The sequence below is a fragment of the Emydura macquarii genome, unplaced genomic scaffold (assembly GCF_026122565.2).
Source record: "Emydura macquarii macquarii isolate MOO-44397 ecotype Brisbane River unplaced genomic scaffold, CSIRO-AGI_Emac_v2 contig_2205, whole genome shotgun sequence".
NCBI lineage: Eukaryota > Metazoa > Chordata > Testudines > Chelidae > Emydura > Emydura macquarii.
Genome location: NW_027132342.1, coordinates 14,781,760 through 15,045,859, shown reverse-complemented (window position 1 = coordinate 15,045,859; position 264,100 = coordinate 14,781,760). Strand labels below are relative to the sequence as shown.

The window sequence follows — 264,100 nt, the reverse complement described above, 5'->3', positions numbered from 1 at the left end:
TGCTGTTAGTAACAAATGTGACTGTAAGCCAGTTTGGGGTCTAGCCATCTTCTCCAGGTGCTTTGGTGTCCCTCAGCATGTTATCTGGATATTGCCATCTAGGTGCTCTCATGTAACGCAGGATGCCTGCCCTACCCCAGCCACACCACTCCCTCCTACACCTTTTCCCCTGTTTGTACACTAGTCCACAAAGGGGTGGGATTTAACACCTAGCTAGCAATTTTCCTCTTGTGTCTATTGAACCTTGGTGAGTCCTTGCTTGATCTACCAAACACCCTCTTTGCTGGTGGTTGGTTACACACCGAAGTTCGCTACCTGCAGATCTCCTGTAACCCTTTAACAGCTCATCAGCCTAGCTTCACCAGGGCTCTGAGTGTTTGAGTTCATTTGAAGGGAGGATCCCTTTGTTTTTCTCATGGAAAATAAATTTAACAGTCGTAAAAGGCCTGATTATTTTACTGCTGACTTAGATATCCTACACGTACAGTGCAGTGGTGGCTTCTTGCTGACTGGGAAACTGTTTCCTGCTAAGCGAAGCTCCAATCTTGTCAAAGTAGAGGGGCTCAGGAGGGATCCTTTTGGGGGTAGAATTCCCCCCCTGGCATCTGGCTGGTGGCGAGGAAGCCAACTGCTGTTCCCAAGCTCCTGAGGGGATGGTCTTTAAATCCTTGTCCTTATTATGATAGCTGGGTCTGTAAGATCAGGACTCCTGAGTAGTGTAGTGTTCATCTTTTCCCTGGACTTTGAGGGAAAGCTGTCACAATAGGTAGCTCCTGGAACCAGACAACTTCAACAAGAGTGTGACACGGGTTCTCTCTGCAGTGCCTGGGTGGAGGGTCTCCCAACAGCAGGGCCAGAGGCAGTACTGCCTGTTGCTATGGGTGATGTTTTCTTTTAAAGGGCTCAGCCTGGGATGGATGCTGGTAGTTATATGGGGAATAATGGTAACTGGTTTACTAAAGCCCAAAAAATACAAACTCCAGGGCCTGTCTCTCCTGCCTCTAATTTGTCGCAATTCACTGAGAATGCAGAATTCACTGAGCACAGACCACACAGGTCTTTAATCAAGTTCCCAGAAATTCCCCAGATCAGTGCGGCTACACAAGGAACAGTGATCTACTCTTCCAAGTACAACGGTGAAATGGCTGATCACATTCCTTTTCAGAGGCACTGTGTAGGCCCCCCCACCCCCGGGACTCAGACCATTTCCTAGTGAATTCTGCATTGGGACTCCATACCAGAATAGAAGGAGAGCTACAGCATGGCTCACTCAACAGCATTAACACATTTATGGCCTGCTGAGCTACATGGCCTCAGGGTTGAATTAGGCCCTGTATGGCTGATGCACAGAGTTAAAGTAGCCATGGCATAGACCCTTCACCAGTGCATTGCCTGACATTGGTTTGGTGACTTGCTCTTGTTGGGCTTAAGGGAATTTTTTGCATTGAATTTCCTGTTCCTTTTGTAGGAGAGAGGTACAGCCTTCTAGAGGGGTGGGTGGTTGTGGTCCCTAAGAAGGGTGGGCAGGGGCGGTGTGAACTTGTGTTTGCTAATGGAGGGGGGTGTATGTGGGGAGAGAGAGGGTAGAGCTGCTGTTTCTGGGGAGGGGGATGGCATATTCACATCACATTTCACCCAACTCTGAGTTCAGTAACACTTTCACAAAACCATTTCCTTGGTGTGGAGATAAGAAAGCTGGGGATGGTCCAATATCAAGGTCACCCCCATGGCTGGAGCCCATTTCAATGCCAGCACAAGAGTCCTAATCTGAGATCATGTATTACAGATCCAGCAAGCCAGGCACATTCGCACTGAGCTCTGGCTGATAAAATCTCCATCAAAAACAGTAGGACACTGAACAACCGTAGCTGCTACATGGGCAAATGGTGCAGCTTCCTGTGGATTACTGTGTGTATGTCCTATCTCTCACACGATTGGGGAGGGGGGGGGTGTTTAAAAATAATCATATGAAGAGAGATTGAAAAAAATTGGGCTTGTTACCTTAGACAGACGTATAAAATGGGGATGTGATAGGAGTATCGCAGGAGCTTCTGTTCTCCCTGCCTCAGAACCCAAGAAAAAGGGGCCATTCAATGAAATTAAAGGGGGGAAATTCAAAATGAATCAAAGGAAATGCATTTTAATACAGCATGTAACTAGACTGTGGAACTCTTTGCCACAGGATGGTGCTAAACCCAAGAATTTAGTGAGAGTCAAAAAGGGATTGCACACTTTTATAGATGGCCGCACTATCCAGAGCTGTTATAATTTGATGATGATAAAGATGTTGGCAGGGATATAAAACCTCCTGTGTCAGGGCTTACACCACTCTCTATTAGAGCTCAGGCCATGACTTAATGTAGATGATAGATTATCCCATATCTGCCTACTAGTGGGGTTCTTACACTTTCCTCCAAAGTATCTGGCGCCAGCCCGTCAGAGACAGGCTGCTGGGCTAGATGGGCCTCAGGTGTGATCCAGTGTGCTAATTCCTGTGATCCTAGCAACATCCCTGACCACGTTTCTGTGGGAAAAACAATCTGTGACTTAGATGAGCACAAAGCAGAAAGAGAGAACACACCTTCCCAGCACTGACCATAAATAAATTGGGGCCAGCAGCACTAGCATGTCCTCAGATTCCGGCAACCACGGAACAGGAAAAACCCCTGGTGGGCAGCCTGACTTTCATGACGATGGGGGTTCCTCATCTGCTTAAATTTTAAGGCCAGAAGAGACAATTCGATCATATAATCTGACCTCCTATGCAATACAGGCCCTAGAATCACAGCCTGTGACTCTTGGCCCTTGCCCAATAGTTTATGAGTGGAACTAGAGTATATCTTTCAGAAAGCTATCTGCTCTTGTTGTAAAGGCTTTAAGTAGAAGCATCCACTGCACATCTAGACAAGCTGCACTAATGACTTTGACAGCTGGGAAAAATGTTGATGAATCATTTTTTCCATCTGAATTTGCCGATTCATCAAAATCAAAACGTACAGTGGAACCAATCAAAAGCAAAATGTTCTGTGGGACCAGATTGGAACAAAACCAAATTTGGCATTTCTATATGCGCCACAAAACAGAATTACTGTTCTCCACCCACTTCTACTAATGACAGATGACTCTGCTTTCCATACAGCTGTCACTTCACAAAGTGAACCCCAGCTAAATCTTAGTGACCCCTCATATTCACCCATCCACCGTGTGGCATGTTCTAAGCGTGTATCTGTGGGTTTAGAACAGCCCATGCTTTTGAAACTGAGAGGGATTCCCTTCAAAAACAAAATCTGCTAGTGAAAGAATAGCAAGAAAACCATCCGTGCTTAGATTGTAATTTTTCTTTGGGACTGTCTTTTTGGTCTGTCTTTGTACAGGGCCTATCACCAGGGAGTCCTGGTCTGGGACTAGGGCTCCTAGTGCTATGGTCATACAAAATAAATAATAATTAATCATATATATATGTATATAGGATCCCTGAGCCTAAACTCTTGCGATGCAAAACTCATGCTAAAACAAACTGGACTTTTTAGTCTCCAGAAAAGCTAATAAAAGATTTATACAAAAGAGAAGTGCTTTGAATCTGGGAACAAATGGAACAATTTTAACAAGCCATTCCCCAAACCATTTCTCTTCTTGTCAGTGGCAAGCTCTGTGTACCAGTGGTATGGCTAATGTTGGGAAGGCCTGAGGCATGGACTCATATTTTCCCCATTTACACAGTGTCCCGTTACCATAGTCAAGGAGGAACAAATAGCCCTTGGCAAACTCATATACATTAAGTACCGTTGCTGGAAATGGTTATGCTTTGTTCCTGAAAAAAAAATGACTCTAGTGATAGAGCAGTGTGCCCTGCTCATGTTATCTGAATGAAGAGAGATGTTTAGAAAATCCCTTCTATTTGGTGCAAGCTAGGCCATTCCAAGGACCAAAAACCACTCTCGTCTTTAGCAATATTTGTTTGTGCTAGAAAGATAAGTCATCCATGGCTGCGTTGCCTTAGCTGTCTCCTGATGGGGTGCATGCACATCAGGGGCACAGTAGTCGTTATAAAACCATTAGAACGGCCATACTGGATCAGACCAATGGTCCTTCTAGCCCAGTATCCTGTCTTCTGACAGTGGCCAATGCCAGGTGCTTCAGAGGGAAGGAACAGAACAGGGCAATCATTGAGTGACCCAGCCCCTGTTGTCCACATGACCACATCTCCGCCCTTCTGTGTGCAGTTTGGTGGTACAACTGGCCTGTGTGTCTGCCATGTGGTGAACTGTCTTTCAGCTCCCAGGAGCCTTTGAGAGCCCTTCCAGCACATCACTGGCTACCTCATCAGTTGCAACTGTTAAAGCACCTGTGGCTTGCAAATGTCCATGTATAAATCATTAAATAATTGTGGTAACCACTGCCATCTTGAGATTTCTTCTTGTAACTGCAAACAAGGGGCTGAGAAATACACAAGTTTTACACTCCCAAACAAAGGCATTTAAGGCCTTGTCTATAGTTGGAGTGAGCCTGGATTTCAGTCATCCGGTTAGTCCACTAGTGCAAATTACTGCTTCCCTTGTTTACGGCTGGGGCTTGCACTGGTGTAGCCGCACCAAAGGCTGAAATTGGGGCTAATTCCAAGTGCAGAGAAGGCCTAACAGCATTTAAAACTCCGATTGTGACTGAAACCGGCAGCAGTGCTGAGCAGTGCCATAAGCAGGGTCAATAAACAAAATCATGCATTAACCCAGGCCTTTCTTTAGCCCTGCCTGGCTATCATTAAAGTGCTCTCTTCTTTTTGCTCTAGTTTTAACAGGTTTAGGCCCTGTCCACACAGATTGTACCAGACTAGGTTGCGATCTAGTTTGGCCACAAGTGAGGTTAACGACCACTGTTTTGACTGAGAGGTGAGTATATAAATGACTAGTCATTTTTAATGTGTCACCAACAGCTAATTATCTCAGGGAGGTACATAAAAACAGTCATCCTGGGTTATATCAATGGTACATCCAGCCCAGTAGTCCAGGGCCATAACCAGGACAGGATGACCAGAGCAGCCACCCAGGGCGCAAAGCCACAGGGATAGAAAAATTGGGGAGGGGAACGTGCGGGACATTGCCCACCCCCGATTCTGCCTTCCATTTAGCATAGAGATTCTCAAACTGTGAACCTCTATGCTACCTGGAAGGCAGCAATCAGGTGGTTGGGAAGAGGCACATGACCCCATGTGTCCCACCCACACATCACCTCTAGGAGGTGCAAATATCCTTGCTTGCCCTGGGTGCTAAAATGCCGACTTAGGGTTCTGCAAGAGCCTGTCTCCCAACTGTTGCCAGTGGCAGATGCTTCAGCGGGAATGAACAGAACAGGGCAATTACTGACTGATTCATCTCTTGTCATTCAGTCCCAGCTTCTGGCAGTCACAGGCTTAGGGAGATCCAGAGAATGAGGTTGCATCCCTGACTATCTTGGCTAACAGCCATTGATGGACCTAACCTCCATGAACTTATCTAATGCTTTTTTGAACCCAGTTATACATTTGGCCTTCATAACATCCCATGCCAGTTCCACAGGTTGACTGTGCTTTGTGTGAAGAAGTACTTCCTTATGTTTGTTTTAAACCTGGTGCCTATTAATTTAATTGGGTGAGCCCCTTGTTCCTGTGTTCTGTGAAGGGGTAAATAGCACTTCCTTATTCTCTTTTTCCACGCTATTCATGATTTTATAGATCCCCCCTTACTTGCCTCTTTTCTAAGATGAAAGTCTCAGTCCTCTTATGTTCTCCTTATATGGAATCAATTCCATATACCCCAATCATTTTTGTTGCCTTTCTCTGTGCTTTTTCCATTTCTAATATATCTTTTATTGAGATGGGAGTGGACCAGAACTATAAATAATCAGTATTCAAGATGTGTGTATACCATGGCTTTATACAGTGGCATTATGATATTTTCTGTCTTATTTTCTATCCCTTTCCTAATGGTTCCTAACATTTGACTATCACTGCATATTGAAAAGATGTTTTCAGAGAACTAGCCACGATGATTTGGCTACAATCTTTGCCACTTCACTGTTTTCCCCTCTTTCCCCAGATCATTTATGAATATGTTGAGCAGCACTGGTCCCGATACAGATCCCAGGGGGACCTCCAACTGTTTACTTCTTTCCACTGTGAAAAATGACCATTTGTTCCTACCCTTTGTTTCCTAACGTTTAACCAGTTACTGATCCATGAGAGGGCCTACCCTCTCATCCCATGACTGCTTACTTTGTGTAAGAACCTTTGGTGAGGGACTTTGTCAAAGGCTTTCTGAAAGTCCAAGTACTTTATCTGAATCCAAGTACTGGATCACCCTTGTTCACATGCTTGTTGACTCCCTCAAAGAATTCCAGTAGATTGGTGAGGCATGATTTCCCATTTCAAAAGCCGTGTGGACTCTTCCCCAACATTGTATTAATTTATGTGTCTGATAATTCTGTTTTTTACTATAGTTTCAGCCAATTGCCTGATACTGAAGCCTGTAATCACTAGAATTGCCTCTGGAGCCTTTTTTTAAAAATTGGCCTTCCATTAGCTGTCCTCCAGTTATCTTGTACAAAGGCTGATTTAAAATCAGACTTTAAAATCAGTTAAATATCAAAGGCAAATATAGTACTGAGTTTCACAAAATGAAAACAGTGATTCTGGAAATTACTGCCTGATAACTTCTATCCCATATAAAATCATGGAATAAATATTGGGAGGAAAAACTATGTTAAACATCTAAGAGGACACTCAAACCATTAGCTCTATCTGGTTTGAGTTTATAAAGACTTGTCACAGGGATGTAGATGACTTTTTTTATTTGGGAAGGCTAGAGTTAAAAATAATACAATAATAGCTGTTGCTACTTCACTGTTTTCCTCTGTTTTCCATATCATTTATGAATATGTTGAACAGCACTTGTCCCAGTACAGCTCCTTGGGGACCCCTGTATAATGATCTTGAGGGTTCATTAAAGACCACACTATTGAATGAATAAGGAATAGAACTTTAATTACACAGACAGGAGTGATGCCCAGGTGTGCAGCTGGGAGCAGCCATGTTAGATCTTATGTAGGGCACATCTCCCAATCCACACAACACTGTCCCATGCTAGAGAGCGTCTCTAAATCACAATCTTCTACAAGCATATCTCTACGTCTTCCCTCCTAAGGAAAACAATTTAATCCATAGATACAAATAAAAAACTATCTAATGACACATGCACTAACATCTAATAACACATAACAGCTATCTAATAACGCATGCATTATACAATTCCATAAACTCAACATGTCAACTACCTAGAGAGGAGAAGTTACTAACACATCACTCCCAAGTGAGTCTTTACCACCCACTTTCCTCACATATCCTAGTAAGTCTCTATGAGTCTTTCCAGATATTTGATCACCCGATTAGATCTTCTCAGTACCAGCTCTTCATTGGAGTCTGAGTTCTCTCATTCCTGATAGTTTCTTCACCATGTGTTGATGATATTGGATCAGTCAGAGGAGATATGCTGGAATCTTTCATGTTGTTGGAACTCTCTGGGATAACTCATAGACCCATTGAAATGTGTCTCCTTGGTCTGTCTGGACCACATAAGATTGTGGATGCAACTGTTCTTTAATGGTACCCTTTTGGTCCCAAGTATTAGAGAGGTGATTTCTCAGACACACTCTATCACCTGGGTTAAAATGGGAGATCACAGGCCCTTCTGTCAAAATAATATTGATGCTTCCACTTCTGATTTTCTTTTGCCTTCCGAACGGTGGCATTGTTCTGAGATTGCAGCAAGTTATCAGTAATAGGTAAATTAAATCTGATCCTCCTTCTCATTAACAGCTGAGCTGGAGAAAAGCCATTCTCCAGGGGTGTACTTCTGTAGACCAGCAATGCTTTATACATATCACCCCCACTGTCGAAAGTCTTTTTCATCAGGTTCTTTACCGTCTGTATAGACCTTTCCATCAGTCCATTTGATTGGGGGTAATTTGGACTGGAGGTTTCATGATGAAAATCCCAATCTGAGGCAAATTGCCTAAACTCTGCTCTGGAAAATTGTGGACCATTATTGCTAAAGACCTCATCTGGAATTCCATGTCTGGAAAAAATTCCTTTCATGCCAATGATTACTGACTTAGTATTATTACCGTGCAGTGTGCAAATTTCTGGATACAGAGATTAATAATCAGTGACTGTTAAGTAATCCTTTGAATGCCAGGTAAATAAATCAGCACCTACCTTCTCATAAGGCCTTTGCGGAACAGGATGGGGCCTCAGTGGCTCTGCCTGTTGGCATGGCTTGTATTTCAAGCATGCAAAGCAGTTTCTTACCACATTAGTGATGTCATGATTGATCCGTGGCAAATATAGCACCTCTCATGCTTATTCTTTGCACTTCTCAATTCTTAAATGACCCTCGTGCATCTTCTGTGGCGTTTCTTTTCAGACGCTCAGTGGAATTACCACCTTACCACCCTAGAAAATCACCCCATCTATCGCAGTCAGTTCATGTCTGCAGTTCCAATAGTCTCTTATACTTAGACACCAACTGCTGATTACTTCACGCCATCCTTAATTATCACTACTTTAAGGATTCCTAATGATTCATCTTTCTCTGTCTCTTCTCTTATTTGTTGCAGTTTCCTGTTAGTGATGGGAATCTATCTCACAATCATATCTACATAGGCTTGCACCTCTGTCTCCAGTGTCTTCTCAGGTGCCATAGGCAGTGGAAAGTGCATCTGCTGTGAACATAAATTTACCAGGTGTGTAGGTCACCAGCAAATTATACTTCTGCAACTTTATCATCATTCTTTGAATCCTAAGGTACAGTCATTTAGCGGTTTGCTAAATAATGCAGTCTGTGGCTTGTGGTCTGTTTCAACTTCCACTGTCTGTCCATAAACATACTGATTGAATCTTTCACAGGCAAACAAGATTCTTAAAAGCTCCTTCTCAATCTGTGCATATCTAGTTTCTGCATCAGCCAGTGATTTGGATGCATATGCCACTGGTTGCCAGCAATCCTCATGCTTCTGTAAAATCACTGCACCCAACCCAGACTGTGATGCATCCACTGAAATCTTAATAGGTCTTTCTGGTGTATAGAATTTCAATACTGGTTTTAGTATCAGGTGTTGTTTTAAACCTTCCCATGATTCCTCCTGTGCAGCACCCCAAAACCATTCATTTCTGTCCTCTAGGAGTTGTCTCAACGCCGCTGCTTTGGCAGAAAGATTGGTTATGAATTTTCCAAGATCATTAACCATGCCCAGGAATGGTTGGACATCTTTCTTTGATTGGGGATGTGGCATCATTTCAATGGCTGAAATCTTCCTCTTATCAGGTATTACACCTTCATGGGAAATAATGTCCCCTACAAAAGTCAGTTCTCTAACTCCTAAGACACATTTGTCCCTATTTAGTTTGAGGTTTACAGCTCTAGTTGCATCCACCACTTGCCGAAGTCAATGATCATGCTCCTCTTTCATTGAGCCCCAGATGATGATGTCATCCATGGAGGTGTCCACACTGCTAATATGTTCATAGATCATGTGTATGGTTTTGTGATATACCTCTGGTGCTGAAGCTATACTGAAGGGTAAGCGTAAAAATCTGTATCTTCCGAATGGAGTGTTAAATGTGCATAATTTTGAGCTTTCCTTTGTTAATTTTAGCTGCCATAACCCTGAGAATGCATCCAATTTACTGAAATATTGAACATTTGCAAACTGAGCCATAATCTCTTCTTTGGTTGGTAGTCTGAAATGTTCTCTTTGTATAGCCTTGCTCAGGTCTCTGGGATCTAAGCATATGCGTAGCTGGCCGGTGCTTTTTTCCACAATGATTAGGGAACTCACCCATTCTGTTGGCTCCTCTACTTTCTATATTACATGCCTTGCTTCCATCCTTGCAAGCTCAGCCTTGAGTTTATCATGGAGTGCAAATGGTACCTTTCTACACGGCTAAATAACAGGGGGGACCTACCTGTTTATCCAGATTGTATGCTCACCCTGCAAGCAACCCAATCCCTGGAACAGGTTCTGATATTTCTGAAAGAGTGCCTCATAGCCAGGTGCAGTTTAATCTTATAGCGAGAGCATCTTTTTACCAGATTGAGTTTCTCACATGCAGCCAGGCCTTAAATTGGTGTCACTTCCTGTGGCACCACAATGAAAGGGAGCCTGTATGTGGTAGTGTTATGGTTAACGCTAGCGAAGTACAGCTGGTATATTTGTTTCAGAATACCCAGTTACTTTTATGTTTGTTGATCCCAGCTTAGTTCTTATTTTCAGTATCTCATAATCTCAAGCAGATAGAATATTAACCTGAGCTCCTGTGTCCAGTTTCAGTGGAATGACTGTTCCATTCACTGTCAGAGGCAGTATCCACTCCCTCTCATTAGGCTTGCTTGATCCCAGTATATCTACAAAACACTCCTCAGTTACATTGTCAGTAACTAAATGCACTTGACTTTTCTGCCTTTGGGATCTGCAGCAGTTTGCAAAATGATTAAGTTTCCTTCCCACAGTTATGACAGTTTCCCATGGCCAAGACACTGTTTGGGGCCATGCCATGATCCACACTTGCCACATGACCATCTAGACTCAGTCTTTCCTTTAACAGTGCTTTCCTCAGTGCATGAATAACCCCTTCTGGTGAAGTCAGCTGTTTTACTTGTGTTTTTATCGTTTTGGGGGCCTTACATATTTGGAGAGCTTCATTCAAAGATAACTCCCCTGCTCTGAGCAGACTCTCTCTTTAAACATTGTCTATAATGCCACAAATGAGTCTGTCTGTGATCACAGACTCTGCCAAGCCACCAAAGTTACAGGTTTTACTGAGTTTCCTTACTTCTGTGACTTATTGCTCTATGGTTTTGGCATGCAATATTCCTCAAATTTAGTCAGTATTAAATTTAAATTCATGCTTTCTCCATTCTGAAACTCAAAGTTATTATAAACATCCAGCGCCTCCTCCCCAGCAACATGTAAAATTATAGATGATTTCAGGTTTTCATCTTTGTTCTGTGCCCCAATGGCAGACAAATACAACAGAAATTGCTGCTTAAACTTTATCCAGTTCTCTGCAACAGTGCCTGACGTTTGCAGAGCGGAAGAAGGTTGTAAAACATCCATTCTTAGAGCTTTCACTTACTTGCTGAAAGCTTCCTTTGTCTTTGTTTTCAGAGATTCCCTGTATTTTCAGTTGCAAACGCAGGAGTTTTCCTCCAAATCCTTGTAGTTTCTGAACTCATTCAGCACTTCTGACATCATGTAACGATCTTGAGGGTTCATTAAAGACCACACTATTGAATGAGTAAGGAGCAGAACTTTAATAACACAGACAGGAGTGAGTCCCAGGTGTGCAGCTGGGAGCAGCCATGTTAGATCTGATGTAGGGCACATCTCCCAATTCACACAACACGTCCCATGCTAGGAAGTATCTCTAAATCACAATCTTCTACAAACGTATCTCTACACCCTGCTATATATCTTTCTCCACTGTGAAAGCTGACAGTATATTCTTACTCTTTGGTTCCTATTTTTTAACCAGTAAGTGATACATGAAAGCACCTTCTGTCTTATCCCATGACTGCTTACTTTACATAAGAGCCTTTGGCTTACTTTGCTTCAGTGTTCTATCAAAAAACAACATGTGACTGGATGACTAGTGAAGTTACCATAGACAATAAAGGGGAAGGGATGCCGATGGGGATTAGTAAAGAACACGTCGGAGATCTTCTGACCACTCTGAATGAATTCAAATCAGTGAGGCCGGATGCTACTCACCTGAGGGTTCTGAAGGAATTAGCTGAAGTAATCTAGGAGCCACTGGCAATAATATTTACAAACTCATGGATGATGGGAGAGGTCCCGGAAGACTGGAGAAGGGGAGGCTATGCCTTTGTGGGACCTTATCATTCAGCACAACTTCTACATCCCACTTGTCTGGGGCCAGGAACTCCATGACGGATTAGCTCAGCAGATCCTTCTGACCTCGCCACAAGTAGTCACTCCATTCTCAGGTGGCCAATATGATTTTCCAGAGGTGGGGAACTCCCCAAGTGAACCTCTTCGCTTCCAGTCTGAACAGGAAGTACCACCTGTTTTGCTTGATCTGCGGGGTCGATGAGGGATCACTGTCCGATGCCTTTCTCCTCTCGTGTAAGGCACTCATGTACGCCTTCCCACCTACACCTCTGACCCACAGAGTTCTGCTGAAGATCAAGAGGGACAAGGCAGATGTGATACTAGTAGCTCCTGCGTCACCAAAACAGCACTGGTTCAGCACATTGTTGGAACTGTCAACTGCCGCCCCACTGGAGCTACTACATTGCCTGGACCTGCTGTTGCAGAACAACAGCCAGCTTCTACACCCGGACTTAGTATCCTTGCACTTGACTGCGTGCAGGCTGAGTGGTTGAATACGGACAAACAGGTGTGTTTATCTCAGGTCCAACAGGTCCTGATGGGCAGGAGAAAACCCACTACCAGAGCATCTTATCTGGTCAAATGGAAAAGAATTTCCTGCTGGGCATCAAGACAGAACATCCAGCCCCTTCAGGCCTCAATACAGTCAAATTTGGACTACTTTTTACATCTTAAACAGCAAGATCTAGCGATTGCATCAATAAAGGTTTACCTGGCAGCCATTTCGGCCTTTCATCCTCCAATCCAAGGAAGGTCGATATTTTCCCATCACATGACAGCTAGATTCCTTAAAGGCTTAGAGAGACTTTACTCCCACATTAAGGACCCGCTACTTCCCTGGAACCTGAACTTGGTTCTGTCAAGGTTTACGGGCCCCCCTTCAAACCTCTGGTGACTTGCCCCTTATTGCTCCTTTCTTGGAATGTGGCCTTCCTGGTAGCAATCACTTGAGCTCGCAGCACCTCTGAGTTAAGAGCGCTCACCTCAGGACTGCCATATGCGGTTTTCTATAAGGATAAGGTCCAGCTGCAGCCGCATCCAGCTTTAGTGCCCAAAATAGAGTCCCAATTTCACAACAACAAAGACATATTCCTGCTACTGTTCTATCCTAAACTGCATAATTCCAGCAAGGAATGTAAAGGGCTTACCCTCAATGTCAGGTGGGCACTGGCCTTCTATATGGAAAGAACAAAACTCTTTCGTAGGACCACACAACTCTTTGTTGCAGTGGCTGAAAGGATGAAGGGATTGCCTGTTTCCTCTCAAAGGATCTCCTCATGAATATCTTCCTGCATTAGGGTCTGCTATGAACAGGCGAACTTCCTTCTGCCACAGATTGTCACACACGGCGCATTTCGCGGGATGACGCCAGCATTGGAAGAGCCGCGCTGCAAACGGCACATCCGTGAACTCTGAGCCCTTCTCCAACGATGCTGCTGGTGAGTCACCTAGAATGGAATGGACATGAGCAAGCATTCGAAGAAGAAAAGACGGCTTCTTACGTTTTGTAACTGTTGTTCTTCAAGGTGTGTTGCTCATGTCCATTCCATGACTGCCCTCGGTCCCTGCCATCAGAGTTGACGGCAAGAAGGAACTGAGGGGGTGCAGGGCTGGTGGAACCTCATATACTGCATCATGAGCATGGGGCTTCAGAGGACACCAGAGCCATCCCTCCGGATACTGCTAAGGGAAAAAAATTCTAGTAACCATGCAACAGGGCGTGCACACACCTAGAATGGAATGAACATGAGCAACACATCTCGAAGAACAACAGTTACGAAAGGTAAGTAACTGTCTTTTCTCTTTTGCCACAGAGGGCAAGACAAGAGGCAATGGGTTCAAACTACAGTATGGCAGATTTAGATGAAATCTCAGGAAAAACTTCCTAACTGTAAGAACTGTAGGATAATGGAACAATGCCTAGGGAGGTCATGGAAGCTCCTTCACTGGAAGTTTCCAAAAGGAGGCTGGATAGCCACCTGTCTTGGATGGTTTAGCAACAACAAATCCTGCATCTTGGCAGTGGGTTAGTCCGGATGACCCTTGCGATCCCATCTAACTCTATGATTCTATGAATATCACTTCAGTGAGTAGTTTTGTACCATTTGTCCACCTTTAATAAAGTGAGATAAATGCACTTCTGTCCCAAACTCAGGGTTTCTATTAGTTATTAAGAAAATTCCTAAATTTTTTTCGGGAACTGTACCGCCTCCCTACCCCAAGCTCCCAGCTGTGTACACCCAGGTATCAGACAATGTTTTTGGTGAGTTTTGTTTGCTAAATTACAATTTTAGAGGACAAAGAGAAAGTTGTAAGATGGAACATTTGGATCTAAGTAAAGAATTTGAGTGTTGATGAATTAATTACTGTTGGTTCTAATTAATGATTGTGGCTCAAGCACCCACCGAAAAAAATAGTGGGCGCTCAGCACCCATGAGCCATAGCATGGGTGGCAGGTTTAAGAGGCTTGGGGAGGCTAAGCCTGTGGGTGCGGCTCACCTCCCTTTGGAGTCCCACCAGCCCGCCGTCTTTGGAACTCTGCCACTGGACGCTCCCAAGAAGGCAGGAGGGGCAGAAAGGAGTGAGTGGTGGGCAGGGGTGCCCCAGGGGAGGAGGCAGAGAGGAGCACCCATAGGCAAAAACAAAAGTCAGCGCATGTGCCTCTGACCCTGGCTAGATTATGATATATTCTCTTTAAACGTCCATTGATAATGTGCATGTGTTCGCTGCATGTGGAAAGCTATGAGGTTGACGTTAAGGCTATGTGATTGCCTCTGATGAATATGATTATGTTGATATGTTGGAAGTCAGTGCTTAATTTGTGCCAGGGCTGAGCCAGAGCACCTCTCGGGTTGGCAGTTCATAGCCTTGGCACCTCTGGGCTGGCCGCATCAGTTATGAAAGTAAATCATTGCTTGAGCCCCGATACCTCTTTCATTACAAATTAAGCACTGTTGGAAGTGCAAGGGAGCTTGCAGTGGATGTGAGAAGCCTGTGAGTGTGTTTGGACAAGGATTATTAAGGTGTGTGAATGAAAAAAGGTTGCCTTAGCTGGTGATTTCTTTGGTTCTCTCTTTGAGTGATTGCTCATATCCATTCCATTATAGGTGTGTGCACGCCCTGTGCACAGATTCCCGGACCTTTTTTCCCCTTAGCGAATCCCGTAGGGTCAGCTCAGGCGTCCCTTGGAGTACTGCGCTCATGCTGTCGTACATAGGGCACCACCGACCCTGCGAGCCCTCAGTTCCTTCTTTCCGCCTGTGACAGTTGCTGGAACGTTTGCCTCTTGCTGTTGCAAGTAGCACCCCTTTAGCATTTAGCAGTTTATTGTTCAAGTTAAGTAGTACATTAGTGATAGTAATTAGATAGTTGCTCTTAGGGGCTTGCGGTTGAGCCATGCCGGGCTCCACCGGCTTCAAAGCCTGCACGTCATGCGCTAAGGTTTTCCCCGTGAGTGACCCTCACGATCGCTGCCTCCGATACCTCGGAGAGCAGCATAGAAAGGACAAATGTAAAATCTGTAGGGCCTTCAAGCCCCGGACCCAGAAAGAACGGGAATCCAGGCTGAAGGCGATACTGATGGAGTCCGCACTCCGCCCAGACTCCGAACCATCCCGATCCCTGGCGGCACCGAGCATCTCCTCGGTGCGGAGCGCTCCGCCGGCACCGGCACCGAAGTCCTCGGTGACGAAGAAGAAGAAGGAGCCTGTGGCTGCCCACGTGAACTCCCCCCTGCGACTGGTACAGCAGGGGGTCACCCGATGCCCCAGCCACGTGCCATGGATAGTACTCTGGCACCGGCATCTCCTCGCAGAGAGCCTCCCCCGACTCCTGGGGGTGGGGGAGCACCTCTGCAAGGGCCGTCGACACCGGAGGCGTTCGCAGTGGCACGCGCCCTCATGGGCATGCCCACGCCTCCGTCCCCCCCTTGGCCGAGGGTGCAAGGGCAGGTGTCTTGGGGTAAACCCGTGCTGGATGCCCCGGTGGGTGGAGGAGACAGGAGTCGAGGTCTCCCCTCAGACGGTCAAGGAGGGTCAAGAGTGCAGGCTCCCCTCCTAGCTACGACTCCCAGTCATCGAGCTCCTCAACACCGCAGCACCGAGGGCGGTCGAGAGGCACAGGTGCGAGGCAACGCCGCCCCAGTTCCGCCTCACGCAGAGGTCGCAGCTCTAGCTCTTGTACCCCAGTACAGAGCCTGACCCGGCACCAATCACAAACCCTGGTGCGCTATCCGACGCGGGGAGGGCACCAGGCGAGGTCCCCTGCAGGCAGTCCATGCTGCCATCAGGTACCGATCGCCTCGGCACCGACAGCTTTATACCCCACAGGCCTCGAGGCGTCAGTCTCGGCCTCAGACCCAGAGGCAACCTCAGCCTCCTCCCAGGTTGCCCCCCAGACCTGCCCAACATAGAAGAGGTCAGGACCGGTACCGGGCACCCTATCGCCACAACTGCCAAGGGTCCTCGGCAGGATCCCAACAAGGCCCAGGCAAGGGCCAGAGTAATAATAAATGTCAGTTTTGACGGGGCGCATGAGGGTGGCTCTCCTCCTTTTCCTCTGGTTCTTCCCCGGACCTTGCCCACAGGCTCCGGCCGCACTACGCCGAGTGGGAAGCTGTCACTACGGACCGCTGGGTCCTTGGGATAGTCCTGTGGGGCTATGCCCTGCAGCTTACAGCCTCCCCCCCAGACTCTCCCCCTTCCCCGTCCCTCTTCAGGGACCCCTCTCACAAGTAACTTCTCACACAGGAGGTCAACTCCCTCCTCCTACTCAGGGCTGTGGAAGAGGTTCCTCCACAGGAAAGGGGAAAGGGTTTTTACTCACGGTACGTCCTAATCCCCAAGGCCAAAGGGGGCCTAAGGCTGATACTAGACCTCAGCCGTCTGAACAAATTTATCAGACGCCCCAGGTTCCGCATGGTTTCCCTAGCCTCCATCATTCCTACCCTAGATCCAGGGGACTGGTATGCTGCCCTCGATTTAAAGGATGCATATTTTCATATTTCGATCCTCCCCGAGCACAGAAGGTTTCTCAGGTTCATGGTAGTTGGCTGCCACTACCAGTTCTCGGCCCTGCCCTTTGGCCTCTCATCAGCCCCCAGGGTCTTTACAAAGTGTATGGCAGTGGTGGCGGCGCACCTGCGCCACAAGGGGGTCCAGATTTTCCCATACCTGGACGACTGGCTGATCCGGGGCAGGTCCAAGGCCCATGTGAGGAACAGCCTGGCACTCACCTGTGCGACATGCACCAGACTGGGGCTGCTCATCAACGACCAGAAGTCCACGCTCACCCCGGTGCAGCGCATAGACTTCATAGGGGTCACCCTGGATGCCACCCAAGCCAGAGCCTTCCTCCCACAGCCTCGATTCGAGACCATGGCCGCCATAATCACCGATCTACACAGGTCCCCCATGACAACAGCCAGGCACTACCTACAGCTGTTGGGACATATGACGTCATGTACGTATGTGGTGAGGCTGGCTCGCCTCAAGCTCAGGCCTCTCCAAGGGTGGTTGGCCTCGGTATATGTACCAGCGAGGCATTTGCTGAACAGGGTGGTCACTGTTCCCACCCAGGTACTGTCCTCCCTAGATTGGTGGAGGGACCCGGGCGAAGTTCTGAGGGGCGTCCCCTTCAAAGACTTAGCCCCATCAGTAACGCTGATTACGGAAGCCTCAGATGTGGGATGGGGGCCCACATCACCAGCGACATGAACACCCAGGGGCTCTGGTCAACAGACGAGAGGTGTCTTCACATCAACGTCAGGGAGCTCAGAGCAGTCCGCTTGGCCTGCAAGGTCTTCCTCAGATTTCTGAGGGGCAGAATGGTTCAGGACAACACAGCAGCCATGTTCTACATGAACAGGCAGCAGGGGGTGCGCTTCTCGGCTTTGTGCCGGGAGGTCATCTGTCTTTGGGACTTTGTAGTGAGGCACGACTTTCATATATCAGCCTCTCACCTCCCGGGGGTCAGGAACGACGAGGCGGATCGCCTCAGCAGGTCGTTCTTACCCCGCCACGACTGGTCACTACACCTGGAGATGGTGACTTCAGTTTTCCAAAAGTGGGGTGGTTCCCCAACTGGACCTGTTCATGTCATCCTGGAACAGGAAGTGCCCAAGGTTCTGCTCGCTGCGGGGTCACGAGCTGGGCTCCCTCTCCGACACGTTCCTTCTAGACTGGATGGGGACCCCCCGGTATGTGTTTCCCCCCATTCCGCTCCTGCCCCAAGTCCTCTTGAAAATCAAGAGGGACAGAGTGGACATCATACTGATTGCACCTGCTTGGCCGAGGCAGCACTGGAACAGCATGCTGCTCGACCTGTCCATTGACACGCCGCTCCCGCTCCCGAGGCGCTACGACCTGCTCTCACAGGACCAGGGTCGCCTGCTGCACCCGAACCTGGACTCCCTCCACCTGACGGCATGGAGATTCTGTGGCTGACGGAGGGAGAGAGATCCTGCTCCGTACAGGTCCAGCAGGTTCTGCTGGGCAGCAGGAAACCTTCCACTCAGGTGGTGTACCGGGCCATGTGGAAACGGTTTACCTGTTGGGTGGAGTCCCAGGGCATCCCATCGAGCGGTTCGCCCATACAGGCGATTTTGGAGTACCTGCTCCATCTAAAGCTCCAGGGTCTAGCACTGGCCTCCCTGAAGGTGCACCTGGCGGCTATTTCCGCCTTCCATCAACAAATGGAAGGATGATCCCTGTTCTCCCATCCCATGTCAGTCAGGTTCCTCAAAGAAGTGGAGAGGCTATACCCACAGGTCCATGACCCGGTGCCTCCCTGGGATTTGAACTTGGTCCTCTCCATGTTGACAGGACCCCCCTTCGAGCCCTTGGCTACATGCCCACTGCTCGTTCTCTTGTGGAAGGTAGCCTTCCTGGTGGCCATTACATCGGCTAGGAGGGTCTCTGAGTTAAAAGCTTTGACCTTGGAGCCCCCCTACACGGTCTTCCACAAAGATAAGGTCCAGCTGAGACCCCCACGCGGCTTTCCTGCCGAAGGTGGTGTCTCAGTTTCATTATAACCAGGATATCTTCCTCCCCGTGTTTTTCCCCAAACCACACGGTTCGGAGGAGAAGCGGAGATGGCACTCCCTGGATGTCAGACGAGCCCTGGCCTTCTACATAGAGCGGACCAAGCCATTCGGGAAGTCAACGCAGCTGTTCGTGGCAGTGGCGGACCGGATGAAAGGCTCACCTGTCTCCACCCAGCGCATCTCCACCTGGATCACCGCCTGTATCAGGACCTGCTACGAGTGAGTGAAGGTGCCGCTTCCAGGAGCTGTGACAGCGCACTCAACCAGAGCCCAGGCCTAATCCGCGGCCTTCCTGGAGAGGGTGCTCCTGCAGGACATCTGCAGAGCAGCGACCTGGTCATCAGTCCACACCTTCACGTCCCACTATGCCATCATACAACAGGCGAGAGAGGACGCGGGCTTCAGCAGAACTGTGCTGTCAAGGGTAGCTCAACGCTGACTCCTACCCACTTCCAAGGTATAGCTATTTAATCACCTATAATGGAATGGATATGAGCAATCACTCGAAGAGAGAAAACAGGGTTACTTACCAGTAACTGTTGTTCTTCGAGATGTGTTGCTCATATCCATTCCAAACCCACTCTCCGTCCCCACTGTCGGAGTCGGCAGAAAGGAGGGACTGAGGGCTCGCAGGGTCGGCGGTGCCCTATGTACCGTGGCATGAGCGCGGTACTCCAGCGGGTGCCTGAGCCAACTCTACGGGGTTCACTAAGGGGAAAAAAGTTCCGGGAATCTATGCACGGGGCGCGCACACACCTATAATGGAATGGATATGAGCAACACATCTTGAAGAACAACAATTACTGGTAAGTAACCCTGTTTTTTTAGTGATTGTTGTGTGGGATTTGCACTTTGCCTACCTGAAGTCCAAGCTAACTAACTTCTTTGTTTTGAGTCTCCATTCGAGCATTTGATCAGAAAAGATGGCACATATGCTCCTCTTCTTCTGGTACGATACTCAACTCTAGGAAGAGTGCCCTGAAATGGATCGCTCTTCCTTACCACATAGGTTGAAAACTCTTTACAGTACAAAACGCTAAGTCAAATGATATTTCAGTAGCCTCACTTCATGGTTCAATGTTTCTAATGTAAGTATTTCAGAGCATTGAAGGAGCCATCCCACAGGATCTGTGTGGGCTGGAGGCAAGCAGGGCTAAAATGAGAAATCTCTCTCCCATTGAGAAAGAAGTAGGGGGGGTAGGGTGTGTATTTATGAACAGCTTGACTTGCTGCCAGAGATCATGAGTAAGTCAGTGGTAGTAGCATGAGCTTGCAGTTGAAGGCGGGAAAGTGTGTGTTTTGTAATTGTTATGTTGAATCCTTTTAATGGCTTGTATTCAGAGAGAGAAACCAGCACAGGATCATAGAGAGATGCAACACAGGGAGAGTCTTTATTGAACTAACACTAAAACTAGCCAGGATTGGCTGAGCTATCCCCTCATAGTCTAACTCTATTGCTATGGCAACAAGCTAAGCTCTGTTGGTATGGCAACCTAGGCAATTAGGTAAGACACAAAATACACAACATATTCCTCCCCCCTTCATGAAAACGCCCATTTAACAGAACAATCACTAAACTAGGGAATGAGGGTAGACTGCCTCATTTCCTGGCTAAACCCTGGGGATTATTCTGCCCCATAACATGGGTTTGCCCTAGTTAAAGATCTTGCCGTTAAGGAGGCCTTCTCTCTCTAGGTGAATTATGATGGACTTCTGGTGTTCTTGCACCGGAAGGTGTTATTGGTGCGGGTCTAACAATGGGCTCAGGACTCGCAGCTTAAACAGGTGAGGATGCTGTATATGCTTGAACAGGGGAGGGGGCTGTATCTGCTGAAGAGATGGATGGAGAAGAGGATTCAGGAATGGGTGACTCTTGACTCGATGATATCTCACCTGCAATGGTGAGTTCATGCAGTTCAACTGGAGATGTATCCTTGGGACATGTATGACCTGGCAACAACTGATCTACATGCCGCCGCCAGGTGAGATCATCTGCAGTCTGGACAGTGTAGGAAACAGGTCCTATTTGGACAATGACTGTAGCAGGGACACATTTAGCTCCAGAAGCATAGTTCCGAGCTAGGACAGGCTGTCCAGGACTAAAGATTTGATCTTTTGCTCTGTGCAAATCTGATGACTTGGTTTTGCTGTTGATGTGGCACAACTTGTCGTGCATTGGCGGGTTTCAGCAGATCAAAGCAAGTGTGCAGCTGTCGTCCCATCATTAGAAAGGTCGGGAATGCTTTGGTTGTAGCATAAGATGTGTTTCTGTAGGATAGTAAGAAGGTGTCCAGACGCTTTTGAATGAATGAATGTCCCCTTGCAGATCTTAAAGCTTGTTTCATGGTCTGCACAAACCTTTCAGCTAATCCATTGGTGGATGGATGATATGGTGCTGAAGTGATGTGATGTATCCCATTTACTTTCATAAAATTTTCAAACTCTTGGGAGAAGACCTGCGGTCCGTTGTCGCTCACAAGTTGTTCTGGCAGACTGAAACAACTAAAGATTTCATGCAGTTTCTGGATAGTACTTTCAGCAGTAGTGGATGACATTACAGAGACTTCTGGCCATTTAGAATGGGGATCTACAACAATCAGGAACATGTTTCCTTCAAATGGGCCAGCAAAATCAACGTGAATACGCTGCCACGGGTTTTCAGACCAGTCCCTTGGGTGTACCAACTGAGGCATGCCAACTGAGGCATGTTCCTCACACTTTGATATGAAATACAAGCTCTTGCCTTCTCTTCAATGGCACTGTCCGGGCCAGGCCACCAAAAGTAGCTTTGTGCAATTTCTTTCATGCACACTATTCCACAGTGACCTGAATGTAGCTGTTTTAACATCTGTGATCTCAGTAGTGGGGAATAATGATGCGCATCCCCCACAACAAGCAACCAGAATGGACTGATAACTCCATCCTCCTGGACATGTAGGGAAGAAGGTCAGGTGAGACCTGAGAGTCCCGTAGAGATGTTCCATGCATCACTAGGTCCATAACTTGGGATAGTACTGGGTCAACGCGAGTTGCCTTCTTTACTTGAGTAGCAGTGATGGGTGTGTTCTCTACCTATTAAAAGTAGAAGATTTCTTTCTGGCCAATATCTTGATGTTTAACTGGTAAAGGCAGCCTTGAGAGACCATCTGCATTGCAGTGCAGGGTGGATTTCCGATATTTGATCTCATATGTGTGTGTGGAAAGCAACAATACCAATCGTTGCATACAACTAGTAGCCAATGGTGGAATGCCTGTGCGTGGTCCAAAAATTCATATTAGAGGTCAATGGTTAGTGAGAAGTGTGAACTTCTGTCCAAACAGGTACTGGTGAAATTTCCAAATTCTGAAAATGATTCCCACTGCTTCACATACGATTTGGGCATAGTTAGTTTCTGCTTTGCTTAAGGTGCGTGAAGCAAAAGCAATGGGTTTCTCCTCTCCCGAAGATATAATGTGTGATATGCAGCTCCCACTTCATAAGGAGAGGCATTGCAGGCCAACTGTAGAGATAAGGATGGATCAAAATGTGTCAGAACCTCTGAATTTAGCAATGCGCATTTAGCCTTGTTAAATGCAACATCACAGGCTTCAGTCCACTTCCAGACCTTGTTCTCGCCAAGGAGTTCATGTAGTGGTTTTAGTAGTGTTGCTAACTGTGGAATAAACTTTCCATAATAGTTCAATAGCCCTAAAAAAGAACGAAGTTGGTTTACGTTTTGAGGAGGTGGAGCTTTCACAATAGCCCTGACTTTTGCAGAAGCCTTACGAAGGCCAGTAGCATCTATGATATGTCCCAAATATTCAACAGAGGGATGTCAGAATTCACATTTGTCTTTGTGGACTCATAGGCCATACTCTTCCAGTCTTTGTAGGGCATCCTCCAAGTTCTTAAAGTGATCCTCCTTATTCTTGCCAGTGATCAAGATGTCGTCAAGATAGCACTGGACTCCTGGCAAGCCACTCAAGATCTGGTCCATAACCCTCTGGAACAAAGCTGTAGCAGATGTTATTCCAAAGGGCAAGCGACAGCATTGGTACAGCCCTTTTGTGTCACAATAGTCAACAGCTCTTGTGACTTCCCATCGACATGCATCTGTAAATATGCCTGACTCAGATCAATCTTGCTGAACTTTTGTCCACCAGCCAAGCCAGCGAAGAGGTCATCAATGTGGGGAAGAGGGTATTGCTCTGCACACAACACCAGATTAACAGTGATCTTAAAATTCCCCAAATCCAAATGGAGCCATCTTTCTTCAATACCAGAACAATTGGGGTTGCCCATTGGCTGTGGGTAACTGGTACTAGGGCTCCATTTTTGACCAGGCGCATCAGGTACCCTTCAACTTTTGGCCTGATGGCATATGGCACAGTTCTGGCTTTCAGACATTTTGGTTGGTTGCCAGGCTTAATATTCAGTTTCACAGTGATTCCCTTCATACTCCCCAGGTCCTCTCCAAAAACAGCAGCATGTTTCTTTAATACAGCTGCCAGACCTGTTTCTTCTTTAGCCATCCTATGCACTTCTGCCCAGTTCAGCTGGATCTTCCTAAGCCATGATCTTCTCATTAAGGTTGGGTAATTGCCTTCCACCATAAACAGAGGCATTTTAGCAGTCTGTCTATTGAGCTCCACCTTAACATCAGTAGAGCCCAACATGGGTACGGCTTCTCCCGTGTACATCCTCAGAACAATTTTTGCTGGCTTTAGCAGGAGATGCTTTTGCTTCTCCTTACACACAGTGTCTGAGACCAGCAAAACTGCTGCGCCAGTATCCAGTTCCATGTATGCAGGTTTACCTTCCAACAGCAAGGTTACCCAGTATTCATGTGAGCCAACTGCCATGGACAAGACATGGAATGGCACTTCTTCTTTTGACTGGGTGTCACTTTGGTCATCCTGAATCTGCTCTACCATGTGCAGAATTTCCATTTTGGTCCACCAGACAGCAGGCTTCTCTGGTTTGCCTGTTCTGTTTGACTCTTCTTTCTTTCGTTTGCAGGCATACTCAATGTGTCCCTTTTTGCCACATTGTCGACACACTAGGTCTTTACACCAGCATTCCAATGCAAGGTGACCTGACTTTCCACAGCGGTAACATTCCCGGCTCTCCACTGTCTTGTGGGTAGGTTCTTGTGACACCTTATGCACTCTGGTTGATGCACTGAGCTGTTGGGCTTCCTTTGCGGACAGCTTCATAGAGACTGCAATTTCATGACCTTCTGCCGGGTGAGCTGGGCCTCTGTCAATAGGCGCTTGCATATTGCTTCATTGTGCAGACCACACACTAACCTATCACGTAGGGTGTCATTTAACACATCATTAAACTCACAGTGTTCAGTAAGCTTATTCAGAGCTGCCACCAATTGCACAATTGTTTCACCTTTTTCTTGATTCTTTCTGTGGAACCTAAATCTCTCTGCAATTACCAGTGGTTTTGGAGAAAAATGTGCCTCCAGGATTTTCACAATGTCACTGTAAGATTTTGTCTCTGGCTTATCAGGGTGCACTAAGCTGCATTATAAAGTATAGGTTTTAGCTCCTACAACACTTATGAAAATGGGCACCTTCTTTGCATCTGTACTTTCATTTGCAATAACAGAAAGCTGAAAAGACTCAGTATATGTATTCCATTCCTCTAGAGTCTCATCAGAAGGGTCCATGGGCCCTGTAAGTGTAGCCATTGCTGCCCCTCTTTCTTTTTTCCCCCTTTCTTTTGTCTTTTACTGTCTTTTATTAATGTATGTTGAGGTTTGCACACAATTGCTGGTGATTTCCATTTACTAGCACTGCTTTTGTTTCTTCCCTGTTCCCAGTCTGTCTGCTTCACTTCGGTCACAACAAAGCAGAGCCTGTTTTAGTTTCACTTTGAGCCATCAGTGTAAACAGCCCAGTTTCCAAAACAGCAAAAAGGTTTTTTTATTACATTGACTTTTACTCTTTTGCCGGTGCAGCACAGGTCGATCCCATCCTCTGTCACCACTTTTGTTATGTTGAATCCTTTTAATGGCTTGTATTCAGAGAAAGAAACCAGCACAGGAGCACAGAGAGATGCAACACAGGGAGCGTCTTTATTGAAATAACTCTAAAACCAGCCAGGACTGGCTGAGCTATCCCCTAATAGTCTAACTCTATTGCTATGGCAACAAGCTAAATTCTGTTGCTACGGCAACCTGGGCATTTAGGCAAGACACAAAACAGTAATAATCCCGTTTGTGGAAAGGTCAATTGTAGATTCTTTAACAGGGCAGAACCTGGGCAGGGAACCCCAGGTGGCTCCTGCTGGTTCAAGGCGGTTCTAGAAGGTATGGGCAGTTGCGGAGTAAATCAGTGCCCTGATGGCTCTTAATGGTGTGAGCTCCTGCGTCTAACCTCTCATTCCTGCCCGTTGCCCCGTCCTTAGGGGCCTTGCAATGGCATCCCAGGAAAAAACTATAGTAATATCAATAGAGGTGGGGAGGAAATAAAGATAAAGCGAGGGTGAGCTCAGTGCTGCAGGAGGAGCTGTGCCTGAGCTGGAGCTGCTGGCGTCCCGCCTAAGCTTCCTGAAGAAGGCTGCCAAGAAGCTTGGGCTGAGGGAGGGGCTCCCTGGGCAGAGGAGACCCACGTGGCAGGTCAGGGAGCCAGAGACGGGTGACAACATGGAGAAGCAGAGGAGGGAGTTTGCCAGTGAAGAGTCTGCCAAGTAACCACAAAACCACAGAGGGACACACAACAACCAGACTCTGACAAGCCCTTTAGGATCAGGGAGAGATCCTGGGTCATGGATGGCTGCTCACGGGGACAGCCAAGGAACCCCTGTCTAGGCAGAGGTGCTTGGAGACTGGGAAGGGGACGCTGCCATTGCTATGGGGATGTGGAACAGGCTCCAAGTGGGTCATAGAAAAAGTTGTCTGCAGCCAGAGAGAAAAATCATTGAGAGAGGGGAGCAGCCAGAAACCACCAGGTGCCAGGAGCTGAGAGGAACCACAGCGAATGAGGCAAGCAGGTCTCCAGGGTTTCTGTGTGTCTCTCTCTTTGTATTTGTATGGGGTTATGTTATACGTGAAACTGACACAATTTAGGGTAAAATACATTGTACAGAGGCTGCAATTATCCCCCAAACCAAGCATTACAAAGCCAAGAAATTCAGTTTTAAGGTTCAACTTAAAAGAAATCTAACCCCATGAAAGTAAGAAACGCATTAGGAAGTGCCCAAGCAACCTTAACTCTGACTTGAAGTGGCAACATGAGGGAGGACATTTGAAAAAAAACCCCAAAAAACTGATCGTGCTTTTAAAAATCAGTTAAATCAAATCTGAGAACACAAACACAAACACTAAAATGCCTCAGTCATAATCACATGGGTATTGCATAGGATCACTCCAGGACAGAGTTATTTTCATCATTTAATCATATGTTTAGATTTCTTTCAAGTTTACCCTTCAGTCTGAATTTCCTGGGTTTATAATGCTTATTTGAGGGATTATTGCAACACCCCTATAACGCATTTTACCCCCAAATTATTGATATGTTGTCTCCACCTTAAATCCATTTTAATGTAGTTTGTGTCTTGGAATAATAGTAATAACAGTGTGTGAGGCAAGTCCCTGGCTGGTCTCGGATAGCAGTGATAATCATGACTCAGAGAAAAGATATGTGGTACACTTGGCCCATAACCTCATAAGCCATGTGTCTCAATTCAGCATCAGTAATAGTGAGTCAAAGATTCCACTACGGTTTTGTCAGCAACTTCATAGGTCTGTGATATCCCCTTCTGATTTCTCTAGGGCTGGTAACATTTTGATTTTGGTTTGGATTCGTAGCCCTGGTCTGCTTCCATATTGCTGTTCTGCATGAAGAAATGAGAGGTGAAGGGGCTGGAAAACATGACTAAATATGACTGGGTTTCCGATTGCTACAGACTGTTAGTTTAGCTGCCCCTCCCAGCCAGCAGCCACAGCTGGAGATCCCAAGGTTTGTGGAGAATTATGAAGAACTGCAGTCCAGTCCCACTCCCCCCTACTGCTTTTTTTTCTGTGGGTAAATCTGCAACCCATTATCAGGGCTAGAAAACCTGGGATGTTTGAACTGTCTATAAAAGTGCATTAGGCTTTTATATTTCCTGTAGGGGATTATGTAGTGTCTGGAGTTTCAATACATTCAGGAAGGGGGGTAGTTATAGACTTGTGTGGTGTGGATTGTAAATTGCATTTGAAATAATCCCATTGTCTTGGTGATAAGAGAGCACTGATGATCAGCAGGGAGGACCACATAGTCCAAGACAGAGGTGTGCAATTTTGCATGATTGCCATCTGTGTACAAACAGCGTGACTGTGCACACAAATCATGATCCTGATTAAGCAAAGTACTTAAGCACACGCCTGACTTTAAGCATGTGAATAATCATATTCACTTCAATTAAACTGTGCATGTGCTTAAAGATATACAAATGCTTAAGTACCTTGCTGAATTGACAGCCAAAGGATTTCTGCATACACTTTGCCAGCTACACCCGTAGCTGACCGTGTGTTCATGCAAACATTCAATTTTCATGTGCATTCATAGTGTTAATGTAAATAAAGTAGGTATGTGCGACTGTGTGCATACAATAGAGCTTTCCCATCTTTGAAAACCTTGCCTAGAATATCTTCGTGACTTGTACATGGATTGTTCCTGGGGTTTAGTTGCAGGGTGGGTGTGACTGTGTACAGAGTGGAGAGAACTTTTTTAAAATGTGTAAAACTTGCAAATAGCTTGAAATACTTTTTGTACACGCGACAAATCAACTTAGTCAAAGGATAAAATCGCACCTCTATTACTTCTTGGTGCCTCCCTTCAGTGTTCTAATATTATTTCTTCTGCAACATTATAAATGCACGTCACTTTCAGTGCAAATGAAGACTGATATCCTGCCACAGAGAGCCTACAGCCTAAAGGCCTGATCTTGCAAACATGTAGACACATGAGTAAAGTTTCTCATATGAGTAGTCACATTGACATGATTGCTGCACTGCTAAATAGCCGACAGGGTGGGATGCAGCATGATCTGGAAAGTTGACCAGGACAACTGAATGCATGGAAATTTCAGATGAAAATTGAGAACAGAGAGCGTGTGCGAAGTAAAAGGAAAAGTGTGAGTGTGTAGAGCAGATTAAGACTTAGAACCTTTGAGGCAGCTGAAGAGTGTTTAGTATAGCTAAGGAGGGGCATGGAAAGTTGGTTTTAAACTGCCTTAAGCTGCCTGATACTGGGGCTACTTCATGCTACTCTGATCCCCAGGCATAAGCTGTATGCCTGTAACCTGTGAGGGGGCTATTATGGCAGCTAGGAATCATCAGACTGCAGGGATGCCCCAGCAGGGCCCTCTCTCGGTCATGTAATGCTCTCTGCACTGGCCACAGAGAGAAGTAACATAGGAACTGCTGAGGACGGGCCTGTCAAGAGAAATTTGGGGACCTGGTACATTATGTTTATTGAGGGCCCCATCCCTTTTCATTTCACTTTATTTACACAAACTTTACAGATTTGCGGGGAGGGGCAGAACAACTGTCCCCTCTTCCCCCCCTTCTTGTCAGCTCTGGCTGTGGCAGCTCTACACCACCCAAGGATCCCCCTATGCTGGAGAAATCCTCCTGTAGCTAGTTCAGTTAGCTTTAGGACAGAGAGAGCTGGACAACATTGTATGTATATTGGTGCACTTTAATACTACGTTCAGTAAACCAGTTGGTAAAAGCATAATGATTCAAGAAATCATCCAATTAATAGATAGAGATGAGGTTGATGTGCCATTAGGGAGTGTGTGTAGATCTTAAACCATACAAAAATTATATGATCAAATACATTCTGTTATAGTAACTTGGCCAGTCATCACTTTAACCATTTTACTAGTATATCATACCCTTCCTTTTGTTTGATTGTTGGATTGAGGAGTGTGAGCTCTCTCGGATGGGGCAGGGCACAAACCTTCCTTTATTTATGCAGTGCCTAGCACATTGGGGGCATTACTGGAAACCAAAAATAACTAATGCTGATCAGTGTTTTGTTTGTGTAGTCCTGTGAGTCCATGTATACCAACGCTCTACACAGTAACAAACCAGCCACTATAAACTTCGGTATGTCAGGCAAAAGGTGTTACAACTTAGAGGTCCTGCAAGGATATAAGAATTGAAACATTATTGGTTTAAATATTTATGCAGAGGAAGTGGGTTAGATTGAACTGCAAAAGTATTGCCCTCAATACTGGTAACTACCAAACCATCAAAACAGACTCAAGACCCCGGAAATTTTTATTACAGGTTTGACAAGCGGTTGCGGGGAAAAATCATCCCCAGTGTGGATGCAGTCAGTATAAAGGTGCCTCACACAGGTATAGCTTAGGCCCAGTCTACACTAGAGAGTTTTGTCAACAAAAGTCAGCTTTTGTCAACAAAACAGTGCTAGAGCACACACTGCAATCACCCATCTGCCGATACAACTGCCCTGTTCTTTCGACAAAATAAAACCATCTGGACGAGAGGTGAAGGGCTTTTGTCAGCAGAGCTAGGGCTGGAGCGGTGAAATTGACAAGAAAGCCAGGAGGCTGGGGCACCTGGAGCCTGGCTCTCCTGGGGACCGGAGGGGACCAGGTGGTGGGCGGCTGCTGCCCGGCTTCCCAGGATGCGGATGGCTGCTGCCCAGCTCCCAGCTGTGCACCAGGACAGGGTGGAATGCTGGCGGCTGCTGCCCAGCTTCCCAGCTGCATGCTGGGACTAGGTGGGAGGCTGCTGCCCACCTCCCAGTTGGGAGCTAGGATTGGCCAGGACGCGGGTGGCTGCACTCCACCTCGTGGCTGCGAGCTGGGACTGGCCAGGACACAGGCAGCTGCAGCCCCGCTCCCGGCTGGCACCCACCTCCCAGCTGCATGCCAGGACCGGGTGGGATGCAGACAGCTCGCCAGCTGATCATGCTCCTGGTTGGGACCGAGGCATATGGGGGGGAGCAGCCCACAGGCTTCCGGCAGGGAGGTGAGAGATGGGTCTCTCAGTTCCCCACACTGCCCCTTAGGTTGGTGGAAGTGCTTCTGGAGAGGACATACTCCATCGATCTAAGAAGAGCAGTGTGTATATCAGCCACCGCTGTAATTATAGCTGTGGCTGAAAGTCGACATATTTTATGTCGACTTATTTTCTAGTGTAGACAAGGTCTTATTCCCCTTCCATTACAGAATAAGCAGTATTGGTGCAAGACACCATTGTATTGATATAACTGCATCTACACAGGGAGGGCGGCGGTGCACTGCTTTCATTCTACCAGTATAGTTGAAGGGGTATAATTTATAATCCTCAAGGATGTTCTAGGCCAATCATCAATCAAGTACAGTGTCATTTAACCAACAGGTAAGAAAGCTGTAAGAATCACTGTTAAAGTAAGAAAGACAAAGCACGTGTTCATATGCTTAGCTATGGGAAGTTGCACAGGCACAGACTGGGGTAGTTCAGTTAGAAAGGTCAAAGCATGGGCATAAACTGCACCTCAGCTGGCACAGCATTACTTGAGAACCCGGTAGTAGTCATTGCTGCCACAGGGAGAGACATCAGGCTCCAAGGCCCAGATCCTCAAAGGTATTTAGACCTCCATTGAAATCAATAGGGGTTAGGTGCCTAAATACCTATGACGATCTGGGCCAAGAGCTGCCCATCCTTCATTTTCTAATTGACCTACAGGGTAGAAACAGCAACAACAAGCAGGGTGGGTCAAGCCATTACTTCCCTACTGGTCTTCTGAGGAGAGGGACAGAACCACTGAGAACCTGGGAATGAAGAGCGAGGCAAAGCCACCAAGGACTGGGATAGGACATTGAGGCGAGGGTGTGTGGAGTTAGGAGACACATCTTGTGCGATGACAAAAGTAGCACAGGAAGAGGGACATCTCAGTGTTGTGGTGGTGGCGGGGGAGGCTCACATAGACCTTTTGCTTGGGTATTGCCTGATTATTGCCATACCTCGGGTCAAAGACTGGTCACTGAATTTGCATTTGATATTAGCAGGGTCTGAGTTCAGGACTCTTTCTTAGCGCTCCCAAAAGTCAGCGTCCCCACACCCATCCTCCAAGCAGTGACTCTTGTGAATGAAAGAGTCCAGCTTTTTGACCTTTACGCTGATCATGCCCCCTCCCCTCTCCCACTCTGCTGGTGTCTTGGTGCTGTTTGATCTCTGATCCAAGTTTGTTAGAACCCCAGAACGTATTCCTTCTAGCCCTTTCTTGGGGAGCCTTCCTGCATAGAAAACCTACATTATAGCAATCATATAAAAGGTAACTGATATGTTCAGGCAGAGGAGTTCTTCACACCAACCTTCCATGTGCCCCTTACAGGTGTAATGATTTATTTACAAGTGCCCTGTTCATTTCTAGAAGGCAAAGTTGTGGTCGTTGTTGAGCATTTTACATGTTGGACAGAGGCATTAGTTTTCTCCAGCACGAGGCAAGGGCAGTAGTGAAGTATTGGTGGAAGAGGAAGTATTGGTATGTCTCAGCTGTTACATACAATAAATAGAAGGAAATTGAATTGTGTGACAGGGATTCAACAGATCTGGGTTATAGTCTTAGCTCTGCCACTGAATTCTTGTGTGACTTTGGGGAATGTCACTAAACTTCCTGATGCTTCAATTTCTCCTTCTGTTAAATCAGTCGTTCTCAAACCTTTTATATTGGTGACCCCTTTCACTCAGCAAGTCTCTGAGTGCGACTCCCTGGCCTCCCTGGGTGCCCCCATTGCCCCTGCATGTTCCCCACTCCCCTTTGCCCCAACCCCCGAACTTTGCACCCTTCATCCCAGCCCCTGCAGCCCCGTTCCTGTGTCCACCTGCAGAAATTGATCTGCATGCAGGCTGGTGTTGCTTGCTGCGCCCTCACAAGTTGCTCCTCCGCGCATCCCTAGAGGGCTATAGGGGAGGGGAAGAAGCAAGGAGCAATATCAGGGGTCCTTGAAGCCAGGTCACTTTCCCCACCTGGGCTACATAAGGGGATGGCAGAAAGCAGCAGCTCCTGATGCTCGCCTCACAGCATAGATGAAGGGAGCCCTGACGTTGCTCCTCGCTCCCCCCCTCACAGATCCCTAGGGGGCACCGAGGAACATTGGGGGAGGGGTTGTGAGTAATATCTGTGTGTCACTGCTTGCCCTCCTACTCCCACTTTCCTCTGCCGGAAGGAATGAGGGAGGCTCACACCCCTGGGCCTGGCTGGGGTCGGGGCCACTCACACCTCACGACCCCCACATAAGCACGTCACCTCAACCCCCAGTTTGAGAACCAATGAGTTAAATGGAGATGATACCTTCCCCACAGGCACGTGGTGAGGGTTAATTCTTTAGCAGTTATAATGTGTTTTGAAATTCTGTGATGGAAAGTGCTATAGAAATATAAAGTGTTACTAACAGCAGAGGGTGTTATAGAACCTACTAGTGGTAGCTCTACGGCAGTTTTTTAGACAGGCCTTAGCTCTGCCTGTGCTCATTAACTCAATGCCATCCAGTGGCTGATAGCTGTTCAATTAAGCCTTGCAGCTGCTGCTGCTTCAGAGCTCCCTGCTGGAAGGGCCTTACATGGATTCTTCATCTGGAAGATCTCTTTACAGTTGGTGGTGAATGGCACATAAAACTAGGATGAAGGTAAATTTTGAGTTTATCCCCAGTGAGCAGAATCTCCATTCCCAGCCTAAATCAGAGGGCTTTTCTGTACACTTTAATTGAATCTTCTTCATCATGCCTTTTCATGTGGAATCTAATTAAAATGACTGGGCCAGCTTGGGCCAAGCAGTTACCCTTGGCATGCTGGCAGACAGAAACTGCATCTAAGCTTCCTCTGGGTATGCGCTAGTCCATGCAGGTTTACAACTATTGACTACAAAGAGACTAGCACCTCACAGCAAAAACATATTTCTTGAAATTATTTTTTAACTTGACCTTGAAAACAATTTCCGGATCAGGACAAGTGTAGCATTTGGTAGGGTTGGAGTCAAGTATTGTCATTGGAATTCAAAAGTCGAAGGCTCGATAATTTCATGAAGATCAATAGTAACAGTGGTAGAGATATGCTGAGATAGGATAATCAGTTCTCAGGCTTCAGGGCGTAAACTGGTAGCTGGGAAGTCAAGAAGAACTTCTCAAACCCATATGCACCCCTGGCTAGGTCCATTATAGGTTTTTTCCCCTTCCACGGACTCATCGGAGAGTGGTCGCTGTCAGAGGTGGGATGCCAGATGGACAATGACCTATTCCCGTACCACCCCGGAACATTCCTATGTAACAACTTCAGATACTAAAACAAAATGAAGGGTAAATAATTCCATGGTATCCACTGTTCTCTATTTGAAAATTTATCAAATAATAGCATATCAAATGGGGGTAAGGAGGGAGCTCTGGCACCACACAGTTTTCAAAAAACCTCTCATGTAGACAAGGTCCAAGGGCTAGTCTACTCTGGAAAATTACACCGCTGCAAACCAAGGTGAGAATTAAAACCAATATAATTCTTCTAGTATAAATCCCTGTATGGACTCTTTTATTCCAGTATAAAGATATGCCTAAACTACAGCACTTACAGCAGCACAGCTATGGTGCTGCTGTAGTGTAGATGTCCTTACACTGACAGAAGGGTGTTTTCAATGTAGTTAATGCACCTCTTTGAGAGGAGGGGGCTATGCTGGTGGAAAAATTCAGGCTGGGTCTACATATGAACATTTGGTTGACCTAACTACATTGCATTAGGCATTACATTTTTCACTACCCTGTGCTATGTAGCTAGATTGATCTAAGTTTTAAGTATAGACCAGGCCTAACAGTGCCTTTTAAAAAAATGTAACTTATGTCACTTTGGAAAGGGTTTAAGATAAACTAGAAAAAGCTGCTCTTAAACTGGAATAAGAGTGTCCACACAGGGAGTTATGCTGGTATAATTATACTGATTTAAGTGTCCTGGTAAAATCATACCAGTATAATTGGTAAAACTTTCCTGTGTCGACAAGCCAGAAGCAATAGTCAACAGAATAGGAACAAATGGTTAAGTTTCAAGATGACAAATGATTATCACTGGGGTGCCTTTAGATTCCCTTCTAGGGCCACTAATATGTTTATTAATTATCTGTAAAAAAGGGATAAATGATGAGGTGGCAACATTTGCAGCTGATATCGAATTGTTTAATCAAGACTATCTAGTCAAATTTTCTAGTCAAGACTAGATTAGAATGACAAAGTCCAGAAGTACCTAACAAAGACAGGTGAATGGAAGCCCATTGGTAAGTGAAATTAAATGATAAAAAATCGTCAGAAGAAGCAAATTAAAAGGAATAATTTGAACTACTCATACACATTGCTGGGTTTTAAGTCAACTGTTAAACCACATGGGAAGATCTGGTCTTTATGAATAGTTAGCCCAAACCTCTTCATGATGTGTTGCAGTGAACAGAAAAACAAGTAAAGTCGAGGCATGTAAAGAACAGGACTAAAACTATTTTAATGCCAGTGTATCAGTTGATCGTTGGCCCTCACCTGGCATCCTGTGTTCACTTTTGGTCACCCTACCTCAAAAAAGAGGTAGCAGAAATTGAGAGATTTCAGAGGCAGGCACTGAAAATGATTATTAGAGAGACAGAAAGATTGTAGGTAGGAAGAGGGGTTGACAAGAGTGGGACTGCCTTAAGTCCGGCCCGGAGCCCAGTGGGGATTGGCCAGACATACCCGTCAATAGCATGGCTAAGGCACATGAGGTGGGTGCTCCTGTTTCTCTTAACCTGAGAACAGGCAGCCCTGCCACGGAGTTAAAAGACAACACGTTTGGGCGGGCAGGGATCTCATCGCCCCAGCGCAGCCTTGGGCTCAAGAGCTCAGTGGGGTTCAGGGGGAGCATTAAACGCAGCAGGGGCAGACGTTGTCCGGGGAGGGCGATGATGAGCCAAGCACAGCCACCCTGATGGGGCAGGGAAGACGCCGCCCTCGTTGCCCTCTGCCGGACTCTCACTGATACTGCGGCCCCCGCACCCCGCCCATCTCTGGGCAGCCGGCCCGAGCTGGAAGGCCCCCTCAACCCCCAGACATGGCCCCGCCCCTGCCCCAGCCGTGGCCCCGCCCCTGCCCGTTCCCGAAGGTTGCCGAGCGGGGGTCGCAGCACCGCCTCGGCGCCCGAGCTGGCGTTTCCGGAGATTGCCGAGAAGCTCCGGCCCCTCCCCCCCGTCCCTGGCCGCCGCCGCCGTCTCCTGCCCCCCGTGGCCGGTCCGAGTCAGTGCCCGGCCCGACTAGCGCGGCGGGGCGGATTCTGCCGCTCCTGAGCCACCGCAGCCCGCTCCCTGTCCCTTCCTCCTTGCCCCGGCTGGGCTGGGCCCGCGGCACCCTCCGGGTTATCGCGACAGGCGGCGGGGCCCCTTATCGCTGCGGCGGCGGCTCCCCCAGGGGACGCGGGGCGGCCGGGGGGTCCGGCTCGGATGGCGGAGGGGACCCAGCAGCAGCAGCAGCAGCAGCAGCTCCAGCTCCTCCCCGCCGGCGGAGGCCCCCGGGGCGTGAAGCGGGAGCCCGAGCTGGAGCAGCCCATGCCCGGCGGGGACGGCGCCGAGACCGGCCACAGCAAGCGGCTGAAGACGGAGCCAGAGGCGGGCGGAGGCGGCGGCATGCAGGTAGCGGGGCCCCGGGCGGGCCGGGAGCGGGAGGCGCGGGGGGTCGGTGCAGGCTCCGGGGGCGCCCGCTCGCTGGGGGTGGGGGGGACACGTAAGAGGGTCGTGTTGGTCAGCCAGACCTGGGCGTTGGAGGAGCGGCGGGATCGTGGACCGGGTCGTCTGCGTGCAGCGAGGGCACCCGGCCGGCCCGGTGAGCGCGGGGATCGGCTCGGGAGAGGGTGAAAGAGCCGGCCAGGTAGGCGAGCCTGCGGGAAGGAGGGGATCGGAGCTGTGCCGGGGCGCTGAGCTGGCAAGGGTGGGGGCACTCACCGTTTCCCCGGGACGGAGCTACGGGGGCATGGGCTGGCCCAGGGCAGGTGGGGAAACGAGGCTGGAGGGGGTGTGTGGAATTGACTTGGGTCGTGGGTTAATCCCTCACCCGCAGCTTCGTGGTCCCTCCCTGCAGCAGAAAGGAAGCTACTAATGTTCCCAGCGGGGTTTTCGCCCGTCCTTGTCCCGGTGCCGAACGGAATCTCAGAAGTTGCTGTTTCTGATGGAGAATGCAGAGCTGAGTCTGGAGAGTGGCCCTAAGGGTTTCAGTGTTTCGATTAAAGGGACACTTTTTTAAAAACTGTGATTTTTGCTAGTCCTCTCTTAAAGAATGTGGCTTGATTTATTTATTTTTTGGGAAATTCCTTTAAAATCAAATTTTACAGGTTTTTGTTTGTTTGGTTTTTTGACTTTTTCCCTTTGTGCTGTTGATGTTTGTAAGGGTCTTCCCAACAATGGAGAAAGTGATGGGACTATACAAAAGAAACTGTGAAACTGACCACATACCAAGTCATTTCAAATGACCCATGTAAACAAACTGGATAAAAATAGATAAATGTGTTTTGCCAATTTATTTGTTAATAGTAATTTTATATTCTTTATAACTAGAGAAGGTATACAGTTTTCAGACAGATGTGATATTTTCAAGTTGATTTAACTGTTCCATGTCAGTTTATTAAAAACAAACAAACAAACGAGCGCAACCTTCAAAATGCATCATTCTGTCCCATATATTTGGTTTTAAGCATTGCTTTTTCCTATGTTAAAGGTGTAGTAATACCTACAAATGCAAAGAATGTTGTAGAACTGTTGGTGTCTGGTGTGAGGGCTGTCCTCCTGTAACATATTTTCTTTTGCCAAATCACTATGTCTGTTGCATTGAGTGACTGGATGCCCATTCCTATCTCAGTGCCCCAGATTGATGACAGCTGCTTATTATGGATTTAATTTGCTACTTTTGTTGTTGTTGCTATTTCTTCTGCTTTTTCCAGTTTTTAATGAATGGGAGAATATGGCAGAAGTCATTCAGTGTTTGTTTACAGGGTGGTAAGTGCTGCGTTAGGGTTGGGGTTGTTCAATGTATGGAGCAGAAGTGTCTTGAAGGAGCAGCATGGGGTACAAGGAGGATCTGGTCTGTAATCTTAGAGCCTGCTCTCCCACAGATATAGATGGACACGAGTTTATGAATTCACATGCCATCACAATGTACTATTTTAATTTATTGAGGATACGTTTCTTCCAGTAACTGTCTTGTTTCTGTTTGTTCTTCACTGGGCCTTTCATTCCCACATGGATGGATATTTCCATTTGATTGTAGCCTCTGTGTAATGTATCACAGTCTATGTAATGGCAGCGCTGCCCTGGGGGATGTTATGGGTGGGAGTGGCAAAGGCAAATGGTTGGGCCATTGTGCGTGGGTGTTTCTAATTATCAATGACACTTAGCCAGATCTGGCTCTTGTGTGTTTGTAAATAATAACTAATTGCAGGTGCAGCTGGTAAACAAAAGAGAGGGTATTTCAGCATCATATGAGGGCTGTTCCTAGGATTGACAAAGACAGCGACTACCTCTTATTATTAGAGTTTGAAGGCAGACATGTCAGCGCATGAAAGATTCTTCCTCTATCTTCTTGCTCCTGTATGTCTTGATTATCATTAATGAAATGCTCTATCCTTTTTCAGATGCATTTGTTTGGAGCGTTTTTATTTTCTCTTTGGATATATTTCACACAGTATTTTTCTGCTCAGACAAGTAAGCGGGTGGTCTCAGTGCTGCTTGCTGCTATTTTTGTGAATGTGTTGGAGCTTTTTGAAAACAATGTGATTTATTCATCATGTTGTTTCTTCTCTCACTCCTGCTTGGGTATGTGGTTCTTGTTAATAGTCTCTGAAGGGAGATTTGTATCCCATTTAACATGTTTCTCTCCTGACCCCTTCCCAAGTGCCAGTACTATTTTTCTTTACTTTTATTTTCTGGGTTGTTTCCAGCTTGAATGTTGGAGGCTTTTTAAAAACAATCTTGCATCAGGAAGGATTTGTTTGGAGCTCTCCTGTGTGTCTGGCCCTTCCTGGTTGTGCGTGTGTGTGTCTCTCTGTCGTCGCTGTTCTCCCCCCTCTTCTCCTCTCCCCTCCCAAATCTTCACTCCTTTCTCACACCATTGTATTGACTGAAGTTGGTTTGGAACATCACACATTCAATTTGCAATGCCCTCTGCTCCTCTAGATGCTGCCAGGAAGTACACTGTTTGTTCCCTCTTCCTCCCTGGTTGCAACAATATTTTCCCTGGTATAGCGGTGTGAGGTGTGAATTAGACTATGCATGACTGTAGTGGAAAAGCTACTCAGAATAGAAGGGAACTTTGTATGTTGTATATAGCTTGAGAATTCTGAATGATGTATGAACAGTCTGATATGAACTTCTTTCAGCTTTTAGGAGTTGAAAGCCAGGACTTAAGTCACTGGCCTTGCGTGTGTACACACACACGTGCTTTCGTTACATAATGGCAGCTAATTTGGTTTACAATAAGTTTACGTTCATGGTATAAGTCATCTGTAAACCAATATGTTTGTGCACACAGGGATTTGCTCTTATTTAACTAAATTAAATAAACTCAGGTTTTAAATTGAACTGGTGCAACTTTTATGTTGTAGAAAAAGGCCCATTTAAATTTGGGAAAGGAATGTCTTTTTGTTATAAGTGTGCACAGAGCCTAGCATACTAGGATCCTATTCCCTGATTGGGGCTTCTAAGTGCTACCACAGCATAAATATTAAATAATGATAGCTATTAATAAAAACTATTAATGCTTTCCATTCAGATAATGTAGGCAGACAGACACACAATTCTAGCAACACTGGAAAACAAAATTACATGGACAAACTCAATTAGAGCTTAATTACTAAAATGTCACTTATTTACTCTCCATATAGCAGTTCCTCAGATTAGGAGCTCTATATTCTGGTTTTGATAGTGATTCTGTAGTGCAGTTGGATATTTTTAATTCTTCTCTAACTTCTGCAGTAAAAGTCCTCTTGGCCTGAAGTTTCACATGATTATTTTTAGGCCAGAGGAAAGTGGTTTGTTTTTTTGGGCGGATTTTTTTATTTTTTTGGTGGGGCAGTGGGAAGTTTGAGGCTAATCAGATAAGTAGTTTTTGAATTATTATTTTTAGAAAAATGATTTGTTTTAATGTTTTGGAAGTTTGTATATCTTTATAACTACAATGCCTTAATGTAAAAACTTAATACTTGATTGTCTTCCCCAGGAAGACGAGTACCCAGACACTTCTATCTTTTGAAGTCACTAATTTTTTAGCAAATCCTTCATGTATAAGTTAGGCATGACGTTTGCAGAAGTTATAAATTGTGAATAGCACACACATGATTTGTAAGTATTGGCAGTTTTATGGAAGCTAGAAATAACATGAAACCAGTGACCATACATTGTGGCTCCTGCAGGTCTTTTACATTCTCTAATTTACTATTCCAGAGAAGAATAAGCTTGGTAGCTGCTGTTTTGAAAACTTTGAGACGCTGTGCCTGTAGACCTTGTAAAGGTTGTGAGTGGGTCCTGAACTGCTATATGTATCACAATTTCCTTTATGCTAAAGTGTTACGTATTAATGTCACCTTGCGGTAGACAGTGGATTGGGATATGGAGGCAGAATGTAATGCTGTAATAAATCAACTCCTAATTACTGAAAATCTTAACTCTACCATAAACCTAATGATGCCTTTTTGTCTGTGAATAAAGCATTTAAAAACTAGGTCACAAAGAGAGACTCAAGATAGTAACTGGATAGTGAAAGTCCATTGCTGGTGACAAAGTGTATGCTGGTGTTAATGTAACCCCTAAGTATATTAGGTTTCTTGTTCTTCACTCTCTCTCAGCCCTGGCACTAGCAGACAGCTTACACGGTTAGGGTTTCATTATCTAATCCATCTCTGATCAGCCTGGATAAGCGCTGTTTGGCCAGTGCTGATCTTGTTAGTAGGGTGGTGCAAAGCTGCTTGAGTTGGGATTGGGACAAATCGGATCATAGCTGATATCTGAAACTGGGACATATTTCTGTTAATCAGTGTGTGGGAGGGGGAAAGAATTAGCCACAGCAGCAGAAGGTCCAACATAAGCTGCTTCTATCAAACTCCCTATGGCCTGTAAGTGGTAAATCTGCTATACTGGACCAGTAAATGTGTTCGGGGAGGGTTTGGATGCGTTTATAAATTTTTAAAACAGAGTCCCAAGTGCATTGTTGCTTCATCTATTACCCATTTAAATACTGTTGTATAAGAATTTAACTTTCTTTTTTGGAGGGTTTGGATGTTCCAAAGAGATGATTCATTGGTTCACTTGAGCACCAGTCCCTCTGAAGTTGCCTTTGAAACAGCTTGATCCACTATCTCTCCAGGAGGTAGAGTACCATTGAGACAAGCACATCTTTTATTTTTGTCCGGGGTGGAGGAGAGACATAGGACATTGAACTGAGAAGTGTTCTTTCTCTTTCTCTAGGAGAAAGTGGGGGGAGAAGAATGGAATTGAAAAAAACATCATGAGCATGGAAAATGTTGAGTTGGAGTGTGTTCTCTTTATTGCAGCATTCAAGCAATGACAGCCAACTGGGATGCACAGGGTCTTGGCCACCACCGGAGAAAATAACCAAGTGCTTCTCTTCTGATTGGCTTGTGTAGGGGCTGAATTACTCAGCCCCACCATCCTTTTGTGCTTTCCACTTAATTTGGGGGTAATTTTCTATCAGAACTTGCCTGGTCTTGTGAATTAAAATATTTTTGCCTCTGTGGGTGAGAAGTCTGGTAGTGGTGGTGGTATGAATCTGCTAGGAAAGTCTGGCTGGATACTTTATTTTACAGCACCCCTTTTGGAAATGACCCCATACGTCATATCCATTCAGTATCTCTTCGAGACACGTGGAGGAAATCACCTCTTGTCAGCCATAAATCGAACTGGGCATTAATGGAACTAAGCAGGCCACTGATGTTTTCCAGGCTAATGATGTTTTTTCTCTTTCTTGTCATTCATGCATCTCTGCTAATTTCCAAAGACTGGGTTGGATTCTGCAAGGAGAAGGGTTGTCTGGGACTGTGATAAGCAGGAAGAGTCTGGTTGATTCACCTTTTATGGTATGGGTACATTCCTAGGAAGCTGACTGGTTACCACATCTTCTAACTCCTACAAAAAGGAGCAGATGGTTTAAACTTTAAGGAAAATGCTGTAGAAGGTGCACGCTGGGCTGGGACTTTCCTCCTTTTTGTCATTTGCTCAGTGGCCATCTCTGTGTGAGGGATACAGGGAACGTAGAAAAAATGAGAGTCCAGTAGCACCTTAAAGACTAACAAATTTCTGCGGGCATAAGCTTTCGTGGGCTGCAACCCACTTCGTCAGATGCAAGTGGGTTGCAGCCCACGAAAGCCTATGCCCGCAGAAATTTGTTAGTCTTTAAGGTGCTACAGGACTCGTTGTTTTTGCTGTATACAGACTAACTCGGCTACCCCCTAGGGAACATAGAATATTCTAAGATAGAACTGAACTTCATTTTCTGTATTAACACCTGACTCCTGTCTCAGATTCAGTGTGGGATGTCAAAGGAGTTTAACTGGGAGGCTGTGGACATAGAGGTTTTTGAATGTGGACAGGCATCTTTATGCTGATGCTGATGTGGATGTGCATAATAAAGCAACTGCTGGTTCATAATTATTTCTCTGTTCACTTTTATTCTATGGGTTTTTTAAGAATCTTTATATGGGTATTAGAGTTGCCTCTTAGGTGAAACCTAGGGAGGTTTATATATTCTTCCCCAAGTTTAAAGGGAACCTTTGGGAACAGACTGAAGTTGGGAGCTCTTTAAAGCCGCCTCTTTCCCTCCTGAAGTCGGGAAGCTAGGAAAGTCCAGGGTAAATCAGTTTGATGCAGTAGAACACTGAGAGAGGCTGTCAGTATTTCTCTGGATTTTAGAGGCATGAGTTTAAAGGTGATAGCCTAAATTGCTATACTTAGATTAGAAGCTAAATCAAGGTCTGGCTCTTCTGGGGACTGTTTCCTTCCCACATAAGGATGGGTGCTGTATGGACAATTATTTTACAATATTCCCAGTTAGAAACAGCTGGATGTTGGCATTTCACAGAGATCCTGGACTCTTCGTGGCCATTTTGAAAACTTCATTGGCCACTTAGCCAATGAGATTCATAACCAGGTTAGCACAATGTGGTGACAGGAAAGCCAGCCCCCCAGGCTTCCCTTATAAGTGGTACTCTACCAGCTGTGTTACTTCCAGTGGTCTCATTTGCAGAGCCTCCATTTCACCATACACTTGAGTTCACACCTCTGTTTTCATAGCTGTTGTTAAGGAGGCCCTAGTCATTTGAGCATTGTAAGCAGCTAAGGTCACATACTGGCTTCCTGCCTTACCCCGGTCTCTATCTGTGGCTGTATTTACACTGAGGATTTTCCCATTGTTGGTCTAGCAATAGTGAAAGCATTAGTGTAGATGGGGAGCAGATGACAGCTGAAAAAATGCCAATGCCTAGTATACACTAGTAATTCCACTGTTGCTAGTACTGCTGGGGTCAAACTGGGCTGGACTAATGGTGGAAGAAGTGCTGAAAATTCTCAGTAAAGGCAAGACTCATTCACTCAACTGGTGAGTCTGATAAAGTTTGAGCTGTCCTGTACAACTGGGTGTAAAGGTAAGAAAGCAAAGTCTCTGGGAGGAGATTAGCTGTTGTTTTGTGTGGTATGGCAACCTGATATTTACTTTCCCCATATGAAATATTAATTGACTGCATCTGTATGTGTGTAAAAGCCTCTTCTGAGATATTACGACTAAAGGATCAGAGGAGCATCCAGAAGTAAAGTGAGAGAGGCAATTAGAGCTAACCAGTTCCAGTTCACTGAAGCATTCTGTTGATCTACATTTTACAGTGGTATTGAGGTGACTCTGGAGTGTAGCTGTCATGAGATAATCCCGCAGTTTAGAGATTAGAGCCACTTGGCTGAGTTTTGGGCCTTAACTCCCTTTGCTCTCCAGTGACTATCATATTGCCAATTTGTCCACAATCACTTCTGAATTCAAGAAAAATGCTCTGAAAGATGTGCATCAGCTGTATGTGTACGTATTTTCTCCAAATGCTGCTTCTCCCCCTCCCCCCCCCCCCCCCCCCCCCCGTTGTATCAGTTTTGCAGATATATACACACATTTCTATACTGAGGGCTAGGTTGAATCTTCCTGTTTGTAAGAGTCAGGCACAACGTGGGTAGGAGTGTACAAACTGTCCTCATGCAGTTCTGCGAGTGTGCTAAATCCCTGACCTGCAGCACTCCTATTAGTCCAGTATGGAGCTCGCTTTCAAAGCTGTGCTTAAGTACCTCTGCATAACCTACAGCAATCCTTGCCGTGCACTGGGCTTTATTTGAAAGTATTCTGTTGTCTGATGGTTTTGAAATGTGGATTTCAACTTGTGGGCTGTCTCCAAATTTTTAGTACTGGCTTGTGAACAATGCCAGTACTGTTCTCATCTGCCTTGTGACACAGCTATATGGTACCAAAGTGGCTGTGGTGTTGGACTGGAATGGGATGGGACAGTAGCTATATGGGAAGGATATGATGCGCTCAAACGGCTTAACACTGTGTTAAAGTGGCAAGGGCTGTGGAAGGCGCTCCTGGTTTAATTTGTGAGGAATTGTATCTAGACTTGAACATGGGCCTCCTTTAGAGGAGTGCAAAGAAAGCTCTTGCAGCTTCTGCTGGCTCAAGCACTGAGAGACTTCGACTCTACCAAGTATACTAGCACCTCTTGGTTATTTGGGGTGTGTAGGCATAGGATATTTGATTGTGTGTCCCTGTTGCCTCTGCCAAGGGAGAATTCTTTGCATAGGATAATTGGATGCTTTCTTCCAGGGTTATGGGTTAGACATGTACTGTTTATTTTCCTTTATGGCTGTACTGGTTTTGCCTGATCATAATTGCGTCCACCATAATAAAATACTATTTAGTGCAAAGATGGGAAGAACCCTGTACTGTTAAAAAGCAGAGGAGGGGGATAGTTTTGGAACCTCTTCCTTCCCTCTTTTTGTGGCTAAAATCCTAACAGAGGAGCTAAAGAAATGATCTTATGTAGCGTTTCAGTGTAGTGAATATCAAATTATCCTCTCTTGAGATCCTGGGATCTGGATCCAGTTCAGGCTCCTCCCAAGGGCCTGGAATGCATTCGGTTAGTTGAGGCTTTCTGCGAGGCTTTTCCTATTCTGTTATTTTAGAAGAATTGTGCAGACATCTGGGGTAATTGCCACCCTCAGTGGTGATGCCCAGGAGTGAAATCCCACCAGGGCCTCACTTAAGACTTGATTTAGTATGTGTGTAATAGCAAGAGGCAGTAAGTGGGATATCAGGCATATAATTTGGTGTCTCTGGTTGCAGTTTCCTCTGGGGGGAGGGGGAAAGTGGGATTGGAGCTTTTTCTAGAATCTGCTCCATCTATCTTAGACTAGTGAGGCTTCAGCACTGCCTCTCTATATCTCTCGTGTGTACCCTCAAAAAAGGTATCTGCTGATGGGGTCTTCTGCTCCCAAGTCAGGTTGGGTATAGATTCTTCCATTTCCTCTCCTGCCTTTTTACTTCTGAATGAAAGCATCATCTTCTTGGTGAACGTTGAGGATGTTCCATAGTCACCTCTCCTTTCTTGTGGGGTTAGGAGGATTTCCTAGGAAACTCATTCTCTTTATGTGACACTCCCACAGGATTCTGGGCTCAGAGTGATGAGGCTTTCTCTACAAGCACTTGCAGCTTCTGCCAATCCAGTCAGTGAGAGACCAGGGCTCTAATGTGAATGCTAATATCCCTGCGTGATCTGGGATGTTTGAGAACAGTCTATTTCCAGTCCACTTAGGTCCAGGAAATGTGGGACTGGAGCTTGAACTTGGGTTCCCTATACAGAATGCCAGAACTCCCACTAGTTCAGACCTGAACACTTGTAGGAACTTGGAGATCTCTATTATCATCATGCACTAGCTCCAGTAGTGAGGGATTGTGTGAAGCAAGTAGCAAGATAATGCATTTGTTTGGAACCTGTTGAAATGGACCACAGATGCATACAAACATGTTTATGGTTTGGCTGCTAACTGAATCCCATGAATGTCTTACTAAAGAAAAGCATGATATGGAAACTGTGCCAGTGTAACGTAGCATTTTTGTATGCAGTATGTTAACAGAAAGTTAAAATTGCAAAGTCAAACACTCAGAAGTTGGGAAATATACAAGAATGAAGGTTGCCTGTGTAATCTTAATTCAGATCTCGATATAGTTTTTAATTACATGATCACATACTATTTGGACAGAGTTCGCTGGGGCCCATATCCTATGCCATTGAATTCAGTGGGAGATTTGACACTGATTAAAATGGGTGTAGAATCAGGTCTTGAATGGGTAGCTATTCAATATTTCTTTATTCTCATCATCCATGGTGTGACCCCATGTGTTGTTTATTGCACACCATCCAAACTTTTCACTGAATACAGAATTAATTTCCTCATGGGCTTTTCCATGGCACTGAATATTCCACAGACATTAATGATTTTATCTTCCCAGCAATCCCTGTGATGTAGGGAGGTATTATTATCCCCACTTTACAGATGGCAAATTGAGGCACGAAGAGATTATTGTCAAAAGTGTCAACTAAGTGGACACTCAAGGCCTGATTTTTCAGAGTACTTAGTATTTTTAAAGCATTTTGTATATTCAATGCACAGCTCTAGTCAACTTCACTTGCAGTTGTGAGTTCTGCGCTTCTGCAAATCAGATCCCCAGTGTCTCAGATTGGGTGCCTAGAAAATGAGGAACACCCAATTAGTGACTGCCTGTGAAAAGTTTGGTTTGAGTGGTTTATCAGATGGCTCTACAAAGAGTAAAACACCTTCTATTTAAGCCTTTGCTGTAGCACCATAAGGGTAATGAGTGGCTCTATTTCCATGCACTGTGCCATTGGCTCCCTGGAAATGTTTTGTTGTTGTTACACCTTCGCATTTATGACCTTGTGATATGAAAAATAAATATTTCACAACCTCACGAAAAAAAAAATCATCACACGGGAACTTTGTGTCAGAGGCAGGGATAGAATCTATTTCTCCAGGGCAGTATTTGCATACTTAAACCACAAAGCCGTCCTTTCTTTTCCTGCAGTCCCCTGCCTCATTCACCACTCACCTTCTGCAACAAACAAGGGTCTTATGGACAGTGGCCTCATTCACATATGCAACCCTGATTCATTGTCAGAGCACCCTCCATCCTGTGCACTGAATGAGGCAGAGATATCCTGCAAAAATAGCATGTGGTCATGTAATTAATGATTTTATTATACATGTGCATAAGGGAGCTGAATTAAGGTTGCCTGGACAACCTTAATTCTGGCATTTTCTTAACTTTTGAATTCTTGATTTTTCAACTTAAAATTTTTCTAATGCAACATTTAAAATGTATTTTCATAGCTTTTTTAAAAAAAAAGAAGACGAAAAAACAGTGTCATGTGGAATCATATTGGACTCCCAATGTTGGGACCTTCAGATCAACAGCACAGATCTCTACCACTTGAGCTAGCAGAGTAACTAACTGATATCCTCTACTATGTGGACCAACCACTAGCATCTGAGGAAGTGAGCTGAAGCTCACGAAAGCTTATGCCTGCTGAAATTAAATTTGTTAGTCTTTAAAGTGCTACAGAACTCTCTCTTTCTCTCTCTCTCTCTCTCTCTTTTATGAGACACACTTTGCCAGTAGGTTTTACAATTATTTGCTGACAGTAGAGAAATGTTGACACTCGGAAATCTTGGATCCTATTTCAGGTTCTGGAGTGAGTGATCTCTACAAACCCTTGTGTTACACTTATAAACGAAATAAACAATAGGATCTTATTCAGGGGGGACAAGGCAATATGCCATGTTTATTGTGAATACAGAGATTCCAAAAATTAATTGCCCACGCACACACGTTCTGTAGAAGGGATATAATTACCAGCCTTAGTGTTGCTCGAGTTGGGCCGCTGGCAAGGTGGATCGGGTACAAGGATGGAGCCGGGGTCTGTTGGTCGCGACACGATGCTCCTTGGAGTTTGCAGCACACACTCAAAGTCCTTGTCTTTTCACCTCATCTTTATAGTAATCCATCCCCATTCGGGTCTATGGATTTCACGATGCCATGTTGTCTCTGCATTTGATGTGATTATCAATTATTCTTGATGCAAACATGACAGCCTTCTGTTATCCTTCCATTCCTGTTTCACACTGTGTCTTGTTCCTGTCCTTGGCTGTTAACTCCTCTGCGTTCCGGGATTATCCTGGTTCGTGTTTTTTCGGCCATCTGGGTTGTAAAAGTTCTTTAAACAAAGCATCTTCCTACTCTCCTGCTGCCATGGAGATTTAGGGTTGCTGCCTCTCCGTGTCTTTATCTTCTACAAATTCAAACTGCATTCACTCCTCAATCAAACAAATTAACTTTTAATTTTTAACAAAACATTCTCAAATTCACTAATTGGGATCACATATCTTCCAAATTACTACATCCACAATCTTAAAAAGAAAACAGATACCAGGGTAGAATTAACCATCAATATGGGTTCCATTGACATTCATGATCAGAGACCTATTTACAACAGCTGTTTCTTGATTTACACAACAAATGCATTCTTGATAGGCATCAGACACTTACATGTTATAGCAAAAGGGCCTCAGGATGTTCCCAAACAAACATACATAAGTTTTGAAGAACAAGGCTCCAAGGTGTTACAGAATGTTAAAGTTAAGATGTTTCCCATGCATATGTAAACACAATTACAGCCCTAGAGAAGCCCAGGACACTAGGATGTCTAAGTGACAACAGAATAAACATCAGGATGTTAAGCTATCACAGTTACACTGAAATCTAACAAGTAAGAGCATTAGGCCATCTCTATAGTGGAGGTCTCAGATAGTGGTTTATATTTTAGTTATCAAACTATGGCTCTCAACCTGGCCTATGGCCTGGCCTACATCTGTTCCTGTCACCTAGCATGTACCCATTATAGCCTGTCACTGCCTCCTTTCTGCTTCTCACCCCCTTGCAATTACAGCCAAGTTGTTTCTTCTTTCTCTTCCTCAGTGCCTGGGCACAACATTGAGAGAACAGGAGAGATTCCTCCTTGATCTGAGTCCCTGGGCCTGGCACCACAGTGATTCCTGATAGCTGGGAGAAGCAATTGCAGGGAGTCTTGCTTAGCCCGTAAGTTTGTGGGCTGGAGCATGCTTAGTGCAGATGGAATCTGTGGCGAATTAGCCAAAAGCTAACAAGCATCTACTGAGCATATGCAAACTCAGATATTCTGGAGGCTTATAACTGAGCCAAATTTAGGTGGATTTTTATGAAATGGCAAAAATACACATTCCTGAAACAAGGGTGAGCCCCTGCCAAATTTCAAAACTTTGCTCCAAAGCATGGAGGCTCTACTGCTTTAAAAAAAAACTCCGAAGAATAGTTTTAACATGGACAAAACAACATATTTTCCCCAAATTTAATCCTAGAAAATGACTGAACCAGTTATGCTGAAACTAAAAATTCTGAAGGAGATATCTAGCATGGAAAACTTCAGCCCAAACAGTTACATTTTGAGAAAGCTATAAGCAACTGAAAATAGCGTTTTATAATTAGGTTTGGCAGAATTTGATTTTTGTTTTTTAATTTTGCTGGATAATATCTATTTTAAACATTTTATTGATTTTTACTGATTTTAAATTTTTACAGTTGCGGGAACTTACGGGGTGGTGTCAAAGGGGTCAGAGAATAATTATTTAATGACAGTAGATGTTGAGATTCAAAATATGAAAGCTGTATAACTGTTAACGCTAATTGTCAGCATATACAAAATATACCAAGTAAATATCCTTAAATCAAACTCTAATAAGTTATCAAGCAACATTTTTCTTATTTTGTCTATCTGTAAATTTCAAGTATTATCAAAGTAAATATTTTCTCGGTGGTGTGTGTGAAACCAGCATTTACTGACACAAATCTGTTCCTTCAAAGTCTATGAATAAAGTGTTAACTATAGGCATTGCTGCCAACTCTGCCTACTATAATAAATACACGAGTGTGTAAACTGAATGTTTTCTTAATGTGAATTCTGCACTCTTCCTTTGCCTTCAGGATTAGTTGAAAATAGTCGTTATCCTACATTGATTCTGTCTTTCCACTTCCTTGTCTTGAGAAACCTATTTCTGGATTCCTGTGCTGCTTGAGTTCCTGAGCAGAGTTCAGAGATTCAGACTGTTAATTGGTTAATTAGAAATTTTTGCTTGCATTTTCAGGGGAGGATTTTAAGGCCCATGCCCATATGCCTGATTTCTTCTTTTGGGCAAGAGTGGCTAAGGGGCATCACTGTTGTTGTGGAGCCGTGTGTGAATTCAGACCTTGGTAAGGTTTTCTGTGTAAGTGGTCATACAGGGTGCAGTTTTGGTGAGCAGTACAGCTGAACTGTAAATTAGTGAACTTGCTGATGGGATGTGTTCTAGATCTATGGAGGATTCTTAGGGCTTGCTCTATATATACGGAGCTGCAGCATGTCTGCTGAAGATGCTCTATGCCAACGGGAGAGAATTCTCCCGTTGGCATAATAAAACCATCTCTACGAGAGGTGGTAGCTATGTTGGTGGGTGAAGCTGTCCCGTCGATATAGTGCTGTCCACACTGGCGCTTATGTCGGTGTAATTTGTTATTTAGGGGGGTGGTTTATTCACACCCCTGAGTAACATAAGTTAGGCCAACATAAACTGTAGTGTAGACAGTCTTCATTAGGAAGCCTTCCCTCTTGCCTGGATTCTCCTCTAATGCAGGGGCTGTTCTTTTTGGGGATAGGGAAATCAGTCTGTGTGCAAGATCTGTTGTGTGCTGCATTACAGCATAGTATTTTATACAGTTTGTCGTTTCATCACAGATCCAACTATCACTGTAAAGATACTGCAAAAGAATACAATTAATTGTGAATAGCCTGAATGAGAACGGCTGGTTTACGGGACTGGAATGCTCAAGGGATTAGGAATAAGATGTGGTACCTTTCATCGCTTGGGTGCTACTTTCCAGTCGAACATCAGGTCAGGTACCGTGGCTTGTTCAGGGATAGAACACAGCCTCCCAAGGCTTTCGTCTCTATGTACCAATTAAAATTAGGCCCAGATCAGCAGTCATTGAGTTGTCATTGTCTGTCTGATGGCAGTTGAGTCTACTCTGTGAAATTACTTGGTAGGGCTTTAAATTCACTTGCCTGGAGAAGCCTAATCCCTCAGAATTTAAACTTGGATTAAAAAGAAAGTCTCTAGCTACTATGGTTGTGAAGATAACCAATCAAATATGAATCCGTGCAGTGTGGTCTTCTTGAGTCTGCTGAGAGATTCCTCCATTGCTTCTGCTCCTGCTTACAGCTTGCCCATGTAGCAGAATTAAATGAACAAGACTTGTCAATTCATTGCTGCAGTTGAGAACCCTCCGGGCAGCAGTGAATCTGCCAAGAATTGCATGACATTCATACTGCTGTTGGAAAAGCAGAGGCCTAGCGGTAAAGGGAGGCCGTGTAAGCGTTCATGAGAGAGGATGATAATCCAAAAATGGATGGGGGAGGAGGGGGTAAAGGTAGAGTAATGGAAGTCCCTGTAATTCCTTTTCCTTTATCAGCTCCTAAAGGAGTTGAGGCTTTGGGATGAGGGAGAGTTCTCGCCTCTGTCAGATACCAAGTAGCCAGAGGCTGAAGGAGCCTCTGAGCATGGTTCAGGGCCAGCAGCACAGCAGGAATCCCAGTCCCCCTCCCTTTTCCTGGCAGGATTCTTTCTTCTTTTTAGTAGGATTAATCCTCTGTTTAGTAAATTTTTCAAACTGTTAGTTGGTTGTTTTGGTCCACTTCTTGTACACATTACAAAAACCTAACACTTTACATCCCTCTGTTCTATGGTAGCTGTCTGGTGCCCATTACCACAGTATCTAGCACCTCACGTTTTTGATGTATGTATCCTCATAATATCCCAGTGAGGTAGGGAGGTACTGTTATCCCTATTTTATAGGTGGGGAAGTGAGGCACAGAGAGACAAAGTGATTTATCTGACTTCCCCCAGGAAGTCTGTGGTGAAGCAGGGAATTGAAGCCAGGTCTCCAGAGTCCCAGGCTGGATCCTAACTACTGGGCATCTTTTCTTCTTAATATGCACTAATTGACTCCTTTGGTTGTCAGCAGAGACCAAGAGCTGAGTAGCCCCTTTCACTCTTAGAGATGATCCTTCAGTAATGGAGGAACACAGGGTGGGAGGATGCACTGTTACTGCCTGAGCTGTACCAGTCCAGGGCATAAATAGAAGACTTCTTTCTCCAGGGGCTGCAAATCCAGCATCTCGGGCCAGCACCAAATTCACTTAAAACTGAAGATATGTAATGGAGCTGCTCCCTATCCTAGAGATTGCTCCTTTTGTCTTTCTAACCCTGTAACTCATTAAAAGAATGCAGAGTGTGTAGACTTTTTCTACATCTCTCTTCCAAGTGCAAGATGGATGCCGAGATGGAGAAGGTGGTACAATCTCCTCCTTGCTCTCTGCCAGAGGATTCTGCATGGGAAAGCTGTGCCGCTTGTGAGAGGTTTGGAGCAGTTGCCCAACCCCCCATGGCTGATTTACAACTCTCTTTTCCCCACTCTGCTTCCTCTGTTCAAGATCCACGTTTACTCCTCTTCCATTTCTAGCACCTAGAGCAGGGGTGTCAAACTCATTTGCTATGGTGGGCCAGATTTGAATTAAATGTACTTCAAGTGGGCCATACATACCATAAATCGAAATACTAGGCACAACCATTTTTATGTAGTAGTATATTTTATTTGCTAGATATCAACGATATAAAAACTGCAGTAAATTCACTTCTACAACTACTACTATTTAACGATTAAAAGAATTGATCAATGATTAAGAATTATAGTACTGTGTGATGCTCCAAGACCACACTGTCCCTCTCCCGCCTTTTGGAGCACTGTATCTTGTGCACACAGCGCTCCACGCGCTGCTGCCAGAGTACACAGATCTCGTGGCAGTGCGTGAGATCTCGTGGCGTCGTGCCCTCTGGCGGCAGCGCGCGATGCCAGGGGCCGGACTAAAAAGGCTGGTGGGCCGTATCCGGCCCATGGGCCGGATGTTTGACACCCCTGCCCTAGAGGTAAGTCTTTCAGACATTAGTACCCACTTGGATAGCAGAAAGTGACCCTCTATACCAGCTGACAGATGGGCTGGCAAGCAGTTTTGTGGACCCAGTGCCTCCAGAAGGTTCTATTTTTTTTCAAAAATTTCTCACTATAGTTAATGTTATAGCAACATACTGGGATTAGCAATATTAGGGTTTCTAGCGTAGGAAGGTCTACTGGTTGTCGACATCATTTTCAGTGCCTTGAAATGGTGGCTAAAATGGTGATGGCAGTCAGCAGGCTGTCTGCACTAGGACTCCTAACATTACTGATGCTATTGATGCTCAACCAGCATTAGCAATGGTGAGAAACATCCCTACTGTAGACAAAGCGTTAATGGAGGCCAATCCTTGAGTGGCTACACACTAGTGCTAGGAACACTGCCCACAGAAGCGGTACTACGTCGCGGAGGTGTCACGCCCTGCTAAGCATGGGACTGAAGCGAGCTGAAAGAATTTAGTTTGGAGTCCCGAGGGTGATGGTCAACAAAGAGGAAATCCCAAGAATACGGTCAGTCACTCCCAGCGCGTTGGCTGTAGCAGAGGATTGGGTGGAAGGAGAGGGTGCAGCATATCTGGATTTATGAAATGCAACGTGAGCCAACAGGAGGTGGAAAGGAGTCAACAATATGTTTCAGGCCTGTGCAGTGACAGTGTTCCCTTGCCTCTGTGATCTTAAGAAAAAGTGCATGTTAGCGTTCAACAAGCCAGTGGTCTTGGGGAGTAAAAGGGGAGAGACTCTTGCAGTAAAGAGAGGCCACTGAAGAATTTGTGTATCTACCGCCCAGGTGGCCACCTCTGTTCGTTATAAAGAGAGGCTGTTCTGCCAAGAGTGCTTAGAGTTCCTGTTTCTCTGTGGGGCTTGGAGAACCAGTATCTATGCTTCCTGCGTGTGCGTGCTCAGCACAGCTGAATACTAGTTCAGAACAGTGCAGAACAATGGAGGGGGAGGGGCAGGGGCCTTAGCTCTTGTAGGCAGAGGCCCCTTGCTCACCCGGCACTGGTATCTTCCTGCCCACGATCTATACAGGTGCTCTTTTAAAAAATGTTATTTGGATTCTTTTCTTCTCTCTGTGGAAAAAGAAGAGAAAATATTTGTTTTGATGACTGCCCTGATTGCCTTTGAGTTTTAAACTCTGACCTTCCAGCTGATGACCGGCTCCCCTCCCCCTCTGCACATGTCTGCAATGCTCTTGTCCGCCGGCACGCGCGTGCTGCCCTTGAAAACAGACTGGATTTATTAAAATCATTGCCAGTTGCCATGGCAGCCGTTGTCGCTGTGGGCTAATAGGAAAGGCAATTACTGCTGCACATCGGAGGAGCATACTGATGGGGGAAGGAGGGAGAGTATCCCATACTGATTAGCTGTGTGACTGATAGAGTGACTGTCATAGAGAGCAAGGCCTGGATGGGAGAGAGGCTGGAGATATCTTCTAATAAGGTTGGCTGAGAGTGTTATATTTTCCACCTCGTGAGCTAATCCAAATTGAAAGAGTCACACCTCTTTCTCTCATTAAAAAGGGACAGCTCTCATTTTAGATTCGGATTTACTTCCATCTAGTGCAGATCTGCTCATTTGACTTTGTTACTAAACTGCCATCAAAAACTGAGTCTTGAAGCTAGAAAACTTTATACATGTTGAAGAAATAAGTCCGGCATTTTTCCAGCCATCTCCTCGTCTCCATAAATATCCCTCTTCTTCTCTTCTTTTGGACTGTGCCCAAAAGGCTGAACATTTTAATGAAAATTCATTCCCATTTTCTTACTGTGGAAAGAATGGCGTGTGAGAATAGAAAAGTGTGTTTCAGGCAGTTCACCATGTCCCGTGTGTGTAAGAGCTGAAACATCTTGACTGGTGACTAGCCCTCTGTCTCTCCACAGATCATAGGTGGTAATAAATTATGCCTATTTTTATGATGCTTTTGATAGTAAACTCCCCTTCTTTCTGACTTCCAGAGAATGCACTGAGGCAGAATTGGTGCCATGTGCTGAACAGCTTTAAACTATATGGAAGCAATAGTTCCCTAAAATGGGGTGGTAGGAAGGCGGGGGAATAACTCTGCTTCCTATCCCAGAATGTGATGTACAGGAAGTAGTTTATTTACATTTGTCAAAGCCCTGCTCCCCCAGGTATCAAAGCACTGACTTTCCCTCACCTCTCTGAAGGCTCTTCCTTTTTTTCTCTACTGGGGAAATGATGCCATCTCATGTCTTGGAAACACGTGGTGGGGGTTCTCTGATCAGCAGAAGGCCCATTTTGTGAGAGTTTCTTTTGGGATGTGGAGTTCATCATGGTGTCAACTGTCATTAAAATGATGGTTTTGTTCCATTTAGATGAGGAAACAATCGTGGGGGTTGGGGAAGGGACATCTTTCCGCCAAAGCAAGAAAATAAAACAGCCCCCTCAGAATGGGCAAAATTGGACCTTAAATTCATGTTTCTGCTTCAGATATCTCCCTCTCTCTTTCCACTTCCCATTTCAGTTGATCTCATAGCAGCTGTTTCCAGCTGCCCTCTGGATCCTGCTCTTCTGGGATGGCTATAATGACTCACTCACTTGGGATAGCTTCCACAGTATGTCTGTTTCTTGCTTCTTAGAGGTGAGTACGGCAGAAAGAGGTGGAAGATTTTGATGTCCTGTTTTAGATCTCTTAGTTAGGATTGCTTTGGTAACTGAAAAAGTACTTCCCTCTGTACAGTTAGGTTTTTATATCCCTGGGTCTGATTTGGTAGATGAGCTTAATGAATAACATTTCAGGCGGCAGTAGTGCAAAGGTCAGGGGTGGGGATAATTCCATATGAGTAAGCTTCCTTGTTTCTCTCACCAAATCTGTCTTCCTTTTTTTTTTAGGAACATCCAGCATGCCATTTGAGAAAGGGGTTGTGTGTGTGATTCAAAGTAGGAGTTAACTTCATGTTCCTCTCCTCTTCCTTTCTCTTTCCATCCTTTACAAATCAAGAGTTAACTGGCCGGCTGCTGCTGTTGCAGTAGAATCTAAATTTTCAAATGGCTTGATCTAAATGTGCAAATTATCAATTTTCTGTTCAGTTTAAAAAAGGTAACTTCAGTGCTTTCTGTCTAAAATTGACTGCTGTTTCCCAAAAATTCTGTGCAGATCTATACAATTCCTCAGGGGCCCTAGCCCTGAAAAACTGGAATAACGATCAACAGAGGAAGATAAAGATAAGGAAACTCCCCCCCCCCCCCCCCCCCCCCCCCCCGAATCCTATTTTATAGAGTTATTGTTGGATTCAAGATCAGGTTGGGATTTTTTTTTGTCCAGTGAATTGCAACCCAATACCTCTCAGGCCCCAGATGAATCTTTGTAATAGGATGGACATCTGTGCTCAACTGCAATGCGTTGTCAGTTGGCTGTTTTGTGGAGAAGGGATGAAGGTGGAGAATGAACTTTTCCCTAGAGTTTCTAGTGTAACCCCCTTCTATTTCTGGGTTACTTGGGAGCCGGCAACACTCACCTGTGTGCAAGGGCGCCTAAGGTTGTTAACAACAAAGGAGATCCTGAGTATCCTAGCGGTGATGTAGAATAGGTAGGAATCCTCTATCCACCCCCCTGCTGCAGTCACTTTACTTTTAAAGGAATTTAAACTTGGCGGTGCCTCCAACTGGCTGGCCCCTGCACACGCTTAATAGCGGGCCTTGGGAGCTTCCAGGACTAAACCTAGTCTGATGATGATAATAATCTGAGACAGATCTAACTTTAGTTTGCATAAGTGCAATTGTTAACTCTAATTTAAGTATATTGGATATTAACACAACTTTACTTAACAAATTAAAGAAATATGGCATAACAGACTGAAATTAAACATCATTATTATGTTAAAGCCACAGGGCAGTTGAATAAATCAATTAATAAAAATAGTATGAAAACAAATGAAACTTGTCTAAACTTGCATTTACACTGCCACTGTTTACCCCACCTGCAGAGTGTACACTCCCCAAGAGTTCAGAGCCCTAACCCCTTGCTTGCGTGGGCGTGCTTGAAGATCTGCAGAAGACAGCACTCTGTGGATTCGGTGTTCCAGTTCAGCCCAGTTGTCACGCTGGAGATTTGGAGCTGGCCCAACCAAATGTCTGCAGTCCTGGCCCTGCTTGAAAGGAGTCTCTCTCTGCCTCTTCTCAGGCCCAGTGAAAGTCTCTCTGCAGTGCCCCTTCCCTTACACGCCATGCCCCAAACAACGGGGGGGGGGGGCACTCACACTACCTTCACTGCAGGCCCACCTCAGGCAGTTCCAGGCTCAGTCCCTGCCCTGGCTTGGGCAATGCCACCAACCTCCAAAGCTCCCTGCTCGATCAGGCTGCAGCAGCTTTGGGACCCCAGCAGCAGCTTTGGGACTTTGGCAGCAGCAGTCAGCTGGCAGCTTTCAGCCTCAGCTGCACTCCACCCTAGCACCAAAATGGAGTCCCCCACATGCTATTCCCTCTGTCTGGAAGGGGAAGAGTCTCTCTCCTTTTCCCCAAGGCATCATGGGAGTTGTAGTCTCCCAGGATCTTCCCAACTGTAAACTCCCAATCAAGTTCCAAGGCCCCTGAAGTACAGGGTGCCTACACTAGTAAGTGCGATGGACCTCATCCACTTCCACCTGTCCATTCAGCAGCACTTCTCTGGTACCATTTCACTTTCCAGACCGATGCTAGAGTAGGATTGTGTGTGTTTGTGTGTGTCCAGAAAAGTGATTACTCCTGTATTTGTCAGGGGTATAAGTGGAGAAGTATGTATATATAGATCACTGTGCCACCGTAGTTTAAAATACTCATGCATGAATAATTTAATAGACGAGCCATTGTGGGTGTAAGTTACGTAAAGAATTACTTCCAGCCAAGACCACTTGATGTTGCTATCAGCTCAGCACATGGTGAGGAGGCGCTGCCTTTTGCCTTCAGCTGGTGTAACTGCTGCTTGTGCACATCATCTCACCAAAGGAGGGTTGCTAGTTCAAGCTGCTTTAGTAACATGTGGAATATGTAAAAGCATGGCAACCAGATTGGGTTAAGAAGGACTTAGCTCATTAAGTCCTTGAGGTACTTTTGTCAAGTAGCAGATGTGGCAGAGTGTGCTGAGCTGAATAGACACTAATAATGGGAGTGCCTGGAAACTTGGAACTGTCTAAACTTTTCTGGGTTTAAGAATCCAGACCTTTGGGAATGTTTCCAGATTTGGATCCATTCCAGCTGGGAGAAGGGAGAGAAGAAGAGAGTTCTAGAGACATCATAACATTTGCTGCCCCCTTCTGAATGTTCTCCCATCCTTACCAGTGAGGCAAAATTAAAACTAGTTCCATTGGTTTAAGATTTCTGGGATGTACTGCAGTCTGGGCAGCCACCCACTTTTAGTCTGACCACTTGAGTGGAGTGGGCAGGGTACCAGGCTGGAGTGTCTCTCAGTGTAGACTTGTATGCAGTCGTGTTCACTTAGATATTATTGATCCTCAACTTGGGGTCATTCTGTATCTTGCCCCCCTGGTGGCACACTGTGGTTCTGCAGGTGTTCTCCTCTTGGCTTCAGGTTCATGTGCCAGAATACTTAAAGTAGGATCCCCCTTGTGGAATCTTATTTATTAAGTCTTATCAGAGTTCAAACTCTTAGACTCCTTAATCCCTAAGCTTTTTCCTTCTAAAGTCAGGAATCCCACAGCCCTCCTTGGGGCCAGTGCTATGATCAAGGCAAAGGTTCTCCTCCTCCTGGGCTTGTGTTGGCAACTCGAGCTGGCTGCAGCCCTGGATCAGCTGCTCTGAGTTGGCCCCGTTGAAATTTGTCCTTTCCTCCTAGGCAGGTAGGCCTCTCTGTCTGTCTGCTCACTCTCTCCTCCTTTGGCTTTCTGGAAGCTTCTCTTTTATCCCCACACCTGGGGCTGATTTAGCCACAGGACTTACTAGTCAAGTGGCTGTGATAACTTTCCCTGCACCCTCTTAAAAGGGTGGTGAATGTGCCTCTTTCCTAGAAACTCAATTCCCTTTGCAGGATATTGCCATATTCAGGCAATAACCATATCTGTTGAGGTTGAAAATTTGGAAACTGTTTTCCCCTTCCTCTGTCCTTTTTACCTTCCTCCCTCCTCACCCCCCTTTTCTTTTCACCTGTGTTTTTCCTGATTTTTTTTTCCATATTTACTGGAGCAGCAGAATAGCTGTGTTTTCCACATGGAAGAGCGGTAGGCTGCAGAGGGAGAATGACTCGGATTAGTTTGTTTTCTTCTGCATAAAGCTCTAGAAACTGGGCTGTACAGGAACACGTGATCCTAGTCATTTTCCCCTTTCAGTAAGCCCCAGGAAGGGAACAACTAGCTGTGTGTAATTAGCAGGAGCTCTGATGCTGCTAGTGGGGTAGGCAGTTGGGGTTGCTGGTTTCTGTAAGTGTGCACTGGTTCAGAACACACTGAGTGGCAGAACTTTTATGCTTTGTTCCTCTCCTGTAAAGCAGAGTGCTTCTTTGGCTTGCTGGGCTCCCTGCAGGGAAATGAAAGAGCACTCCATTTGAAATTTGGGTTTTGACTGTACCTGCAAACTGTTATGGGGTAGCTGAAGTCAGGGCGCGTTGGTTATATCTTGCCATGACAACCTCATGTAAGTGAATCAAGATGTCTGAATTATTCACTCCTCCTTGTCCTGCTGTTCATATTGAATTCCCACTTTGGCTCTGGGACATCTTGCCCAGGCCCTGGGGTGATTGATTCCATTGCTTTGCGTGTTGTATGAGCACCGTGCTCTGCGTACGTGAGCTTTGGGGAGGAGAAGAGAATGACGGTGAGTCACTTGATTGTACATGTGAGGATGCAACTTGAGGTTCAGCTTTTACAGGTCAAAAAAGATCTGATATCCTTGCAGTCTCTTGATCTGTGCAAAGAGGCTGGAGCTAGCCTCTCCTCTGCTGCTCCTCTAGCTTGCTCCTCCTTGAGCAAGGACCAGATGTCTGGTGTTTTGTTCTGAAGGCCGACTGGATTCCTGAAGCATGCTCTTTCTTTCCTACTATATTTCCTCGCTTTATATACTCACATTTGATGCCCTAAGTTGTAGGGATTTTATCCCCATGGCAAAGACTACCCTGTAAAACCTATCCTTATCATTCCTTAATTGCAACTTGCATCTCTTTCCCATGTCCCCTGTTTTCAAGGGCCAGTGTGCTACAAAGCAACCTCAGTCATTAACCATCTTTGATCTGGAGGCAGAGAGTTCCCCTACTGTCAAAATGAAACAGTTTCCCATTAGTTGTCATGCTGGATTTAGCAGTCTGTAAAATTTTACTGTTAATTATTTCCTCCTCAAAGTTCCTAGTCCGTCCATTATTTGTCCATTAATCACAGCCGTCTTTGTTGTTCAGTGGTCCCTTCTTCACTTCGTCTCTCTGACTTTTAAGCAGTAAAGTTCAAATGGATGCAAAATATCCCTGGAGAAGCCATCTGTGACCTGAGTTTATTCTCAGCTGTTGGCTAATTCTAGTGCTGTGTTCAGATGGAACAGTATTTTCTCCTCTAATTGCGTAATGTAGCTCCACCCTTTCCTTTGTCTATTCCTCATCCCCTTTGTACAGAGCCTCCCTTTAGCTGCACTGTTAGAGGGCTCATCCTCTAGAGGCATTAAATCAATATACTATCAGTTAGTCTTGCCAGTGTGGAATTCAGAATCTCCCATATTTCTGACAAGAATAAGCCTAGGATCACAGCCAATATTCCCACTCAGTAAAACAGATTCTAACATTTGAGGTGATGTGTGAACCATCTCTGAGCACAGAATGGTTGATGCATTAGTCTATGCAGTTGCTGCACTGCTGAGATCAGTGGTCTGTAAAGTGCTTTGGGGACCCCAGGGTATGCAAAGTACTACAGAAAATGGAAATCTATCCTATAGAGGAGTCCAAACCATTCACATCAAAGCAAATATAGAATGGAAATTAAACAAACTTTTTGGGAGTAACTTGGCCATACTTGACAAGCATACTCTTCAGCTGGTGGGTGGGAAAGGTTTCCTGGTGAATGGGGCCTCACTGGCAATGGTGACATTTATCAGTATTGCAAGCAGGAGCTACAGAGACAAGATTCAGTCTGCTGCTGCTATTTGGGATCCAAGGGAAGGAAGTATTTCTCCTTTTTCTTCCTACACCACTGGAGGATGATGTTGCTTCTGAAGAAATTGTTAATGTCACTTTGCTATGACTGTCTATAGCAAACAGCAGAGGAGGCTGGATATGATTCTGTGGGGAGGGGAATAAAACTCAAGCCAGAAAAGAGTGGAAGGTCAGATGTATCTACACAGAAGAGACTGCTGAAGAAAGAGCCAGAAAAGCAGGAGTGGTTCTGCCTCTAAGCTTTTTAACAGCATGTAGTTGAGATGGTGGTGGAGAGAAACTCCATTTCTTTTCCACTTGTAAAGAGGGAAGGGAGACCTCCAAATACAGGAAAACTGCTACTTCTGAGACCAGTTAAGCACAACCTTTCCCTCCCACCCAACAGAAAAAAGTTGGCAGAGTGGAAAGGGGCACAGCAGGTTGTAGAGGCAGTATTCTGGGAAATCCACAATGCTGCCATCCTCCCAGCATCCAAGAAAAATGGGTGGTGATCTGGGTTCCTTATTATCTAGCAGGACTTGAAAAACTTATTAGACACTTAACAGGTAAAATAATTGATCCTAGCCAGAAGTAAATACAAAAGATGGTGGGAGAAAAGGACCTAGGTACAATACCCTGGTGAGAAGCTGAGTCTCTTTATCACCCCCAGCTTCTGGGAAGTAGGAGAATATTAGGATGCTGTCCCTGGATGCTGCTTGCTCATCTTTTGTATCTGGTTCTAGCTATGGGTGTCTGATTAAAATTTGCAGCTCCCCTTCTTCCCCGTTCTCCCCCTCCTGTACCCTAACTGGAATAGAGGAGGAACTTGTTCTTCCTCCTTCCCTCCTCTGCCTCCACGAGTTTGCTGGTTGATGCCAGGAAGGAGCAGATCTCCTACTCCCCCATGACCTCTCATTATTCTGGTTACTTCAAGGGCATTCAGAGTGAGTTTACAGTTCTTCCCTCAGTCTTTATTGTGCATGGGTTGAGTGAGTCCCCTTCCCTCCTGAATAATTCCAGACTCTCAGCAGTGGATCACAGCTCTCCCATGCAGTAGCAGCTGTATAAAATTTACTTGATTCATGGCAGTTTTATTGTTACCCATAGAATTCTGAATAGCTGTAATGAAGCTGTCAGCTGACCGGCATCTTTTACATTTCACTCTTTTTTTGCTGCTGTGCAAAGCTGTGACCGTTCTGCCAGGGACCGGAGCTGTCTTTCTGTAGACTCAATGTGATGCAGTGCTGTCTTGCTATTTGGTTGGTGGGGTTGGGAGATTTTTTTTCCCAACCAGGAGGACTAGAATCTTTTTATTCTTTTAATGTGAACTTTTAAATGCTGCTAATGCAGGAGTTGATGGCTTAAGCCCTGACCATTCACCAGAAAAAAAGGTGTCTCTCCGTGAATTAGTGGATTTTCTGAACCCTGCCCGTCAAATCAGTGCTACCTATCCCTACTGGAGCTTGAGGAGCCATCTACGCTATTAGCTGTCAGCTAGAAACTTCAGTGCTTTGGATATACTCTAGGTGCCTGGTAAATGAGCCATAATTGTGAAGAAGCAAAAGGCAGGAAATCGGTGTGTGAGTGAGAAAACCAGTGCAGAACTGGCAGACTCAGTTCCCTCACTGATTAGTGAGCTGGAAACAAACTCCCAAGTGTTGATGGATTTAATTGATAGAAATGCCATATTCCTCCCAGATGCACCAGGCTCTGTCAATTAACTGAGCAAGCACAATAGAACTTGGTTCCTGGTGCCCAGCTGAGGTCAGAGCTACTGCTGATGTTATTGATGAGAATTCATTCAGTTTGACCACCTCCATTCCGTGATAGAGCTGCATTATATTATATCCAGCTTCCCTCTGCTTATGGATGAGGGGTTGGGAGGAACAGTATGAGCAGATATGTAGCTAAGCTAGTACATCTGTACAGTATGGGTTGAATTGGGAGTTTCTTGGCAGAGGGAGAGGGAAGCCAAGAAGTGTCTGGAGAGAAGTAGATTCCCTTTTTTTCTTTTCCTGAGGTGAAAGATGTCACATGGAATGAATGAATTGCAGGAAAGCACAGAGTCCTTGATCTTAATCTGAAGCAGTTTTAAGGGCCTAGGAGAAATTGTTCTGAAATATAGTATGGGTGGATACATTTTTCCAAGAAGGAGGTTTAGTGGTTGGTACTGCACACCACCATGTGGCTAACCCGAGTTTTAGTCCCAGTCTCTTGCTCCATGAGCTGAACATCTTTTTCTTCTGCATGGATGGTAAAGAGTAAGCAAACTGAATTTACAGGATTGCCTCTATCTAGGGCTTGGAATAAAAATCTTGGCTGTTTACAAAGAACTGTTTTTAAAAAAAAAAAAGAGAGAGAGAGAAGGAAAAAGAGCAACGATGTTTTGGTGTGGCCTGACGTTTTGATTGGCTCCGTCAGCTGCTCTTTGCCACGGTGCCAGTTCTGGAGTCTGCTATACTGCCAAATTCTCTGCACCTAATTTGAGATTTGTGTATGTAGCGAGAGGGCCAGCTCTCTTTTCTGTCTCCTTCAGATGAACTTGCCACATTCCAGGTGGAAATCTGATGCTTTAATTTCAGGAGCCAGGTGTATTCAGAACTCTTCTGCATTTTGTCTGCTTGTTCAAGGAGGGGAACTTAACTTCTTGATGTAAATACTGTAAATCTTCAGGGATTTTAGAGGATTTTTTTTTTGCTTTGTCCCACAGGGAGATGGAAAATAATTTTGAAGCTTTTCAGTACTAATTGCAGGAATTTGGAATCTGGGGATTTTAAATCTCTTCTTTCTTTTCTGGTGGGTTTAAAGTCAGGAGGCTGGAACTAGTGCCAAGTTTGGAACATCCGTTTATTATCGAGAAGAAGATTTGACTAATCTTAGGGCCAATAAAAAAGAACGCTTGATAGTACTGACTTGTGATGCAAGCAGGAACTGTACAAAATTTGTCTGCTGACTGCAGCTCAGTCCTGACCTGTGGCGCTCCTTACTACTTCAATTGTGAGCCTTCACACAGTTCTGCCAGTGCACTGCTTGGCATTCCAGTCCTGGGCTAACCACAGAGATCAGTTTAATATACAACTACTAGTCTCTTATCTCCTTCCCCAATCTCATTGTCACTTACGAATCAAACTCTTGGGCTTTCTCCTGGGAATTTCTAGCAACAGCTGTTCTTCCCTTAGAAGCAAGACCAGCATTCCAATCCAGATCAAACATGAGGAAATCCTGCTTTGGGTGGCTGGTGGATACTTTTCTCCACTTGTAACACGGTCTCTCTTAGAGCTTGTCTACACTGCTAAAAAGCGGTGTGTTTTTACCTCGTGGCAATTAATATGCATGAGCTATCCCGATGTGTAAAAACAATAAAAATCAGGCATCCTGAGATAAACTTGCCAATCCTATACCGCTGCCGCTGTTGCCCTCAAAGAGTTTACCTTGCAGTAAAACTGAAGTGCTTTTTTCCACTTTTTTTAAACTTTGAGAGAGCTCATGCATTTTAGTTACCAGAAGGTTAAATAACACACACTTTTTTTTTTTTTTTTTTTTAAAGCAGTGAGGACAAATCTCTAGGCCTCAGGCTGCTGGCACCCTGGAAGCTCTCCTTATAGTGAGTGGCGTCTTGCTTCCCTGAGCCGCAGCATGAAGGCACTTCCTTGCTTCTTCCCTGTGGCACGCTTGATTTGAATCCTCCTCCGCTCCCAGCACTCCCTCCCAGTTTTGAATGCAGTCTCCCCTGAATGAAGGATTGGTCTTGTTTTCCTCCTTTTAATTGTATGCTTTGATGTGCAGTTTGATTGGAACAATTCTGGGGAAGAGGTGTTCTTATCAGAATGGGGGAGACAACCATCTTGTTAGTGGCTTTTCCTGCTTTTAACCCCTTAATGGCTGCAGGTATCATTTGCACTGTGGTGACTCAGTCCTGCTCTTTGCATAGAGACCTAGTGGTCTGAGCCTCAGCCAGGGTCAAGTACTGGGTTTAATGGGTTACTGACTATAACCTGGCATAGTGGCAGGCAGTCTGTGGCTGGTGTTTTCCATAGCTCAGGAGTTGTTTGTCATTCAAGACATTCAGTGGTGACATGTGACCTGTACGGTGATAATTGTGTTTTGGCAGTAGCTAGCCTTGTTAAGGAGGAGGAGGTTGTAAAGACAGAGATGTGGGTCCAAAAGTGTTCGGGTGTGTGAGACTGAAAACGTTTATTACTTAGCACAATTGGTGTTCCTGGTGCCTTTATAAAAACAATAAGATGGGGGCTCTGGTATAAGCCACTTACAATCTAAATTAGCCTTGGCATATAAGGAGATGACTCCAAATCTGAGGGTGGACGTAAGAGAAAGGCCAAACTTGCACTATATAATGTTGTGATATTATTTGTTTGTTATAAATGGACTGGATCGTGTTAATTTCTGTTTGTAATTGGTTTGATATCTAAAAAGGAGTTAGGTTTTGGTTTTTGCTTTATTTTTGTTTAGTTGTGTTTTAAAAAAGTCTTGTACTGCATTAAACGAATGATGTAGCAATAGGGGTCAGCACTGGAAAGTTAATTGAAAAAAGTTGATCTGGAGGATGGAGTTGAGTGAAGATGGGGGGAGATTGCAAGGCATGTGTTTCTTTGTTCTGGAACTGGTAAACTCTTACAAACTTGTAAGGAGGATTTACCTCTCTGAGTAGATCAATATATGACAGCTTGTTGGCTGGGTAAAATTCCACAGTCACTACCTATCTCTCTGTCTTTTAAAAATAAATACACGTGAATGTAACATTGGTGAAAGGTGCAATGTTAACCGTCCTGGAGATTGAAGTCCTCTGTTTATCCTCAGAGAGGATACAAAATAATTAGCATTAACAAGCAGCTTCGCACCCACCCCACTGCTTGCGAACATACCCCAGCCCTGATTGGGAGGAACCTTTCTAAGGGTAAGAAGGGGTAGTTCAGTTTCCATGGATCCATTCAGTCCTTGGTACTGCTGTTGAGATTGCCAGTTTAGTGCTAATTGTAATGGCGTGTGTGTGTCTTATGATCATCTATTCCATAAAGAACTGAACTGAGACTCTGTATTTTATGCAGATACTGCAGCATATTTCTTTATGTTCAGCTAAGTGGATTTTTCTCATCGCAGCATGCCAGTTGGGCACTGGCCTGGAACTTTCAAAAGAGCAAGTAGCAGTGAGAGAGGTCTTCTGGGTGTTTCACTCCTTTTTAGGGCTGCTGTATCCACTGATAGCCAGTTGGGATTAGCGTCCAAATTCTCTCTTTATCTCCTTACAAGCGATTAGTGCACTGGAGACTTTGTTACTAATGTTACTTTTGAAGAAGTGATTCTTACAGATGACTTATGGTTGATCTGAGAACTAACCCATTCTGCCTTAATGATTTGTTTCTCTTTGTTCCTTCCCCTAGTGTTGCAATCTTGTGAGGACTCCAGTGAGCTGAGGGCCCTTGCGCTCTGTAAGCTTCACTTGAGGGGTTTCATTCTCTCATATAGATGCCCTTTTGTTTGCTGCAGCCCCAGGGAAAGGAGATTTCCGGGGGAGAGGGGGAAGAATCAAGGGGGCCGGGCTCCGTAGTTTTAAAAGGGGGAATGATTCTTAGGGAGGGCCTGGGAGCTGCTTGGTTCTGACTGATTCCAGATGGTGCTGCTGGAACACAAAGATTGCCTGTGTGTTTGGGATGGTGCTGACTGAGGGCCCCCCGAGCGCTTCCTGTGGGGCTCCACAATCATACAAGCTTAATCAGAACCAGCCGTTGCTGCTGGAACTCGCATGAAGCCTGCCTTTTCTTTATCCAATCTTCTGAGCTCCATGTTTCCTCCCACCCTTTTTAACCCCTTACCATTTCAGTTCTGGCCTGTCAGCCTGCCCTCCTGAGATCAATCCTTTCTCTATTCCCAAAACCTGTTAACTGTAGGAGGTTATGGTACCCAACAAATGAAATTCAGGTTGTATAGAGAATTTGGAAAGGAAAAATTGGTGCCTCTGCGGGAGAGGTTAGTTTGTAAAGTGAAACTGGGAAAATGACTTCCATAGATATCTGGGCCATCTCATCCAGTCAACTCAGAATATCCTGGGCTTGGAAAATTCCCTGACACCTACTTGCCTGAGGACAAACTACTAGTCTTGTTGAGAAATAGATGTACTTTTTCTCTCTCTCTTCCGCCACCCACCCCTCCCCCCAGAAAAGAAAACCCATTCTAAAACAAAGCCATGCGTACTTAATTGATATCGTCCCATCTTCATTTCCCACCAATAAATCAATTATGCTCTCCCAACTAATCAATTCTTCTCTCTCTCACACAGCACACCATGAATTAATTCTGCCCTGCCTCTTTGTGGGGCTGCTGCCATCCTGATCATGCAGGAAGTCCTTGATCTCCTCGCTCCTCCTCTGCATCTAGGGCCTCTGTTCCTCGTTCCCCTTTTTCACTCCTCTAAATCTTCTGAGAAGATATGAGCAGTAGCACTTGATCTGCTCTGCTGCCTTTCACTTTCTTCCTTCCCTTTTCTTCCTCCACAGGAAGGAGTCAGAGTTCCCTGGTCTTGATCGCTTGGCCAAAATTTCTAGTTGCTGTGGGTGAGTGAGTAAATGGAATTATGAAACCCTGAGAGTGTCACTGTTGGTACGTTTACACTGCAGCCAGGGAATGTAACTCACCACTTGAGCTAGTGCACTAAAAATGTCAGTGTTGTTGCAGAGGTACAGGCAGCAGCTCAAGCTAGGCGCCTGAGTACCATCCCATCCTAGGTACATATCCTGTGGCTAGCCTGAGCTGCTGCTTGTTCCGCTATGGCCATATTGCGGTAGTGTTGTCGGATGGCTTGAGCAGAGCTTGTGTGCGTATGTCTGTCTGAGCTAGGAATTACACCTCCTAGCTGCAGTGTAGATGTACCCACCGTGACCGTAGATAAGTGTGAATACAATGCAAGATGCTTCGTCATCAGCGCTATGTGATCTTGGTATTGAAAGTTGACTCCAGCATTGGATTTTAAAGTCCATGTAAGCCCCTGAGGTGTTTCCTGCTGAGTAGAACTAGAAATGAAGATAAGATGTAGTTCTGAAACACCATTATCTAAGGCCTGGTCTACACTGCAGAGTTTTGTCAACAAGAGTCAGCTTTTTTTTGAAGAAACAGTGGAGGTGTACACACTGAATTGCTCCTCCCCTCGATATAACTCTCCTGCTACACCGACATAATAAAACCACCTCAACAAGAGACATAGGGCTTATGTCGGTGTAGTTAATTAGGGCGACACAGTGTCAGTATAGACACTGTGTTGCTTACATCCCCTGTTGGTTGTAATTCTTGTCAGTTTCATGAGCCCTGAAATTGACAGGAAAGCAGGCCAGCTAGACCCCAGTTACTCCCTGCTCCCCTGGAGAGCTGAGTGGCTGGAGCAAGGGGGGCAAGGAGGAGGAGGGGTAGCCTGCCAGTAGCCTGTGAGGCAGCCGGGCTCCCAGCAGGGAGCTGCCGGCGGAGCTGAGAAACCGGGCTGTCAGCTCCGCACACTGTAACTCTTATGTTGGTGGAAGTGCTTCTGGTCAAGACACACACCATCAACCCAAGGAGATTAGTGTGGACATCAGCCACTACAGTAATTAATTAATGGCTACAAGTTGACCTAACATAGGTCGATTTATCTTTGTAGTGTAGACAAGGCCTAACAAAAAAAAATCAAAATGTTATGCTGTTGACTTGTGTACCTACAGCATGTCCTTGTATCTGCTGGAGTGTAGCTATCGCATTGCACACAGTATTCCCAGGGGCTTGATAATGCACACATAAGTCAGGCAGAACCAGAAGCAGGCCATAGGCCCTTGAGGTGTGGAACAATTTGAAAATACTGCCATCTCTAGCCTATATAACTTTAAAATAAAAAATCAGATTTAAAGTTCCTTTAAATAAACTGAATGTTTTTTAGTCTCTTTAGTTCAGAGGGCCAAAATATTCTAAAACAAAAATCTCCACAGCTGATCGGGAGAGAGAAAAGCACAATTAGCAGACGATTCCTTCATGACTTCCAGAAAACATGGTCGGTTACTTCCCAAGCCAAAACTGACTAATACACTTTTAATGTATTAGAGTCCATGTAGCCATCCAGATTTCACTTAAATACATTGATACTACTTGGCTTCTTCAGCTGTGGAGGTTCATTCCACCTACTGTTACTCACCATCTATGTAATAAGATACTAGGGCTCCTGGCTACCTTGCATGTTTTGTCTGGTTAACTGCTCCAAATTAATGAAATTCTGTTTATGGCAGAAGGCTATTTTGATTACTCTGACATCACTTTCACGTCTTGTCTTTTGCTGTCTTTTCTATCTCACTGGATAGTAAAACATTCTTGAACTGTGACTCTGCCCTGCAAACTGAAAATACATCTATCCTGGATATGTCTTTCTTTAGTGTACTCTTCCTGTTCTGTAAAGCTCTGACCAGTTTGGGGGTCTTTCCTATTAGGTTATAATTGACGCCTTGTCCATTACTGGTAACATAGAATAGAGCCATGTGACTGAGTAATGAGTTATAGGTTGTATTGGGCTCTAGAATATTGCATTACTACCACAAAGAAATACATGGCTACACTGAAAGTCAAATATCTTTGTGTGGCCTTGGTTTTGTGGAGGGGGGGAAACGTGGCAATCTCACTGTTGTAGTTTTATGAGACCATCTATATATGTGTCTCCAACTCTTTGTGTGGACTGCTTCTCGGTAGGATATACTTCCTTGCTTCCTGGGAGCTAAATAAAATCCTAATCTCATTGTATAGTTTAGGGAAATATGTGTGTTTCTGGGTGGAGAAGTGCAGGACTTATTTCCTTAAGAAATTAAAAAACAAACCTTTTTTCTACCATATGTTCAAGTCATCCCCAAAGCGTGCTGGGAATTAAGCGAGATTCAGAAGGCAGGTGGCCAGTGGGATGTAGGCACCAGGGTCCCTGTGGTTTTTCGTCTTATGCATTCATTCACGAACCTTATTCAAGAAAGCATGAGGTGAATTTTCCATTTTGTGTTCAGGGCTGATATTTATGGCAATCCCAGTTGCTTACATTCCATAGACACTTCCCATTTCTTCTGAATTCAGATGGGAGGAGGGAAATATGGAGCTGTTTCCTTAATTGCAAGACTCCATATCCCAAATGTCTAAATTTAGCTCTGATTCTTGTTGAAAGCATCTTTTTTTTTATTTTTTTTATTTTTTGAGGAGACGGGAAACCTTGTATCCTGCTCTGTGAGGCCACTAAAGAAGTAGGAGGAGGTGAGGTTACCATGGAGATGATAGTTGTGTGCAAGGGGAGAACATCATGGTTTAGAATTCCAGGAAGGAAGAGGGAGTGATGTCATCATATTTCATGCAGCAGCCGAGGCACCACTGTGAGGTTTGTGGGTGTGTATTTTTTTTTCAGGAACATCAAGGAAGTGCAATCGGACATGTAGAAAGGCCCCAGACATTTCATTTGGAATCATCATCTTGAATTTGTTTATACATATTTGTCAGGTCAATACCCTGGAGTGCTTTTGAATGTATGGTGTATGTATATACACTGTATTTTATAAAACATTTTCTTCTGGTTTTTTAAAAAAAAGGGATAATGGCTGCATTTGTTCATGGACAATGTGATTGCCAGCTCATCACATATTCATGCCTCTTTGGAATAGAACTCATGATCTTTTACTGCATTTTTGGGCATCTCTTCCTGGTGAACTAAAGAAACAGCTCCACTAACTTAACCAAATAGGGAAACAGAAAAACATAATATATATATCCTAGGCAATAGAGGGCAGTGGTGGACTGTACATTTAACATCTGTGAGATGCCTCTGACCAAAATTACTTTTTTAGATCCAAAATGTGGTCTGTAAAAATAATGATGGTCTGGAAAGGAAGTGGTATATAAATCCACATAGCCTACAACTGTATATGTAGAGATCATTGATGCTAGTGCACCAATGAGGAGGCAAATAAATGGGAAGTCTTCTGTTAAGTATATGATATTTGTAGGATTGTTGATGGACCAACGCCCAGAACCAAATGAAACTGGAAGAGGAAAGAGAGTCAGATTTATACATGATGTTACTGGAGCTAAATATCAGGAGGTAATGAAGAGCCATACATCAAATTGGGGTAAGTATCCAGTGAGGTGCCACAGAGATCAGTTTTTAAACAAGTTTAATTCAGTTTTTAAGGAGTAATCTGGTAATTAAGTCTTAGACACTACTTTTACATTAGTTGTAGATGATATGAAATAGGGAGATGTTGCAAACAGTGGTGAATGCATTAGTGCATCCATACTAAGAAAAAAGGAATTTTCTTACCACGTTAGCTAATACGTGGTAACTAACATGAAGTATAATCCTAGGGAAGACAAAGCAGTTTGTAGTTACCAAATGTTTGACCTGCTAATTGGTGATAAAACAAAAACTTCCTTGTCTTAGTGTTTTATTTCAGCTAGCTAACATGGTAAGATAACACCTTTCCCCCATCCAGCATATTACATCTCTATTTTCAGTGCAGTTTCCCCTTTTTTCCTAGTGAAAACAAGGCCGCTGATATTAAAGTTTGGGGGTTGAAGCGGGGGCTGAAGTGCAACAGTGAGATAAAAGGACAATGCATCCACCAGCTGCTAGTAAGGAGGAGATTGGGACTCTTACCGGGGTGGTGGTGGGATTCTGCTCAGGAACTTCATCTTTCATATCTGCTTTTGTTTTGTATGTGTCTGAAAAACTGGAAGCTTGAACTGCCACACCATTTCAAAATCTCCTCTGGCTTCTTGAAGGAACAGGTAGCTTTTTCTTTCTTTTTCCTGACTCCTGGGGATGGGACTCCACTGCTGTACTTGTCCCCAGGTCACCAGGCTGCTGTGCTGATGATAATTTCACCAACAGCAGGAACGGAAGGTAACTAACCATACTCAGGGCTTGTCTACACAGAAACACTCAGGAAAGTTAAGATGAATCAACTAAAGGTGTGAAGTCAATGCACATAAACTAAAGCTCATTAAACCCTGTGTGGGTGGGGTAATGCTTTAAGGTATGAGAACGTAAGAATGGCACTGCTGGGTCAGATCAGTTGTCCATCTAACCTGATATCTTGTCTTCTGACAGTGGCCAGTGCCAATGTTTCAGAGGGAGTGAACAGAACAGGCAATCATCAAGTGAGCCATCCCCTGTCATCCCTTCCCAGTGTCTGACAACAGAGACGAGGGACACTTCACCTGGGGTTGTATCACTGACCAACCATCTTGGCTAACAGCCATTGATCGATCCATCTTCCATGAACTTATCTAGTTCTTTTTTGAATCCTGTTATACTTTTGGCCTTCACAACATCCCCTGTCAATGAGTTCCACAGGTTGACTGTGTGAAGAAGCACTTCCTTATGTTTGTTTTAAACCTGCTGCCTATTAATTTCCTTGGGTGACCCCTGCACCTGGCAGGTTTACCATGTGGGTAGTTGAGAAACTGACAACAGTTATGTTAATTTCACTCCACTTTCCCCAGCAGCATCAACAATTCAGGCATCAGTGCTATCTTGCTGCAGATTCAGTGAAGAAACACATCTTTGATTCATATTTGGGAGGTTTGTCACCATAAAGACTAGAAATTTTATTTTAATGAAAGTGTGAATTTGGCAGTAACTGATTCTTCTATTGCTAGGAAAAGCATTGACCAAATATGCTAAGGCCATATCTTCCATGCTTACCAGATTAAGTTCCTTGTGTTGTGTTTGCAGTCTCCAGACTGTAGGGAAAAACATAGGCTGAAGGTCAAGAAACAGTTGCTATTGAAGTCTGTTAAACCACTGAACAGTCTGTCAAGAGGAATGGTTGGCGCTCCATCACTTGAATCATTTTACAACTAAACTGTCAGGGAACCATCCTGTACTGGCCATAGTGGTGGACAAAGGAGAACTAAGATCTTTTCAATCTCCAGTTTCTCTTTGCTTTATGGAGGAAAATTAAGGGAACCTATGGACCTCCAGAATGCATGAGGACTGTGGTATTTCCTGTCTTGGATGCTGACTGTGTGTGGGAGAGAAGGGGGGCAGCTTGTGCTGAGCTGAGCCCTTCTTCCATGTGGTTCCCACACATGGACACTGTTTACTGTATCACACATGAATGAATGGACTTCATTAGAGGAGTTGATGTTGTTTGTCCCATCAGTTACGTTTAAATCGCGTCTTGTCTAGAGACCGCTTTTTAAAATGACCATAATTGCTAACACAGGTTCATCTCCATCAGCGTTAGTAAGGGTCAGCTCCATAACATGGGTGGTCTAGTGACTGCCAACAACATTTTCAGCACCATCTCAGTTAGACTTGCTCTCAGTTGGGTTAGATGACATGTAGCTGGAAATGGGGTTGGGAGTTTGCGCGCTGTCTGCACCGGAGCTCTTAACATTTCTATTGCTGGCGGAAGTCACTTTACTAGCAAGACTGGGAAATTAAAACAAAACCAGAAAACAAAACAGAACCCTCTAATGTAAGAGGAGGAGTTGTGGGGTTAAGTCACAGATCCAGTGGGCTGGCATATGTACTGTAACTATTACTGCTGTGCTGTAGGTGCAAACACTGCCTCAATGCAGGAGTCATGGGTGAGAGATTAGTGTAGACAGACTCTAAAGTCGTATGACTGTGACAGAAATCTGATGCCCTTATGCTCTCCTCGCTTCACCTTGTTCTCCCCACTTTAAAGTAGGTCTCAAGCACACTGGAAATGACTTTCAGTAGTAAACAAAATAATGAAATGCCCCATGGCGGTTTGATTTGATTTCACTGGCTAGCACATCTTAACTAAATCTCTCTGGAAATGGCTAGTTGCATGTAGGTAATGGGGAGAGAAATCTAATTTGGTATTGATAGAAGGAAGTTGTGAGGGAACTGGGATTAGCTGGGGTTGTCCTGTCTCACCAGGCTCTGTTGCCTTTACTGGAAGGCAGAGCCTTTCTTGTTTGTCCCAGAGAAGGGGTATGTGCGCATTTTAAATCAAACCTCTCTTTCTCCACTCCTCTTTTGTGAAATGAGTTTTGTTGTATGTAGGCACTAAGGTAGATTTCGCTATGTATTTAGTCTTCGCTTCCTCTTCTCCCTTGGATCCCCTACTGGGATTTTCTCTCCAGTTGGTTTAACTGGATTGTTCTGTTCCAGTCATAGAAGTTTAACCCTTTCTAACCCTTTCACTCCCTACTCTGTATAGTCTTCAACAATGGCAAACTCTGTACAGAATAATCATGCAGCAAGGCTCTAGATTCACAATTGGTGACCTGTAAAATTGGCAGCACCAGAGACTATTGGCAGGATCCAGCTTTCCCCAAGTACTTCCTCCCCCCCATTCCCCTGGAGAGTCAAGTTCAATTACAGCTACAACATGCACAGCAGGGAATTTGCAAATAGTACAGTGCCACATGGCACCATTTCTGTATGAAAGGCAGGAAGGTATCTTTGCACCTTCTATGACCTTGATGCTGTAGTTACTACCCACTCTCTAACCTCCTTTTTCAGCATATTGTTTGAGAAAGTAGCTTTTTCTCATCTCTTCAGTCACTTCATTTACATCAATATTCTTGATTGTTTTCAGTCTGTTCCCACCCCATCACCCCCTGTCATAGTGTGGAGACTTTTCACTGTAATTAACCTTTTTGTTTCATGGGATTCTTTGTTCCTTGTTTTCTTTTAACCCTAGTGCAGTCTTGAATCATGTGGACAACCCACATAATTCTCAAGTCATCTCTGGCTGGCTTCCTTCTCTCATGAGGTAGCTGTACTGTCAAACCACTCTTTCTGGAGATGACTCTTCTGCATCAAAATGCTTTCAATTACAAGTCAGTTTTAGTGCTCTTCCCTGTCCTCGCCAAACCAATCTACTTTCCCTTTGAGTTGCTTTCTCTCAAACACTTTTATTTGGTCACATACAGTACATCCATGTTTCTCATCTTCTATAACAAGTGGTCTCTGTTCACCCTTTCTGACTGTTGTCCAAGTAATTCCTCTAGTTAATGTCCGATGTGAACAAGAGGATCCTCCAAATAACGTTTTTCCTCTTTCCTTGATTTGTACTTCCCATTTGTCTCCACTGCCTATAACATTGGAATCATCTATGATCCTGACCTTTCCTTCCTTCCCCACATCTTCTGTCTGCCAGGCTTTCTGCCTTCTTAGGGTGCTATGAGAATGTAGACAGTATTTCTAAAACCCTTTGAAGATGAAGAGCTATACAAATGCAGCACCTCTGCAACATTAACTTGACTGCTGCTGAAGTCCTCATTCATGTCTCTTGCCTTGACAGCAGCAAAGATCTTCTGGCTGGCTTTCACAAGTGTCATGATGATATTTTGAATGTCCTGAGCTATTGATGGTGACCCTGACTATAAGCATAACAATTAAACACAACAATCCTTGATAATTTTGTTTAATTGCACTCTAGTTTCTTCAAAAGCAGCCTATTCATGAGTTTTTACCAAGATTTAATTATATGGGGAGTTTGAAGAGTCTGTTGTTCCATTCTTAATCATAGCATAGTAGAATTGCAGAACTGGAAAGGGACCTTGAGGTCATCTTCCCCATGCTGAGGCAGGACCAAGTAAACCCAGACCATCTCTGATAGGTGTTTGTATAATCTGTTCTTACAAGCCTCCATTGACAGATTCCACAACCTCCCGTGGTAACCTATTCCAATACTTAACTGTCCTTCTAGTTAGAAAGCTTTTCCTAGTATCTCACCTAAATCTCCCTTGCTGCAGAGTAAACCAATAATATCTTGTCTTACCTTCTGTGGGTATGGAGAACAATTAATCGTTGTCCTCTTTTTGTAACAGCCCTTATCTGAAGACTATCATCAGGTGTTTCCTCAGTCATCTTTCCTCCAGACTAAACCTGCCCAGCTTTCGTAACCTTTCTTCATAGGTTGTGTTTTTTAAACCTTTATAGTTTTTTGTTGCTCTCCTCTGGACTCTCTCCAGTTTGTCCACCTCCTTCCTAAAGTGTGACACCCAGAACTGGACACAGTACTCCAGCAGAGTCCTCACCAGTGCCAAGTAGAATGGGACATTTATCTCCCGTATCTCTCATACATTATTGTTAATACACCCCAGTTTGACATTTGCCATTCACGCAACTACATCACACATTGACTCGAGTGTAGGCTGGGCAGGATACCATTTACATGGAAAACATCGATTTCAGCTGGTACGTTGTAATAGATGAAAAAAGTAGCCCTCAGTAACAGCGGGTGTGCAGCCCCCATCCCTGCTTTGCATGCAGGGATTGGGTGCCACCAGCGTTGTCACAGTGCATGGAGCCCTCTGCAGCCCTGACGTCATGGACCCGCTCCCTCCCTCCTGTGACAGCAAAGCTGCGCTGCCATAGGGCTGGTGACATCCAATCCCTGCAAGGTGCAAAGTGTGGGGAAGGCTATGGTCCTGGCGGGGCAGAGCAGTGACCCCAGGCCAAGGCCAGCAGGAGGAGGACAAGCCCCTAGCTGTAAGGAAGGCCACCCAGCTGCTGGATGGCTGGTGGTTGTCCTCTTCACAGCCCTGGCAGTGGGGACTCTGCCCTGTCCTGCCAGGATTGCAGCATTCCCCACGTCTTGCAGCTGCAGGGATTGGGTGCCACCAGCCCCACAGCCATGCAGGGAGCCCTCTGCAGCTCAGCTGTCACAGCCCTCTTCACCAGCCAGGAGTGTGGGAGTTCTCCTTGGGCAGGAACTGTTGAGCCCCTGCTGCTGGTCCTCCTCCTTGCAATCTTGACCTGTGTGGAGGGAGCCTTTACTCTTCCTGGCCCAGGACCGCATCCTCCCCTGCACCTTGTGCCCCTATGTCTTGGGCCCTTCAGCTGTGCAGGAAGCTCCCCAGAACCCTCCTATCTGTGCTGGGCCCCCTCTGCAGTCCTGTGGTCAGTGTTGCTCTAGCGCTGCTCTAGCACTGCCTTAATTTTCAGCAACTGTAAAAAATAAAAATCATTAAAAACTGAAAAAAAAATTCTCAAATAAAAATCTATATAACTAGTAGACATGAGGAAAAATGAATTCTGCCAAGCCTACCCACGTTCAGTTTGTGATCCACTATAACCTGCAGTACTGCTGCCTAGCCACTTATTCCCCAGTTGTTTTCCTTCCTAAGTGTACCACTTTGTACTTGTTTTTATGGAATTTTGTCTTGTTAACTTCAGTTTATTAAGATCATTTGAAGCAAGATATGATAAAACAAGTGCTAAACCTTTTTTAAAAAAAGATTATTTTTAATGTTTATTCTGGAAATGTCTGAGTTGATAATCCAAAAAATAACCTATACGGTTTCAGTTTTCTGAAGAGCAGGTTTGACAAAACTGGAAAGTAAATCCATTAACTTGTGAAACAGGAATTGTCATCTTGGCTGAAGTGCAGACCTCAATTCCTCTTTCACTGTCTTGTTGTGACCAGTGCCTTGATGACATCCCTCATAGAAACAGGCCTTAGAAAGTGTCATCATCAAAGCTTGTCAACACGCAAACCTGCACTGGTTTAGTTAAACTGGTGCAAACCCCTATGTGAATATACTTACGATGGTCAAAAACCTGATCATCAATTTGGCTTGCTCCTTTAAGGGCTTGTGTAAATGAGAGAATTTACCGGTATAATTGAATCTGATTTTAAACCAATATGTATAAAGAGGTGCAAAAGGCCATGTGGATATTACTTATTTCAGTGTAAAAGTGGTTCATTTTTATTTAGTCCTAAATCAGTGGAGAACAGTTGATGTTCCACTCAGATAAGGCACTCTTTTATACTGGAATAATTGTCCAGACTGCCTTTTCCTTTGGTTTAACTATATTGGTTTAAATCTGCTCTTTAAGTTATACCATTGCAACTTTGTGTGTAGACCAGGCCTTATTCGTCAAGGCTTTCTTTGTCGGTGAATGGGAACAAAAGCCCTTTAAAGCTTTTTTATTATGTGGTTTAGAGAGAGGGCCCCACCAAATTCATGGTCCATTTTGATCAGTTTCATGGTCATAAGATTTTAAAAGTCATCAGTTTCAAGGTTTCAGCTATTTACACCTGAAATTTCATGGTGTTATAAGCATGGGGATTCTGACCCAAAAGAGGGTTGTGGTGGATGGGGGTCCCAAACTATTGTGGTAGGGTTGCAGTATTGCCACCCTTACTTCTGCCCTGCTGCTGACAGAGGTGCTGCCTTCAGAGCTGGGCAGCTGGAGAGCAGCTCTGCAGGAAGTGCAAATGGGAGGGTTGTATGGCATGTGGAGTCATAACTTTTTTTTAGGGGGGGAAGGCTGGCCTTACGGGTGTGTGACCACCCGGAGCCCTGGGTCAGGGGGCACTGTGGGCCCCCCCCCCAGCTAGCCCAAAGCCCCTTAACACACATGTACTGGGCCTGGAGCTGGGGAGGTAAAGGGCTCTAGAGTTTTTATAGGAGTGGGGGGGCCACTGGTGCCAGAACTGGACCGGGGGAGGCTGAGTCAGACTTTGGGAACATTCCCTGGCTGCAAGAAGCCCTGCGGCTGCTCACTGTTCAGTGATCCCTCCCCCTGCGACTTGGGAGCGATGGGGGCAGGAAGTGGGATGGGAGGGCGGAGTTTCCTGCAGTCAGGGGAGGTTCCCAGAGGTGGGTCTGAACGGGTCCTGGAAGCGGACCCTGAAGGAGAAGAGGAAGTTCTGTCCCTTCACAGCCCCGCCAGAACTAGCGGCTGGAGCCTGGCGCATGGTAAGAGCCCCAGCTGGAGCGACCCCAGCCCTGCCCTTCCCTGGCAGATTTCACAAGGGAGGCCAGGTTCCATGGTTCGAGATGTGCTTTTTCATGACCACGAATTTGGTAGAGCCCTACTTATAGAGCTACGGTCAGATTTACATGTCAAGGGACAAAATGAAGGCAGGCTCCCATTGTAGGTTTTTACCAGTTTTCCTCCTCCTCCATTCTCTTCCTTCTTGCCTTCATTTTTTTACCAGCTTATTTATTTTTAAAAGGTAAATTCTGTAATCGATCTGGAACTTTTCTGTCTGTGTTCCTCTCAGTGAAGGTGGTTGAGGTTAGGGGCAGCATAGCAGGTAAGTGAGGCAGAGATGGCAAGTAGAGAAGTGTGGGGGGGTGTGCTTAATTGTAAAATTGGGATGCTTTACCTGAGAGTAGTGGACAGAGTTAAACCACTGGGAAACCAGGATCCCTGGACTCAAACAGTAGTGGTTTCCTTACCCTGGGGAGACCAGGTAGAAGGTGGTTCGGCCTGGAGCATAACTGTATTTTGGCCTAGTGAATGAACTTAGTCCTTGGGCTAGTCAGTGTTTGAGTAATGTTTTCAGGTCCTGTGTGTGACAATAATATGCCCACTGCAAGCAGCAATTTCAGAACTGCTTAGGCAGCTCAGCAGTTTAAGTTCCACTGCAAGCTCCTGATTTTCACCCCGCATGAGTGCTGAGAAATTAAAACGCGTGCCTTAGCAAGAATTTGATTTTGTGTATAAAAGTGTCCTTAAAGAGATATTGGACCATTCTGACATGGACAGTGGCATACAAGAATGGAACAATAGTACAGGATGCTTCCTGTCAATATCTAAGGCTGGGTAATAAAATGTAGTATGATTGCAGAATAGTGATTAAAGATTATTTTATACTGCATATATACATGGAGGGGCTGAGTTATAGGTGCACATTTCTCCTTAGCATTGTAATTTCCTGATTTTAAGTGCTTAATTTTAAGTCTGCAGGGTTATCTAAAGCATACGCTTTTGCATTTAATAGTGCTAGAGTGATTTTCTTATTAAACTTCATTCTCTAGTACTAGCTTCAGTGACTTTCTCTTTATTTCTGTATGTTGTTTGAGGCTGCTTTTTTTGGTCTTAGCTGTCCCTTGACTATTGTGTTATTTGGAAAGAATGTGCTCACAGTTTTGTCACTAAAATTAATTACCATTAAATCTGAAATAGTAGCACTAAAATGCTGGCTGTCCAGTCATGCTAAGGATGCTCGAATACTGTGCCCATCATTGTGGTATAAGAATCTGAAGAGAGACGCTTGATATGTCCCAGCAGTGAAAGCATATTTATTTAAAATAGTAATCATGGTCATCATGTGTAACATAAGTAATACAGTACCACCTGCCATGAAGTAGTTGTTTTTACAGGCACTGTGATCATGGAGTTCAATCTCTGGACAAAGACTTTAATCTTTTTGATTCTAAGATCATTGAACTGTGAGAATACTGCCTCAACCTCATGCTCTCGGGAACATCCTCTTCATTAGACAGTGGCCAGTTGGAACTGAATATTCCAGCATCAGTCAAGGTCTACGAAGTCTCTCCATCTAACTTACAGCTGTTTCAAACAGTGCAATTACTGCCAGAAACAGCAGTCCTGGCACAGGTTTGCTTCCAACAAATTGGGACCGGTCAGCTTTGCATTGTTTTTCCTCTAGGAACAAGCAGCTGGGATAACATGCAGAGCTTCTTAAGGTTCCAGAATACCCTCTTGCCAAACAATACCTACTGCAGTGTGTTGCAACCGTTTAAAAACAAGCTATGCAGGAGTGTGGGATTGCTACTTTCTTCATCCAGCATTTTGTAACTTCTGCAATCAACTCTTCCCCATCATCTCTGGGGGGAGCAGCAGCACTATTAGGTGTCGTGTGTCGTGTCCCCCCCCCCTCCCCCAGTCCTTTCAGTTCTTAGTTTGCTGACAGAAGCAGAAGGCCAGAGTCCAGCAGCAGGCAATACGGCAGGTTTATTGGGCTCTTTTCAAGCAAGCATCCATTAGGACCCCTCAGTCCTTTACACGAATAAATCTTCCCCCCTACTTCCTGTTTTATCTCAATTTTTATAATGTATCTTAACCAATCATTTCTTTAACAATATTACGAGATGATTCTTTAACCAATCCTAACATATTGTAACATAATTCTTTAACCAATCATATCCCACCACCTTAACTGATCACACTTAGTTATGCAACAGACAGAAACAATCAAAGAATCAGACAGAAATCATTCAAATAGATAATAGAGAATTGGGTACCATAAAGACGAGGAGAATTGGGTACCATAAAGACATAAGGAGTATAGATTTTACAACCACAACTGTTGATAAGTAATCCTTTTGCCAGACAGAATGCTATCAAACCAAGTTTCCATTAAACATTCTAGGATCTTTTCTTTATCTGGAGGTATTAGACTGAATCACCGTCTTAACAGCCTGATATTAGATATTATGTTGGAATGTGTGTATGTGACTGCACACTTCCCAGCTTATGGTCGCCACTCCTGCATCTGAGCCAAAGTACAAGGCCTCAGACTGTCACAGTGAGAGAAGGCCTGTGGTTTTGATTCTTTGTTTTGTACTCCTATAACCAGCTAAATGATAAGGATATACTTACAAAACATGGGCCTTTACAGGCAGGCCTGAATATCTATATTCTATATACTAACAAGCACACTAGAATTAAACTGAAGCAATCCTATTCAGTTTTACTCATTCCCTGCCTTTACCAAAGAAAAGGGGTGCGTGTAAGGGGAAACTGACTAATCTCTCCTCAGTTTGAATTTGCAACCAACATCTCCAGGAAAAATAAAAAAGCATTGATATGTTCACCTAATCTTCGCTGTAGTTGCTTGAGTAGGGGAAAGGGTGGGAAATAAATTCCAGAGATGAAGGGGGTGTAGAAAACTTGCATATCCTTCCAGCCAAGGCAGGATTATTGACGTAGGAAGTAGCCTGAGCAATGAGCCCATTTGGGGGTGAGGAAAGAAAAACTAGATTTTTTGGGGGAATGCATGTGATACTATTGTCCAAGCGTAGTAAAGTTATAATTTAAACTTAACTGTCTCACATTATGGTCACATTTCACAGTGTAGCATGGTTTGCAGTAGGAAGGAGTTCACACCTTTGCTGCCATTGTTTAGATCAGGGGTGGGGAACCTTTTTTCTGCCAAGGGCCTGATGGTGGTACGCGGAAGATGGCTGAGCGTCCGCTGCAGCATTTCCCCCGCCGCCGCCGTGAAACCGCGCCGCTGCCGAATTCCCCCCCGCCGCTGAAAAGGGGCAAACGGCAGCAGGGTTTCGGCAGCGGGCATTGCACCCCCACGGAACCCCGCTGCCACCATGAAACCGTGCCGCCGCCGAATTCCCCCCCCTGCCGCCGAATTCCCGCCAAATTCCCCCCCCGCCGCCAGGGCCAGACCAAATGATTTCCCGGGCCTTATACGGCCCGCGGGCCGGACATTCCCCACCCCTGGTTTAGATGAAGAGAGTTTTCTCCAAGACTGGGTTAATGAGGCAGCAGCAAAGAACACTTTACACTGTAATTGTTCTATCTCCACAATGGAAAAAGACAAAGGGGGGAAAAAAACGTCTTGTGGAAAATAGCAAAAACCATAGACACAGCTGACAGGAGATGAAGTAGGAATAGCTTATGATTATTTCATGCCTGTGTTTTCTTCTTCCATGCATTCTGGAATATGCAGTTTCAAGCTAGTTTGTATTTAGGTGCATTGACTCGCAAAGAAAATAGGACATTAGTAGGAAATTTTAATATTACTTGCCTCTTTCCCCAAATAATTTCAGGTTCTTATGTCCACCTGGATTTGAATAGATTTATAAGCCCTTGTTTCTATTCCTTACAACCATTGTTTTCACATTTTCTGTTCTTCTCTTGCAGAATGAGCCTCTGAACTCAGGTTATCATGGGTACCCTGCGAGGGACAATCAAGTAAGAGTCTGATTACAGTAAACTTTTGTGTGTGTGTGTCTTCTGAGGATGTTCTGGCAGACAGCTTCCTAACACTGTTTGTTTTGGAATGGGGACTGTTTTATTTCACTGGTTGAACACTTATGGAAGTATACAGTAAATTAAACACATTTTTGGCCATAGCACATATGGAATGTGGCTGCATGCATGATGAGGGGTTAAATGCGATCCCTCTGGTTCTCATTAAAGAATTTCCTGACCCTTGGCTATTCTTAAAACTGGACTTCAGATCCAAATCCCAAATATCCACTTGGTCTCCTTAGTTTTACTCAGTATAACCGTTCAGTCTGTGAACTCTTTGCTCCGTTTTGTTCTTATTGCTGTAACTCTAGCAGCTGGGGAGAGATGCAACACCATTTTTGTTCGAGAGGTCTCTTCACTTGCAGTGCTGCTGGAGCAGAGAATAGTGTGGCTCAGGATGGGTTGCTTCTAGCTCTTAAGAATTTGCCTTGGTGCTTTTTGAGTCCTGCAGGGCCTAAGTCCCATCCACCAATTCAGAATGTTTTAATTTTAAAATAGTAAAGACGATATGGTTCAGTCCATTGCAGCCATCTCAACATCCCCTTCCTATTCCACAGAAGGTGAGAAATGCCAGCTGATGAGTCTCTGTAGAGAAGGGGGAGGAGATGGCCATCATAAATTGTCTTTCTACCCTCCCATTGTAAGGAAATTTGTCACCCTTTGACCCTTTCTGCTTACAAGTCAACATTGTCCAGGTAGAAATCCTGAAGCTTGTCTGAAACCTTTATTCTAAGCGTGGAATTGAATTTTATGGAGATTTTTTTGAGGGAACTAAGCAAGAAGTATGGGCATGTGCCCAGCAGAAGTACAGCAATGTTTGTATCCGGTTTGTCATAATCATCTGACATAGTCTTAACAAACACAGTTGTGTTGTACTGAAAAACAAACAGAAAACCTCCTCAACACTGTTGTAGGAACACCATATTCATATGTTAGCTGAGTTTGTATCTGTGCTTGCCATGCTGCTGAACAAACAGATCAGTGCATTCAAGGGGAATTTGAGAAATTATTCCATGTGGCTCCAAGGGGGTGAGGGGATTGTGTTGGGTGACCGTAGCATGTGTGGATAGAATGGCACCAGAGCCTATGGTGCAGTGTAGTCTGTGATCTCCTATTGCACAAAGTGCTGGAAAAAAGGTGGACCAACCACACCAGTTATGCAGGCACATTTCGGGGATTCCCAGCTACACTGCAAAAAGAAAAGCCTAGTCCATGCTACAGTATTTTGGTGCCGCAGCTAGCTGTATGCCTTATTTTAACGCTCAAGACCATTGTTCAGAGCAAGTGCAATTACAGACCTTGCCCCCATTGCATCCTGCCCTGGGTTTCTCTACAGACAGAAAATTAAGTGTTGTAGCTACAATGCTGCAGTTAGTTCTGTCAGTGCAGTCTTACAATGCTCCTGGCCCCACCATACAGTAGTAGATTTGGCAGTTCAGAATACTGGCTCTGTCATCGGTCATGCAACTCTTCTCTTGGCAGCAGTTGGGTCTGAGAACACTTGCATTGGTACTCATCCGCTCTCAGCTCTGCTCCCTCCTGTCTTTCAACCCCCATCGTTCAGGGCCAGCCTGAGAGCACCTGGGACAGTATATGAACAATGCTGAATGTTCTCACTCGCTCTGCACCCAAACCTCTGGGACAGCAACGGGAGATGCAAAAAGATAAAATACAAAATACAGCTTTTGTAACCTGAACATGTTTAAACCTCATGAGGATTTGCCTAAAAAGCAAAGGACAAAAATCAGTTGCTATTCAGCAGCCAGTCTATGCATGCACATGTCCCATTGTACACACTTTCCTTGTGAGTCCCCTGGCAATCAAATCCATCTCTCTACTACATTATTATTTTAATTATAAGACAGTAGCTCCAGATGCCCCAGTCAAGACTAGCGATACATTGTGCTAAGCACTGTAGAAATGTAGAATAAGAATGTCTACTCCAACATGCGTATAATCTAAATAGGGTGCAGGTGTGACTGGTGGGCATAGAACACAAGGGGGCGGGAGGAACGGGGAACGAGACCAGGGTGATAGTAATGGAAATGCAGGGTTGAATATATTAGCTAAATGTGGCAGGTTTCATGGTGGTTTGGGTTTTTTTTTTTTAAGGTGAGTGACACACCAGCAAAACAGGAGCAGAAAATCAATCATGCAACAGAATTACAATGAGTTATTGAATAATCAGACTAAAATCAAAGATCTTCCCCTCTGCAAGAATTGTCACCCAAAGGAGAGGTAGTGTTCATTGTACCTTAGGCCCAGAGTAAATTTGGCAGTAGCTTGGGAGAGAGGTTGGTGAGATTGGCAATTGTGAAACTATAATCCTTGGCCGTCATGAGGCATGTGTGAATCCCTATGCAGGACAGTATTATTCAAAGCATCCATTGGAACAAACAAACAAAACGTGAAGCGGGTGCAAATACCGTATAGGCTGTGAGGCCACGGACATTATGCATCTGCTCCAGTCAGGTACCAGTAAGCTGCATCAAGAGCTGTAAGAGAAGTGCCTCAATCTACAGGTCCTGCAATGCTTTCAGGGAGGGCTGCCTGTGGACTCTGTACATCTGAAGCAGAATGACTCGTTTGGATTGACTGCACCATAACAATCTGTGCCTGTTCTCTCTCTCTCTGGTACAAAATGCCAGAATTGCACTGCTGGGTGTAGCAGGAGCCTCTTGCAGAGGTTGACTCGAAGCCTTATTAGAGCCAGCTTTGCCTGCCATTAACTTGATTACAAACTCAGTTAAAAGTTCTAGTATAGACAGGACCTAAGGCAGTGTAGTTAATATTGAATTTGAGGCCCTTTTTCGTGAGGCTAGAGAACTCCCTCTCTTGACCACCTTTTTAAAGCTCCTGGGAGTCTGCTTCATTTCCCGTTGCACTCCATCCTTGCTGGGTAGTTCATTTAAGTTAGGACTGTGAGCCCCTCGCTTTCCTCTTGTAGTACATTCCCTGTTAGGTTATTAGCCAGTTGATTGGTTAGTTGTCTGTCCCTTCTGCCTGGGACCCTCTGTTCCATGACTACTGGTGGATGTTTACACCACAGTGCATAGTTTTTGATTTCCTGGTCATATATTTAATTTTGGTACTGGCAGGTATATTTTGCTCTACAAGTGTGTTTGTTCTCCTCTCTAATGACACCTGCTGATCTGGGAATCATAGGTCCTGCTATGGCATCTGTACCCTGGTAGATCATGGGGACATTGCAGGTGGGCATGGGAGGCAATGGATCAGCCAGAGTATGTGCTGGCAACTCTACGCAGGGCATTCATGGCCCCTCCATGAAGGTGAGCACAGGAGTCAACATATTAGCCTGTGTATAGACATTTCCGGTGGCAAGTTATTTTGTAGAGGTTTCCTGGCAGGCCAAGCAACTTCGCTTTTTAACCCTCATGTTTTCACTTTAGTAAATCTTTCTGTAAAATGATTTTTCTTTCATATTTGCTCCTTGCTATTTCTTGATATGTTAGGGTTTTTTTTCTAGTCTCACTTTTGGCTCTGAGGCAGATGAAATTCAGGCCTGGCTTTCACTAATGAGATTTCAAGGCTTTTAGCTAATCTGATTGGGAGCCTTTAACCTGATAGCAGCAGAGAGCAAAGTCCTGTGTAGCCACAGGCTGGGTCTGGTGGTGTAAAGATGGCAGTGTTCAATCTATCACCTGGTTCTTTGCAGTGTAGGAGGCAGGAGAATATGTGTAATAATCCAGGCTCCTGCTAAAATAGTTCTGAGGTACACAAGCAGCAGTTTGGTCTGTTGAATGAAATTTCTCCTTTCAAGTGGGAGCTGAATTTGAACTGGTGATTTAGGCTCAGATCCACAGATGGACTTAGGTGTTGCAGTGTTGAACTTTGTCTGCAGAAACTTAGGTACAGAGTAAGTGTAGGTGCCTACAGGGCTCAGCAGCAGCCAGGCAGGAGTTTTGTAGATCGTAGTGGAGCGTAAGTCTGGGAGTTAGGTGCCTTAATACCTTTATGTATCTGGGCCTTAGTGTTTAAAAGCTCCATCTCTAACTCTTTCTGAGCTGTCACATTTATTTCTCTCTAAGAACTCTGCTGTTTTTTTTTTACCCAAGTCATTTTTCCTTAGCAGAAGTGGCAAAACTGAGTTTTTACTTTCTGGGTAAAAGTGCTCTGGGATAACTCAACCTTTCTTCCATTGTTTCCCACTGTCCCACTTGTTCATATGCCTTTTTCACTTCTTTGAACTATAGGTGCCATTCATTGACATTTGTAAACCTTTCACTGTGTCGTGGTTACACCATCTAGTGGATAAACCTTATCCAAACATTCTTGACTATTTCAGTTTTGTCTCTCTTCCTTCCTCCACCCTTCCATGTAATTGGTTCAAGGCCTCACTGGGTATGTCTACACTGCAATGTAAGCCCAGGATTGGTGGGATTCGAATCAGCTGACCTGTGTCAGGGAACCCTGGCCTTGAGCATCTAAACTTAGGGTTAAAAATACAATGTAGAATTTTCTGATCCTTGCTTGAATCTAGGCCACACTGCAGTGCATGGACCAGTGTCAAAGTACCATATCCCAAAGTTCCTAGCGATTCCCCCTTCCCTGGGTGGCAGATTGTTGGGACAGAGAGGACTAAGGAAGTTGCCCCATGGAATTGTGGGGTATTTCCAGATGATTCCCGGCATGTGAATCAAGCGGCGCTCTAGCTACACTGCACAGCAATATGGCTTGGCCCCTGGATCCTGGCTTGATTCAAGCTCAGACCCTGCAGGGCTGGAGGCTCCTGGGAATTTTGGTCCAACCCTGGTTTAGTGCAATTGCAGTGTAGATGCAAGGGGGTTAGCCTTGAGCCTGGGCTCAAGCGTGGGCTTACATTGCTGTGTAGACATACCCACTGATGCAGTGTGAGAGCACTCAGGGCTGCGGTACGGTATGTATCCTAAATTCTCTCCAAGTACTTAACTCTTTTACTGTTGTCAGAAGCAGCATGACTAAATCCGAATAGGGATTCCTCTGGAAGCCGTATTTGTCGCAATCCTGGTAATACCAATCAAGTATATTACAGTCTGGTTTATGATGGCTGAGCTGCTCCAGTTGGCTCCACGTGCTTGCTCCATTGTAGTCCTGCTGGTCTTTCCTGCCAGAGCAGTCATCTATGCTTGAAACGAGGGGAGCAACAGGAACAGATGAGTGTGTGGCCACCCCACCATGGCACAGGACTGGTGAGGATCCAGCTTTATTTGTTTGAAGGGAGAAAAGAAAAGCTTCTGTTGCAATATACAGTACTTCATTAGGGGCTATGTTAGAGCTTTTGCTTACTGAGTAGCGTGATGGGCAGGGCTACGAGGTTGTTTCCTAGGAATTGTCGGGTTTTTTTTAGGTGACTGGTGCAGTTGTCACCCACTCCAGAAAAGCATAGCACATGTAGTGGCAATACAGACTTCATCAGCTGGTGTGTCTCATTGATCTGGAGGGGAGCCGCCTTTATGGGTGAAGTGAATTCATTCTCTGTGGGCTATTCAGCCCTTGCCCCTCTGCTGAGTCTGCCAACAAAGGGACCAATTGTGGAGGTATTTTCTGTGATGTGAATACCTGCTCCGTAGGCACTGAACTGCTGAGACTTTCAGAACTCATTTCATGTGTCCCACCAAACAGCTCTTAGATACTATAGGCACATATACACAAGGAAATTGATCTTCATTGCTATAGTGGAATAACTCCCCCATGTGGACACTCTGCTCTGGAATAAACGTGACTTTATTCCAAAATAATTACTCCAGTTACTTCCAAATATGTATTCCGTTATGGCTATGCCAATCAATTTCCCTGTGTTGTATTTCTCTAGTGATTTTCATGCCAAATGCTTTATATAAATAATGCTTTATAAACAATATCTGGAATTTGCTTCAGCCACTCCAGTGGTGAAATATGGCTTTTCCCCAGTGTCATTTGAATATGGTACTTTTCCTCATTTTATTCCAAAGTGCTGAGTAGCAGCATTGATATGTACCATATTTTGTAGGCAGAAAGTAATTGCACAAATTGGAACTGAGCCACAAAAGTGATCTTCAATTACCATAAAGTGCTATGGTTTAGAATGTTGGTTTGAAGCCTCATTTAAAAGATTGCTCCTGAAGGAGTATAGACTTCTAACATCATACTAATTTGGAGGAGAAAATTCCATCTATTACATCACAACTACTATTTCATGCAGTAGCACCTTCCTGGTTTCCCATGCAAGTACTAGCCAATCCCGACTTTACTCTTTTTTTGTGAGTACAGATGAGAACATGGTCCAAGGTAGAATGGCTGGTAGTAAAAACTTTGTCACTACCCCCTTTGGTCTGGGTTCAGTCTTGAGGTAAAAAGTTATCTAACTTAGTGGTTCCCAAACTTTTTCCCTCAAAGGAAGGACCCCTTTGGCATCTGACAACATGTCCCGGACCCCTTTCATTTTTGGTATTACTGGAAAGCCCCTGCCAGAGTGGGAATGTCCCTGCCAGCATGACCACTCACACATGGTGCGTGTGAGGTCATGGTGTGCAGACGACGTTATTTTGAGAACAAAATGGCATTCTCCATGTGGTAAAAGTGCTGGGACGCTGCTCTGGCATGTTCTGGCCTTGGTTCAATTGACAGACCCCTTCATAACCCACGGCGGAACCTCCTTTGGGAACTACTCATCTAATCCATTTCCAACTGAGCCATTGACCTCTTTATTCTTATTCACTTATTGTTTTAAAATGTATTCTGAAGCAACTTAGCCATAAAGGTTTGTGTATTAGTGCCTGTCATGGATGTGAACTGGTTCAGATGAGCCATGCATCATTGGCAGAGGCTTTGAAACAGGCAGTCTTTTCTGCTGCTTGATCCCTTTCTGGCAACTGGAAAATTCACAGATCTGTGCCTAGTTCTTATAGGCTCAGCACAGCCCCTCCACCTCCTCCCAGTCCCTTGTGATGTGTGGAATTCGGCAAGAAGGTTCTTCGTGATGAAATGTAGTGTGTTTGCAGCCTCTCCCAGGGGAGGTGTACTGCAGAGCAGCCAGGCTTCCTGATGTAACCTCCTCACACATATATTACCACTTCTGTCTGGGGGTCCCTCTCTGTTAGGTACAGCATCTTCAGGCCTTCTTCATTTGGGAAAGGGGGCAGCTAGCAGGGAGTTCAATAGGAGACAGGTCTCCCCATTGCCCTCTGACTGATTTGGTCTGAGTCTGTTTCCTGTACTTTGGTTGTCCTGCTCACATTAGAGGAGGGGCGAAGTGTAGCAGTACGAGTTGGGATTCCACATTGGGTGTTGGTCTCTTTTAAGATAGAGATTTTCCTGCTACAATAAGTACTATCTGTGATTCAAAATGTCTACAAGGGAGAAACGAGGGAATAATTCAGCCTGTTCTTTTCTTTTTTTTCCTTTGTGGTTCCCGTCATGGACCGGGACCCTATTGTGCCAGGCGCTGTACAAACACGAAGCAAAGAATTTACAGTCTTAGGGCTTGTCTACGCAGGGAGTTAGTCAGGAGTAGCTATCCCAGAATAACTCCATGTGTACCTGTAGCTATTCTGCAATAAAATCTTAAAACCCTCTCCTGCACATAAGATCAGATGAATTGAGGTTAGACTTGTTAAATCTTTTACTTCACTACTTTTCCAGCATTTGTCAGCAAGGAGTAAAATGTTTGCACTAGACAGGCCCAGTAACATGTTCTGTTGTTGATCTAATGTGCAACTTCTTTCCAAAAATAAAAAGATTCAGTTTAGAAAACTGCAAGATATAAACATCTGGGCACATCGTATTTAAAGGGAGAGAGAAATCTGGGAAGCAGGCTTGCTGAAAGATATTGAGGAGTGATATTGACCAGTGTGTTAGATATGAGATTAAAATGTAGCGTGTTAGCAACAATAAACTAATTTAATGTAAGGGTGCATACATATAAAGACATTTAACAGAGTAGGAAGGGAAAAGACCTTCTTAAGACATCTCTGATACAAACACGGGGCTTAATATGTCCAAGTCTGTGCACCTCCGCATCAGTAAGATATTGATGGATTGGAAGGAGTTAAAAGCAACATAAATCATAAAGTTTTGGAAGAGAAGAGTAAGAGTCAAATATTCCTTAGGGAAAGAAACTATAGGGAAGAGCCAGCTGGATGCTGAAGCTGGTATAGCACATGGTGAGGCACTTTAAGTAGTTGCAGCTGCATGGGTGAGGGTGGAAGGGGAAGAGGAAAGATGGGACCCACTCAGGGCTACCTCTTCATCTCCAGTACCACCTACTCTCGGACCCAGAACTGTGCAGAGGCGAGATCCCTCTAGGGGTACTAGGACCCGTGTGAATCACAACCTTCATCCCAGCCATGAACCTACATTGGATCATCATGCAGCCCATTTCCCTGCCAAAGCAGGAATCTTCCCTACCGTACTAGTGCTCTGGCCAGCCTAGTCTTGCATGTTTCAAACAATGGGCCCACCACTCTTTCCATTGGGAAACTAGGCTAATAAAGTTCACGGTCAGAAAGCTAGCATTCAGCCTAGATTTTCCTGTTCTCAAGTGCAGCTCAGAACTCCCCGTTAGACCCCCTTGTAAACACCAAGGAAGATTAGGAACAATGGGGTCTGATTAAGAGTAATGAGTTCAAATTGAGAACAGGGAAATCTAGGCTGACCAGAAGGTGATCACCGAGGCTCACCGAGTCAGGACTAAAAATGTGCAAACGTAATGTCTGTCTTGTTCACGGATATTTTTTTCTTAGGAATATTTAGAGAGCTGCTAAGTGAGGGAAGCCAAACCACACAGGAGATGGGAAGTTCTCAGTTTCATGGTGTGTCTGTAGTTATCCTATTGTTATCTTCTGAACTGAAAAAAAGATCACTTAAATATCTTACGTTTGTTTAACGTTTTTCATTCTGAAAGATCCTCAGACACTTTATAAACTTCCTCTCTGGGTATCTATAAATATCTGCACACATCACTGCAACCACCACATAGCTGACTGCAATATTTTTTTTAAACTGCATGCTGCAACACCACACTGCAGTAGATAATTCATTTTCAGTCCTGAAGTCCCAGCTCTGACACGATCCACACGCCAATCAGCAGAAAGAAAAGGAGCTTGGGGGAGGAGACATATGAGATTGATGTCATTACATTGCTAGGAAGACTGTGACTGAATAGAACCAATAAAGGACTGCCTGCTGTGTGCCACATGGAGGGACATAGCTGATCTGGATGGCTATATCCCTGCTTTGCCAGAAGAGGGCACCCAGTGCATAGCAAGTGCCGAATGATACGGGGGAAACAATTCAAGACTCCAGAGCTGGATCTAGCTACAGAATGGATGTACAGAAAAGCTAAGAGTGCACAAAGATTCCTCCTTCCTCTCCTGAAAGCCATTCTTGTTTTCTAAAAGTGAGTCTTTTAGACTCTCCTGTCCACCCCGAATTTGTTGTATGCAGTGTTGTAGTGTGTTGGTCCCAGAATATTAGAGACACTGTGGTGAGGTAATATCTTTTATTAGACCAACTTCTGTTGGTGAGAGAAATGAGCTTTTGAGCTTACACAGAGCACTTCTTCGGAGCTGGGAAATGTACTCAGAGTATCAATCACAAATTTGTGACTTGCTGTGGGACAGGAATGTCTTAAAGTTTGGGAGGAAGATGGGAAGTGGAGGGTGGAAACTGCTGGTTATTTGAAGGAGTTAAGCAACTAGGAAGCAGGAAAAGGCATGATTAAAATAGGTGTATGAGCGGCTAGTAAGCATTTAGTTATGGCTGTTCTCTGTGGACGTGTAGGAGGCTAATCTTGACAAGAGATCTTATTATTGGAGGTGGGAAGAAAAGGTTATGGACAATTCCACAAAGAGCAGGGGGAACCCAGTGCAGGCTCTGTATGTATGAAAGGGTGGTGATGGCTGTGCTATCCCCAAATAAAATTTACTTTGGAAATAGAACAGAGTTAATCTGAGGGGCTGTGGGAGATCTTTGCTGGCAAGATATGGAAGAAAAGGTTTTAATCATGGAACCGTCTCTATCCAGTTGCTAAATATTATATATCCAAGACGGTGGACAAAGTGGGAAATACAGGAGGATCTTGCTGAGAAATTTTGGAGAAAGGCAACTGACCCCTGGGCACCATGGCTGTTCTGAACTCAGCATGGTTTTGAGCCTGCATTATCATTATGAATATTTGAATGGGCTGTCAATCATCATTCCTACTCAGTGTTTTATATATGTAATGGGAGAGTCACTGATCTGATCTAGGTACATCTCCCTTTCAGGCCCCTAGCTACCCTAGTTTCCCTAGAGACCATTCTTTAGAGAGCACCTACTTTCTCCAATGCATACCATAATCTATCAAACCATTTATATGACTATAGAGGGAACAGGACTCCCACTCCTCAACGCTTTTTCCAGTGGTCCGAAAACAGGTGTTTCCATCTATACCATGACAGATTGAAGGCTAAGGCCCTTCTGTCTGTGTCATTAATTGTAATACTGGAGGTCTCCTGTGGCTGACATATGATGTATCCAGCCAGGTGCCAAGCAGCTGGGTGGGTCAATTCTTTGAGACAGCTGTCCCACAGCTTTGTTTCTTCCTTGCCTGGCTTAAAACCCGAGGGCTGAAGGAAGCTATGGAGTCTCGTGACAAGCCTTTCTTCTGCCTTGCACAGATAAGCTGGGCCAGGTGGTGAACCCCAAGAACCACCTCAGTGGTATGACTCCTCTATAAGAATTCCATGTCACTAGCGTACTTGAAGGTGGGATTCCTCCCTCTCACCACAAACAATTCCATGCAGCCCCTGCCCCGTCTTCTGTTACACAAGGAAAACTGGACTAACAACCTTCAATCTCAGTATTTCCTCACTTCCAGGCGGCTGTGTTGCTCGCTTTTACTCTTAGGCTATTGGGAACTGCAGTAGGTGGACAACAAATTACCCCCAATGTATTAATTGCTCCAATGCTGCCTCTTTTCCCTCTTGCATCTCATGCCGCAGCACCCACTGTAAGAATGGAATGAATGGGAATGTCCAAACTACTGCTATTCTGCAGACTTTTCCTGCTTGGTAAACAAGCAACTCTGCATTTGCTGGTGCAAGATGGTGCACTGAAGAATCCTGTCTCTTCTCAGTAAATAGATGCTCCTTAAGAAAGAATGGTGGATGGAAACGATGTTCATGCTCTTCCTAAAAGAGAGGGTTGCTCTCAACATAGAGTAGGATGTAGGATAACTCTAGAATAGGTATTTATGGATTCTGCTCCCCAGAGGTTTCTGGATATGTGGGGGAGGAGAGGGCAGGGGAAGGGCTGTAGACACTATTTTGATTCAATCCATTAGCAGATTAATCGACAATGTCTTGGCTTAATAACTCTCCTAGATTTCCCAGTGGGTCTGAGGAGGTACGGGCAGAAGCAACAATGTCTTTGGGGGGAGGGGGGTGGCAGGTGGAAGAAGAGAAGTTTAAAGGAAATGTCTCTGAAAAAAAGTCCAGTTAGTAGGAGTGACGTGGCAGCTGTAAGTGTGCTTTAATTCTGCTGCCATTTTGAGGGGGTGGGGTGGGTGCATTTAATGTCCTTGGTCTGTTGCGCTAATTTGGTACAGAAAAAATTCTCTGTTCTGCATTAATTGCTGGCTGGATTATGTTTTGCAAGAAGTCTGTAATTAGAGGACAAGGGTTCTCTTTCTAACAAAGGTCAGAGGCTGTTGTCTCCTGTGGCCATGGGTAAAATGAACAGAACTGTCTGACAGGATTTTTTTAGCTGAAAACCTGAGCAGATGTCATGTTGTGTGTTGAGAGGAGGTGGGGGAGGAGGGGGAATCCATGACCCATCTTTTCCTCTGCCCCCCTTTCTATTAGGCCAGCCAATCATTGGGGAGTAGATTTAGCTGCTGCCGCCACCACCCACACAGGAGACGGCTTGTAGCTCTTGGCAGTTTTAGCAGGAATCTGAATCTTTAACTCTTTGGTGGCTGTGAATGGTGATGTGCTGCTCTGTCACCTGTGCGGGGCTGAGCTGTACTTGCTTTCTGCCTAATGCAGATTTTCTGAAGGGATTGTTGCTGATGAGTCCAGCTGAAATTCCCAGAAGGATTATAATGTGGAGATGCTTAAGTAACTGCCATATAATACGTCTTAACCTCTTGAGCTTCATCATCACTCCCCTGTTACAGCCTGGATGCCTGGGTTACACATTTTTACATGTCAACAAAACAGCCCTGGGAAACGCCTATTGCTTTTTATGATTGTCATCTGTATTTACCAGGCATCTATCACCCTGGTACCTAAGCACACGTTATATAGGTGTAAAATAGTATTAAACAATTTCACGTGATAGAGGAGTGTGTATTTTCCAAGCCATGTGTAGCAGCCAACTCTGATCCTTTGCAAGGATCTAAAAAGGTGGAGAGCAGCCAGAAGAGTAAATGTCATGGAATTCAAAAGCTTTCTTTTGAAAGCTTGGATAAAGGAGATCTCTTGTATCTTGTGGTACACGTGGCCAGGTTTGGGCTGTCATGTATTTCCAGAGGGATGGAATTTCAGAGCTGACTGCTGGAGTTTCACCCAAGGACAAATAGCTGATGTACTCCCTCTGAGAGCAGTTGTGGCTGCGCACAGGAGGCATGTTGGTCTCTGAGATAGAGTCCAAATTATTTTGGGCTTTGTAGATAGTAGCCAATACTCTGAATATCACTCAAAAGTTAATTTAATCACTGTACAATATTCAACACAGGTGTAATATGTTCTTAGTGATCTATGCCACATAAAGGGCAAACAATTGCATTTAGCATAATTTGGAGACTTTGACTGCCCTTCACATTTAGCATTAGTGTAGAGCTGATTTTTTTCTTCCTTCTTGCCACTTCCCTATTTGGGGTTGGTGACTTTTATAGCCTTCTTCTAAAATTCGTGATTGTACACGAGGCTGTCATGTCTCTGAGGTCTGCTGATATCTGGTCCATGTACCAAGTCTTTGGTCTCCCCCTTCGTCATTTGTTCACTTTGGGTCAACCTATTTGTGCATATGTCTGTCCTCAAATTTGCCTCCAGCTGATGTAAGCAACCCACTACAGCAACACAGTAAAATCACCTCCCTGAATGGTGTAGAGCAATGCTTGATCTACTTCAGTCGACGCAGTGCTAGTGTAGATATTGAATGACCCGAGTTGACCCTAACAGTCCTCCAGCAGTGGTCCCCCTTCCTGTGACAGTGACTGCTCTGGTCACAATTTTAAACTCCACTGTGCAGGGATCACAAGACCGGAAGCCCCTCCCCCCTTCCTTCCACTGGTGTTTTGAAAATGCCTTTTCCTGGTTGCCCACCTTGGCAAGCACCGCTAGCAGCTCACCCTTGTTGTGTGCAACTGGTCATGCTGGCTCCTCGCACAGAGAGGAATTAGACACACTCCTGCCTGGAGTAGACAGAAAGTACTGGGTCTCCTGGGCTTGTAGGGGGGAGGAGGCTCTGCAAGCCTATGACATTCCCCTGGGTACAATTTGGACAGATGGACAGCTATGTCCCCATAAATCTCCAACCTGGGGTGCCTTTTACATTGCTTCGCTGTGAGAGCAATCACTCCTGGTCCTGCTCTCACACAGCCACTGGCATGTAAATTGCTCCCAGTTATATTGTATAAGTGTTATAGCTAACCACTCATGAATTATGTTACATGGCAACATCAGCAAATTCCCAGTCCCAGACCTTCTCCCAGAAATGTGTGTCCAGCTCTCTCCTTCTGGACCAGTGTTTCTCAACCTTTTAAGTAGCAAGTACCCCCTAACTTCTGAAAATTTTAATAAGTACCCCAACACTTAATTTTGCATGGGATTTTATATTTATAGACTAATGTGAGCCATATGTTGGAAGAAGGGCTGAGTATATAAGGCTGTGATATGACAGATGTCAGATCTCGTGTGGGTAGGATTACTACTTTTACACCACTGGTGCACAACTCAAGTATGTACTTGGGCTAGAGGTGATGTTGGCCAAAGCTAGGAGGCTTTGAGTGGCATGCCAATGCTGGGGAATATAAAGCACTGCGTCAAATTTTTTGCCATAGATTTGAGAGGAGAAAGGGGTGAGAGAGAGATAGGAAAAGAGGGTAACTGGTGAAATCTGGAGCTGTCATAGTTGCCAATTTCACTGCTCAGCTAGAGCAGTGAAATTGACAAGTTTTCTGAGCCCTGGGCTTTGAGCCAGGGAAATGGGGCTGCCACCTGGGCAAGTTGCAAGCGGCTGCTGCCTGGCTGCCAGCCCAGGTGGTGGGCGACTGCCACCCAATCAGAGTTGGGGCAGAGGAGGCTTCCGCATCGGCTGGGACCCAGGGATGTGGGTAGGTGGCAGCTGCCCGTCTTCAAGCCAGGGTGCTGGAGGCTGTCCCTCGGCTTGGAGCCGGGGCGCGGATGGCTGCCACCCAGCTGTGAGCCCAGCTCGCAAGGTGCAGGAGGTTGCCACTGGGCTCCCACTTGGCAGGAAGCGGGGGGCTGCCACACGCCTCCCAGCTGGGAGCTGGACCGGGTGGGAAGCAGGGGCTGCCGCCCGGCTTCCCCAGAAGTCGGCAGCTGCTTCCTGCCTCCCCTTCACTCTGTTTTTCCCTGGGTACCCCCTGCCTGTGTCTTGCATATCCCCAGCGGTACGCGTACTACAGGTTGAGAAACTATGCTCCACCCCAACTGCAAAATTGGTGCTGTTTTTTTTTCCCCGGTAGCTCCAGAAGACATAGAAGTCTTGGCAGACAGGAAGCTCCTCCACTACCTGAGGTTTACATGGGATCTGAGTGTTTTTTCTCTATGTAGAAAGGTTGAGAAACTATGTTCTGGATGATACAAGCTCATAGAAAGTCCATCATTTCAGTAATAGAAAATGATATATGCACAGCTCTGTTATGTCAAGTTGAGGTTCCCAAACACTTTAATCCAAACACACTGGTTTAGATAAAATAATAAAACAAGTTTAACTACAGAAAGAAAGATTTTAAGTGATTACAATAATGAGGCATAAAAGTCAGAGTTGGTTACAAAGAAAATAAAAGATAAAATGCAAACTAATACCTAATTTAGCAAATAAAATGAATTCAAAGCAAAGGTTTTTCTCACCACATGCTTTTTGCAGTCTCTTTACTGGTTGAAAGCCTCCTAGCCAGGACCCCTCCCCCAGTTCACTGTTTCTTCAGGTGTAGTTGCTGCTGTGAGCAGAGAGGAATGGAAGAGAGAGGTAATTTGTGTTGTGTCCTCTATTCTTATACCTTTCTCTCTTTCTCCATCTGGGGTTACACTGAAGCCAGTCTGTTATATAGGAACCCCGCAGCTGTTCATTGTCTCACTCAAAGAATGGCTGTTTACCCAGGTGATAGGTCAGGTGTCAGCATAGTTAAATAGACTATGTACTGATTAGCCTTTTGTCTCTGAGGAACTGGTTTGAGCTGTTTCCCCAGGTTTCGAATATGCCTTACTAACATCATATACTAGAACCTTACGTATGGCAATGTTGTATATAAAGTTATATTTTACCAGGACAATAATGTTCAGCATATTGAGTTTTCAAATGACCTCTCACAAAGCATACTTCGTACAAAATTTATCAGTCTTGTAAAAGTGGTGGACATGGGGTACAGTCTGTCACAAAGCCCAATAAAGAGGAAGAGGACTCCAGTAAGTGTATGCATACATTTTCCTTTACAGTGTTTAAAATTACAGATGGCACTCATCCCATCCCTCAATTATCAAGACAAAGGTATCGTCTTTTTGTTGTTTTATTTGTCTGAGAAGAGCTAGAGGTAGAATCAACAGAAGTAGAGTTGGCATCTGCTTTTCATTTACTTATGGGTTAGATGGGAGGGGGCATGAGGAGCAGTTTACGTGCATATGGATGCCACTTTTATTCTCCCAAGAGATCTCAATGAAACGTTTATGGAGATAATCTGCAGTCCTCTGCTGAAGGTTTCCAGGGATGGCTGCCTTATTTCTTCCTCCACAGTGGGCCACTTCCCCATGCCACTTTGCAATAGGTTTGGCTGGCACCATTGCAGTAAACAAGCTAGTGGCATACGGGCCAGGTGGCTTCAGGGTGCCAATAGCAGCTGTACTTTCTGTGGCTCTCTGACCTTCAGGAGTGAGATATCAGCTAAAATTACCACAACCTGTGGAAAACAGTGCCAGCGTTTAGTGCCATTGCCCATGCTCATGCCCATGGCATAGGGCACTGGAATTTTATAGCTTCATGTAACAGAAAATCTTGCCCTCCCCGCCATTGCCCCTGGTGGGCTGTACATACCTGGTGGGGCTGGAGAGCAGTGCTGTGCTGAGGTGCTCCAGAGCTGGAGTGCCAATAACCATTTCTTATTAAAAGTGTTTATGGGAATAAGGGAAGGGAATTGTGAAACTTACCTTTCCCTGTCCCTTGTGACTGTAAATCCAGTGGCACATCTATCTGCTTTTATCAGCAGTTTCTAGCGTGGTGGCCTTTTGGGGGGTGTCTCCCCCATCCACAGAACGCCTGACCCTGATGAGGATGAGAAAGAAGAGAATTAAGGAGGACATGTTCTGTGAGATCCTTCAAGCCAGTGCTGCATCAGACTATGAGCAAAGGGCTTGGGGTGGCAATGTGACCAAGAACATGGAGAAAGACAAGATAGAACAGGAAAAAGACCCAGGCATCGCCACAGGACAAGAGGCAGGAAATGCACCAGGACATAATGGGTCATTTTAAACAGCAAACCCAAATGCTGCAGACCTTGGTTGATCTACACTTCCAAAAATCCTGGGCTCTCCACCCTTTGCAGTCTTTAAAGAACTCAATGGTCAATGCTCCCTACACCTCCCCTTGTTCCACATGGCATCCCGGGATGGTCATTACCCCAACCACTCCACACTAGGGGGACGGTAAGGAAAACCTGCTTCATATACACTGACCGGTGAGAACCATGGTTGGTGTATGTATAGCCATAAAAGACAACCTGTGTGCCCTCAAATGGACATAAATGTTTGTTTCCTTTCTAATTTTAATTTTTCACCCTGTTAAGTTATGTTAAAAATGTGTATAACATTGCCCATAGTTTTATTAGCACATTGATTTTCTGCACTGTTTTCTACTCAAAGTTCTATTTTTGGAAAATCAAATTGTTTATTAGTTCACAACAAATATTGCAGAACACATAGTGGTAGTCAAAGCAAACAGTACGTGTAAATGCACACTAAGCACCACAGAACCAGCTTCAGGAAAATACTGTTATATTTATAAATGTGCAGCAAACTGCACATAATTCACACCTTCAAGAATACACCCAGTCATATTTATAAGTCTCAGTAGCACCCAGAGCTCTAGGTCAGGGGACAGTGCAGCACAGAACACTACTGTGGCTGATTGTTAAAATGCTCTTTCAAAGCCTCTCTAAAGTGCATAACTCCACGTTGGGCTCTTGGAATAGCCCTTGTGTATTGTTCTTCAAAGTCAGCAGACAACCTCTCCACCTCCACCCAGGTGGCAACTTTTCCCCCTTTGCTTAACAGATGTTGTGCAAGACACAACAGGCCACGATAACCATTGGGATATTTTTCTTACTGAGATCCAACCAGCATCCCTTCAGTCTACCAAAAGCACATCCAGCAGTCATTCTGCACCTGCTGAGGTGGTAATTGAATCTTTCCTTGGTGCTCTTGAGCTGGCTAGCATATGGCTGCAGGAGCAAGGGGTAGGCTGGGTCACCTACAACCGTTATTGGCATTTCGGTATCACCAGTGGTAATGCACCTGTTGGAAAAGCATGTCCCTGCTTGCAGCTTTCTGAATAGTCCTGTGTTCTTAAAGATGTGAGTTCATTCACCTTCTCTGACCAGTCCACAATGCATATCAGTGATGTGTCCCCAGTGATCCACCAACACTTGCATAGCCATGGAAAAGTAGCCCTTTCTGTTGAATATCCTTATGGTAAAATGAGGTGGTGCCAGAATAGGGATGTGTGTGTCATCTGTTGCCCCACTGCAGTTCGGGAACCCCATTGCTGCGGATCCATCCACTGTTTCCTGCGCTTTGTTGAGAGTCACAGCAGGAGACGATTAATGGCCCTGCATGCTTGGATGATAATGGCCCCCACTGTGAATTTTCTAACTCCAAACTGATTGCTCACTAACTAGCTGTCTAGTGTGACAAGTGCAGCTCTTGTTCTGGTGTCCATGTGCAGGAGGACTGGGGCGAACTCAGTATAGAGAAGCAGGAGTGTGGTTTCGTGCATCTGAATGTTTGGCTGCCACTGCTCATCGTTGCAAACCCGTGTTACGATGTGATCCCACCAGTCAGTGCTTGTTTCTCAGGCCCAGAAGTGATGCTCCGCTGTCTGCAGCTGCTCTATGAATGCCACCAGAAACCTTGAGTTGTTTTTTGCTATGTCTCACAGCAAACTGTCCTCAAAGAAATGGTTATATCCCCTCGTTGAGGTACTTCCTGCAGGTCTGCAAACACAGGAGAATCATGTTTCCTGTATTTGCCATGTGTATGAGAATAGTGCAGACCTGTGTGGGCTCCGTGCTTCTCTCAGAGATAGTGGATGCCGAAAAGTGCCTCGCAGGTTTGTGGGATTTTTTTTAAAAAGTGCAAAAATTATGAGATATGGATGGCATTATGGGATGGCGAAAGTTGCATGCTGGAAACTTGACCCCTAGCTCCCAGAGATCCCTGAGTGAGTCATTTCTATCCCACAACTAATTATGAAAATTTCCCAAAAGGCATTATGCTGGTTGGTGACCTGCGGCACACTGGAGACCAACCCATGGCGCACCATGCTTTGCATCAACATAGGCACTCCTGGTGAGTATGTGCAGTGCTGACGCAAGTAGCCATGTACATACCCCAATGATGTTGTACAGTAGCCAAAGTTTGTACAACGTAACTTGTGTTGACTACGTTTTGTAATGTAGGTATGATGGCCTTGGACACATCCCACTTTGGTCCTTCTGTATGTGGTTTGAGAACTGTGGATACACGTATTTGCAAAGTTTAAGTTTTATTTATGTCAGTCTCCCCATAATTTTTCTCTACTCCTGTACTCTACAGATATCAATTTTCCCTTAAATCTGCATTTGGTTTCTTCCTCCTACCTCTACTTAACATATAATCAATGCTATGCCTCCCAAAAGTCTTTTAGCAATTGTTTTAATTTCAGCCTTCCTTCTGGTGATTTCCTTTAGATCCCATTAGTATTGCCCCTTAATTAACTGGAGGAGTCATTCCTCTCCTCTCTGTAAATTATATACTCATGTTGGTCACTTCAGGATCCCTTCTAACACCAAAACCATGTAACTGGCATTCTGTTCGCAAAAACAAGCTGATGATCCAGACAGCTTATCTTGCTTTACGTACATAAAGCGTTTGTATAATCTTATTGATCTTTTTCTTTTATAGAGGATCAGCACAAAAAAGATCATTAGATTATAAGAAAAGAATATAGAGAGAAAAATTAAAGGAACCATGACAATAGGATACAAATAGCCAGCCATGAGTCCGTATAATGCAGTATTTATAAAATAGTTGGGCTCCTGTGCTGTTTTAGGAGTATTTCAAATCTACTTAGTGGGATTTATTAATCTTTAGATATTCTTGGAAGAGAGAATTTGTTGCATGCTGTTAAATAGAATGTTCAGAATCTATTCATCTGATCAAGGGGCTCTTACAATTATAGAATAAAATTCTTGTCTCCAGTTATGTCCATATCCCAGGGCTTGTGAACTGCTTTACATAATATTGAATTAGATCCCAGCAGCATAAGCAGAGTAGCCAACAAGCATTCAGTACTATATTGCCTGGAAAATTAGAATCTTTTTTTGTAAAAGAACTTGGCCAGGACCAGAGCGTCTCCTACTTTTTGAATAATGCCCTAATATCTTTAGGTTTCTCCTGCACAGACAGAAGAAGAAAGGAATTCCTTTGGCTTTTCTAATGGAATGCGTTGTCCCCAGGTTCTGTCCTGAGGTGTTAACATTTGGTACAAGCCAAAGTTCTGAAGTGGAATTTTAATACGTGACTACCTGGAGCAGAGGTGAGAGCTCCTCTGCCCCCTCTCACACACATACTGCTGCAGTATCACTCCACATACAGCCTATCTGAATTCAGTGGATGATCTAAATATGCATACTCATGAGTTACTAATGCAGTAGGATAGCATGCAGTAGTGGGAGACAGAGGCAAAAAAATTGATTCCTGACTCAAAATGATGAAAAAACTCTTCTGTTAGTGGCTCAGAACAGCAGCAGCCTCTCTCCTTTACCACCCAAAACCCCTATGCTTCAGACAAGGCAACATGCTGACATTGCCTGTCTGACCTGGGTGTGGCCACAATTATGGAACATTAGTGACTGCTCCATCACTGAGGTTGCCGCTGAGTTTCAATTTTATAAGCCCTGTTTGCTCCCTGTAGAAAATCCACAAACAAATGCATATAAGCCTCAGCATTGGTACATTAAATCTGAGACAGAGAGGGAATTTTTCTACCCACTTTCATTTAAATCAGATATGGGTTCCTGATTTGACACACTAAAAATAAAATGATCTCCAGAAATTAAGGGCCATGTTGACACAAGAACAAATGGCTGTAAACTGGCCATCAAGAAGTTTAGGTTTGAAATTAGACAAAGGTTTCTAACCATCAGAAAAGTGAAGTTCTAGAACAGCCTTCTAACGGGAGCAGTGAAGTGATTAAAACCTCACTGGTTTCAAGATTGAGCTTGGTAAATTCATGGAGGGGATGGTGTGATGAATTTGCTTACAGTGGCATGTGGCCCATCTGTGACTGCTATTAGCAAATATCCTCAATGGTCAGAGATGGGACACTAGATGGGAAGGGCTGAGTTCTACAGTTATTGCTCTTCCAGGTGTCTAGCTGGTGCATCTCATTGACATGTTTAAGGTCTAACTGATCACTATATTGGGGGTCGGGAATGAATTTTCCTCCAGGTCAGATTGGCAGAGACCAGGAAGGTTTTTGCCTTCGCCTGCAGCCTGGGGCACGAGTCATTTGCTGATCTGAATGAGAGTAAATGGTGGATTCTCTGTAACTTTAAGTCTTTAAATCATAATTTGATTACTTCAGTGACTCAGCCAGAGGTTATGTGTCTATTACTGGAGTGGGTGGGCGAGGTTCTGTGGCCTAGAATGTGCAGGAGGTCAGACTAGATGATCATGATGGTTCTTTCTGGCCTGAAACTGAGAAGTACATTTAAGGCTAGAAAGTTAATTACTGTGTGCGGCCAGCAGCGGGACATCTCCAGAATGTTTCTGAAAATTGTGCCATCTGCATGTTGGGATGCTCTTGCTCTTTGGATTTTTGCACTCTCTTTAGCAGGAGGTAAACTCAACCCAAGAAGTTTGGCTCCACAGAGGAATTCCTTTCAGAAGCCTACTTCATGTGGTGGAACATAGCTGAGCTTGTGCCTACCAGAGGAAGGACAGGCAAATTCTGTTTTCCAATATCTCCTTTGCACTGTAACAAAATGAATTTTCTCTTGAAACATGCCAGTGTTTCGCTTATTTGTTTAGTAAGACATTCTAAAAGCCCCAGGGGCCTTTCTTAGTGGCTTATTGTAGACACTTTGTATTCCCCTTATTTTTTCCACAAGCAGGCCAGTGCAGAAAGAAACATTCCCAGGTGCCTTGGACACTGAGATGAGACTTACCTTGTGGCTTCAGACATTCCAATCCCTGTAGGTAATGCAGGACTCCTGGGAAGAGGAGTTCAGAGCAAGTATATGTACTCTTTTATCAGGTTCGAGTCTCTAGCAGGACCCAAAGGAGTAAACCAGCCTCAAAGATCATCTGCTTATCTCCATAGAAACTGCGGGTGTGCCTAGAGACATTTGCATCCCTCCCTAGATAGTTCCCAGCCCCATTATCAATCTTTTTATTAAAAAAAAAATTTTTTTTTTAAAAAAGCAAAACTGAGAGACTCTGATTTACACATTCTCTTGCTGGGACATTCTGACAGAGTCAGATAAACCCCGGAACACAACCATTTAGTCATAGAAATTTCCCTTTGACAATTGCAAAGCACGTTTCCCTTCCCATCTCCACTTGGACCTTTGTAGATAGTCCTTGAAGTATTTATCGCGGTGGGACAATGAATGAGTCTTTGTCCTTGATCAGTATACTGTTTCTGTGTAAATTGTGGCATCCTCTATCTGACTTTTGGCTTAGAAAAGAATCTGTTTTCCCAGTTTGAAATGAAATTTCCCTTTTCTTTACCCCTCCAACACATAAACATCTCACCTCCCACTTCTTGGCCAGAGGAATATAACAAAATGTAGGTACACCAGTACATTCAATAATATTTACTAACCATAAAAAGGACACGGTCATCCTTATTTAGGTCCTAAATTAAAATTAACTACTTTTTAATTTTATCTTACGGGGAGGGTTCAGACAAGTCTTATTTGCTAACAAAAGCAGATACATTCCTGACCAGAATTTTCCATCCCAATATATGATTGTGCATTAGCAGCATCTGTCTGGGAGAGCAGTTTAATTTCTTTTCCTTCCCTTATGCTTTCTACTGCATTTTCATTCCCCACATGTTCTGTCATCTGATTGGTCCATTTACATTTCTTCTCTCCTTTGGCCTGTAGTGTTGGGCTATTTCAGGGTTATGCTGGGTCAGTTCCTGGATGGGAACCTTCAGAGAAAACCTCGGTGCTGTAGAAAGTGGTAGTGGTGATTCAGTCAGTAGTAGTACTTTCTTCACTTAGTTCTGAACCAGTGCCCTGATGTGTTGCTATGGGGCTGCCGTTGATTGGCCAAGACTTAGCCCCTGTCTGTGGTACAAAAACATCACTTAATCAGCGAGCCTGGCCACAACATGGGTGTACTTTTTGACCTGGTTACATCATAGATAAAGTGTTGTTGTGTAGGTAAGGTATATCATTGTTGTAAACCAGTCATGTAATTGGGCTAAAACCTTAGACGTGTCCATGTGCCTCCACCTGGATGTAGTCAAAGGTTTAACCCCATTGTACGCAGATTATTTAATGCGTTGAGGTTCTTTCTATTCTACAGATTTTAACTAGATTAGAGAGCAACAATGTTGTATCTTGACACCCTGATGTGGTTATGTTTGTTGTTTAAACTGGGCCTTTTGAAACAAAGACTGACTGCTCCTCCTGACTAAGTATCCCATAACACTTTTTACAGGAATAAGGGTGATAACTCTGTGTCCTGCTTCCTGGCCATATTTCCATTGGGGTCATTCAGTTTTGCCAACCTAAATTTCCGTTGCAGTATCAAATAGATATGATAGACTTTGTGTCCTGTTATAAAATGCTGAATGGAGTTGCTGTGTGGTGTTAAAATAGTTGCTGGGATTTACCTGAAGGATGGCTGCATTTTACAGCCAGCAAATGTGAAACTTTGGCTGTGAAAGGTGTTGGAATTCTTCAGGATCAAAGATGCTATATGAATATAAAATATTTATTGATTTAATCCTCTTTATATTGAATTCTTCCCTCATTTTCATTATTAATTTTTAGATTTCTCTCGTTTTGGGGGGAGGCAAATAAATAGGTAGCATGATTTAGTGAGTAGAGCATGGTACTGGGAATAGAGAGATCTTGGTTTCTCTTCCTAACTGTCGCTGTCTTGTTGTGTGACCTTAGGAAAGTCACTTATTCCTCATATGTACTGCAAATATAACAATGTTAGAGAACCCAATTACGGTACAGTTATCCCCGACGTGGTTCTAACATGGTTAAAAGTGTGATTAGTGTAGATGGGATCTAAAAGTTTGAGGTCCAAGACTTTTCCCTTAGTTAATCAGCACCAATTCATGCCACAGACTTGAACTGGATTAAGGAAAAAAATTGTGTTGAAATCAGGTCCCCTAATGTGGTTACATTTGTGGCATAGACAGGCCCTTAACTCCTATGCTTCCGTTTCCCCATCTTTAAATTGGATCCATGGGGAATTAAACTGAGATGTCATTTTAATTCTCTGAAGACGATATTTCAGCTCCACATGCTCTTGAAGATTTTTAGTCCTTAAGTGAAGTTGGGGGTCCCTTTAGCTGGCCAAGTCGATCCTTTCCCTCATGTCCAAAAGGTGCCTACCCACCATTCAGATAGGGAGCCTCATCTGTGTTAGACTTGCACCTGAAATACATACCCTGGCATTAACAAGGAAGGGTGGGCAACGCACTACTCAGCAGCTGAAGAATAAACAGTATTGAAGAATTAATGTCTTGAGATGTATTAGAAGGAAAAGGAAAGTAAAACTCCAACAGCAAGCAATAATAAAGCCAATATGGACAAATATGACTAGAGGGTTTTATATATAAAAGAGTTAGATATATCCCAACAACACAAGGTGTAATATAGCTTGTGATACCCATCCAAAATAAAACTCTGATAATGCTGGCCTACTCAAATGGGCAAGAGTGTTTGGACTTTTCTACTTTGGAAATAGGTTCCAGAGCACAGAGAGACTGAAACAAGATTCCCCCGAGAGACTGAATCCAAGCAGTAGTGTTTTGCGGATACATGAAGGTAGGGCTATTATGCTACCTTGCAGAAGTCTGTGAGGGAAACATCTCTGAGGTAAGCAGTGGAAATGGTCTGGTCTTGCATCAAGCGAGCAGTGGTGTAATTTAGTTTCTGGCCAGTGAAGTCATAAATACAAAATGCAATCGTAGCCATTTAGAGACAGTCCTATCAGTAAGAACGTTATACAACAAAGTGGGGTGAACTTTAATGGCTTCAGTTCTCTCAAGTATAAGACCCTAAGGACCTCTTACCTTGAAAGGGCTGGAAGAAGAGGCCCTACTGGCATGGGATATGTGGGCTTGGGAAGAATGTTAGCAGGACAATAGGTGGAACTCTTTTGCCAACTTGGAGAGGAATCTCTGAACCTGAAGTTCCACCTTACTCTTGTACAACCTTGGCACACAGTTGATCAATCACTGGAATCTGAAGCATGTTCTTTATGATTTGCAGTCACTGCCATTATGAAAATGATCTTGCATGTAAGAAACTTACAGTCACAGGAACTGCGTGATTCAGAAGCAGCTTTGTCAGGAGCACATTGATATCCTATGACACAGGGCTTTTCGAGAGTGGTGGGGGTCAGAAGCGTCAAATCTGTTGATGATAATGAGGCCAGTTTCTCCACAGCACATCTTCAACTAATTCATCATAGGCCAAAATAGCTGCTAGACATATCTGGATGAAGTTAGTCTTTTGGACAGTGTTAGATTCAGACAGGCAAAGAAGGTAGTTTAATTCAATTTTAGTGTAGGGCAAATAAAAGGGTCTGTGTTGGTCTATGTTCAACACACTGCAAACTTTTCCCACTTGGAAATCGAAAATTGTCTGGTAAATAGCTTTCAAGAAACCAGGAGAATTCAAGTTACCTTTCCGAAGACACCATGACTACAAATTTTGACACATTCAGGAGCTTAGCTATAAGGGAGAAGACTCTCAAATTAGGATGGATTGAGGAGTTCTGGTAAACAGTGATGATCCAATACTACACTTAAGATTTATCAATCATGCTGATGCCTAATTCCACTGTGGATGATCCTTGTTAACCTGGTTTACTCAGTGCCATGAGAAGATGAATAACTAGTTGTTCAGGTGAGTGGTAAAGAGAAACCTCTAGTATCCCTCCACTTGAGTAAGTTCTGATCCCACGATTCCTTGATCCAGAGATCACTCATGAGTATCTGTAATGGAGTAACGCAGTCAGTCTGCAGTCATGTTCTCCCTCCCTCTCTGGTAGGCACTTGGTAATCAAGACTATCTTGTGGAACATGCACACCCAGCCACTCTTGGCAGGCCACACTTCTAGCCAGCCCTTCTGTGACAACACGGAGTGCTGCCACCACCACAAAAGGTAAAACAGGAAAATGGTGGTAGTGTTCTGCTGTGGAAAATTGCTTTTGCTTAGGAACTATCCTTTGTGTGCATGTAAATGTGTGCATGGTCCAGAGCATGCACTTGGTCACCTTCCTCTAAAAGAAGCATGATAGTTCCTAGGGTGACAATCTTGAATTGTCCTTGAGTGTAAATAGTGATTTACGTCCCTGAGATCCAGGATGAGCTGGAGCCCTCCTGTTTTTTGGCTACCAGGAAGTATCCCTCTTGGGTCTAGTTCCATGGGTATGATGATGTCTTTTTTGCCAGGAGAGACTGGATTTCTTACAGCATCTTTTTCTGATAAGGTGTCAGATAGTATTCGTGGCAGGTGGGTAGTGTGAAACCTGATTTTGTAACCCCACGAAACAATGCTCAGCACCCAGGGGCCTTGGTGATGAGGAGCCAGCTGGCCCTGAAAAGCTCCAGTTTGCTTCCAAGGCAGAGGTTCTGGCTGAGCATTGCTAGTGGCAGGATGATTCTGTATTTGATAGTTGTGGAAAAGAGGGTTTAAGATTTGAGCTTCAGATGTTGCTTTGGAGGATGAATGTGCCCTGTGCAGCAGTGCAATTATGGAGCTGCCTTGAAACCAGTCATCAAAGTGAAATCCAGCTTTCAAGACAGAGGCTTTCCCTCACATTCCCTGTCTTGTGAGAGGGGCCCAACAGGCGAGACAGGATGAGAAAATGCAGGGTAGCTTTTTGCCTTAGGGAGCTTTTTGCCTTAGGGAGTACTTTTGAAAATCAGGCCACCTATTTAGGAGCTTAATTTTAGGCACTCGTCTTTCAAAATTTCTGCTAAAAATACATTTCTGTATGGAGCTGGAATTTGCCTGAGTCAGTGAACTGCTGTGTGTTTTTTGAGGCTGCCCTTCTGTATTCCAGAATTTCCAGCTTTTTTTTATTTATTTTTTTAAAAAAGGTAAGTCTCTAGCCGTCATGGTTCTGAAGAAAATCTTGAAAATGTGACCCAAGTGCACCCCAAAAGCAGGGAGGCCCTCCCAAATCTGCAGACCGCCTGAAATAATAGCTCTCAGAGGTGTAAACATGTCCCATTCATGTCAATGAAATGTTAGAGATGGCCAGCAATGTAAATGTCAGCATCGTTAACTATTTCACTGCTGTTCAGTGCATATAAGAAAGAAGCAGAAGGGTTGTCATATAATCTGCACTATCTTCTGAGGGTGACAGCTCATTTTAGTGCCATGACTGGGTGGTCGTTGGAGGGGGAAAAAGGTGGTATTCTCCTTTCTGACCTGTGGAGTCACAAGGCCAAAGGGAAAGGCAGATCCCAAGGGATTATTTTAGTCTCACCAATTGGGATCCAATTGTGCACAACCCAGTGGGGCATCTAGTCCTCCATGGGCCAGCCCTGTGGCACCTTCTCTAGAGCCTAGTGTGTTCTGGTAACAGGCCAGGTGGCTTTCTCCCTGGCTTTAGTAACTGCCAAGAAATCATTGCATTTGTTGCATCCTGGTCACACTGTCAAGCTTTTCTTTGCAGCCATGAAGGCCAGAAACAAAACACCCCATTCCCCCTGAGATTTTGGTAGTGTTATTTTATTATTTATTATGTAATTCTGGGAGACAGGGCTCCAGGCATGTGTTTATATCTTAATCCAGTCTAGCCCATGGTGCAACAGAATCCTACTTGGGAGGTGAAGCCTGAGGAGCCCAGCAGAGCATGTGTGAGCATAGTTTGAACATTTGCATAGACTACTCCGGTGGCATCTCATTTTGTCGCCCTAGATAGGTGGATCTTGTGGGGGTGGAGTTTGGGAGAGTACCACTGGTTTTTCCACTTTGAGCTCTATTTATATATATAATTTATCTGTAAGGATAAGGAGCAGAGGTGGTGTGAGATTTCTATTTCTTCTGCTGAGATAAAAATATGTGTTCCAAACGCTCACATTTCCAAGGAGACCATTGCCTCTGCCTCTTGATCTCATTCAATTAAAATATAGGCTCTTGCATTAGAAGAGAGGCCAAATGAGGCTTATCACTGGGGCCTAGGAATGAGAGGTAATTCTGCGTCCCAAGATGGGAAGGTGAAGGTAAACCCATTTTCCTGGTTTGTGGAATAGAATAGCAGTTTTAACAGAGAGATGAGGTGACATTTGTCCTTTGAGCATGGGGCATGGTGTTGGGGATATCGTGTAGGGGGGAAGGGCTTGTTGAATCTTGTCTTTCCAGATCTGTGCTGGGAGTTCAAGAAGAGTGTTTTTTGCACCATGTACCTCTGCCAGGGCTGGCTGCTGATTGGTAGGTTTTGCAAAACTGAAATTGAAGATTAGGATCTGAGTGCACTGAGCAAGAGGGTGCTCGCCTCAGCCAATCTTAGGGGGAGCAGGGCCACCGGGCACTTGTAATTCAATACTCTCCATGAATCAGGAGCCAAACCAGCTGCTTTTTTCCCTTTGGTGATATTAAAGGTTGTAAAATACTCACATCCAAAGCCACCTGCAAAAGCAGATTAAACTCTTTTATCTTTAGATTCTCTCCCCTTCTGATCCCACCTTGATCTTTTCTCCATCTCCCTGCTGATAACCTTGCGGTGCCTGGCACACTGTATACACCATCTTCTGAGCTTTAGGGTTTCCCATGATCTGTTCTGTGCCTTGCTCCCTACAAATGCCAGCATACTCTGAATATCTGTAGCTACTGAATTATGACTAAGCTTTGTATCTTGACTAATGGTGGTTAATGGGTGTAGCCTAAGACATTGCAGGAATGGCTAGGGAAAAGGTAATTGTAGAGAGGGGAGAACTTGCTCTCTCTGTCCTTGACTTGGGAGAGTAGTTCTGTGCTTCATTCATGTTTAAAGAACCCATTTCTAAAGTAAGCACACTTTGGCATAAGGAGTTGGTCTGCATTTATTACTAACCCCACCCATCCCTGCCTTTTGCAAGAATCTTGTGAGGCTGTGATTGTGTTTTTAGAAGTAGAATGACAGAGAGAAATTCCCTGGAGGCAAATGCAGTGTGTATGCTCTGCACGCCAGTACAGACACACAGGGCTGGGAACTCCCAGAGAGAGATTGAGTGAGAGTGAGAGAGAGCGCGAGCGCACAGAACAGCCAAATAGGGTTGGAGGAGGAGGGGGGGGGGAGGAAGAGGCGAGATGCTTTTTAATCTTTAAACTGAGCAATTTGGATTTTTTTTTTTTTAAACCTTTGGTCTCTACTTTTTACTGAAGTGCCTTTTGCGTTCCAGGATCACCTCACTGCTGGGTTTGAACAGCCCGGGCTGACATGATGTACCTCTGGGTGAGTAGAGGGCTGTGTGTGTGAGGGCTTACACGCTTTGCACATATAAGGAGTGGAAAGCTGAGGGATTCTGTACTAACATGAGCAGCCTTCTCCGTAGGGCTCAGCTGTCTGCATCCCCTACACACAGTAGGCTTTATTTCCACTTGAAACAAATTCTTAAAAAAATTATATTGGTAACTGAATTTTAAACAGCCTTTTCCTGTAGTAAGATCCTTCTGAGTGTGTATGTTTTTCAGCAGGTGCCTTTGTGGAATTATCCTCATTCTCTAGCACCTGTAGGACCTGTCCTGTTCCTGGATGTGGGCTGATCCCACACACTACTTCCTTTGCTTGTGTAATTTTGATGTGACTGAGGGGCACCCTGTGGATGCATGGGGTAGAAATAAGCTTATGATCATCAAATGCCAGGAGAAGAGAAATATGATCAGGGGAGGTTTAGCGTTGTAATTGGGAGTATGTGGCCAGAAGTTGGATGTGAGGATGCTTTTATTAGAGATGCCAAGATTACTGGAATTTCTGGTGGATTATGGGATATAGTGATGGGAAAAAATGTATATGAGATGATAAATATCTAGCTAGCTTTATAAAATATACATACATTTTCATCCCATGAGCAAATTCTGAAATTTTCTCTGGAGTAGTCAGCTGTTTTGGCTGCTTGGCTAGGATGTGTAATTCTCTCTGCTTCTTGGTACCCTTGAAATCTGTTATTTGCCCTTGGATCTGTTACCCATGTGCCCAAGACTGCTGGCTCCTGCATTTGATTTAAGGATAATCAGGTCAAAAGTTTAATGTATTCATGACTGGTGAAATTGGGGGGTTCTGTCGCTGTCATTTTTTAAATCACATGTCCCTCCCTCCTCCAGCCCTTCCCTCCAGTTTATTTAGAAAACAAACAAAACCTTGGAATACAGAGGTGTTTTACTGCTTTTTACTTTCTTCCATTGTGCGCACACTCCAGCTTTGTAATCATAGGGTAACTTGCACATGCTGGGCTATGAACGCTTGCTTGTTTTTACAGGGTTGGCCCTGTTGACAGACAGATTTCAACTTTTACATCCCTATTCTTCACCAACCATGTATTCTGGGCCCTGAATGTGGCTGCCAGTTTTGCCGGGAGGGCTGGCTGGATAGGCCTTCCCTTGTGCATCAGATAAGACTGCTGCTTAATCTGCTGGGTGGGGTGAAGCGAGAAGCCGCTCAGCCATGCGGGTACTCCTTTTATCTATTAAGTGACAGTGGTATGATAGTTCCCCATCGACTAGGGTTGCATCTGCGCTGGAGCTGTAATTTCCAGCTCAGGTAGATGTACACGTGCTAGCTTTGTTCAAACGAGTGTGCTAAAAGTACCAAGGTAGCCCCGGCAGTGCGGGTAGCAGCAGGACAGTTTGCCAGCTCCTGTACGGCTAGTCCCTTCTGCAGCTCCACTGCTATTTGTGGCATGTTAGCTTGATCCAAACCAGCATGTGTCTGTCTGCCCAAGATGGAAATTGCACCTCCAGTGTAGGTGGGCTAAATGTGGGACCAGACGTCAGTAGCCCTGCTCGCCTTCCTGTGTGTCTGTGTGTGCGCCTGCATGCATGCGTGTGGGGCAGTTTGAGGTGTAGGGGAGAGAGCCTGCCAGTGTGTCAGCCGAGAGAGACTCAGACGAGGGGTGTGCTTTGTCTTTAACCGGGCGGGACTGTGAACTGCTGCGCTTGTGAATCCGGAGGAGAAGGTTTAGTTTTGGCCAGCTTCCCAGCAGACTGAAGAACAGTACCCTCCCTTATGCTGTACGTACCACGCTTCCTCCCGCCTCCACCTTAAACTCCCAGACCTTTAGTAGGATTATAGTTTAAACTGAGGGTATTTAAAGGGTTTTAACTGCTAAACGGATGCTCAGGACTCTTCCCAGCACCCAGTATGTTCATTCAAAAATAGGTAACTCATAACATTCTTTTGTGTTCCCGGTACAGTGTGTGGGGAATTTTCTGTGACCCTTGTTCTTTGGGGATGGCCTCTCTCTCGCTCACTCCACAGAACTCTTTTCCTCCCAGTGCATCCTATGTTCCCTCCTATGCGTTGTCTAACACTGTCTTACTGCGTAACCTTCCATGGCAAGAACTAGGAACCCGGAGTTACCTGTCTGATTTGATTCTGAGTCTGCTGTGCCACATTCATACTGTAATTGGGCATTGGTGTCCTGCTTCTGTTCCCTGTGCTGTCTTCTCTGTTCATTGCCTTTTGCCCATAGAACATTAAAAATTCTGTAGATCCATGGACCTTTGTACTGAGTCATTCCTGAATTTAGTGTATAAAGCTACATTAATACAGTGTTAAATTTGTGGTTTTAAATGCGCAAGTCAGGAAATCCAGAGTTAAGGTTCCTTCAGCAACCATACCATTGTCCCTTGTGCGTGTATGATCTTTCCTTAAGTGATAATGCAACACTGGACGTTGTCACATACTGTTTGGTAAATAATTCAATGAAATAAAATACAAAGGAACGGCACTTTTCTCTGTAACTGTGGATGCAGAGTAGAATCCAGCCCAGAAGAATACAACATCCAGAACACCATAGCTTGGGGGCAGTAACTGCTGCCTCCTTTGAATGAGCCATCGTCATATTCCACATTCAAATTAAATTTCCTGCTTGCTGATCTGTATTTGCTTGAGTGTAATGTGTCACAGGGAAACAGCTGGCCATGGTGAGAGAAGCTGAGAAGGCAGGCTACCTGTGAACTGCACAGTTAGATAAGATAAATAGAGTTTCTTACTAACAGTATTACAGTGTGGTATGTAGTTGTACAAAGTCTGCTGTGAGGCACAGGCAGTAAGGCAGACTATTGCACAGATCAAAATACAGAAAAAGATGCCTACTGTTTCAATTCAAATTACAGAACTTTAATCTTTTAACTTTAATATTTCTAAACACGTGGTTTTCAAACTCAGAAAGGATAATATTCCTTATTGAGGACTAGCCTTAGGTGAAGTCAGGTGGAAGTTCTGCTGTTGCAATCCACAGGAGGTTTGAGCTGAAAATAAGAGAAGGTGTGAATTAAAACAGACTTAGTTTGGTGCAAGTCCGTGTCTGGACACTTGTATTTTTGAATAAAAATGGCTAGTGTCGATATAGCTAAAACTGCTGTGTGCTACTAACTGTAGCAATCGGGCTCAGATCTCATATGTTGTGTGCCAGAACAGCATACCACCACCTCTTTCATGCTGTCACCTTATTTACCTGAATTTAAGCTTTTATTTGAAGTGCAAGTAAGGACTTATCTGCACTTTGAAAATTTACCAAAGTAGCTATTCTGGAATAGTTATTTCTGTATAAGCCACAGTGTGAACACTCATTCCGCAGTAAGTGTGTCCACACAGGGCTTATAATGATATAACTATTTTGGTAAATATCCAAATGTCCCAAGTCCCAAGCTGTTATGGTTGTTGAGATATCTGCTTGGTTCATGTTTTTGAGGCTAACTAATGCAGTGGCATCTACCTGTATTTTCGATCTGAAATGATAACTTGGAAAGCCATTATCTATCCCATCCATCTCAGTGGGGGCTGCCTTGGGTATCCCGTGATAAGTGTTGCCATTGAAACTATTAACTACCAGACTGCTCATCAAAGCATCTAAGAAAGGAAAGAGAGAGTCATGTTATGCAGATCTGTGAGTGACAGCCCATTTTTTGAACCATCAGTGTGTGGGTTTGGGGAGACCACACATTTTCTTACACCCTGATCAATAGCAAGCTAAACCCAAGGGCCCTAGCAGAGCCAAGCAGGACATCTGAGGCCTTCCAAAGTGTGTGGGAGGGTCAAGCACAAAGGAGCCCAATGGGTATATGCCTGACCGATGGGAAGCCAAGCCCACGGAGCTCAACAAAGTCCAGGGGTTTATTTGTACCCAAAGAAGCATAGAGTGCACACAACATCATATTTTGAATGTTTGTGTACACTACTGTGAGCAGTGTCTCATGTGGATGGAGCTTATTTTGTGGGCTGTGTGTGGAAGAGTATGCCCTATTTTTTCCCCAATCTGACCTAGGTTTAGTTCAATCAAATTTAGTCACTTTTATTCCACAATAAGTATCCACACACAGGCTTGCACCAAAATAAAGAGATTTTAGGAAACTGACTTAGTTAAACCAATGCAGTTTATGTGTAGACCAGCCCTAATTGATTTTTAGATGAAAAACCTTACCTTCTCATTAGTGATCAGAGGTATGGCCCTTAACCTTCCGTATTCAATGAATCATGGTAAAAATGTAGGGTCACTTTATTCTGAGGAGTGCTTTTTAAAGTGCACGATGTAGACTCAAGAGTTACACAGATGCTGCCTTGCTAAATGTATGTTGGAATATGAAAGGTTAGAAGAAAGCAGCAACCCCAGCAAGCAATTTGCTCAATCCACCCCGCCTCCCATTCTCTGAGAGGGTTGAAACCATCAAAGACAGGAGGGACTAATGGAGCGGAGGTCCATGTTGTTGCTAGGCTCCTGATAGGAAAGTACTGGATTCATAACTCTGATCTCAGAGAGATTACAGTGTCTCTAGATAATTTCTTCATTTCTCCCAGCTGTGCACAGGGGGCGTGCTGAGTTTGTGAGAGGACTGGCTTTACAGGGCAGTTGGAATGATTTCTTTCACCAGCGTCTATGGAAATGAAGCCCTTCCCCAGATCTCTACTGAATATCTGCTGTACAAGCAGGAGTGGTGCCAGCTAGTTTACCAAGTCATTTGTCATGTTTTTTTCTTTGTCTCCTTTTTCTTTTTGATCTGCCTTTCATTTCCCTTGTTTTCGCTGTGAGGGGAGCTTGCTCGAGAGCCGCTCTTTGGATTGCATAGAATCATTTTTCTCTTCCCTCCCTCTAGGCATTGAGCTCATCAGCTTTACCACCCTAGGGACTATAGAAACCCAACTCGGCTGCCAAGCCTGGGCCTTAGCAACATACTTCTGCTCATGCCATGTCTTTCTTTCATTTGTCCTCTTGCATGAGGTTGGTTGGTGCCAGTGAATAGTGTGATCATCACAGGGTGTTTCACAGGACACAATATATATGGTCACAGCCAGTGGCCATCTGTCTCTGAACTTTTCATAAATTGTGCTAGGGGCTGGATCTCCGAAAATGTTGGAAGAACCGTTGCAAATGCATGGTGCCTTGTTAAATATTCAAATACTGATCTGTAAAACACACATTATATTTCTGTTTATTCTCCTGGGCTAGTGAACTAAGGGCATCAGAAGTGTTTCTTCAGAATAAACCAATTAAATGAGATCTTTGAAAGTGGGTCATAGATCTGATATTTCTTAGACCTTGTCTTCTTCAATGTAAACATATAGCTGTGTGCCTGCCTGCCCGCCCGCATAAATATTGTACACAAATCTATGTTAATAGAACTTTGATGTTGCAAAGTCAAGTATGAAAAAATTAGGAAATTCCAGAATTAAACTTTAATTCTGCCCTTTTGAGCATATGCATTATGATAATCTTTAATTACATGATCACAGATATGTTTTCCACAGGACCCTGATCTCATTCGGTGGAAGGTGGTCAGTTCCTCAGCAGCTATTCAATATTTTGTTTTAGCCTCATTGTTCATTGTGTGGCCCCAGGCTTTGTTTACTGCCCACTGTTTGCTGCTTTGGAGACAGAATTATTAATTTCCTTATGGTGCTCCTGAATGTAGTATCTGAGTGCATCACAATCACTGATTTTTCACTACACCCCTGTGAGGTGAAGAGGGTATTATTATTTCCATTATTTAGTATCATGTAGCACTTAATATGTTGAAAGCACAACTCCCATTGATTTCAGTTACAGCTCAGCACTTCTGCAAATCGGACCCCAGCATATCAGTTTTGGCACCCAGAAAATGAGGAACCTGCAATCAGTGATCACCTGTGAAAAGTTTGGTTAAAGTGACTTGTCCAGCATCACAAAGAAACAGTGGGTTAGATGCAAGGATAGAATCCACTTCTCCAGGGCACCATTCAATTGCCTTGACCATGAGATCCTTCTTCCTCTTCCTGCAGTCCCCTGCCCGATGCACTTCTTCCAACTTCTGCAACAAATGATGCAGAGGTGCTACCGGCAGCAGCGTCTTTTGCTACACAGCCCTGATTCATCTCCAGAGCAGGTCCATCCTGTGCACTGAATGAGACAGAGGTCCTGTGGAAAAAACCAATATGTGATCATGAACTGTATCGAAATGCATATGCACAAGGGGACTGAATTAAGGTTGCACGGGCAACCTTAATTCTGGTATTTCCTGACTTTTTAGTGCTTGACATTGCAACCTCAATTTTCTTCTAACATAATTTTTTATGTATGTATGTAGTTTTTTAATGTAATGTCCTACGGTTTTACAAAAAACAAATGGGAACGGGGGAGGGGAGAAGAAAAGTTCCATCTTGTGCCATCTCATTGACACCCATGTGGTTCATCAGCTGGGTTGGAGTTTATAGATCCAGAGCACAGACCTCTGGCCCTTGAGCTATTCTGTCACTTGGAGTAACTGATAGCAGTACATGATTGTGACAAGCCCTAGAGGGGGGATAAGACACACTTTGCCAGAGGGTTTCCCAAATATTTTGCTGACAGTAAAGGGATGGTGAGACTCAAGAATGTTAAGCTCCTTTCCAATTCCTTGTCAGTTCTGTCTACCCTCTCCCTGCTCCATTTCCCTCACATGTTGGTTCCTAGTCCCAGCCTCCTTGTCCAGCCAATTCAAGTCTTCCCTTCTCCCCCAGCTCCTTGTCTGATCTTTGCATGTGTTCTCCCCAGCCAACTGGCTCCCAGTCCTAGCTGCCTTGTTCAGCCAGTCCCAGTTTCTCTTCTGCCCATGCTCCCACTCCGGTCTTCATCTCACCAGACTTCTTGTCCCAATCTATTCCTTTCCCTCCCTATTGGTCTGACTTCTGTTATCTCTGCATTCAAATTAGGCACCTTCTTCCTGCATACTGCCAGAGTGCCATCAGGGGGATAGTTGAGAGTGCAAATGAGCCAGGTCCCCTGCCCTCAGTTCGGGGGCCCAGTCCCACCCCAGCCTAGAGCAGCTATTACAGGGAAAGTCCAGAGTCGCCCTTGTGGCTCTGGGCTGGAGCATGCCCAGCTACTGTGTGGGGATGCAGGTGCATGGTCAGGTCAGCACTAGGAACTGAGAGAGGCTAGAACGTGCTCAGTGAGGACAGAATCATTGGAGGTTTTAGCTGTTAAGACGTCTCTGCTGAGCCTTTGTGATCTATGATTTTTGAAAGGTTTATAACTTGGTCATATTTGAGTGAATTTTCACAAGGAGGATACAAGGTATACCCCTGACAAAGTCCACCCCCAGCCAAATTTCACGTCCCTGCTCCAGAGCATGAGGGTGCTATTCTAGTTCAAAGGGAAAGTTGCCAAGTGTTTTTAACATGGCCAAAACAACATGTTTTTCTCTAGTCTCTCTCTTCCTCAGAAGCAGCTGAATATTTTGGGCTAAAATTTTCAAAATAAATAAGCCTGAAGGAGACACCTAGCATGGAAAATTTTAGCCCAAACAATTAATTTGATGAAGTTGTAAGCAACTGACAAAAGTTGTTATAATGGGAAGTGTTGGGTAACCTTAATAATAGCTGATAACACCAGCCCCATTTATAAAATAAGAATAATAAAAAGTATCCGGAATAAAACACTCCCCTGCAGATGCTTCACTCATGGGGCGAGAATGAGATGACAAATGTGTGACTCTTGTTAGGCATGTTGTTTAATGCTCTGCCGGAAGGCATAAGAACGGCCATATTGGGTCAGACCAACGGTCCATTTAGTCCAGTATCCTGTCTTCCGGCAGCAGCCAATGCCAAGGCTTCATACTATGGTGATGATACTATGATACTTCATACTATGGTGATGGCATTTCAGTTCTATGAGATTACTTTTGGATCATTTTGGTTGAAGGCCAATTTAGTTCATGCTGGCCATTCCTTGGTAAACGCTGAGTGATTACCATGCTGATGCTACTCATTTGTTATCTTTTCATTGCACCCAGGTTTTGTTTATTTGTTGTTAATGTCTTGAGATTCCAATCAAGGATCAGGGCCCCATTGCGCTAGGCACTATCTAGATATATAAGAAAAAGACAGCTCTGCCCACAAAGAGCTCTGGTCTCATTATATTACTAGTGTCTCTTCTGACAGTTAGAGGAAAACAACATGACAGTGGTTTAAATTGGATAAAATAGGAGGGGTGGTTGTTGCCAGGATGGGAAGCATTAAGCGAGATGGATGGAGGAGGCATCTGTGTCAAAACAAACATGTTTTGAGGGTGTTTGTACATCTTTTGTTCAGTTCGTACACAAGCTTTAAATCCAATTGGCTTCGTTACTGTTCCGGGATTCTCAGAACGCAGCACTGCCTGACATGTCTTTTTTTTTTTTTAAATCTGCTCCTGGCCAAGAACTTACATCTCACAACAGTAACACACATCTTTTTTTCTTTGGTATTCTGTGCTAGTCCAGACACATGGGCATAGTTCTTCCCTGTCAGCAGATGGAGACAGAACTGAGTCTTTTGATGTAATTCCCCTCTCCACGTACGGGCTTCACTGGCTTTCAGACCTTGTTAGTTGTTTTTATTTGCATCAAGCAGAGCACATCAATACCCTTGCCAACAGTGAGGCCTGAACAAAGATGAGAATAGCCGAAGCTTCAGAGGCCTGGAAGGAGCTTTATTCACATATTGGTGTGAATCTGCCTTTTTGGACTTATGATCCTGTATGTCAATTCATCAGCGCTCACAGTGTAGCTTGTCTGGTTTTGTGCAATCGGGGTTCCAGGAAAATGACAGAGGACAGGAAAATGGAAGCTTTCTGAGGAGACTGTCTTGAAGGCTTCACTCTTTGCCAACTAATTCATTAGCAGCCATCAAGGGGCTGCAGAAACTGAGTAAATCTCCTGTGGCAGAGCCGAGGTCAGACCTGGTCAAGACGTTGCCCTACCTTGATTTGGGCTTATCTACACTTTGTCAATCTCAACAAGTTCATCCCTGTGGCCAAAGCAGTGATCCACTGACCACTTCTTGAAAGATAAATTGGCAGCTCTTCTTTCACAGCATATTCCTGGTGGGGGGAGGAACTCGAAAAGTTTCAGCAGTTATTCGGACAGGTGAAGACTCGATGTTTCTCTCTTTAGAGGCCTCCCCCTACTTGATTCCTAAAGTAAGGCTCTTAGTCTTCCAGGAACAGATTCAGACAAACCAAAGTTATTACCCAGGCCAGAGACCACAATCCCAATTTAAAAGGAGAGGCCATTTCAAATGAAGCAACGCTGTGCTCAGAGAAGGGAGAACTAGGGTTCAGGGTGATCCCTCCTACTACAAATGAAGGAATGCAGGCCAGTGCACAGAATGCCCTCATAGTCAGAAGAAATAAAAAATGTGTTTTCTGAATGAGCCTAAAAGAATGCCAGGGTCTTAGAGGGTAGATTCTAGCTATTGGACGTATTGTAGAGTTCAGTGTGGATTCTTCCTGCAACTCTTCTGTTCAATTGCCCTACACCAACTTGTACAGAAGGCAGGAGACCTTTAACCTATTGCAAATAGAAACTGTTCTTCCAGTCCTGGAGGACCAAGGGCCCACTCAGCTTAGTTTGTGTAGAACAGCAGGCAGTCCAGTCACAGTCTTGGAATCGAAGAGAGTATACTTTTGTTAGGGTTCACAGAATCTCAGAAGTAGATCATATAGGCAAGTAATTTGAGGGGGCAGATGTGTGCTCCCTACACTTCCACAGTTCTTACTTTAAAGTCTCAATTCCACCGGGATCCCAGCATTACATGATTTTTGGGCAATAGATTAATGCCAGGATCTCACCTTTGGTCTGGCCATCGTAATGATAGTGTTGGCAGTTGGCTCAGAGGAAAGAAGGGTCTTTGTGTGCACCCATGTTTGGATGACTGGTTTGTGCCAAGTTGAAAGTAGCGGCTAGGATAACAACTGTATGTGTGTATATATCGGGAAGTATGTGATTGGGTAGCTTGGATAATAAAAACGGGACCTAATCAGTTCAACAGGAGTCTAAGCACATGTTCAGACTATAAGATCAGATCCATTGGTGTTCTGTATAGTAAGCTGATAGTATACAATTGCCTACAGACTGTAGGCTCTGTGACATCGAGGTTGAGAGTGTGCCCAATTCTACATAAATCTTTCTGAAGCCATTTATCAGAGTGGCAAGCAGAGTTGAGGGACTAGTGCAGGCAGCTGGTGATCCCCAGTGGAAGTCAAGATCTCCCTTTTCTGCTGGCAGTAAAGCAAGAAACCAACAAAGGATGCTCTCTAGACTCCTTAGATTGGAGGATCCTAACATATGCTAGCCTTTTTCTGCTATGGGTCATCAGTCAAAAGTGTTCAGAGGTTCCTCAAATCTGTGAAGAAGCTAAAAGTGGTAATTAGGTCTCCTCCTGTCCCTCCCTTATAGTTGGTTTTCACTGTTCTCACAGCCCTTTAGGAAAATCTTAATTTGAATACCTTCAATATCCTATTTCTAATGACTAAAATTCTGTCTACAAGATATGATTTTCCACGAGGTTGAGGTTATTCTTGGGTCTTTAGTTGAATTCAGGTCAAGGACAGTTTCCATGTTTCACATCAGCTAGGAGGTAGCCTGTCCCCTACCTCTCTGTCCTAAATTCATGCCCAGACATCAAGACAATTATTTGAATTTGTCCTGACCAAATGATGAACTTCAGATACTCTGTAGGAGATTAGTCATCTTGCTTTAAGGCTCTTCTGTAGAATCATGCTACAGGTGGTTTTGTGATGCATGATGGACAACAGTGATATTCCTCTGAACATTTTCATAACTTCTAAAGGACCTAGAGTAGAAACCAATAAAGTTTAAAACTTGCAATTACTGCATATGTCTGGAAATTGACAAATGAGCATGCTCTGGCCTATTATATTTCTTTTTCTTCTCTCCTTTCCGTCATATTAGCCTCCCCTTCCAGGAGAACCATGTCAGCTTGAGCCTTCCAGGGAATTTCATGGGTGAAGAGGCCCGTTAAGGCTAGTCACAGCCTCCTTCAGGAAGGAGAGATTTCACTGCAATATTTGGGGCAGCATGAGTGGAGTTAGTTGAGCTGCTTCCTTCCATATCCCCACAGAATGAGGATTTTGCGGGTGCCTGATTCCAGTAGCCCCCTCTCCCAGTATCGTTAAGGGGTAGTTCCTGTAACAGTCCCAGGGCTCCAGTGATTCAAATGCTCTGAGCTGTTTGAGAGATTGAGGGTTCAGTGCAGAGATGTGACAAAGGGGAGGGATAACTGGGATTAGTCCCTGCTTTGTCCATTTCAGCTGGAGGGACAGGGTGGTGTAGGGTAGATGAGGTTGGCGATGGTGGCACGTTGTGAGGAATGGCAGGTGATTAAATTGTGAAATTAGGTGTTTGAGAGACTTCTGCTGCTGGTGCACGATGCCTTCAAGGAACTGGAGAAGAGAATGGAGTTGGGCAAACTTCATTAACTGCACTGGGGTGCTTTTATGTAGAGCCATTTTTGTATACCCCATCTCTGATTTTGTGTGTAGATGTATTCAGTGTGTATAATTACTGGTTTTAAAGTTGTTTGGGATTTTTCAGGGTAAAAAGTGCTGTAGGAAATGCAAGATGTTATAATGCCTTCTCCTGGTATCCTGGGTGCAGCTCCCCTGTGCAGCTGCTTAGTTGCTGTGCATAGGTGTGCTCTGTGTTCTCATGCCATCCTCCGGTGAGCAGGGTGGTTGTGATAGTTAATTTAAAACCATTTTTTTTCAGATTGGGCAAAAAAAGGCATTAAAAATTCAGTGTACAGTATATGAATGTCTAGAAAGAATTAGGTACCTTGCCTTCCTTCCCCCTCCACAATATCCATTCAAATAACCAGATCAAGCTCTGGAAACTTTGAAGACCAGTGGAATGAAGGAGCAGCTGGCCTGCATGTGCTACACCAGCAGTAATGCAAGTGACACATGCAAGAGACAGGTTTTTCTTTCTTTTGTGATTCTTGAGTTCTGTTGTACAATGGGGAATTGCGGCAATTTGTCTTAAATGTATGTTTGCTGATATGCCCCTTACAGTATACAGCTTCCTTTGTTCCTGATGGTCAAGAGACACCATCAAAAGCCAACAGCTAATCTGCAGCATGTCTGGCTACAGCTGGGTCTCTTTCCACTTCAGCCTTTCTCTTCCATTAGCCATGGGGCAACCCAATCACATTTGCTGTAGCTAGATTTATGGCTGGCCAGGATACCACTTTGGCAAACTTCAGACTGTCTTCAGTGCTCAGGCGGCTTAGTATGTCATCCCTTTGCTTTCCGTGAATAGTAGTGTCTGTTCTGTGGTTTCTTCTACAGTTCTAGAATTGAACTTGGTAGTGCTCCGTCATCCTTCCCAAAAATCCTGTATTGATACCGCCACCCTCCTCGGCTGTTTAATTGGCGTGGCGGCACTGCAGGCGCGGTGGTTTAGATATAAAAACAAAAGCTGCTGTTGATTTAATCCCATTACGCAGAGTTGATCTCACGACCGCTGGACTCTTAGTAGGATTCCAGCTTTAATCCTGTAAGGATCAGTCTAGCCTGTTGCTCTCTCTGTCCTGATCCTAAATCCCTCTTTAATCTTGTTAATTACACCATGCCTTTTTCCTGAGGACCGGCATAGCTGCATTATGCCTTCATGCTGCCTTCCTTGGACTGGGATTTTCCCTTTGTTTTTACAGAGATGAATTAGTGGGAGTTCCTGAAGACCAATTTCACCAATACAGTAGCACTATATAAACCTACCATGGCCCCAGATTCACTTTCTCAGATGCTTGTACTGCAGGTGGTATCTGTGCTAGAACTGTGTCAGGGTGCTCTGCTACATCCCTCCTAACTTCTTCCTGGAAAGCTTCTCCTCCCTCCCTCCCCCCCCGGTCACATAATGGGATATCCTCTAAAGGAAGAAGTGCTTCTGGAACACCGGGGCCCTCTGAGAAGGAAATAGGAATCTGATAGCAAAAAGCTCTTCTAAAATTGCTGGAAACGGGAAGTACTAGGAATGGCATCAAAGATTCCTGGTGGGGAAGGGAATTTCATGGGATACAGGAGGATCCTGGGGGCGATGGTGTCTCCTGCAGAGGCTCTGAGATCCCTGGGACTGGAGTTAGGCGCTCCCATAGTACAAAGATCCCAAGATGACATATTCTAAGGGCCAGGCAGATTAATCCAGTTGTTTAAATCAACTTTTTTTTTTATCTTGACACGTATTCTGTGGTTTAAGGTAACCCTGGGAGAAGAGAGAAATAATGTGTATTCAGAGTAAAGGCTCTCTATCTTCATGTTGCACCATCTATAGGCTGCAAAATTCTGTGCTTCCTTTTCTATTTAATGCACAAGGCCCATTTTTCATTGTGACAATCTGCTCTTAGCACTTGCAATAATAGAAACTAGCCGGGTTTAATGTATTCATTTTTAGTATATTTTATACAGTAAAGAAAAAAAGCAAACCAGAAATCCCCATTTGTTGTAACTTCATCAAGAGCTGACAGATTTATTCTAGAACAGGTCTGAGCAGGGACCCGATAGCTGTTCCAAATCCAACTCCTTCGTCTGTCTGGAGCCCTGCTATTCCAGTCTCTTCCACCCCTCACTCTTTCTTCTTTGTCTGTCCTCCATCCTGACAAGCAGAATCTCCTGCTGTTCAAGTCCAGCAACCAGGCCCCCATCTCCAGAGTTTTGCCAATGCACCTCAGTCTTGATCTTCCTCCTCACAAAGAATGTGGTCAGCAGTGACAGCTTGCAACACAGGAATCCAGCGTAATTCCATTTAAAACCAAATAAAAGGAAAACCCTTTTGGCTCATGCAGGATGTATTTTTTGGCTGCATCTTCTAATTAAAGGGTCCCTGATACTTAGTTTTTTGGGAGGAAGAGTTTAAACCTGTGATAAAAGGCGATTGTTTTAAGCAAATGCTGACATGATCCCAGCAGTTCTAGGGTTAAGGAAATCACACTGAGGGGTGATATGGTGATGCTGTTCCATATTTTTTGTGTGTTGCCAGTAGCGAGAAGGGGGAAACTTTGATTTTTAATCCGCTTTGGAGGAAGCTCCATATCAGGGCTGCACAGAAACATCCAGTCAAGCAGTTCCTTTATCATAAAGGGGATTTTAATTAAAACTGTTCTTGCATCATGAGCGGAATGAGCGTCAGCGCCAGCCAGCCCCGTACCGGGCATTTATCTCCTTCAAACCACATTACCAGTAATTGCTACATTAAATCAAAATCAGGGGAGATTACAGGTCTGAATTGGGCAGGCGGCTGGTGCCAATGCAGGGGGCTCCATGCTGCTGAGTGGCTGATATGGGGACCCCTCCTCCCAAGTGAGGGTGAAGGGTTGAAGGACTCCTGGTTCCCAACCAGCCCTCCCTGTTCATAAGGCAGAATTCTTTGTCATAATTGAGGAGGAGTGGCAGACTGCTGCTTCAAACAACCCAAGATATGGGTGTTTCCTCTCATTACTTTCCTTTTTCTTCATTTCCATATGTAGCAGGAATCCTCCCCTCCCCCCATATCACACCTCGAGATTCTTTAGAGGCGCTCTGTCCTTCTCATTTTATAATCCTTGCCCCACCCCTTGAATGCAAGATGAAATTTCCCATCTTCTCTTGATTGTGCCTTCCGTCCCTGCTCCAAACCATGAATGAAACACAGAACTTCTAACTTAGTCACTTTTTTTGCCTTCCTCTGGTTGCAGGAGAGAATCTTCCCTTCCATCTGTGACTTTCCTGTCTGTGCTTCCCCTCTGCCAAGTGCAGCCCACTAACCCAATGCATTGTTTTCTAAACTTTAACCACGCCACTATTTTTAATTCTGGACCCGGATGTTTCCCTTTTTGCCCCTTTGTCTTGACGCTGTCTACAAATAAGCTCTAAACATTTGAAGCATCACACGGTGAGACTTAGGAATGCTCCTGTCTCCCTGAGACCTTTGGTCTGGAGACAGATTGGGGCACTTGGAGAACTTCTGAAATGTGACAGCTGGGTTTGTAGGGGCCACCGTTAGAACTGTCTTTGTCCTAAAGAGGATGAGTGAAGAGCAGTATTTGCAGAAAGCTCCTTTTCCATTTTAGCTTTCGTTGTCTGTGCTTTCACCTTGATGTGAAGTGCACGTCTGAGAATTTCATCCGGTTTCATTGCAGTTATTTAGGGGCAGTCTGGAGGCAACCCCTGTTCTCGTCTTTCCCTCCTCTCCCCACATTCCTTTGGCAGTGTGTCACTTTGAGAAGTACACTTCCCAGAGAGTTTCTCTGTCTGCCACTTCTCTCATCCCCTGCAGAAAGTCCCATTGTCAAATCTGTACATAGGTCCAATGCAATTTGTATGTGAGAACAGTGGAGCCAGGTCTGTCTGAAGAAATTAAAGACAGATATCTAAGCAATTTAAATTCACAAGGCTCAAACGAGCTTCCTGAAAGTGAGATTATGCTGAGGAATCACAACAGGTATGCAAGTTAGGCTCTTTAAAATGGGGAGCTATACGAATGGCCTATCAGGGTTAAGGATTGAAGTTTGAGGGCTGTCTCTCAAGCAAGAAATGCAATGGGGGGCCTCGCTACTCTGTGCTGCTAATCCAGTCACTTGACAGCTCAAGTATTGTTTTGCAGTGTGGCAACTTTCAACTCGAGCCAGGCTAACTCAAGAGGTATGTTCTGCAAATTGTTTTGGGGAAGTTCTGTGGCTTGTGTTTTATGTAGGAGGTCAAACTAGGTGGTTACAATAGTCCCTTCTGGCCTTGGAATCTATGAGAAGGGCTTATTCAAGCTAACTCTGCAGTGAAGACATCCATAGTCACAGAGCACGTGAGTATGTGACCTATAGAAAACCAGGTATAAGGCTCTGTTAGAGTTCAGTCAAATGCAAATTTATTGTACAGCTGCTGATTTTTATATATTGCTTTGGGCATGTGCACACTTGGGTGCTTGCATCAATTTAAAATGTGTAGGTAGGTACCCCAGTGTGCCCTTCACCGCTCGCTGGCTCAGTGTGGAATACCAGCGATTCGTCCAGGATTTTCTGGGAGCTAGGTGTCAAGTTCCCACTATGCCACTTTTTCCATCCCATAATGCTTTCCCCATCTTGTGATAATTTTAAGACTCTCACAGTCCCACATGCTGCTTTTTGGCTTCTGCTGCCTCTCTGACGGAAGCATGGACTCTGCACAGCCCAGCACAATTCTCAGGAGCATTGCTAATAAAGGACACATGATTCTCCTATATTTGTAGGACTTGAATGAGTATTACAACAGCCGGGAGTATGATGCAGAAGAGGTGGAGATGTTCAAGCACAGTAACTGGATGCTGATGGATGCAGTTGGAGGGGGGAAAGAAAAAAAAGCCAGGTTGCTGCTAGCACTCATGGAGTAGCTACACTTGTTGGATCACCTCTTCTGGACCTGAGAAACAAACACTGATGGGTGGTATTACTTCATAATGCAGTCTGACATCATGAACAGTGGCTACTGAACTTTTGGATGTGGAAAGGCACGTTCCTGGATCTTGTGCTGAGCTCGCCCCAGGCCTCCAGTGCCGGGGCACCAAAATCAGAGCTGCATTGACAGTGGAGACTATGCATTGCTGTGCTGGATTGCTATTGTTGGTGGGCAGTCAGTGTGGAGTTGAAAAATCCACTGTGGATGCTGTTGTCATCCAAGTGCGTAAGACCATTAAGTGTCTCCTGCTACACAGGACTGTATCTCTCAGAAATGTGCAGGAAACAGTGGATGGATTTGCAGCAATGGTCCTTGACAGCACCAAAGAAAGATTCAACTAGTGGCCCAGTAGGTGCAGAAGTTGAATGTGCTTTTGGTGGACTGAAGGGTCGCTGGCACTGTTTGCTTATTAGTTTGGATCTCAGGGAGGCAAACATCCCCATTGTTATATTGCATGTTGTATGCTGTGTAATATGGAAGGCAAAGGGGGAGAAGCTACTGGCAGGGAGGAGAGGAGAGGTGGATCAGCTGTCTGCTGAATTTGAACAGCCAGATACAAGGGCTATTAAAGAGCAAGTCATGGAGCTGTATGGCTGAAGGAGGCTTTAAAAGTCCATTTTAATAGTCAGCCACAATAATGTAGTTTGATGCTTTTATGAAAGTGTCTGTTGTGTGTATGGAGATCAAATATGGGTGGGTTAGTGCTTCTCACTATGAATTCTGTAACACTTGACATAAAGGTACTTTGAGTTTCCAAAAACAGAGCTTCATTGTGTGCAAAGAAACAGGCAACAAAATTCAAGTGCCGACAAACACCAGGTAAAAACTATTTAACAACACTGTAACAGGGTGAACCATACTATAAAACCCTGACGTAAAAATGGAAGTAAACAGTGAAGATTTATATTCATGCATGTAAAACTTAACTACAGTGTAGTAAGCTATGTCGGATCCTGTGGTTTTCATGTTGATGTGTGTGTAGTAGTGATTCAGAATGGCCGCTGAGTCTGGGGTCTTTGGGCACGTAGGTCTGTAACGCTCTTCAATATCTGAGTTTGTTGCCTGAGCAAACCCATGATGTCTTTGCCTTTACTGATGAGTCGCTAAGTCCTTTTCCCCCTCCTGCAGCAACCGCTGTCTTCATTGTTGATCCTTCTCTCTGGTCGCAGCCGTATGGTCTCTCCAAGCTCCGTGTTCACACTCTGAGGCTATAGAGGATTGAAGGATTTCACAGAACATATCCTCCGTAAGCAACTTCTTTCTTCTGACCATGCTCAGGTGTTAGCAGGCCACCACCCCAGAGGTTGCTGATTAAAACAGACAGATTTGCCCTTAAATTTACAGTCCCAACAGAAAGGGAACGATAAGTGTCAACTCCCTTTAAACATTATTCTCCTAAATACCATTAGAAATGCTAATTGTCACTTTAGCTTTGGAACACCTCACTAGAGACACTCTGCAGCTCAAACCATAGTGAGTATGGCCTAACAGGGAGGTGGGCGGTTGTTCTGCTGCATGGAAGATTTAAATGCTGGGTGCCCCGGAGTATGGGTATAGGGAAAGTGCAGTGAATATTGGCAGTATTTTCACAGGCAGTGCTGATCTTGGCTGATACCTTACTCCTGAGGGTGACAGTGACTGAAAATCCAGTTGCTGTTGGCGTCCCAAAGCCTCCTGAGACTGTGTGCTGCTAGTGTGTTTACTGCAGTGGTTCCAGTGGAGATGAGTGCAGAGTGATGTGTGAAGGTCTCCTATTGTGGGGGAAGAAACAAGGCTGCCATCCCTTGAAATGTCTGGAGTGGATTGCAGAGTATCTCTGTGAAAGTGTCATTGGGATCTCTCAGGAAGATAGAGGAGACATCCCACTCCATAAGCCCAGCCCCTCACCTCTGCCTTAACCCAACAAACAAACAAACACAAAAAATTGAAAAGTAGGTGCCAACTCTGTTTCCTCTACCTCTACGCAAGCACAAGACACTGGTCTTGGTGTGATTTGTGTAATCAGGACTGCCATACTACTTTTTAAAAATTTATTCTCTAACATTTGATTTTCAGACATTATACCAATAAAGTAAGCAATCAGAAGTCAGTGCTTTTTTCCTCTAAACATGCAGATGAGATCGGTGCCATTTTCAGAGGGGAAGAAGGGCAGAAGGAAGGAGAGAGATGACGTTTCAGGAAACAAAAAGAAAAAAATGATTGAGGAATAATGTATGTACATACTTACCTGAGTTCCCTTGCCCTTCATCTGTGAGCTCCCCTGCACTTTCCCCCTGGAATCAAGCCAGTACCACTGGGTGTTTCAGATGGCTCCTAATTCATGACATGGTTTGAACCCCCCTGCAGCATCGTGCTCCCCTGCCACTGTTCATGACAGGAGTGCTCCTGCAAAATATCCACAGTCGAATGCAGAGCATTAGCGAGGTGACTGCCAGTACAACATGCAGTTTGTGGTAAAAGCAGCTGGTCTGTGGGGCAGCACCAGATTTCTTATTGCTCTCCCTTGCTTGCTGTTATCCCTGGTACAGTCCCTTCACTTTCATGTGGCTCTGCTGCTTATCTCTGTTGTGCCCCAGTTTTAGCATTGTCTGTGCAATTTGCACATAGATGTCAATATTTCTGTGAGTGTTCCATAGCTATGTTTGCACAGCCTCTTCTTCGCACAGGCCAAGAAGATCCAAGATTTCTTGCTTGCTCCAAACAGGAGCATGTCTAGTTGCTCTGTGTGTGCATGGACAACCATGGTCAGGTGCACGCAACAAAGGTGAGCTGGCAGGTGGTATCGCCAAGTTGGGCAATCAAGAAAAGGCACTTAAAAACTCATGGATGGTTTTAAAGTTGGGAACGGACTTCCAGGTCTCTGTGACCTCTGGGCAGCAGAGTTCAAAATTGTGATCAGAGCAGCTTCTGTTGTGGGAGCAGGGGCATTGTGGGACAGCTACTATAGGACTGTTAGCCATTCTTATGTGTCAACCCGATCAGTCCAATGGTCCGTCTAGTCCACTATCCTGTTTTTCATCAGTTGTTGGTGCCAGATACTACAAATGGAAGGAACAAAACAGGGCAATTATTGAGCGATAATTCCTTGTTGTTCAGTCCCAGCTTCTGGCAGTCAGAGATTCAGAGATACCCAGAATATGGGGTTGCATCTCTGACTGTCTTGGCTGATCCTATCCTTGGACCTATCCTTTGTGAATATATCTAATTCTTTTTTGAACCCATGTATATCTTTTGGCCTTCACAACGTCCCCCCGACAATGAGTTCCACAGGCTGACTATGTACTGTGTGAAGTACTTCCATATGTTTACTTTAAACTTGCTACATCTTAATTTCATTGGGTGACCTCTGGCTCCTGTGTTCTGTGAAGGGGTGAATAACACTTCCTTCACTTTCTCCACACGATTCATGATTTTATAGACCTCTCATATCCCAGTTTAGTAATCTCTTTTCCAAGATGAATAGTCTGTCTTTTCAATCTCTTCTCATATGGAAGCTGTTCCATACCCCTAATCGTTTTTGTTGCCCTTCTCTGTACTTTTCCTGATACTAATGTCTTTTCTGAGATGGGTGTGGTCACAACATGGATTTATATAGTGGCATTATGATATTTTCTGTCTTATTTTCTATCCTTTTCCAAATGGTTCCTAACATGCTGTTAGCTTTTTTTTGACTGCTGGCGCACGTTGAGCAGATGTTTTCAGAGAGCTATCCAAGATGACTCCAAAATCTTTCTTGAGTGGTAACAGCCAATTTCGACCCCATCATTTTCTATGTATACTTGGAATTGTTTTCCAGTGTGTATTACTTTGCATTTATTAACATAGAATTTCATCTGCCATTTTGTTGCCCAGTCACCCAGTTTTGTGAGGGACCCTTTGTAACTCTTTACTATCAACCTTGGATAATTTAGTATTGTCTGCAAACTTTGCCATCTCACTGATTACCTCTTTTCCAGATAATTTATGAATACGTTGAAAGCACAGGTCCCAATACACATCTTTAGGGGACCCTTCTATTTACCTCTCTCCACTGTGAAAACTGACCATTTATTCCTACCCTTTGTTTCCTGTCTTTAAACCAGTTACTGATCCAGGAGTGGACCTTTCCTCTTGTTCCACGACTGCTTACTTTGCTTTAGTCTTTGGTGTGAGACCTTGTCAAAGGCTTTCTGAAAGTCTGAGTACACTATATCCCCTGGATCACCCTTGTCCACATGCTTGTTGACTCCCTCAAAGAGTTCTAATAGATTGGTGAAGCACAGGCAATGCAGTGGTTACACTTGCACTGGCGATGTCCTAAGTAGGCCAGCCGTGGCTGTGTTGCACAGGGAGGTAGTATTATTGTGTCACTGTAACTGGGCACTCATAGATTCCAATGACAGAAGGAACTATTGTGATCATCTAGTCTGATTTGCTGTGTAACACAGACCACAGAACATCCCCAAAATAATTCCTAGAGCATATCTTTTTTTTTTTTTTTTAAATCCAGTCTTGATTTAAAAATTGTCAGTGATGGAGAATCCACCACGACCTTTGGTAAACTGTCCCAATGGTTAATTACTCTCTGTTAAAAATTTGTGTTTTATTTCCAATCTGAATTTGTATAGCTTCAACTTCCAGTCATTGGACTATTAAACCTTTCTCTGCTAGACTGAAGGGACCATTATTAAATGTTTGTCCCCAAGTAGATATTTATAGACAATAATCGAGTCACCTCTTAATCTTTCTTAAACTAAATAGATTGTGTTCCTTAAGTCTGTCTGTCTTATCACATAGTCTGTGTGTGTGATATCACATAGCCTATGAGATAGTCATCACAGTCTAGATCAGTGTTTCTCAATTGGTGTTCCGCGGAACCCTGGGGTTCCGCGGGAACACTGTTAGGGTTCTGCGAGAAAGTGACATCGCGCAGCCGAGAGCAGCTGTTCTCTGCACTGCCGAAAAAGGGAAGATGTCCCGGATTTTTCGGCGGAGGGTATCGAGTATGAGTGTAATTTCCCTGTGGAGCCTAAAGAGTTCCACGGCGAAATTTAATTGAGAAATGCTGGTCTAGATAGACTTATCACATCATCTATCTATCTCACTAAATCTATGACTAATCTTCATGGCTCTTCTCTGAAAAACTCATCCTTGAATTGTGGACACCAAAACTGGACACCGTATTCCAGCAGTGGTTGCACCAATGCCAAGTACAGAGGTAAAATAATCTCCCTATTCCTTCTCAAGATTCCCGTTTACATGATCCATAATCGCATTAGCTCTTTTAGCCACCGCGTCACACTGGGACTTCATGTGCAGGTGATTATTCATCACAACCCCCAAATCTTTTTCAGTCACTACTTCCCAGTATAGAATCCCTCTATCCTGTAAGTATGGCCTATATTCTTGGTTCCTAGATATATACATTTATATTTAGCCGTATTAAAACACGTATTTCCTTGTGCTTAGTTTACCGAATGATCCCGATTGTTGTGAATCAGTGACCGGTCCTCTTCATAATTTACCACTTTCCCAATTTCTGTGTCATCTGCAAACTTCACTGGTAATTATTTTATGTTTTCTTCTAGGTCCTTGATAAAAAATATGAAATAGTGTAGGGCCAAGAACTGATCCCAATGGGACCCCTCTGGAAACACACCCGCTCAATGACGATTCACTGTTTATAGTTACATTTGAGACCTATCAGTTAGGCAGTTTTTAATCCATTTAATGTGTGCCATGTTTATTTTGTATTTTTATTTTTTAATCAAAATGATGTGCAATACCAAGTCAGATGCCTTACAGAAGTATGACTCTATTACATCAACACTATTACCTTTATCAACCACACTTATTTCATCCAAAAAAAAAAAAAAAAAGTATCAGGTTAGTTTGATAAGATCTATTTTCCATAAATGAATGTTAATTTACATTAATTATATTACCCTTCTTTAATTCTTTATTAATCGACTATCCTGTTATCTACTCTATTATCTTGCCCTGGATTGATGTCCGGCTAACAGGCCTATAATCACCCAGATCATCCTGTTTACCTTTTTTCATTATTGACACAATGTTAACCTTCTTCCAGTCTTCTGGAACTTCTCCAGTGCTCCAAGACTTATTGAAAATCAACATTAACGGTCCAATGAGTGCCTCAGCCAACTCTTTTAAAACTACTGGATGCAAGTTATTTGGACTGGTTGATTTAAAAATCTCTAACTTAGTAGCTTCTGTTTAACACCTTCCAGAGATACTAGTGGAATGGAAAGAGTGTTATCACCATATGCGAAGACTATATACAGAACAGAAATATTTATTGAACACTTCTGCCTTTTCTTCATTATTATTGATAATGCTGCCATTCCTGTCCAGTAACGACTATTACCATTGTCAGGATTCTTTTATTATATATTAAAAACTCCTTACTGTCTTTACCTTTGATGGCCATAGAGATCTCCTTTTGTTTCCCTTATCAATTTTCCACAACTCCTAAACAGTTGCTCACATTGGCAGGAGACAAATTTTGGAGTAGATGCATCAAAGCCAGGTTGACACTTGTTCACTTAAGTCGACCTAACTTTATAGTATAGAGAGGCCTAATGCTTTCTGCCTCTGGTGCCGGGACAGCAGATGGGAGACTCGGGGTCATGGAAGCTGTAGTGTGAGTCTCTCCCTAGTATCCAGGCAGAGCTGCTAAAGGGGAAGGGTGTGTCCTTTCACCTCCCAGCTTATGGAAGCTGAGAAAATGTTGGGTGGTTAATATCCAGTATTTTGAGTTTATTTGCTCTTGTTTTAAATCTGTGTGCTTGAAAATAAAGCAAGCCCTTAGGAAAGGGTATTGGACTGAACAGTTATTGGGAGCTTTATTCTACCTTCTCTGGCCTGTGTGTTTTCCTACCAACTTAGAGTCAATAGAGAAATGTTATACCACTTTCTGTCCTATTTCATAGGGTTTTGTGAAAATGCAAATATTTCAGTTTGTTGGTTTGCTGATCGTGGATGCCCCACACCCATCTGTCTCAGAGTACAGGTAACCCTCTTCTTCCACCCCCAACTCCTCCAAACACACATGCTGCATATATTTGTAAGTCTCACTGCCTTTTTCTGGCTATCTTCATGTGCTCTCTTTTTGCTTTTTTCTTTTCTGAGGCAGAAACTGACATGAAGGCTGCTTTTGGTGGCTTGGCAAACTGACTGCACAGTCTGCATGAAGCTCTTCTAATCTACACTGCCACCCCCAACTTCCCAGAAAAACACAAGCATGTGCAGTGGTGTGCCGTGGGTCTCTGGCGCCCGGGGGCCACACTTGCCCTGTTGGCATAGACCTGCGGGGGTGGAGGGATATGTGGGCCTATGTCCCGCTCTCCCCCATTTCCCCCCCATCGGTGGCAGCACCCCACAGGGTGTCTGTGGGCCTGTTTCCCACTCTACCCCTGCTGTGGGGGCAGCGGTGGGGGGTGTGTGTGAGATGGGCTCTGGTCCCCGCAGCTCCCTCCTTGCGCCCAGTGCAGGGGTGGAGGAGCCAGGAGGACACCCTGGCTGTCTGCAACAGGGGTCGGGGCGGTTCTTCTGAGGAGGTCCTGGCCGGCACCCCTCCCCAGACTGGTGCTCGGGGTGCCTGTCCCCTCCCCCCTGCCTTCCTCTTCAGTAGGCCACTGAAAACGTGTGCAGATCATCTACAGCAATAACTAGTGCAACCTCTTGCCCCAAGAAAAGTAGTCCCTAGGGTTGCTCCCTGCATTAAAGCATGACTTGCTGCTGTCCCCATTCATTTAGCAAGTCTGACTTTCCTCTTTCAGGGTAAACCTTGTCATTCTTGCCAAACATCTTCTCTACAATCTATTTCTAAATCCTTTCCATGCAACTCAGCAAATTCACCTAATTGTTAACATGCAGCACTTCTGGTATAGTGCTCCTGAGCCTCTCCTTAGGAGACTGCCAGGCAGAGGTTGGTTGTTTTGTTATATGGGCGTAGAATGAAACATGATTGATTGGTCTCAAGTTTAGTGCCGAAGTCAAATTTGAGCCTGGATCTCTAGAGATTAAAGGACATATACAGCTTTCCCTCCTGAAACTGCCTCTGCTGATTCTGACTGAAGCTGTCGCATGCTATATTTTGCAGATCCAGAACGTTTCCAAAAACAATTTAAGTATTGTGAGGTGTGCACTGATCTGATATTCCAACTGCTGTTATAAAGGTCCCACTTGCATAACATTCCCTGGTTTCTTTATTTCCATCCTCCGTGTAATGTCAGAACCAGTTCCCTCACCTTGACTGTGATGTCTTTTTGTTTAACTTAAATTTCCAGTTAAGAGTTTAGTTTATGTAACATTTCTGACGCTAATGTGTGTTCACTCGCCTACTTATAACTGGTGGTTGTTCTTCAAGTGATTGCAGCACAAAGCCATCAAACCTCTTCCCTCGGCGATATCCACTGGAGGGCTGGAGCTCCCCCTGCTTGTGTGTGTCTCTGCAAGCAGATATAAAGGGCAAAGCCACTCCTAGCCATCCTCAGTTCTGTCTTACCTCCCACAATGACTGTTGGAACTGTGTTCAATACCAGAACAGTTCTCTCTCTCTCAGCTTTTGTTAATAGGGTGTGAGTGTGTATAGTTAGTCTAGTCTTAAGTATAGTTAGTAAGGTTTAGTTGTGTTGTTGGGAAGAAAAAAAAAGGTTTTCGAGCTTGTTGTTTTCCCCGTGTGTGTGGGGGTGGGGGTGGAAGGGGGTGGGGGAGGGGGGGGTACTGATTTGCCCTGGTCACCGGGCTTCAGGCTGTGCATTTCTTGCTCAAGACTTATGCCATTGAACGACCTGAACAATAGCTGCCTGAAGTGCTGGAGGGAGGAACACTTAAAGGACCAGTGCCAGAGTTGTGCGGAGTTCAAGCCTATGACAAAGAAAGATCGGGAGCTAGGCTGACATTCTTGCTGATGATGGTGGATCTCAGGCCACTGTTGGATCTGTCCTGGTCTGACTCAGTGCTGAGCGCCTGCCACTTTAGTGGAATGCAGGCACTGTTCTCTTTCACCTGTGCCAAGGAAGAAATACAAAACTTCCAGAGAGGCCCCAGCCAGGGTGGAGATCTCCATCCTCTAAGTCGGGTAAGAGGGACAAGAAGGAGTTGAGTAGAGTGCACTTGAAACCTAAGCACTCTTCCTCCAAATTGGGGTCTAAGTTGGCTTAGTTGGCTCCGGAGCGACAGTGAGCACTGTTGAGCCAGTGCCAGAAGTGGCAACAAAATATCTTGTGGTGGCAAAAAATCTTCTCTGTCTCTTGGTGCCAGTGTCTCCTTTCTCACAGGAGTCCACTCCCTGAGCACCACTGCCCTGTCAGCCAGTAATTTAACCTCTGGTACTGCAGTTGCCTGCTTCCTGGACAGGCAGGCCCTTGGCACCATTCAATGGGAAGCCTGTAATGATGATGTCACTCTGCCCATTGCCAGGCTTTCAGCACCGGTCCCTGGCACTGGTTGATCAGCCCTGCCATGGTCAGAGGAAGGTGAATCTTTGTTGTTGGCCTCGGAGGTGTGATCTTGTGTCTCATAGCCCCAAAGCAGGACCTGTTAGTCTCCTCAGAGATCGTCTCTTCTGATCTACTACCATGACCCTTCAATGGGAATGTGGTCAGAACAGTGGCCATTTTGGAACCATTGGGGGTTTCCCTCAGCTTCAAGATCTTCCCCACACTGTGTGTAGTCAGTGCCCTTGCCTAAAAGGGGAGAGTCTGTACACCAAGAAACTCCATCCCTAGAGTCTGGTACCAGATCCAGTACCGAGCATCAAGAAGAGGTTCCAGAACCAGAGCGTCAGTCTTGGCTTCCTCTTTATCCTCTGAAGGTGAGGCCATTTCACCTGGGACAACTTCCCCCCCTTCCCCACCCGATGATTTTAGTTTATCAGGAGTTGTTAAAGAGAGTGGCTCCAGACTTAGATCTACAGGTCGAGGAGGTTAGTGAGTCCGCTCCTTGCCTGGTGGACATTTTATCATCTGTGGATCCCTCCAGGGTAGCTCTGTCAGTTAACCAGGCAATACTAGAGCCTATAAAGGCTTTATGGCAGACTCTATCCTCTTTATCTCCCAACTCTAAGAGGGAAGAAAGTACTATCTAGCCTCTCAAAGTTTTGAGTACTTTTATACTCATCCACCTCCAGGCTCATTAGTGATCACAGCAGCTAATGAGAGAATGCGACAGGGAACTGAGCTGCCACCCTAAATCAAAAGATGCTAAGAGACGAGATTTATTCAGCAGAAAGATTTATTCAACAGCATGTTTACAGCTGTGTACTGCTAACCAACAGGCTCTGTTGGGGCAGTATGATTTTAATTTGTGGGATTCCGTGGAAAAGTTCAGAGAGCTACTCCCAGAGAACACTAGGCAGGAATTCTCTGCCCTGGTAAAGAGGACAAACTAGTCGTGAGAACTTTGCTGCGGGCAGAGCTTGATGCAGCAGACTCAGCAGCTAGAATCATGGCTTTTGCAGTTGCCATGTGTAGATCATCCTGATTGTAGTCTTCTGGTCTTCTCTATGAAGTACTGAACACTATCCAGAACTTGCCATTTGAGGGTCCTTTTCTGTTCTTGGACCAGACGGACATCAAGCTCTATGGACTTAAGGACTCTAGAGCCACCTTGAAGTCTTTAGGTCTATACATGCCTGCCCCACTCAGGAAGCACTATCAGCTCCAGCACATAACCTGTTAAAAAAGAGTTCCTGGGGTTAGAGGTGTAGGCCTCCCCCGCCTGCAGCTTCGGCTACAGCTCCATGCCCTTCAAAACATCCAGGAAGTGCAAAGAAGTCATTTTGATGGATCAGTTGAGGTTGACATACCAGCCTCCATCTCTCCACACCCAAACTCCCTCACCTTCGCAAAATATCTGTTCCACTTTCACAGTGCTTGGTCCCACGTTACTTCTGACCAGTGGGTCTTGAACACTGTGGAAGTGTTTGCTTCTCATATTTGCTTCTACCCCTCCCTCCTCATCCCTCTTCAGGGCCTGCTCTTGCAAAAAAACTCCTTATTCAGGAAGTATAATCACTCCTGAGAGCCATAGAGAAGGTTCCAAGTGATCTCAGAGGGAAAGGATTTTATTCCTGGTATTTCCTAAAAGGGGAAAGGGGGAGGAGAGGGTCTCAAACTAATTTGAATGTCAACTCAACAAATTCTTAAAAATGATAGCTTTGCGTGGTCACCCTAGTTTCTGTTATCCCGTCCCTGGATCCTGAGGACTGGTATGCCACCCTTGACTGAAAAGGTGCCTTCTTCCATGTGACAATCAGTCAGGCTCACAAGAAGTACCTCTGATTTCTGGTTAAATCAAAATGATTACCAGTTTTCTGTACAGCCTTTTGGCCTCTCAACAGCTCTGTGTCTTTACAACGGTCATGGTGGTAGTAGCTATCTTCCTCTGAAGATCAGGTGTTCAGGTTGGATGACTGGCTGTTCAGGGGTTGGTCCAAATAGCAAGTGCAGAACAGTATTGCCCTGATCCAGTCAATGTTCAATTGTCTGGGACTGTTAATCAACATGGAAAAACTCTCCTCGATTGAGAGGATAGAATTCATAGAGGCTGTACTGGAATCATCTCAAGCCAAGGCCTTTCTTCTGGTTCCAGGCAATTCAATCAGTTGTTAAGGGTTTGAAGGCTCGTCCAGTCACAACAGCACAAAACTCTTTTGAGTATTTTAGGTTACATCAGTGGTCCCAACATTTTTGACTCGAGGGCCACGGATGTCATTTTTACAATCCTGAAAGGCCACCAGTTTCCACCAGTAGGCCGCCCTGCCCCTTGCCCCGCCACCGCTGCAGCCAGACAGAAGGAGTTCAGCGAGGAGGCTGTCTCCTCGCTCATCTTCCAGGCTGCAGCAGGGAAACCGCATGCATCCTGTAGCTCCGTGCGCTCCACCTGGGTCCCTAGGCAGTGGCTTCCTTCTGTAGCCAGGGGGACAGAAGATCAGTGCTCCCCTTCCTCTGGCTCCAGCAGGGACCCCAGCACCTAAGGACCCAGCCAGAGCACTTTGCTCTCTGCTGGTGCCAGAGGAGGGGAGAGCTAATTTCCCCCTCTCTGGCTCCAGAAGGGACCACAGCACCTATGGATCTAGGCAGAGTGCTTTGCTATGCTCCCTGCTACAGCCAGGGGAAGGGGAGCGCTGATCTCCCATCCACTTGGCTACAGCAAGGGGCATGCACCGGTCTTTTAGCCCCGTGGAGACGTGCTCCGCCTGGGTCCTTAGGCAGCGGCTCCCTTCTGCAGCCAGCAGGAGAGGAGCCGTAAGCCACTTTGAAAGCCCCTGTGGACCACTTTTAGCCCCCGGGCCAGAGGTTGGGAACCACTGGGTTACATGGTCTCTTGCACCTACATGGTTCAATATGCCAGACTGTACCTCAGAACTCTGCAGGGCTGCTGGCATCAGTCTACTCACCATGCCACCATCAGTTAGACAGTGGTGAGAGTGCCCTCCCGTGTCCTCACCTCCCTAGATTGGTGGATAGATCCAGCCAATGTATGTGTCAATGTTCCTTTTGCCTGCCCACAGCTGACTCTCATGCTAGTGACACTCACTTCTGCTCTGGGATGGAGAGCCCACCTGGATTCTCTACAGAAAGAGGGTCTTATGGTCCTCAGAGGACTTAGCTTTGCACGTCAGTATCAGAGAACTGAAAGCAGCCAGACTGGCATGCCAAGTATTTCTGTTGCAGATCAAGGAAATAACTTGTTAGTCCTCAGAGACAATATAGTGGCAATGTTCTACCTCTTAAGCAGGGGGCAGCCCCCTTTTCTACACTTTGTCAAGAAGTGACTCTACTCTAGGTGCTCTGTATTACCAACTTGATAAATCTAGAAGCATCTTATCTGCCAGGGGTACAGAACAACCTAACAGACCACCTGAGCAGATCATTTACAAGTCACCATGAGTGGTCATCTTTCAGTAGTTGGGGTTTCCCCACATAGGCCTATTTGTGACAAAGTCCAACAGAAAGTGCCAGTAGTTCTGCTCCCTACAGGGTCACAGACCAGGTTCCATAACAAATGCCTTTTTTCTGATGTTGTCAGGCAGGCTCTTCTGTGCTTTTCCACCAAACCTGCTCATTCACAGGGTATTATTACAGATAAGGCAGGGCAGAGTCATATTGATAACCCCAGCATGGTCCAATCAGTACTGATGCTCCACTTTCCTGGTGCTGTCAGTGAAACCTCCAATTTCACTTCTACTAGACTTGGACCAAATCTCCCAAGATCATGGTTGCCTACTCCAGCCAAGCCTACAGTCCCTTCGCCTAACTGCATGGATGCTCCATGGTTAGACACTAGAGAGCAGGCCTGCTCGAAAGACATTCAAGAGATCCTGTTAAATGGTAGGTAGCCTTCTACAAGAACTACTTACCTCTCTAAATGGAAGCGTTTTTGTGTCTGGTCTCGCCAGTTTGGAGTGTCACCGACCAGTACTTCAGATCTGTGTCATCTGGACTACTTACTATTCCCAAAACACCAAAGTTTGGTGGTTAGTTCAGTCAAGGTATATCTGGCAGCTATTTCAACATTCCACCCTAAAGTGGACAATCACTCTTTGTGCTCCATTGACACGTCCGTAAGGTCTTTAAAAGACTTAGTCAAATTATAACCGCAGGTGCAAAACCCGGTTCCCCCATGGGAGCTAAACTCAATGTTGTCAAGACTTACGGGTTCCCTGTTTGAGCTGTTGGCTCCCTGCTTTCTGCTGCTTCTATTGATGAAGGTGGCATTCTTGGTGGTCGTTATGTCACCTAGAAGAGTAGGAGAGCTATGGGCAGGGGGCATTAATGTCAGGGCTTCCATATATGATCTTTTTTAATGACAAGATTTACCTGTGTCCTTATTTGACATTCATCCCGAAGGTGGTTTCTCCTTCCCACATTAACCAGCCAACTTACTTGCCTGTTTTTACCCAGAGCCACATACAAACAGGGAGAAACAGTGTTTGCATGCCTCGGACATCACGAGAGCCTTAGTGTTTTACCTGGGCAGAACCAAACACTTTAGTAAATCCTCGCAGTTGTTCATAGTGGTGGTGGACAGAATAAGAGTCAATCAGTCTCCACCCAGAGAATTTCTTCCTGGATCGCAGACTGTATATCTACATCCTATGATTTGGCTAATGTTGCTCTGCCTGACAGTCACAACTCATTTAACAAGGTTGCAGTTGGCCTCAGCAACCTTTCTGGCACAAGTTTCAGTTGCACACATTTGTAGTGCGCCAACCTAGTCCTAGGTCCATACGTTTGCCTCCTGCTATGCTGTGGCTTAAGACTCCAAGGGTTGGACAAGTTGTTCTCCAGCCTTTATTGAAGAAGATTCTGATCCCATCTTCTGTTCTTATGGCTTGTGAGTTAGCACAAAAGGAATGCACATGTGCCATCACTTGAAGAATAAATGGTTGCTAACCTGTTCCATAACTTCCATAACCTGTTCCTGTTCTTCAAGATGTGTTGTACAAATCCATTCCGTGATCTGCCCTCCTACCCCTTACTTCAGAATTGCGGCAAGAAGAAACTGAAGGGTAGTTGAAGGGGCTCTGCCCTTTATCCCTACATGCAATGGCGTGCTGCATCAGTGGGAATTTGAGCCACCCAATGGGTGCAGTTGAGGGAAAAAGTTTCTGATGGCTGGGCACATGGACACCAGGAGTGGAATGGACACGTGCAACATATCTCGAAGAACAATGGTTACGGAAAAGATTAGTAGCCATTTTACAGCTGCTCTGCATCTAAGAAATGTTTCTAGTCCAAAAAGTTGAGGCAACGAACAACTTTACTCGTGTATAAAAAGAACTACATTGCAGCTAACAGTTATTTCTCCAAAGCTCCAGGGGGTTGTCTACACAGGAAAGTTATACTAATATAAAGTAGGGTGTGAATTTAAACCAGCATAGTTACATTGGTATATCTCCCAGTGGGGATGCTCTTAGTACAATACAAGAATACCCTTTTTTGCTTCAGCATATGTCATTTGGAAGTGACTTAAAATAAGCCTTCTTCCCCTCCCCACCCCAAAATCCACTTTATTCCCAAATAAGAATCTCTGCATAGGGATAGTATACTGGTAGAAGTATAGTGGTTTAACTATGCTGATATAACTGGAAAAATATCCCATATAGACAAGCCCTAATTTACTATTCATTCAATTTAAAAGATTTTGTAAGAGTATCTCTAATAGTGCCATCTGGTGATTTCCAATAATATTACAATTTATTCTTAGGTAGTTATTTAAATAAGGATTTAAGATTAGTTTTAATAGGATTAGCATGGGATCCAGTTCAGGGGGATTTAGAGAAATGCGCAGGTTTCAAGTGTTGCATTTCATGTGAGAATAATGTTCCTGTCATGAATCTGCTTGTTAGGTGCTTAAAGCACCTAGGAGAGAGTCATTCCCCTTGAGGATGCTCGCATTGTGCACCCTTTAGTCTGAGTGAGAATGAAATGGGAGTATTAGAGGAGGCCATGCCCACTCTGAATTCTGTATTTAAAGGTCCACAGCTGTCTCAAAGGAAACTGTAGATCTATCACAGACAAAGGAAAAAATGTTTTGGCTTGGCCTATTCCAAAGCCTTTGTTGCTTTGTCATATTCTTTCAAAAAGAAATTCTAAAAGGCAACAGGGCTATCATGAATGTCTAAACCATCATAAAGGAAGTTCATTCTCTCCTGTATTGTGGTCTGTTGGAATAATGCAGCCGAAAGGCTTCTTTTGCACTTCAGATGGGATGCAAGCAGAATTCTGTATGGACAACTAGAACTGCCAAGATCAGAATATACACCTGTGCTATGAACACCTTTTTTCCCCAAGTAGTTTTTCCCCAAAAGGCTTATTTTCTTTCTGAGACAATGCCAAGTGCTCAAAATTTTGGTTTGAGGGGATCCAGTTCACTTTGGGGGCAGGGGAGGGGGAAGCTCTTCACTGGAGTCTGTAGATTTTATGTAAATTTTTCTCCCTTTTCTATTGATATCTTGCATCGTACAGAAAATAAAACAGGGCAGAGCTTATGTTCCGAAGGGTTGGCAGGTTATGGTACTCAGACATGCTGGCAATATCTTAAGATAATGTAATTAAAGATTGTATCATAATGCATACACAAGTGAAGAAGTGTTAGTTGTTTGTGCAACCTCACATTGGCATTTCCTGACTTTGTGTTTCATTTTGCAACTTGAACCTTTTAACATATTTAAAAATTATTTTCCATTAAAACTGTCTTCCTGCGAGTTACCTCTTTAGGTAGGACAATGAACAAAATCCAAGGTCAGGTAGCAGATTCTCCAGTTGGAGAAGTTGAGTTAAGATAGTGCAGTGTGTCCATCTGAAGTTTCTTCTTATGGTAATGTCTGAATTTCACCTGAACCAAACTCATGCCCCAGTTCTGCTGCTGACTCTGTTTGAGCAGACCATGTGCTTGTGAGGGTTTCATTTACTTTAGCTGAGGTCTGCCTTCACAGATCTGATTGCAGAATCAGGACTCTTTGTTCTTCCAGTCTCTCTCAGGCTACAGCTACACTGACGGCAGCGAAGTTGCCACCGTCAGATTGATTTCTCTGGATTGACTGAGCAGTCAGTGAAGACCCCCTCAGTCGATCCAGAAAACGACGTACTAAGACTGCCTTCACAAGTGGCGTAGCGCTGCGTCAATGGGAATGCAGTTCCTGTCAGCGCAGGGCAGTGAAGATGGCGCGCAGAAGAGGAGCAGAAAAGTAGATGGGAGTTACGCAAGTTTTTTGCGTAGCTTGCGTAACTCCCGTCGACTGCCGCCGAATCTCGGAGGTAAGTGTAGACAGGGTCTTAGTGTGCCTGGGAAAGCTAAACTTCATAGATTGAGTGTGCAAAGAGCTTTGTTGTTATTTGGAAAGGATCAGAAGTTCCAGAAGTTTTTCCATTTGTTTGTGGCATTTAGGAAATTGATTTCTGCTCAGCTGTTATCCAACTTGATAAATATGTACCCAAATCTGCTATAAGCAGGAGTTCCAGTCCACTGCAATCCACTCCATTGGAGGAAGATTACTATTATCATTTATTGTAGAGCCCATGATATGGTAGGCACAGTCCACGCTCCGAGAAGTTCACAATCTAAAGAGAGTCTCCTCCTAGGTCTTTTCTATTATATGCATATAGATGACTTATGAGGCCACACCTTGGAGTTCAATTCACACCTTTCCTCAAAACTATTGCCTCTACTTTGAACCTATTATCAATTATCATTACTCTTTTTATACTACCCAAAGTGGTCTAAGTGCTTTCCTAATAATTAGATAAATAAAACATTAGATCCCTGTCCTGAAGAACTTGCAAACTTGATGCTTATGTTTGGAGATCACTCCTTCAACCATTAGTGAAAATGTTCATTAACCTTCCTCTCAGATTGCTGTTGCCTCCCAGTTTCCTACAGTGTGCATATGGAAAGGCAATTCCATGAGGTAGAAAAGGTTACTCTCTAGTGACTGAGTGTCTTGGAACATATTGCCTCTGCACATCCACATTGATACTCCCTCATCTGCCCCTTTTGTTAAAATTTGTCTAGAGTAAGAAAATAAGTTGAGAACTAACGATTTTCAACACAAGTTGGACTGCCTACCGTACGTTCATAGTTGTGTTTGAAAATGTTGATATTTACCACACTTTCAAACACAACTTATTTTCCTAGTCTAGACAAAACATTAGCACATTATAACTAAGTGTAGATGAAACACCTGAGGACAATAACGGGACCAGAGTATCGTATAGCCTTAGTTTATAGCGTGTATACCCCCTGCCTGGTAAGCCACATTACATTGGTTCCAGCATTACACAGTTTGGCTGAGGATTAGAATGGCAGAGGCAGTATGTGGGAAGAACTCCGTTTACTTACAATTAAGTAAGTATCCTTTTACTGACCCCTCCCTCCCGCCCACCCCAGCCCTAAATTTGTCCTTGTTGTTTTGTTACTTTCAAGGATGTTGAAATCTCCTGAGCTGGCCGACCTGTGAGCTAATGGCTGGACCAGAAAGATGCTTACGATTATGTGGACCAAAGTGAACTTTTTTCTCTTATGTCGCATGATAGAAATGAGTGCATCTCTGAGCAGTTTTAAAGATGATTTATAGAGGTGGATGACTAACATTTAATATATCTCGGAAATGGCTTCATTCTCATTAGCCCCAAAAAGCTGCCTCATCACTTCTTTCCTGGTACAGCAGTGTTCCCATGGGTGTCTGCCTGGAGTTGGAGGTGAGTCTGCCATAGCTGTGCTGGGAAGACTTGTGCTCACTACTTGTCAATGACTGAGTGCAGAGACTAATGGAGGGCGCTGGAGCTTAGTGTCACTGCCTGTTGGTGTTGCTCCAGTTTGTCCACTCACTTGTGTCAGCGACATCACTCCTTGTGGGAATGGATATTTGGATGCCTCTCTCATTTGGGATAGGTCTACACAGCAATCATGGGGTGTGATTGCAGCCCCGTAGACATACCTGAGCTAGCTTAAATCTAGCTATCTTGCACACTGGAGAAATGAAGCCATGGCAGCACGGGCTTAGCCACACTAGTAATTAAGCAGGGCTCTGGGTGGGCTTATACAGAGCACTCTAAAACCTGTGCTGCCACAACTTCAGTGCTCTGGTACCTGAACTAGCTAGATTAAAGCTAGTACACATGAGCTGCAGTCACACTCCATGATAAAGTGTTGAAATACCCTTGGTGTCACCAAGTCTTAATCGGAGCTCACAATATTTGTGTCTAAATATCCGTATTGCTTTCTGAACATTTCCTGTCTTGTGCTTTTAAAATCTGGTGGGGGGTTCTAATGATGTGGGATGCTAATATACTTTACAAACCCAGAAGTAGATATAAAACTGTACCGAGTTACAGTTAGAGACTATTACATGGCAAGCTGAACATAATACTTTTACAGGCATTGTCTTGCAAACCCAATTAATCTGAGCAAAACGGCAGATGAAGATCAAATAGGAGGAATCTCCAGCCTGCTCTGAGAAGGAAAGAGAATGTATAGTAACAATTTTTAGTTTCCATTTCTTTAAATAATTGTTTCAATATTATATCTGTTAACATCCTCCTGATGCCTTGGATCACATCCATGAAAGCCAGGATGGATAACAACTGAGGTCCCATTGTGTGCCAGAGAGCCTTCTGTCTTAGAAGAAATGAATGTATAGAGGCCATCAGCTCTACCACATGTAACCCAATCTTTGTAGCTTGCTCCACTTTTGGGGCTGTTTTTTTCCTGTCAGAGGGATTGTATTTCCTTAGGTGATAAGTGTTTTTATTAGTGTTGTTTCAGGGACTCTAGCCCTAATAACTTTTCAGTATATTTAAGACTTGTGAATGTTGAGCTATCAGTAGCACTGGCTAGCCAGGCATAGCTCAGGCCAGGCAGATGCTATGTAAGCGTCTCCCTTATAGTTCTGCTAACATATCTGAATCCTGACTTGCAGTTACCCTTGTTACGTGTTAGTCCTGCCTGCTTTCAGCTCTGCAAATGGACAGCACTCCTGACCATTTTATTCCCGTTTTTGCACCTCCTCCCATGTCCACTAATGCACCTCATTGTGATCCTGAGCATCTTAAGATGAGCAAAATCTGCCAATCATGCCAAATTATGTGGTGGTTTTGTTCAATAGATAAACTGTCCACTGTGCACTATACTGAGACTGCCAAATCTTCTTGTTCTTGTGACCTAAGGAGGTACAGTATCTAACATTTCTAAATATCTAAAGGTGAAGGTATATTATGCGCTAATATACTTCATTCCCTCATACAGCATGGCAGCACTGAGCTCTGTGCCCTGCACTGTACTACTAAGCACCTCCTGATGTATACTGTGCTTAATTTATATCCTCTCCACTTTAGAGGATGATCATCCCAGGGGCCAGATAATATTCAGGCTTACCTTAATTGAGTCAGTTTTTAGTGGATACCAAAGCTGGCTGGAGATTTCCATCAAAAAGATTTTTTGACAAAATTGAAAGGAAAAAAAATCCCAAAAATTTTTGAGAAAAAGTTTTTCCTTTTTCCACCCAGCTCTAGTGGGTGTATTGCTAGTCCAGGAGATGAAGCCCTGAACAACAAATGTGGTATGGTCCTGGCATGAGTTCACTGAGTCACCTTCTGGCCTAACAAAAGCCACCTTCATGCACAGGCCATATAATTTGCAGTGATATGGAATGAGATATGCAAAGCCTAAATAAGGTGCTACTGGAAATTTTATTCTCAATCAGTTTGTCTAACATTGTAAGAGCTGGCCAGGCCCTTTGGTCTATTTAGTTGCTCGGGAAATCGATACATACCAAATCAGAAAAATGCATCCTTGCTTGCTGGATTGTTTCCTACGTTTGCTTTAGTCTTTAAAAGGTATAAACATATCCTAAGCTCCTCACCAGTGCTCTCATGACCCAGTTTAGCAGGTGTAGCAATTGATTAATAAAGATGCTAGTTTGGGTTGATGTGAGCAAGTGCATAAGCCAGTCATCTGGGGATGAAGGGAACATGAACGTAGTTGGAATATGGGGAGGGGAGTGTGTCTGTAGTAGGAATATGAAATGAGGCTAAGGATTATTCTGTTATCTCCAGAGGACAGAATTTATTATAAGATTGAATGTAAGATTAAATCAATTCTTTTCATTGTGAAACAGTTGGTGTAATTTACTAAGTAAAAATCAGTATGGAGTGACCATAGTGCAACACAGAAACCCCCCAGATGCTGTATGTACTTTGTCTCTCTGGCCATGTCAATACCACAATCTCTGTGCAGTGGTAGGAGACTTTTTTTAAAAACTTCTATAGAAAATGACTTCAGCTAATATAATGGTGCCAGAAGTGTGGATACAGTAATAACTAACTTACATCGGTTTGTAATTTTCAGTTAGTATGCTTTTCATAACTAGTGCTGAAAACAGTTTGGCCATGTCTACTCCAGCAGCCAAACCCCAGTTTGGGGAAGGACAGTGGGATCCAATTTTATTGTCTATCAGAAAATGACCTAGGGGTTGACTAGTGTAGATGGGGCTGTGGTCTCACAGTTTCCAAAAATAGTCCCCAGTCCTGCAAGAACTTATACGTGTGAGTAGCCCGTGGGAAGTACTCATCTTCACAGTTACTCATATGCATAAAAGTTTGCAGGATCAGGGCCATGGTTTAAAAAAAGTTGCCCTACCCACTCTGTTAGCTGAATTCTTAAAATTTTATTTTATTTATTTAAAGTTTTTAAACCATTTACTAGCATGTGTTGTGATAATGTAGTTGGGGGCCTCTGTCTCTTCTCAAAGTGCGAAGTGTAATTTTTGATATTAGGAGGCACAACATTTAACAAACTCCCTCCTCCCTTCCCCCAAGGTCTGTGCCATTGGCTGGGTGCTTACAAGCTAGTGTACAATAACAAACCAGCTATTATGTACAGCCCTATAATAATAGCATTTTCTAGAATGGGGGTCCATGTAGTTTGATTCTGGTCAATAAATGGTGCATATTTTTACTTTTTTGGGCATGAAGATAGTGGCTTGGTGCAGTGATCTAAAAATAGATTTTGTAATTTAATTGTACTTTTCCAAGAGTGGGGGGAACCACTTCGTTTGTTTATGTAGGTCTTTTCACGCACCAACAGTGGGGAAAGAAACATTTTTGAAAGCAGGAAAATGTGATCCTATAACCACCAGAATTGTGTGTGTTCTATTCCTTTCCCTCACCCATGTTGCAAGCTTCCAGGGGCAGGGATGGTCTCTCTTTCTGTTTGTACAATGCCAGGACAATAGGGCCCTGATCTTGGATGGCGCCCCTATGCTATTGGAATATAAATAATAATGCTAACAATGATATCCCTTCAGCAATAAAATACCTTAAGTTCATGTTGTTGGTGAAATTCTTAAATCTAGTGTAGACTAGGCCTTCTTTATTTAAAGAAAAAAGAAAAAGTCCCACCATTGCAGCTCCATCGGAGCTTGGTAGCAGCACCGGGAGCACGACAATAGAAGAGGCTCCCAGTGGCTGCCAATATTTTAAGCACTGTGTTGTGTAGAACTGCTGTATGTGGTTTGACAATATGAGGCTTAAAATGCCGACAGCTGCAGAAGCTGTCTGCACTAGCACTACCACTAGTGGAGCTTCACTTATGGTAGCAGCAGTGGGGAAACTTGACAAAAAAGCATAGTATAAATAAGTCCCCTGTGCTTTAAAGCTGAAGCACTTTTCCAATGTGTGAGTGCACCCATCATTCTAAATCACTTTCCGATTAAGGTGCACTTAAGCACTGAATGAAAAATGTTTTTCTGCATAGATTTGTTCAAAGTAAGTATCCAGCTTATAAAGCACCATGCACATAAATTGTGTTGCATAAATCAAGTGTGTTAAGCCTTCATAACTTTAAAAATAAGCCAATTTTCTTCAAACTTAACTTGATTTCTGCTTTGCAAGAAGTTATTGATATGCTAGATACAAAGTTTATAGCTTTATCTGTTGAATTGAGTTTTTTGGGGAAAAATTAAGATACTTGAAACAGAAGGTAGGATGGAGATAAGGAGATGCAGAATATAAATTAATTCTAACTCTTAACTATAGTGGACACTGCTTGTGAATACTATCATGCAGAAATTGTTTCACCAACCACAGAAATACAGTCACCTCAGAGGTGGGACATAGCAGTTATTTAACAGTGCACAGCAACACTACATAAGAGTTCGAGATCAGAAGTGTAGGAAAAAATCCATAGCCAGTTAAAACAGTAGGGGGAATTAAGGTAGATACTGCTTTTGGTCACCACAGCTTTATCTTGGTTTTGAAACTCCAAGGTGAGGGATACCATTACTGACCCTCTGAGGCTGAGGTTTCATGGCATCAAAGAGCTGTTTGGAATTATTCGCTGTTTTCTAAGTGTTACACAAATGTTTGAACTATGGGGTTCATGTCTGAATTTGAGATGATTTGTTTTGGAGTAGCACTCAATGAAATGTCATGTGTTTTGTTGCTGGAGCTCTCCTCTCCCTTCCTCCTCCCCTGCCACACTCCTTTCAGGCCCTGTTCTGTCTTCTAAGAATCACTGGTCAGTTCTCAGGTTACAGATAACACATATGGCATCCAGGGCTTTAAAAGGAACTTCTGAACCAGCTGGTCTTTATCAGATTAACTCAGCATCTGTCCATGTCAGTTACAGATCCAGTATCCTTTTGTAGGAATGTGTGTGTATTTGGAAAGGTACAAGGGAGCTTCCTAAAACGGGAACAGCAACTGGGTTTCCAAACCTAGCCGCTGCCTTCCCCACCCCTCACCATCCCCTTTGCTGACGGCCAGAGTTAATCCTCCAAAGTTTGATTGGAACAGCTGAGAGCGTGCATCCTGCATGTTTCAAGGCCTCTCAGTGGATTAATGTTGCCACAGAGCTGGGGCCCCAGTCCCTTCACACACACCCCATGCAAGTGCTGATTCCGGCAGCTGTCTCTGCTTGGGTTAATGCAGAGAGAGAGGTGTTAAATGATACAAGCATGTATTCTGTCATGAAAGAGATCTCTTCACTGCAAATATCAATGTGGCTTCTTTCTCCCCCCTTCTGCATCACCAAAGGGTTTTGCTATGCTAATCCCAGCACCTGTCCCTGCCTAGGACAGTAAGAAGGATCTGGGGATGGGGGAGATACAGTCCCATATGCTTTTCGCTGTCCTGGATTGGGAGTTTTCCTTCTGACGCACCTAAAGCCCAGAACATATGTCCTTTCCTAAATGCTGCCTGCTTCCTCCCATCTCTGTCTGTTGCTGTGAAGATCCTATGTTCCCCTCTTCCTGGCAGTCATTCCTTTGCTTCTGGGAGTTGCAGGAGAGTTGTCAGCTGAGGCTTCAGTTTTCAGTTCAGGAATCCTAATTGAGTAGCCTCAGCTCTGGCCCTGTGCACTTTGGCTCTGCAGTGCTGGATACCACTGGGGAGGGGAGAAGGGAGGCTGATCTGAACTGAATCAGGCAGCTCCTTTTCATTTTCAGCTGAGCCAGTATCAACCTGAGTAGACCCAGAGTCCTGAGCCAAGCATTACAGTGCTGCCAGAGTCCTTTGCATAAGACTGCAAGACGGAGACGCAGACTTGGAGCTTCCAGTTCTGTGTCTAGCTGGTCTTTAACTGGAGAATCTTTGGCTATGTATGGTGTATACTGTATGGATTATCAATACCCAGTTGTCCAGGTAAGCAAAGGAACAATTACAAATGAATAGCCTCTTCATCTTTTCTATATATATTTCTCTCTTGGGATATTCTTAGGTGTGTGTTTTATGGAAGAGTGATAGGCTTCTAAGTTCTACTTGTCTGCCTGGTGCAGAGGCCTCAGCTTCGCAGGGCTCTGCACTGAGCTGTGCTGTAGCAGGAACTGTGAGCTTTACCGCTTGGGGATCCTGTCAAGGGAATTGGCATTTAACTTTGGAGATTCAGTTGTTCCAGATAGAGTTGCCTGGATTATTGTTTTTTCAAGGAGGGTAGGAAATAGTTTTGAATTGACAAAACCTTCATGCTCTCTGAAGTGAGTCTCTTATTGGGTGACTCATTGCATCATCTGGGGGCAGTCCGTTTTAGAGATGACAAGCAGTTCGCTCTGCTATTCTCCCTCCACCGTCATTTGTAACTAACTAGATTTTGTCAGGCTTTGTGGAGCATTTGTCTTTTGCTTCTGAAGATCTGGGTTAAAATCTGCATTAGGCTGTTGATGACATGACTTGCTGGTTTCAGACTAGTTCTTAGTAGACATTTGTCCACTTTAAGACAGGCTTGACGGCCTGTGTTCAGGGGAGAGCCTGGGCTTGGAATATCAATAGTTACTGCTATTCAGGCTTGTGGTGTGCTTGAAGAGCTCTGAAGCAGCGGGTCAGAGCTGAGGTTCTTTGGCCCAGCTACGTGGAGAATGGTGTCCTCTGTGCTATGCCTATCTAGCCAGCACCAGTAGCACTTCATTTTCACAAGTACCAAATTCATTCACAAAATGTAACAAACAAAAAACCAAAACAAAACAAAGAAACAAACATTGGGTGAAGATTCTGTGCCCTGAGAGTGTCCAGATGGCCACTGAACAGTCGGTATTTTGTTACGTTATTTTGCACTGGGGTTCTTATTACGCTACGTGAAAAGAATCTGCCACCAGAAGTGTCTCTCTTGGTTGTTAAGATTTGTTCCTGATAAATGTGGTTCTTTGCACTTGAAACTTTTTTTTCTGGCTCTGGTCCAGCTGGCAGGTTTGTTTTATCTCATTTGAGCCAGCACAGCAATGTAGGTAATGGGATGTTAAAATCAAAGGATGTGCTCTCTTTCCACTACACCGCCAAGAGGGAATTACAGGGATAGCAAAGCAAAATTAAAACTAACCCTGGAGGCACTTGAAGCAAAGAAATGGGGAGTGAAGGGTGAGCGGCTGTCAGGCCTTGTCTACACTAGCACTTACGTTGGCAAAACTTTTGTCGCTCGGCCAAACTTTTGTTGCTCGTGGGGTGTGGAAAAAAAACACCCCATGAGCAATGTAAATTTTGCCTGCATAAGCTCTTGTGTGCATAGTGCTGTCAGCGGGAGATGCTCTTCCCCCAACATAGCTACTGCCATTCGTTGAGCTGGTTTTATTATGTTGACGGGAGTACTCTCTCCCGTCGGCATAACCCAGCTACACGAGCACTTGTGCCAGCAAAACTTTTGTCGCTCGAGGGTATGTGTGTGTGTGTGTGTGTGTGTTTCACACCACTGGGCGACAAAAGTTTTGCCAATGTAAGTGCTAGTGTAGACAAGGCCTCAGATTCCATCTTCCCATGTGTATTAGTCTTTTAGACATTCTGGCTTATTTACCAGTTATCCAAACCAAAGGTTAGCTAGGGTAACCAGATAGCAAATGTGAAAAATCAGGATGAGGGTGAGGGGTAATAGGCACCTATAAAAGAAAAAGCCCTGAATATGAGGACTGTCCCTATAAAATCAGGACATCTGGTCACCCTGAGATTAGCCCTTGCTTTATTTGTTCATGTTCATGGGGTGATTTCAGTGTCTGACTTCATCTTTGTCACCTGCAGTCTGACCATTCTCCCAGCCTCTCTTTCCCTTGGAATTGAATGACATGAGCTGATGGAAGTCATCAAGTACATTGAGGTTACAAAGGAATTTAAGGATGGGTGGGAAATGCCCAGGTGTGATACAGGGCCTTGTAGGACAACAAAGCATGTCTGTTTAGCCACTATGGAGACAGGCTGGTTAAATTTTCCCCTGGTTATTTTAGAGTGCTGTTTATCCAACATCGTGATGAAGTTCCCCAGTGTGCCTCCCCATACTTACCCCAAGATCATGACAACTTATAAGTACCAGTATCCAGATATGTTTTGTTTCAGTTTTTAAATTTTTAATAAAATTGTTGACTAGGAAATGAGGAACTTATAGTATGGAGCTGGGTGTAGGGCAGGCAAATGCTATGTAAGTTTCCCATACTCAGTTCTGCTGATGCAACTCTATCACATTTAGCAGCATTCCCAGCTGTTTCAACCTTGGGCTTTTCCTAAGTAGAGACTGACTGCTAAATATGCTAACTTGTGTTGTGGTTCTGTGGTGTGCACAAATGAGGTGCTAGGTGGAGGCCCACCAAACTTACTTCACTTTACCACAAAGCATTATTTGAACCCAAGTCCTGAGAGTGAATGGATGAAACACCCTTATCCCATGGATCTTATTCATCTTACACAAAGCTCTCCCTTGCTGGTTCCAGCAGAGCACAATGCAGAAATGACTGTTAGCATACCTCCACGGCTTTCTAAAAGCTTTTGAAATTCTGTACTAGACTTTTATTTGACATGTTTTTCTTTGTGTTGGTCAAAACCCCTAAAGGGAACCTTCCTTTCTTGCTGCATCGGAAAGCTCATTGACCCTTGGACATTCCTCTTTAGTCAGGGAGGAGCAGAGATGGTGGATAGAGTGGATGTATATCAAACAAGGGAGTTGGAGTTTCTAGCTTGCAAAGTGTTCATTTGGGTAAGAGGTAAAAGGCAGCAGTTGGGTGCCATGACGGGCGTGCCCTTGTTCTGGCACGTGTAAAGCAGTCATACCACGGAAGTGACAGGATGCAATTCGCTTGAACAGCAGTTGGGGATTGTGAGCCGTTGCTTTGTTTTCCGAGATTGGTTTTGTTAGCAAACGTCTCTGGAAATTTGTACGGTGAAAACCAAAATGGATTAAAACCATGACGCTGCCCCAGTGATTGGGGCTGCCACTCCGTTGTGTAAATGGCTCCACGTGAAGGTTTGTCTCTGAACTGGAATGTAAAAATCATAGAATATTAGAGTTGGAAGGGACTTCAGGAGGTCATCTAGTCCAACCCCCTGCTCAAAGCAGGACTAACCTCAGCTATATCATCCCAGCCAGGGATTTGTCAAGCCTCAGCTTAAAAACCTCTAAAGATGGAGATTCCACCACCTCTCTAGGTAACCCATTCCAGTGCTTCACCACTCTCCTAGTGAAAAACTTTTTCCTGATGTCCAACCTAGACCTCCCGCCCTGCAACTTGAGACCGTTGCTCCTTGTTCTGTCATCTGCCATCACCGAGAACAGCCTAGCCCCATCCTCCCTGGAACCCCCTTTCAGGTAGTTAAAGGCCGCTCTCAAATCCCCCCTCATTCTTCTCTTTTGCAGACTAAACAAGCCCAGTTCCCTCAGCCTCTCCTCATAAGTCCTGTGCTCCAGCCCCCTAATCATTTTTGTTGTCCTTCGCTGGACTCTCTCCAACTTGTCCACATCCTTTTTGTAGTGGGGGGGCCCAAAACTGGACACAATATTCTAAATGCGGCCTCACCAATGCCGAATAGAGGGGAATAATCACTTCCTGTGTCCTGCTGGCAGTGGCCCTCCCAATATGCTATTAGCCTTCTTGACAACCAGGGCACACTGCTGACTCATATCCAGCCTTTTATCCACTGTTACCCCCAGGTCCTTTTCTGCAGAGCTGCTGCCTAGCTCGTCGGTCCCCAATCTATAGCTGTGCATGGGATTCTTCCTTCCTAAGTGGAGGACTCTGCACTTTTCTTTGTTGAACCTCATTAGATTACTTTTGGCCCAATCCTCCAGTTTGTTTAGGTCACTCTGTATCCTATTCCTACCTTCCAGGATATCTACCACTCCCCCCAGTTTAGTGTCATCCGCAAACTTGCTAAGGGTGCAATCTACCCCATCCTCCAGATCATTAAGGAAGATATTGAACAATGACCATCACCTCACTTGTTCGATACTTGTGATTTATCTACTGCAGTAGTATCGTGGGTTAATGTGCTTCAGTAGAGCAAACGCACAAGTCAAACTGGCTATTGGGCTTGGGAGTCTGACTTTACCGTAGGGCACATGGTTTGTTCTCTTGGTTTCCTGGGTAGTATTCTGGACAGATGTATGGTGAATTGTGATACACACAGGACTCTACACATGAAACCAAGTACTGTACTCTTAATATTTGTAGGAGATCGATCTGGATTTATTTCTCTTCCTGTCAGTGGTGTCTGGCCCCATTCCCTTTGCAGAATTTGCAGTGGCGGTGTTTCTAAGTGTCTTTATCTCTAGCACATTTAATGTAACAGTTTCTCTCAGCATGACTGTAGCTCGGTTATCCATATTTTTGTGACTTCCAGATTGCAATATGGTACATGGGACTACCATTGAACAGCACTTTGAAACTGCAGCTTGTGCTGAATATGCCTTTTTGGCTTATTTAGCAGATTGGGCCGTCGGTAACATATTACATCAGTGCTGCTCCACAGACTGCATTGACTTCTTATTCATTCTAGATGCAATTCAGAGTGGTGATACTGACCCATAAAGCCTTGTGTGTTTTAAGGCCTGGTTACCCAAGAAATTGCTTTACTCCCTGTGTTCTATCAGGATACTTTAAATCAGCTGATGTGCCTATGTTAACATTTTTTAAATGGTTGGGGGCTGTTGGCAAGGTGCTTTTAGTAGGGTGCTTTTGACTTTGGAGTACATTTTTTTATGATTTCAACAGAGCCTATTTTAAAGCCCATCTGTTCTCTCAAGCTTCTGCCTGAGGTGGAGAAGTTGGGGGTATATTTGTTACACTGAAATGTTAAATTCTGGGGCTGAGTGTGAGGGTCTGATTTGTATTAGGATTGTCTGGTTACAGATAACTGCCAAAATTGTGCTCCAGAATCTGAGCTTTCTTTTAAAGAAAGTCTGTTTCTAGCCTTTACAGTTGCAGAGAGAACTTTGGGAATCCAAACCAAGTGTTAAATCAACTTAGTGTCGTATGCTTGAGTCTGCAGACATCCTGCGACAATAGCTCTGAGAGGCGTAAACTGCCTTATTCACCTCAGTCATGGCCCTGGGACTCGAGAGTTCCACAGCCACGGACTTCACCTATTTTCCTAGATGTCATAGAATTCACCATTTTCTTGCAACTGCCCACCTGACATTTTGTTTTCTGTCTCCCTGCCGTGCTGTACCGACATATGCCTCTTGCTTTCTTTCCAAGAGGGAGTTACTTGGATTACAGTGCATGCCTCAGTCACTGTTCCACTGAACCAGGCAGTGGAGGGTAGGGAAAGCCAGAGCACCCAGAAGCGATGTAGGCTGGTGAGCTAGGCTGCTTAAAGAACAGTGCAGGAGCAGAAGGCCAGAAAGCCAAGGAGACAAGGCAGTTTACAAATGTTCCCCCCCCCCCCCATTCCTGCTTTCACTGGCATACTTGAAGGTTCTGAATTTGGTCTCCTGAACAACATTGTGTGAGCTAAGGCCAGGGGAATGGAACCAGGCCATGGATAGGACATAACCAAAAAACCTCAAAAATAATTATAGATGAATTTCACTTCAGTAAGTATTTTCCACAGATGTGGGTGAGGACCATAACCATTATATTGGTAAATTGAAGATCAAATTAGAGGATGAAGAAGGTTAAAAGAAGACCATGCATCAACAGTGCACAATTAAAAGATCCAAACACAAAAGGTGCTTTTCAGCTTGAACTGAAGAATATGTTCAGTGTTCTAATGGAATCAGCTGGAGAAAACTTAAGTCATTGGTACTCAGTGTGTGCTATCTAGAAAGTGCAAAGACAGTTCTAATAACAGTGAAATCTAAAGGAAGAATGGGTTAACAATGTTATTTGGGCAGCGGTGGAAAAGAAAAGTAGTATAAAGCAAAAACACATGAATGCTAAGATATGTGAAGAGACAAGGAAGCAGCAAGAAAAATACAGAATTCTAGATGAGACAGAAAGGAGTGCCAGAAGGGGATGTAAGGGCATGTATGGATAGAAAATGTTAAGAGGCTGAAGATGCTAGCCAAAGAGGTGACCTTATTACCTTTTATAAGAGAATCAAACAGCTAACAGGAAAATTTAGCAGTACTGGAGGTCCCTATGAAAGATGCAAATACGTAGGCTGTGAGTACAGAACAACAATGAAAGAAAAGATGGTCACAGCATTTTCAGGTTGTTTTAAATTGATCAAGCCCAAGTAAACTACTAGAAATGTGATGAAGATCTACCAGTAGAGCTTGATGTTGATTTAGGAGATATTAAAATAGAAGAAGTTGGAAAAGCCATCAGTAAATTAAAAAATGGGACAGCACGTGAAGAGGACAACATTACTGAAGGAGAGATGCTTAAAGCAAGTGATGAAACAACCCTCCAGACTTTCCTTGTGTTTTTGGTTAGAAAATGGAAAGAAGAAAAGAACCCACCCCAGAGAGACCTCATAGTAAAATTGCCATAGAAGGGTGACCTACCCAACTGCAGTAACTGGAGAGGAATCACATTACTCTCAATGCCTGGGAAAAATCACATGCAACGTCATCCTTCAATGTATCAAGAAACAAATAGTTATCCAATTTATAGAGGAACAAGCAGGTTTTAGACCACTGAGATCATGTGCAGACCATATTGTTCTCAGGCATATTATAAAACCAAGTGTAGAGCAGCAAGCACCTATTATGATCAATTTTATAGATTTCCAGAATGCTTTTGACAGTGTACACAAAGTCTCTAGAAAATTATGGCATATTATGGAATACCAGCAAAAATATTAGAATAATCAATGATGCATATGATGATGCTGAATGTGCAGTCAGAGATGGTGACATTAGCCAATGGTATGCAGTGACACCTGGAGTAAGGCAAAGGTGTATGATGTTAATGCTGCTGTTTGCAGTGGTCATTGGCTATGTCATGAGGAAAGTAACTGCAGAGAACAAATGAGGAATTTTATGGACAAATGATAAAGCACAATTGATTACCTCGTTTTACTGATGACGTTGTCCTGCTTAGTTCAGCACATTGCTTAATGGAAGAGAAGACCCAGCTTTTGGCAGACGTAGCAAAACAAGATGGTTTGTTTATCAAGAAGGGGAACCCTAAATATGTATATGGCTATCAATGTTCCAAAAGCAACCATCAGGGTAGATGGAGAGACACTAGAAGAAGGTAAAATGACTTACTTATCTAGGGAATTACTTACTTACTTAGGGAATGACTTACTTATCTAGGGAATGAGATGTACAACGATGGTGACCTCAAGCTATATATCAACAAATCTCAAAAGCAGCAAACAGCCTTCATAAACTTGAAAAGATTTGGAAAAGTAGAATAATGGGCGTTAATACGAATTTTTAACACAGGCATCTTGTCTGTCCTCCTTTATGGAGCAGAGTCATAAAAATCAGCAACAGAAATTGATAAGATCAACTCATTTTAAGTAAATGCCAGCAGAAGATCTTCAGAGTACAATGGAAAGAGTTTCTTGCAACGTCAGAAATTCTAAGTAGAGCAAACCAACCTAAAGCATCAAATATGGTAATAAGACAATGATAGACATATTAAGGACACGCTTTAAGGAAGCCACTGACATGACTTCCACATCGAGTGATTATTTGGATGCCATCTGGAAAGAGAAAAAGAGAGTGATCTAGAGAAATATGCAGAACAATAGAGAGAGAAGCCAAATCCATCAACTTGACACTCAGAAATCCAAACAGACCAGCACAAGAACAAAATAAATGGCAGAAATTTGTGGATGCCCTGTGCACCTGAGGGTGCGGGAGGATAAAGAAAGAAGTATTTTCCAACTGTAAGCCGTAATCGTGTGTGTGAGGCAAATGGATGGGGATGAAGGGTATTACATAGGTGAAAGAATAAATATTTTTGCAGGACTTAGAGGTTAGTGAAATTTGCTCCCATTGTACCATAGTGTGTGTGGGGCCTTGGGTAAAAGATATAATTTGTTTGAAAGAGTGGTTTGGAAGGGATTTGATGCCCCTGTTGGTTTTATTCTTGAGAAGAGGTGAAAGTGGGGATGATAAGAAAGGATGGTCCGGTGGTTGACACTAATCTGGGACTTGGGGAAACCTGGGTTCAATTCCCTGCTTGCCGCAGACTCACTATGTGATTTTGGGCAAGTTAATCGCTTTATGCCTCTGTTCCCTATCCTTAAAATAAGGATTATAGCCCAGCTGTATCTCACATGAAGTGTTGTAAGGATAAATATGTTAAAAATTGTGCGGCACTCAGTTATTATGGTGAAAGGGGCCTAATAAATACCTAAGATAGATGTGGGGAAGGGGCTGGAAAGAATTCAGTCATCTATCTCTGTATTATGAAAGAAATATATTGATGCAATCTTTTGCTTTGGTATCCCATCCAGTTTGTCATGTGTAATCTCTGATCCGGTCACTTTAATTTTTGTGATTGGGGGAGTCTGTGTAAAAGTATTGGACTGTCAAGCAGTAGCTCATTCATGTGTGATCTCTCATGCCAGGCTGTTTGATCCAGGACTCAGCTTGCCCTAGTGAAGTTGACATGGTAGTTCACTGTCCTAACTAATATGGAGCTGTTTGAAACTCTGAGTACAACTGGGCATATGCAATATTTTAATTTTAACTTCCATGGGGCACATTTTGTCATATTGGGAAAGAAGAGTTATTTTGTTCGGTATGGTACTTTTTGTTTCTGTTAGATTATTTTCTCCTCTTCCAAGTGCGCGCATTTTTACCGCCACCTCTGCCCTATTTGTTTGTGAGGCTTCTGCAGATCCTGTAGGAGAGAGACCTCAGGAAGTGTGTATTGTCAGTTGTGCCTTGGTAATTGTGGGGAATCCTTGTCACTTAAATACCAACATAATTGGCCCCTTAGAAATATGAGACAACATTGTAGGCATGTGCTTGGGTATAAATAAATATTTCATATTGCCACCTGCAACATCATACTTGCAGGGTCCTGGGCCCTTCACTGTAAAAGAAATTGTGCTCGAGAGAGGGGAACACCCTCCTCCTTCCGAGTTCTCAGCTTAGAGTGACTGTCCTACCTTCCTGGTGCATCTCTGCTTGTCTACATGCGCTCACACCAACTAGCTGAGCGCACACATGCCCGTGTGCACACACCCACTGGCTCCCAGAGTGGCAGCCTCCAAAAGGCCTGTGTGTGTCTCAGAATTGGATATGTCAGCAGCAGGCCAGGCGGGGATGGAAGAGGAGGCGGGCCCCTGCTCTGATTAATTACCTTAGGCATTCGGGGGTGGGGCTTCCATCAGCCATCTGGCAGAGATATGGGAGGGAGCTGGAGGGAGGGGGAGGGAGAGGGAGAGACAGCCAGAGAGGAAGAGAGAAAAGAAAGGAAGAAACCCTAGAGAAGAAAGGGAGGAAAACGGACGAAAGGGCCCTCACCCCACAAGCTCCTAAGAGCCACCCGAGGGCGGGGGGGAAGCAAAGAGCCAAGGAGCTTCTACCACATCCGCCTGGAAAGGTTTTTTTCCCTCCCACTTGGCTACTCCGGCTTGGTTTATGGAGAAAAAGAAAATGGTAACTCAGGTAAGGTTGGTATCCCCTGCAGCTGGCTGCTCCGGCTCCCCCCGCACCTCGGGATAGCGTGGTCTCGGGAGGCGTCTTGCAGGGCTCTCGCCTGCTGGAAAAAGCGGCGTTCAGTGCTCTGCCGGAAGATCGATCTGCCTCGGTTTGTGTGTGTGTGTGTGTCGCTAGCTACCCCCTCCAGCACTGCTCCCTGGCAGATTCCTGTTTCCTGTGCTGTATGCAGCTGCAGCTCAGGAAAGACCCGGTGGGGATTTGTCTACCTCTTTGTCTTGATGGTGAGAGGGAGGGAGAAGGACTGCGGAGGTAGGGAGGATGCTCGCCGAGCTGCCCTGGAACGAGGGGGCTTCGCTTTCCAGGGCCACAGTGTGATTTGCACGCGAAGGGCGGGGTGGGGGGGCTGGACCACCCTGTCCCTTTCACCTCTCCTGGTTTGGTTTAGGAGCCGGGATTTGACTCCTTCACTCCATGCGGGGAGATTCATTTTTTGCCTCTGTTAGCAGCACAGGCCCCAGTTGCCGGGGCCGGGGATTTGAAGCCCCCCACCTTTGACTATTAAATTTAGCTTTCGGGTGACCCCTAGAGAGCAGAGGTGCATGGTGGGGGGAGGGTATGTGGATGTCTTTTTCCAGGTTAGGCTCAAGCTGCATCTTAATGACTTGTTTCTGACCAGCACAAAGGTGTAAACCTCTCCTTCCCACCATCTCCTCAGGTGGCTCTGCTGGTTACTCTCCAAGTCTTTACATGGCTGTAGAGATGGGAGTGGGGCTGATTAGGGCTTGCGGAGGAGAAAGTGCTTGTGTTGAGAGGGCGACTGACACTGGGCAGGGAACTTCCCCTGGGACTGGAGCCATCGTCATCCTCCCCCTGTGAGGGGATTGAATAATCGGACAGTGCTCACCTCTGAAAGCCACGGTTTGTTCCGGGATTTTTTTGGCATGCTATCTCCAGGTTGCCACCGGAGAGGAGGAGGGAAGTGGCATGGCAGGAGCTAGAATCCTTTACCGTTAGACATTATATAATGCCCTGCAGTGCCATGCAGAGCCACAAACCTTTGGGGGATATTCCCAAGGGGGAGTGGGGGTGGAGGAGAGGTCTAGCCGAGGGAACTTTTCACTAGATCTGGGGTTGGTGAGTGCTGTTTTTCTTTGGAGCCCTGCATTATTTGGAAAACATTCCAGTTTCATACACACATCCCTTCTTTACTCCCCCTACCTCTAACTGAATCCATGTTTGTTGTAAACATTGCTGAGGCTGTCCCCCCCCATCCCCCCACTGTAAGGGGACATTCATAGATGATTGGCTTCGTATGAGACAGCCACAAGAAGTGGTGATATCAGCTTTGACCTCTTCAGTCTCTCTCACCTTGCATTGATTGTCAATGGCTAAAAGATTGGAAAGTCTCTGTCTGCTGTTAGGCATTTTCCAGGGCTCTCCTGCCCCCTCTTCTGCTTTCGCTGTCATAGTCGTCATCTCCATCAATGTGCCTTTTCACCGGACCAGGGTTTTCTGTTTTCAGCAGAGGGTTTTCAGCGATCTCCTGAGACCTTTTGCCTCCATTTAGTTATTGAATGGTCCTAAAACAGTCAGTGTCCAGTTGTTTAGCTATAGTGTGCCTGTAGACTGTGCAGTTATTGTACAGCTGTATGTACATAGCTTGTGTTCGTGTGTGTGTGTGTGTGTGTGTGTGTGTGTATGTATGGTTGGTTATATGTTTGAGGAGAGGGGTTATCGTGCTTGTGTGTATGTGATGTGTCCTGTATTGTGTTTAGTTATTAGCACCTAGTCTGTGTGTAGTGTGTTTATATATATATATATATGTACTGTAGTGCATGTGTGTGCCTGTGCCCCCAATTACAAGTGTGTGCATATGGCCAGAAAATCAGAGATAGAACGTAGGCATAGAGACATGCAGAAGCTTGAAAGGATAGGATTCTTGTAGTACTTCATTAAACAGAAAAAGTTATAAACTTATCAAAGGGTTCTGAGGACGCCTTCATAAACCAGATGAGGGAATCCTGGCCTATTGCCTGTCCCAAAGAACCATTAATTCACAGGCGTGTTGGAGAAGGAGATGTCAAACCCCTGAATTACTAGTCTTGGTTGACCTTGAATTACGAATGTCTTAAGTGTATGTAATTTCAAGGCTACATTTGCTGCCTGGAAATTGCATGTTTACAGTCTGATATCAGAGAAAATCCAAATTAAAATAATCAGAAGCTCAGGCTTCATCTTTCTCCGAGGGTCTTTGAATGACTGGTATCAGTTTACTCAAATATAGGAACACAGTGGGGAAGTTCATCCATAAAGTATTGCTGTCTCTTAGGGGGACTGAATGAGTTGCTTAAAGTCTGACCCTATATGTTACTTTACTGCAGGTTTGGGGTGTTACATGGTCTGGAATAATGTGGCATACAGAACAGCATCCTCACCCATGTTATTTCTTATTTTTACTGAGTCGTCTGGTTCTGTGTGTTGCAGTGACCCTATCCAAAGCCTGTGAGCAAAAGCCCTGTCTATTTCAGTGGGACTTTGTGCCTTTTATGTATGAAAAGCAAGTGGTTTGTGTTAAGTTTATAGCAGTCACTGAGTGTGAATGTGACAGCACTACACCCAGAATCTGCTGTATCCCTCCTTTTTAGAACCACCTCAAAACAAGGTAGTCTTGTTTGTCTGTGATTTGTTATATTTTAGGGCATAAGCTTCCCATTCCCCCTGAAGTGCAGGAGTGAGCTCTGAAGGCCCATTTAAAAAAAACAAAAATGGGAGATCAGGGGCTAGAAATAGTGATGGGTAGAAACAGGAGATTCTGATGTGCTTTAAAAATAGGAAAGCAAAATTGCTAATGAGAATTTGAGCTCCAGTTCATTAGCAGAAAGTGCCCTGATTCCCTTAATCCTAAATCAGTGAAAATGAATATAAACCAGGCCCAGTATGTCGTGTGCTAATTGCAGATGAAAGGGAAAGTCTTGGGTGGAGAGGAAAAGATTATACGTTAAAGGGCTTTTCTCTGTGCTGTGCATGGTAAGATTGCTAGCTTGTGTGGAACACAAAGCCCTCCCTTTCTTGGACAGCCCTGTGCCTTGCTGGCATTTTCCTCAGAATCTGTTTCCCATCAGGGCTGAGAGAGGGGGAAGGTGCTGAATATCTGGGAAAAGAGAAAAGGGGCTGCTGTCCCTTTAAGGAGTTCAGCAAGCCCATGTGGCAGCAGGCAATTCTGGAGTGTATTCCTTTGTAATGAATCACCCGTTCCATTGTTTGCTCCCCCCCCTCCTCTGTAGCTTGGAGGGCTGGAGCCTTTCACCTGGGCTGCTGCCTGCTCACGGTTCTTGTTCCGAGGTGGGGGGAGGGGATGTTTGCTGTAATTAAAACCAGACACAAGAGAGCTGCTTTCTTCAAACTGCAGTGCCCCCATTTTCTCTCTTAACATGTTGTGGGGTAGGGGTGGCAGCTCTGCCTTTTGTGGCGGGTATAGGCAGTATGATCGGAGGGTCTGGTGTCCCCTTTCGTGTGACTCCTGGATCTCCTTGTAGGATGACTAGTCTCCATTTTGTGACACCATCAGAAGTGACTTCACTCCTTTCTCTGCTAGCATGCCCCCTCCCCCCAGCACCCCTTTACTCCAGCTAGCACCGTTTATCTTGGCACGTGCTTGACTCACTACACTCTGTCCAGGACTCAGGGAGGTGGGGGGGGTTTGTGGGTTTGAGACTAATTTATGTTCCTGTTAAAATGAACTAGCAGTAGCCTCATTTTTTCCAGAGATTGTTTCTTCCCTTCCCCCTTCCACAACCCTTTCCTTCCCAGGCCCACGCCAGTCTGATAGACAACCCTCTGCAGCCAGAAGTTGCTCACCCAGTCTCTGCTTTTTTTGAAAACAAATGCAGAGCTCCTTAAATGGAGATCTTATTTGAATCGGAGCAGCTTTCTGACTCATTTAAGGCCTCTCTCTCTCTGTGTGCCCATCTCATTCCTTTGCCTCTATCTCTCTTCCTATCTTTCCCAACCCACCTTTACAATAATGACCAGATAAAATGGATCTTTGTCTGCACCCTCTGTGGATTATTCAGGTGCTATACATTAGGTGTGTGTGGGGAGGGGGGACGGGACAGGAGGCCCAGTAAAGATGGTTATCTTATATTACCTAAAAATAAACAATGCATTCTATTATATGAAACTGTTCCTTTGTTTGAACTGTCTGTAAGGAAGACTCAATCCCAGGACAGCTCCTCCTCCTCTTACAATGTGTGGTAAGATTCTCTTACTCCCCCTCAGGAGAGCCGCATCATGCTGCTGAATCCCTCTTTTCCCCCCTTTAAATACCTCTTTTCCCCAGCCTGTATGGTGAATGGCTCTAAATTCTCTCTGTTCCTTCAGGAGCGCCCTCCCTATATGATGTGCATTTCTCTAGCCCACCCACACTGGATGGTATCTTCATCTCCCCCTGGGCAAGTTCCCTTCTCTTCTGTTTAGTTTGGGGTCCCTTTCACCATGTGCACAGTCTATCTGAAAGCTTTTGTACTTCTCTTGACTCTAGGGTTTAGCATTCATAGTTTTCTTTTCATTCTGAAAAGGGTGCCTCTTTAAATATACATTGCTTCTATGCCTGTGAGTATTTCCTTGTCTCTGCTCATTTTCACTGGTTTGACCTAGGACTTTTTTCTAATGCTGCAGAGACAATGTTGGCAGTGGAGGAGTGTGTATGTGCGTGTGCGCACGTGTCATTGAGAATAGGAGTTGTAACGGGTCATTTTTCCAGGAGAACCTCCCCAAGAGGAATCTAGTAATGGGTCTTCTGCATGCTTTCCCTGGTGCAGGGTGGAACTTGCTGGGTGTGGGCCTATGGTTTGTTTCCTTAGGTGTAGGAATATTTTAGAGAGTTTTTACTGCATTTAGAGTAATAACTTAAAAATCAGTGGGGCCTATCAGAACCTAGTGACTACATGGGAAAAGACCTATTCTGCGCACCATCCCTGCTGAGGACTTTCAGGCGCAATGGAGTAGAATGCAAACTGCTCCAGGCACTCACTTAGCAGCCTCAGGATGACATAAGCTGCATTTAATGATTCCAGTCCTAAACAGTGAGGTGGTGTGAAAGGGAATCTGATACAGTTGTGCCATTTGCTCACATCCCAATCCCAGGAATTAACTACTGCAGTTTGCACAGTTCTACTTTGGAAGACAAAGGTGATATTTAGTGGTGGATGTCCAGGATTGCGAATTAGGAGATTGGGGTTCCTAGACTCATGATAAAACACATTGTCATGATCAGATTAAAAGTACTATGTAAATATTGTTTTTTTTTATTATTCAAGAAAGGGTCCCAACATGAAAGATCCAAATGTATTGCTCACTGGGCTGTGGTGAGTTAGCAAGAGCCATTTGAGGGTAAGGACCCTTTGGTGCCTTCCTGTATGTCTTTTGGCCATATGAACAAAACACAATAGGATTGTAGTGAATTATGGACATGTATTTTCTGCGAAGCAGGACCTACTACTGCCAGAGAAAATAATCAGAGGGCAGGATATCCTGGCTAACAGACAAATGAGAACAAGCTCCATTTCCCCACTTGCTTTTACAGGTAAAATGATTGTGCTCATGTGTCAAATTCTGGAGACAATATCCGTGGGAGATGTGTCTGTTCATTTGTGAATGTGTAGAACAAAGTAATATACTCTTCGCTTTTCTTTCCTTTTGCCGTTACTGTTACCATTTACCAGTTGGCTGCTTAGGCCACAGAATTAATCCAGTGATTTCCCTCAGAGGTTTAAGTACAGGGAGTAGAAGCTGTCAGATGGCCTTGCCGTGGGGCCCACAGATGGAAGAAGTTTGTTTGTTGTCATAAACTCATAGATTTAAAAAGAACGTAGTCAGGTACTCTCCCTATTTGTTTTTTCTCCTGGAATTGGAAAACCGAAATCTTACCTGCCTACTAAATCTATTCCTGTCTGCATTATGTGAAACTGCTCTGATTTGTTGTAGAGTTATCTACGATCTCTCTGCTGTGTAGATTTTTTTGTTGTTTTGTTGGCTTGCTAGTGAATGCTGGTTTGTGGTTTGTGAGAGCAAGAGTTGCATACATTGTTCAGTAGGGTTGTTCACAGACACGAGAGCTGCTAATGCTGAATATTTTTTTCTTCTAGAAAAATGAGCATTGAAATGTCTTTGGAAAATAAAGAATTGAATGGACTTTGCAAATAGATAGAAAAGAAACCAGTTAGGACAAACGTTGGGCCTGTTAACAGTGACAATATGCTTCTTTAAAATGTCTTTATTTCTTTTCACATTACCAAACTCTAGCTGTTTATGTAACTCATACTAATATTGCACATAAAAACAATGTTAAAAGAACAATATTAAGATTGCAAAGTCAAGCACTCAAAAATCAGGACATACCAGAATTAAGGTTGCCTGTGTAAACTTAATTCGGCTCTCTTATGCACTATGTGTTATGAAACAGTTTTTGATTACATGATTAATCATCTCATACAATTTTTTTCCACAGAAAAGGAAAAGGTTTAAAAAAAAACCAAAAAAAAAACCAAATAAAAAATTCCATCATGTGGCATCATATTGACACACAAATGGATCATCAGCATGGTTGGAATCTACCATCCAGACCTCGGCCACTAGAGCTAAGGGGGAGTAACTGATACTAGTAGTAGATGGATCAGCACTAGAGTGAAATGAGACACACGCTTTGCCAGTGGGTTTCGCGGCTATTTGCTGACAGCAGAGGAATGGTGAGATTTTGGGAATCTTGGGTTCCATTCCAGGCTCTGTAGGGGAGAGCTCTCTAGTGGGCACAGACTCTACCGCTCATTCCCTCAAGCATGACCTCTTCTGCTTTGTCCTCTCCAACCTGTCCACATCCAAGTCCTGTCTCTGCCCCACCCTTGGCTACTTGCCAGTCCCAGTTCCCCTCCTCCTAGCTCCTTTATCCAATCCCTCTCCCCCCTGGCCCTGCCTCCAATCACCAGCGGGCACCTTCTTCCTCCATCCCCCCACCCTGCCTGTCCACATTCCCCTTCCTTGCTGACTCCCAATCCAAATCTCCCTCCCTGGACTTCTTGTCCAATTTCAGTGTGTCTTGCCTCTTCCCGGGCTCCTAGTCCCAATGTTCTTGCCTGACTCCCAGCCCCAGTCTCTCCCTGCGGCTCCAGTCCCAGTCTGTTTGCTCAGCTAGTGGAGGTCTTCCCTTGTAACCTCAATCTGCCATCCCCTGGCTTCTTGTACCAATAGACTCTCCTTCCCTCCTCCCCCAGCAGGTCTGGCACTTGTCCCCTCTGCATTCTAGTCAGACAGCTGCCTTCTCCACTCCGCCTGGGCCCAGGAGCGGGGTCAAGGAGAGCACAGGGGAAAGATAGTCTCTCCCCTGCTATCTCTTCAGGTGCCGAGACCTGGACTCAGATCTAGCATATGTCCCGCAGCAGTCCAGAGCTGTAATTGCAGTGAAAGTCCTGCTCGGCCCCAGGCTGGAGCATGCCTATTGCAGAAGGAATCTTCAGGGAATTTAGCTGCTAACATCTAATAATTCTCTACTCAGCATGTGCCAACTGTGATTTTTTTTTCCTCCTGCAAAAGCTTATAATTTGGCCAAGTTTGGGTGGATTTTCAAAGGAATAGCAAAAGAGACATCCCTGACACGAAGGCCCTCCCCTGCCAAATTGTCCTGTTGCACTGCATTGGGGTGCTACGTCTCTTCAAAGAAAGGGTCACCAGAATTCTTTAAATTGGGCAAAACAACATAGATTCCCCTAGCTTTTTTCTCAGTAACCGCTGAACCATTTTGGCTAAAGCTTTCCCCCCCCAAAAAAAAAAAAAAAAGCCTGTGGTGAACAGCTGGCATGGAAAACTGACAGTTAATTTGGCAAACGTATAAATAACTGAAAACACGGTCTGATAATGGGAAGTAACGGGTAACATTAACAATAGGCAATAGTACCAGCAGTGTCTATAACTAGGCTTGGCAAAACTCTATTTTTATTTTTAAAATAATTTTGATGGATAATATTAGTTTAAAAATAAACGTATTTCTATTTTTATCATTTAACATTTTCAGTTGTGCAAAATTGTGTATTAAGCATTTCCCCCAAGTTTATTGATATAAATGTTTGCAGTTGTGGGAAATTATTGGGGGTCAGGCAATAGGGGGGTGTCAAACAGTAATTATTTAATGACAGTAGGCATTGATTCAAAAAGTTAAAGCTTTTTAATTGTTAAAACACAAGTTATCAACATTACGTGTCAAAATAAATCACCTTCACTCAAACTCTAAGTTCTCAAGCAAATGTTTCTTTCTTTGCCTATTTGTAAATTTTGATTATTGATGGAAATATTTTCCATTGGTTTGTGTATACAGAGAAATACATGTTTATCGGCATTCACCAATACAAATCTAATGCTTTCAAGCCTACCTACAATAATTATTTTACCTCAGGTGAGTCCCAAAGTACTTTACAGGCTATATACAGTACATTCCAGTTATCTGAGGGTGGAAAGGGACACTAAAACTTTAAGGTAATTGCGAAGGCAGCCTGCCTAGCAACCTTTAAGGACTACACTTAGGTTGAGGAATCCTGAGTGCAGTTGAAGCCTGCTGGTTTGGCCTTCCTTATTTAGAGAGAGCCATCCTACTTCTTAAGGGTCATAGTCTTTGCAGTTCTGGTCCTGCAGCATTTAAGAGTTGCTCGTGTGAGGGCCTGGTCCCATGGAGCTCCCAAATTTTGGAGAGCAAATTTGACTTTCAGGTAACTGTTTTTGATTAACCGAGTTTTAGACGTCAGAGTTTGACCTAAGCAGTACATACAATACCACTCAAATTCACCTTCCAGTTTTTTTTATCCTGTCCTTGTATAAAAGCCTATCTTTCCCTCCAATCCCTCAGTCATAGCTATGCTTAAAATATTTGCAAGGAGTGTGAGATACTCACCTAAGAGGACTCAAGTTTTTTGGACGGCATCAATCCTCTGTGGTGCACATATACCTAAAGACTTATTCTGTCTTTAATTTGTTTTGTTTTCCTTCTCTGGATCTTTTCTTCTTTATGTTGTGTCCTGTGTAACATTTGAAGTGAGATGACCAAAACAGAACATGCTATTCAAAGTGAGGACACTTAGGGAGAATGGGAAGAGCATTTGTTTTTCAACCACCCCTCTTTTTGAGAAAGATCTGTCTGGGTCGGTCTAACTGGAAAGTGTGATACAGAAGAGAACAAAAGTCAGCCATTCGAATAGATTGGATTAGCCTGCAAGGAACTTCTTCCAGATTGACTGGATTAGGTGATAGGAGAGAGGTAGATGCATCTTGAGGGATCCAGGAACTTGTTGACTCCTTGTGAACTTCTGAGATTTTGTGGAACGTTAGCTTTGTTGGTGTTCAGCTGTTTGTATTTAATTCATACTATGTTGGTGTAAGTATTTCTCGTTTTCCTTTGTGCCTCTTTAAACACCATCCTTTGCCTTGCTGTATTTACCAAATGCAACCCTATGAGGCTGATTTTCTGTTAAGGTGAAGCCACTCGATGTCACTGTGATAATGTCAAGGGACAGAAATTTACTCTGGGTAATACCCCCTGTAAGGGGGCTACATCAGTGTAGTCCCCTAGAGTAGAGGACAGAGGGAGGGAAGGAGGCTGATCAGAGTTGAAGAGGGGGCATGGTGGGAAGCACACTGTGCTCTGGCTGTTCTCTGCTTCCCATGGCCTATATGGGGACATGGGAAATGGAGTGTAAGTTAGAACAGCCATAAAGCCACCCTCATGCCAGTGCCAGGTCATCAGGTTCCTAAATGGTTCAAGAATATAGTGAGTGCAAAGGTAATTTTTTGACCCCATGCCCTGCCCGTTATTCACTGTATCACTGTGCTCAGAATTGAGTCCTGTGTGTAGAACAGTTTAGATCCCTGTTTTCTGTAGTAGCCCCAGAACTTTCAAGATATTGCGGGTTGAAGTGCCATAACTGTTGAGAGGGCAGGATTACCCAGTAGTAAGCATATTAGATAGACAGATGCAGACAAAATTACAGAGGTCTTAGGCCTTCAGAAGGCCTGGTTTTACCAAATTAAGCTAAATCTAAACAAACCCAGGTTTAAATTGGATTAAGAATGTCCACAGTGTGTTTTACATCAGTTTAAAATTGTAGCTTTAGGCAAGTGGTGTAACTTTGAAAATAGATCAGGCATAAGACTCATCCTCCAGAAACTAGCCAGCTCTGGGAGGTGAGAGAGAGATGGGCAGTATTGCAAAACCACTTAGTTTCAGTTAAAGATGAGGGAGATTCTTAATTAGCTCTGAAGCTGAGTTGTCTCTTGCAATAGTTATTGAAGGGCTGGGAAAGGAAGCAGGGAGAAAGCTGAACCAGAGGTTTGAGACTCCAGATTCATTGCCAGGAATCTATGCAGTCTCAGGGCCACACAAAACAACTCAAAAACTGTTCAAAGTGAGGCCAGAGGGTCCTTTCCAGCAACTGAGTCCCATCAGGAATTATGTATGCCTTCAGCCAGACCTCTGACTGAAGCAGAAGTAGCCAGAGAAGCTTAGTGAGTAAATGAGTGGGGAGGAAACTGAGAAATTAATTATGCAACAATAGAAAAGGTATAGCTAATGATGAAGTAAGTAATGGAGAATGTCAAATATTTGGAGGGCTGTAAAGGGAAATAGATTTTATTGATTCAGACAGATCATAGAAGGCAGCAGTGACTTCAAAATGTGAAATGATCCCCAAGGTTAGCCAGGAGGATGCTGTACATTGCCGTGCAACTGTGCCACGTTACTATCAGCATAAGCCTGGAAGGGAAAGAGTCTGGTGGCAGAAAAAGGTGCTTTTTTGTTACATAGTAAATACATAACTCTGATAGAGCCTCCATACTACCATTCTGGTAATCATGGCAAATGAGTGATAATGTACATGGAATCAGGAGACCAGGTAAAATGGCTTGCCATGATTTCCGAAAATGCTTAATTTCACTGGCATTGAACTAGAGGTAGATATAAAAGCAGTGTATTCGGTGGCCGTCACATGTTATCTTATATGGATTTGGAGAATATCACATTCAAATAAATGTCAATATTTAATTCCTGGATTGAGAGTAGATCTTCCACAAGCAGGGCGGATTGATTTAAAAAATCAGTTTTAATCTGGTTTTACATTTGTACTTTTTAGTTATTTTCCTAAAGAAAGGTTAATTTCTTCATTGCTTGGTAACCATTAAAACATGTTGATTTGCAATTAAATATAGCCTTTACAACCAAATTTGTACTACTTTTTGCTAACCAGGGGGATAAACATTTAGTTAAACAGTTATATGGCTTAACATACATTTATTCAGATTCCAAATGTTTGTTAGAAAATGGTGAATGATGCATTTCTTATTTAAATTCAATTTTAGTCATTATTTGTGTTATCTATTTGGATTGGAATTCAATAAAAAATGCCCCAAACCAGCAACTAAAAATGTTTTTTATTACTTAAATGAAAGTACCTTAAATACACTAGATACATAAGAAGAAAAAAGTTTATCAAAGCATGTTTTGCTTTTAAAACTGATTATTTAAAAAAAAAATCTGGCCATGATTAGGGCTCCTAGGTATGCTGATAATAAAAATTAATAATAATAATAATCTGTAGTTAATGAACTCAACAGCTTGTTTCTGGTCACCATGTCCTTTAGTATTTTAGAACTAGTAGATCTCATCCTCTTGCACCTAGTTTTTATTGATAGACTGGAAGAGGAAAACAAGCTTTCCTTCTTTTTCACTCCCAGTGAGGTTCTTAACTTTGAATGAACTGTTCATTGAACTGAACTAGTTGAAATGAGGAAAATATCCTCTCTGCACTTGCAGAAAAGACTGTCAAATGCAGGTTTTAGGACTTCAGTAAACTATGGTTTCAGATGTGTAGCAGTAACTTCTACCAATTCAGTGGTTTAACTTTGGCAGCAAACATATGTATTGCTTAATAGTATCCTTAATTTAATTTAAATGATTGTGATATATAATAGTGAGTTTAGACCTTAACATAGGTTGTGATAATTTCAAATTTAATTTAAATTAGATTTATTTTTAAAAAGAAAAATATATTTAATTTAAATTAAAATTGTTTTTAACTTAAAAAAAAAAAATAGTGATTTTTATCCACCCTGATCACAAATGCTTACCTTTTTGTAAGTCTTCTGTTCTACATCATCCCCTGGAAAGGACTGGAATAGCAAGGCTGTTGCAGGTTAAACCAAGGTGTGTTGGCAGAGCTGGGCTACTCTCTGTACTGTTAAGTCTCTAGCCATTTCGTGAGTGTTAAAATTCAGTAAACTCATTCCACAATTTTGGGGAAAGAAAGCAATGCTTAGTTCCTCAACAGTGCCACCAATTTGGATGCATGGAGTTGGAAGGAACTACACACTAAAAATGGATTTTGAAGGACTAATGCAATCTCTTTCTAGCACCTGGCCAATCCTGAAACAGTGCAGCAGTGGCTGCTTTTCTCCTTCCAGCAAATAGAAGAGGGGTGACCGAAATCCCTTTATTCTAGAAAACAATACATTAAAATAAACTGCCCAGGGCTCTGTACTATGGAAGGTTTCTGGAGTTTGACAACGATAAAGTGCCTGTGAGCTGAGCTGGCCCATCTGGGGGAGGCTTGTATGGAACCGATCCAGCGATCTTGGGCTTCTGCTTCCAAATCAATGAATGTGTTCAGTTGCAAAGTGACATCTGCTTCAAAGGAACATGTCTGTAGGATGGAGCAACTGTCATTCTCTCTGTTCTACATGAGATTTTCAGTGAGCTGAGAGTATATTGCATTTTCCTGTGTCCCCACTATATGTTGGAACAAACTTGATGCTAATATTGAGACAGTCTTACTTTTGCTTCCCTTTGTGCTCGTAATTCCTTTAATGTTCTGTTTGATTCTGCTCCTCCTAAAAAACTGAACATTATAATCTTGAACACCTGTGCATGTACATTACAGCATCTCTCCTCTCCTCCCCTGCCTTCCATTAGTACTGAATTTGCTTTTTCATATCCCATCTTTCAAGCAGAAGGTCAAATCTTCCTGTTCAAGATGCTTGTGACTGGTTCTGCTGAAATCTTGTGGTGTTCAGGATGAATTGGTGGTGATACTGGTATACTCCCTGAGGAATATCACAGGTACTGCCTGCAGCATGACCTTCCTGCCACTGGGGCTGCAGTTATCCACCGTTAAAAGTTTGTCATCCACTTATCTCCATTCATTGGAAATAAATCTAGCCTTAGAAAATACAGAATAAAAGTTCATTTTTTTTATTGTATTCCTCCTTTTCCATTTGGTAAACATTTAACTTTTCATTTGTTTTCTCTCATCCTGGATCAGATTAGTATGATTTCCCCCTTTCCTCCCCACACCCCGGCTTGTTGGTGCAGGAGCCATACATATGCACAATTCCAGAAATAGTATTAAACTACTACCTAGCCAGCAGAGGGAGCTCTCGCTGGTTTTGTTGTGTCCTGAAAATAGTGGCCGTGACTTTAAATTTCTCTGTGGAGTGGTTGATATTTTTTTAATAGTGGGCTCATGGTCTCCACTGAATCTCTATGAACCTCCTTTCTCTTTGATTGTTTACAGTGCCCGTTAGGACTGAAAGGTGGAAGTCATTCTTCTTTGTCGGATCAGGTGTTTGACTTTTAATGGGGTTGCCCAGATCCTTTTTTACCCTCCTTAGTGAGGATTCTATTAGTGCTAAGGGTGACTGCTGTGAGAGATAGGAGTGGGAATGTAAAATCCCAGCTCTCCACAAGGGTAAAATAGAATTGCTGCTGCCCTTGGAACCACTGTGCTATGGTCCTCACTTTATAATGTCAATGTAAACAAGATCTCTTCCCTTCCCCCCTGACTTGCCCCCTGGCCAGAGTCTTGAGTGGTGGCTGTTGCTAACCTTCCTGGAGCCTCAGTTCTGCAGAGGTGGAGGGAGGCAGCAAGTAATCGATCTAACAATTCAATACACGGCTTCACTTCTCTGAAATTCTATCAGGGGAGAGAGGTTTTGCCATTTGACAGCTCAATATTTCTTATGGGAGCCAGTTTATGCAATGGAGTTTAGGGGTGAGGGAGAGGAGAGGCTGTTTCATTAATATGGAACTGACCATCCAGAGCAGACCGCATAGCATTCAGACACACTTTGATGGTCAAGGAAAACGAGCACTGAACCCCCACTTGCATTAGAAGGCTGCCTCTGATATACAAGTCCCTCTGCCTGTGGAAACCTACACTGTTTGCTTTCTGTTGTTGCTGATTTGTTTGCTGAGATTAGGCTTTCTGAGGGATAGCTTCAAGTTGCACCCTCTCTTTGCTTCTTAATCCTTCAGGAAGCAAAGACCAGGTTCCCTCACATTTGTTCTCCTCTTCCCCATCACTTATCCTGGCATTCAGGAAAAGACACTAAATAGGGGGTAAAAAGCCAAATCCACGGGGAATAGAAAACTGAATGAATCCTTTAGATTTCTGGAACTTGTCAGGCCAATGGCACCAGCTGAAACACTAATCCAGTGTGAGTGTGACTGGTAACACCGAATTCTTCAGTGTCCCTGAAAATACTTTTGAGGAGTAGGTAGAAAGATGCAATTCTTGGGTAAGCTCGGGGTATCCCTTTGATTTAATCAGCAGGAGGTTAATCAAATCTGTGCTTGTGCAGAGGAGTGTGGAGATGAGATAGGGGAAGCATCTGACCATCCTGCTGCAAGGCAGTCAGCGTGATACATTTCTGTGTCGCTAGTGTTGTCAGTGAGATGGAGGAGAGAGTCACTCAGTCCAATGGGCTTAAAAATTCCCTCTTCCTGAAATCCCATTTCAAAGTATTATTTGTTTTCTCCCTTCACCTCCTAACAGAGGGGCAGGTGCCTACACTCACCTTTTGTGTTTAGCTTTAGTTTGCAGTTATGATGGCTCATCCTGTACTTTTAGATCATTTGGCTTTGGGAATCCTACTGCTTTTCTTGGACTTTTTATTTATTAAATTAGAAACATTCAGGCAGGACCTGGGAAGCACCGTTTGTTTTAATCTAACTCGTATTCTGGTGGTTTTCTTTCACTCAATGTAAGGTTAAATGGCATGCTGAATGGCTTTTCCTAATATTGTACATCTGTCTAGAATTTTAAATGGGATCTTTCATAACCTGGTGAGTGATGGTGGCTGATGTGACTCCTCCTGTAAGAAGACTGAATTCCACATCCCTGTCCTGTAATCTAAGCATATCAAAGTCGATGATGGCCACTTCCCCAAAATGTACCTTCTGCTCTTTTAGCATTCTCAGAAGAGCTTTGGGTTATCCACCTTGAATTTGAGAAGAAGCCAAGGTTCTTTGAGAAACCTAACAGGCGCAAGGCTGACATGTATGGCTCCATGAATATGGTTCTGAACTAGTGTCCCATACACATTTGCTTCAGAATTTATTGAGGACTGTTACCTCCAATACAGGAGAACTCCTTTAAAAAGGAGCTTGGTCCCCAAGGAACCTAACCCTGGATAGCCAAGGCCTTGGACAGGAGAAGACTTCTAGTGCTGTGAAAGTTGTAACCCACTACATGAAGCAGGTATGCAAAAGACAAACTGATTAAACAAATGTATTTTCTGTAGAGTTCTAAAATTTGTTTTCTGTCCATTCTTATTCATGTTGCACATTTTGTCAGTAATTGCAAAGTTCTGTACAGCTTTTAGATCCCACAGAGAGCTGAGAGGAGTTGCTAGCAATTGAAAAACACCAGAGTAAACTCAACAGTTATACTAGGGAGAGGGGTTGTAGCTGAACCTGGCTGACCAGATGCTGCGGTTGGTCCTGAACATGTCTGACTGTTTCAGGATGTACTGTGGAAAGGTAGAGTCTAAACTCTCAGGGGACTTAAAGCAATTTGTTCTCTCCCAGAACAAGGTAATATCACCCAAAGGTTTGCATCTCCCCAGAAGCTGGTGAAGGCAGTGTGAGATCATTTTGTGGTCCTATCCTCCTGGGATGTAGGACACACATCCCTTTCCTCCTTTGTGGTTTTTTTGTTGTTTGGAAAGTAACTGAAGTTGTGCTCATTAATCTTTAAATTCTCAGGTGCCTAGTGGAGGCTTCAGGAAGGAGGGGGAACAGGACAAGGAGTGGCCATGGCTCTGCAGTATTTATGTCTTCTCTTTTATCCTAATAAACTTCTCGTCAGGATGAATGTGTTCTGAAATATTTATTGCCCTGTTTAAATATTCATTGCCAGAAAGGCAGTGCAGCATGATGGCAGCACTGGCTGACGGGTGGGCTACAGTGCTCCTTGGCATTCCCTTTCAGTAATATGATAAAAATGGAATAAATATAAGGCATTCCCCCACTGCAAGATTCACACTAGCATTCAGGCTTACACCTGGATGTTTCCTCTGAATCCAGAGGCTTGTGTTTGCTCATAGGCCCATATCCTAGAGAGTGTCTCTTGGCTGCTAGACGCTTATTCTTATTCCCAGGCCTATATCCTGGGTGTGTTATGTTATTTTGCCTGGCACTTCTATATAGGACTCATTGGCAGAAAGGGTTTGAATTTGATGCGGCTCAGCTGCTTGTATTTTTGGTGTGGTGGCAGACTAAAGGAAAGGAAAAATTGTATCTACCTACCTCTTAAGTACACTGTTGCTGGGGTGGCAGAGTGAGATCTGTTGGGATTCACGGAGGTGTTGTCCTTGGGAGTTACACAACATTTTAGTGGAGTCTGTAGACACTAACAGAAGCCCTAGTGACACTAGATGCCCTTAAGTCAATTTAGCTTACACAAGGATTTAAATCAGTTTAAAAGTATGTTTGCGTATTAGGAGTTTGCACCAGATTAAGAAGATCAATTCTTAAATTGCTCTCGTTAAACTGAAGCACTTTTCTAGTGTAGACAGTGCTTTAGTGGAGTGGGGATGGGGTGTGCAGCTTGAATTATGGGGGCTGGAACAATTTGTATAGCGGGGGTGCTGAGAGCCATTGAACCAAACTTTAAACCCTGTATATAATGGAAACCACTTCAAGCCAGGAGGTGTGACTGCATCCGTAGTTCCAGCATCTTGGCTTGGTTTGGAAGGCTTGGGGGGCTGTTCCATCTGAAGGAATCAAGGCATGTATTACAGAAACCTCACTGAGAGAGTGGAAGTATAGAGAAGGTGTCACGTAGGTGGAGGTCAGATGCTGACCTTGGGTTGCATCTCTGAGCAATGTCTATGGGTGATATAGGGTAGAATTCTGTGTAGGCCTATGGTTACAGGCTGGTATATAATAAATGTACATTACAAGGAGAGCCGGGGGAGGAGAAACCTCTAAAGAGATTCCACAGTGAAGTAGAAATCTCTTACAGGTGTGTCTGACAAATTCATGGCAGTTTAAGGCCAGAAGAGACCCTTAGATCATCTAGTCTGACCACCTATATATCACAGACCTTTAAATTTCACCTACTTACCCCTGTATTGAACCTAATAACTTGTCTGTCTAAAGCATAGCTTGGGTTTAACTAAAGCATACATTCCAGAAAGGCATCCACTCTTGATCTAAAGACCTTGAGAGGGGAAGAATCTACCACTTCCCTTAGCAGCTTGTGGCAACGGTTATTCACTCTCGTTAAAAATTTGTGCCTAATTTCTCATTTGAGTTTGTCTGCACTTCAGCTTCCAGCCATCGGTTCTTTTTATGTCTTTCTCTGTTAGATTAAAGAACATTTAGTATTTGCTAATTGTCTACCCATGAAGGAACTGATACACTGTAATCAAGTCACCTCTCAATCTTTTTGATAAACAGATTGAGCTCTTTAAGTTTCTCACTATAGGGCATTTTCTCCAACTCTCAAATCATTTTTGTGGCTCTTTTCTGTACACCGCCCTCCCCCCAGTTTTTCAACATCCTTTTAAAAATGTAGATGCTAAAACTATACTTGGTATTCCAGTATCAGTCTCACCAGAGCTGTATAGAGAGGTAACATCATCTTCCTACTCCTACTCACTATTCCTCTGCTTATATAGCCAAGGATCATATTAGCCCTTTTTGCCACAGTATCGCAATGAGAGCTTATGTTGAGTTCTTTTTCACTGTGAGTCCTAATCCTTTGCACAGTCATTGCTTTCCACAATACAGCATGAAACTTTCCTTTAGGATGGGAAGCTGGTCTTGGAACAAATGAATAACAGAAGGCAGGAGGAAGCTAGATTAGCTAGTGAAGCCAATGTGGGAGCAAATCTGGATTCCTGAGCCGCCAAACTCCTTAAAAATAACATGCCAAGTCAATCGCAAATCTCCTTCACCACTTCTCTCCTCCATCCGCACCCCCATAGCAGATTGTTACAGTATTATTGCTTTGCTATTGAGTCCTGGCATTTAAGACACAGAGGAGGGTTTGGTTGCATTGGCTAGGATTGTGTGCATCTGATCCAGTCTGGTTGCTGTTGAATTCTCACCATGCCCAGGACTAATTCATATGGGTCTGTGGTATGTGTAGTCTGCAGTGAAAGTGGTATGGGACTGAGAGCTTTAGCTGCTCATATAATGAAAAATCTCACGATGAACTGTGCTTTATATGTAAATACTCTCTATATATTCCCGCACATCTCATCTCCATAGTCGTGTCTGTACATACAGCTCCTCACTGTGCTTTCTGCCAGCTCTGCAGTTCCTTCCAAGGCATTCAAAACCCTACCAATTGATTCCAGATGTTTTTCCCTTTCCCAGCATTCCCTCCCTTCCCCTCCCCCTCCCTCTCCAGCTCGCAGCTGAGCCAGCACTGCTGTAGTATCCTTGGTTTTCAACCTGAGGTGCTGGATGTGGGGAAAGGAGGTGCAGGCAATGTGGGCAGATTTTGCTGGCCACTGGAACAGGGAAATTGAAGGGGTGTGAATGGGTTTTGTTATGTAACTGAAATAGGAAGTTTGACTGGGTGGGCTTTGATGTAGTCCTTAATATTTGTCCATCCGTCTGCCATTAAAATCACATTGTAGGCAGCTACTTTGCACAGCTCAGTACCACCTTCAGTATGCCCTACTTTCCTCTTTCAGCTGTAAAGAAAGAGACAGGAAAGGCTGCCTTCTAGTTGCAAAGGGATCTCCACAGTTCTTTCCAGAGGAGAACCAGTTTGAGAGCTGAATGAGACTCCTATTGCAAGCAGATATGTGCAATAGGCAAGGCTTTGAAAAATCCACTTGCTTACAGTAAGTGGGATTTTTTTCTGGGTGAGTGGTATCAGTTTCTCTATGTTTAAAGAAAAGGAAAAAAACCCAATCCTCTAGCTCTTATGTTGATGCCTTCCTAAATCTGCAGTGCCACCCACTTTTTGAGGAATCTGGTTACTACCACTGTGAAGGTGGGATGGAGTGCCCCAGCCACTGCTTTTAGGAATAAGGTGCCCTGTGGGGGGCTGCCGCAGGAAGGGGCTGTCCTCCCAACCCCTTGAAGCAGAGGCATCAGGAATGGGTAGCACTGCTTAGAGCAGGAGACCTAGCTTGTGTAGGCAGTGGCCCCTGCCAGCACTGTCATGTCATCCCACCAAAGAGTTTTGCTTGGCCCACTCTAGTCCCACGCTTGGAAGACTTTGTTTTGTGGGGTGATATTGGGGAAACAGGGAACTGAGGATCAGAAAATCAATCTGAAAGCCACTGGTGGCATGCCCTTTATCTGTCTCTTTGGTAGCGCGCTCGTGTATGGGGACCCCTTATCCTCAGTCTGCTGGGTCCCTCATTTTTGGTGATGTAAGTTCTGGTCCAGAAGAGAAACCTCAGCTTCCAGCCATCCCAGCAGAGGGCACTCTGCTTCTGTATGGGGACCCTCCTACCAAGCCAGCAGAGATCTCTTTGTGGGTCAACATAAAATGATTGACGACCACTCACCAGCATTAATTTATTGCTGGGCTGTGCCAATGATGATAGATTTTTTTTTTGGTGAGGGGGTTGATGCAGACTTGAGCAGTGGGAGACCTAGGGTCTTTGGAGTCCAGCAGTGGAAGGTGCCAGACCATTGGGAGACTGAGCAGAAGAATGTATGGCTCAGAGCACAGGTGTATTTTCAGCCTGGTGATTAGGCTTAGTTCTTCATTAGTAAGTATTAAATATAAGTATTTTGCAAATCTTGACTGTATCCACCAGGAAATCTCTCCACAGGTACCGAGATCCTCTTGATTTAGTGGGTGTCCATTTCAGCACCGAGGGCTTGAATCAGTGCACAGGGATGGACTGAAGATTGATTAGTATTGGGAACAAAGACTGTCGGGTGCTTGCTGTATTTCAGGTGCTTAAAAGCAAAGATCTCTCTCTCCTTCTTTTCCCACAGCAGAGGGGGTTGGTTTCCTTCCATACAGTGTGCTTAGAAAAAAGTCCAGGCGGCAAATTTCATATTTCAGGTGTCTTTTTCCTGACTGTTAGGATTTTTCAAACCTATAATTCTCATGGTGTTCTGAGCAGCCAGTGCTAGCCCCAGTGGTTTCTGTCAGGTAGACAAGGCCCAGATGGATTCAAGCATTTTTACCACATTGTTATTCACCTTAGATGATACAATGGTAAAAATGCTTGAACCCATTGGAGCCTTCTGTGAACTACAGCTTCCAGTGGCGCTCTCATGGGTGGAACTTCACCTACTGTGAATTACAAATGTGAAAAGTCCCAGTGTAAACAAAGCTTCTGTGATGGGGAGAATAAAGAAGAATCCATAATACTATGGTAGTAATAATACCTAGCTGTTATACAATGCTTTACAAAGGAGGTCAGTATTATCCCCGTTTAACTTATGGGGAAACTAAGGCATAGAGGTGAAGCGACTTGCCCAAGATCACCCAGCAGCCCAGTGGCAGAGCTGAGAGTAGAACCCGCGTCTCCCGAGTCCTAGTCCAGTTCTCCCTCCGTCTTTTATCCACTGCAGTTTAGTGCTGGCGAAATGTGCTGGAGGGACAGCCTTGGGTGCTGAAAATCTCTATTTATGGAACAGATACAGTGGTAGTGGAAGCTTTCCATATTCCCCTTCTAACTCTCAGTGATGTTCGGTCTCCATGTTTTATTCAGTCCTTCCCCAATGCTGGCAATGTTAACAAGGGAGCAGTTGTGGTTGCATTTTTGTGATGTGGATACCAACCAACTAAGAACAGAACTGAAAGTTAATTTTGGCAACATTTGTACTTTATCATTCCAACAGAGTTGTTAAAGCTGAATTCAGGACCCTTGCAGGCTCCTACCCCTTAGCACCTAGTCCACTGAACAGCTGTTGGATGATGATAGATTTTGATTATTTCCAACAAGAACCATTTGGAAACAGTTATATAGAGAGACAAGTCTTTGTATCTCATTTTCAATCCCCTGAGCCCATCCAGTTACCCAGTATGGGGCTGTGGTGAATATGTGGACTTCCACTCTTCAGGGCAACTTGGATATGAGGCTGGCTCCAGATGGGGCTGGAGTTATGCTCTCAGTATGTATATGTAAATGATCAATACTGCTTCTTGACTTTGAATCCTATATTAACGAGATAGTTGAAAGGCCTTTCTTTGGAGTTTCAAATGTGGGTGGGTGGTGGTGCTTGAATTACCTTTTTTTCTATCATGATATCTGAAAGCTACTCAGAAGAGACTTCCATTTTCCTGTGGAGTACTGAAGGCTGGAGACTCCTGTCCAAAAGAGTTTCATGAATTTGTCTGATGGGTTTCTTGAGAACAATGTTAGAGCTACGTGAGACCTTTCTTCCTTCCTGTATATAGAGACAAACTCCCTTTTCTACTCACTCTGTGTCATTTCCCAGTTGGCCACCAAGCTGCTTTCTGGACCTGGAAGATCAACAATGTTTAGAACAGTACCATGGTACCGTGAATTTTGAGTGCTAGGGTTGCAGGCAGACATGGGATTTTTATGTGTTTATTACCTGTAGTTCCTGTCATTTCCCTAGAGAAGTGCGGAAGGAAACAGGACACAGTCCCCGGAAAGAAAGAGTCTGATTCTGAACTGATATGATGGATATTTTGAGGACTTCCCCTGGGGGGAAGGGAGGTACATAGTTCAGGCTAGATCTTCTGCCCTGTTACTTTATCAGCTACCAGAGACCTAGAAGTAAAAGCAGTGCTAAATAAGGCATTCTTTTGCAATTGTCATGACAATTTTTCTGGTCAGGTACAAAATGTTTTTGTCAATGAGGATGATGGGAAAGTGCCTTTGTATTTTACTAACCCACCAAAAAAAATTACTCATGTTAGGCAAATAGGGAGAGTAGAATGTTACAAGATTGAAATAATACGTAAGAACATGCAGGTGATTCATTCTGCTCCTTTTCCTTTACTTCTCTAGTCTTATGAGCTTTCCTGAACCTTGGGGAGTCCATGCAAGAGTTCTAAGGCCCATGATTGGCTTTGAACAACACAGTATTTATGGGAAGATACATTACACTTTGAATATGAATCCCTGTTTTACATATCTGGGAGTAGGAGGCAGTGCTAAATCTTCTCTATATACAGATTTGCCCTAGACTAAAGGTGTGTTTTTAAACAGATTTAGTTAAATGAGTACAAGTTTGTGCATAGATGCTCTTTCTTTTTTTTATTTTAAGAGTGACATATTTTGGTTTAGCTTAATCCCATTTAAAAAAAGTAAGATGGTTAAGCTAGCCTCAAACTAAAACAAGAATGTCTACATACATATTGTACCCATTGAACTGAATTGGTTCAAAAACACATCTTTAGTTAAACCTGTGCAAGATTGTGTATAGACAAGGCCTTCGTTTCAGGAAGAGACTGGGAGAACTGCTGCCACCCTCATGGTGGCAGACATCAGAGTCTCAGACCTCCCTTACTATCATGTTGTAGCTGTTCTTCAGTAGGCTCATACCACAAGTACTAGATGTGCTTCCTTTTGCTTCTGTTCTTTGACAAGAACTGAAATTCAAAAGTCTTGTTTTCAGTATTGGAATCCCCACTAAGATATTTTACTTCTGACCTCATACTAGACTATCCGTTTGGAAACCTTCTGGTAAAACACCTCTTGGCTTATTTCACCAAGGAGCTGTGTTAACAGGTTCTGAATGAGTCTTACCCAGCTTTCCTTGACCCATATGACAGTAGTTATGACTCAGAGCTTTGAAAGGAGAGCACAGTTTCTTGGTCCCTATCTCATGTTTTCATTCATTCAAACCGTTCAGTAGACAACATCAGCAGGCTGGAAAGCTGTCGTGATCAGTGCCCTCCTCTGTGGGCTTGTCTTCCTATATACTCCTTTAGATCCAGGCTGTAAATGTTTGTTTTTTACCCTGGAGAATAGACTAGAGTAAAGAACAAACGATTATAGCCTGGAACACACTAGCCTTTATAAACGTGTTAATTATCTCACCTTAACAAGCAATCAGTGACTGGAAGGTAAAAAGGCTAGTGTAGACATTACAAATAAGAACAGTGCCTTTGACTTTTGCTTGGTGGGTTGTTTGCTTTTGTTTTCTTTTGCTTGTTTGGTTGTTTTTAAAAGAGGTATATAAACCCTAATACTTCAGAACATAAGTCAATCAACTACTACATGACAGGAGTAGGAAACTTCCTCGAAGGGCAGGTTATTCACAGAATTTCTTGCACCTTCCTCTGAAACGTATGATGCTGGCTGCCATCATACTGGATACTGGACTAGGCAAATAACTGATCTGATCCAGTATAACAATTTTTATGAACTTGTCTAAACACACAAGTTTTACTGCTTTAATTATACTGGTATATTTAAAGTGGTACAACCACCCTAGGATGGTTGCAGTTATGCAGATATAAATGTGCTTACATCAGGATAGCTTATTCCTGTACAGGAACAGGAATAAGCAGTACTGATATAAGGCACTTATACCAGTATAACTGTATTCACCCTATAGATTATAGAGGTATAACTGTTTCAGCAAAAAATCACACCACTGACCGAAATGGTTGTACTTGTATAAAAACTGTGCATAGACCAGGCCCATATTTTTCTGGTAGCCATGCTCCATTTCAGTGTCATGATCTTGGATCACCATCTGCTGACGGCTAAAGGAATTTAACATAATGAACATTGCAATGAAGAGCAAAGTGGTTTAGTAAATATTCCAAAGAAATGTTCCTAGCTCCACATCTTTATAAGGTATTACATTTCTATAAAGGCTGATCTATACTCAGTTTTTGCACTGATGGAACTAAATTTACAGATGTAACCTGTACCAGTGTAAGCTGGTATAAGAATGTCCACACAAGGAGTTTGATCAATTAAACTAAGGTCTTGTCTCGACTAGAAAGGTAAGTCGACCTATATTAGGTCGACTTACAACCACCACAGTATTTGCTGCGCTGGTGCATGTCCCCACTACCTTTCTTGGGCTGGTGGTGTGCATGCGTCCTCACCAGGAGCACTTCCACTGACCTAAGAGGGGCAGTGTGGGGAGCTGAGACACCCCTGGCAGCTCCCTGCCAGGAGCCCGGCTTCCCCACAAGCTGTGCCCCCACTCTCCATTCCCCGCCGGGGGAAGCTACCTGGGGCTTCTCACCCCCAGGGAGTGGGGTCCAGCTACTCTGACTTCTCACTCCTCCCTGTCCCCCCCAGGAGCTAGGGCTTCTCACCTCGCTCCCAACCTGGAGCAGGGTCCAGCTGTCAGGGGCTTTTGGCCCCATGGGGTCCAGCTGTTGTTCTTGTCAATTTCAGGGTTCTGCTCTAGTGTAGATCAGCCCTTCATCAATTTTTGTAAACCTTTTTCGTTAAATTGGTTAAAAAATTGTGTGTAGCGAGGCCCTGAGTTGGAAGAGGGTTGTCTTTGTGTTTCACTTGGCCTCCATAGAACCAGGCACTACACAGGACCACACCTTACAAAGCTGCATTTGGAGGCCCTGCATCTAGCTACACTTAATCCATATACCTTTTGTGTTCTGGCCACTGTCTCAATGACATTTGTGAACACAGCCCCAGCTTTCTGTTGGCAAAGGATAATGGTGTTCCTTTATGGGAGTGTGGTCTGACAAGTGGACGTGTGCCAATGAATCAGATACGGGAATCTCTTCATCTCTTTTGAGAGGGGAGTTGGTTTGAGTCCCTGCCTGGTCGCGGATGAATTAGTGGGAGTAGATTTTTTGCTTGTTCTGAACTGTCGGTTACAGTACCTTGTATTGTGCTTTCTTTAAACAGTGTGTGTTAGTTACTGTTTGCCAAGCTACCACTACACTTGGAGGGCTTGTTGCTATACCTGAACGGCCCTTCTTCCTTCGGCTAGTCTGGGATGGCTGGTATTGTTATCTGCAGAAGAGAGTTTGAAACACCCACTGACAAGACTCACAAAACAATGAGAGAGATTGTAGAGGATGGGTAGGCAATGCAGTTTCAGTCCATCCATCCATACCTCTCTCCTTGGTTATGGCTATCAGAAGGCTTGCATTTCTTCATGTTGTTCATACCTGGGAAGTGGGAGAATCAGTTTGCTTAAATGCTGCTGATGGAATTGCTTTTACGTTTTAGGAGGGAGAATGAAGAGCCCAATCCTGGCCATTGCTACATTTGAAATGTTATTTCAGGTCTTGTTGGTGTTCCCGGTATTATGCTCAGTACTTAGCAGATGTAAAGTGATTTGTGCATGATAGGAATTAGTAGTAGTAAAATAATGGGAACAAGCATTAACAGGTGAAACCTCCTGAACATCTAGATGATAACAGGACAATAATTAAACTTACTGATTGTGTATTAGGAGGTATTATGAGGACAGAGAAATAATACAAAGGGATCCAAGAAGGTTTGAAATGTGGGCAAATGATGAGATTAAACTGGAAATGTGCAAGTAAATACATCTGGAGAAAAATAATCTGAAATACAAATATGCAATGGGAGGGAGAAACCTCGATAAGAGTATCGGTGAAAGATAATAGGAATAGTCAAATTAAAAAATGAGTTGGCAATAGTGTGGCAGCCCAAAAAGCCTTTGTGGTTTGAACTACATAAATTGGACATGAAGTCACAAAGCAGGAAGATCATAGTCCCCTCTGAATGGCTCTGGGACAGCTTCATCTGGTGTACTGTATTCAATGCCAGAAATTGATTGAAAAAATTGAGAAAGCTCAGGGAGGAGTGGTAAAAATGATCAGTTTTGGATTTATGGGGCAAGATTAAGAGCTAAATATATACGTGTTCTCTAAGCATCAACTAAGAGGCTAAAAGGGACGTAGTATTTTCAGCCTTAAAATGTTTGTAAATGACTAAAAGTGGGAGAGTAATTATTTAGGATGGTACAAATGGGTGTAAACTAAGAGGAAAAGAATAAGATAAAATTAAGAAGAAAACAACTTCTGAAAATGAGATCATATTAGGTTTGTGGGATAGTCACCTTGGGTCATTTTAAAACAATTTAAAACAGTGGTTCTTAACCTTTCCAAACTACTGTACCCCTGAAGCCTGAGTCCCACCCCCACGGGGCTGAGGCATGTAACTTAGTTTCATGGCGCCCCTGTGGCTCCAGGCAATTGCCTTTCTTGCCACCCCCAATACCAGCTCTGCACTTGCGACCCCTCTAAAACCCCAGGTTAAGAAACACTGATTTAAAACATTAAAAAAACAATAGAATATGTCCTGTGGCGAGCAATCCTGTGCTATGAAGATGATGGACTGCATCACCCTAATAGATTTTGTTCATAGAATCATATAGAAATGTAGGGCTGGAAGGAACTCGAGAAGTCATCAAGTCCAGCCCCTGCATAGTGGCAGGACCAAGTTAACGAGACTATCCCTGAAAAGTGTTTGGCCAACCTGTTTTTAAAAGCTTCTCTTTAGCATTCTATTCTAAGTGTCAAAGAGAAACTGTCAGCTTGAATGCTAGTCCATTTAAAAATAAATGTTAGTTTCAGATACTGCATCTTTGCCAGCATCCTGCTACCAATTTCTGTAGTTTTACAATCAGTTTCCTATTTTGTTCCTATTTTAAAAATGGAAAAACCTACACAGGCATGGGGAAACTGACTTTTACAGGGGGAAACAGTGAAACTAACTATAGACAAAGAGTTGTCAAATGCTCAAAGTAAATAAACTAAAAAATATTCAAATTATTTTTATTCAAACTTTCAGTTATAATAATTTTATTTCTCATAATGGTAGATTTAAAAAAATTCTATATGGAAGCATAATTAAGTTGCTAGTATCGCTTTAAAATCTGTAGAGTCTTCATTAGAAAAATAAACTTGCTTATTTTATTTCTTTAGATTCACTTAAAGGTTCAAAGGCAGGGAATTTGTCAGGGTAAGGGAAGCAATGGGGTAGAAATTAATGTGTGCTGGGGCTGTCACTCTTCTGGGTTTTTGGGGGGAAAACCTTGCATTATACAGAGGATGCACAGTGTGAGTCCACACTGGAAAAAATATATTCCAGTCGCTGCAGCAGTGGTGCAGCCATTTTCATGACATGATGGTAAAAACATCTGAGCTGTGTCTATGAATTTAGCAGTGCTGTAGCTGCACTGCTGCTGACCGTTGCTGGTAGGTGCCTGCTAAATTAATTTTTTTTTTTTGGTAAGGCTTTAGAGTTCTATTTCTGTGAGCAGCAATACCCCTATGCAGCTTTGCAGGGATTGGGCTTCAATAAGTGAAACTGGCTGTGTGGTTCCATAGGGTCCATGGCTGCAGCTCTGCACCGCTAAATGGTGTTGAATGCCCTTCCCTCACCTTCTTCCCAGCTTCAGGCTTACATGATCACTGTGCCCCGCAGGGGACACAGGCCAGATAGACTTGTGTCAGAACAAATTTGGGATTCAGCCAGCATCTGAATGACCTGTGTTGGCCTGAGGTGCGTTGAATTTATCATTGTTTCGTTTGCCCTGAAATGGGAGCTGCAGGCACGCTGATAAATGGATTGAAAGATTTGTCCAGTTTCAGCGGAGCTCCCCTCCAGTGTCTCTATATTCTCTGCTGAGAGGCTACTTTGTAACTTCCTGCAGCAATTACCCTGTAGTGAATCCCTTCCCAACAGAGGCCCTCTGCCTTATTTTCTCTCTTGTCCGTTGATTTAAGCACACCAATATTACAACAGGCTCTACTAGCTCCGGGTGTTGTGGGACGGGGACCTGTGGCCGGAATAGCAGGTGAAATTTAAAATCAGGATGATAGTACATTGACAGAGTTGAGGCTAACTCAGAGCAGCATCCTAGCCTGAGATTATTCCTTGGATTTCTCTGGTGGGGTACTGGGTGCCAGTAGAAGCAGAGCAATAGTCCAGTCTTCTAAGATCAAAGAGACTTGAATGTCATAGGCAGTTCTTTCTTTACGCCAGGTGGCTGAATTCTTCCAGCCATGCCTCTCTCCCCCTTCACTGAGGGCAGGTAGATGAGCCCTGACAGTTGAACAGAGTGGCTATAATGATGTTTGAAGTGCTGGGGCCCTCTGGAGGCACGGCAGGGTGGGATTTTTACCCTCTTTGGGATACTTTTTGTCTGGTGGAGTATCTGTTTAATAGCTAACCAGTTGGCGTCAGATAGCGCCAAAAGCTGCTAAAAAGCCCATTGTCCTAGCACAGACATCTCTGTGGGATGCCCTGATCTGAGGGAGGAATATAATTAATGCCTTCTTTGAAGGCTCATGATTGGGAAAGTGCGAGTGCTGCAGGCCTGTATTCTCAATTCTCAGTTCCCTATGGCTCCTGTCTGTCTTCTGAGGAACATGCAAGAATTCCAGTAATTGGGTACCTGTGTAATCTGTTTTGCTTCCACTCAGCACCCCAAAGTGAAAGAAAAGTCCTACTACATGGCTCTGTCCTGGAGTACAGATCTCTGCGCTCTCTTCTGAGTATAGTAGCAAGGAATACTGCCCTAAGCAGAGGTATTTGGTGGGATTTTTGTAGGCAGTGACATGAGGATGCAGTTGATCACAAGAAATGTATCAACCGTGAGGGGACTGGGAGAAGTGGGGAGTGCCAGCCAAGCACATTGGCATTTTGTAGGAGTGTTAGGACCAATGTCACCAACGCTGGAATGCTAGGAGCACTCAGGGAAAATCAGAAAGAGAATTGTAGTCTATATTTTGGGACTGAGGAGGAGATGCTGACCAAGCAGGCCCCGAAGATGCACCTTGCATTGCTTAGTTAGGGCATCCTGTGATATTTTCAGGGGTGTGTGGGTCCTGAGCCCCAAATATGGCCCCTTCATTCTGTCCAGTGTCAGCAAAGCTGCCAAAGCAGACTTCAGAAATGAGAATCTATGGATCTCCGGGGAGAAGATGTGTTCCCTTCTGTATACAATGCAATAGATGACTTGTTTGGGTGGTGGTGTAGTGACAGTGGATGGGATACTGACCGCTGGATTGCACACCTGCTTACTCTTCTTAGATCGCGGTGCTGGTCCATCATCTGTAGCATATTAAATCCATTTTCTCCTTTCCCCTTTCTCCAGGGTAACCAGGAGCCAACAGCCACTCCTGATGCAATGGTCCAGCCATTCACCACAATCCCATTCCCACCACCCCCACAGAATGGGATTCCCACAGAGTACGGGGTGCCACACACTCAGGACTATGCAGGCCAGACCAGCGAGCACAATCTGACACTCTACGGAAGTACGCAGGCGCATGGAGAGCAGAGCACGAACACGGCCAGCACGCAGAATGGATCTCTTACGGTATGCACAGCCAGTTGCAGAGTGAGAAAATAATACTGTGCCATTCATATAGAGCTTTTCCTGAAACTGTTTTAAGTTAGATTATCTGATAGGTCTCTTCCATTCCTAATGTCTCATAAATGCATAGGTAATATCATTCTTGTATCAGAGGTGGGCCGCTTGTAGCCCAAATGCGAGAGAATTGTGAAAGCCCAGTGGCTTTCACATCCCAATGCAATGCTCCTACCTTCCCCTTCAGATATGCTCTCTTCATAAATCTGTGTTTGTGAAGAAATATCCCCCATGTCACAGCAAGGAGTAGCAATGGTTTATGGTGGCTTTCTTACACTTTGTGACTGACCTGTAACCTAAAATAACCTTTATGGGGTGTCCAGCATTTACAAAAATGTTAACTGCATCGAGTTAGTTGACAATCAAATAAAAAAAATGAGTGAAAACAAGCCCTAAAAGGCTGAAATTATAGCTAGGATTAGAATTAGTAGATATAGGTGAAATATCCCAGTATCATTCCAATTTCATGGAGGTGGTGGAGTGGGGTGACGTTGTGGCTTTTTGAAGATGGCCATGTGCATGGGGAGCAGGCATAGACAAGAGAGAACCCTTTGGCAGCTATGCAGCTATTTACTGAACAAAGACTTTCACCTTCTTCCTTGTTCACTTTCATCTTCCCATAGCCTGGAACTAGAACTGGACAACATGCTGGCAGATTAGCTCAGGGAAAGCTTTATCCACCCCTTAAGCCACTTTTTAAGATTTAACTCCCTAATAAAGAACCTTATGGTGAGAGCCTTCAGTGCAAAGGGGCGGATTTAATCTGGTAATGCTTTCAGTTTTCCTTGGAGTTAGGTGCTTGGCTGCTAAAGGTTATTTTTTCTCCCTCTAAGTACGGAGTGAATTTAGTGCCAGTGATTGGAAGGACTGATACCGTGCCAGCTCAGATGTGTACAGATGCACAGCATGTGGCAGCCTTCTCTCTATGATGAGCCATGGTTGCCCTGTTGACAGAATTGGTCCGAACCTTGAGATATGCTTGGAGCTAGGGTGTTCGTAAAATGAACGGAGTCTCAGCACTGTACAGCAGGAAAGGGTGTAAGCCTGGTAAAGTACATTGACCATGCTTTGAATTCCCTTGAAAGGCCTTACTAAGCCACAGAGCCAATGCAGACCTAGTCCCTGAGAGAGCATGACTGGAAATGGAACCCAAGACTGACACAAGGCACGTGCAGAGCAATATAAATAACCTTTATGACACTGAGCTGTCCCATGTTTCGCCTAGCCAGTGAACACAACATAGGCACTGGAATGTTAGTCTCCTGCCTGGAAATGCAAAGCAGTACTAAGCATTACCAGCTCAGTGATGGATTTGGATATTGGGAATGCAGCCTAGGTCTCCTGCATGGCAGTGCAGATGCTCCCTAGCTTGTCTGCTTTTTCCATGCTTTTATGTTGTTCCCATCTTTGTCCAGACACTGAGAGTGGCTTTTTAATGGAAATGAATAACGTGAGCCTTGACCCTGGACACAAACTGCTGCCAGCCCTCCTGTTCCTCTTCCATATTAGGAGCCGTCTCCACTGCATTGCAGGGAAGAGCTCTGTGTTTCATTGACTAAAACAAGCTCCAGAGAGCCAAAAGAATGAGAATAGGAGTCTGCATATGTGCTCTGGCATGGTGAGGCAGTGGTACTTAGTAGCCTATGAGGAAAAAATAGAAGTTCGTGTGAGAGGGAGTGTGTTGCTGGGTGCCTGCCGTGAGAGGGAGAATTGTTGTCAGGAGGAGGCTGTGGAGGTAGTGTAACTGGGAGAGGTTAGGCGATAAAATCGGTTGGCTAGCATGTAACATTTGTACCAACCACTGGGAACAGCCGGCATGTCTGCTCTAACCATTTAACATAGTTAAAGATGTGCATGGAACTGGAGCTGGTCAGGAAAGGGTAAATTTAAACTCCTTCAAGAGAACATCTGAACACATTAGTGGTGGCAGTTTGGGCCAGGATTATTTAACCTGAGAGGATTCCAGTTGGTGGTAAGCCACTGCGTGTTTCATGGAAATCCAAGGGGAGCGGACAGAGTAGTTGAGGGCTTTCCCAGCCTGTCCTTTACATGCTTTGGGCCTTGAATCTTTCTGCACTTTCTCTTCCTCTTGTGGAGTCTTAATGTATGCAGCTTTTTTGCTTCTGTGGAATAAAGGCCTTGGGGGTGTATTTGCTTTTAGCTTTTCTCTTTGCTCAGCACACAGAGCAGTCATGTGGGAACTGAGGGAAACTCACTGTGTTGTGTTAGAAGTAGAAGGTTTAGTTACTCAGGCCAAAGGGGTGTGTTAGAATACGACACACCGGGTAGATACCATTTCTCGGAGTATGCCCATAACTCACTGTCTATCACACTTGCCAGTTATTACGTGTGTGTGTGTGTGTGTGTGTGTGTGTGTGTGTGTGTGTGTGTGTGCGCATAACATACCAGTTTCCTGCATCTGTGTGCACTAATCTGTCACATAACAAGTTCTCCCTCATTCTCATCCTGTCTTCTGGCCCATGGAACTGTACTAACCTAATACTGTGTAAAGTTGTCTTAGGGCCTCTGATGCTGTCCTCTCACTGCATCAGTCAACAAGAACAGCTGTCCTTATGTGTGCAAGTGAGATTCCCTGATCGAACAGGCCTGCAGATTCCCCTGCTGTTGAGGTCTTAAGCCTGGATTCTCAGTGGCACTTCAGAAATTCCTTTAATCAGAGAAAAGAGACCTTTCCATGCTTTTAAAATCAGAGTTTGTGCTGATGTCCAGTTGGTGCACTGCACAGTCAGTTAGCAAAAAAGGGATGTGAGGAAGAGCTTAGAATTCCTGCTTTTCAGCCTGGCAGAAGCTGGGATTGCTGCAGAAATGATGTACTGAGAAGACAGGATGTCACTTTTAGATTGGTTTTGGGGTGGGGCACATCTGATTGATAACAAGCCTGTGCAACAGTGTAATGAGTTCATCTGCAGCACACTGGGACCAGTTTCTTCTCTTATGAGCTAGTCAGGCTCTGGCGCACAAGCCAGACAGGCTGGTGTGAGGAGGCTGTTGGTGGCACATTGAATTAATTAACACAGTGTGGAGACCTGAGTTCAAATGTCATCTTTGATTGCAAATGAAATAAACTTCAGGAGTCAAGGCCCACTCTGTACCAGACATTCCTCTGCATTGTAAAACCCGTGCACAATTGGACGTGATTGGTGTGGTCAGGCAAAGAGAAACCTGGAACTGGAACTGAAATAATGTTTATACTGTAGGTCAGGATTGAGGAGCACAGAGATGGAATCGTGGATGGAGGACCTTGCACGTTAATTGCTCACATTATGCTTGAGTTTAATTTGTGGTATTGGCCCGTCATGTGCTGGGCTGTGTTTACTGCCTGGTACTTGGGGTTACGAGTCCATTTCCAAAGCATCTGACCTTTCTTCCCATACTATGCCCAGAGCAGAATTGAGAGAGCTGGATCAAAAATTGACAGGGACATCAGTTCAAACTTGGCTTAACAAAACAACCTGCAGCGGAAGAGTCTGTTTCACTGACTGATACCTTGCGTCTCAGTTTTCGTCAGTGCTATGCCTCTTGAGTTTTTATCGGTTTACAGAAGTGGACATAGAACAGCCTGAGGACTCTCAATCTGAGACAGCCCAAGTGGAGAGACTGTTTAGAGGATGATTAACCATCCTAGTGAACAAAAATGGCTTGCCTGAGAGTAGAAAACAAGAAGTTTTCCATGTAAGGTGAATAAAACTGATGAAAGAAGCCAGTTGAATAAAGGGAAGAAGCTGTGTGTTTGCATAGGTCTAGACCTAGGGTGTGTCTATACTGACTGCAGCAAAGTCACTGCTGTCAGATCGATCTTTCTGGATTGATTGAGTGGTCAGTGTAGACTCGCTCAATCGATCAGGAAGTCGACGCAGTAAATCCACCCCCTCAAGTAGCGTAGTGCTGCGTTGATGGGAACTGGCGCAGTGCAGTGAAGACAGTGCACAGAAGGGAAGCCCAGCAGTCGACGGGAGTTACGCAAGCTACTCTGCGTAGCTTGCGCAACTCCCGTCGACTGCCGCTGAATTTCCAGGTAAATGTAGACCAGGGCCTAGAGATACAGCTGTACAGACATAGACGCATTTAAATTACTTTATATCAAAGTTCCTCATGCAGCCTCGTAAATGACGTGTTGAGAGCTTGCTTTCGCATTGTCATGAACCGGTACAATACAATATCTAATTGCAGAGAGCGCTGTTTCAGATAAGTCTCTGACATACTGTCATTGAAACACATTTAGTAAATGCAGTACATCCTCCAAAGGAATACAGATATACTTCTTTATTGGAGAATGAAGAATTACATTCACAGTGAGATCCATGTATCTCAGTCAATATGAATGGCAAGATAGGGACTAAGCTTTCAGATTTCTGGGTGTGTTTTATGCATCCAAACACACGTTTTTGAATGGGCGCAAGGTTTTCCTAGGGCAAGAGTTCCCAAACTTTTTCTTTTTTAGAGTATGGACCGTGTCTTAATAGAAAGATTGTCCCATGGATGTCTCCTTTCCTATTTATTGTTGCATAGATTACCTCCTCTCCCACAGATAATTATATAAAATCCCTATGGTAACTACAGCAGTTGTGTATCTAGGAAATTGAATATTAAGAAAATATGTTATGTTTACTTTTAGCTGTCTCTCAATGTGGTTTAACAGGTGACATGAGGAGGAGCCACTACCAGCTCTCCATGGACCCCTTGTGATTCATGGTCCACAGTTTGGAAACCACTGTCTTAGGGCAACTAAATATGAAATTTGGAACTTGAGAGCATGGTTTGACCATGAAGCAGATTAGTTCAGTTTTCAACACTTGCAAACCACTGTTTAATGTCTAAGGGGGCAGGTGTTCACCACCACCTTCTTTGGCTTGTGTGCCAGAACCTCCTTATTTGATAAAAGATGCATTTGCTCCCAAGAGGCTTTCACGAAGGTTCTGGCATGGTAGCCATCAAAACAATCCTGTCTGGACACTGCATGTCAACATTGTATAAAAGATCATTTAATACATTCAGAGATTCCAAGGCCAGAAGAGGCCCCTGTGATCATCTGGGCTGACCCCCTGTATTACACAGGCCACAGAATTTCCCAAAATAATTAATTTATTTACATATGTTTCGTTTTTTAGGTAATTAATACATATGGAAATGGATTTGTTAATTTAAAAATGAAATGTAGTGCTTGTTGAAAAGTGCTAATTGGCACTGGAAGTTCTCTGTCTTCGGAACAGGTATAGCATGGGCAGTGACCGTGCAAGTTCCCACACCCATTACCCAAGGACAGTGCACTTCAACCTTAATTTGGAGGAACAACCTGTAGGAGTGAGGGAGGTTCAGTGTCCATGGGCCATTAAGTCCTTAACCCGCACTTATACTTCAATTGCTTTCTAGGGTGTCTGTTAGGGTCTGTTATGATGGTAGCTTCTGTGATGTGAACATCTACATATCTGAAGCTGGACTGAGACCCCTCTGCCCTCCATCCCCCACCCCAAAAAACCCTCTGTAAACAACCTTCCATTTCTATAGGTACATAGCCATCAGATGATAGTGAATTTCAGTCACTGTCTTGATATCATTCTGTAAGCTCCTGAGCTAATTAGTTTCCTGATCTGGGGCCAGACTATAACTAGTGGAGTCAAAAAACGCTATAGCTCAACCCCAGAGACCGCAAGCCAATCCATTTCCCCTCTGAATACAGGCATTAATCGTTTACGTTTTTCTGTCTATTTTGTAAATAAACTGTACCCACAGTCCACCCTTGTTCTTGGGCTCCATAAGATTCTGGATCTTGTATTTCCAAACATTTTAATTTTCCGTAACTTACATCTGAAGCAGTTCCAGTTCTGAAGAAGCAAGCAAGAGAGAAACAAACTGTACTTTGTATTTATAGTGTCTGTGCTGGCTGATCTCTTTGCTGTTGTCTGTCTCCCTTTGTCTACTCACCCCATAGCTGCTTTCCCAGGCAGATAAATATTCACTGTTGGCTCAAGTAGTAGAGATCCCCTGCTTCTCCAAAGCATCTTAATTGAGACCCTAACTTGGGCATGCAGTCTGTGGAACTGCCTGTTCACTGACTGCTACAGAACAGACTGGTATAATTTGGGGTCATAAGCATAGTGCCAAATGTGTGTGTGATATTGCCATCAATGAATGCAGCGGGGTTGTAGCCGTGGTGGTCCCAGAATATTAGAGAGACAAGGTGGGTGAGGTAATATCTTTTACTGGACCAACTTCGTTGGTGAGAGAGACAAGCTTTTGAGCTTACGCAGAGCTCAAACCTGAAGAAGAGTCAAAAAAGAGTTACCCTCCTCCTCTCTCTAATTGCCATCAATGCACATTACACAGACTAATGTGAGAGTGTGGGATGGGACTAAAAGCATTTTAAAATTCAGATTCTCTGCCACAGCAAAAGTCTCCTTATTATTGCCTCTCTGCTGGCAGTTGAGACTTAAGGAATGGGACGAGACTATGCATCTCACTGTGCTGAGCGGACAACCAGCCTTAGTAGGATATTTAGGACCTGCAGAAGAAGTCCAGTTCCCCATTGTCAGATGTTGCTATCAGGCCAGAAGGAAGGGACTGAGGGTTGGTGTAGGGAGGAGAGGTTTGGTTTGTGAAGTGTGTGATTTTTTTTTTATCATGTGACTCAGGGTAACTTTCTGCCGCCAGTCTCCATTGAGACTCCATTTAAACAAGCTCCAGGCCCTTCCTTTTCATCTCCTGATGAATTAAGTCAAGGAATGACTAAAAAAAGAAAAAACAAGACCGTAGGAAGCCATTTCTTCTGCTTGTATTTGCAGTTCAATATATGGTAATAGACACATGCCTCAAGCCAATCTTATGCTGGCTGAAAGATTGAACCTCATTTTAGGGTCACAGATATTAGAAATAGGAAAGACCCATTAGACGGATGAACCCATCCTCTTGCAAGTGCAGTTTATAGCTTTCTGAGAGGGAACATATCTGACATTAAACCAATATTGAAATAGCAGGAAACTATTGAATTCATGTAGAATAATGTACCTTCCACAGTGGTGTTGCCTGTCTCTGAGCTTGGGAGTGTTATCACAGTCAAGGTAAGGTTTGACAGAGGACTTCTGTCTGTGTGAAGCCTTATCTCATTGTACTTTGCTAACATGCTGTAAAATATTGTCTCTTGTATGGCAGCAGCACCCTGCCATATGCAGGCACAGCTGTGAGGGATTTTTTGAACAGGCCAGTCACTGTATGATATAGTACAGGCTGAATAAGATATGAGTTCCTGCCTCTAAGAGTGTTTACTTTCTCTTCGTGTCCATTAATTTACAGCTTCCTGGCTTCCAGGCCTATGGAAGCAAAGGACCAATTTCTTGGCAGATTACATCAGAAACTGTTTAGAGTCCTTAAACTTGTGCTGACAAACCTCACTTTGTAGAGTCTATACTTGTCATGCTTGGGAGGGATGGACTGAGGATGCATGCCTATCTGGCAAGGTGTGGATCTATTTGCAAGTTTTACCATCTGTTGTAGGAAGCACAGGGCTTGGAAATTTGCATTAGTGGAACTCCAGAGTGTGCATAAAACCTGTCTGAAGAGAGATTCCCTTCAAAACTCAGTAGCTCTGGGGGATTTAACGATTTCTGGGGGTTGTTCTGGAACACTAATTTCTAGGCACTGTATGCACTGGTGATGGATGAACTGCCACGTGTTCTGTCCTTTTCCTTGGACAGATTTGCCCTGGGGAGCAGAGGACTCTGATGGAGTTATAAAAATAAAACTGCCAAATAGCATGTTGTGATTTAATCACAAGCTGGCTGCATTGATTCTTCCCCTAGGGTGTACCACACATGTGTTTGGAGTTGCATTTTGTCACGGGATGCAGGGAGGGAAAGCATCTGGAAATGGTACATTTTAGATGTGATATTTGTCTACATTAGAAAGTTTTGTCGACGCAAGTTACAGTGATGATCAAAAAGTGCTGGAATTACAATGCTTGTGCCAGTCCACACAGCGCTCCTTGTGTCGCCAAAGCATGTCCACAATTGGTGCTCTAGCGTTGACAGTGAGAGCTGTGCACCGTGGGCAGCTATCCCACTTTGCAGCTCGCCATCTTGTGCCGCTAGGAGTTGTGGGAAGGCGGAGAGGATCGCAGTGCATCATGGGTGCGTGCTCAATGTCCCATGATGCAGTGATTTCCGTCCCATGGAAATCCAATTGTGTTGCGTGTCATTTTTCAATGGCCCCAGTTTCCTGAATGCCTGCCATCTCTATCTGAAAGGATGGATCCTGCACTGCTCTCCACTGTTGTTGTCAGCGTTCTGAACACATCGCGGCTGATCATGCAGTATATCATAAACTCCCAATCTGAACCGGAATCCAAGGCTCCTGACTTGCTGCGTGCCATGTAACCAATGCCGGATTACTGTTTGCATTCACGTAACATCTGCATGCAGTGACCCCCACTTTTTGGCATGGGACACAAGCACTGAGTGGTGGGATTACATCGTTATGCAGGTCTGGGATGATGAGCTGTGGCTGTAGAACTTTTAAATTCGCAAAACCACCTTCATGGAACTCTGTGTGGAGCTTGCCCCTGCCCTGCGGCTCAAGGACACTAGAATGAGGACTGCCGTCTCAGTGGAGAAGCGCGTGGCAATCGCCATGTGGAAGCCGGCAACTCCAGACAGCTACCAGTTGGTCGCTAATCAGTTTGGAGTCGGGAAGTCCACTGTTGGAGCTGTGTTACTGCAAGTGTGCAGGACCATTAATTGCATTCTGCTACGAAGGACTGTGACTCTTGGAAATGTGCATGGAATAGTAGATGGCTTTGCAGCGATGGGATTCCCTAACTATTTCTTGCATCTGACGAAGTGGGTTGCAGCCCATGACAGCTTATGCCTGCAGAAATTAAATTTGTTAGTCTTTAAAGTGCTACAGGACTCTCGTTGTTTTTACCCCTCTGGAACTGATCTGTACAGAAAGTTGAAAGCGGGAGCTTTCTTTCCAGACCAAAAGATTCCAATGGGGGATGTTGAAATGCCCATAGTGATCCTGGGAGCCCCAGCCTACCCCTTACTACCATAGCTCATCGTGAAACCTTATACGGGCAACCTGGATAGCAGCAAGGAGCACTTCAATAACAGGCTGAGCAGGTGCCAAATGACTATTGAAGGTACGTTTGGCAGATTAAAAGCTCGCTGGTGATGCCTTTATGGTAGGTTAGACCCAAATGAGGGAAATATTCCTATGGTTATAGCTTCACAAATATTATGGAACAGGCGGCTAAGGGTGAAAAGATTCCCCCTGGGTGGAATGCAGAGGTGGATCACCTTATGGCTGACCATGAACAACCAGATGTCAGGGCTATTGGAGGGGCACAGTGGGGGACCATTCGAATCAGGGAGGACTTGAGGAACTGTTTTGACAATGAGCACCAATAAGGTGTCTTTGTAAACAGCACTGTGCCATGCTATGACTGCTAGCCAGCATGCACTGTGTATCTATGTGAGGTACAACACTGTGTACAAGAGACAAATAAAGATTGCTTATTCTGCACAGAGTATGTCTTTATTAAATAACAGTTATTCACAACACACATGAAAAGCTGGGGCTGGAGGGGAGAAAACAGTGAGGGGCAATGTGAGCTATGACAGCTGGATGTAAGGCCAGCTATCGTTCTGGAAGCTGTCTGAAGGGGTGGAAGCACCACGACAGGCTGGAAGTTTGGTAGGAATGTGTGGGTGGAGTTTGGGAAGGGTGTGGAAAGCAGTTCTGAATTGGCTGCATGGGGTGATGAGCACACATAAATTCAGTCTGCAGCGTTATAAGTGACTTTAGCAGCTCTGTTTTCTCCCCCATGGCTTTTATCATGTGCTCATGACATGCTGTCACTCGCTCCTGGTTTTCCCTCCTCTCCTGCCTATCAGTTTTCTGATTTTTGGACATACTGTGTCTCCATGCCCTTTTTTTCTTTTTTTTCCGCCTCGTAGGAGTTCTTGGCACATCTCATTTTTGCTTCTCTGTGGTCGTTTTCTTATTAGCCATAGGCACTCGGCAGGTGTGGAGGGGTTTCCCCTAAAGGGCACATCTGTAGAAGCACAATACACAATGAACAGAAGCATTATTGTGAGTACAATAACAGCATTGATACATTAATGTAAAATACACTTCTTTCTCATTGTCCCCTGGCAAGCGCACAGCTCAACAATCAGTCAGGACATGGTGAGTTGTGTCTGGGGAGAGGGGACATTCAAGCTGGGGAGAAGGTTCTGAGTGGGTGATTGTTTGGGATTTTGATGCAGATAGATAGCGACAAAATTTCAAATTGTGCCACCGTTTTCCACAGGCGGGGTCAATAGAAGCCAATATCTCACTCCTGAGAATAAGTAGCGATGCTAGGGTGCATCTCCTCCATGTGAGCAGCTTCAAACCAGGTTCCTATGCACTTTGGTACCTGCACAAGTGATTGCCAATTGGCGCAGAAAAGTTTCCTACAATGGGGGAAGAAACAAAGCATCTCTGCCAATGAATCTCCAGCAGAGGATTGTCGAGTACCTCCTGGAAAGTTTTCTAGAGATCTCTGGAAGATTCCCATGAAATCTTGGTGTGCATTAACACACTTTGCTGTTGTAGTGCCTAGCTGAACAGGGGAATGGGAAGCACATGCAAACAGAGCTACTCTTGTGCATTTCTATTCCTTCAGCTGTATAATGCGACAAAGCAAAGGACAGATGTACCTCGTGTAATTGAGCAGCATCAGCTCAAAAAAACCACTTACCCGAGCTCTTCTCTTCTGCATTCTACATGCCAGAGCTGGAGGGCTGGAACTGGCTTGAACCCTCAGGGGTTGAGAAGAGGTCCTGGCTCCCCACGTTAGCAAACGACCTGGTCCCCTGCACCGCATCATCGTCCAGCACAACCTCCTCATCCACGACTTCTTCAGTGGGGTTGAGTCCGATGTCTACTGCCTCTGGGCCCATGGAGGTATCCAGAAGTCTCTTGGTGGTGGAGGTGGGGTCACCACAGAGGATGCTTCCAGTTCCTTATAGAAGTAACAGGTCTTTGACTCTGCACCAGAGCGATGGTTTGACTCCCTAGCCTTTTCGTACCCCTGCCATAGCTTCCTGATTTTCATACAGCACTGCAGCATGTCCTGTTCATAGCCCTTCTCCATTAAAAGAGAAATTTGACCATACGTATCAAAGTTCCTTCAGCTGAAGGTGAGCTGGGACTGCACAGCCTTCCTCTCCCCAAATGCTGATCAGTTCTAATGTGCTCCAAGCAGGAGAGCGTTTTGGTGCGTGGAGCCACCATGGTCAGCTGGGAGGATGAGATGTGAGCTCTCCATGCTGACCAAGCAGGAAGTGGAATTTCAAATATTCCTAGGATTTTAAAGGGGAAGGGGTGGATGGCTGCAGGGCAGCCGGATTCAAACTGATGGCCAGAGCAGTCAGGATGGGCATTGTGGGGACACTTCCTGGAGGCCATTTAATGTGACAGAACCAAGAGCAGTGTCTAAACTAATGCTTTGTCACTAAAAGTTTGGGGCAAAAAGCTCTATGCCTCTCGTTGAGGTGGTTTTATTATGTCGCAAAATCAAGGGAGTTGGGCCGGTGGGTGGCATGGGGGTGTGATTGCATTGTGTACACCACCACTGTTTTGGTGCCAAAAGGCTGACTTTGGTCAACAAAAGTCTCTAGTATAGACCAGGTCGGAGAGTGAAGCAGGGCTTAAGAAATTTATTAGACATCCAGCCAAAGCATTAAACCTTCATCTGAGACAAATGACAAAAGATGGGGTGAATGGGAGCTCTGGTGAGTATCCTGGCATACCATTCATAGCTGCTGGAAAGGGACGCAGCAATAAGATGGATCAGATTATTATCAATTTCACTGTTCTACCGCAGGCAGTCAAGAGTCGGTAAGTGCATTTTTCATGTCTCAGAGTAAGGGATGGGTTCCCCCATGCTGGGGTTAACAAAGTCATGACACAGTTTGTAGAATCTCCTGGAGGAAAGATTCAAATAGAGATTAAATAAATCTGGCTGTTTCAATTTCAGTGTTCAAACCTCCTACCAAGACATTTTCATTTGTGACTCGACATCATCTATGATGCAAAACAGGTTTAAGGACAGCACATAAATTTTGGCTGCAAAGCCAAAAAAGGAGTGTGGCATTTCAAGATTTTGTAGACTCTAAAAATGGTGTTACTTGTTTGTTTAATTTCTCGGAGTAGATGTTAAATTAACTAAAACAAAACAGAAGCCTTTGCCTGGGGGTTGTACCATTTTAGTATAGGTCATATTTTGGGGTGGTACTTCTCTGAAGGGAACACAGCAGAACAAATGCACTTTTGCCTGGGGATGCGCTGCTGACATCAGTCTGTTTGAAAGCTGCACTTCAGTTGTGGGATTTTGATTATTGCATGAAAACACTGCCATAAGAGATTAGAATAATAATATTACTTGCCAGCATCAGGACAGAAAAGATACACGTCTTCACTGTAGCTTTTCCATGGTAACAAGGGGGAAGAAAAGCCAAGGGAAAGAGAAACTATTTAAAAACAAACAAACAAACAAAAAACCCAAAAGAAATCTCCTAAACTAAAAGATTATATTGGGGGAAGAGGGGAGAGAAGGAAAACTTAAGATCATCTTACTATTTGCTCATGGAAAGGAGGGAGAGAACAAAGGATCAATTGTTGTTTGCTGGGTTTATCAAACTCACTTTGTCACAGTTACAAGTGCACTATAAATATCTAGGCAGAGACAAACTCATAGGTGTTGGTTGGAATTTGTATAATTTCTCTTCACTCCTTCCTTTGTCACTGTTTGATTTCAGCAGACAGAAGGAGGGGCGCAGACAGATGGACAGCAGTCACAGACACAAAGCAGTGAGAATACCGAGAGCAAGTCCACACCAAAACGGCTTCATGTCTCTAACATTCCCTTCCGCTTCCGGGATCCTGACCTCCGACAGATGTTTGGGGTAAGTTACTGAAGCCTTTAAGGAACAACAGACTCTGCTTCACTACAAGTGCAGCACATGGTGACATTGAGGGTATGTCCATGATAGGACAAAAAATGTTTTTACCACATATTAGTTAATGTGGTAAAATCCCAGTGTGAAAAGGGGAATTTGTAGTTTTCACACTTTAGTTGGGTGAGGCAAACATTAAGTAGGGTTTACCTCGATTTGAACTAGTCTACACTTAAAACTTACAGCGGCACAGCTGTATCTCCTGCTGATGTAATAAAATCGCCTAAATGAGTGGCGGTAGCTATGTCAGTGGGAGAGCGTCTCCTGCCAACGTAGCGCTGTCCACACAAGCACTTATGCTGGCAATATTTATGTTGCTCAGAGGTGTTTTTTCACATCCCTGAACGACAAAAGTTTTGCTGGCCTAACTGCTAGTGTAGACAAGGCTAAGATTTTATCATGTTAGCTAACAATTGATAAAACTTTGCCTTGTTGCCTACTAAAGACAAGACTTAATAGTTAAGGTTGATTTAGTTTTCCATTCTAAAGGGTTATTTTTCAGGTGCTTACAAACTTTCTGAAACATTTAAGGACCCTCCTTATGATCCACTTCTAGGATCTTGTGAAGAGATTGCTGTGAAGAAATTGACCAAATAATATTCCCACTGGGGATGGGATAGTATTTTTAAAAGTATATAACATACACATTGTGTATAATTTGACTGTATATTTTATCCTGTCCCTCTCCCCCAGCCTTTGCACATTACCTATCTTCTTAGATTGTAAGCTTTTTGGGGCAGACACTGTCTTCATATGTATGGCCAGGGACTAGTCCACCGTGGATGCACAAGAATTCAAATAATGTTACAAGACTTTGCACGAGTTATGTTTCAAGTGAAGTGTCTATACAATCCACAAGAGCCTTTGGCTTGTTGGCTGCTCATCCTATGTGGCAGACAGTGTACTAGTGTTGTCTGCAAATAGTTCCTTGTAATGAAGTGTTTTGTTTTCCTGTTAAAATCTAGGGAATTCCATTAAATAAAACAAAACAAAACTTTGTTCCATGGTAAGGCTGCAGAGTGAAGAACTCAAATCAGGAAGTGCCAAAGTTAAGGTTGCTCATGCAACCTTGATAGTGCTTCCCTGGGCGTATGTGTTAAATCATTTCTAACTGCATCATCGTCTACAACAGATTCTGCAGGACTCTCGCCTAAGTCATTGTAGAGCTTGAACAGCATTCAGTGAATAGGGGCAGGTGTACTATGAAACCATACCTAATTCGTATCAGCAAGCTATACCAATGCAAAGGAAAGATAGGAAGAATGGTATGATGTCAATAAGCCTTCATCAGGACTTCTTTTAATAACATGAAAATAAAAAAGGAACCCTACAAAAAGTGGAAACATGGAGAAATTGCTGAGGAGTATAAAAAGTGCACAAATGTAGGAACAAAATCAGAAAGGCTAAGGCACCTAGCCTTTGAGTTGCACCTAGCAAGGGACATAAAAGGCAACAAGAAGTAGTTTTTTTAATACATTAGGAGCAAGAGAAAGCAAAAGGAAAGTGTAGGCCCAGTACTCAGTAGGGAAGGACTGCTAATAACTGATGACCTCAAGAAAGCTGAGGTGTTTAATGCCTAGTTGGCTTCAGTCTTCGCTAAAAAGATTAATGGTGACCAGATAGTCAACACAATTAATATTAACAAGGGGGAAGGAGAAGGAATCTACCCAAAACGGGGGGGGAAAGGTTAAAGACTATTTAGGTAAGTTAGATGTATTCAAGTTGGAAGGTCCTGCTGAAATTGATCCTAGGGTACTTAAGGAACTAACTGAAGCAATCTTGGAACTGTAAACAATTATCTTTGAGAATTCCTGGAGGACAGGTGAAGTCCCAGAAAACTGGAGAAGGGTAAATATAGTACCTATCTTTAAAAAGGGGAACAAAGAAGACCCAAGGTATTATAGACCAATCAACCTAACTTCGATACCTAGAAAGATACTGGAACCAAATTATTAAACAATCAGTTTGTAAGCACCTGGAGGATAATAGGATTCTTCTTTGAGTAGATGTGGTTGTCTATTCCATGTATGTGTGCGCATGCCTAGTGCATTGAAGCTGGAGAACTTTGCCTAGCAGTACCCATAGGGGTGGTGCTCATGACCTGTGACCCTAGCTTCTCCCGTGGCTATATAACCCACCTCCGTTCCTTCTCCCCACCTGTGGCTAGAGTCAGAGCCCTGTATGGTATTTCACCTTACATTTTCAGTGTCAGTTTTTCTGAGAATTTTTCCTCTAGATGGTGTTTAGTAGTCCCTTAGGTTTAGTGTAGTATTAGTAAAGCTTTAGAGTAGTTGGCTTTCCTGTGTGTTGCCCTCACCAAAGTGCAAGCATTGTCCATCATGTGAGAGACCCATCCCTTACTGATCCCCAAATGAGATGCTTGTTGTATCTTGGTGAGGGGCATATTAAGAAATAATGCTCCATCTGTAAGTCATTCAAAAAGAGGATTCAGGTAATAAGAGACATACAGCCAAAGCAACATCTTCTGGAGCAGACTATGAGGCTGCTTTAGCACAAAAATCTTTGTCTTATCGGCGGTCACCTTCAGAACCAGCAACTCATGCAGCTTCACCTTCGGGCTCTGTTTTTTTCCCCAAGAGAAAGAGGAGTCTTCCTTCTTCAGTGTGATGAGGAAGATGTCCCATAAGACTCATCAGAACCACTCCAGGGCTCAGAGAGACTCTTCCTCCTCTTCTAAGAGGAGTACTGACCAGCATCACGTTCCTTCCAACATGTGGGATGGAGCAGGTTGTTTAACTGCTCCCTGGTACTGCACCGAGATCAGGAGAGCCCATACCGTTGACTCCCTGGTTCCATCCATGAGACATCTGTTGAGTCCTGTACCGATGATGTTGGCACCAGTGTTGACTATCTCTACGCTGGTGGCATATCGGCAGGCATCAGACCTGCTTTGCTTCTCAGTTCCTGTCTCTCCACTACTTCAGGAGATTTCCAGTGCCATAGCTTCTACCGCTTCATCTTCCATTATGTCTTCAGCACCTTATGGCCATGTTGCAGAGCTTCTGGGTTCGTCAGCACCACCGCTTGCACTTCCTATGTCCCAAACTGAGGAGTTGAGGCTGATGGTGGGCCCAGCATCAAAGGCCCCCTCGATGCTAGTGTGTCCTTTGGCACCATCATTGCATTTTTAGGTGGTCAAGTTTGGTACCTTCCTGTGCCTTGGTGCTGGCGCCTCTCCCAGTACTTAGTGGAGTGTGTCTCACTCAATACCACCAGTGACAATTTCCCATTTCTCTTCAGCACCGATAACACCCCTGTGTTGGGCTTCAGGTGAGTCTGATCATTTGTTCGCCCATCAGGACTGGCTCCCCTGTTCTCACTGGAGAATCTTCAGGACTCCTCAAGATCCAGGTTGAAGTTGTCCTCCCCTTTGATGGCATCTGATAGCACATTATATATGAGAGATTCCGTAGCAACTATCCACCCTTAATTAAATCATGGCTGGCTTGCCGTCCTGGACCTTCAGGATGTTTATTTCCATGTAGCAATTCTCCCGAGCCACTGGTGGTTTCTCAAGTTTGTTGTGGTAGACCGGCAGTATCAGTACTCCGTACTTCCTTTTAGTCTTCTGTCTTCTGCTTCCTGGGTTTTCACCAAGCGCATGATTGTGGTGACAGTGTACCTCAGGAAGAGGGGAATTCATAGCTTCTTGAATTTGTATGATTTGGTACTGAGGGGCAGTCCAGAGATGAAATTCTCTCTCCTTCAGTTCATGCTACGCTTACTCGATCATCTAAGTCTCATCCTAAACAATGGGAAGTCAACATTGGTTCCAACTTAAAAAATTGAGTTTATTGGGGCCCTGCTAGACTCTTGAGTTTGAGAGTGTTTCTACCAACCCACTGATTTCCACATGCTTCACCGCCTGTGTCTGGAACTTCAGTCTCAACCCTCAGTCGCAGCCTGAGTTTGCCTGTGGTTTCTAGGCCATATGGCTGCATGCACACAGGTAGTCCAGTATGCTAGTTTGTGCCATAGTCCTTTTTAAACATGACTGAAGTTGGTATATCATCCAAACTGCTGTCATCCCTTGGACAGACTGATTCAACTTCCTCTGCCAATTCTGGACTCCATACGGTGGTGGATGGTTCAGGACAATGTGTGCCAGGGCATTCCTTTCTCTCAGTCCTCACAGATCAGATCTATTGTCATTGATTCCTCCTTAATAAGTGGGGAGCACATCTAGGGTCACTGAAATTTCAAGGATTGTGGTTGGAAGAGGAAACTTCTCTGCATATTAATGTCCTGGAGCTTCATGCCATCGGCAGTGCCTGTCAGGTCCTTTGAGATCACATCAGGGCCTCAGTAGTGCACATCCTTACCAACAATATCACCGCAATGTATTATGTGAACAGACATGGGGGAGCACAATCCAACTTGCTGTGTCAAGCGGTGATCAGGCTCTGGCAGTTTTGCATTAGGGAAAACATTACCCCTGTGGCCGATCCCTTAGCTGGGGATCCAGAATCACCTGGCACCCCTCAATAGAAATTTCTCCCTGAAACATGAATGGTCTCTAACGCCCAGAGTCCTGCGGTCCATCTTTACATTTTGGGGCATCCTGACTGTTGACCTATTTGTCATGAAAGACAACAATAAATGCCAACTGTTTTGCTCCAGACGGGGTCTCCGTCCAGGTTCCTTGACCTTTCTGCCTGAGCAGGGAATTGGCACTCCCTATATGTTTTTTCTCCAATTCCAGTCATCTTGCTGGTCATTCTTAAGCTGAAATTGGACTGTGCCAAGCTCATTTTTATTGTGCCAGCATGGCCAAGACAATGTTGGTTCTCTGACCACCTTGTTTTATCATTACAGCCTCATACATCCTTTCCTCTTCATCTTGACCTCCTAACTCAGCATCACAATCAGGTTTTGCATCCAGCACTTAGTTCATCTCACAGCGTGAATGCTGCGTAGCTTGCTGAGGAGGAAGGATGCTAGGTGATGGTCCAGCAAGTTTTGCTCAATAGTAGAAAGTTATACACCAAAGTGGGCTTATTTGGCCAAGTGGAAGTAGTTCTCAATGTGGTCATTAGCCTAGGGAGTTCAACTGAAGGTGGCTTGTATCCAGGACCTGTTACACCTTCAGTCTTCTGGTCTTGCACTTAATTCGTTGAGGGTGCACCTGGTGGCAATTTCAGCATTTGTTCCATCCATGCAAAGTCGGTATTTCTGAACTCCTTGTTGGTGAGGCTCTTGAAAAAGAGTCACTCATCTCCGTCCACCTGTTAAAGAACCAGTTCTTTTGTGGAACCGTAATACTGTCTTAGTGATTTTTTTGGGACCTCTGTTTGAGCCTTTGACAACTTCTTTCTCCCTTCTGTGTCAGAAAATTGCTTTCCTTGTACTGATAATGTCTGCTAGGAGAGTGAGAGTTGTAGGCTTTGATGGCAGACCTCCTTATACATAATTTTCCAAAGATAAAGCGACCTGTGACTGTGCCCTAAGTTTTTTGCTAAAGTGGTTTGTCAGTTTCATTTGAATCAAGTTGTAGATCTGCTAGTGTTCTTCCCTAAGCTGTATTCAACTCCAGAAGAGCAGTGTCTTCACATGTTGGATGTCTGGTGAGGTTTAGCTTTTTACCTGGATAGGATTAAACCTTTCCATTCTTCATTTCATCTGTTTGTTTTATATGTAGTCTGAATGAAGGGACAAGCAGTCTTGTCACAGACAATCTCCTGGTGGATAACTCCCTCTATAATGCCAGCATACAAAATAGCTCAGACTATGTATTCTCAAAGGGTGCGAGCATATTCCTCAAGGGCCCAGCAATGTCAGGCATTTCTAAGTGATGTTCCTATACTGGATATTTGCAGGGCTGCCACTTGGTCCTCTGCACATACTTTTACAAACTATTATGCCATTTTTACTGCATCCATATCAGGTACAAGCTTTGGAAAGGCAGTCTTGGAGTTAATGGAGTAGATTGCAGTACAATGCACTGCCATGCAGCTGACCTGGGTTTATTTCTAGGATGACACAATCAGCCCCTGTCAGTCTGGGAGTTCGGGAACCTCTGTCCTCTGAGTCACCTATTCTATTCAGGCTCATCACTATTGTGTCTGAGCACCTAAGATTATCATCTGCATTTTGCTAATGGGGAAACTGAGGCATCATGAATAAACATACTTCTATCTCATGAGGTTTCTTCCAGAAAGCACATTGTAACTGCTGAATACTTGCAGTGGGGATTACCTATCCTTTGCTGAGGCCCAAGTAATGTCATGTTATGCTATATGGATAAAAAAGAAATGTTTTACTTGTTAATTTTCATTTTCTACCAAGTGATATTGTTACTTTAAAGTTACTTGGCTTAGATCAGCAGTAATAATATCTGGAAAGCCAGCTCAATAGCATGGATTTAAGGGGAAAATTGTGACTAATAAATCTGTGGCAGTGTGCTCAGCATAAACATATGTCCAGCAAGAAAGGTATGAGGTTTCCTGCTCTGGCTATCACCTGGAGTGGTCTATCGGAAATGCATTTATCTTTTGGGCACACATTTAATAACATGCCATTTTTCAGCACTGGGAAGCTCTGCAGCTTTGCCAGAGAAACAGTCAGTGACTCCTTTCTGCTCCCTTTTCCCTTGTCAGTGCTGCTTCTCTTAATACATTCACAGCCTGGAGCAGTAGTGTGGGGTTCTCTGAGCACTCCCCACCTCCACCCTTCACAGGAAGCAGGAGGCTTTTCCTTACATGACTCATATTGAAACAAACCTTCTGTCTCCTGCAGGGGACTCATGGTTGTTTGAATCTTCAACTGTGGGTGGCTGCAAGCCTCCTTTTTCTCCCTCCCCCTTTTGTGTGTCAGGTCTGATCTCCTCAACATCATCTCTGAGAGATTCAAAGCCCTTGCCTCGAGTATTTTCCAAAAATACTGTGCAAAGGGCAAAATTGGGTAGACAGCATTGAAGTAGAGTAAGGAAAGAATGTGACAGCGGGGAAGAAGTCCCTCAAGGATAGAATGGCAACCTAGAGGTCACCTCTGTCCCCGGGCATGAAGCATCAGCTAATGTTTTTGTGCAGTCTGAAACAGAGGTAGAAATGAACCTCAGTGATGTCTTGGGTGGGGAAAACCATTTAACCCTTTCCAAACCACTGTCATTAATGAAAGCTAGGGATCAAAGGATTTTCTGTCTGATTCAGCCAAGAGGATCTCATTGTAAAGTGCCAGTATGAAGTGCTAGCAGTACATCTAAATGAGTAGTGCTCGCATCTCGTGCCTGCAGCCCTTTCCTTGGCTATATGAGGCGGTGCAGCCCTACTCCTCCTTCCCTCCCCCCCTCAGTTCCTTCTTACTGCCCGTCAGCTGGAGCTCTGTGTGGTGGTTGCTTCACAATCTCACAAATTTATATCTTAGCCTAGTTTATTGTATATAGTTAATAATTAGTTAGTAGCATTAGCTAACAGTTTTAATATACTAGTAGTGTTAGTGCTCCCTGGTGATGCCCTCACCAGGGTTCAAGCATTGCCCTTCCTGTGAAGTGGCGATTCCCAACGGTTACCCCCACATGCAGTGCTTGCTTTGCCTTGGTGAAGTCCGCCTTAAGGAGCATTGTTTGAGCTGCGGATCATTCAAGAAATGGACCCAGGTGGCACAGGACCTTTGCCTTAAGCAGCACTTCTTTGAACAGACCGTGAGGCTGACCCACTGGTGAAGCCTTCCCCAGGCCACAGATTGTCCTCTGGCTAAGAAAGTGTTCCCACCTACTGTTCTGGGTCAGGGACCCCTCTGAATAGGCGCAGGAGTTGTTCTCCATCATCAGCGCTAAAGAAGAGGGTTGTGTAAGACCAATTGGGAGTGCCCCAGGTCATGGGGCAACTCTTTTTGACTGACCCCACTCTGGTGTGTGGGATGGTGCGGGTGTTTCTGATCCTTTCTTTGTACAGGATAGGAAGGGCAGACACCCCATACCATTGTCTCCGGGCTATCAGTACCAACTGTAACAGTGATGTTGGCATACCTTTCGGTCCCGTCCTCGCTGTTGGTCCAGGAGTTCGCGAGGCTGGTGCCCACAATGGGACCCCAGTTGGAATGTGCCGCAGAAGTCTTGGCACCACATCACGAAGCAGCCCTTCCGGGGTTTGGCATAGACACGATACCAGAGACAGTACAAGACTCTTTGGTACTGGGTCCTTTCTTGGCATCAATGCAATCGATGCTGCAGATCGTTCCACCCCCAATGTCTATGCACATGGGTACTCCAGTACTGTCGTTTGCACTGGGACCAGCTTGGCCTGAGGCACCAACCTTTTCGGCACCAGTGGTGCCGACTACTTCGGTAGCTCTGATCTCAACCTTATTCTGGGCTCTGGATGAGTTGGATCACCTATTGGCTGTCTCTGGAGTTGCCCTTTCCTTGTCTCCAAGGTCCCTGGACTCCTCTGCTTCAGAGTTGGGCTCCTTATCTTGCCACTCCGCTTCACCTGAGGGAGTCCGGGAGCCACTGGTGGATCACTACGTCTACCAAGCTTGGCATATGCCTCGATGTCGGGATGAAGGTCCCTGGTCCAGTGCCTACTGGCCACCAATGCCTTACCCATGCCACTGGCCATCTTGGGGCCAGAGGGAGGCTCCTCACTTTCTGAGGTCTTGCTCATTGTCAGTCAAGAGTGAGATAGGTCCCTTGCTTGTGTTGCATTGGTGGCTGCGGACCAGATGCAAATCCAGACACCTGTGGTTCCCCTTCCTTTGGAGCCACCAGAGTTTCCTCTTCCAGAGATACTGCACCAGGAGCAGGACCTGCCTCTGGTCTAGCCAAAAGCCTTGTCCTCATGCCCAGATGATAGAGTTGCTAAGTTCATCCTCCATTTCTATCCCGGATGACTTCAAGGCATACCAGGACCTATTACATCGGATGGCCTCATCCCTGGGTATTCAGGCAGTTTATCCTGGAGAATATCCATAAACTCGTGGACATTCTCTCTCCCGGGGAAAGTAGCCCTCCCAATTAATGAGGTGCTCCTCAAACCTGTGAGGGCTCTTTGGGCGCACCAGCCTCGGTACTGCCTGTAGCCAAGCACTTGCAGAAGCACAGTTTTGTCCCCGTAAAGGGATATGAAGGGTTTTTTATTCCCAGCCAACCCCGAACTCCCTGGTGGTCATGGTGGTAAATGGCAGGGCAGATTCAAGTCCTCTTCCAAGGGCAGAGATTTGAAGTGCCTTTGGCCAGGACAATGGCCTTGGCAATTGCTATGAGGAGGGTTTCTTGCCTCCAGAACTGAGTGATTGTGCAGGATGTCCAGCAAGCAATTGAGCACTTGCCGTTCAAAGGCCAAACCTTGTTTTCGGACAAGACTGATGAAACCCTCCATTCTTTCAAGGATTCAAGGACTACCTTACGGTCTCTAGGACGTGTATACACCACCCATGCAGAGACACCATTATGGCGTGCAGCAACAGCAGCCGTACAGGCCACAGCCCCCCTTTATGCAGCCTTTCCCCCTGACACAGTAAGACTATCTCAGGAAGAGGGATGGATCTCATAAGAAGCACTCGAGCACAGGGCCTAGCTGCTCGGTGCACCCTCCTTGAGGGCCTACTAAGCGCCTGTTTTGACTCATTCATCCAGAGCACTGTGCCAGTTGTTCTTCCTCCCTCATCATCCCCCTGTTCCTTTGGGGACAGGCTGGCTTGCTTTTCAATGCCTGGGTCTTGATAACATCTGACAGCTGAGTCCTAGACACTGTCAGATCAGACTACAGTTCCTCTCCACCCCACCCTTCCCATCCCTCTTCAGGGATCCCTCTCACGAGATACTGCTCTTTGAGCAGGTCAGCTCTCTGAGAGTGTTGGGAACGTTGGAAAAGGTTCTGTGAGAACATGGAGGGCATGTGTTTTACTCCTGGTATTTCCTGATACTGAATCCAAGGGTGGGATGAGGCCCATCCTCGACCTCTGTGGACTCAACAAGTTTATCAAATATGTGAGGTTCTATCAGCTATCCTCCCTGCTTTGTCTCAGAATGACTGGTTTGCTGCCCTGGATCTTCAAAACACCTATTTCCATGTGGCCATTCTGCCATGTCACAGGAAGTATCTTCTCTTCATAGTAGGAGACCGCCACTTTCAGTACACTGTTCTCCCATTTGGTCTCTATTCTGCCTCCTGGGTCTTCACTAAATGCATGGCAGTGGTCATGGCATACCTCAGAAGGAAGGGAATCCATATCTTCCCTTACCTCAATGACTAGTTGCTAAAGGGCGGTTCCAGAGATGCGATTCTTGCCCATGTCATTTGCTCAACTGTTTGGGATTCATTCTCAACACTGTCAAGTTGACTTTTGCTCTCACTCAGCAAAGAGAGTACATTGGGGCTCAGTTAGATTCCATGAAGTTGAGGGCGTTCCTGCTGACTGACCATTTCCACGACAACTGTGCCTCAGTTTGCAGTCACAACCTTCCACAACAGTCTGCATATGCCTGAGCCTGTTGGGTCACGTGTCTGCTTGTATCCAGGTAGTCCATCTTGCCAGGTTACACTGTCGTCCTGTTCAGATGTGGCTCGCGATGGTTTATTACCCTGCCCTGCATTCCCTAAACAGGTTGGTTTGCCTTCCTCCTTCAGTGCTGGAGTCCCTGTGCTGGTGGGAGTCCCCACACAATGTGTGCCATGGGGCCCCCTTCACTCGGCCCTCCCCCACCAAGTCAGTGGTTACTGACACGTCCCTTCTGGGTTGGGATGCACATCAGGACTTGCTGCAGATGCAAGGTCTGTGGTTGGAACGGGAGGCCTTGCTGCATATCAACGTGTTGGAGCTTTGGGCCATCCACAATGCTTGTCATGCCTTCCAGGATCGGGTCAGGCATTCCGTGGTTCACATACTCATGGACAATACTGTCCCGATGTACTATGTGAACAAACAAGGGGGAGCTCACTCCAGAGCATTCTGCCGAGAGGTGATCAACCTGTGGCAGCTCTGTATCAAAGAGGACATCACCCTGAGAGCTGTCCACTTACCAGGGGTCCAGAACTGTCTCGTGGATCATCTCAGTAGGGTGTTCTCCCCGAGCGCTCCCTAAAGACTGAGGTTTTTTGGGTGGTGTTCACTACATGGGGCATCCTCATGATTGACCTCTTTGCGTTAAGGGAAAACAGAAAGTGTCACCTATTCTGCTTTTGAGAGAGACTCAGCCCAGACACACTCTCCGATGCTTCCCACTGCAGCTGGAATATGACTCTGCTGTATGCTTTCCTTCCTATCCTGGTCCTTCCCTGGGTCATCGCCCAAGCTCAGGACAGATTTAGCCAGACTCATCCTCATTGCCCTGTCGTGGCTGAGGCAGCACTGGTTCTCAGATCTCCAAACTGTGTTGGTTCAGTCTCCCATGCTGCTTCCTCTCCTCCTTGACCACCTCACACAGGACCCTACACCCTTCATCTGGCGACCAGCTCCCTGCACCTTACAGTGTGACTGCTGTATGGCTAATGAGGAGGAAGGGCATTGTTCAGAGGTTGTCAAACAGGTCCTACTTAACAGAAGAAGCTTTTCACTGGTACGGCCTCCTTGGTAAAGTGAAAGAGGTTATCTATGTGGTCCTTGACTTCTGGGACCCTCCCAGCGGAAGCATCCATCTAGGACATCTTGGAGTACCTGTTGCACCTTCAGAAATGGGGCCTGGTACTCAGTTCTTTGAGAGTGCACTTGGCAGCCATATCAGCATTTCATCCACCTGTCCAAATGTAATTGTTTTTTTTCAATACCATGGTGACGAGTTTTCTGAAAGGACTTCTCCACTTCCTCCAGTCCAAGAGCTGTCCCCCTTGTGGGACCTGAACATGGTTTTAGCCTCTCTAATGGGGCCTCCTTCGAGGCTCTCACTTCCTGCCCGCTGTCCCTGCTGTCTCAGAAAACTGCTTTCTTGATAGCCATTACCTCTGCCAGGAGGGTGTGTGAGTTGCAGGCCCTGATGGCTGGGCCTCCTTACATGCAGTTCTCCAGGGACAAGGCTACACTTTGGCCATACCCAAAATTTGCATCCAAGATGGTATCAGTTTCACTTGAACCAGGCGGTGTATTTGCCTGTATTTTTCTTTAATCCACATTCCTTTCTGGAGGAGCAATACCTCCATACGCTAGATGTTAGACACTCTCTAGTCTTCTCTTCGATCAGGACGGAATAGTTTTGTTCTTTGCCTCATCTGTTTATATTGTATGCAGACCACACGAGGGGACAAGCTATCTCTTTGCAGACCATCTCTAGATGGATAACATCTTGCATCAAGACTGTATACAAGATAGTGTCAACTATGCCTCTTCAACAGATACAGGCACATTTGACGAACGCGCAGACAAAGTTGGTGGCATTCCTCAATGACATTTCTATATTGGACATTTGCAGGGCGGCCACACTGTCATTTGTGCATGCTTTTACGGACTGTTTCACAATCACCACTTTTTCAAGAGCGGACACTAAAGTTGGAAGAGAACTCCTGCATTCTTTGCTCACGTAGACTCTGAGTCCACCTCCAGTTGGGGGTTACGGCTCGCTAGTCACCTACTTGGAATACATATCTGCATCTACTTGAAGAAGAAATGGTTACTTACTGAAACTGTTCTTTGAGATGTGATGCAGATACGTATTCCATGACCCACTCTCCATTCCCTCTGCATCACAGTCTTTCCCTGGATGGTTGGTGCAAAGGGACTTGAGGGGTTTTGGGGCGGCACCCACCTTTCATAGCCAGGGTAAGGGCTGCAGGAACAAGGCATGAACATTGCCCCTCTATGGGTACTTCTAGGCAGAAGCGTTGGGCTCCGACGGGCACACACACACACACCAACTTGGAATACATGTCTACATCACTTCTCAAAGAACCACAGTTACTGTAAGTAACAGTTTCTTCTTATTTGTAACTAAATACACCTAAATCTGCACCTAGTATTGTGAAAGTTTTTGGTGTTCATAACAGGTGAAGATAGGAGTGTTAGTTCTGCTGAGTGTAGTTCAGTGGGAAACAACATGATAGAGAAAACAAAACTAAACTAGGTCTTGATTCAATGAGTAACGCAGGAGCTGAAAACAAAGCAAAGTAAGGATGGTGTGTCAGGGAACCTTTCATCTTTTTGCTCTGTGTGCATTAGACATCTTTGAGAAAGTTATTTAGGTTGCAAAATCAAGTAATTAAAAATTAGGAAATCCCAGATTTATGGTTGCTCACACAGCCTTAATTCTGCTCCCTTCTGTTATGCATGAAGACAGTCTTTAATTACATGATCACATATTATCTTTCCTCCACAGGAGACCTGCCCCATTCAGAGCATAGGATGGATGCACAGGGGGACAGAATTAAGTTTGTGTGGGCAACCATAAATCTGGCATTTCCTGTTAAGTGCTTGACTTTGCAACCTAGATAATGTTCTTTTGCATGTGTTTTATCTATATTTATATTATGGGCAACCTTAACTGTAGGCATCACTACCATCTTCACCTAACACTTATACATAAAACCCTGTTTTCAGTTCCTTATAACTGCCAAATTTTTATCATGTGGGCTGAAATTTTCCACCCTGAGCGTCTGCCTGAATTTTTTTGAAAGTTTCAGCTAAAGTGGTGGTGGTGTTTCCAAGAATAAGAGTCAGGAAAAATATGTTGTATTGCCCATGCTACAAAATTCTTACGACCATTTTGTTGAATATCTCTAGCACCTTCATTCTTTAGAACAGGGACTTGAAATTTGGCAGGGGGTTTTGCCGAAGTGTCAGGGATGTGTCTTTTGCCATCCTCATAGAACTCCCAACCTGGGTCCAGGTTATAAACCCCTGGAAAATGCAGTTTATGCAAGCTTAGTAGACACTGGTTAGCTGCTGGCAGATGAATTTTCTGAAGATTCCATCTGTTCTGGTCGTGCTCCAGCTCAGGATTGCAGGAGCTGAGCTGTACTTCTCTTTCAGTTGCTCCTCCTAGCTCCCAGGAGCCAGTTGATGCTGTGCTTTGTCCACCCTTCTGCCCCAATGGGCAGGCAGTGTGGAGGAGGAGGAAGAAACAACCTGGTGGAATCCTGAGGACAGAGGAGCATGAGTTGGAGGGGGAGCGAAGGGGGAAAGGAACCATTGGGTGAGGGTATGTATATAGGCAAAGGCATGGGAGGGGACACAGATGGGTTCAGAGTGGGGCAGAGGGCAGAAGTAGAGGTGAGAGTGGGGGCAGAGGTGTTTATAGCTATTTAGAGTACAGACAGAAACTATTTAGCATATGCTTCCTTCCAGAACTTGAAATTTAAACCCAGAATACCCGAGTCACTATATTTCTCAGCTGTCAATAAATAGCTGTGAAACCCGCTGGCAAAGAATTATCTCAACCTTTTCTTGATCAGTTACTCATTTTTCCAAACAACCCATGCCTTATTCAGTGCACAAAATGATGGACGTTGCCCAATGAATAGGGAGTTATTAAATATTTCTTTTATCTTCCACCTTCAGTGTGTGGAGTCCCAGACCTTATTTAACACACATCCGACCTTTGCTGTGAATACAAAATTAATTTCCTCATGCCCATTCCTATGGTGAATACACCATAAAATCTGAGTGCTTCACAAACACTAATGAATTTATCTTCACAACATCCTTATAAAGTGAAGTTGTATTATCATCCCCATTTTACAGGTGGGGAACTGCGTCTCAAAAGTCAAAATTATCAGAAATATCCACTAACATTGTGTGCACAAGCTGAGACACCTAAAGTCTGAATTTTCAGTGTACATGGGATTTTTTTCATCACTTTATATGTTCAAAGCATAGCTTCAGTCACCTTCACTTGATGTTCTGAATACTCAACACTTTTGCAGATCTGGCCCAAGGTCTCTCAAATTGGGTACTCAGAAAATTCACTAGACACCTTCCAACTTCTGCAACAAATGAGATGGGTCCTAGAGACAACAGCTTAATTAACTACCATGATGAATGAGGGAAGGGTCCTGTGGAAAAAAACAATATGGGATTATGTAATTAGACTGTATCATTATTCATATGCACAAGGGGGCTGAATTAAAGTTAAACAGGCAACCTTTGTTCTGGCATTTCCTAATTTTTGAGTGAGTGATTTTTGGAACAGTAAGTTTCTTTTGACATGTTTTTAATGTAATATGGTTATTCAGGAGAATCTTTGAATGTAATATATAGTTAATGTAAGGAACCTGAATGACTGTAGTTGTTAAAATTATTTAATATGGCAAAATATATTCAGAAGTGAGTTTGGATGTTGTAATAATATTTGTTTTGTTGTATTTTTGGTGTTTTAATTTTGGTTCATCTGAGCTGTCCCTCAAAAGCCAAGATGGGGAGGACACTTTTACTGTAGTGTGTGTTTGAGAGCTTTGTGTAAGAGATGTTGCCTGTGTCCATACAATGGAGGACCTAGCCGTTGTATGCTCCTGGGAGATCAGATCTTGATTTAATAAACTTTTCAGAAAGCAAGCCTCATTCTTGAAGGTGTAACATTAGTACTTCTGGAGGACTGGATGCATCAGGGCATTGCTAATGAGCTACAGCGCCTTTCAGCTGGAAGTCATCAGTGAGTGTGTGTAAATATAATTTGGTTCATCCCACTTCCAACTCCCACATCCTTCTTACCATTATCCTTTGTATTACATAGTCTCTGCCCTTAAAATCTTGCTGTCTCTTACGGTGAGTTTCTACAGTGCCTCCCTCATCTCAGGTGAGCCCTGTGGAGAGAGCTCCCACAGCAGGGACCAAAATCATGTTACTCATGATAAATGTGCAAGGGTCAGCAACACTGATTGTCTCACATACACATTGAGGGTGGGCATGGGAGTTAAAAACATGATTTAATCTTTTTAAAAATGTCCTACGGTCTTATTCATGGCTCTTGAACATTTATGGTTGCCAAACCTGAAAATATCCAAGGCCATGTCTACACTGCAGAGTTAAGTCGACTTAAGTTATGTCGATGATCATAAGTCATGTTAATAACATCAGTTAAGCATATCCACACGCCACTCATTTTGTTGGCTGAGCACATCCATAGTCGTTGCTCTTGCATTGGCAGAGAGCATTGCATCTTGGGTAGCTCTCCTGCTGTGCAACTCCTCACCTTCTGCCTCTGTGAGCTATGGGAATGGATCGCGGTGCATCATGGGGACGTGCTCGCCATCCCGTGATGCAGTTCTTTCCGCCCCATCATTCCATTGGCTTCCGACTTCGTTTTGTGCTATTTTTCAACAGCCCTTGTAAACTGTTATCTCTGCCTGATAGTATGGATCCTGAGCTGCTTGACCATTGTGATGATCAGTGTTATGAACACAATAAGGCTGGTCCTGCAGTATTGCAGGAGCTGTGAAATGGAGTGTCAGTCAGTGATGTCTGCCCTGCTGTCTGCCATGGAGACAAATAATTCAAGATTGCTGCTGTCATTCACGCAACAGCTTGCCATGGTGCACCGTCAGTACTGGACTTGCGAAACAAGCACTGAGTGGTGGGGTCGCATCATGATACCTGTGTGGGATGATGAGCAGTGGCTGCAGAACTTTCGGATGTGCAAAGCCACCTCCCTGGAACTGCGGCGCAAGGACACCAGAATGAGAGCAGCCCTCACTGTGGTAAAGCGCATGGTAATTACTGTGTGGATCTGGCAACTCCAGAGTGCCAGTGGTGAGTTGCGAATCAAGGTGGAGTTGGAAAGTGAGGGTTGCCATGATACAAGTGTGCAGGGCCATTAATCACCTCCTGCTACGAAGGACTGTGTCTCTTGGGAATGTGCAGGAAATAATCCATGGCTTTGAGGACATGGACTCCCTAACTGCGGCGAGGTGATAGATGGAATGCACATTCCAATTTTGGCCCCCGACCACCTTGCGACGTAGTACATTGACTGAAAGGGCTCCTTCTCCAGGGTCTTGCAGGTGCTGGTAGATCACCGGGACTGTTGGGTGGTCACAGCTGACTGGGTGGTCAGACTGGCTCCGTATGCTGCTCGCCTTTGTGCCACTCTGGTCCTTGCAGAAATAATTGCCAGGTGGCATGGCACAGTTTCCTACAACTAGGAGAGAAAAAAGGCACGTCGTCCACGGCAAAGGTTTGCAGAATACCTACAGGAAAGTTTCCTAGAGATCTCTATGGAAGATTCCTGGGACATCCCCATGTGCACTAACAAACTTTTCTGCCATGCCCCCCCCACTGCATAGATGGACAGGCTGTTCTTAATTTCCATCCCTTATCCCTCCAGTACCATGTAACAAAGCTCAGTCTCCTCTCTCACGGTGCAGTATCAAAGCACAATGAGCACTTACAGGAGCTCCCCTCTCCTGCATTCTGCACGCCGGAGCTGGAGTGCTGGGACTGGCCAGATCCCTCCGGAGTAGAAAAGAGGTCCTGACTCGCTGCACTACCAGACGACCTGCTGTGTGCTCCACATCGTCCTCCAGCTCCACTTCCTCGTCTGGGTTGAGTGCGCTGGCCGCTGCCTTCAGTCCCCCAGAGGTATCCACAGGACTCTTGGCAGTGGAGGTGGGGTCGCCGCCGAGGATGTCGTGCAGCTCCTTGTGGAAGTGGTGTATCTTCGGTGCCGCACCAGAGTGACGGTTGGCCTCCCTTGCCTTGTGGTACGCCTGCCTCAGCTCCTTGATTTCTGCGTGACACTGCTGAATGTTCCTCTCTAGCCTCTTCTACTGCATGCCAATCGCAATCAGCCCTTAGGTATCAAAATCGCTATAGCAGGTGTGAAGCTGCAACTGCACAGCCTCCTCACCCCATGTACTCAGCAGATCCAACAGCTCCAGTGTGCTCCATCCACACGGGAGAGCGTCTGGTGCGTAAAGCCGGCATAGTCAGCTGGGAAGATGCTGTGTGAACTGTGCACGCCCATCACTGAGCAAACGGGAAGAGGAATTTCAAAAATTCCTGGACCTTTAAACAGGGGAGGGGAGCATACCTCTGTACCTTCACGGCAGCAGAGTTCAAACTGCTGACCAGCACTGTCATGATGGGCATTGTGGGAACCTCCTTGAGGCCAGTTAGGGCAATGTAACCAAGCACAGTGTTTACACTGATGCTGCGTCGCTCTGTCGCAAAAAGCTCTATGCCGCTCATCGAGGTGGTTTTATTTTGTCAGTGTAGCAGGGGAGTTATATTCATGGGAGGAATATTTCTACGTGTACACCTCCACTGTCTTGGCAATGCAAGCTGACTTTTGTCGACAAAACTGTAGTGTAGACAAGGCCTGAGAGTTTTGGGAAGCTCCTATCTGTTTTATCGTGGGGAGATGATTCCCAAGAATAGGAGTCCTGTGTGATTATCCTCTACAATTCACTTTCTCTTTGTCACAGCCCTTTCAGGAGGCAGATGGAATGATGTGACTGCATGTGGGAGGAGTTGCTAGTCTGAGAGGAAACAGTAGAATGAGGGAGGAGGGAGATGGTTGAAAGAGCGAGTGAATGAGGACAAGACTATAAAACTGTTCTGGAAGTACTGTCTGAGAGAAGAAAAGAATCCAAGAGAAACCAATGGGCCTGTGACCAAGAGAGAGTCTGAAGGCCCTGGAGAATTGGGGCAGCTTTTGAGTTGTTACTGGAATTTAGTGCTCTCACTTGTGAGCCAGAAATGGAAGGATTCCCACCTCCCTTCTTTCATGTGTAAAGATGACAAAAATAAAGAGAGGGGAAGTGGTTGGCAAGGAATAAATCTTTCTTCTCTTGTCTCTCTGCAGCAGTTCGGCAAAATCCTTGATGTAGAGATAATCTTTAATGAGCGTGGCTCCAAGGTAAGTCCTCTTTCTATATCCAGTTTCTCTTCTTCTTTTGATTGTACAGAGAAAGAGGCAGTTCATTGCCTTGATAATATGCTCTGCAGAGATCAGGAGGAGCTGGGAGGGATGGGGGGAAGGGAGAAGCGACTTCTGTCTCCTGTTCCCTCTAACTCCAGAATCTGAGCATGGCCAGTTCTGGGCTGCACATCCAAATGCTCCCAGACATCCCTCTCTCTAATGAGGGATCAGGTTCCCCAACCCTGTGTGGAAGAAGGGAGTCATTTGAGCCCTCTTACCAGTAATTTTCACTGCACTAGTAATGTGGTGCTCTCTGGGGATGGCAAGACAAGGTGACGCTTACTATGTGTTGTGTATTGAGAGCCATAAAATGGTTTTTATTACATAGAAAAGTGCTTATTTAGGATAAGTGGAATATCTCACATGTGCAAGGAATTTTTTCCTCACCTTTGTAAACTTAATAGGCCATTTTGAGAACTATACGGGCCTTCTCTTGACTGAGAAATCTGATGCTTAAATTAAACATCCTTAATTTTCCCCTAGTGTGAACCCTTCCACATTGAATTTCTATTTGCACAGCTATTTTCACCTTTAAGATACATCAAAAGGGAGGTTTTGTTCAGCATTGATGCTAATTTACCTCTCTGGAGACCAGGCTTCAAATGCTGCTCAGGTCAAATGCAGTGAATTTCAGTGATCTTTGTCCTAACTGGCAATTGGGTCTCATCTCATAACCAGTATCATCACAATGACAAATTGATGTGATTCTCTCTCTGCCCAGGAGGTCCAGCACTGGAATAGCAGGGAGTGTTGCAGGTCAGGATCAAGGTGCATTGGCAGAGCTCTGTGGGGGAAGCTTGCACAGTGCATGACTATACTATGCTTGACTTAATCGGTGCTAAGATTCCCATTTTCAATTAAAAATGAAAATTTCCCCTCTCATGAGATTTTGAAGATGCAAGCCAGCTAAGCAGTTTGTTTTTCAACCCTTTCCTTTCCTATGGGTTTGAAGTTCACAGCATTATGCAGCTTTAATGCTCCCTCAGTGATGTACTGATATACAGGGTCTCCTACAAATTCTCACCTCTGTCCCCCAAATTGCATTTTAAAATTCTTTAATTTCTCCCTATATTCTCTGGAAATAAGTCTAAAAGAACCAATATTTATCCTCCGCTCTCAGCACTGCACCCCCTCCTTGTCTATTCTGTGTGTGTTTTGTGACCCAATCTGGGTTTCTGGACAGTTTAGCTTGGGAGTTTTCTTTCTCTTTGTAGATGCAGTGAAAATCAGCTATGGCTGAATCTGTAAATATTTATTCTGCTCTGCACAGTTCTTCTGATGTTTGTAGGCCAGAGCTGTCTGTGAATTAGTCTTGATTTTAGTCCTTTCTCTTGGCCATTGTGAACAGCCTCTCACAAAATCCCTGCTTTTCTGAATGTAATCACAAAAGAAAAAGCAAAGCCAACTGACCTGTCAAAAAACAGTGGTGCTATATACTGCTTCACCCACAATATTTGTACTTTACAGTTCTATATACGTTTCCGCCTCCACACACACCCACACCTGCCCTTTCCCATCTCAGCAATATTAACATAGGGGATTTTCTATGAAACCTTGAATTCTAATTATGAACATTAACTGTGCAAGAAGATAATTAAGCCCAAAGCTTCTGGTTTTCAGTTAAAACAAACACCGTGTTTGCTGAAGAGTTCTTTGCAGAATTTTGCCCTGGACTCTTTGTAAATACTTTTAAAATGAAAATAACCCAAAGACATCATGTTCTGGATCCTCCGGTTTCCTCTTGCTGCTTGTCAACTTCACAGCAATGAGTAGTTGCAAAAATGATGCTTGCTCTTTCAGAGATGGGGAACAGCCAGAATGGAAGCCAGAATACACACAAAGAATATTTGTTCATGGTATTTTTGCATCCTTCTCTGCCCATAGTAATTATAATTGTTTCTAAAAATGCCAAAATTATTCCTACTTAGTGTGAAAATGGGAAGCCCCAGTGTTATTGAGTGGGGTATAGCTGCATGAGCCACCTGGTACTCACGCTATAATGTAAAAACAACAGTATGGTGACCTGATGGTGAAGCAAAGGAAATGGATCTTTCTGGAGGCCCCTTACTCGCTCTTGGGTTCTCCCCCATCTCCAAAATAAAATAAAAAAAAAAAAAAAATCTGAATGCATTTCTCCTGCCCTGTGTTTCCTTTATAATCTAATTACATGAAACCTCTCTTTCTCCTCCTCCTCTCTCTTGGGAATCTGAAAGCAGATGCTCCTGCTGCCTGCCTTGTGCTGTGTTCTCAATGCTCCCCTCCCTTTCCCAGGGTTTCTAAAGGGTGTAGCTTGTATGTGTTTGGTAAATATTTAAGGTATAGAGGTATAAATCCCAAATTCCCCTGGTTTTGCCCCCACCCAGTGTGCGATAGGAATCTCCTCCATGGTCTGAGCAGCTCTTTGTCCCTGCCTAATGGTAGCAGAGGTTCTTTGCTAGAAATTGCTCCAAGGCTGGTAAATGTAGGGATTCGAGAATACATGCAATTTACATCCTTTCTTTTGGATCCACCTGAGATGAGCTGATAACTTTTCTTTCCGCATCTTTAATTCACTTAGATGGGTAATGTTCTTTTTTTACATTCTGGAAAGAATTGTACCCAACAGGGAGAATGATTGCGGCCTCTGCACACCTAAGAAATACAGTAACTGAATCATGAGCAACACAGTTACATCACAACAACTTCACACCCTGGATTGTGTTACTCATCTTAGAAAATTGCATTGTTGAATTTCTGAAGTGTGAGATGGGGATGAATTAGTTCCAAGTCATATGGTGGCTTCTTCTAATCACATGATTTGGATTCCTGTAAACTAATCATATTGCTCCTATTTAAGATGACACTGTTGCCCCTGGTGTTCTTTACACCGATGCTGTGCTGCTGCCCATTAGAAAGCATAAATGAATGTTAAAAGGCCTCTTGATTTTCTTGGGGGGGGGTTCACTTTACCTAACAGAATTACTTCAGTTTTCCTCAAATGGAATTTTTTTGTTTCCACGGAAACTAGCTGTTTTCTATTCCCCTCATCCTACCATTAAAGTTCTAGTTCAGATTCATGTAAATGGTACAACATGCCTATCCCCAATTCACCATGGATTTAGTGAATCATGGACAGAATATATCCAGAGTAGGTGAAGGTATATGATGATCCACCTTTTCTAGTAGATGTCCCAACATTAGTATACCTGCTGAACAGCTGTGCATGTTTGCATAGTTAATACAATCTGCACGTTTAGCTTAACCATACACTTTTAATTGAGACCTTCCCCCATTTCCTATTCCCAAAAGCAATGATGAAACATTGCACCAGCAGGAAATTTAGCGCTGTTCTCTTCACCAGTCATTCAAGATGCAGCTTTCTGAGTTGTGCACATGATTTTAATAGCAAAACAAGAGTTCTCAAAACCAGGAATTCTGGCTGCTGATTGGCTGATGAGGGAATCATTTACAAAATATAAGAGTTCAGTTTAATACGGACAACGTGCCATTGGTTTTAGAATATTGTAAATGATGAACCTCTCTGGCTTTTACTGGGGTAACCCAGACCCATCAAAAAGGAGTTAGCCAAGTGTCCTGAAGAGTGTTCTGAACTTTTTATGGGAGAGAAGATAATATCCACAAAAGCAAATCCAACGGAGCTTAATCCCAAAAGGGAATGTGGCTTGTTGCACAAATATACATCTGTGGAGTTCCACTTTTAGCTGTTAGCTGATGAACCTCCTGTCGATTATGCAAACTACTGTGGTGACCTGAGCTACTGCCCACATATTAGATTACAGGATTCTATTTCACAGAGTGATTTAATTCACACTAGGCTCTGCTCAGCCCCACTCTAACCCCTGTGTAGCTGTGTGGTTCATTTTAACATTTTGTAAAACATCATATGCATTCTGTAAATTTTGATTTGGCCTATGGCAATTCACGTGAAAAACAGGCAGAGGTAGTTAGCAGGCACACTGATATAGCCACCCACCCTTAATATACTTCTTGCACTGAGGGTTGCCATGGCAGTTTGTGCTTCATCAACAGCATCTCCTACATTCTTGAGTTCTAAAACAGGGAAACCAAAAAAGGATGATTACTTAAAGGACACACACATGCAAATCTCTCTCTCATTTCCTCTGTTATCCTCAAATTAAACCTCTTACTTTCACATACTGCTCCAGCACCCACTCATCACCTCTTCATTCCCAAGGACTGAAACACATCTCTTGGAGCCCCACTGCTAAAGGTGGGGACATTGCCTTTTCAGACCTGTTTCTGGATCACTCCCATCTCTGTATCTTAAGAGGGAAACATGAGTGAAAAAACAATTAGTGCAGCTACAAAACAAACTAATAAAAGAAAACAAAATCAAGCTCTGGAAGCACCAATGCCAGAATTCATATATTCAAAATCATCATAATGTCCATACTCCAGGCTCAGAATTGGTCTGGCAGCAGTCCAAATGGAGGACAAGGAACAGCTTTAAAACATTGGTAGTGCAAGACCACCCCTTCCTCCTGCTAGCCCTGCCCTTGAAAGCTGGGGATGGGGTAGGAATCTCAGGTTCTGTTCAGACTACTTTTATAGCACAGCATAGTTACAGAAAGCACACTCCCATTTTTTAAGAATATGGTTGTACACTAGTTTAGGGCTTGCCTAAACAAAAAAGTTGCGCTCATATAACTAAAGCTGTAATTTAAAACCCATTTACTTAAACTGGTGCAAAAGGCTTTGTGGATGCACTTTTGTTGGTTTAAGTCAATTTAAACTAAAGTAAAATAAGTCACTCATTATTTTCTTATTAAGCCCAAATAAGTGTGTCCACACAGATTTGTACTGATTTAACTAAATCGGTTTAAAACCAGATAAGTTTTAATCATTGCCACTTTTTTTGTTGTTGTTGTTGCTGCTGTTGTCAACAAAGCCCTTAGTAATTATTGGGAATGAAAACGATGTAGCCAAGACCTTTTCCCCCTAGTTGTCTAGCTACAATTTTAGGCCTTGTCCATAGAGTCCTGCACAGATACAAAATATGTATCTGCTTGCGATCTGCAAAAATGGTCCGCAGATGCAGATATCTGCAGATATAAAGTGGATATCTGTGGATTTGCAAGGTTCAACTTGTCCACACACAGTCTTGAACCAGGGCAAACCCTGATGTGCACACTTTTTTTATTTCATCTTAGCAGTAACTAATTTCAGCTTAGTTTATACCAGTTGTTAATCAATTTAAGACAAACTGAACAAAGTCTGGTGTAAAACAAATAAGAGAGTTCACACAGCTGTTTGTGTATTGGTTTAACTAAATCCATTTAAAATCACACTTAAGTGCATCTCTGCATGTAGACAAGCCCTTAGTTTGATTTTTTCCTTAATGACCAGCAGTTCTTCTGTCCTCCTCCTGCAGGGTTTGGGGAATGTGTTTCTGTTCTTTAAACAGTGGGTGCTTGTTTCTGAATCTCTTGCTCTGTTGCTGTTGGTGCATTCCAATCACTCATCTCAGGTGGATTATGGAGGAAGGTGGAAGGTCCCCTAATCTCTCCAAAGCCTTGGAAGCAGGCAGCCCTAACTGCTGGACTTTCCTGGCAATGTTTATAGGCTTCTGTCTTGACTGTATCTATAAAGGGGGTTTATTTTCAGGGGTGAGGGAGGGACTTATTTTTGGTAAAAATTAATTTTTGAATGTAGCAGCAAATTATGGAAATGCCCTTCAGAGGCTTTGTGTTCTTGGAACACAAGACAAAGACGCTGCTGCTCAGGTGAATGTTCTAAGCACAGTGGAAAACAAAGAGTTAACAATGCATGGATTTCAAGGGACTCGGTTTAGTTTCCTTTGGATTTTATTTTCTGTTTTTTATTATTTTATTTTATTTTTTTGTTTTGTTTTAATTTCTGTGTTCTGGCCACACCCAGGAGAACCGTCTGCTTTTGATTTCTCCCTTTACGGTCACATGGTAAATTTTCTTTCTCATTCTTCAGAGATGGAAACATTCAAAGACTATCTATCTATCTATTTTTTACACTGCTCATCCTGTTGCTTGTTATTTATTGCAGAATCTGAGGCCAGACTAAAAGGGTAACAGCTACTCGGTCTCTTTAGGGTCCTCAAACAAGCCTTTGGGAAAAGAGAAAGGGGTACTGTTGGGCTGCAATTTGCTGAAATGTTTTAGAACGGTTTCTTTGGGGGTACCTAGTACTGTCTAAGCTTGATCTTATTTTCTACTTCTGGTTGAGTTACTGGCACAGTAGATGGGGCGGAAAGCCATAACAGTCCTATTAAACTTAGCCTACTTGTATAATATTTAGGAAACCCTAAATTTCTCGACACAAGCCTGCATCCTCCCTGGCTCTGGCCCTGGCCCTGCGGAGGTGGGGAGAGCCTTTGCCCACGGTGCATCCAGATTAGCAAATATAGTTTGCTTGAAACAAGTATTGTTTTGTAAAGCAGACAATCTTGGGTGTGAAGGAAAAGATGACTGTTATAAATCAATTTAGGTATAAAATAATCTCCATTCTTTTGCAGGTCACCTTTTTTAAAAAGGATTTTTAAAAATCTGTTTTGTGCATTTTTTTCTCCCACATGGAAAAATTTAAAACAAATGAAGAAAATAAAAATTCTGTTTTTTTACCTTAGAAATAGCAGTAATGTCTGGTCTGGTCTTGTCTGGTTTTACTAGAGTAGTAGTTGTAGGCAGTGTTGTTGTAGCTGTGTTGGTCTATTGGTCAGAATTTGTCCAATAAAAGACATTACCTCACCCACCTTGCCCCTGGAGTACTAGTTGGAAGTCTCTCATGTGCATTATGTGGTCTCAGACTTCAGTGGAGGGTGCACATGTGTTGAATCTTTAACACCATCCATTCTTCAAACTGTTAATTAGGTATTGGAATTAAATAGGTGTTAACATAATGATACAGTCTAAGGGCTTGTCTATACATAAACTGGAACCAAAATAACTAAATGGGTTTTAATTCATACTTTTAGTTATTTTGGTGCAGGTCTGTGTGTGGACATTCATTTTGGAATGAGTGCCCTAGTTTGAAATAAGTTGTTGGTTTCAGGGTTTGTTTGTTTTTTTTTAACTTAAGTTCATTTGAAATAGGGCACTCTTGTTCCAAAATAAGTGTCCCCATGTAGATTCACCCTCTCTAGAATGGAGTGAAGTAAAACCAGTATAGTTATTTGTTTCCATTTTGTGTATAGATGAGCCCTAAAAATCCCTTCTCCTCTGTTGCTCACTTTTATATCATTTGTGATGTCATAATTTCTTTAATTCTCTTCTTGCTGTAAGTCCTCCAGGACACACGATTCCTGAATTTTTAATGAAAAAGCAAGCTTTTATTTTAAAATTGTTTACAAAAAGTTTTCAGGCTGCCTTTATACACCATAAAGAAGCAAAGAGGGGTACGACCATAACTTTCCCACCTTCACAGGTTGCCTTTAAAGGCAATCCTATGGTCTATCCTCTCTCGGCAGCCAGCTCAGCTGCCCAGCCCTACAACATGTCTGAGTCAAGGTTCAAAAGGGTTTTATTAATTCAGGCTAATTTGTCATCACTGATTATTCTGCCCACCATATGGTCCAAATATTGACTCATTTCAGCAGCAGGCTTTCAAGCTGTTTTGAAAAGGAGACATTTGTTAGTTGCATAGTTTGTTTTATTTTTTTTTTTACCATCCAGGAAATTGCAATTGGCTGGAAATTTAGATTCCTGAGGTCAGAGCGAGGAGACATGAGATTCTGTTACAGAAGCCAGCATTACTATTTAATCATCAGCTAAGGCTTTGTTTTATTCTTGATCTTAAAACAAAACCAAAACCCACCAATCCCCTCCCCCACTTAACAAATATAAAAGTACTTTGTACTGGAAATCCGGTTGTGAAGGCTGAGGGCCCCCATGCACAAGGCTACTGGAATGGCAAACGACTTGAATCTCATACGGTTCTCATTATAAACTCTTAAAGAGCGCTTGTAAAATGATGGACCACTAGCTCTTTTCCATTAACCCTGCTTAGAAATCAAGATGCTGCTACTCCACTTCAGCCCCTGCATCTCCTGTTCGTTGAGGGAAGGGGGCTGCAGAGCTGAGATGCCTTTTCCTTTCAGAGGCACAGCCTAACATCATTCTCATTACCTGGGTCTCTGTTTATTTCATTGTTTCCATTACATCAGAACATTACTTTGTTCTCTCTGCTCCCCAGGGTGGCTCCAGCAGAGATTACTGTCTGTACAAAACTGGTGTTTATTTTATACCAAGCCACCAGAGCTAGGTACCCCTCTCCTGTTCATAGATTATCTTAAAAGCAATCTGAGGTGAAACTTTCACCTTGGCCCCTGACCACTGGTCTTATATTAAGAATGTCTAAATCACCAGAGCTGTCTGTCAGAATGTATCATTTGCTACTAGTTAAATTCCCAGTTCATTTAGTCATGTCAGTACGCCTGTGTGACAGTGCAGTTCATTCCCCCGGGAGTGTGTGATGTCATATACTACACTGTTATATGATTGAATGAATCCGCACACCTGGAGACTTTTTAGGAAAGAGATTCTATATGTGTGTTCAGGGTGGCCTAGGCTAAGCAGGCCGAGGCCTCTGCAGCTAAAGGGATGTTCCAATAGTCCTTGGGCTACCATAGTTACCCCAACAGGCCAGTCTGAAGCCATTCTTCTCCAGCTTCAGAGTTCAGGCCCACCTGGTGGTCCCCCTTGTATTTGCACATGATGGAGAAGAAACAGGGATATCCTTTCAGAGTAGGAAGTGTTAAGATAGTGGTCTAGGTAGATAACTGAGTTAGAAGGGAGGCAGCAGTTGGATAGAGGATGTCAGCTAAATCCTGTCTACACCTATGACATCAACGCGCACAGAAATCTCATTCAGACTTCTTATGCTATCCATATTTGATATGGCAGTCACTGAGGGAAAATTTTACAGAGCTCTTTTCTGACGTGTATACATGATTATACCACCTAGAAGCCTGAGTTAGCATCAGGAGCCTGTCCCAGGCACTGTACAGGCATAGGTGTAGCCATGATCTCTGCCCCTGAGACCCTACATTGGACTTTACAAACATCTAATCCTCACAACAGTTCTGTGTGATAGGTAAATATTATTATTGTACCCATTTTATGTATGGGAAAAGTGAGGCAGAGAGGGTGACTTGCCCATAGCTACAGGGTGTCAGTGTTGGAGCCAGGATCAGAACACAGGAATTCCTGGATGCCAATCTTGAACTCAAACCACACCTCTCTCCTGCAACAGACTGAAAGTACCAGGTGCCTTTCAATACCATGTAAAGTTTACAAAATAGCACAGGCATTAATTGGCAATGGTATGAAATGTCCAGCCTGGGCTTCACCAGCTTCTCTACATCAGAGCAGGGCCTAGGATTTACCTTTAAGAACATTTGTCTCGAGTAACTTTGTACTTCTTTTTTGGTCTGGCCTCAATTGCTTTTACATTTTCTTTTTAGTATTATTATTATTATTGTTATTATTTAATATTCTGATTACAATTCTTTTATTTTATTGAATTGAATTTCTTTTATTTATGAAACATGCATGAACCAACAATGTGACTCTAGGAGAGTATTGCTGAGTTGTGCTGATGTCAATTTCATACTGTGATATTTTTTCTCTATTTACCTAGAGATCAGTATTTCAATATATAACGATGTGCATGTTTTCCCCCCTTCTCCCGCTGCATGCAGGGATTCGGGTTCGTAACTTTCGAGAATAGTGCTGATGCAGACAGGGCCAGGGAGAAATTACACGGCACCGTGGTAGAGGGCCGTAAAATCGAGGTGCATGTCTTCAGTAATTCAATTTCTTCTTTATATTTATTCTTTTTTATTTCTTTTTTGTGTCTTGCCTCACTTATTTCACATTTGGATCCCCGTCTTGTGTGTGCGTGTGTTTGTGTCTCCGTGTCCTTCACCCTATTGCACTGAAGTGTATAAAAGTGACATCCCCTCCCAAAAGATATCTTTGGTTGATTTGGGTATTTTTTTATTTATTTATTTATTTATTTTTTAAGTTTGTTTCCCACCCACTCCAAATTTTTGCCCTTCTGCTGTCTTGATTTTCCTTTGCTTCAGTTTGTGAGGCTCCGATTTCCTGTTTGTTATCAGGCCTGAACAAAACTAACTCAAAAAGTACTGTCTGATTTCTAACCCTGTGTCTGACAATAAAGCAGGGGGCCATCCAGTATTCTCTCTTTCCTCAGAGGCCAGTTCTCCTTCATATGAGTGTGAGCTGATGTTGAGAGCGGGGTAGCAGGGAGGAGTTACTTACTGAGCTGCCTTCTTGATCTGTCTGCAGTCAAGACTCTAAACAATTAAAGTTAACTCTTAAAACTTCCTGTAAGGAGAGCTCAATAGAAGGGTTAAATGGCTGGCCAAAGTAGCTACATCTGAGGCCGTTGCATGGTGCTCACCAATTTTCTGTTCCACCTTATTGAAGGCTAACTGGCCTCTTCCCTTTCTCCCTCTTCCTTTTAAAAAAAAAAAAAAAAAAAGTACTAAATATTAAAAAATATTAATCAAAAAAAGCCGCCGTTTTGAGTAAGATGTCTGCATATTTTGCTTTTTTTTTGTTTTTGTTTTTGTTTTTTTTATTTCCCTTTTCGATGGTTTAGCGTTTAGGGCCCTTCACTTGACTCACTCTTTCCATGGTAACTATACACAATGCTGGCGATGGTACGAGTTGGCGGTAAGTGAAACAAAAGCGCTAGAGAAGAAGCTTATATTTTTAAATTTTTTCTTAAAGTTACAAAAAAAAAAAAAAAAATTAAATAAGAAAGAAAAAAAATCCATCTGCCATCTCACATTAACACTACAAAATGTGATTTGACTTGTTGTCCCCACCCGCCTCCTTTCCCTTTTCCCCTCTTTTATTTTCAATGCTGTTGAGTAATGCCGCCTGGACTTTTGGATGTACGTATCGTTTTGTAGCAGTCTGAGCTGTTTGATTACTGACTTCATGGTGATTTCCCCTTGCACATCTTACTCAGAGTTACTGAACTCCAGTTTGGCTGGTTTTTATTAATGCACCCATCCCCTCCTTTCTCTCCTGCCCCTTCTTTCTCTTGCTCTGTCTTTCCCAGACCTGTTTGTAGCTGTGGTTGTTTGTTCTCTCTCTCTCTCCCCTCTTCCCCCCACCTGCCCAGTTTATTTCTTTACTCAGTTAAATGCAGCTGTTGGTCTCTCTTTGCTGACTGGTGGTTTCTGATTGGTTCTGGCAATTTTTCCTTTAAGTGCTTGTGTTGCACTTTGCTGTAGCAGCTGATTTCAAGCACTCGCTCCATCTTAATGATTGTCTGTGAGACCCCCTCTTCTCCTCTCCCTCCCTCCAATCAGTTGTTTTTTTTCTTTCTTTTATCTGTGTGTGTTTAACTGCATGCTCTCAGTCTCATCATTGTTGTTTCCCATTCTTTCTTTTTTTAAATGTGTAATGTTTATATTGTTTTGGGCCAAAACTAGAGTAAATGTGGTTCCAGGCTCCCCTCGCCTGCACAGGCTCACCACTCCATAAACCTCAAAGGACACACTGAGACTCTTTTTTTGGTTTACTTCTCCTTAAGACTGGCTTCTTTCATTCCTCTGGTCTCTGAGTTCCATTCTGGTCTGAGATTTTGACAGATCATTGATTCATGCTAAGAAGCTTCACCCTCCTTGCAAGAACTTTGAGGCTGTGTCTGACACAGGGCTGCAGTAACTTGGCTTCCAAACCCCATCCATCCTTTCTTTGTCAGCACCATCTCTGCTGTAACACCCACTTGCTGTAGCACTCAAAATGCTTGGAACTATGCAGAGCTCTGTAATGAGGGTGGAGGGTACAGTGAAACCAGGAGACCCATTTACACTTCTGTGTTTTATTTTAAGAGATTTTTGTAAGAATTTTATTATCAGAGAAAAAACAAATCAGTAACCCAAGGACCTCTTGAAACTGGGTTGAAGGCCAATATCTTAAAGGATTCCAAAAGTCTCCCTTGGCCTAGAGAGATTAAATCCAAGACAATGGGAGTCCAGATTACTTTTCTTTCTGAAGACCTGTTTGTCTGTGACATTTGTGGACTACCACATTTTAATGGTGGCTTCTAAAAGAAGCTAGTTTGTTCTCCATCTACTTTGTCTCCTGCCTGAGCTGCGGAGATCACCATCCCTACCACTCCAGTGGGACTTGGACAAGATAGCAGAAGTTTTTTGCCCGTTGGATTGGTGAGCTGCAGATTCCAGTGTGCTCTACTGGTGGCAGGAAGTCTGAGAATCCCAACTTTACTCTCGTTGGCCTTTTGTTTAAATGCATAAAGTGCCACAATTAGCTGTAATGTTTACAATTAAATGGCAAATCCAGTAGTAGTTTAAATGTCTTGCATTTCTATAAAACTAGCTGTTTTATTTATTTGCTCAGAGATGTATTGGATATGCGATGTTAGAGAGGTTATCGTTTTCCCTAACATCTTGTGCTTCCTTCCCTCTCCTCCCCCTCCCCTTTCTTACTTTTAGGTGAATAATGCCACAGCGCGAGTGATGACCAATAAGAAGATGGTCACGCCATATGCAAATGGTAAGAGAGAATGTTCGCACTAATCAGAAAATGAAAGGTTTCAATGGTGGAGACAGACACTATAGCCTCAAATTCAAGACCTTATTACAAGGTCTCCTTGTTCCTTGACTACAGTGAGAGCTGTGGCTGCTCAGCACGTTTGAAACTCAGGCCGCTTCTTTAGGTGCGTAAATATGGATTTAGGAGCTTAACTTTAGGAACCCATTTTTAAAAATCCTTGGCCTTAATTTTAGCTGTAGATACAACTCTCTCCTTGCAGCCAGGAAAGCTGGGGCACCCAGCAATTTGTCTTTCACAGAGCTTGCCTATTTTCAACAGTTTTCCAAGGAACTTGACTAAGGAATGACTAAGTTGTTTTGTGGAGTGAAGAATTCTGTCTTGAGTAGAAGTCTTGGGGCTGTTGTCTACCAGTCTCTCTGCAGTAACTCGTTGGTATAGCCTAGAAACAGCAATACAGTGCACATGATACATGAAGAGGCTTTCTTCTATGGGAACTGAACACCATTTAATTATACAGGGAGCTGTATATTTCAAATCTCACCCCCCCACCAGTGAAATGAAACATGGAGCTTACAACGTTGGCCTGCGACATAGTGAATTGTCCCCAGCTGCATTGAAAAATGTTCCCAAACAGCTTCAGTGCAGCAGCAAGTTAAGCATACAGTAGATAGAGAGAGAGCATGGGTTTGTGATTAAAACACAAGACTAGAAGTCCAGAAGACTTGGGTCCTATTCTTGGCTCCTGTACATTATGCCCCAGCATATTAACTAGTGACATTGTTGGGCTGTGACCAGATCAGACCAGAAAGATGATTGATTATAAGACCTCAAAGGTTGGGCTGAGTAGTTAAAGTATAGTAAATTTCACAGGACTCCTATGGAGGAAAGATATGTGACATTTAATAGTAAAACCTGCATGATTACCAAGTGAACAGATGAGGCCTACCCTGAAAGGTAAAGAACTTTTTGTGGAAATCAGACCTGATGATCTTAAAGAGTCCACCCTATTCCCAGTTCTCTTCCCTTTCTGGTTAGAATGGGTGGAGACAAACAGGTTTTCCAGGTCTGCTCTCCTGGAAAAAGTGCTTCTATTCATACCCATTGTACGATGGCAGGCTTTTCACTGGGTCCATTACCTGCTTATTTAACTATTGGTCTCTTGTGTATTTGTGTTGATGATTTTCAGTTCCTGCCCATTGTACAGATTATATTAAATGATTCTCTAGGAAAGATTGCACCTGAAGGAGAAACAGCAAAATTAAAACAAAATGGAGAAGAGAAAATGAAATGAACAAACTTGTTTGTATGAAATACTTCTGTGCAATATATTCTGTGGCATTCAGTTACCCAGGAAATCTCAACTCAGTCACCAGGCTGTCTTTAGTGACTCTCCAGTAAACATCACAGCCAGTGAATCTGAGACATAAGGGTGTACCATGACTTGCCTGAGATCACAGATTGAGCCAGTGATTTAGACATGGTTAATGGTTAATCCAGGTCGTTCCCAATGAACATACAGGATAGTAAGAACTGACAGCAAGATTCACAGAGAGAATGCAGGGTCTCCTGGACCAGCCATGTAGTTTATACTGAACAGACATATAAGGTAGTTGGCATTCAGCTGAGTTTTTTCTTATAGCTTACACCAGAGGCTACTGTGCAGTGGATCAGCTAATGTTCTGCTTCAGAATCAGAAATCAGAAGATTCTGCTTCTACCTCCCATGTAATAGTCGATACGTGGACCTGGCCTGGGAGAGGTAGTCTGCCTCCATTCAAAAGCACAGGGACCTGGGTGGAAGTGGTAATGGGAGAAGCACCTAACACCGAGTTTCACATGCAAAGCTCATTTTCCTCCCCCACCCTTCCCACTGTTTCTCCTGGCGTGGACTCCAGCACTCATTGCTATTTTTGTTTCAGGTTGGAAATTGAGCCCTGTGGTTGGAGCAGTGTATGGCCCCGAGTTATACGCAGGTAGAACTTAAGTAGACACTTCCATTTCTGCCATTTAACTGCAGTGGTGTTTGTTTGTGTTCTCAGTCTGTTTCTTTATAACCTTTTTACGTTTTTTATTCTTTTTAAAACTAAATTAGCGTCCAGCTTTCAAGCAGATGTCTCGCTGGGCAATGACGCCGCAGTGCCCCTGTCAGGAAGGGGGTATTAACACTTACATTCCTTTAATCAGTAAGTAGCCCCAATTGGCCCCTGTATTGTTACTGTGCTTGAGTAAACAATGATCTGTTAGCCCTCTTCTCTCCAGCCTGTATGATATATACTTGAAAGGATGGGTCTTGTTGGGGACGGATTTGCCAACAGCCAGAGCACCCAGGCTGGGCAGTGGCCATGATCTTTTCATCTTTCAGTGCATTTCTATGCTTGCTTTTGACTGGGGCTTCTGAAATGATAAGGAAGACGCTGAGGAGAAGGGAGGGGAGTGTGAGGAATGTGTCACTGCTGGTACTTCAAAACTAAAGTAACCAAACAGACAAATCCACAAAGTACATGTTATACAATCTGCTAAACAAGTCCACTGTAAGCCCCCTAGTGGCATGCACCTGGAAGCACCTTGAATTCATGCCTTGCGACTGGCTCCTTCTGGGTATCTGTGCATTGTGTTTGCAGCTGCCTCTGAGGTTTTGACCTAATTTGCCCTGAGCCAGTTTACTCCAGCATGAAGTGTAATAAAACAGGGCCCAATACACATGGAACTGGTTGGTGGTCACATTTGCCAGAAGGTAATTGGCTCTTGGTAAACTGGCACTTTCTGTGGAATTTCTGTTGCCTTACATGGGGGTTATCCTGTCTTTCTGACTTGAAATTGAACATGGGGAAGAGGGAGTGGCAAAGTGCTGGGGGAGAGGAGGACAATTGACTGATTTAAGGGGCGCATGCTGAATTATTTCAAAGAGCCTCATCCAAATTTGGAAGAGTCACCTGCTATATTGGTAGCAACTCTCTGTGCTTCTCGGACTCTTTCTAACCAGACTGCATGGCAGTGTCAAAGTGGGGGCAGGGGGAAATTGTACCGCGTTTGCAATGAACGAGGCATGATACAGCATTAACCTCTTGCATGCCAGGCCTCTCTGCAACCCCTCTCCCCCTCTGGGTCATGGTGTAGCAGGAGGTACACTCTTTCTTTAGGGCTGTAAGCATGCCCCTTTGCAGGACAGATGCAGAGCATCCCACAGCTCTGCAGCCTATTACATTATTTTGTTTGAAGCAGACAGTTTTTAGTTGAATCAGAGTTGTGATCCCTCTCATCTTTTTTCTTATCTGACTTTACAGTTCCAGGCTTCCCCTACCCAACTGCAGCCACCACAGCAGCCGCCTTCCGGGGAGCACACCTGAGGGGCCGAGGACGGACAGTGTATGGTGCAGTCCGGGCAGTACCCCCCACGGCCATCCCTGCCTACCCAGGGTAAGCACTGGACACCAAAACAGAGTGCTCAACACCACATTGAGAAGTAGCTGATTGGCTAAGGATAAAAATCAGAGATCTGTTGGATGATGAGAGTCAGGATACACCAACGCCAGAGCACTCTGCATCCAATGACACCAAAAAAGGGCAGATCTAAAATCTTTTGTATAACTCTTACAAGATATTTTACACTTCATTTCAGTATCCTGACACTCCAGGAACTAAAGGCAACTGCCTAAGGTGCCAGCAGGTTCCTTCCCCTATGCATTAGCAGTTTGCCCATGTGGAATTCATCTAGCATTGACACTACCATAAAGTACAAAAAAAAAGGTCTCAAGTCTGTGGAGTGAAGCAGGTTCTGTTCTCTTCACTCCTTTGTATTTTGTTATCCAGGAGTGGGGAATATTATCAGTTACATTCATGCCTCACCATCTGGGAGTAGGGCACAGGAGAGCCAGTTACCCACAATGGATTTGCTTTCTTTGTTGGAGACGGTTCAAAAAGGTTTAAAACAAAGATCAATCAAGTCCATTTAAATTAAGGTGGGGGAGAGAGGGGTTATAGGGAGAAAGAAACTGCAACATGCTTCTCATAATAATAATAGTAATAATAATAATAATAATAATGGTATAAAGTACTGATAGACCTGTGATCTAGCATCCTTTATCATCTGATTTTTATTAGTTATGCAGTGGAATAGATTCTGTAGCAACAAATTATTCTATTGTTATTTGAAAGGTATAAGTTGCTGGATTTATTTAGAGTTTTTTTTAAAGTGTGACAGAGTAAAAATAATTAATTATTTCCTCCAAGAGTCTCTCCTCTTTGAATCTGAGGATGCCTCATTCACATCGCTTATCTCTCTATCCTGTTTGTCCTGTTCTCAAGGCAACAGCATCACATTTTCACGGGGAATCTTAGTGAGAGAGAATCCACCCAAAGAGAGAGAAAGTTGGATGCTACCTCCCATTTCTCCTCATTAGGCCACCTATGGAGGTGGCAGAGCGTAGACCCTAAGTCTCCTAATAACGCAGTACATTCGGACCTTACCCTGGGATGTACTAGATCGGCTTGGGAGACCTTGTGTAATAGAATAAGACTGGGCACCAAAACAGTGCTCAACAGTGCACACCACAGGGGGTGGTGTGGGGCGGGGGTTGCTTTGCCCTTTCTTTGTAGAGTCCAGTCTGGCATTTAAAATAGAGCTCAATGAGCAAGTTGCCGTGGCCAGACGTCCATCTACCCTACAGCAAAAATTTGTAGCAATAGTTTGAATTGCTTCGCATCTTACATTAGGCGAATAAATATTTTGGACTTAGCGAGACCCAGTGACCCTAAGGTGGGGAGACTGTTGCCTGAAAACACGGGGGCTCATGGTGGCATTTTTTTGCTGAGTTTTCAGATGATCATCCCTCTTACATAGATCCGTCTCTTTCCACTGCCATTGCTAGTTTATATCCTATATTATCTAACCATGGCCTCTGATCTACAACCTCTGTCCATCTTTGTTACTGTAATAATGACCCAGTCCGGTTTTATCAGGAAATGCTCCAGATTGAAGCACACAAGCAAAACTGAGCTAAGTGCTACTGTCTAGAAGGACTTTTATCCTGTTTTAGGAAAGACTTTTATTCTTTATCCCTGATAGTAACGGCTAGAGCATTCCTAGCAAGAGACTGTCATCAGTGGTATGCTGGGAGAAGACTCCTTATAACTGTTCTGCACTCGTGATTGATTGGTTAAATCCAACCCCATCTTGGTATAAAGGAGTTATTTACATTTGGAATACAGGCCACACACGAGTGACCATCTCTTCTAAATAATATCTTGTGACTGCATTTACTTGCAATACACTTAGTTTGTCTGACCCTACTGATTGATTTAATATATCTTCATGTGCAGTGAACTGTCCAGCAAACAATTGGAAGACAGCATTAAACAAGCTGCACTCACAAATGACCCAGAATTGTGTTGGACATAAACATTAGGTTTTAATTAATACGTTGATTGTTGTCATAGATTGGGTCTCCAACATTGCATGTCATACGTATGAAGTTGGTTCTTCATTGTGGAGTTTAAAATGTGTGGAGCAGTTTATGTTGTAAAAAACAGTAGGAGAGAAACAGCATTACAACTGAAGTTACATCAGGCAAATTTTGACCATGCGTGCTTAGTGTCATCCATATATTCCTGGCACCATATTATGCATCAGTTGCTTTCCCCCTACCTTTTTAATGGAAAGACGAGACCATGAAACCAAGAATCAAGCCATGAGTGACTAAAATACAATTGGTGTTAGGAAGGCGGGCATTCAACAAAATTGAAAGGTGGATAATTCAAAACTGATAGTAGAAAATACTTTTTCACAAAACACAATTATTTTCTGGAAATAATTGCCACACAATATCATTGAGGCTTAGAGCTTAGCAGGCTTCAGAAAGGTAAAAGACATTTATAAAAATAACAAGAATAGGAATTGCCAGACTGGATCACACCCAAGGTCCATCTAGCCCAGTATCCCGTCTCTGATAGTTGCCAGATCCAGATGCTTCAGAGGAAAAGGCAAAAAACCAATATCTTTTAGAGATTTGGCTTAAGACCCTGAAGCATGGGGTTTAATAATACGTGTGGATGTGTGTCTTAATACAGCTAAATGCAAGATCATACATGTAGGGACTAAAAACAGAGGTTACATTTAGTCCCCCATCCTGTATTCTGGAAGGCAGTGAACCAGAAAAAAATATAGGGGTCGTGGTGGATAACCAACTAAACATGAGCTCAGTGTATCATATGGGGACTTAAGGGAGCAAATGGAATCCTTGAGTGTACAAGCAGGGGAATATTGAGTAGTAGTAGGGATGTGGTATTACATTTGTACACAATGGTAGTAAGATCATTACTGGATTATCATGTCCATTTTTAGTGGCTATTCCTTCAAAAGAGTGTTGGGAAATTAGAGAGGGTTCAGAAAAGAGCTACAAGAATTGATTCAAGCTCTGAAAAACATGTTTTACTAAAAAAACCCAAAAACCGCAATACTAAAAAAGCACAATCTATTTAGATTAACAAAGAGAAAGTTAAAAAGTGACTTGATCACAGCCTATTAGTACCTATGTGGAGAGAGAATTTCTGATAGTACGTGGTCTTTAATCCAGCAGACAAAGGCATAACGAGAGCCAACGTTCCGATGCTGAAACTAGACAAATCTGAACTAGAAATAAGGTGCTTTTTTGGAGGTGGGGGGCAGTGCAGGTAAATAACCATTGGAATAATTTACTTAGGGATATGGTGGGTTCTCCATCGTCTTCTGTGATGGTCCCTATGTGCATCCCACACATGTGTACCATGTGCCTGAGCCCAGAAGCTTTTCCAAGCAGCGTCTTTTGACTAGTATGTGCACAGTATCTTCACCTAAGGGGTGGTGCAGGTCAACACCTCTCCAGTTCCTCAACTGTCTCCTCGTCCTAAAGACATCGGGGCTAACCCTTGGCTCACTTCGTGTGCATCTAGCAGCAATTAGGAAATAGTTCCTTCCTCTGGTGGAAGGACGCTATCTGCATGCACCTGACTATAGAACACTTTATGAAAGGCTTGATCAGGAGCTTCCCAACGTTCATCAAACCTGCACTCCAATGGGACCTTAACCTTGTCCTTCCATCCCATGATAATGTGTGCCATGGCCCACCTATCCATGAAAGAAGTGTTCGTAGTGGACTCACAGCCATGATGGCACACCTGCCTTAAGCAATATTCCATAAAGAGAGAGTCATCCTCTGGCTATACCCCAAATTCCTCCCCAAAATTGTGTCCAAATTCCATGTCAATCAATCAGTTCACTTACCTGTACTATTTTTTCCAAAACTTCATGCTTCTCCTGGGGACAAGAAACTGCAATCTCTTGACATCAAACAACACTGTGGCGTTCTACCTGCAGAGAACCAAACCTGTTTAGGAAATCACTGAGACTCTTCGTTGCCATAGCAGAAAGGGCAAGGGACCAAGCCATAGCCCTACAGAGAATTTCTAAACAGGTCTTGGGATGCATGCTAGAATGCTATAAAGTAGCAAACCTTCCCCTTCCTGATGGTGTTTCAGCTCATTCCATGTGAGTCCAAGCTGCCTCCATGGCATCCTTAATGTGTGGATAGATCCTAAAGTTGCAGCTTTGCAACTGTTCTGGAACAAGCCGTCTTGTCTATCCACATGTTTATGGCACACTACGCCCTGACTCAAGTGGCAGCTCTGGATGCAGCAGTAGGAATGGGTGTATTACCAAGCAGCTCTGCTACCAACTTCCTCGCACCTACCTCCATGCTGATCACTGCTTGCAAGTCACCCACATGTGGAATACACATAGGGACCAGTACTCGAGGAGGAGGAGGAGGTTAACTTACTGTAACTGGAGGTGCTTTGAGATGTGTGGTCCCTACCTGTACTCCGCTACCCACCCTCCTTCCCCTCTGCTTCAGACCATATTGCATTGTGGTGAAAGGAGGAACTACAGAAATGTTGACTCGCACCACCCCTTATATCGTCAATTGGGAGCAAAAGGGAAGATACTCCGCCTGTGCGGCTCAACAGACACTGTTTGATGGAAAAAAACTTGCGGACTTAGATGCGAGGTGCACATGCTCACTCATGTGTATGATACAGATAGGGACCAGACTCTCGAAGCACCTCCAATTACAGTGAGTAACTTCCTCTTTTCATGTCTTTAAATCAAGAATGGAAATCTTTCTAAAAGTTATGCTAGGACTCAAATGGAAACTATGGGCTTAATGCAGGAGCCACTTGGTGAAATTCTGTGGCCTGTGTAATGCAGGAGGTCAGAGGAGATGATAGTAGTGGTCCCTTTGGCCTTAAAATATATTAATATCTCTTAAAAAATTTGTGTGCGTTAACAAATTAGTAAATCTGGATATTCTTGTTATCCATATAAATGTCCAGTCCCTTTTCGAATCTTGCTTAGTTTTTGACCCCAGTGACCAAAATTAAAGGTAAATACTAACAGGGGAGGGGAAAAAATACCAAGAGTTTTGGAAGAAATTTAAACCTTCAAACTTCAGGGTTTAAACCATTCTCAGTTTATTTTGGGTTAGGAAAGAGAAAGTTCTCTAGTGACAAGTTATCCCACGACTGCCTTCTGCAGGGTTTCTTGTACCCTTCTCCGAAGCATCCAGTGCTGGCAGTGGTCATTGACAAGATCCTAGACTAGATGGTTAATTCAGTATGGCAGTTCCTATGAACTCCAAAATATTTTTACCAAAAATGCTAACCTGTTCATAAAACAATCACATTCTCTGTCAAGTGTTTACCTTTCATGCAGGAGTGGGGAAAACACTCTTGATGACAGAAAATCTAGCAATTTAAATCACAGGCCCAGAATCCACACTTTTATGGTTGTAGAGTTTGTTTCCTACAAACACCATATGATCCACTTCTCCCGGCTGACGTGTATCATCTTTTCTCTTCATCTCCACATCCAGTGCACTTAGAGACCAATGCAACTCTGTCCACCGGGAATGAATTGCACCTCTCTTGGGATAGAGACACAGCCTTACCAAAAGACTTTACTGGTAGTGAACGCTGCTCCGTTATTTTTAGTAATAGCATACAGCCTATTGGCAAGATATCCTGGCTTTTCTATGTGTATCTTGCAATAGATAGGTGTTTTAATCAGGGTGTCAAGATCTTGGCAGCATTTTACATTCCAGCTGATAACATGAAAAGATTACAGCAAATGTTTCCTACCTCTTTCTAGCTTGTGGGTAAGGCATACTCATGACCCCGTGGAACTCAAAGATGGTGGAGATGATGCTTTTTAAAGTGTGGGTGGCTTGGCAATGAGCTGTCCCGAGGACAAAACAGGAGAAAGTTGTGCAATAGGAAAGCACGTGTTTATAACAAGGGGCTGGGGGGGAGGGGGGGAGGGCTGGGGCATACCCCTTCGTCCTTCCTTGTCCTTCCCCAATTCCCCATCCTCTCGGCAAGCTACGTTGCAACCTGACACTGCCAAATAGTCTACTAAGAGTGGCTCTTTGGGAACCCCAGACCCTGGTTTGACATTTTTGCAGCTTGAAGTTCTGAGAGAAACTAATAGTGGCTAATAAAGCCAAAAAGAGCATCACCCATCTAAGCCCTTCCAGTTGCTCCTCTCTGCTGTGGAATGTGTCGTTACTATCAGGGATGATCCCCACTGCACCTTTCAATTCTTGGACCTTGGACCAATCACTTAACCTTTTTAGCTCATTATCTCTGCTTGTGAAAGCAATGCATTGTGGGTATTTTTGGTTTTTTCTTTTTAATTATATTTCTCTGTGTTTACTTTGATCAGAATTGATTGACTTGTTTTCCAGAGGTGTTGCATTGGTTCTTTAAGATGCTGAATAATAATACTTTGCATGCTTGTGTGATCAGCCAAATCTTATCGCATGTCTAATGTGCAGGGTAAAAACAGGTGATGTATGGATAACAGAAACAAAATCATGGAGCCCTGTAAAACTCAACATACAGAATTATACACAGCTTTCTCCAATGTGCTTCTGACTTAGGTGGATTCCAGCCCTTGTGGGACTGCTTCTAAAGGGCTTCTTTAGTTCCTGTGAAACCCACTTCATTAAGCCAGTTTTTCCATGTGTTTAGGAAGTAACTAAAATAATTCCAGGATAATAACCAGAGTGGAGGCTTCTAAACCCAGGTTTCTCTTCTTCAGGGCATCAGGTCTTTGAGTCTATTTTTATTATACAATATGAAGGCTGTTTACCCCCCACCCTATGCATACTATCCCCTCCCCCGCCCCCGCATGCCATGGAGGATGACATGGGGCCGCATGGGTACGTGCTGTCACACATTCTCTTGCTGATTCGCTCTTGCCCGAAAGCCAAGGTTGTGGATTCATACATCACCTGCCTGTGTAAAACGCATGTGCATGCTGCCGTCCTCAATAACCGGAATGTGTTTTCTGTTCTTTTTGTTTTTGTTTTTTGTTTTTTGTTTTTGTGTGGATTTTCTGCAGTGTGGTTTACCAGGACGGATTTTACGGTGCTGACCTCTATGTAAGTACACACACCGGAGCCTTCTCATCCCCAACCCTCGACAAGCCAGCCTTTTTTTGTTGTTGTTTGTTCATTTGGTTGGTTTGATTTATTTTTTTTTAAATATCATTTACTTTGATTTTCTTCTTCCTTGTGGATATATATATTATATATTTAAGAATGCAAGCATGCTTCTCTGTCACTGCGCTTGCCCCTGGGTGCAAGACCTAAGCCTATGGGTTTCCTGATCATTGCCAGGGTCAATTTACTGGGTGTCCTTTCCCCACATGCACATTGCTACTAATCAACCTGAGAGATGATTAGCAAATTAAAATTTCTCTCAATACTTCTTTCATTTGCATAATTTGGATATAAAAATAACAGGACTGGTTTAGCCTCAGACCTTCCCTGTCCTCCTCCCCTCCCCCTTCTTCTCCCCTCTTGGGGCACTTTCAGGCCTGAATTGTGCAGCATGATCTCTGTATTTATAAAAGCTCATATACCATTAGGATGTGGATGTCACCCCTTTGGAGAAGACATGGGGCTGCTTAAAAATGGAGTCTGAGATACTGGAGTGAAAGTTGACATCTCATTTTGCTAGTTGAAATGGTACCTAAACAGAATAAGGGTTATCTTCCTTCTCCCCAAAGGAGCTGTAGAATGCACATACCTCATGATGTTTAGGTAGAAGAGTCAGCAGCCTCCTGCATCCTGGTAAATTTCTCAAGCACCACAAAAGGCGTTTTGCCCTATCGCGTGACTTCACCGGCAAGTGTATCCAGGATTCCTAGAGCACTGATGATTGAACTGATTGTGGGTGCTGTTCCTGGAACCTAGTATTGGGAGGTTCTGATCGGTAGGTGAGGAGAGCAGTTTTCGTTTGGATGGAAAGTTCCATTATAACAATTACAATATCATAGTGTGCTCTTCAGACCAAAGATCTTTAAATTCACTGTCCTCATGTTCACCCTGCTCGGATATCTGGTTCCAGCAAAGCTCTCTCTTAATAGGTGGAGATGTATCTTTGGAGTTACAGAAATGTTGTCTTGTTTGTGGGTATAGTGGCCAGAATAGATGAACTTGGTATCCATACTATTTAGGAGATGGTGCCCCCTAACATCCAGGGGCACCATATAGGTGCATAGCAGTTGGTTCCTGTTGCCATTGGACTTCTCTGGTCTATATGAAGCTTCAGGCCTTGTAAAGACACTTTTCCCAACACAACAGTTGGAAATATTCTATCTAAGCACAGAGTAACTTGGTGTTATGTATATTCTTTGATAGCCTGCAAGTAAACTCTGACACACATGCTCTCACATATGCATGCATGCATGCACACACCATGCTCATGATCTCACACATGCATTTTCTCATTCTCACATGTGCTCTTTCACATATACTCCCCTAGAAATTGAGCTACCTGGTCAAGTGTTCCATTATAAAACTTCTTCAGGGCATAGGAAAAAGTTCTGTTTTTTCCCTGTCACTCTGCCTTACTCTATATAGATCAGTGAGTTTGGTCTTTGACAGTGCAGTGACTGAGCAGGCAAATGGGCAGTTATTCTGTGCTTGGTGTCTTCTCTTGCACAGTCTTGTTGAGAGGGAGATGTTGGCTGGGGTTTATCCCCTGATTCTTTTCATGAAGTTCCTTCAGATCTTTAGCTTGCACCTTTGATGCATAGAAGAGGCGCATTTAACATCTTAATGTCTGACAGCAGCTTTAATAGTACAGAGACTCCCCACACCCACCTCATATTACACTCCAATTTCAGCATTTTATGTGTCTAAGTGCTAAAAAGGGACTAGAACCCTCAGATAAAACCATTTATCAGGTATCGTGTTATAATAGTTCAGGTCCCACTAATGGGGAAAACAGGACTGTGTTATAGGGCATCTCTGAAGGTAGGTTGGCCAGGTTTATCCCTTTATATTTTTATTGCTAGAGTTTTCTACTAGAGTTGAGAGAGAGAGCTGTATCTTTGCCCTAACTTCTAAGTTACCCCACTTTCCACTTTGGATTGGCACAAATTGAATGGGCGCTGGCGCTTCATAGCCTACTAGATTGTATTCGTTTAGTTGCTGCATAAGGGCTGTCCTAAGTTATAGGGTGAAGGAAAAGGGTTATTCAGCCACTGATTGCTGATCTGGAAAGAGGGTTCCCTCGCTGTTGGGGTGGGGGAAGTTATGGTGAAGAGCTCTCACACCTGCTGAACAGGTAGGGATGGGCTGAGGAAAAGCGGTGGGGAGAAGGACCTCCAGCTGGCAGAATCAGGCGAGTAGGGGGAGAAGAGGGCTGTTCCAGGCTTTGGCTGCTCTTCCTTCACAGGTATCATATGCTTTGATTTGGTCTTCCTCTTCCTCCTCCCCTCCTCTTCTTTCCTGGGGCAACCATCCTGCTAGGCACTTTCTTCTATTAAAAGAGCTGTTCTGTCTCTTGGTGAACTGATTCCTCACTGCCAAAATACCTGAATTTACAAAGTAACCTGCCCCAGGGTATGGAGGGTGTTGGGTGATAACATTTCCGTTTTGGCCATTAGGGAAGAGAGTGCTTCTCCTGGTGTCAGTGTGGGATAACAAACCACCCATAAAGACCACTCCCCATCTATGAAAAGCGTGCTTGCATCCACTGGAAAGAAAAGGCTGGTGAGCCCCTCTGTGGGCTGTGTTTGTATGATTGTTTCTTTCCACAGCTGTGTTTTTTGAACTGCTCTTCCTGTGTTCTGTTATAGAATAGTCTTACAGGAACCAATCATTAGCGCTAAAATACCTCAGGTAGGAGTGCCAGTGTGACCTGCCAACCAATCAGATTGTGGATTGCAGTGGAAAAAAACTGAATTATACTAACCATTCCAGCGCCACATTAGAGATGGGAACAGAGGCTTTTTTTGTTTGTTTGTTTTTTTTAAGGACAGTGCAGACTCGTGAGCGTGTGGTCAAAGCCCCTGCTACCTCAGGGCTGCACATATTCAGCTTTCACACCAAGTGGCTTTTCATTCCAAAAATTAAGTGGCAGGGTTAACAAGGTCATGCTTGTCCCATTACTATGTCGGTGCACCTGGTGCAATGAATGCTGTTGTCCTGTCACCTCTTTCAGTTCACTCCCACCAATCCACAGTGCTTACCTAATACCAAAATCCTAGAAATCAATTCCAGCCCCTTCTGCTTTTTCACCTTCTATTATAAGGGTATTGGGAAGTGGAGAAAAGACGTGCTAGGCCTAGAAAACAGAGATCCTAAAATTGAGCTTGCAGCCCTGAAATTGATAGGGTGGCGAGCATATGGACACACTCATCAGCATGGACTGTCCTTTTCTCCACAGTTCTGGAAATACCTCTGACACCTAGAAGGTGGTATGCAGGTGCTTCCTAGTACAGTGCCTCAGCAACATGCTTCTCTGCTCACTCCTTTGTGTCCTCTGCCACTGCAGAGAAAGGGCAACTGCTAATATGCCTGGATAATATGACACTGAAAGAGGAGAGAGGGGAAGCTCGTTGCATGGTGTAGTTGGATTTCCTTATGATCTGTTTGGTTTATGATTAACCCCTATGGCTCTTACATGTGGAAGAGAGAGGGCGGGTTTTTTTTGTGCTGAAGAGCAGTGTAGGTAACTGAAAACACTTGCTATCTGCCTTTAGAATCTTCAGTAGCCAGTTGAAATGTTGCTTCAGTTCAAACAGCAGCTTCATACTTACATCAGTTGTCAAATAATTTTCAGGTGCTCACTGCAACAAACTAATATTGAAAAAATCCACATTTTAATTTTGGCCGAGGAGCCCAAAGGGGATGTTTGCTGCTGGGCCATGACTGGTATCTGCTTATCTTGGTCCTCTGGCCCTCAAAAAAGCAGTTTGAATTCAGGAGACTTTTGCCACAGACCTAGGAAAATCCAATCAGATTGACAAATGAGGAAGATGGAATCAGCCTGTAGGGCCCTCCACATATCCACATGAGAGAAGAGGTTCATTAAAGACAACTTCTCTCAGCACTTGAGACATACTGAGATAAAAGAACTCAAATGAAGCTGATCTCCACTTTGTGGCGGCACTGCTTAGAATGTCCTCATCTATCTTCACTTATCTCCCTCAACCCAACCAAAATACTGTGCGCTATAAAGACTCATACCTGCTGTAGAAGGGCCTTCTCTTTGCAATTGATTGCACACTAAATACATACAGCCCTTCTTCTTGCCTCTCTTCCCTTCTTCTGGCAGTGCTTTGTTGCTGCCTTGCTGGTAGGAAGGTGTCTGACATCAGATGCTCACAAAAAGTCAGATCCATTCATTTGTTTTGACATAGAATTTGGAGGATAAAAAAAAAGTCTAAATAGGTTGGAGGAGATTGCACAACTGCCTTGGGTATTCAGGGACTATGCAATCAAAGGGTATGCTCCATTAAGATCCCACTGCAGCACTCGAGAAGAATGGAGTAGCTACTCTGGGTCTGTCTTTTTCATTTGGTGACATGAACACTCAAATTCAGTGAAAATAATCCTGTAGTGATGCAATTTAAATAAGCTACAATATCTGATGAGATTGGCATCAGAAATCACTCAGTGTATGCCCCTGTGAGTGGGCTAATGGTTTAGCTTTTTACTTCAGGCAAAGTTGTGTGTGGGCAGGAATAGCAGGATGGAGACATTGTAGGTGCATTGGACAAGCTGTGTGGGATCTGAGATGCATTGATGGAGCTATGTATGAGTTTTGATTTTTGGAAAAGCAGGGACTGCTGCTGAGTAAGGAAACTCACACAAAGCTTCCCCTTGCTTTTCACAAGTCCTAAAACTCACCAAAAATTATTAAGGAATGAAAATGAGTGAGAAATGGGACCTTTTATTTTTCCCCTGTTTTGGTGTATTCGAACCCTGTTAGGTCATGCTAGAGATATCTAGGTGTCCGAATCCCCTGAAGCTGTCCATGCTCATTGTTCCTTAGTCAGGAACGTGCCATAGCTACGTTAGTCCCCGTTTTTTGTCTTATTTATTGTACACACAAATAGAATTTGCAAACAGGTCTGATTGTGTGTGTATCGATACATACATCCTGTAATATTTTTTTAAATTAACAGTAGCTCCAGTTTTGCATCAGTGCGTGGTTAAAACCAATACACGTGTCAGCTGTTTCTTAACTTCATTTCTCCAATGAATTATTTCTCCTGTTTTTTGTTTGTTGTGCAGTCGGCTGAAGAAATGTTAACATCTCGCTCTAAATCTCTCAGTGGAGTCTCTGTTCCCTTCTCTGATATAACAGATGGGTTATTGCTTGTTATAATTATTAACATTGTGGTGTGGGACCGGGTTAGGGTGGGAGTCATTTTTATTTTGGGGCGGGATGCGGGAATTGTTAAGGTTTGGAATGTTAACTCCAGTGGTGACTGACTGTTTCCGTAATAGCAGGTCGTTGTGGCTGCACGCTCTAGTAATTGAGGCTGTGTACTTCACCGAGCTTGTGGTAGAGCCTAGGACGAACCGCTGTCCCAAGAGAATGCTGGGATAGATAGAACTAGCCAATATGAGTCTGAACGTGGTGATTTTGCTGGTTGTTTTAGCTCCAGATGTCAGCATGCTTAGTTTTTAATTTGATTAATAGATGTTACACCATTACCTTTCCCACACCTGATTCCAGTCCCTCTGTCCTTTTTCCCGTTATACGACATGTAAGTTAAAAGAGGATAAATGAAAACCTTTTTTGTTTTCAAACTGCATCTTGCTGTTATGTTCACAGTAACCTCCAGTCACATGAAACATGGCTACTGATCTCAAATGTGATTAGTAAATGTGTGGGAGAGTGAGAATCTGGGCACATTCTGATGCAGGCTGCCCTGCATGTGATGCTAACAGGTGTGGAACTGGGTAAATTTTGCATCTGTCTGAACATCAGACGTACCAAGAATTCAGGAGTCTCATTGACTAAGAGAGTACAGTGGTGGCATCAACTGGAAGTTTTGCTTGCATTTGCTGTGGAAGGTTAATATGGATGAACTGGGTCTCACTGTACTCCGTGCACCCTCTCCCTTTCATGTTTGGGGATTAGCAATAAAATGTAAAAACCCAGCAAATTGAAGTGGAGGGACTTAAACACAGCCAGCTAAGAGTGGGAGTGTAAAAGCAGTGACATCACACCATTATAAAAAGATGTGATGTTTAATGGGTGAAAATTTGAAATGTGCTGTATCCCCATTAACAGGAAGATCCTAACTTACCTATCCACATTATATCTTCAGTTCCTGCAGAGAAAGAAAGTATCTGCAACTTTGTCTTCCATTCAGCACTACACCCTTCATTCCGAGTAGCTCCCCTAAGACACTGAAAACAAAATAAAAGCCATTGCCTCTTTTTAAAAAGAAACTTTGAGACAAACCTCACAAGGAAAAACTAAACATGTATTTTCCCTCAGATTGAGTATGAGCTTGAGTTTTTGCTTTTGCCCTCCTCTGGCCAAAAGGTTTGTAGGTTAGTGAGTGCAAAGTTGTTTTTAACCCAGTCTAGAGATGAAGGACATAAGGCAAGCTTCTGGTCCTGCACAACTTCATAAATGTTGAAAAACAGTCTCGGGGGTTTTCTGGCTTTCGTAATGGCTCCCTGTGATTCAGAATCAGATAGCACAAACTGGATTCACTGGCCATATTGTCCCTCATACAGTTAACAAAAGCAATGTTCAAAGTTATACGGTAAATGTAAATCAAATCCTCATTTCACCAAGCTCGTTATCCTAGTTTCTGATACTAGAAACTTCTTGAGATGGACCTTTGTCTCCATTCTAAGCGGGAATATACCTTTCAGTCCATAGGTTATCTTTAATTGCCATATGAAAGATATAGAAAGCCACTTGCCTGTCTACTCAGGTGTGTTTCAGCCCAGAGAAGGGGGGAAAAGGAAGGAACTGCCTGTCTGCTCGCTTTTCAGGAATTCCATGCGAAGAACCACAAGTCCTCCTTTGGCTCAGGTTTTAGGATGAGTTTTGCCAATTCCCTGGGAGCCGCAACTAACTTTGAAGAATCTCCTGTGATCTGTAGCATCTCAACATCTTTGAAAAGGCTTCTGTTTATTCTCAGAGCAACTGTAGCCTGGACAACAGCAACAACACAAGTTTCCCTGACATATGTCCCTATGTCCCTCAGCATGTCTTATTTTGAGGGGCCAACCCAAAGTGATGAATGGCTAGTTAAGTCTCTATAAACATTTAATCCTTGCTGCCTCTGCTGAGAATGCCAGTTAGTTGCACGTAGTTCAGTTTCTGGGAGTTTTGCTAACTGGTAATTCTTTTGTACATCTGAACCAGGTGAATATCTAAACTTCTTGTCCCTCCCCCAATAAAGAAAGAAAAGCAGGAGTTTCCTTGCATGATTTTCTTTATAAAGTGCATCCTTCTGGAATAGAGAACACCTTGTTACACTCCTTTGCCCTCAGTCCACACCTCTTTTCTTAGACTACTTCCCCCAACTTTAGCAGAAGGTTGTATAGGGGATACACGCCTAAATTTAGCTCCTTTCTGTCCTGGTTTTCCCTTCTCAGCACCAGCTGTAATTTCCCACACAGATGACCATATGAGATTTTCTTCAGTCTGTGCCTTTCAGTAAGCTGCCTACTGAGGCTTTGATTCAGGGCTCTCTCCAACCCTTCTGAGGGGTAGAACATATATGAGTTTGAGGGTGACTCTGTTGTGATGGATGTAACATGGGAGCTGATGCAGTTTGAAACACTTCCTCTCCTTGTGGTGTGGGTGAGTTTTGCTTTCTGTGGGTGGACAGGTATCTGTAAAGTCAGTTCTCTTTTCTCCTGCAGGGTGGATATACAGCCTACAGATATGCACAGCCTGCTACTGCAACAGCAGCCACGGCCGCTGCCGCCGCTGCAGCAGCTTACAGCGATGGGTATGTAAGGAGGAATGGGGCAAACCTGATGTGCTCAGGGTTTCAAGGAGTACTACTACTCCATTTAAATATTCCTCTACTTCATTACTCTCGCTCATGCCCCTTCCCCCCAAAACAAAAAACCTTTAGAGGAAAATGTCCACTTGGTCTATTCCAGGCTTGGGCTCTGGATAGGGTTGGGTCCTCTCTTACCCCTTTGATCCTCTGCCAAAGGAGGCAACATGGTTTTATGGTTAGAGCCAGGTACTGGGAGTCTGGAGATATGGCTTACATTCCCATTTCTTTGCTCTGTGACTGTGGGTCAGTCGCTGAATCACTCTGTGCCTCAGTTTCCCCATCTGTAAAATGATAAAAAATATCATGTAAATTATTTTGAGATCCTTTAATGAGAATTTCCATATAATATCAAGGAATTATTTGGATTATTATTAGAGTAATTTCCATAAAATCTTTTATCTCCCTGTACAATGAAAATTGCATTTCAATTCAAGTGCATGGAAGAGGGACTTTTCAGTCTTATTGTAGCTGGGTGAAATTTTGCAATCAAAACTTTTTTTTTTTTTTTTTTTGGGTAAAAAAAAAAAATGCAGATTTGGTAACACCAAAATGTTTCAGTAATTTGTGTTGGTTTTGACAAATTGTTCTGGCCAGCTCTCCTTCCTTCTCCTCCCAAAAATCTGAAAAAAATCTAAATTTTTTTTTGACAGTTTCAAGCTGAAATGTTTCAATTTAGGGGTCAAAGCAACTTTTTGTTTTGAAATTTCCTTCAGTTTTAAAATTGCAAAACCTTTAAAGAAAAACACTTAAAATCAAAACAAAATGCTTCATGCGGACACGAAAAATATTTTTTTTCAGTTTTTTTTGGAATCGCCAGCAAATTGAAAAATCCCTCATTCATCCAGCTCTAAAGCTTGTACTCCTGTCTTGGTATTCTGGACAGTTCATCTCTCCTTTCCATTTAGCTGCTGTAATCATGGCAGCTGCCTTAATACCAGTAGTTGCCCTCCTCCAAAATTGCATTATTAGAAGTAAGGGGGGCGCACTACATGTGATGCTCGCTGCCCCCACCACACTCCTGCTAGTTGAGAATATGGCTTTTGCATCCTCCTCCTTCGCCCACCCCATCTTGCACAACATATGCCAGTATCCATAGATTCTCCCTGGAATGGGGCTGCATCAGGGGTGTGGTAGATGAGCATAACACCCCTCCTACTTCCTCTGGTCAAACAGCAATATCTAAATCTCTGTGTGGAGTGACCATTTGTTCTTTTTCCCCTTTCCTCAGTTATGGCAGGGTGTACACAGCAGACCCATATCACGCCCTTGCCCCTGCCGCTAGCTACGGAGTTGGCGCTGTGGTAAGTATGATTTTCTTTCTATCCTCTTACCATTTCTCTCATTCCTACTGTGGAGAATAGTTGACCAAGGCCCAAGAGCAACTAAGAGTTCCCATCCTCTTGCCTCTTTAAGTCAAGAGGCCTCTAGCTGCAAGGAAGCTCTTTGGTTAGTCCATGTCCCTTTGTCTGTGTGTTGCTTTACAAGATCTGTTACTGCAGTTGGAGATGAGCCCTGTCTCATTGTTCTGGTGCTTGGCAGAGGGATGGGAAGGGCAATAGGGTGATAGCTGACAGTGTGGCTTTATTAGTATTATTTTATTATTTACTCTTTGTATGGCCATACCACCCGAGAGCCCTAGCCGTGGACCAGGATCCCATTGTGCTTCGTGTTATACAAACACAGAACTATAAGATGGTCCCTGCCCTGAAGAGCTTACAGTCTAACTAGACAAGACAGAAACAGGGTGGGGGAAGGAATCTCCTACACAAGCAGAGTGAACAATGTGTTGGCGGCAAATAGCATGTTAGTGCCATGACCTTTTTCCTTATTTTGGTGGGTGCTGTTAGGATGGGATGATTAAAAGGGAGGGCAAGGGGATCATTGAAGGGAAGGGGAGAAGAGGATCAGAAGGGTGATGCTGAGGTAGAGAGACCTTTGAGGGAGGGGGAAGGGTTGGCGCAAACAGCCAATCAGCCCAGGGCAGGAAAAGTCCACTCAAACCTGTAGAAAGTTCTCTAAGGATATATCTACAATGCGGTGAAAAACCCAGGTCAGCTGACTTGGGCTGTGGGGCTATAAAATTGCATTGTAGTTGTTCGGGCTGGAAACCTGGGCTCTGAGGACCTTCACCTCCACCCGAACATCTGTGCTGCAGTTTTATAGCCCCATAGCCCAAATCCTGTGAGGCAAAGTCAGCTGACCTGGGCCAGCCCACGGGTCTTTTATTGCAATGTAGACATAACCATGAGGCCCAAAGGTGTCTCTGCTTTGGCTGTTTCTGCCCTTAACCAGCTGGAGTCTCTGTCTGGCTGCTCTGTAGCTTTCTCCCAGGCCCACATGAGAGCAAAGGCAGGAGACACCACCTGGGTCCTGGTGCCCCCAGAGAGTGCACGGGGTCTCCCTCGCACAGCTCTGAGGGCAGAAGTGGCCCCAGCTGGGGCCCATTTTACACCCCTGCCCCACTTTGGCTGCTTCTGTCTTCTACTGGCTGGAGTCTCTGGAAACCGTTGTGGCAAAGCATGAGGCATCCTCTTGCCACCTCTTCCCTTCACTTTAAAGACTGTATTGCTGTCATAGAACACTCATTCTTGGGGGGGGGATGGAATAAAGTCTTGTCTCTCATGGGCCTCCGAGAGCTGCCAGTGGAGTTGTTATTCCTGGTTCCCCTTGGCACTAGAATGAGGTTGCAGAGGAGCAAAACAGCGATTGGCAGTGTGCAACGTGTCAGTCATGATACAATGGAAGTCAGTAAATACTTAGGCCCTCGGTGCTACCTGTGCACCCATTGCCTTCAGTAGGTTTTACACAGGTGTCGCTGCATGGGACTTAATATACCGTTTGTACAAGACGGAATGGATTCCAGTTCCGTGTCTCAGCTCTGCAGGGCTCAGAGGAATAAAAAATAGCAAAAACTTTTGTTACCAAAGTCAGATCTGACTCTGATACACGCACACACAGCAGGTTAGCTGAGGTAGGAGAAGCCATTTTTCTGCTCCTGCATTGCTCTGTAAAGCAAAGCAGAACTATATAGGATAGATGGGAGGTGTACAATCAAGGACTCTTCATAGGGGACATAGCTAGATGCCTTGCTTGTCTCCCCTTTATCCTTAGTGCTTTTTGCATTCCTAAATCCCAAGTTCTGTATGTTTAAGGACTCTGAATGGGAAGAAAACCCTACAGAAAGGAGCCTGGGGGCCTTGGAGCATTGGAAGCAATGCAGATCAATACTGGGGTGCATTGGTGTGTGGGACCCCTGGGATTAGAACAGCAAGGGATGTTCCAGGTCAGGAGTGAGATGCTGGGGAAGAGCTGTGGTGGGGGACATGACTGGAAAGGCTCAGTTTAGACCAGGTCAGGAATGAGGTTTGTGGGCATCTGAGGTGAGTGGAGCAGCTTACACAGAACTCACCCTCCTCATGTCTGCTTCCAGTCAATACTGTCTCTCTGCTGTAATAAGCAATGAAATTCAAGCGGGTTCATCCAAAAAGTGATCAACGCCCAGACACACTCTCCAGTCCCTTTTGAGGGCTGTTTGTCATTGCTTTGAATGTTTCTCTCTCCTAGCTCTTCACCACCTTTTTCTTTTCTCCTTTAACTTCTGCAGGCAAGTTTATACCGAGGTGGCTACAGCCGATTCGCCCCCTACTGAAGTGACGTGAGCCCCCTGCAAGTGGGACAGCCCCCCGAGTTCATGAGGCCTGGCTATTGCAATATTTACTAGTAGAGGAACTCTATAGCAAGATGAGGAGGAAAAACAAAAAAAAAAACAAAAGAGAAAATACTTTTTTATACCTCACTATGTTCTTTGAATATGTATTTTTCCTTTAAATTTCTGCCTTTAATTCTTTTGTTCCAAAGATTGTGCTTTTTTTGTTTTGTTTTTGTATTTTGTTTTTTAACTGTGGTAAAAAAAAAAAAATGCATTTCCGTGCCTGCATGTTGGTACATAGCTTATCCTACCAACCATGGAAGAGGCAATTAATGATAAGGAAAGATGTTAGGAACCAATATCATGCAACTAATCGCAGATGAAGTTACTTACCTGGGTTTGGTGCTTGGCACCTATGAGACAGGAGGACTTGAGGGAGAGCCTCTTCTTGCTGAGTTTCTGCCCTTCGAAGGGCCAGGTAGATTGGCTGTGGTTTGTATTTGAAAAGAGGGGAGATGCAGAGACTTCCAATATTTTATCACCATCTGACATGCACACACTTGGAACAGTTTCGGCAGTGTCAGGACTGTAGAGTTGGCAAGAGAAGATTCCCCAAACTTGCCCAAAGACTTTGGCTATTAACTGCGATGGGGACGACACTTTGAAATGAATTCCTGATCTCTCTTGAGTTGATTGTTGTCCAGTATGGGGATGTAATTGTGTGTCCTTCCCCTGCCCTTTGCTTTCTAAAGTCTTTCTCCCTTATTGCCACTCTCCTTCCCTTCTTTCCTTGAGGATTGGCTGGTGTGATGCTGCAAACGTGGGCCAGGAACTGCAGAGCTTGAGGCAATAATTGAGAGTGCTTGTGACTCGGACATCAAGGAGTGGTTAGATTTAGGGAGCATGTGCAGCTTTAAGGGGAAGAGATCTGGCTGAAGAACTCTGCAGCAATGCCACGGTGAGCTGCTTTGAAATCCGGCATTCAAGGTCCCTCTTCCTATTCACCATGAGCCACTTAGACACTGCTGCAAATAAATCTTTTAAAATAGTGTGCATGACGAAAAATGAGTCATGGATCAGCTGCAGAGGGACAAGGGAGTGTGTGTGAAGAGAAGAGTGTGTTTTGTTTCAAAACATTATTCCTGAAGTGATTTTGTATAGCTCAGGTGACGGGGGGAGGAGGGTAGGCAGAAGCAGTTTGTACAAGCTCTGAAGTCATAGGACCTTCCCATTTCCTAGATCTGTTTGAGGCCCTTAAATATTTAATCTAGAACAGTGGCCATTCGCCCAGCCTCTCGGCATCCTCCAAAGAGCACCTGGACTGCTCAGTCCACATTTACACTACAGACTGTAAGATTCTAAAGTAGAGAGACTATTTAGAAGGGTTCTATGGCTCTCAAGGCCATCCCCCTTCTGCTCTTGTAACTAGAGTGATTCTTCTATTTTAAAAAGCAGGCATTTTATAGGTTGCTGCAAGGAGCAGCACTGTGGCAGGGAGTCATTGCTGTCAGCATCTGAGCTTGATTTTAGAGCTCAGAGGAATGGTCTCCCCTCCCGTCATTAGCTATTGTGATGCTCCCAGCAACTCTTGCAATCAAAGGCAGATTCTCTGAAGCTTTATGTAAACCTAAACATTAGAGAAACAGAGCGAGAAGCACAATTCCATTTGGCTCCCTTGTCTAGCTGAATTGGTACTGGGGTGACTTTTCACCCCTAGAATGGCTGTATGGGGTGCAGATTTGTAGCTAGAGCCTTTCAAGTCCTGCCACCCTACACTTGCTTCTCTGTTTACAGTTGATATCAGACTAGGAAACCAGATGCATTGAACTGTAAGCATTGTAAGTGAGCAGGGCTGTCTGGGAGGTGCACTGACCCAGCCATGCGCAACACACATCTTTGCTCTTCCCTGCAGCGTACATGCCCTCCCTGGTCCTGGCAGGGAGGCGGTGCCTGAAATGGGAAGGATCGGGGAGACATTAATTAAGCTAGAGACCCTGAAGCTAGTGATTCTATGGAAGAGTAGCTAGAACAAGGGGACACCAAACTGCCAGCCTGTTGGTCACTTTTTTTGGTTTTGTTGTGTTTTTTTTTTTTCAAGCCAAAGTTTGGTTTGTTGCAGTTATGACAATTTTTGTTGTTTGTATATAAATATTTTAGTTAGTCTGAAAACGGGGTGGGGGGAGCGGGGTGTTGGGGCTTTCACAAAATCAAGGAAATGAGCGGGACAGTGGGATTTTTGGCTTTTACTGGTAAAGGGCGGGGGGGAAATGTCTCATAGAACTTTGTGTCATATTGAAGGGAAGCCAATTTCCATCATGTGGCAGATAGGGGTAAGGGACTCCTTTCTGGAGCTGAGACACAGCAAAAGCCTCAAATGGAGTTGATCATACTCACATCTAGGGTGGGGGGGTGCAAACAGGATGTGGCTTCCCTTACTCTCTAGAAGGAGAAATTGCTGATGCCGTGGGGCCACAGAGGGAGAGGGTGAGTGGATGCAGCTTGTGTAGCTCTGCAGTGGCAGCAGCTTGAGTTTTGGCCCCTTTCACGTGTCTCAGTTCAGCTGGTTCTGACTGAAGCTTCTGGAAGGTCCAGCTCCACTTTCTCAAGTGCCCTTCTGCACCATGGCAGCACAGCATGTGGCTGGTTGCCCTCTTGGCCTGTAGGAAAGGCTGAACACATTTCTGCTTTTAAGCAGAGTCTATGTTTGGCAGCTATAACCCAGCTTAGTGTTGAGAATCTGGGATCTCATCACATAAGTGCCTGGGTTTTGCAGAGAGTGGGTCACTTAATGCATTAGCACCTCCTATCACTAACTTCAGATCCACAAAGGCCGGGCCCCTGATACGTCAGTGTCTGGGCTGCCCTGTTCGTATTAATCGCTACTCTGGGCCCCCTCCGTGTGTTGACCTCTGGGTTTCCATAATGCCTGTACTCAGTGGTGACCAGGCTTGGGGGAAGGTGAGCCGTTTGCCCTGCTGACTTCAGGAGTTGGTTCTGTATTTCTAGACATTTCCCATCCATACAAGTGACACTTTCCAAAACCGAGGCCTCCCAGACGACTTCTACCACAGCTGAATTTTTGCAACAGGGTTGCTCCTGTGAATTCTGTGCCGTGGCAAGCGAGAGCCTTTTATCCATCCCTCCTGGCAAACACGACTCTGATTCCATAGGTGACATTTAATGAACTGGTTCATGATACGAAGGGCCAGTTTCCATTCAGATTGGCCAAGCTTTGGCTGTATCAATCTTTAAAGTATCCATTGTCCCAAAGACTGAGGAAGGCCTATTATCTCCCTATGCAGAATTAATTATAGTCAGGCTTTTTATAAGGATGAGGGGAATATAGGGGTAGAACTGGGACAGGGTTTATTCACTGAGAATATCTAGTACTTTTGCCCTGTAATGGTCAATGTTCAAGATTTTCTCTCAAACAGGACTTGGCTCAGGTCCTTAGGTCTGTCTAGCCACAATATTTGTACCAGTATAACTAGTTTGGTTAGAGGGCTGATTTTAATGGTATAGTTACACTGGTACAATCCCTAATGCAAGTGTTGTTATACTGGTATAAAGGTGCCTTATACCAGTATAGCTCATTCCCCTTACCTCATGGGGAATAAGCTATCATCACTGTAAGGCGTATATATATATATATAACTGTGTCCACACTAGGGGTGTTGTATGAGTTTAACTGCACAGTCATAGATAAAGCAGTACATCTTTTGTGTGTAGACAAGCCATTAGTGTACCAATTACCAACCTCTTATAACTAGCCATTTGCAGGGCAGACAGTCATGGGGGTCCTGCCTTAATCAGAGTTCAACCATGTTAGCTAAAACCATGCTTTTAAATGTTTAGCTAGCCCCGTGCTGTGGCGGTAGTAGTGTGGTCCAGTGGGCTGGCGCACTAGGCTGGGAGTGAAAGATCAGGGTTCTAGTCTAGGTTCTGCCAATCACTCTGCAATGTGACCTTGGGGCAGTCAACAAAGGCCTCCTTGTGCTTCAGTTTTCTGCACCCACAAAGAGGGGATAGTGATACCTTATCCTCCTTTGTGAAGCACTTTGACACCTATGGATGAAAAGTCCTGTAAGAGATCTCAAGAGTGTCTCAAATCCCAGTATAGGTAGGGCTTAAGTGTGGTATAAACTGGTTTATTAAAACTATTTCAAAGCCTAGCAGCTTTCAAGTAAAAATCATTCTTAAATGAGGTCCTGGCTATGGTGGTTTTTTGAGCTCTGATACGCAGGCCTCTTAAGAGCTTTGCAAATCTTCATATATCCCCCTTCTACAGCTCCACCATCCCCATTCCCTAAGGAGAAGACAAGTAGAGAATAGGCGTGGGGAGCACTTAGGAATTCAAGAAGGGAAAAAATATTGGCTCTGCGGAACTCTTCTTTTGCTGAGTCCAGCTCCAAAGGGACACCACACAAGCAGCTTGGAAATTAACTTGCTACTTGTGCCCCTCTAGTATGGCACCATCTGAGGAATCCATGCCTTGGCACAGGGGGAAGTGGTTTTTTAAAGAGTGTGTTACTTGTTTGCACTGTTTTAAAATAGGAGAAAAAACAAACTAGTGAACAAGGTGAACATCCAATGTAAACTTCGGTGTGTTTTTATTTTGTCATGCTCTTGAAAATTTCAAACATTTTGTAGTATACACCAGTGAGACTTGATTCTTTGTTGCATAAAACACTATTTTTTGGTGATGTTACTGTCTGAAAAGCTCCTCCCTCCCACCCTAATGATCTCCCCACCCCCCCCAAACTTACTTTTATTTTGTAATGAAATCACCAGTCGACAAGGCATGCAGGAATCTGCTAGCCAGAGTGTGAAATGGGGCCCTTTCCAAGTAGGCTCTGGGTGTCCTTCATGGTGGAGTCCTTCCTGTAGCTTGCAGTATGCAATATAATACCCCTCCCTTCCCCAAAACACACACAGGTTACAAAGCAAACTGAACTAAGACGTCCAATGCCTGAATCGGTTGCCACCACTAACAGTGGAGGCGGATGTCCCAGAAGTGTTGTAACCACCTGCGGTTATTGTCCTACCCACATTTCTGGGAGTAACCGGTGAAAGCTTACACAGAAAGATGACAAATAAGGTGAGAGCCAGTCGGCAAGGACTGGTAGCAAAGTAAGAATACATCAGCCAAAAATCTTGCCTTTAAGGAAATTGCTGATGTATAAAGCCGTCCACATGAGTGTTCATTTGGCTGGCAGTCTACAACGTGCCAGTGATCTAAGGATTGATTCTAAAGCTGGTCAATAAGTCTCTCTTTTGCCAGATTTTTTTTTTTTAGGGGGGAGGGGGCGGATTGGAAGGGTCAGTTTATTGCTTCCCTGAGGAGTGATCTTAAGGGAATCTGGCCTCCCACATAAATAGTCTCCGCTTCAGTCACTTTCTTCTATTTTTCTCTTGACAGTATTTTTTGTGTGTGCGCGCGCGCCTATTGTAGTTTTGGCAGCTCAGTTTGGCTGCGTTCTCAAGTGACGAAGTAATCCTCTTTTACCCCAGGGGATATGATTTGTTCTTCTTTTTATGTTATCAATTCTGCTTGTAAATAGCTGGAGCAAAAAACCTGGGGCTGATCGCAAATGAGAACCAGGGCTATAGAACGATATGGAGCTGGTGGAGAGTTTACTGACCTCACAGGCTAATTGGCCTGAGATTTGGAGCTTTTCAGTGCAAGGCTAAAATTCCACGGAACCTCCAGTGGCAATGACTGAGTCGCCCCTTCATGCAATCTCCCCACCACCTTTCCATTGCCAGGTACTCTTGGGGCATAGGATGCATCAAAATTGGATGCTTTCCTCTTCCCTGGATCATTTCCTAGGACGCCCAAGCCGCTTGTTCAGGGTCCCATTTCTCTGCTGACTCTGGAGAAGCAGTATCTGCATCCCAGGGCTTTGTGACCCTCTCTAACTTCCTGCCCCCCTCATTAAGTATCATATGTATAGTAGCTTTCAGACCATACAGTATTCATTGGGTTACTCCTATTATTATCAAGTAGCTGGAATTGTGAAGGTCGGAGTAGTTAGATCTTTAGCTTTTATTCCTTTTATTTTGTATTACTATCCATGTGTATAAATTATTGATCATGTTGCTGGCTTTTATAAACTCTAAGCAAGGGAGGAGCCCTTCCTCACCCTTTGCAAATGGTAATGAAGCACTGTTTTTAAATAAAAGAGAGAAACACCAGTCTGCTGTGTCCTGAGTGTGTGTTCACTGGTTCCCTGTGAATGTTGCTGATTTTCATGCCCCTTTGCAGAAGAATTTTGCTGTTTTTGCTTTTGAGGGGATTTAAAAAAAAATAGTAAATGTGTAAAGCCCAGGAATGTCAGGCTGAGAATACTGCCAGAATGCAGCAGTGTGTGTCTCAGATCTCTGCTGATGCATCTTAGTCATGACCTACCTACATTGGGCACCCAAAGCTGTCAGTATCTCCCAGTTCTGTTCTACAGACCCCTGCTATCCATTTCCTGTGTTTTCTGAAAAGGAGAAAAAAACCATTCACTGTGGACCTGATCGGAGACTTTATTTCACCTATAAACCTTAATCTACATTTGAACCCACTTTTAGAGGGCTAATATTTCAACCCATAGCATCTTTAGGGCCATTTGCCTTAAACCTGTGTACCCAGCCTCCCTGCCATTGTGCTAGCATGGCTTAAGCACATGACTCAGAGTCAGCAGTTCTAGGTTCTAATCTTGGCTCTGCGTAGATTTCCTGTGGGAGACTGGACAAGTAATTTTAAACTCTATGATCCTCTTTGCACGTAAAATGAGGATACCTATTATCTCACACAAGTGTTGAG

General features: G+C 44.2%; 1 protein-coding gene and 1 long non-coding RNA gene across 2 annotated transcripts; both read left to right on the top strand.

The window, feature by feature from the left end:
• The first annotated feature begins 35,218 nt into the window (after positions 1-35,218).
• Positions 35,219-263,484, top strand: RBFOX2 (RNA binding fox-1 homolog 2). The gene is given in 15 exon segments (XM_067559410.1): positions 35,219-35,602; positions 81,836-81,886; positions 190,624-190,848; positions 203,718-203,864; positions 222,601-222,654; positions 232,409-232,501; positions 235,205-235,265; positions 237,184-237,237; positions 237,357-237,414; positions 237,416-237,447; positions 238,549-238,681; positions 245,697-245,736; positions 253,495-253,583; positions 254,869-254,941; positions 257,245-263,484. Coding segments are annotated over 15 exon segments (1,344 nt in total). The 5' UTR covers positions 35,219-35,413; the 3' UTR covers positions 257,290-263,484.
• On the top strand, positions 101,765-107,690 carry LOC137160444 (uncharacterized). Its single transcript, XR_010921884.1, has 3 exons — positions 101,765-101,938; positions 106,345-106,424; positions 107,656-107,690. It is a non-coding gene; the product is annotated as an uncharacterized lncRNA (long non-coding RNA).
• Positions 263,485-264,100: the final 616 nt, after the last annotated feature.